Genomic DNA, 240,375 nt, shown 5'->3' on the forward strand with positions numbered 1-240,375 from the left:
AAGCCATTCTCCAATTAATAAATGGGCAAGGGACATGGATAGGTAGTTCTCAGATAAAGAAATCAAAACTATTAATAAACACATGAAGAAGTGTTCTAAATCTCTTATAATCAGAGAGATGCAAATCAAAACAACTCTGAGGTATCACCTCACACCTAGCAGATTGGCTAACATGATAGCAAAGGAAAGTAATGAATGCTGGAGGGGATGTGGAAAAGTAGGGACATTAATTCATTGCTGGTGGAGTTGTGAATTGATCCAGCCATTCTAGAAGGCAATTTGGAACTATGCCCAAAGGGCGACAAAAGAATGTCTGCCCTTTGATCCAGCTATAGCACTGCTGGGTCTGTACCCCAAAGAGATAATGGACAAAAAGACTTGTACAAGAATATTCATAGCTGCGCTCTTTGTGGTGGCCCAAAACTGGAAAACGAGGGGATGCCCATCAATTGGGGAATGGCTAAGCAAATTGTGGTATATGTTGGTGATGGAATACTATTGTGCTAAAAGGAATAATAAAGTGGAGGAATTCCATGGAGACTGGAACAACCTCCAGGAAGTGATGCAGAGCGAGAGGAGCAGAACCAGGAGAACATTGTACACAGAGACTAATACACTGTGGTATAATCGAATGTAATGGACTTTTCCATTAGTGGCAGTGTAATGTCCCTGAACAATCTGCAGGGATCTAGGAGAAAAAACACTATTCATAAGCAAAGGACAAACTATGGGAGTGGAAACACCAAGGAAAAGCAACTGCCTGAATATAGCGGTTGAGGGGACATGATAGAGGAGAGACTCTAAACGAAACTCTAATGCAAATATTAACAACATGGAAATGGGTTCGAATCAAGAACACATGTGACACCCAGTGGAATCACGCATCGGCTACGGGGGACGGGGGGGAGGAAAAGAAAATAATCTTTGTCTTTAATGAATAATGCTTGGAAATGATCAAATAAAATATTATTTAAAAAAATGTGATACTCAGAACTGAACATGTTTCTCCCAACGAGTATGCCCTTTTATATATTTACATATATGTTTTTTTAAGAAAATTCCATTTTTCCTTATTCTGATTGCAAATATTATAATATTTATTGGGGAAAGAGGTTTAGCACATCTGGTATTATGAAGATTATAAGAAAAATGGACTTTTTCTTTCATTAGGTAGCACCATTTTCATAGTAATAACAATAAGACTACCTAATGACTACCTAAAAGATATGATTTTTTTCCCTAAAATATATGATTCACAAAACAGAGCAAGATCCCTTTGACTTTTTTGGTTGTTATAGCAAATTGAACATTCTTAATAAACCTTTGAATACACCCAAACACCTGGGTCAGGTTCAAACAAATTGTTATCTAAAAAAAAAAACAAAATCCATCTGACATTATACAGAAGAGAAGGGCATTCAAAGCAAGATGGAGAAGATGAGTGAGAGTGACTTGGCAAAGAGTTTCATTTTAGTGATGCTCTGAGTAGACCCTTCCCATCTCCTCTCTGTAGGGTGGTGTTCATACATATAACTTGGCCTGGGATTGGTCTTGGAACAGTAGAAAGTTAGTGGCTATAGAATAGGAGAAGATAGAGACTGAGAACTTATTAAATTATCTAATGCAACATAGGAGAAAAGGATAACTAGCATTTATATAGCTAAATGCTTTACAAATAGAAGTTATTCTCTGAAACCGAGGCAGACAGAAGTTAAGTGACTTGCCTAGGATCACAAAGCTAATAACTATTGTAAGGATTGGGTAAAAGGGAATAAGGAAGAGTTGTGACAGGGAATGGAGGAGGTGAAGGGACAGAAGGAATCAGGAGGGCTGATGAGGTAAAGGGAGAGACCTGCTGGGACTGAGATGATCTTTCACACTTCACCCATGAGAGAGGTACCCCTGAGCTGATGTTAAGGCAAGGATGAACAGGAGCAGTGTCTCAATGAGTAGGTTCTGGGGAATAATGGAGTTTACTTCTTTAAAGGCTTGGCTGAAGCCCAGAAGTCCCACTTGTCTGGCAGGCTGACTGTCCCTGTTGGCTTTGTTGTTTAGCCAAGTCTAAATGGCTAGCCTAGCCCAGCAAACCTCTCTTTCTTTATTTCTTCTATTAGAATCTGACTGCAAGTTTCTTCAATATAAGGTTATTTAATAGTTCAAGTAATAAAAGGGGGGATAGGTTTGTTTGAAGAGGAGACCCTACATAGTCTTTGTCCTACTTCAGCTGAGCCAAATGGCTCAGGCTTCAGCTTCTCTTTCTCCTTCCTCTCTAATCACTATCCTAAACTAAAGAGATATCAAGTGTCCTTCTTGGGAAGATCAAGGGATGGGAAGGGACATCAGGGTGACCCTGTGAAGTTTGAGGGATCAGCACCCTTTCAGCAGCAGTTGTTGTTCTTTTGCTCTTTTTGTAATGATCATCTAAAGATGTCAGACTTCTTCTATCTTCAGAGCAAGGGAAATGGAAGAAAGGTTCTGTCACCATAGACTGGGTTCTCAAACTTGGGTCCCAGCTCCTGTCTCTCCAGAGTTCACAGGGCAAAGAATGCCTTTCTTAGCTTTTTCTCCTCCCCAGCTGCTCATCCCCCTCCCAGTAACATTCTAAACAATGGCTCCTCAGTCTCAGTTTTCCTTTCCACAGTATCTGAGGTCACATTTGAACTCAGGTCTTTTTTACTCCAGGTCCTGCTGCATCAGCTGCCTCTGAGAATACATCATTTGGGAGAAACTCTGCTAGTCATATCTTCACTTTCTTGTTAGGCTTATTGATTTTTTTTCTCTTGAGCACTTTAATTTCTGTTACTTTCTCTCTTCTCTTAATTATTGTATTATTCTTCTAGATCATTATAGAGGTATTTGGAATTGTTCCATGATCATTTCTGAGGGCCTTTGGAGTTTATTATAATAGTTTTATCTTCCTTAGAGGTTTCCTTCATCACAAAGTCCTTGTTCATTGCATTGGCATTTTCCCTAGGTTATTTTCTCATTTTTCTCTTTTATCAGCCTGTGCTGTCCTTTGTAATTTTTCTGCTGGTTTTTCTATGGCACACTTCTAATTATTAGACCTTTTAACAGGTCATCCTTTCCAGTGTGTATTATATAGTGTTGAAACAGACTCAAAACTTTTGTTTCTTCTACCTGATTCCATGTTGCCTGGTCTCCACTCTATCCAGACCACTAACATTCAATGAATCTGTGGACCCCAACAATACATTTCCTTTGACCTATTTTTCATTTTTCACAAACCTCATATTTCTGGGTTTCACCTTTCAATGTTCCTCCATCCTAAGTCTTATTTCTTTCAATTGTTGTTCCATTCTGTCCAACTCTTCATGAATCCATTTGGAGTTTCTTGGCAAAGATACTGGAATGGCTCACCCTTTCCCTCTTCAGCTCATTTAACAAATAAGGAAACTTAGGCAAATAGGGTTAAATGACTTGTCTAGGGTCACCCAGCTAGTAAATTCTGAGTTCAGATTTGAACTCAGGAAGATGAGCCTTTCAGACTCTAGGCCAGGCACTCTATCCATTTCACCTTGTAGCTGCCCCAGTCTGATTTCCTAGTTGTGGTCAGATTCATGAAGAGAGTGGTAGGGAGATCTCTTCTAGCCCGGGGACATTGTTAAGGGGAATTTTTTTTTTTAATTTCTCAATGCTATATACTTTATTTTTGTTTGTTTGTTTTGTTTTTGTTTTTAATTAATTTATTTAGTCAATTTAGAACATTATTCCTTGGTTACAAGAATCATATTATTTCCCTCCCTCTTTTCCTCTTCCCCTTCCCGTAGCCAACATGCAATTTCACTGGGTATTACATGTGTCCTTGATCAGAACCTATTTCCATGTTGTTGATGTTTGCACTAGGATGTTCATTTAGAGTCTACATCCCCAATCATATCCCCATCGACCCATGTAATAGAGCAGTTGTTTTTCTTCTGTGTTTCTACTCCCACAGTTTTTCCTCTGAGTGTGGATAGTGTTTTTTCTTGTAGATCCCTCCAAGTTGTTCAAGATCACTGCATTGTCTCTAATGGAGAATACATTACATTTTATTATACCACAGTGTATCAGTCTCTGTGTACAATATTTTTCTGGTTCTACTCCTTTCGCTCTGCATCACTTCCTGGAGGTCGTTCCAGTTCACATGGAATTCCAGTTCACATGGAATTCCTCCACTTTATTATTCCTTTGAGCACAGTATTATTGCATCACCAACATATACCCCAATTTGTTCAGTCATTCCCCAATTGAAGGGCATCCCCTCATTTTCCAATTTTTTGCTACCACAAAGAACACAGCTATGAATATTCTTGTACACGTCTTTTTCCTTATTATCTCTTTGGGGTACAAACCCAGCAGTGTTATGGCTAGATCAAAGGGCAGACAGTCTTTTAGCACCCTTTGGGCATAGTTCCAAATTGCCCTCCAGAATGGTTTGATCAGTTCACAACACTACCAGCAATGCATTAATGTCCTGACTTTGCCACATCCCCTCCAGCATTCATTACTTTCCTTTGCTATCATGTTAGAAAATATGCTAGGTGTGAGGTGATACCTCAGAGTTGTTTTGATTTGCATCTCTCTGATTATAAGAGATTTAAAACACTTTTTCATGTGCTTATTAATAGTTTTGATTACTTTAACTGAAAATTGCCTATTCATGTCCCTTGCCCATTTATCAGTTGGAGAATGATTTGATTTTTTGTACAATTGGTTTAGCTCTTTATAAATTTGAGTAATTAGACTTTTGTCAGAGGTTTTTGTTATTAAGATTGTTTCCCAATTTGTTGCTTCCCTTCTAATTTTGGTTGCATTGATTTTATTTGTTCAAAACCTTTTTAATTTGATGTAATCAAAATTATTGATTTTACATTTTGTGATTTTTTTCTACCTCTTGCTTGGTTTTAAAGTCTTTCCTTTCCCAGAGATCTGACATGTGTACTATTCTGTGTTCACCTAATTTGCTTATAGTTTCCTTTTTTATATTCAAGTCATTCATCCATTCTGAGTTTATCTTGGTGTAGGGTGTGAGGGGTTGATCCAAAACTAATCTCTCCCATACTGTCTTCCAATTTTCCCAGCAGTTTATATCAAAAACTTTTTGGTCCCCAAAACCGGGGATCTTTGGGCTTATCATAGACTGTCTTATTAAGAGGAACTTTTGGAAAGCTTTTGCCACTGGGCTTTTGTACACCTTTTTCTTGATTCTTTAGTTTTTTTCTAAATAAAAAACAACATACATAATTTTAAAAATCAGATGAAAAAACTTATTACATTGTCCTAGGGAAATCTAAAAAAGAAACATCATGTACCCTTGAATTATAAAATCACAGAATTTTAAAGTTGGAAAGGATTTGAATTGTGATCTATGAATCCATGACGTATCAAGAATCCCACCATATAACATACCTGCTTAAAGGTCTCTAGTGAAGGTATCCTACTATATCCAGAGATAGTTCCTTCCAATTTGGGGTAGCTCAAACTTGGGCTTATCTCCAACCCAAATTTGCTTTTGCAACTTTCCTCTATCACTTTTAGTCTTCCCTCTGTGGGTAAACAAAATAAGATGAATACATCTTTTCCCATCACACCTGTCAAATTCTTTAATGAAATTGGTGTGTGCTTCTTGTGCCATTTCTTCTTTGGGTTAAATATCTCTAATTCCTTCAGTAAATCCTCACATGGTATGGTCTCTAGGTCCTTTCCCATCTTTGCTGCTTTCTTCTGGATATTTTCCAGTTTATTTCTGTTCTTGCTAAAATGTAGTACCTAGAATGAAATGCAATCTTCTATCCAGATGTGGTATAAACAGGGCACAGTGCAGGGTACATCACTTCCTTAACTCTGGTATCCACTTCTCAACACAACCCAAGAGTAAATTAATGTCATCTCACCTTGTTAAATCAGATTGAGTTTAGATTCCACGGAACCTCCCAGATCTATGGGTAAAAATAATATAAGGGATAAAAAAAGGAGATAAAATATTAGGGGGCAGTAAGAATGAGGAAGTGAATCAATATGGGGGGCTGGTGTAAAATCTCCCACTCTTTTTCTCATTAGTAAATAAATATTTTTAGTGGAACGAAACAAGAATATATTAAGCCCTTGATGAATGCCAGGTATTGTGCTAAATGCATTACAAACATTATCTCATTGATCTTCAGAACAACCCTGGGAGGTAGGTACTATTAAGTTGAGGAAAATGAGGCAGACTACAGTTTAATGACTTCCCCAGAGTCATATAGCTAATAAATGTCTGAGGCCAGATTAGAATGCAGGACAAGGAGTCTTTTCAACTTTAGGCTCAAGGTCCTAGCCACTCTTCCATGCAGAGTTGGACAGTAAATATCCAGAAAAAGATCTGGTGAGTTCAGTGGACTACAAGTTCATACTGATACACTAGTGTTATGGGGAAGCTAAGAAAGCTTATGGGAACTTGGGTTACTTTGAAAAGGATCACTTCCATTCCCTAGTAAGCAAATCATTAAAAATTTATTTATTGATATACTGATATAATATTTATTGAAATACGAACAGGCAGTTTTCAAAGGAAAATGTCCTAGCAATCAACAACCATATGAAGAAAAATGTTTTAAATCACTGATAATTAGAGAAATGTAAAGCCATTTTCAATTTCCCTCTCACACCCATCAGATTGGCAAAGAAGACCAAAGAGGAGACAAATGCTGGAGGGACTGTGGGGAAACAGGCATACTAATGAATTGCTGGTGGAGTTATAAATTGGTTCATATTTTTTGTAAAGCAATTTGGAACTACACCCCTAAAGTTATAAAACCCACTTATATCACTACTAAGCATCCCTAAAAGAAGTCATAAAAGAAGTAAAAGACCTAAGTGTACAAAAATATTTATAGCAGCTTTTTTCATGGTTGTTGCTAAGTTTCCAAATCATATAATTTCTTCTCCCAAAATATTTTTCTTGTTTGTCTCCTTCTCTCGCTCAAATTTGTACCACTTTAGCTCAGACCCTCATCTCTTTTCACCTGAATTATTGCAATGACCACCTAATTAGCTCCTTGCTTCATGTCTTTTCTCATTTCAATTCTTCTTTCACACAGGTGACAAAAAGATGCTCCTCTAAGCAAGGAACTTCATTGGTTCCCTGTTAACTTTAGAATGAAATATAATATCCTTAATGAGGCTTTTAAAGCCCACCCCAGACTGGCCTCAATCTATCCTGCTTCATCATGTGTTAGCCCACTTCTCAAACTCTATGAATTAGCCAAATTGGCCCTTTTGCCATTCTTTACATACTTCATCTCTCTTTATATTGGCTGTGTCCATTGCCTGGAATATTCTCTTTCCTCACTTGTGACACATTGAATTTCTGACTCGAACACTATCTTCTGGTTTCCTGATCTCTCAACTCCTAGGTCTCTCCCTCCCTAAATTCCCTTATACATTGCTGTTGTTCAATCATTTTAGTCATGTTTAATTAACTCTTTGTGACCCTGTTTACAGTTTTCTTGTAGAAATACTAGTGGTTTGCCATTTTCTTCTCCAGTTCATTTTACAGATGAAGAAACTGAGGCCAACAGGGTGAAGTGGCTTGCCCAGGGCCACATAGCTAGTAAGTGTCTGAAGCTAGATTTGAACTCAAGAAGATGATTCTTCATGACTCCAGGCCTGTGACTCTATCCAGTGTCCCATCTAGTGTCTCTGTCCTTGTATGTCTTTTGTATTTATTGTGTAAAGATTCATATCTTCTATCTACCCTGAACGAAAGTTAAGCACCCTTAGGGCAGGGACTATTTCATTTTTCTTTATATCCTTTATATTCATATTTTCTTTATATTTATATTATATTTTCTATGTATATTTATATATTTTCTTTATATTCTCTATATAAGGAACATTGTTTAGTTCTTTGTATGCATTTAATAAATGCTACATTTATTTTATTGACTGATTGATTTCAGCTATGAGTGACAGCCTGTGAAAAAGGCTTGGAGATAGAACACAATTGAGGTAGGCAGCTAGGTGATACCGAGGGTAGATATTTAGATTGAGGAAGCCCTGAGTTAGAATCCTACCCTGGCTACTTCCTAGCTGTGTGACCCTGGGCAATTCACCTCTTCTCTAATAGCCCAAATTTCTTTATCTATGAATGGACATAACAATAGCACCTAAGACACAGGGTTCTTGTAAGGATCAAATGTAAAACATTACAAATATTAAAGTACTATAGAGATATTTATTATTGTTGTTATGAACTAGATCTTGAAAGATAGGTAGAACTAAATAGATGTGTCAGTTTTAGGTAAGTCTCTCTCCTGCATTTAGGGCTCAGTTTCCTCCTCTGAATAATGAAGAGTTTAGGCTAGACAGCCTATAAGACCCTTTTCCAACTGCAATATTCTATGAGTATATATGAAATCTTCTTTATTATTCCTAAAAGCCTGAGAACAGATATTAATTTAAAATTTTCATGAATAAGGAAAAGGAAGGAAGGAAACACTTATTAAGCACCTCTTATGCCTAAGGCACTATACTAAGCCCTTTATAAATTCATCTCATTTGATCTTCAGAACAACCCTGGGAGGTAGCTGCTATTATTATTCTCCCTTTTTAAGAGATAAGGAAACAGAGGCAAACAGAGGTTGAGTAACTTGCTTAGAATCATACAGCTAGTGAGTGTCTGGGGCTGGATTTGAACTCAGGTCTTCCTGACCCCAGGCTCAATGCCCCCTACACTGTGCCACCTATCAGTTAAAAGAAAATGAACAGCAAGTTCTAAGGTCTAGCATTTGAGAAGGAGATAGATAGCACTTAAACGGGCATTTGTAAGGTCTGTAGAGGCTTTATCTTCGGAACCCTCTCTTGGTATTGGGGACTCATTCTCTTTTCCACTTCTACCTTATTTCTCCTCAATGACTCAGGAGATTTCAAAACAAAACAACTCATGGTGTGACAAAAATCAGAAACTCGGAATCCTGTTGCTTCCCCATCACCAAGGTAAATTGGGTGGAACTTCATAAATAGGCTTTTAAGGACCACGTGACTCCATAGGGATATCTTTTTATTATCAAGGCTACACTTGATGCTTATTTCAGCATGTAATAATATAGCAAAAAAGACACCGTCTGGATGATGGAAAGAGCCCACTCTTTGGCATCCGAAGACAGTCAAATTTTAGCTAAAATACTGAGTTCAGTAAACAAGAGATTGTGTTTGGCATTAGAAATAAAAACCAAATACTCCCTGTTCCACAGGAACTTTCACGGAGGGAGGCGGAATACAACATTCACTCACATCAAAAAAGGCAGACTCGAGCAAAATAATCCCAGGAGAATTCAAGAAAGCGAGGATGCTAATGGGTACCCAACAAGTGTTTATGCAGGTGCAGAGAGCCTCAGATGGAGCTGCTTCGGGGAGAATTGTGACCATGTAGAAGGGATGTACCGTGGCGATACTGTAGAGTATACATGGACATTATGTAACCGGCTCTAGTTGGCCAACCTTGTGGGTGGCAGAAGCCAGTTCGAATGGGCTGTACAGTGGAAATTGTTATCATCTTCCTAAAAGGTCCAAGTTAGCTCTGTCTGGCTTTTGACTATATGTCTTTAGCTGTGTTCTGTTGATGCAATGGTGGGTTATAAGAAACTAATCATGGGACCTTCTCCTTCCTATGGCCCCTGAGAAATGGTACTTCTTTGGTCTTTTTGTTTGTCCTTTTCCATTCTCGATGTAAAGAGTACGGTCTTGGATCTACATAGGGAGAGTAAGCCATAGGAATCTAAAGAGGATTTATTAAATACCTACCATGTGTTAGGCACTGTGCTGAGGGTTTTACAAATAAAATCTCATTTATTCCTCACCATAACCCTGGGAGATGGGTGCTATTATGATCCCCCCCTTTTCATTTTTAATTAAAGTAATTAATTAAGAATATTTTTCCATGGTTACATGATTCATGTTCTTTCCCTCCCCTCTTCCTTCCCCCCCTCCTGTAGCCTATGAGCAATTCAACTTGGTTTTACATGCATATTATGATCTCCTTTTGATAGATGAGGTATGATACTGAGGCAGGTAGAAATTAAGGGACTTTGCTTAGGGTCACACAGCTAGGCAGTCTAAGGTTGGATTTGAACCTGGGTTTTCCTGGGTTCTCCTGATTCCTGCCAGAAGGCCAGGATCCAAACCAAGTATTGTAGTTATCACTGCATCAATGTCCCATGGTGTGGGACCTTCAGGCTCCCAACCCATAGAAGGATTCATCTACGTGTTGTAACTTATGGATAGAAACTTAGTAGGACTAATACTATTTATATCGTGGTAGTCTCTCGGTGATCGAGAATGACTATTGTCTTTGTGCGTTTTCATCTATTGATGTATCCTCATGTGGCTTTGGAGTCCAAAGGCTGAGGCACAGAGTCTGTGGCACATGGGGCATGAGACGCCCGTTGTTACGGGAGGTGCGGTTGTGGCCTGGTGTCGGCGTTCACGCACAGCGGCAAGACGTTGACGTCGCTCATCTTCAAAGGTGGTGGCGGCGTGGTGAATGTGGGTTCGCCAGCTGCTTCTGTCAGAGGCAGCAAGTTCTAGTTGCTTTGGTGTCATGCCAGCCCACTTCAAGTTTGACTTTAGCTGATCCTTGAATCTTTTCTTTGGTCGGCCTTGTTTCCTGAGTCCAGCTGACAGTTCACCATAGAATACCTGTCTTGGTATTCGCTGTGGGTCCATGCGGATGACGTGTCCAGACCATCGTAGCTGGGTTTGGAGGACCAGGACTTCGATGTTGGTGGAGTTGGCTCTGTCGAGGACTTCCTGGGTGGTGATTCGGTCCTGCCATCGGATCCTCATGACTGACCGGAGGGAGCGTTGGTGGAATTGCTCCAGCTGTTTCATGTGCTTCCGGTACAGTGTCCATGTCTCACAACCATAGAGGAGCGAGCTGAGGACCACTGCGTTGTACACTTTGAGCTTCGTCGCTGTGCTTACACCGCTGTGTTGGAGGACTTTGCAGCGCAGCCACACAAGTGCCTGGCTGGCCTTTTGGATTCTGGCATTGATCTCCTGGTCTAGGGACCCATCGTTGGCGATGGTGCTGCCCAGGTACTTGAAAGTGTTGACGTTAGAAAGCTGCGTGCTGTCGATTGTAATGCACGGCTGGTTCGTTGGCCTCCCTGGTGCAGGTTGGAACAGCACCTCTGTTTTGCTGAGAACAAAGCCTTTATGGAGTGGCAAAATAACCCAAACTCTGCTCCTAAAAAGGACAGATTCTAGTCTCTCCAAGCCACGGCGCAGCATGAGATCAGGAAGATGCAAGACCAATGGTGGGGAAAAAAGGCAGAAGAAATCCAGCATTTTGCTGATACGAAAAACTACAAACAATTTTTCAGTGCCCTCAAGACTGTCTATGGGCCATTAAAACCCACCACCACTCCCTTGCTATCCTCTGACAGTGACACTCTCATAAAAGATAAACAAGGCATCAGCAACAGGTGGAAAGAACACTTCAGTCAGCTTCTCAATTGACCTTCTTCAGTCGACCAAAGCGCCCTTGACCAGATCCCCCAAAACCGCACCATTGAACAACTTGACGTCCCCCCTTCAATAGAGGAAGTCCAAAAAGCCATTAAACAAATGAGTGCAGGCAAGGCACCCGGTAAAGATGGGATCCCAACCAAGGTGTACAAGGCCTTAAATGGAAAGGCGCTCCAAGCATTCCACATAGTGCTGACCAGCATATGGGAAGAGGAAGACATGGCCCCAGAACTCAGAGATGCCTCCATCGTAGCCCTATACAAGAACAAAGGCTCACGAGCAGCCTGTGACAACTACAGAGGCATCTCACTACTCTCCACTGCCGGAAAGATCCTCGCCTGTGTTATACTCAACAGACTCCTGTCATCTGTTTCAGAGCAGAACCTACCTGAATCACAATGTGGCTTCCGACCAGATTGCAGCACCATCGACATGGTCTTCACGGTGAGGCAAATGCAGGAAAAATGCCTTGAGCAGAACCTGAGTCTCTACATTGTCTTCATAGACCTGACGAAGGTGTTTGACACAGTGAACAGGGACGCATTGTGGGTGATCCTCAGCAAGCTCGGTTGCCCAGCAAAATTCATCAAACTGATCCAGCTCTTTCATGTCGACATGACAGGGGAAGTCCTATCTGGTAGAGAGACTTCCCATCGCTTCAACATCTCCAATGGCGTGAAACAAGGCTGTGTCCTCGCTCTGGTACTATTCAACCTATTTTTCACCCAAGTATTACGACATGCTGTGATGGATCTAGACCTGGGCGTCTACATCAAATACCGACTGGATGGCTCACTATTCGACCTTTGCCACCTGACTGCAAAAACAAAGATAACAGAGAGACTCATCCTGGAAGCTCTCTTCATAGATGACTGTGCTCTCATGGCCCACCAAGAAAATCATCTTCAATCCATTGTGGACAGGTTCTCCACCTCAACAAAACTAATACTATTTAAGAACAGAGTTAAATTCCAAGCCTATTCTCCTAGGGAATAAGGTAGTACAGGGACAGTGTTTTAGAAGTGTTGAGAGAAACATTTGTATACTTGTTCTTGCTTTATCTTTGAAGTAAATATTTTTATAAAAAGCTGCTGATTTTAAGTGTTTAAATAGAACTAGGGTTCTAGTCACTGGCTCCCTAACAATGGGGAACACAGCTGTGGAGCATGAACTGATGACAGATCCAAGAGACACCCATACACATCTTAGAGAATCCTAGAACGTTGAGGGGCAGAGTGGCAAGCCTAGTTGTAAGAAGAAGGACCAGAGGGCACATGTTGTAGAAGAGGGAGGAGATACCTGAGGTGTGCTTTGCAAGTGTGAGGACTAAGTACATTCCATGAATCCATGAATTAAAAATGGCACCATGTGAGAAATGGGGAATGCTGCATGGGAACTAGCCAGCAGAGCAGAGCAGTTTCACTGGGTTGGAGAGACAGACAGACAGACAGACAGACAGAGATAGAAAGGCAGAGAGAGATAGAAAGACAGATGTGGAGACAGAAACAGAAAGAGAGAGGAGGGAACGGGGAGAGAGAGACAGAAAAGCTAGAGACAGATGGGGAAGGAAAGAGAAACAAAGATAGAGACAGGAGAGAGAAGTAGGGAATGGAAGAAAGACAGAAACAGAGAGGGGTGTGTGTGTGTGTGTGTGTGTGTGTGTGTGTGTGTGTGTGTATGTATGAGAGAGAGAGAGAGAGACAGAGAGAGAGAGACAGACAGAGAGAGAGACAGAGACAGAGACAGAGAGAGAAATGGACAGAGATTGGGAGAGAGGGAAAGAGAACTAGAGAGTCAGCCAGCCAGAATGGATGGGAGAGAGACAAAGACATAGAGAAGGAGGGAGGGAGAGACAGACAGGTAGAGAGGGAAGAAGAGAAGAAGAGAGACCAAGTGAGAGAGATGGAGGAATAAGAAGGAGGGAGGGAGGGAGAGAGAGAAAGGAAGAAGATTGGGTAGTCCAGCAGAGACAGAGAATCTCCAACAGGCGCGTTTAGCCTCTGCTCTTAGTCTATTACTATCCAGACTCAGAACTAGGAAATCAGGATTATCTGATAAGGGGAGTCTCCATTACCATTTTCTCACTGAAGAAAGGATCCGATTTGTCCTTTGCCCTCACTTCTAACTGACAATGGCCAAATATGGGGTCATCTCATGGAAACACTCTCATCCCCGGCTTTACACGTCCCAAAGCCAAGCCTGAGAGAGGCTGGCTGCTTTCAGTAAAAAGAACCAGACACCTTAGCTGGCTGTGCACAAAGTGCCCATGTCCAGATGGGGTCTCCCTCGTTCTGCATTTTCTCCCTGAATTCCCTGATTCATGCAATGACTGCTACCTACCTCCTTATGGAAGACTCCAGAAGTCAAATTGCTTTTTCTACCTCAGTTCAGAGCACTGGGATCTTTTTCTGTAACAAAAACCTGAAGCTTCCTGCACTTAACTTCTCTTTCCGATCACTGCTCTTCCTTGGCCTACTGATCCCTATTAGGAGCTGGCTCGATTTTTCATTCAGTTTGGAGTTGATCAGATTTGCAGTAATTGGCTGGATAAACAGACAGGCTGCATGAAGCAAGTTAATGGGATGCATTCAGTGACCATTTGGTGAATGCATTAGCCAGCTCTGAAGACACAGAAAGTAATCAGGCTAATTTACCTTCCCCACCCCATCATGAGGGCTCCATGCCTGCAGGATGATTATTAACCAGGGTTGCACATGATGGCCTATTCCATTTGCATGTGTGGGACAGGTCCCAGACCAGCAAGTCCTACTAGGTTCAAGCACACAGGATTTGCATCCAATTAAATATTAACTCAAAGCATGAGTCTAAATAGATGCATTTGCTTTTACTTGTTAGCCAGAAGAGACAATTAGTTGGAAGCAAAGGCATTTATTGAAATAGCATTGCACAAGGGGCAACTGGGTGGCTCATTGGATAGAGATTCAGGCCTTGTAATAGGTCCTGGGTTCAAATCTAACCTCAGACACTTCCTAGCTGCGTGACCTGGGAAAATTATTTTTTTTAAACCCTTACCCTCCTCCTTAGAATCAATACTATCTATTGGTTCCAAGGCAGAAGAGTAGTAAGGGCTAGGCAATGGGGGTTAAGTGACTTGCCCAGGGTCACACAGCTATGACATGTCCAAGACCAGATTTGAACCTAATATTGATTCTAGGGCAGAAGGTAAAGGTTTAAAAAGAAAAAAAGAAAAAATTAGGATTGTAACAAAAGTTGCAATCAAACATTTCCCCCAGTAAACTTGGGTTTTTTGTCCCACAAATATATGCACAATTAGTGGGAAGAGTGGGCATAAGGAGGGGGACACATATGGTCAGGCTACACTCATGGAAGAGAAACTCACTCAACAATTTAGACACTCCTGGTGATATCATTATGCTATTTCTGTTGTGTCTGCTCTCTGATGATCTTGTGAGGCAGGAGATCTTTGCTAGATAGTGTTCTGCTTGAATGACACTCTTTCTTTGAGGTGTTACCCCTTCCCTAAAGAAAAGGACGAGCTATATCACTCATCTTTTAGCTTAAGGCTCAGAGATTTAAGCTTCTGATTTCTTTGGGAGGGAGGACCTTCCTCTACCCAGTAGCAGATATAGGAAAAACACCTCAGAACCTCAACTGCTTTCGGCCTCTTTTTTCTAGAAGAATTTTTGTTTGTGGGAGCCAAGTTCATTTGGAAAAAAACTGCCAACCAATGGTACCTCCAGGTGTTTAATCTGTGTTTGGACTTGGCCTTCCTGCTCACCAAAGGCTAAGTCTCTGTAACAAACCTCTTTTTGATACAGAACTAGAAAATCCTTATTAAATTCTGCTTAATTTCTTTTTGGTGACCTTATACCCCAAACACCCTTCAGGGGAGATGGGGAATGGATTTGGCCAAAGGAGCCCCATGAGAGTTATCAAGGATGGCAAAACCTCATTCTCTGGGTCTCAGGCAAATGAATGAGAGATAAAAACAAGGAATGAAACCCTTATGTGGATTGTAGTCAAGGCATTATCTTTACCTCAGTCCTTCCTTGATGTCTTTGCTGTAACAACTTCTAGGCTTTGAGTTACCCTATACAAAGGTGCCTACATGTTTTTTTTTCCTACCCTGGCATAAGATGTCATAAAATTCCCTGGAAAGAAAAATGTATGGTAAGAGGAAGCCTGATATTATTGGGAGGAGGGGCTACTTTGTGTTTCATGAATCATGAGATTGGTGGGGGAGGATGGGAGGAGGAGGGAAGAACACAATAGCTAGAATTAGGGACAGCTGGGTAAATCAGTGGATTGAGAGCCAGACCTAGAGAGGGGAGATCCTGGGTTCAAATGTGACCTCAGACACTTCCTAGCTGTGTGACCCTGGGCAAGTCACTTAACCTCCATTGCCTAGCCCTGACCACTCTTCTGCCTTTGAACCAATACACAGTATTGATTCTAAGATGGAAGGTTTAAAAAAATAGCTAGAATTGATATAGCACTCTTGCTTGTCCTCAATACACTTTACTTGTCATTTTGTCCTCAAAACTCTGTGAGGTGAGTATTATTGTTATTTGAATTTTATAGGTATGGAAACCTTGCTAATGGCAATTATGTGACTTTCCCAGCTAGAAGTATCAAAGACAGGATTCAAATTCAGGTCTTCCTGATTCCAAGTCCAATACTCTATTTCATCATCCAGTTGTTTAAGGATGAGAATTGTAGGTAAAGGGATGGAAAATCCTGACAGTAAACCTTAGTAGAGGTGGGAAAAGCCCCAGAGGCAGATAAATTGAGAAGTTTTCTATAAGGAAGATATGGAAAACCTTAATGAGACTAGCTTTGGTGATGGGAGAAAAAGAGGGAGCAGCAGGGCACCCTTAGGGAGAGACAGGAGGCAGCATGGGCCAGGGAAGTCAGATCACTCACTATGTTGCCCATTTCATTATCTTCCCTCAGATCCTGATATAGACCAGTGATGACAAAGTCAAACAGAAAAAGGATGGCTAAACCATACATAAGTATACGTGAAGACTGCATTCTGACTCAGAAAACCACATATTAACATTATCTATGTTTTGTTGTATTTTAAATATTTTTAAAAATATTTCCCAGTTACAGCTTCATCAGTGTTTGGGTCTCACTAGGGACTGCTGTGGGTGATGTACAGCCCAGGGGCATGCTTGATTCCTCTGATGCAGAGAACTCATGTGCCTTGAGAATAGCCCAGAAGCCTCACAGCCATTATCTTGGGAGCTAGCTACTCCTGTGGAAATGTGGAAATGCAGCCTGACAACTGCTCCTGTAGAATCTACAGGCACAGCTACTGAAGACTCAGAAGAAAGAATTTTGCCACCCAAGTCTTTGATACTAGTAAGTAGTTCAACATCACAAAATGATATGATTTGATCAGGGAGAGGACATTAAAGAAGAAACTTTACAGTCTGCTTCCCCTAAAGATCATGGGACCTTTCCATCTGACTCTTCCTCTCTATTAGTCTCTTCCATAAGAATAAGAGCCCTGTAAGAACAGAGATTGCCTCAGTTTTCTGTTTATATCCCCAACACTTATCACAATATATTGTACATAGTAAGAACTTAACAAATGCTTCATTTATCCATTCAGTGATACCCAACTTCAATTTAATTCAGTTCAATTCAACAAGCCTTTATGGTGTCTGTTTTGTATAGAGTGCTGTGATAGGCACTGGAGGGAAATACAGTATTCAATTCAGAGATACAGTGCTTTGAAGAGACAGTGTTTCCCATCTTCAGGGATATTACAATCTAGTGAAGGATAAGAAACGGAGAGACAATTATAATATATGTATATATTATGTTACAGTTGTATTATATTTCCCTTTCATATGTAAAACAAAGCCATAGATGAAGTCTAAGGTACACCCAGATGCTCATGTCCCATGAAATCAGGGACAGCTTTCTGGAGTAGTCGGCAATTGGTAAGAAAAAGAGTGGCACCATGGGAAACCATGGCCTTGGAGTCGGGAAGAAGTGGTTTCAACTTCTACCTCTGACATTTATTAGCTGTGTGATTTGAGGGCAAATAATTTAATCTTTCTTGGGCTTCTAGCAACTCCTTGGACCTGTAGAGTTCAGGTGGGTCTCAGGGAGAAGGCACTGGAGATTAGAGCGTAGACATGGAGTGAGAAGCATTGGATTTGAATCCCACTTTGAATCATAGACTTAGTTACAAAGAATCTTTAGAGTTTATTTAGTTTAATGCTCTCCTCTCATGATAAAGCCCAGGGAAACGAGGTGACTTACCAAGAGTTACAAAGTTATTAAGTAATAGAGTTATGATTTGAACCTTCTTTCTACAAACCCACTCTTTCCACTACACTTGTTAAATGCCTTGTGACCCACAGGCAAGTCACTCCATCTCTCTAAGACTCCATTTCCTTATTTAGAAAGTAGGAAGAATGATTCTTGCTTTGTTAAACTTGTTTGTTGTCAGGATCCAATGAAATGATACCTGGGAAGATGATTTCAACATTTTCTAAAGAGCTCTTTTTGTGAGACAGACAGTTATTACTGAGCCAGTCTCAGGAACTCTGGTCTTGGCAGGGAATATCATGAATGGTTAACCAACACCCCACCCATCATCTCACTGCTCAGTAACCTTAGGTTATCCTGTGAATCCATAGTTTTGACCTCATTCACATAATATGATTCCCCAAGTATCAATGACTTTCATAATCGTTACTGTACTAGAAGATTAGTGAGTCTTTTCTCCTATAACAGTATATTCTATAATCTTCTTTGAGGACAGATTAGTAAGCTATACTGTAGATAAGGAAAAGCTCCATGACTCCACTAGCTGACTCATCTAATAAGCACTAACAAAACTTATTAGCCCTAGGAGGCAGAAAAGAAGGAAAAAATAAATAAATAAGAGTCTAGGAAGGCGGTTTGAGACATCTTTCTCTGACTGACATGCTATCTGCTTAGACAAACATGAGTTTCTACTCTGTAATTCGGACTTACTTTTTCAGTATTGTCTAATTGTCTTGCTGATGCTTTGTAAGTCTTTTTTTTAACTCAAAGATATATTATTTTCCCACTTATATGTACAATTTTCAATATATATTTTCTGAAATTATAAGATCCAAATTGTCTCCCTTCTCCCCCCCCCCCTGGAGATGGTAAACTATTTGATCTGGATTATACATGTATTATCATAAGTCTTAAAGTCAGTCAGTCAATAAACATTTCTCAAGTATCTGCTATGTGCCAGGCACTCTCCTAAGCCTTGGGGATACAAAAAAGAAAGACAATCTCTGCCCTCAAGGAGTTTATAATTTACTGGGGGAATAGTATCCAAAAGGAAGCTGAAAAGGGGTGGGGAGAGGAAGGTACATGGAGCAGAGACATGATGAAGTATAGAATGAAGCTGGTTGGGAAATAGATGGCTGGCCCAAGCTTCTCCTTTCATCCTCTTCCTTTAAAAAAATATTGGGAATGGCTGGACAAACTATGGTACATGTTGGTGATAGAATAGTATTGTGCTGTAAGAAATGATAAATAGAATGATTTCAGAAAAAGTTGGAAAGATCTCATGAACTGATGCAGAGCAAAATAAGAAGAACCAGGAGACTATTGTACACTGTAACACAATATTGTACAATGAGCAACTGTGAAAACTTGACTACTCTCAGCAATGTAATGATCTGGGATAAACCTGAAAGATTTATGATGGGGAATACTATCCACCTCTAGAAAAAGAACTGTTGGAGTCAGATGGATGTGGATCGAAGCATATTATTTTTCACATCAGTGTATTTATGGTTTTATTTTGAAGTTTTGGTTTTGTATGAGTGTGCTCTTACAATAATGACCACTAGAGAAGTGTTTTGTGTGATAATAAAATTTTTAAAAAATATTTATTTGTTTATTATGTTAAAATACCCAGTTAACCCTCCCTCTCCCATTATAATAAAATTCATTTGGAAAAACAAAAAGTCAAGAATATCAAAGGAATTTTTAAAAATGCAAAGGAAGGAGGTCTAACAGTATCAGATTTTGAACTATATTAGTATTATTTTAAATCCTTACCTTCTGTCATAGAGTTGATACTTAGTATTGGTTTCAAATCAGAAGAGGCAAATGGGGTTAAGTGGCTTGCCTATAGTCATGGGGGAAAATAATAAGAAATAAGACAATTTAAAAAGTGACTTGCCTTACCAATCATTCATTTAAATTTTTTGTTAAAATTTTTAGTTAAATTTTTTGTTTTTAATTAAAATTAAGGTTTTGTCTTTACACACCCCACTCGGTGAATTTTTCCATGGAACAAAAAATTACAAGTTTATTACATGCTTAAAAAAGAAAAGCAAGTGCTACATAGTAGAATTCATGTACAGTTTCATGTACATATCCTATTCTATGACATGTATGGAATTTTCATTTTACTTGGTCTTTGTTCAGTTGGAATTCTTTTAAAAAATCTACACAAACCTAGTTGAAGTGCTTATTGGATCTGGGAATGGGTTAGGTAGGGAGGAGGGAAAAAATGAAATATGTAAACATGGAAAAATATTTTTAAAATTAAATTAAAAAGAAAGTACCTTTGGAGTCAGAATGCAGATCAAAGCATGCTATTTTTCACTTTAGTTTATTTGGGTTTTTATTTTGGAGTTTGGTTTTACACAATTATTCTCTTACAACAGTGAATAATATGGAAACATGTTTTGCCTGTTAATACATGTATAACCCAGATTGAACTCCTTATTGTCTCTGGTAAGGGGGAGAGAAGAGAGGGAGGGAGAAAATTTGTATCTTATAACTTCAGAAAACTTAGAAAGAAAATTGTTACTACTTGTAATTGGTAAAAAAAATATATCTTTCAAAAAAATCTATACAATTAAAGAAATTGCAAAAATCATCAACCCATCAAACAACTACAATACCATTCTATACTTATATTTCCTCACTCTCCACAGAAAGGAAGAAGGAACATTCGTTTCCTTATGTCTTCTCTGGAGCAGATACCATTTGGCTTTGTTTTAAATATACTTTTTATTTATATTCTTGTGGTGGCGGTATTCACTCATTTCAGTCTTATTCTATTCTTTAGACCTCCTTCTTGGCAAGTGACTTGCCCAAGGTTACACAGTTAGGAAGTGTCCAAGGGTGGATTTGAACTCAGGTCTTCCTGACTCCAGGCCTGGTGCTCTAAACACTGAGAAACCCAAGTGCCCTACTATATTGTTGTTGTTATTGTTCAATGGTTCATTCGTGTCTGACTCTTTGTGATCCCATTTGGGCTTTTCTTGGCAAAGATACTACCAAAGAATGGTTTGCCATTTCCTTCTCCAGCTTATTTGACAGCTGAGGAAACTGAGGCATTCACAATTAAGTGATTCAGAGTCATCCATAATTTTCTTAGGGAACAGTTTTTTTTTTCAGGACTCATTTAGTGGTCTTTTTAAGCCTCAGGAAAATATACAGAATCATAGCATCATAGAAATATAGATCAACCATAAAGATTACTTAGTCCAGTCTCTTTATTTTATGTAGGAAGAAAGTGAAGTCCCTCAAAATGGACAATCACTTGCCCAAGGTCACAATGCTAGTAAATGGCAGAAATGAAATTTGAACCTTGAAATAAAGCTTTTGATTGTAGATCTTACTGTTTCCTCCACACTAGTCATCATCAACATTTATGTAACACCTATGATGTGCTACATACTGTGCTAAGTGCTTTACAATTATTTTCTCATTTGTTCCTCAAACAATCCTGGGAGGTAGGTGCTAATATCATTTTACATATGAGGAAATTGAAGCAAACAGGTGTTAAGTGACTTGCCCAAGGTCTCATAGCTAGCAAATGTCTGAGTCTGCAATTATACTCTCTCTACTGAGTTGTCTAGCTGTCCCTGAATCTAAGATTCAGTTCCTTATTGCCACAATTTGGAGTCTTGATGGTTAGTTAATCCAAGGGTAATTGTGGTATGGAAAAACAAGCTTGTGCAATCCAAACTTACACAAGACTGATGAGTATCAGAAGGCCAATTTACTCATTTACAATAAGAAATATAAGTGCTGAGTGGACCGGAAAACTTGTTTCAGCCAGTAGCTTCTTCTCCTTCCCGGTAGGGAAATTTACTTGGGAAACTGAATTAAAATCAGAATATTGAATACTGAACAGAGCAAAGGAAATGAGATGTCCTTAAGGGATAATTCTATCAGTGAGGGTAACTTGACATGTCATCCTTCTTCACTACAGAGATAAACTTGTTTCCAGATTGGAATATGAGTGCTGCTGGAGAAGAGCTAAAGATAAGAAACAGATTTTTTTTTATTGTTCAGCTGATATTTTTCTGGACCCTTAGACAGAACCAGCTGACTAGGAAGACCTAGGATCAACAGAGCTGAATAGTGGGACCCTGTACGTATGGTGATGGAGCTCCTTCAAGGTTCAATAGGCTTCGAAGACTTTTCCAGAATGGCCTCCCTTAAAACTTCTACCATTTTTTTCTTTCATTTTCTTTTACAGATGAGGAAAATTGTGGCCCCAGAGAAATGAATGGTGCTGCCATGTAAAGAGCACTAGAACTTGCTACTGGTGTACTTTTGGGCAAGTCACTTGACTTGTTGGGTCTCAATTTCCTTATCTACACAAAGAGGGGGCCCATTAGGATCTTCTTTCAGCTCTAAATCTATGATCCTTTTTCATCTGCCTGGGCCTTTGGTTTCCTTCTTTGTAAAATTAGGACTTTGGATAATATTAACTCAAATGTCCTGAGAAAAGAGCAGCCTGTCCTCCTGCTTGACAATGAACAAATAATTTCCCTCAGATTTCGTGACAGACTTCCAACACACTTTCCCATCATACTAGGTGAACCAAGATAGGACCATGGAGCTTTTCATTCCATGTCCAGAGCTCTCCCCACTACATGTCATTTTCTAGAGTATTGACAAAATTCCTCTAAGTTCGAAAGTTCTCAGTCTCTCTCTAACAACTGAAAACTACTCTTGGGTCCAAGATACCACAGAGGGGCAATCTCTCCTTCTCCACTGAGGAACCCCTGTCATCTGCATTTAGGCATGTGGTCCAGACTGCGTTCAGACCTAGGAGAGTCTGACCATCTACGTGGAGGGTCAGACTTATCTCCTCCTACTCTTGGCTTTTTAACACTCATCCCAGTTCTCCTGGGGAAAATGACTTATTTTGGCTCATGACTAGGGCCTCCCTGACAGGGAAAAATAGAAAGTACTTAATATATGATATGAATCAGTTATGGGAGTTATTTATTTCCTCCATACAAAAGAAATGCTTAACACTTACACTTCCTGGGCAAGCTACTTAAACCCAGCTGCTTAGCCCTTGCCACACTTTTGTCTTTGAATGGATACTAAGACAGAAGGTAAGGGTTTGTTTGTTTTTTTTTTAAAGAAATACTTAGCAAAAAGACCCATGAACTTGCATTGACAGGAGACTTAAACAAGAAGCAAGTCATTACTTTTATGCTTTCCTGCAAGTCTGAGATTTCAACATCAGACCATGAAGCAGTCTGCTGCACTGCTAAAGAGACCTTGCCACAGTTCATCTTGGCCCTGTCCCTGTGCTATATCCTTTAAAGTCCATTTCTTCTGGCCAGTCAGGCCAGGTGCTAGGTTCTTTTTTTTCCTTCTTTATTTTTTTTTATTTTTATGTTTTTAATGTAATCAACTAATCAATCAAAAAGCATTTATCAAGTATTTACATGTTGAGAAGACAAATTCAATAAATGAAAATTTCTCTACTGTAGAGAAGTTTACAATCTGATGCTGGATACAAGAGGGACATATAGAAGTATATACAGAGTAAATATTGTTAACTCCATCTAACAGATTAGAAAACTGAGACTCAGGCAAATAGGCATAATGGCGTCAGTTTCCTCAGCTGTAAAATGGGGATAACAATCAGGTGCTAGGTTCTTTTCTTTTGTTGGTGATATTTTCTTCAAGTCAATAACTTTCCCAGTAACCAATTAGCTTTAACCCCCAAACTCAGAATTTCCAACTTAAAAATTTTACAAGATTGCTTCCAAGACTAGACATATCTATTTTGGGATCCCTGTTTGGTCACCTATACTCAGGAAGGGAAACACAGAACAGAAACAGGGATACCTAGAGGACCCGAGGACTAGGTTCGGCTCACCTTGCTAAGTCCTGCTTTAGCTGCCATGTGCTAATAATAATCTGTAATTTCTCAGGGGTAAAGGGAAGGGCACACTTCCCTTCATCTTTCTTCCTTCCTTCCTTCCTTCCTTCCTTCCTTCCTTCCTTCCTTCCTTCCTTCCTTCCTTCCTTCCTTCCTTCCTTCCTTCCTTCCTTCCTTCCTTCCTTCCTTCCTTCCTTCCTTCCTTCCTTCCTTCCCTCCCTCCTTCCTTCCTTCCTTCCTTCCTTCCTTCCTTCCTTCCTTCCTTCCTTCCTTCCTTCCTTCCTTCCTTCCTTCCTTCCCTCCTTCCCTCCCTCCCTCCTTCCTTCCTTCCTTCCTTCCTTCCTTCCTTCCTTCCTTCCTTCCTTCCTTCCTTCCTTCCTTCCTTCCTTCCTTCCTTCCTTCCTTCCTTCCTTCCTTCCTTCCTTCCTTCCTTCCTTCCTTCCTTCCTTCCTCCTACTCCTGGAAGGTTCCCTTCTTATTATTGATCTCACTACAACCCTAGACCAGGCCCTCACTTTTCTTATCTGAAAGAGATTGCAGGTCACATTTGAATGCAGGACTTCCTCTCTCCAGGCCTGGCTCTCAATCCACTGAGCCACTTAGCTACTCCACCTAGCTTCTTTTAAGGGTTAGCTCATTTTCCAAGTCCTAGAGTACACTGCTTCTGATCCCTGTGCTTTCACTCCTTAAATAATGCATATACTTCTCTGTTGTATTTCCCCAGGAAAATGTAAACGTCTTGAGGATAGGGACTGTTTTCATTTTGCATGGTGCCCTCAGCACCTAGCACAATACCTTGTACATATTAGGAACTTAATAAATGCTTGTTACAATGGTAAATCCTATTATACCAACTATGCCTATAACTGTGAAGTGAACCAATAATAGAAGATATATTTTAATGTGAATGTCCAGATTTCACAAAATAATTCCTAAAGTTTCTGTGTTGATTTTGCTGCTGTTATTTTGGGACTATGTGGACATTTGGAAGAGAAGTTTTGCTAAAGATGGGTGGTCAGTTTGAACTGGATGAAAGAGGCATCTGTCTCCAAAGCCAAGAGGGGCTGCTGTGAAAGAGACATGGGCTGGGCTAGAGTTCCCTAATAGCCAATCACTGCTCTCCAACAACATCTCTGCTAAAATCCAGTGGTAGTATGAAAAATGTTGCTGAATCAGCGAAATGTAGGACAGAAATAAAATGGAGAAAAATGCAGACAGCACAGAAGTATTGAAATGTTTATTCCAGAACTGCAGGATGGTGAGCAATTAATTGCTGTACTGGGAAGCTATCATCACTGCTCTGGGACTGGTCCCTAGGCTCTTGCCTTGAGGAACTCCACAGTCCACCTGCTTTCCTAGAAGTCCTGAGGAATCAGGGTTACCTTGATCTAAAAAAGAATCTAGGGGAGGCTCTAGGTTTAAGTGTGCTGATGTGGCCCTGCACTCTTTGGGTCAGCTGGGCAGGTCTTAAGTACAGAGTAAGATTTTATCCTTACTCCCTAATTTCACTTTGCCAGAAAGGATTTCCCTAGGTTTTCTTTCTTTTCTCTCTCTTTTTTTCTCTTTCCCTCCCTCCCTCCCTCCTTCATTTCTTTCTTTCTTTCTTTCTTTCTTTCTTTCTTTCTTTCTTTCTTTCTTTCTTTCTTTCTTTCTTTCTTTCTTTCTTTCTTTCTTTCTTTCTTTCTTTCTTTCTTTCTTTCTTTCTTTCTCTCTCTCTCTCTCTCTCTCTCTCTCTCTCTCTCTCTCTTTCTCTTTCTCTCTTTCTCTCTCCCTCTTTCTCTTTCTCTCTTTCTCTCTCCCTCCCTCCCTCCCTCCCTCCCTTCCTTCCTTCCTTCCTTCCTTCCTTCCTTCCTTCCTTCCTTCCTTCCTTCCTTCCTTCCTTCCTTCCTTCCTTCCTTCCTTCCTTCCTTCCTTCCTTCCTTCCTTCCTTCCTTCCTTCCTTCCTCCTTTTCTTCTCTCTTAGTATCAATTCAAGACAGAAGAGTGGCAAGAGCAAGGCAATCAGTGTTGCCACTTGCCCTGGGTTACACAGCTAGGAAATATCTGAGCTTAAATTGGAACCCAGGTCCACCTGACTCCAGACCTGATGTTCTATTCACTATGCTACCTTACAGTCTCCCTACAATTTCTTTTTAGGGGAGAGAGGTATTACTGCAGAGGGATTTAAGTAGAGATACAAAATGTTAGTGGTGGAAGAAACCTTAGGTGTCCTCTAATCAGGGCCAATAAGTCAATAAATACTTTTTAAGCACTTTAATCAGTCAATAAATACTTTTAAAGCACTTACTATCAGGTACTGTGCTAAGTGCCAGAGATACAAAAAGAAGCAAAGGAGAGTCCCTTCTCTTGAGGAAGTTGAAGTCTAATGGGTGAGACAATGTACACACAAATTATAGAAGAGTAAATGAGAGATCTGAAGGAAGGCATTAGAATCAAGGAGGATTGGGAATGGCTTCCTGTAGATTTTAGATGGGATTTGAAGGGAGCCAGGAGACAGAGATGGGAAGGGGTAAAGGAGGTATTTTATGAATGAACAACCAGTGAAAATACTTGGAGTTTGTGACTATTAGGGTCTTATCTAAAGAACATCAAGGAGGTCAGTGTCACTAGTGCATATCATATAATGCTGAAATTGGAGTTGGAAGAAACCTTGGAGATGTTTTATTCATATTCACTTATTTTCTAGATAAAGCAGTTTGCCCAAAGTCACACCGGGAGAGTAAGTTGCAGAACTAGTTGAGCTTCTTTGACTCCAAAATTGAGTGCTTTCTCATCTATATAGTGGCTGCATTACACACGGGAAACTGACATCCACAGTAAGGATGTGACTTGACCAGATCAATACAGCTGGTTATAGCAACACTGGAACTAGACTTTAGGTCTTCGGACTGTAAGTCCCAGGCTCGTTATATAAAATGAATCACTTCTTTTAAAGATTGTAAGCTCTTTGAGGGTAAGGAAGGACCCTTCCTCTTTATTAGATCTACCTGTATAATGGGTCTTCTTACTTATAATAACTGTGTAATAAACATTGTTGATGAATTATAAGTAGAGTAATAAATGGTTACCGGTTGTAAGTCTTTAGTTGAGGGCCCCTTTTCAAATCTAACAAATTTGAAATTCTATCAGTAGACACTCATGCCTTTGTGTCTTGAAAATTTTGGGGACTTTTATGTATATCCTATTAAAATGCAATCATCTTTTGAAAAGATAAATCCTTTCTTCTAACACTTTACTTATGTAGCTGATAAGAGAAGGGGGACCCTCAAAGACAATGCTGCTTAGTAGACTTTACCATAAGGGCATTCTGGACTGTTAGATATCCCTGCTTTAGAATTCAAGACCTAAAGTTGGAAGGGGTTTTAAATGAATTATTTTGTTTATCTCATTCATTTGGTAGATGGGAAATCTGAGTCATAGATAAGAAGAGGAATTTGCTCCAGGAACACAGGTCACTAGTGGCAGAAATGGAAGTGGACCAGGCCTTTTGATCACAAAGCTAGGGCTCTTTCCACAATCTATTGGAGGCTCATGTATGTATGGTTGTTCCCACCAAATAGCTCACTCAACACAGTCTGATGAAACTCCCCATTGAGGCTCCTTTTTCTCTCCATTCTCATCTCATGCCAGGCTATACCTAAGTAAATTCAATTCACCTGAAAGAAAAAATAGAAATTTCAGAGGCAGAATTGTGCAGTGGGGAGAACACTGGGGTTCTTGCCAGAAGATCTAGGTTTGAGCAAACCCAGCTGTTTACTATCTATATGACCTGAGGCAATAAGGCTTGTTTTCTCTTCTATAAAATAGACAAAACCTTTCCTGGCCTTCCTATAAAATGGCATTTGGGAGGTTCTAAGGAGAGAATGTATATGAAAGTCCTTGTAGAGTGCTATGTACATGCAGAAAGGTATCAGTCTGGGATTTCCATACATCTAGATGTTTGGCATCGTATGAACAAATTTATCAGGATGATAGTCATTTTTTCACTGTTTTGCTTCACATAAGCATTGCCTAAGCAAGTGAAGAGGTATAGACCCAAGTTTAGAAGTATGGGCTGAGGAGTGAGTTTTTCCTGGGTTGCTTTGAGAAAACCTTCTAGTTCAGAGACTCTTAACCTTTTTCTGTGTCTTGGTCCCCATTGGTAGCATGGTGAAGCCTAGGAATCTTTTCTCAGAATAATGTTTTTATTTTATTTTCTTCGAATTTATTGAATCAATTAATTTAAAATACTTTTTATTTTCCCTTATTACTTATAAAAAACAATTTTAACATGCATTTTAAAAAGTTTTGAGTTCCAAATTCTTTCTTCTGACCTTCCTTAGGCCCAGGTGGAGGGAGAGATCTTGCTTCTGGGAGGCTCTATGTTATTGAGTTCCTGTCTCTTTAAATCCTAGTGGAGAGACTGGGGGCTGAGAGCGCTTTGGACCTAGCCCTCTCTAGAGGCAGGATTTTCATAAACATTAGGGAATTGGGGAGAAGAGGGAATGAGGGTCTTATTTCCAGGCCTGTCGGAAAAAGGGGAGCCCCATCTTCTCTGATAGAGCTTCTCATCTTCCTCCCCTCCCTGCCCCATCTTCTCCTTAAAACAGTAAACAATCTGATATATATTGTACAAGTACAATGAAAGTTTTTCCATATTAGTCATTTTGTGGAAGGGATCTCAAATGAAAAAAGAAGAAAGAAAATGAAATATAATATGATTCAGTCTGCATTCAGACTCTATTAGTTCTTTCTCAGAGGGCAGATGGCATGTTTCATTATGAGTCTCTGAGATTGTTTGGTATCACTGCATTATTGAGAATAACTAGGTGATTCACAGTTGTTCATCAAGAAATATTATTGTCCCTGTTTAAATGTTTTTCTGATTCTGCTCACTTCACTTTTCATCAGTTCATGCAAGTCTTCCCAGGCTTTATTCTGAAATCATCCTGCTTACCATTTCTTATGGCAAACACTATCAAATACCACAACTTGTTCAGCCATTCCCCAATTGATGGATAACCCCCTCAATTTCCAATTCTTTGCTACCACAAAAAAGAGCTGCTATAAATAAGAATGCTTTTCACTGCATAAAACACAGAGGATTGCAAAGTAAATTAATCATTCTGAAATAAAAATGTAATTTAAAAATGTCATCCAAGTTCACAGCTGCCCTGAAATCTATCCACAGACTAGAGCCCAGGTTAAGTGCCCCTAGGACGAGTAAACTTGGATAGCTTGGTACACAGTTGTACATGGCTCTACTAGAAAGAAACTTGCCTGGGTGCCTGTGGAATATTCAATCAATCACCAGTCGGTGTAAGCTTGGCTGATAGCAGAAGTTTGTGGAGTTAAGATGGGCTCTCCAGGGACAGGGGGTGGTGGTGGTGGTGGTGGGGAAAATCTTTTTCTAGTAAGATAAATAATGTAAATAAGGGTTAGAAAGAAAAGTGATGGATCTGGCTGAGTAGAAGTGAGAGAAGAATGAGTTGCTATTTAGATGCTCTGGGCTCTTTGTACATTGGATCACGCTTATATGGATTTCAAAAAACCTGAGATCAGGGAACTGGTATGCAAGAGCTTTCGAAATCCTAGTAGAACCGTTCTGTTGCAGCTGCAATTAACAAAGGGACAGGATCGTTCTCTCATCCCCCAAATACAATACAAATACTAATTTTCATCCTTTAATTGCTGTTGGTTTTCCCGGAGAGCTGACTTCTGGGGCTTCCCTGGGATTTTATGATCCACGAAATTTTATTTTAAATTGGTCCCCAGATGGCTTGATCCGGTATTGTGTACAAAATCTCTTTAGGGGTTTGGGAAAGAGCAAACATCCCTCTAATATTTCTTAGTTTTTCTTTCGAAAGTGGGTGGGGATTACCTGTTGTCAGTCTTGGATGCCTGAGTGCATTGGGGAAATTCATTCTTGGATTAAAACAGACAAGTTAGCTCGTTCTTGAGATCGATTTAATTCCCGCCCCGCAACCCCCCCCCCCCTTTTTTACCAAAGGCTTGGAGGGGATGGGAAACGCTTCCTTCTTGTCAAAACTACTTGGAAACAAAGTTGACTGATTCTTTGTGTTTTGTCTCTTTAAGAGTCCACCACTGTGGCTTTGCACGTAGTAGGAGCTTAGTAGTAGCTCGACTTAAATTAGTCGAATTAAGGCAAAAAAAAAAAAAGATGGATAGCACAGCGTTCGTAGCCACTTGTAGTATTAGAACTAGGAATCATCCATTGACTGACAGTACAGCCATCCATCCCTGGGAGGTAAATAAGTCTAAGAGGGCTAAACTAAAGGGAATTTAAGGTGCGTATTGTAAATCTTCTGTTCTCTCTTTTATAAAGGAAGTCCCTCCCACTATACTGAGACTTTCAGCCTGTCCTTATGTGCATTCTGCTGAAGGCAAACCCGATGGCTTGTTTGTCTGAGATCTGCCTCTAGTCTCCAAGGCCCAGGTGGAGGGAGAGATCTCGCTTCTGGGAGGCTCTGTGTTATTGAGTTCCTGTCTCTTTAAATCCTAGTGGAGAGACTGGGGGCTGAGAGCGCTTTGGACCTAGCCCTCTCTAGAGGCAGGATTTTCATAAACATTAGGGAATCGGGGAGAAGAGGGAATGAGGGTCTTATTTCCAGGCCCGTCGGAAAACGGGGAGCCCCATCTTCTCTGATAGAGCTTCTCATCTTCCTCCCCTCCCGAACCTCAGGCACGCCTGAGCAGAGCCCGAGGCGCCGGAGCGCTTCCAAGGCAGCGATAGGAGCGGGTCGGCAGGCAGGCAGACCCGCCACGCGTGAGCTTTGCAGCTGGGGCGAGGCGAGGAGGGGTGGGGCGGGGGAGAGGGAGGCAGCTCCCACCCTCGCTGTCTTCTAGGGTGAGGGGCGTGAGTGCCTGTGTGTGTGCGCGCCCGTGTGCCAATGGGGCTGCGTGTGCGTGTGTGCGCCCTCGCGGGAGTGTGAGTGCGTGAGAGCGCGCGGCGGGCAGGCGGGCGGGCAGAGGGAGAGACACCCAGCCACTGACTGCTGCATTGCTGCTGAGCCACGACTTGCTCAGCCCCCAATATGCGGCCGTTGCTGCCGCTGCCACCACCGCCGCCGCCGCCGCCGCTGCTGCTGCTGAGAGGCCCGCGATCTGGTGGAGATCAGCAGCAGAGCGGCGGCTGCAGGTGGAGAGCAGCGCGGTGGGCTTGAGCCGGGTCGGGCTGTCTTCTCCCTCCCCTTCCCTTCTTCCCCTCCCCCCCTTGCTCCCCGGCCCCCCCCTCCCCCTTCCCGCCTGCCAGCCCGCCCGCCGCGGGTCCGCGCCAGGGATTGGCACCGGCTTCTCCCCGACCCTTATTTATGATGCTTTTTTTCTTGGGTGCTCTGCCTGTGATGGTTTTTAGGCGGAGCCGTTTGCACCAAAAACTGTAGCAACTGCTCCCCCTTCTCTCCCCCCTCCCCCCATCCCTTTCCTTCCCCTTCCCTCCTCCCCTCCGATACTGGATCAACAGCAGAAGAGGGACCGGTCGGGATCCGCGCAGATAGACAATGAATAATCGCAAGAAATTGACTTGAATTTCCCCGAAGCCGGCGTCGCCGCAGCTGGAGACGGCTCTCTTTTTTCTTCTTTTTCTTATATTTTCTTCTTTAAAGGCAGAGGGACCACAGAAAAACGATTTGTTTCTTGTACCTTGTTCCTTTCCCCCTCCTTTTCTTTTTCACCTTTTGGGGGATTTGCAAACCGAATTACATGCATGTCCAGTGGGGGTAGGTTTAATTTTGATGATGGAGGGTCCTACTGTGGAGGCTGGGAGGACGGCAAAGCGCACGGCCATGGGATCTGCACTGGCCCCAAAGGCCAAGGAGAATACACCGGCTCCTGGAGTCATGGCTTCGAGGTGCTGGGGGTCTACACCTGGCCCAGCGGCAACACGTACCAGGGCACCTGGGCGCAGGGCAAGCGTCATGGAATCGGCCTGGAGAGCAAGGGGAAGTGGCTGTACAAGGGAGAGTGGACGCACGGCTTTAAGGGACGCTACGGGGTCCGGGAGTGTACCGGCAACGGGGCCAAGTACGAAGGCACCTGGAGCAATGGATTACAGGATGGTTATGGGACTGAGACCTACTCGGATGGAGGTGGGTGCTGCGCCAGCCCGGAGTGCTTAAGGAGTGGGAGGAGGGTGGGCGAGGAGGGAGGCGGGAGTGCCGTTCTTTGCCCTGACAAGTGCTTTCTCCATGTCTCTTTCCTTCTGATTTGTTTTTATTTTCCTGTGTTTTTCGGTGTTCTTGTTGCTGCTGGTGCCTGCCGCCTTGGCGGCGGTGCTGTAGAGGCCCAGAGACACCCCAGGGAGGCTCCTGGCCCTCTCGCCACAGGTTGCTTGCTCCATATGTTCAGTGGGGGTGCAGTGCGGTGGTGGTGCCTGGTGCCCCTCACCGACTGTGTCCAGGAAGCCAAGGGGCTGGGGGTGGGGTGGTGGTGGTGGTTTTCACCTCGTGGTTTAGAGCTGAGCGGAGAGGGGGAAGAGATGCCGGTGTTCACTGCACCATCATAAACTAGAAGGCAAAGTGGCAGTCTGAAGGGAAGGTGGAGAGGCCCTTACAGCAAGACTACCGGGCTGAGGTTTTGCCTTGTGCCCTCCCAAGTTAGGGGGCCTACTGGTGGGCCATGCCGGCAGCTGAGTGAAGGTTCTGGGGTTCCTAGCCCCTTCCCTTCTCCACCAGCCTCCCCATCCTTTGGTACAGGATCCTTGTTTTCAGGCCTGAGCTTAGCATTCCAATGTCTGGGCTCAGGGATTGGATTCTTGGTTTCATGTGCTTTCCAAGGGCCCTTTCTAGTTTGGAATCAACCCTGAAAAAAAATGTCACTGAGAAATTTAGAATGCTGTAGTGGAGGGGTGGGGAAGGGAAGGGAGCAATCCCAGAAAATAACCCAGGCCAATAAACTTCTAGGGGGTTGGACCTAGGCTAATACTGTCAGACCGGGCAGCCTGTGAGGCCCACTGGAGCTCTGATTGAAGTACTTGCATCAATTTTCGCCAGGAGTTTGGGGAATCTTTCTTTATCTTATTTCCAAGATGCTTTCAGCCTAGAGTAGTTCTGTGAACTAGAGACTGTTAATGGCTGTTGGTGTCTGAGATGTGTTCACTCCTTGCATGTCTCCATGCTCTGCCACTCTTAATATCCTCCCTAAGTTACATCCCAGGCAGACCGAGTGGTTATTGTTTGGGACAAAACAAATCTTGGAAGAGAGTTTCCAAGCTCCTGACTCAGTTTTGAGCTAAGATGAAGTGCAGGTAGTGGTTTGTGGAAGCAGCATGTCTATTTGATAGGCAGGAGAGGAGCGATTGCAGTGATTGTATGTTTCTTCCTTGGAGTGATGGGGTGGATCATGGAAGGCCATTTAGCTTTTCTGGTTTGGTCTCAATTTGTTTTGGCCAATTGAAAAAAGCTTTAAACACCTGCTTGACAGTCACATATACAGAGGTGAGGTAGGGCCGGGAAGTGATGATTATTTTGGCTTATGCAACCAAAGGGAAGAGCTCATTATTAAACAAAGAGGAGGAGTCTGGTGCACTTAATTATATAATTCTCCTGCCTATCAAAACCCTGCCAACCCCTAATCACAGACCTTGCTTTTGGGGGTGGGTTTTACTTAAATAAAGAAGGGCCAAGCTGTGCCCTGATGGTGGGATTTTGAGGGAAAGAAGACGGGTTGTGGATTGCAAAAGCTTCCCCCAGTTCCTGGGCTATGTGTGTGTGTGTGTATGTGTGTGTTGGTGGTGGGGTGATGGGGCTTCAGCAGCAGGCGTATGTGGACGGGGGAAGCAGGCAGCTTGCACTTCCCAGCTGGCATGTACCCTGTGCAGCGGGAGGAGTTGTAACCCACAGGGCACCAGCTAGAGAGCATTGCAGGGACCCTTCCCCCAAAACAGAAAGCTTGGGAGGGCTACAGAGGCAACACAGGCCGGAAGTTCCCAATAGGCTTCGAGAAAAGCCAGCCTCTTTCTTAACTCTTCATGGGTCAGCTTTAACTGCGCTGGGAGGGAGAGAGAGAGAGAGACAAGCTTGGGAAAGATTAAGATCTCTTGTTTTAGCAAGAACCTCCAGAGCCTTTAGGGAGAATGATGTAACCCCATGAGTGAGGCATCATCTCCAGATAACTCTCCCTAGGGGCTAGAGATGAAGAATTTTGTGGGTAAGTTTTTATCCATCCTTTTAGGAAAAGCAAATGAGGTATAAGTAACTGATCCATGCTTGACACATACTGTTCAGGAAGTTTGGAGTTCAAAGTGTTAACATGAGAAACATTTCTTTCCTGTGGGGTCTCATAGGATTTCTTGCTCACATATTACCCAGAGCCCTACATTTCTAACCTGGATGTCGTTGAGCCCAGCTTAGGTTTTCACTATAAATTTTAAGGCAGAAAAAAAGAAGAAAAAAACATAGAACCTGTAGTCAAGAAGCCCTGGGTTTGAATATCAGCCCTGCCATTTACTAGCTGTGTGAGCTTGTACAAATTATTTCCCCCATGGATGTCAGCTTTCTTCCTTGTAAAACAGGGAGGTTGAACAAAATGATCTCTAAAGTTCTTTTCAGCTTTGTCTATAAGCCTTGGCTCTTTTCAGTTCTGCCCAATAAGAGCAGATGTAGTTGCTAGGACACCTGGTCAGAGCAGTTTTTTTTTTCCAAGCTGGTTCTGTTGTGTACATCTCCTTGAACTCTCTGCCCTAGAATAATAACCTCCAGATGTCTGGACCACTCAGCCTGAAAACTGAATTCCCCCCTCTCTCATTAGGAAGACAGTGACTATTGAAAATTATCTGCCAGTCAGTAATGCACCAATGCCATCAACTTCATCTCTAAGGGAGACTAGGAGAATCATGGTATCATAGTCTGCCAGAAATGTGAACTTCCTGTCCAAAGTAAACAAGGGTCCCTTGAACCTTTCAGTAATCAACTAGTGGTAAAGGATGGCATAGATAGAGCAGTGTTTGGAAAGCAGAATCCTAATGAATTAATGGTTTTGAAGCTAATCCTGCTTTTCCTTGCACATTAGCTAGAACATCAGGAAAGCTTCAACTCCAGCCCTGCTCCTAGTGCTGACTTGGGGAAACAGTGTTTTTCATAAATAATGCACAAATGGCTCATGTCCTTCGCATTTAGCTGGGATCTGTATGGAATCCATTTAAAGTGGAGACTTTGTGACCAGGCTTTTCTCCAGTCTCACTCTTTCCCAGGCAATGACACTCATTCCTTATTGATGTGAGATTGAGATGATATTCACTTGTAGACCATCACCAGGACTTGCTAGAGCCCCACAGAAACACACGGATCTTGATAGACATGCCACTCACATGAATTGCTGTAGAAATATAAACAGGTCCATTGCCTGTACATGGAGTCACCCAGGAAAAAACTCTCCTCTCCTCAAACCAACTCCTTGAATCTGCAATTCTTCTCCATTACCCTCTTATTTAACTAATTCCCCTTTTCCCCCTCCCATCTTCCTCCTCCTCTTCTCTTCCCAGCTCTCCTCTCCCTTTTCCTCTCCCATCCCCTCCTCTCTTTTCCCTTCTCCTCTCCCATCCCCTCCTTCCTTCCCAACTCCTCTATTCCCCTTCACTCCCCTTTCCCTTCTCCTCTCCTCTCCATCCTTCTTCTTTTTGTCCCTTTCTGTCTCATATACACACATACTTTTCACAGAAATACTGAATTTTCTCCATCCACTTGACCTCCATACCCTTCTCCTACAGTAAATATTTCCTCCTCAGTGCTTTGCCCACAGGAATATATCCCTCAGACCCAAAGACACCCCCAACAAATAAACTCACCCACACCTTGAAAAATGAGTCATCTCTCACACACATACACACTCCTTCTCCCCCTCCTCCTCCACACATACCCACATACATCTCTCTTTAATACACACATTCTATACACAGACTCAGATTACTCATCCCACACACACATCACACACACCCACAGTCAAAATTCAGATACACTTCAGGCACATGTGCACATTGATATGTGTGGCACACTCACATACTTGCACACACGGCACACACACACATGCACATGGACATACATGGACACACATGGACACACTTTCCACGCATAGATATTTTCCAATTTCATTAGCCAGATCATAGATACAGGAACTTTCATTCACTCATTAAGCTGTGTCTATTTCCAGAATATGTCCATGAAGACAAATGACTCCTATAAAAAAACTGTCCCTCTCTTTCAGAGCCATACTTAGTCTTTCTTTCAGCTCCACCTGTTAGAGCTCATTCTTTTATTTTTTTTTTACCTCTAACCTGTTTTAGAATTGATATTAAGTATTGGTTCCAAGGCAAAAGAATGGTAAGGGCTAGGTAATGGGGGTTAAGTGACTTGTCCAGGGTCACCCAGACACAAAGTGTCTGAGTCTAGATTTGAACCTAGGACCTTAATTCTAGGCTTGGCTCTATCTACTGAGCAAAACTCATTCTTTAAAGTCAAGTCAAGTGCTACCACTTGCAATAAGATTTCCTTGATCTCTCAAGTCAGTACTGGCCTCTTTTTTCTCAATATTCCCTAGAATTTTGCTTGCCCGTTTCATGTGGACTTAACATAATATTTTGTATTATAGTTATTTCTGTTTGTCATCTCACCCTCCTTGGCTGTACTCTCCAGGAGGGAGGAGACCTAAGCTGGTAAATGCCTAGCATAGAGCTCTGAACACAGCAGGTTCTTAATTCATGCTTGTGGTATAAATACAGATATAATGTCCTTGAGGAGGTCTTAAGTTACTAATGAAATTATGTGATTTGACTTCATTTAAAATTAATATTTGAACTGTTAATTTACTCTAAAGAATTTATACCACAACACTTCAGAAATTTTGTTGTTGTTCAATTACTTTTCAGTCACATCCAACTCTGGGTTTTCTTGGCAAAGATAATAGAGTGGTTGCTATTTCCTTTTTAGCTGAATTTTACAGAGATAAAATTGAGCCAAACTGGGTTAAGTGACTTAACCAGGGTCATGTAGCTAGTAAGTGTCTGAGGCCAGATGTAAACTCAGAAAGATGAGTCTTCCTGGCTTCCAGACTTCCTTGTATCCAATGAGCCACCTAGCTGCCCTTTGGAACTAGAATTGCAAAAGTATGAAACATTGGGGAAAATATTCATGAAATTGTAGGTTGCATTTGTCAAAGTCTAGTATCTGGAAGGAGGGAGGTGATAGTCACACTATGTCCCTTGGATTGTTCAGATCCCATGTATGGTGTTGTTTTTCGTTTGGGTGCCACAGTTGAATAGAGACATTGATGGTCTGGATGATGCCTAGAGGAGGGTGACAGGACTAAATTCATGTCCTATAAGAATCTGTGGAAGGAAATGGCGATACTTCACATATATAAAATATAACTTAGGGAGGAAATGTTTGCTCTCTTCAAGCATCTGAAGAAATAGATTTTTTTGGCTTGGTCTCACAGGTGAGAATTAGGACCCATGAGTGGAAGTTTACTGGGAGACAGATTTTAGGTAAATTTAAGGCAGAACTTCTTAACAATTAGAGAAGCCACAAAATGAACCACCTTGTTGGATAATGAGTCCTTTATTATTAGAATGTTTTAGTAGAGACTGGATAACTATTTGTCATGGATATTTTGGAAGGAATTAATATTTTGGATAGGGGGTAGACCAGATACAATACTTGTTATCATTCAGTCATGACCCAGTATAGGATTTTGGGAAAGATAAGAGAATGTTTTGCCATTTCCTTTTCCAAGTCATTTTACAGATTAAAAAAAAAAAGATAGGGTTAAGTGACTTGTTCAGGATCTCACAGCTAGTAAGTGTCTCAGGCTAGATTTGTACCCTGGAAGATGAATCTTCCTGACTTTAGGTCCAACATTCTATCCACTGAGCCACTTAGTGGCCTAGATACAATAATACAATACAATAAACATTTCTTTTTTTTTTAAACCCTTACCTTCCGTCTTGGAGTCAATACTGTGCATTGGCTCCAAGGCAGAAGAGTGGCAAGGGCTAGGCAATGGGGGTCAAGTGACTTGCCCAGGGTCACACAGCTGGGAAGTGTCTGAGGCCAGATTTGAACCTAGGACCTCCCATCTCTAGGCCTGGCTCTCAATCCACTGAGCTATCCAGCTACCCCCACAATAAACATTTCTTAAGCACCTTTCACATGCCAGGCACTATGCTAAGTGCTGAAGATACAAAGAAGAAAAAGAAAGTCACTCTGCCTTCAAGAAACTTACATTCTAATAGGGAGGTGAGGAAGAAAACACAAAAAAGATGATGAAAAGAGGAAGAGAAACTGCAGAACACCTTTCAAGCCCTTTTCATATTTGACCTGTGATTTATATTTTAAAAAATCATAATGTCCAATTTCTGAAGGGACATATCAAGTTGTATAGACACTGCCAATGAGAGCTCATTTTAGAAAGGAAAAGAAGGAAACTCCCACAATCAAAGATATGGGTGAGTTCTAGAAGATTGCCTTTCAGCAGCTTTTTAAAGAAAAGAAAGAAAAAGTAGGGGGGAAAAGATAGGTAAAAGTCAAGGAAAAGAAACTGAGTAACTATCTTTTAGTTACCAATTATAGCAGAAAAGTTATTTTAAAAAACCACTCTTCACCCCAACTGAACTGTAGAGCTGTTTTCCATCCTTTACATTATGAAGCCTCTGGCAGCCTGATGAAGTATACAAAGAATGGGCATCCTCTTAAAAGAGCTTACCTATTCAAAGAGTGACTAACTCTGATGTTGACAATTAACCTAGCTAACCCTAGGACAAGCACAGCTCAATCTTCTTTACCCTCTCCAGGGAGACCAAGCTAATGAAGTGAAAGGTTTGGTGGGGAGAGAATCCGGAAACATTTAGAAATAACAACAAAAGTTTTATTTTCCTACCTCTCATAACCTTTTGGTTTCTAAGCTAAAAAAAGAAAAGGAAAAGGAAAAATATGTTGTCAAATTCTCCATTCTTCTTGCTTCAATGAAACCTGTCACCCCGAAGTGACAGGAAAGATTGAGAAAGGAACAATTTTTCCCCATTTTACACCTGTAAATAACACAAGCATGCCATAGTAATTTTGTGAGTAAATAAAATTCTATATGATGGCAAATATAAAGATCATGAGGGCAGGAGCTTTGTCGTTTTTTCTTTTGAATCCTCAGTGGCCTTGCACAGTATCTTAACATAGCAGATACTTAATCAAATGTTTCAGCTTAGTTGAATGAAAGGGAGTGGGTGGTATGCTTTAAAGCAAACTAGCTTCATGACACAGTAGAAAGAGCTCTGGAACTACGGTTGGAGGATAGGGGATCAAATCCCAGCTCTGTCACTCACTATCCATGTAACTTTAGGCAAATTATTTCCCTCCCCTGGATCGCATTTCTTTCTCTTCAAAATAACTGGATGAGACGAATTAATTTCCAAGATCCTTTCCAGCTTTAAGTTCCATGATCAAATACTTGGTTTAGTAGTTAGAATATTGGGCCTGGAGTCAGGAAGACTATAGTTCAAATCCTGCCACAGATAGTCATTTAACCTATGTCAGCTCGTTTTTCTCATCAGTAAAATGGGGATAATAATGGTATCTAACATTTTAAAGTGCTATATAAATCCTAAATCCCAAGTTCCTAAAAAAAAACAAAGTGACCTGAGACCTGCGAAGAGGACTGTAAAAATAAATATCACATGTACTTCATTTCCCCCAATCATTTTTTTCCTCATAAATATCTGCAATGGATATTTCCATGGATTCAGAATTTTCAGAGTTAAATCCCTAAGATCAATTCTTTCCATCTCCAAAATACTGTCAGCAACATACTGTCGCTCAATCGGTTCAGGACCTTGGAGAGTGGTCACCAGTTCTTTCCAGGGTTTCTATGAAATGTATTCCTTTCTTTTCAATGACCTAATAGCTCAAGCCTTCAGACTTCTTAGGGTCTTCTCTTAAAGCTAAAGCTCAAAGTTGCAGGAGAGAATAGCTGAGAAGTTACTCAACCTATACACTTGAGAATCAGAAAAATATACTCTTCTGTCATGTCAGAGTTTGGGGCTAATGAGACTTTACTGCTACAAGAAATTTCATGACGTATTTGCTCATTTTAGTTTTTCATCATTTTTGGTTCTAGCATTGAAGGAATGTTTTAGTGGTGGATCCAAGCAATCTTATCAGGAATCATAAAGACTGCTTTGAAGGTTGAGAATGATCTCTGCCTTTGGGTATGTGTATTCAGTTATCATAGCCAACTGTAGTTGGAATTTTGACTGTGTAACCAAAGGTTAGTATTGGACCTAATTGACTTTGTCCATAGCAGCTAATAAGATGGAGTATTCACCATAGCTTAATTGATTGTTACTATAAACAATATTAATAGTAGGAATTGTTAACCCTGTGTGCCGCTCTGATCTCATGAGAATTCTGCTACCTAAGAGGATTTAAAGGAAAGGAGAACTTTCCTCAATGTTCCCCTAACAAGATCAGCAAAACCTGAAAAATGTAATTCTTTTAAAGAATCATGTTGTGGTTTCCTGATCAGGGATTCTGTTTAGTTGCTAACTGGAGGCTCTTTCTCTTGAATGACATTTTGTTGAGGTGTTTTTTCATGAATAAGATGTGTTTTTCTGAATATTGCTGATAATATAGTAAGAATGATATGACGAATATTTGGAAAGTATTTTTACTTATGTTTTTGTTGCTTCTTTGTATCCTCAGCACTTAGCACTGTGCCTGGCACATAGTAGGCACTTATAAACAATAGTTCTGTTTGATTGATTGATATCATTCTATTTTGTCCTCAGAACTGTTCAAATATATCTGTTTGGTCCTCAGAATGACATTATGAAAAGTTAAAGTGTTTTGGTCTCCATTTTATAGATGAGGAGATGGAGGCCCACAAAGGTGAAGTGATTTGTTTATAGTCAGATAACTGGTAAAGGAAAGAGCTGGAACTTGACCTCAGTTCTTCTGTCTGAATTTTTGGCTCTTTCCACTATATCACTGTCTCTTAAAACTGATGTCTTTGGGGGTGGGTGGGTATCTAGTTGGCTCAGTGGATTGAGATTCAGTTCTAGAGTTGGGAGGTCCTGCATTCAAATCTTGCCTCAGACATTTCCTAGCAGTATGACCCTGAGCATGTCACTTAACCTCAGTTGCCTAGCCCTTACTATTCTTCTGCCTTGGAACCAATACACTGTATTGATTCTAAGAGAGAAAGTAAGGGTTTTCAAAAATCTAATGTCTAGAGGTAGCTAGGTGACTCATTGGATAAAGAGCCAAGCCTAGAGATGGGAAATCCTGCATTCAAATCTGGCCTCAGATGCTTTCTCTGTGTGACCCTGGGCAAATCCTAGCCTTAACCATGTAAGGATTTTTATTTTAAGGGAAAAAAAAACAACTAATGTCCAAGATGATGTTTGGAGGGGTTTTCTGTGGATTCTCTTATCTATACCTTCCCACATTTCTATTGGCAGTGAAAATGCACCTTAGTTGTGCTTTTGATTCAGAATATAACATTTTAAAAAGAGAGTAGAGTGATGGGGGGAGAAAGTGAGATGTGAGGCTTCTCAGTAGGATTAGAATTTCAGAACTGCAGTTTGTTGTTCACATGCCTTGTTTGGAAAATGACTTTATATGCTCATGTAAGAACATGCCAGAAAACACTTATGTAGAGTCTCTTCTGGACAAGAAAGGCCAGTAGATCTCTTTGTTTTGTTTTATCTTGTCTTTTTGATCCCGATGAGTGGATTTAGTCAGTCATTAACCAAAAAAAAAAAAAACCTAACATGTGACCCACTCTAGTCTAGGTGCTCTAGGGGAGGCACACACACACATAAACCAGAAGACACAGCTCCTTCCTTTCCAGAGTTTACACTCTTGAAGGAGACTGCGAATCCATATACCTTGAACCACACCAGATATTAAGAGAGAAGGGAAGGGCAGAAGTGCCTACAATGTGCCAGGCATTGTGTTAAGAGCTTAACAAATGTTCTCATTTGATCCTAACAACAACCCTGGAATGTAGGTGCTCTTATGATCCCTATTTTATATTTGAGGAAACTGAGACAGATAGGGGTTAAGTGACTGGCTGGGGTTACACAGCTAGTATATTTCTGAGCTGAATTTGAACTCAGGTTTTTCTGATTCTAGGTCAGAGGAAGGAAAAGTTACTATAGGCTGGAGTGGGACCTTCTGGGAAGATAGACCTGGAACTAAACTTTAAAGAATGGATCACACTTGGGTTCATAGACGGGAAGAGAGAGAAGGATAATATCTTGAATAAAGACTCACAATTGGTTAGACTAGGTGTGCTAAGGGGATAAATGAGTGGTAGAGTCTAGGTAGAGCAGAGGGTTTGTATAGGCAAAGAATAGGAGAGAAGGCTGCAGATGAAGTTGGAGGCCAGGCTGTGCCCCTCCCTTGATTCTCTGAAGCCTTTTCTCTAACGATCTCTCATGGGAGAGTACTCATTTCCCAAGAGGGTGAAGTGCCCACTAAAGAAGAAAAACTACCCAGGAAGCTCTCTGGTGTTTGGTAATAATTACGTCTTGCTCATTAGGCTTTAGTCAGTAGATACTTTAATGGGCTGGAGCTGGGATCATTTTACAGGCAGAGAGAAGCACATCTTTGGGCTAAAAGGACGTTAGGTTTGATGCCATCCATTTTTTTTTATTTTTGAGAGGGAGGCAATTCAAGCAGTCAAGGAGGATAGGAGGACTTTCTGGGGTTTCCCATGGTCCTGCCAATGTCTCCAGTGTTTGTATATAGTGGAAATAGATTACCTTGTGGTACATCTCTTTATGGGTTATCCATGGCAAACTTAAAATCCTAGGGAGAATTTCTCTTCCTTACTCATCGTGACGTGTGTGTGTGTGTGTGTGTGTGTGTGTGTGTGTGTGTGTACACACATGTGTATGTTTGGGGGGAAGGGGTAATATGTGTGTTTGTGTGTTTATGTGCCTGTGTGTTTTCAAGAAATGCAAATTAATTAAAATATACATTTAAGGAAAACATATGTAGGAAGGAAATCTTCTGAAAAAAGTCTCTTCGGATATCTTCTAAATCTTAGTGTGAATGGTTTTTTAATCAGAATAGAATGGTTACAACTGGTAAATACCTTAGGACAGAATGCCAGAGCTGGAAGGGATTTTGGGACCTAGAATATCAGCACCCATAGGGCTCTCAGAACAAGGAATATCGGGGCTTGAAGGGACTTTAGAACATAGATTATCAGGTCTAGAAAGGACCTTTGAACACAGAAGGTTAGGATTGGAGGGAACTCTGGGAAGATGGATTATCAGATCCAGAAAAGTCCTCAAGATGTAGAATGTCAGACCTGGAAGGAACCTCTAGAACATGGATTATTAGGGTGGAAGGGCATTTAGGACATAGAATGCCAGAGCTGGAAGAAACTCTTAGAATATGGATTTTTGGGGCTTGAAGGGAGCTAAGAACATAGAATATCAGCCCTGGAAGGCACTCAAGAAACATGGATTGGCAGAACTAGAAAGGATCTTTGAACACAGAGTTTCTAAGTTAGGGCACATTGGAACAGATAATGTTAGAGCTGAAAGAAACCCTGAAACAGAGAATATCTGACCTGAGAAGGACCTCTGAAATCATCTAGTCCAATCATATCATTTGGAAAGTGAAGCCCAGAAGAGGCTTACCTAGCCCACACTGAAAGAGTGGCAGAATCGTACTTGAACCCTGCTCTCCTGACTCGTGCTCTGTGAGACTGTGACTACACATGCTATTTAGGTTATCCTGCAGTGGTGTGAACAAACATCTGAGTTTGTGTCTTATTTTGTGGCTTGACTGTTGCTGGGTACCCTTGGGAGTAAATTCATTAGTTACCCACTATAGAATGGAGCATATTTATAGCAGAGGTCAGTGTTCCGGGATGGTTCGAACAGCCCCCCAGTAGTGAGCCAGCCAGAAGTACCTGCTGAGTGTTCACAGGTGCAGAGCGTTGGCTAGGATTCTGAGAAAGAACAGAAGGTGCTTACAAACCAAAACACTGACTGGCAACATGGGATAGCACTGAGCCCTGGGCTGGGGCTCAGGAGACCTCGGCACTATATCTGGCACCATCATGGATTCCCCAAGCGCCTATGCACCTGTTCTCTGATCTTCTCAGCTTCAGTCTCCTCATCTGTGAAAGGGGCTGAACAGAGCCTTCAAGAGCAAGGCTGGGAGGGTTAATGAGATCCTCTTTCAAAGTATGGTTGGAAATAAGGTATTAGATAGCAACATTTCTTCCTATCACAGAGGGTTGTACTCTGGAAGTTTTGTTCCAAGTTGGGTCCCAAGTTCCAAGGAAAAGAATATGTTTCTGCCTAAACTTGTGGCATTTGAGCATTTGGGGGATGTGCTGGCCCTCAGATGAGTTGTGGCATGGTCATTCCACCAGAAATGTGTCTGGGGCCAAGAATCCTGCATCCAAATTCTGGCTCCAACTGCATGGACATGAATAGAAAAGTCATTTTACATCTCTGAACCTCATTTTCCCCATTAGTAAAATGGGGACAATAATACCTCCCTCAGAGGGTTGCAGTAAGGAAAATGTTTTATAATCCTAAAAGAATTGCAAGAGAGAGGGCAGCCTAGCCCAGTGGATAAGATGCTGACCTCAGAGTCAGGAAGTCCTAACTGTGAAAACTACTGGCTTGGTGACCTTGAGCAAATCATTTAATAGACAACTCTTGAAGACTAAATTGCAGGACAGGCATTCATTTCCATTGGTAGAGGGAATTCTTTTTTTTTTTTAAATAAAAAACAACCCTTACCTTCCATCTTAGAATCAATACTGTGTATTGGTTCCAAGACAGAAGAGTGGTAAGGGCTAGGCAATGGGGGTTAAGTGACTTGCCCAGGGTCACACAGCTGAAAATGTCTAAGGTCAGATTTGAACCCAAGACCTCCCGTCCACTGAGTCACCCAGCTGCCCCCTGGTAGAGGGAATTCTTCTATGAGTTCCCTAGATGGATGAAATAACATCTGATAATTTTTTAAAAACCATGTAAATGTAAGTTAATTGATTTCAGCTATGTGGGCATACCCTTCTCCATTACAGATTGCAACCCTAAACTCTTAGCATAATGACTGACACAGAAAGAGCACTTAATTAAAAATGTTTGACTTGACTAGTGTAGCCAGTCAAAAGATCTGAGTTCCAGTTTTGACTCTCTCTAACTAGTGGTAAAAAATTGGTGAGATCCTTTAATGTCTTTCACTTTCTTTAACTGTAAACTAAAAGAAATTTAGCAGTTCACTTTTGAGGTCTCTTACAATCCCAAACATTTTATGATTCTGAGATTTCCTGACCCATATATGCTTTTGGTAGATTGTCTGTTTGAGTTATTTTGGGTGGGAAAAGAAATCATCACATGGTAGCCAGTCTTTTGTTAATCAATATTTCCTAGAACAAGCATCATTGAATCATAAATTTTGGAGCTGGAGAATACTTTTTGAGATCATTTAGTCCAAACTCTCCATTTTACTTTTGAGGAAACTGAGGTCTATGGGGGTATGTTTGCTTGTTTGTTGTCTCTCTCATTAGATCATAAGCTCCTCAAGGACAGGGACTTTCTTTATGCCTCTTTTTATATCCCTAGCATTTAGCATTATGCTGGGTGTGTAGTAAGCTCTTAATGAATGTTTATTCATTGATTGAAAGCGACTACCTTGAAGGAAGCTAAATGGTCCAGTGATTGAAAGCCAGACCTAGAGATGGGAGGTCTGGGATTCAAGTCTGGCCTCATATACTTCCTAGCTGTATGACCCTGGGCAAGTCACTTAACCCCCACTGCCTAGCCCTTACTGATTTCCTTCCTTGGAACCAATACACAGTATTGATTCTAAGATGGAAGGTAAGGGTTGGAAAAAAAAAAGTGACTTACCCAAAGTCACATTCCTAGTATGTGAGATTCAAATATGGGATTCAAACCCAAGTCTTCTGATTCTAGACCAAGGGCTCTTGAGATGACAGCTCTTTCCAGCCTGATAGGATTAGCTAGAGCTTAGTCCTGAAGAGATTCTTTCAGATTTCCTATAATCAACTCTACAACATAGAGAAGTCTCCCCCCCCTCTCCCTTTCTGTTCTTTCTCCCTTCCTCTCTTCCTTGGATATTTTCCATTAAAAGCCCCCAAACAGATGGTTATATATATATATTTTTTTTTTTGGGGGGGGGGAATGGTTTCTACCTGAGCCTCTTATTCTCTCACTCAGATCTCGTCAGGGCCATCAGTTTGGGGAAATGAACATAGCCTGTGTCTTTCGGCTCTCATTCTCATGGAACTGAAAGTGTTGACCCAACAATAGGGTGTGATCTGGGTTAGCAGACATGGGGAAATTTAAATCCAAGTGGGAACCAAGGAAGAAATGTATGATTCAAAAAGCATTTATTAAGCATTAAGCACCTGCTAGGCTAAAACAATCCTTTACTGAGACAGGCGGGGATAAATATTTATATAGATAAGTATATACAAAATATGTATGGAATAAATATGATGTCATTTGAGGGTAGGAGAAAAAAGCAGTAGTGACACATACACTTATTCATAGAGATAATGGTTCTCCTTTCCTAGGCAGATAACCTGTCAGATCTCAGAGGGTGTGGACAGACCCTCATTCATTAGGCAAAGTAGACAGAACAGGAAGATTTGAATTCAAAACATACAAAGACATTTGCTAGATATCTGACTCTGGGCAAGTCACTTAACATCTGGCTGCCTCAGTTTCCTCCTCCATAAGATGGATATACTTAATAACACTTACTTCCCAGGATCATTTTAAGTATCAAAGGAAATGATATTTGTAAAGTGTTTTGCAAACTTTAAAGTGCAGTATAAATGTTAGCTATTATTTACAAATATCAGTATGTCTACTTTAGAGGGATTTCAGAATAGAATTCCTCAACTTGAGGTTTAATAAGTGAAAGAGGGCTAAGAATACTGGAATACCAAAGTTCTGAATAGCTACAAGTCAGGTATTCCTTCCTTCCTTCCTTCCTTCTCTCCTACTCCTCCAGTTTTCTTCCCTTCTTTTCTCTCTCTTTCCTTTTGTCCATTCTTTGCAAGAATCTGGGAATCTCAGAATTGAAAGAGATTTTAGAAGACATCTAGTTTATTCTCTACTTGAATCCCCATCTCTTCCTTTCTCCCTTTACCTATTTTCTCTTTCCTTACTAGTACTTGAGATCAACAATAAACAATTATATTCAACCAGTATTTATTGAGGGCAGCTAGGGAGCCCAGTTCTGGTCCTGGAATCAGAAATCTTCTTGAGTTCAAATATGACCTTAGACACTGGCTATGTGAACCTGGGCAAGTCACTTTGCTTCAATTTCCTCATCTGTAAAATGAACTGGAAAATCAAATGGCAAACCATTCCAATATGTTTGCCAAGAAAGTCCTAAATGGGGTCACAAAGAGTCAGTTATGCCTGAAATGACTGGACAACAACAATATTACTGAACCTTTACTCTTCTCTTTCTGTTGAAACACTACTCTATCTGAACCAGATAACAGATTTGATCATCTAGATGGATTGTATGTTAAAGATGAGTGATGGTGTTAAGAAGAAAACTAGAGATGCAAAGCTTCAAACATTGGTGATCTCACAGAGGAGGTGGGATTGTTTGCAAAATAAACTTTTAATAAAGTTTTGATAGTTTAAAACTGCATTAAGACTTTTAGGACATCCCATATAGGGTTGTTTCTTTTCTTTTTTGGATGAGGGGAGAGACGAAGGAGATGGAAGCAGGTAGAGGGGGTAATTTGGGGAACTACCTGGGATGAGGGTCATAATAAAAGAAAGACCAATGTACTAGACCCCAACCAACCTAAAAAAGGACTAAAACTGTTAATCCATGAATTTCTGCTCATGAACCTGAAAAGGATGGACAGTTGATTGCCTTTTTTGGGGAATCCCCCTCTATTATTGTATCTCAAGTTTTATTGACAGGGTTCAACAAAGTTTATCTTGGTTGCTTTACTTTCAAATAACAGCACCCAGGGGAAAATTGGCACTCATTCTCAGGGTTAGGTCTTCTTTATTGAAAATGTGGGCTGGTTGTCAGAAGGCACAAGGGCTGTGGGGTGGGCCCCCTGATTGTTTTCCTTGGGGAAGGCGGGCTGGGCTCCTTAGCCCTTGGCCTTGACTGCCCTTCCCTGGTAGACAGGGGCCAGGTGGAATCCCCACTGTGAAGATGCAATTCTTTATTCTTGCTGAATCATCTGTAATGAGCTTGTTGTCCTTTGGCTCTTACCATCTGCCTAGAAGGGAGGAAGTCTGGGAAGTCAGGAGGCCCCTGATTGACCTGCCTGAGTAACCTTGGGGCTGTCTCAGGCTGCCATGTTAGGTAATGAGGGTGGCAAGAATCAGCCTGGTGTCATGGAGAGCTGGTTTGTAGTCTCAAATCTGCTCTTAACTAGCAAGCTTGTTGACCTATAGTGAGGAATTTGGAAGCATAACTGGGCCTATAGACAGGCAGAAAGATGGACAGATTGTTCCCAGAAGAGCCAAAGAGGCTGATCTTCATTTTAGAACAAGACTCTGTTGGTACAGCCCTTCCTTATGCACTTTCAGCAGGCTCCAAAAAGGCTTCTGAGGGCCTCATAGGAAAACTTGAGGTTCAGAAACTGTTAGTGGGTAGACTTATCACCTCTTTAATGTTTATGCCACCCTAGAAGAACCCCAGACTTAGCCCCAGAGACTCAGAAGCACCCAATGAAATTCTCAAGGGACCTCCTTGCTTTTTTTTTAATCTTCCCTTTGATCTAGGAAAAAAAAGCCCATTCAGATTTTTCTGAGACCCAGTAATTCATCTTCCCTCCAGGTCCCCTGTACCAGTCTTGAAAAAGGTTTCTCACATTGGCTGACAAAGATTTGGGAGTCAGTGTTCTGATTAGACATTCTTCCCTAACAATTAGGATTACTGGTTCCTGCCTTTAAACAGGGGCAGAGAATTCATGTGCAAATCTCTGAGCTGTCTAATATTAATACCTCTGGACCCAAAGCTACCCACACCCATAAGGCGATGAGAATAGCTACAAATAAATCTTATAGTAGGATCAGAGACTTACTCCTAGTAGAGTCCTACTTGCTGAGTCACCAGCTTCCTGGCCCCCGTCCCTGCCTGCCTTCAGGAACTTAAGGTTGCCCTTTTATGGTCTTGACTGACCACCTCAGATGTCAGCCTTCTCCCCCCTCTCATTATGCCTAGGGTATCTGTCAGGATCTTGATGCTTATTTGGACTCCTGCTTTGGGAACCCTCCTACTCAACCTGTCTTGTGGCTAGTGAATACCATGGAGGAGTGAAACTCTGTGGACCAATCTCTGGAAAGAAGGAAGTTGGAATGGATGTTTTTTAAGTTCCTTTCATTATTCTATGATACTTTGAAGTCAGACAGATGTTTCATGTTCTTGAGTCTTTCACCAATTTGTCTGTCCTCCCCCATCCTTCTTTCTCTCCCATTTGGATCCTCTGAATGGATATACAGTGGAAGGGTTAAACATGGTGGTTGGTTGGAGTGGCTCACATACCCATTGAAGGGTCTCTGCGGTAGACTTTTCAGTGAGTTGAAGCTGCAGAGCGTGCTGACCGTGTTGTAATTTGGGACAGCCTTGGGTGAAGGTATAGCCTGTAGACCCCCTTGATTATGGTTATTAGAGTTCTGTGGTAATGATTGTGCTGCCACATGTATAGAGAAGGTGACAAAGACCTTGCCTGAATTAATAGCAGGCTATTTCTCCAATTTTGTAAGGTATAATTAATCCCAGTAAGTTTTTAATGAAGGCAAGTTTGGGCCATTTGACCCTACTAGGAATAGGAAATCTTATTGAGTCCTCTGTAAGCTGGATCTTTTTAATGATTATTAATGATTAATGATTTTTAATGATTATTATCAGATAGGGCTAGGAAATGCCAATCAGATCCTGGTTCAGAGAACTTCACAAAGAGGAAGACAGACTTGGATTTGTAAAGAATCTCAGAGGGTACTTAGTCTATCTGGTACCAGGACTGATCTGAACTGGAATCCCCTTGATAACCTCCTTGTCTCTGCTTGGAAACTTGGAGGGAATTTTCATTGTCTCCAGAGACAGCCCAGTCCATTTAAGGACAGTTCTGATTGTGAAAAAGTGGTTTTTTAAAAAAAAAGGTTCAAGTCTAAATCTGCCTTTTTTTTTTTTGCATTAGAACAATATCCCATTTGATGCCTGAGGTCACGGCTTTCTAAAAGGCTCAGTTCATTTTCTTTTAAACTCAAAGTCTATGACCCCATGGATGTAGATATCCCCACTAGTCATAGATGGTAAACCATTCATCCCTGAGCATCTTTGTTGAATTGGTATTTTGCCCAACATCCTAGGAACTTTTCTTGCTTTAACTTGATGCTATGAGCATATCAGTTGACCACTCAGGACCATATTTAAACCTTCCAAGGTATCCCAAACACTCTCAGAGATTCAAATGGGAGAAAAATAAAGATGTTAGAGAATCTTGAACCTTAAGACACAAGCTTGCCAGAGACTCAAATACATGAAGTCTGACCTCTTAGAATCATAGACTATCAAATGGATCAAATAAAACATAGAGTCTAATTTCCTTCTTTCGGGGGGATGATCACCAGAGATCCAATTCTCCATGGTATTCACTAGCCACAACAAGGTACCTTATCCCTCATTTTTACCATGTGACTACTGCATCTTTCTATAGAGTTTGGTGTCTGAGGATTTAGTATAGTATAAAAAGCACTGACTTTGGAATCAGAGCATCTCTCTGGGTTTCAAATCTTGCCTCTGATGCTGACTACCTGTGTGACCTTAGGCAAGTGACTTAATTTTCCTGGACTTTAACTTCTTTATCTGTTAAATAAAGGGGTTGTCCTCTGAGGTTCTCTTCAGTACCTTGCTTTGTTCATTCATTCATGACATTCTTTCCTCTGCTTCTCCTTTGTAATCCCTTGTTAATAATGTGTTACAGCTTACTCATTTCTACCATGCTCTTCTCCATTGTTTTCTGTGTTACTCATTTTAAATAATTTGCATACCATAGTGTTCCATGTCTGGTAGCCACACAACAAGAATATTGGAATTAAGAAGATGAGTCTTTTATTCAAGAGAATTTTGTAATTTCCCAGTCCATTCTGCTTTTCCTCCTCTTGTTCAGTTCTGATCCTAACCCATTATTCATTTGAGGTATCTGACCAAGATTTATATATATAAATATATAATAGACTTTTTGCTCAACTGCATATCATAGTCCAAACAACATTCTTGATCCACTTGGTTTTGCCTGGGTGAATAAGAAAGGCCATTTTTTGAGTTATCAGGGATTTCATCCAGGAGAATCTGCATTGCTCCAGTCATCATGCAGTTATCATAATGGCACCCACAAAAAGGGACCTCTAGATCAAGAGTTATTAGTGTGTTTTTTTTTGTCTTTTGTTTTTGCCTCATGGAGCCCTTTGACAGTCTGGAGAAGCCTGTAGACCTCTTCTCAGAAGAATGACATTAAAAAAATTCATAATTGAGGAAATGCTAAATTTTAAAGCATGAATTAAAATTCATGAGATTGCAATGGAAACCAATTATATCAAAATATAGTAATCACCATTTTAAAAAGACAATCACAGACCAATCCTTCTTGGATTAGGCTCAAGGTACATTGATTAAGATTAGAAATCACTGAAACCAGTTTTTTAATTTATCTACCTCCATTGAGCTCTTGTTACTTCATTGAGGTTGGAGTTGGGAGATACATGCAGTCAGAACACTTCTAGTCCTGGTAACATCATTTACTAATTGTATGATTTGGGGGAAGTTAATTCTCTGAGACTCATTTTTCTTATTTGTAAAGTGAGAACAACACTTGCCTTGCTAACCTGTCCTCTTTTGTGAGGATCATAAAAGATAAAGTATGTAAAGTTCTTTGTACTACTTTATATATTTCAGGCATATGTATATACACACACCATCCACACATATGTATATTCTTCATTCAGAAAAGGGCTCATCTGGGCAGCTTGTTTGGCCTTCCTTTGATTGAATCCTAACTAGATTGCTTCTCACTGTATTTTCTTAGGTTTCACACAGTGCAGTTTTAATTGAGTCAAAAAGCAGGACTTTGCTTCTTTTCCATTGATAATAGAGACGTAGACCAGTGTAGTCCTATTAAGGAAGGATTTATATGATTTTCCATTTAAAATGGACCTTAACTATAGAATCAGAACCACAGAATTTCAGTTATAAGGAGTTCAACTTTTGCCTAACCTATTCCCCCCCAAAAGCCCCCCCACACACACACAAATAACTGAGAAGTGGCCATCTAATCTTTGCTTCACCATCTCCTGAGAGGCAGCCCATTTACTTTTGGACAGCTCTAGGAAGTTTTTCTTGACTTTTTCCCCCTCATACAACCTCAATTTGCCTTTTTTTAAAAACTAATAGCATTTTTTTCTGGTTCTACCCAGTCAAGCCAAACAGAACAAATTGAATCTCTCTTTCTCATGATAATTTTATTTCTACTGTAAATTTCATCATTTTTCTTTCCTTCATTCCTTATTCCCTTCCACAAGCCTCCCTCCCCTTCTCTTCTTCCCTTTCCCCCTCTCTCATAGTTTATTGATACATTTCATTTTTACATATAGTTATTTCCCAAAATGCTCCTCACCCTCACTCCTGAGTGAACCTTCCCTTCCAACAACAAAAGTTAGACAAAATCAACCCATATAGGGACTATACTCGACAGCAGTTGTAACATCCTATACTTATAGTCTGCTGCTTTTTAGATACTCAAATAAAATCATTAAGTACCCCAACTGTTCTCTTTTGCAGGTTAAACATAACTATTTCATTTAATACTTTATTATCTCCAGTGAAGGAAGATTTTGACAACATGGTTGCATTCTGTCCCACATCTTTTTTTCTTTTTCCATATTATTAATTTTTGTAAGTGAATAATCTTATAAAATCAAAACCTCAAAATGTTCCCCATCTTCTGAAGAGCTAGATATACTTTGCTGCAACAGCAGAAATCTATAGGACTGCTGTCAGCATTGCCAAACACCATTTTTCTTGTACCCATTTTGTGGATTATTTATTAATTCTAATTAAATTCCTTGAAGAGCCAGTTTTCAATTAAGAATTGAGCTTTTTAAAAAAAAAATTTAACCCTTACCTTCCATCTTAAAATCAATACTGTGTGTTAGTTCCAAGGCAGAAGAGCGGTAAGGGCTAGGCAATGGGGGTTAAGTGACTTGCCCAGGGTCACACAGCTAGGAAGTGTCTGAGACCAGTTTTGAACCTAGGACCTCTCATCTCTAGGTCTGGTTCTCAATTCACTGAGCTACCCAGATGCCCTCCAGTAGAACTTTAAAAAAAGCCAAGACTTACTTATTTTCTATCCTTCCCGTGAATCCATGACTTCACAAATATGAGTACTATGGCCATTGTTGGCCCATTACAATTCCTCTTTACCTTTTCCTCTGGTGTGTTTCTTGTTCATGTTCTGAAGTGAAAGAGACTATCTTGGGAACTGATTAGTTCTGCAATCACAACATCTTCAAACAGACTGGATGATCACTTGTTGGGGAGGTAGTGTAGGGGATTCTTGTTCAGGTACAAGTTGGACTAGGTGGCCTTTGATGTCCTTTTTGCTTTGGGATTCTGTGATTTTATAAAAATGTCTCCTTGTAAATTCTTCATAGAAGTTCTCCCTTGGGTATGCACAAAAGACATGACACTACTAACCTCATAGTGTATTTTCTGTGCCTTCATTCAGAAGAGTTTGGGGAGTTGCTATGTTAGTGTGGCTTTATCTGTTTAAGAGATTGGGTAGTTCATGTAAGAAACTGTGCAATGTATCTGGAAGGAGCCTTAGTCTGTCTCTGCCTGCCTGCCTGCCTGCCAGTGTCTGTCTTTTCCTTCTTTCTCCCTCTCCCTCTCCCTCTCCCTCTCCCTCTCCCTCTCCTTCTCCCTCTCCTTTCCTCTCTCTCTCCCTCTCTCTCTCCCTCTCTCTCTCTCTCTTTCTCTCTGTCTCTGTCTCTCTCTCTCTCTGTCTCTCTCTCTCTCTCTCTGTCTCTCTCTCTGTCTCTCTCTCTGTCTCTCTCTGTCTCTCTCTCTCTGTCTCTCTGTCTCTCTCTCTCTCTCTCTGTCTCTCTCTCTCTCTCTCTCTCTCTCTCTCTCTCTCTCTCTCTCTCTCTCTCTCCATATATATGCACACATATATGGATTCGTCATCAGTTAAAGGGGGTGGAATGATGTAGGTTGGTGAAACCCAGTGGTGTGAGAAATCTTTCTAAAAACAACTAGAATTACCAATGAATATTGTTGAGTGTTGTCTTTAAGATCAAAGGAATTCTATCCCTAAGTATAGTCTTATCTGATCCACTCATAACTAATATATTCAAAATGTTCTGGGATCTATCTGTTTTATATTGGTGCATTTGCCAAAGGTGCCAATTCCCTTCAGAATAAAACCACACGACCTCTAACATACTTGGATCATGTAGAATTGGTCTGTTATCTATGATCTGATTTATTTATTTTTAAATTTTTTATTTTTTCTCTCTTTGTTCCTGATTTATTTTTCAAAGATTGGGATCCAGGCTGGTGGTGTAGTGAAGTGGGTGCACATCTTGTCTTGTAGCCTTCTTGTAGGAGAACATGTTCCATCTGTGGTTTTGCATGCTGTCAATAAACCCTGTGGTTAGCATAAAAAATTAATAAAAAATAAATTCTCTATAGAGCAGCTGTACAACACACTATAGACCTTCCAGTTGTGTTAATGTTTTAGGGGTATCAGTTGGAGCAAATGGCCTGTTTATGTATTGCACCTCACTCCTAGTACTATCCTAGGTAATTTCCTTTGAAGAGGGAATGTATATACATCTCTGGCTCTACCTATGGTAAATAACAAGTTACACTGGGCTAAGGAAATGTCTTTATCATCAGAAGCAATTTTCAAAAGTGTTAGGAGCTAATGTCGTGTAGCACCTCAACTTTTAAATGATATTGTCCGCCAGTAGAAAAATACGATTCAATTTATAGAATTTTGGTTTAAAAAAACAAAACAAAATGAGATCTCCCTATCTCACCCAGTACAGGGGCTACTCAGGGGTCTAATACCACTCTGATGGACAGAGGAGCTTTGATTTGCTCTCTTTTTGACTCTCTTTGCTCTCTGGTCTGGGTTGTTCTGCCTTAAGCAACTTGGTGCCCCCCACTGGCTCACCATATTCGTGTCTAACTTAATGTGGATACCAATTGGCTTAGCCTACTGCAGCTCAGAACTCCTGAGCTTGAGAGAGCCCCCAGGATTATAGGGCTGTTCCACTTCACCAGATTTATGGGCATTTTTTGAATTCTCTTGTGAAAAGAAGCACAACCAAAGTCTCTGGGGGTTGAGAAAACTGCCCCCCCACATCATTCCCACAATGCTATAGTATTTACCAGGCTCCAAGAAGTAGCTGTTCTTCCTAGTGAATGTTACCTGTTTCCTCACCCCTGATAGCATTTTCCATTAACTCTCGACTTCTTCAGAGACTAAGCCCTTATTGGCCTTTGGAACCTGATAAGTCCCCACCAGGGCCCCTCTTGATGATTTATTACTGGCATAAATAGCTTCTAAGAGCTCGGTTCAGAAAGTGTGATTCCAGGAAGCCAGTCCCCAGATGACAGAATGCTCTTTAGCATCCTTTTCTTGGTTTGGATTTCTGCTGCCTCTACTTCTCCTTTTCCATGCAGGGCTTGGAATAGGACTGAAGGATAGAGGGAGTCGATCTGGCGAGATAGCAGGGAAGTCAGGACTGACCAGGTGAAAGGTGGGGAGGGGAGAGGAATAAAAAGATGGTCTATGCTCAGTGAAGCCTGATTGACCATCTGGGCTAAAAATAGGAAAAAGGGGAAACCACAGTTTTCTCAACATTTCCTGAGCAGTTATAGGGGAAGAAATCTCCTGATTTCATTTGAGGAATATTCAAAAATAGTGGAAGAAATCCTCTGAATGAAACTGATCATCTCTTTCTCTCCTAGGCATAGCCAGGTATTGTTAATGCTTGATTAAGCATGAACTGGCACCAATAATCCAGATGCAGTGAATAATTGGAAAAATTGCTATTTAGCCTCATGCTGCTATTTTATAATTTTCCCCTCTGATAAATGAATCTTCCTTGTTAGGTCTCAGCTTAGGCTAATCCTAAAATAAGTGTATTTTCTTGAACATTCAGGTATAGGGAAGGAGATAGTAAAGACACATTGTCTGGGAAGCTGAGTGTGAGAAGTAGCATGGAGTTAGACTTGGTTTGAAAGCCACCTCAGGTGACACACATGTCATCTGTGTCCCTTTGGGCTACTCAGTGGTGTTAATTACCATCATTGTCATTGTGGAAGAGAGAATAAATAGTGTTTGATCTCCCTGGAAGGTACACTTGAACCACACTCTGGAGTGTTCAGTTAACTTCTTTTAGACAGATTATTCCTCAAGACTTAAGCTTTTGGTTTCACATCTAACCACCTCCTTCCAGAGTTCTTGGAGTCCTCTTGAAGTGTGGACCACCCTAGGCTGATGCCAAGCCAAGTCTGGGCAGCCCAGAGCTTTAGAAAGCTGGTCAGTTACGTGGGTCTTCCCATTACAAAGAGTATCTTCACTCTCTGAAAGATGGTACCATTAGATTTACACAGGAGCATGCTGGTTAATGTTTAACAATTCCTTGCATGAGATTCTTTTAAGTTTAGTGTGCTTTATAAACGGGGGGGGGGGGGCAACTATGTAGCACAGTGGATAGAGCATTGCATGTGGAATCAGGAAGACTCACCTTTCTGAGTTCAAATCCAGCCTCAGACCTTTACTAACTGTGACCCTGGGCAAGTCACTTTGCCCTGTCTGTCTCAGTTTACTCACTTGTAAAATGAACTGTAGAAGGAAATGGCAAGCCACTCCGGTATCTTTGCCAAGAGAACATAATTAAAAGAAGGAGTTGGACAGGACTGAAAAACAATGAAAACATTAATATTTTTCTCCATCACTTTCTTAAGTCTAGACAATCAACAGAACAATAAATTAAGCTCTGATTTGTACTTTGCTGATTTCCAAAGGATAAATGCTCACAAGAAAAATTTAACATTCAGTTCTGGTTCACACAAGCTCTGTTACACTCCTGGATTCATAAGTACAAAATTCCTTTCCTACATTGAAGATATAATTAAATATGGAAGGAAGAGGGAGGTTTTGGAATCTCGTGGAATAAGAACTAGCTCTGGTGTCAGAGGATCTGGATTTCAGTCTTTCTCATGATGTTCGTTGCCTATGTTGTTGTCATTGTTGAGTCATTTTAGTCATGTCCAACTCTTTGTGACCCCATTTGGGATTTTCTTGGCAAAATCATTAGAGTGATTTGCCATTTCCTTCTCTAGCTCATTTGACAAATGGGGAAACCGAGGCAAAGAGGGTTAAGTGACTTGCCCAGGGTCACAGCTAATGAATATCTGATGCCAGATTTGAGCTCAGATCTTTCTGACTCCAGTCCCAGCTCTCTATCTTCTGTGCCAGCTGCCTCTCCACCCCCATAGGTTACTAACTATGTAACCTTAGGTAATCCGCTTAGCTTCACTGGACCTCAGTTTCCTCGTCTATAAAATGAGGTGGTTGGACTGGTGACCTCTTCAAGCTCTACACATATGATCCTGTGGTTTCTAGTGGGTTCACATTCTCTGGTGAGCAATTTGTGGCTTTAATCCATTAAATCAAATCTCTAACCATTCTCTACCAGCTTCTGCCACTCACTTCCCTACTCATTCTCTTCTCTTGGTTTCCCAAATCTTGCTAGCCTTAGGAGAAATGCTAAGAATGTTTTAAATGGCCTTTGCCACTTATGTATGATCTGATGGGGTGAAGCTTTGTTTTTATATATCAAGGACATTCTTATGAGGTATCCTCTGGTTAGGACCGGCAGCTAGGTGGTGCAGCGGATAGTATGATGGACTTGGAGTCAGGAAGATCTGAGTTCAAATCTGGCATCAGATACTCATTAACTGTGACCCTGGGCAAGTCACTTAACCCTCTTTGCCTCCATTTCCCCATCTGTCAAATGAGCTGGAGAAGGAAATGGTAAATAACTCTAGTATTTTTGCCAAGAAAATCCCAAATGGGGTCATGAAGAGTCAGACATGATTGAAATGACTCAACCAATGGCATATGTCAGGTATTATGGTAAGCATATTGGCGATGCCAAGAAAAGCAAAAGACAGACTCTGCTATTTAGGAGCCCAGGCTAATGGGGGAGACAACATGCAAATTACTGTGAATAAACAGGATATATGGACAATTAATTAGAGTTGATCTCAGAGGGAGACCAAGAAAGACTTCAGCAAAAGGTATGATTTTGTCTGAGACTTGAAGGGAGGCAGGGATGAGGAGAGATGGCATCCCAGGCTACTAAAATGATCAGAGTTGGGAAATAAGTATTGTATGAGAGGGGGTCAGTGTCACTGGATTACAGAGTAATAAGGGGTTTATGGAGGATGTTAAAAGCCCAACAATGGATTTTATATTTGATCATGGAATCACAACAGGGAACCACTGGAGTTTATTGAATGGGAAGTATTATAGGAGGGGAAAGCATTTATAGAAAACCTACTATGGAACAGGAACTATCCTAAGCGGTTTTTACAAGTATTCGATCTCTCTAACAACTCTAGAAGGTGGGTGCCATTATCATCCCCATTTTACAGGTGAGGAAACTCAAGCAAACAGCAAAGTGACTTACTCAGGGTCACGCTGCTAGTGTTTGATGCTGGATTTGAACTCAGGTCTACCTGTTCCAGGTCCAGTGCTTTATGGACTACACCATCAGTTGCAGGTTCTGGGAAGGCAGGGGAAGACATTGCCAGATCTGAGCTTTAGAAAGATCAATATGACAGCTGAGTAGGATGGATCAGAGAAGAGGAGCAGTAAGAGACTTGAGGTAGGACAGGAAGATTCTAGCCAGAAGACTATTACTGTAGTCCAGTAAAGAGGGGATGAGGACCTGCACTAGGGTTCTGGTAGTGCCAAAAGAGATAAGAGAGTGTGTATGAGAAATAATTCAACTGTAGAAATAATGAGGTTTGGCTACAAATTGAATATAGAGGTGGGAAAGCGTGTGGAGTAAAGGATGACACCTAGTCTGTTAGGGTTGAGTTGGGGGATGATGGTTCCCACCACTGTAATAGGGAAATTAGTATGAAAGAAGGCTTAGCTGGCCTCAGACTCTTCCCAGCTGTGTGACCCTGGGCAAGTCACTTAACCTCCATTGCCTAGCCCTTACCTCTCTTCTGCCTTAGAACCAACACACAATATTGATTCGAGGATGGAAGATAAAGAGTTTAAAAAAAGAAAGAAGGTTTGGGGACAAATTGGACACATTGAGTCAAAGATGTCTGAGACATCCAGTTCAAAATGTCCATTAAAGCAGTTGGAGACATGAGACCAGGGGTCAGGAGAGAGGTTAGGACTAAACAAATAAAAAAAAATGAGAATTGTCTGTGTATAGATGATAGTGGAATCTGTTGGAGGTGAAGAGATCACCAGATGAATAGACTATAAATGGGCCAACTAGTCCAACTTCCCTGGAGTAGCTAGAGCTCCTGACCTGGAATCAAGAAGATCTGAGTTCAAATATGACCTCAGACCCTAACTGTGTGGCCATGGACGAGTCACCTAATCTCTGCCTCAGTTTCCTTATAGATAAAATGGGAATATTAATAGCACCTATCTTCCAAGGTTGTGAGGATCAAATGAGAGAATATTTGTAAAGCACTTAGCACAGTGCCTGGCATATAGTAAGCCTTATATAAACATTAGCCATCATTATTATTGTTATTCAAGATGAGGGAATTGGGGCTTAAAAGTCAGTCAGGCAATAAAACGTTTAAATTAATTAAATTAAGCACAAGTGCTTTCTATGTGCCAGGTTCTGTGCTGAGGGTTAAGGGAGGGGAGTGACTTGCTTGAGGTCACAGGCGTTAGTACCAGCCATATTTAGAGCCCAAGTCTCTGGGACACACTGCAGAATAGCTTTCTTTCCACTATGCTTAAATGGATCTGGGATATTACTGCTGTGGGCAATCCCTCTATTAGTGTAAATCACATCCTACCAATACTTATTCATCTTGCTCAGGCAGCCAAGACAGGGTCTCTCCGAAGGGCAGAGTTGCAGGAAGGATTCGATCTTTAGGTTATTCTACATCTCGTGGAGCATCTATCTGATGAGACATCATTCTTAGTACTCATCCTCTTGATACTATTGTATAGCCCAAAGAATCATAGGATTTGGCAAAGGACCATGGAGGCAGTTGAGTCTAACTTGCCTCTTTTACAGATGTGGAAACTGAGGTAGAAAGATATTAAGCGACTTACCCAGTTAGTAAATGTCTGAGGCAGGATTTGAGTCCAAGGAATCCAAGTCTAGGACTCTCTCCAATTTTGTTTTTCCAAATGAAAATTATCCTTCAGTGGTCTGGCTTTTCCAATGAAATGGATGCTCTTGTCTCTGAAATCTGAGTTTCTAGATTCCCTCCCAGCCCTTTCCTAGCCTGTTCTCCATTTTTAATAGGCTCCTAACCCTCAGTAGATGAAGTAATTCTCTTACTGCGCCCCATTCTCATCCTGCCTTGTCTATTCTCATTGCCTGATCCTAGGGTGGCTCCTTTGCCCCAATCCTATAAATTCCAACTCTTTCTTCTTGAAAGAGTCTCTGGTAAGTGACAGGAGAACTGAATCACATGCTATGGAGAGACGAGATCCTGCCTAGTGTAATTCCTCACACCTTTCCCCCTGTGTGATGCTGACCTCTCTGCTATCACTCCCCTCCTTTCCTGGCAGCCTTTTTATGAATAGAGTTGTCATATTAGCACCTTGCCAGCCCTTTGGATTCTACTCTTACCACGAACTTCCCCACGATCCCTCCAGGTCTGCCTTCTCTTGGGCGACACTTCTGACACCTGGTGCTGTCTGTTATCTGGACGTGTCACTTCTGAGCATGAGGAGCATCCAAACCTGTATGGTATTTTCCAATCTCGTTCTGAATCTGTATGACATCTTCCCTCTCAGAGCATGGAGAAAGAGCTGGTTTTCCAGTGGCTAATTATTCTTCAATCCTCCAGGCAAAAAAAGGAATCAGGAACTATTCTGCAGCCCTGCCTTTTTCTGTTGTCTGTTGCCAATTTTTCAATTTCCTTTCTCACTAAGCTATTATATGGGGGAAGTAGGTTGCACAGTGGATAGAGCACCAGGTCTGGTATGGAGAGGACCTTGGTTCAGATCTGTCTGGTCTTAGACACTTCCTAGCTGTGTGACCCTGGGTAAGTCACTTACCACCAATTGTCTAGCCCTGACCACTCTTCTGTATTAGAATTGGTACTAAGACAGAAGGTAAGGGTTTAAAAAAAACCTGTTAGATGAATATTTACTCACTTGCTTTTATATTCAGTCTCTATTTTTCTCTGTATATCTTTATGCTTTTGCAAATCTTTCTCTTTTCTTTCTTACCTCCTATTTTCTTTCTTTTCAGTCTTTTAAAATATGATTAATAATTATATTTACATAATTATTTATATAATTATATACAATATATAATATTACATGTGTATAACATTATATTTATATCTATAAAATTATAATATAAATAATTATAATTAATAATTAATTAATCATCCCCTAAATTCCAAGTGGTTTCCTAATACTTTCACTAGCCTCTACATCCAAGTCCTTCCTCCACGTACCACCAAGGTGATGTCTGACCATGTCATCCTTTCCCCTATAAACACCAGTGGCTTCCTATTCCCTTTAGGATCAAGTATTTGTCATTTAAAGACCTTTATAGCCCAACCCTCTCCTGCCTTTCCAGCCTTCTTCACTTTATAATTCATTATACTTTCCTTAAGTAGACAGGCAAGTGGGCAGCTAGATGGCTCAGTGGATGAAGAGCCAAGCCTGAAGACAGGAGGTCCTGGGTTCAAATCTGGACTCAGACATTTCCTACCTTTATGATCATGGGCAAGTCACTTAACACCAAGTCCTTACTGCTCTTCTGTATTAGTATTGATTCTAAGACAGAAAGTAAGGGTTAAAAAAAGAAGTCAGGCAAGTGCATTTTGGAAAGGTTTTGGTTCTTAAAATAAAATGACTTGACCAAAGCTACTCTGCTAGTCAATGTCTGAAAAGCAGGAATCAAACCTAGTTATTTCTGAATCCCAGTCTAGCGACCCATCTAAAAACCTCATCTAAACTCTTTCCTTTCAAGGCTGGCAGTGGCCATCTGTTCCATGTAAGAAAAATTAAAATATCAAACCAAGTTAAGTAAAAAGAACCTTGGATTTGGGAATCAAGGAGATCCAGATTCTAATCTTTGGACTTGCCATCATTGACTTCGCCATCTTGAAACAGGTCATCTCACTTGGCAAAGCCTCAGTATCCTAACCTGGAATTATTTTTGTCTCCACTATCACCAACATTCTGTACTTCCATCCCCCCCCCCCCATTTAGGTCAGTTTAACACATATTTATTAAGCACCTGTTGTTTGAACGAGCAGCAATGAAAACCCTAACCTTGAGTAAAGCTGATGTTGTGCTCTTTGGATCCAGGCTGGCTGTATGTAAATAAACCAGAGTCCCCATCTGCAAGTTGATCCTTGACTAGTGATTGATCAGGCAGCTAGATGGTGTGGTGGAGGGAGCACTCAGCAGAGTTAGGAAGACCTGAGTTCAGATTTGGCCTCAGACATGTACCCGAGCAAGTCACTTAACCTTTGTTTGCTCATTTCCCCAACTGTAAAATGGGTTCAGCACCTACCTTGAAGGGTTGTTTTTGCTTTAAAAAAACTAATTAATTAATTAATTTTTTAAAAGATCTTACCTTCAATCTTAGAATTGATATTAAATATCAGTTCCAAGACATAAGAGTAGTAAGGGCTAGGCAATTGGGGATAAGTGACTTGTCTAGAGTCATACGGCCAAGAAATGTCTGAGGTCAAATTTGAACCCCAAACTTCTAGCCTCCATGTCTGGCTCTCCATCGGCTGAGCTACCTAGCTGCCTTATAGAGTTGTTTTGAAGATCAAGTGAGGTAATATTTATGTTAGCACTTAGCATAGTGCCTGATACATAGTAATTGCTATATAAATGCTTATTCCTGTCATTCCTTTCACCAGAGTGACTAATAAGTATTGGGGCTCAGTCATTTCTTTAGCCAAAATAAGTCTTATGGGCCCAACCATAGACTTTACTCCCACCATTATTTCTCCTATGCTTGGCCCATCTAGTAGAGCAAATGGAATCTGTGTCAGCAATAATAATAATAATAATAATAATAATAATAATAATAATAATTCTCACTTATTTTAATGTTTTAAGGTTTGCAAAGCAAGTATTTTCCAGACATCTTGTTGAGTCCTCACAACCACCCTGGGAGGGAGGCACAGTTAGAATTCCCATTTTACAGATGAGGAAAGTGAGACAGACACAACTAGTAAAGATCTGAGGCTAGATTTGAACTCAGATCTTTTTGACTCCAGGTCCAATGCCCTGTCCCCTGGGCTATCTCCAGCAAGAGAGAGGGGGTGGCTACTGCCTGAAAATGAAGGAGTAGTTGCAGATAAGACAGTTTACAGCTCTAAGCCAGGGTTTTTTATCTGCCCATGAAAAGATGTATTTGTCTCTGTAAACTACAGGCAGATATCTCCATTTAATGGAAAGTGCATTCTACTGAATGTGACATCTGGCATTAACCCAGTGCCCTGGAGCTGCAAGGACCCCAAAGCATTCATAAATGATGCAGTCCAGATTGAAGAGAGTTATCTCTTAACTTAAGGAACAGTGATTGATCTACTGTTACCTATTCAGAAAGATCAGAGGCTGCAACCAGAAATAATTATTTTTATAAGTATAAATATTTTATATATTTTGTAATATATTTTTATAATAATTATTTTAATATATTTTATAATTATTTTATATATTTATAATAATTATAAGGATGATATTTATAGTGTCCTTTACATTTTGCAAATTATAGGCATTCTATCCATTGATTTTCATGACAACCCTATGAAGTAGCTGCTCATATTGTTGTTAGGTTGTTTTTCTGTTGTGTCCAATTCTTCTTGACCCCATTTGGGGTTTCTGCAAAGATACTGGACTGGTTTGCTATTTCTTTCTCCAGTTCATTTTACAGAGGAGGAAACTGAGTCAGACAGGATTAAATGACTTGCCCAGGGTCACATAGCTAGTGTCCGTGACCAGAGTTGAATTCATGAAGATGAGTCTTCCAGACTTTCGACCCAGGGCTGTATCCACCATGCCACCTAGCTGCCCAACTAGGAGCTACAGTAGCTACTATTGGTGTGATTATTCCCATTTTACAGAGGAAGACACTTCAACTCAGAGACAGAAAGTGACTTCATGAGATACACTTCTATTAAGAATCAGAGATGGGGTTTGAATCTAGGTCCTTCCTGATGCCAAGATCAGCCCTCTCTTCTCTACACCCAAAGGTGTATGATATAACTTATTGTCCCATGTGGCAAGTGGCCTGTTGTATGTATTAGAGTAGGATCAGTGCCCATAGATTGGGATGATTCAGCTGCGTCCCAATACTTGAGACCTTCTAGAACATAGAAGGTCTCAGATGTAAAGATTTCAAAGAGTTTAGACAAAAGGATAGATCGCATTCTAAGGACTAAAGTTCTGTGAGGGAAATCAGCTCAGGAGGCATTGGATGCTCTTTGGAATAAAATTCTCATGTTGTAAAACATAAAGAGAAATAATTGTGGTGAAGAAGAGATGAAGGAAAGCTGTTTAAAGAAGCCAATGGGGGATGCAGAAGGAACTCATCCAGCATCTTCGATTTTAAAAAAGACACATGCAGAAGATGGAGGTGAAGGAAGGTCCAAAGCCTGATGTGGCGTTATTCTGTAATTATTCACAGGAAATGTGAAAGCTCACCAGTAGCTCACCATGGAAAGTGAAAGACAATAAAGATATATGTGTATTTTTTTATCTTAATAGAGCATAAGAGGAAACTCAAAGTAGGGCTAGGATTGCTCCCTGGAGTAGATGGGATGGACAATCATAACTGATCATGGAGAAAAAGGCTCACATTTTGCTTTGCTTTTTTTTTTCTTCAAGAAGAATGGACATTGGGGGGCAGCTGGGTAGCTCAATGGATTGAAATCCAGGCCTAGAGATGGGAGGTCCTAGGTTCAAATCTGGCCTCAGACACTTCCCAGCTGTGACCCTGGGCAAGTCACTTGACTCCCATTGCCTAGCCCTTACTGCTCTTCTGCCTTGGAACCAATACACAGTATTGATTGCAAGACAGAAGGTAAAGGTTTTAAAAAAAATTAAAAAAAAAAGAAGAATGGACATTGGACTGGAAGGACCAAACAAAAATGGTTAATGGAGAATGGATACCCAAGAGAATAAGAGAGCACCTAAGCTGCTCTTGATGAGTTTATCACCCATCTTTTCTAGGACACTAAAAGAAGTGGCCAGTGTGATTGTTGACCCATACCCTCTATTATCTATTAAAGATCATGGAGAACAGGAGAAATATCATAGAACTGGGAGGAGAGCAAAGAACCGAATTATTTTTTTCAAAAAGGAGAAGAAAATAGAATTTACCAGCCAATGAGCTTGGTTTCTTCTCCTGGCAAAATTTAAAGAGGTGGTCACTAAATGTTTTGAAAGAGAATCAGTGAATATAGAGTGTCAACATGGCTCTATTAAAATTAGTTCGGGTTGGGGTCAGCTAGGTGGCTCAGAGCTTTGTCTTGGGTTCAAATCAGGCCCTGGATACTTCCTAGCTGTTTGACCCTGGGCAAGTCACTTAACTCCCATAGCTTAGCTTAGAGGACAAAGCATCAGTTCAGAAAAAGCTGTAAGGTTTTCAGTGGCCAAGAGTATAGCTGTTGGGAGGTAATATAATCTTTTCATTTAGAGATGCAATTGGCCAGGACCAGGGAGGTGATGGTCTCCATGTACTGAAGGTTGGATTAATGATGCGAACTCTCTTCTGCCTTGGAACCAATACACAGTATTCGTAGATTAGATCATGTTAGACTAGCTCTATTTCCATTTAGGAGAGTTACTAGATTAGTTCAAGGGAATACTGTAAATGGTAATTTGCCTAGATTTTAACAAAGCATTTGATAGGCTAATATGAAATTCTTCATATTTGTTTACATCACTTAAACCTATTATATTGAGGTGTTTTCTTATACCATTGTCTTTCTCAAATTCCCCCAAACCTTCCCATCTGTAGAACCCACTCTTGTAACTAAGAGAAATAGTTAAGTCAAACTGAAAGAAGGAATGTGACTGATCGCATAGACATCCATCCGTAGGCTCCTTCCTGTCTGCCAAGAAGAGGGATTTTGCATCAGTTCAAAACTGAAAAGAAACATTGTAGAGAATCTGAATTCTGATGACTTTTTAGCATTTATTTAATTTGCATTATTTTAGACATTGGCTGGTTGGTTCTCTTGTGTCTGCTTTCTTTGCTCTGTATCAGTAGTACATCTGCCCATGGTCTTAGTATTCTTGTGGAAAATAGAAAAACATGTGAGTTAGATCATAGTGTAATTAAAGGGAGCACACTGAATGGGTGGACCCAAAGAGTAGTCATTAAAGTTCCATGTTGGCATGGTGGGAGGCATTCAATGGAGTTCTGTAGGCATATGTGCTCAGCCCTGTTATTTTGTTTTAAAACGTTACCTTCCATCTTGGAATCAATACTGTGTATTGGTTCTAAGGCAGAAGAGTGGTGAGGACTAGGCAATGGGGGTTAAGTGACTCACCCAGGGTCACACAGCTTGGAAGAGTTTGAGGTCAGATTTGAACCCAGGACCTCCCCATCTCTGGGTTGGATTCTCAATCCACTGAGCCATCCAGCTGCCCCCTCAGTCCTGTTCTATGTGATATTTTTACCAATGACTTGGATAAAGGTAGGGATAGAAGGCTTATCAGATTTGTAGATGATCTAAAGCTGGGGGAAATGAGTAACTCCTTGGTTAATAGTCAGGATCCAAAAAGATCATGGCAAGTTAGCTCATTAGGCTAAATCTAATAAGATGAAACTTTAATAGAGATAAATGTAAAGTCTTCCCAGTTTCAAAAAGTCAACTTTAAAAGGAGAGGACAAAGCATCAGTTCAGAAAAAGCTGTAAGGTTTTCAGTGGCCAAGAGTATAGCTGTTGGGAGGTAATATAATCTTTTCATTTAGAGATGCAATTGGCCAGGACCAGGGAGGTGATGGTCTCCATGTACTGAAGGTTGGATTAATGATGCGAACCCATCTGGAATATTAGGTTCAGTCCTGGATGACTCAGGTTGGAAAGGGACATTGGAAAACTAGGGGGGCATTCAGAAAAGAGGAAATAGAATAGTGAAGGGCTCGGAGATCATATCATCTAAATGAACATACACCATACAAACCAAATTATGAAGTTTCCCAATGAAGAACTGAATTACTTAGTGCAGTGGTGTTTCCATTTGCTGCCCACGCTCATGAATCCGTTCTTTTTCTCTTCAGTCCATTTTGGTATTGCAATAGATTATTTTTTTAATGTCTTTTTGATGGTTTAAAAAAATGTTGCTATCATTTCCCAGTGTAACAGCCCATTCTAAGGCTGCTTCCTTCACTTTACACTTTCACTAGTGGGTCAGGTCTTCAGAGTGGCTGAGTAAGTAATTTTCCCTTTGGGGTTCTAAGGATAATTCTGAAGGGATGAAGTCTCTAACACTGTTAGTCTTAAGAACCTTCTCCAAGTCAGCTGCTTAGCAGTTAAATGTAATTAACTTTTTAGAAAGGGAATTTAGATTTTACGAAGGACAATTATTGGTCATTAAGCCCAATACAGAACAGGCACTAAGTTGTTATAGAAATATCCCCATGAGCTAAAGGCACACTCTGGGGAGAGTGGGCTCTGATTTAAAGAGTGCATGTGGTCAAATCAGGACAAATCAGGAAGGAGCAAGAGCTCTTGATTATTGGAAGTCCTCTTCTCTCTTTCTCTAATCTTCACAAAGTTCTGCTTAAGTGCACCTTTTTTTTTATGGATTTCAAGGGTCAGGATTCATTCTTTTTCTTTGTTGTATTGTGTTTGTCTGAAGAATGTCTATCCATGTCCATGCAAGTGCACCCATCATCCCCTACCTCTTCAATCTGCCCTCTTCTTAGTGGTTCCCTCTCAGGGGTGTGACAGACTGGCCTGCTACTGGGATGCTCAATTCCAAACTGACTTGCTATATTATACATAAGTCCAGAGGTGTATCTGATTCTTTCAACCAATCACACTATAATTCTTATCTTTGTCTAATGCTCAGTCAACAAGCATTTATTGAACATTTTTTCAATGTGCTAACCATTGGGACACAAAGGCAAAAACAACCTCTGCCTTCAAGGAGCTTATAGTCTAATTGGGAAGACAATCAGCTAAGTATCTCTCTTTACCTCTCAGAAATTGACTACAGCCTTGTTCAAACCTCATTTATGCCTTTGATTGAATGATTGATTTCAGAAGTTTGAAGCTTTTGTATTTATATTTTGTATTTATATTATATATATTTGTATTTATATTTATATTATATATATGTATATATATATTATATATTATATACATATATAATATTTATATTATATTGTATTATATTAAGATGAGGTAGACACCAGCTTTCTTCGAGTCCCAACTAAAATACCACTTTCTACAGGAAACCTTTCTCCATCCTTCTAAGCTAGTGCTTTCTCTCTGTTGATTGTTTCTAGTTTATCCTTTGTATGTGTTTGGTTGTATGTGTTGTCTCCCCTGTTAGACTATGAACTTCTTGAGAGCAGACACTTTAAAAAACTTTTCTTTGAATGATAAGGAAAAAGACTTGTATAAGAATATTCATAGCTGCACTCTTAGTGGTGGTCAAAAAATTGGAAAATGAAGGGATGCCCTTCAGTTGGAGAATGGCTGAACACATTGTGGTATCTGTTGATGATGGAATACTATTGTGCTCAAAGGAATAATGAACTGGAGGGATTCCATGTGAACTGGAACGACCTCCAGGAACTGATTCAGAGTGAAAGGAGCAGAACCAGGCAAACGTTGTGCACACAGATGGATAGATACACTGTGGCACAATCCAGGACAATTCTGAGGGACTTGAGAGAAAGCACGCTGTCCACATCCAGTTGGGAGTAGAAATACAGAAGAAAAACAACTGCTTGACAACATGGGTCGAGGGGGATATGATTGGGGATGGAGACTCTAAATGATCACCCTAGTGCAAATATTAATAATATGGAAATAAGTCTTGATCAATGACACATGTAAAACCCAGTGGAACTGCTTGTTGGCTACAGGAAGGGGGTGGGAGGAGGGAAGGGAGAGAATATGAATCATGGAACCATGGAAAATATTCTAAAATAACTTATTAATTAAATAAACTAAAAAACCCTTTTCTTTGTATCATCCGCACTTGGCACATGGTAGGCACTTAATAAATGTTTGCTGACTTAGTTATACCACTTTCCCACCAAAAAATCCCAAACCCTGGAATATTGGCTATATCTGATAACATATACAGCATTCTAAGTCTGTTGTCCCCATTCTCTGTAGAGAAGAGGAAAGAATGTTTCAACCTCAGCCTTCTGGGATTGAATGATAATTATACCAATCTAAATTCTAATGTGTTCCAGTGTTATTTTCCTTTATTCCTTTTAATTATTCTGTGTATCCTTCTCTTGGTTCTGCCTTCTTTATTCTTTCCATAAAAGTTATCACTTGTATGTATTAATTCATTCAAGCCCCTGAATTCTTTCTATTTATCATTTTTTACAACATGGTGATATTCCATTCACGTTCCACGGTTTCTTCAGTCATCCCCCCAATTGGTAGCCACCTGCCTTCCCTACCCCACCCCACCCCCAGTATTTTTGCTACCACAAGAAGATGTTGCTGAGTATATTTTGGTTTATTGGAGACCTTCTCCTCTGTCTTTGACCTCATTGGGCTATTGGCTCTCTAATAGTATGGAGTACTTCATGTCTCAGGCTGATGTAAAATATTATCTTTCATCAAACTTCCCCTGCATGTCTCTCTGACTTGGGACTTCCCTTGGGAGGTCCTTAAGTGTTCAGGCCTTAAAGATCTCTTCAAGCTGTGTTTGCATTGAATAGCATGGGCAAAAGGAGCAGAATAAAGACTCTGTGTTTCAAAAACATACTTGGGCAGAAGCCGTTTTAGGAATGAAGGAAGTTAACGCCAGCAGGAGCTGATGTCATATAAAGGGATTGTACTTCAAATTTTCATATTGCACTATAGGAGCTGTACCATAAAACCCCTTCCATGTGTTATTGCATTTGGTTATCACAATAACTTTATCAGTTAGGTTCTGTTATTGTTCCCATTTTACACCTGAGGAAACTGAGGCTCAGAGGAGTTAAGTGATATACCCAGGATTATAAATCTAGGAAGTATATGAGACAAGATTAGAACCCAGATCTTCTCAAGTTGAAGGTCAGTTATTATTTATCTGTCTTGTCAGACTGCTTGACATTTTGATTTAGGTAGACTGATTGCAAATGTTGGCCATTATCTCCTCATTGGGAAAATGAGGGAGGGTTCTACTAGATGACATGGAAAGTTCTAATTCCTTGGCTTGATCTTTTTTTTTTTCATCTTAAGACTCTTCCCCTAATCTAGATGATTCCTCACCAAAGGGTGAGTGCCAGGGTTAGGTGAGAGCTCAAATCTGTGCCATCCTGGGAGGGGACGGGAAACAACAGATTGAATATTTATGCTTTGTAGATGCTAAGATATGGGTAGCTAATTGGTACAGTAGATTGAGCAATGGACCTCGAGTCAAGATCTCAATTGAAGTTAATTCTCAGAAACTTCCTAGCTATGTGACTCTGGGCAGTCACTTAACCTCTGTGTGCCTCAATTTACTAATCTTTAAAATGAGGATAATAATAGCACCAGGTTGTTGTGAGGATCGAATTTGAGCATATTTATAAAGCAATTAGCACAATAATTATTATTAGTGGGTCATCCTTGGATAGGAGGAATTATACATTAGTTTCAGATTTTCTAAACTGTGTTTTCTAGGTCTTTGGCATTATCTGTGATGGTGGCAATATGTCATGTTTATCTGGCATTTAAGGCTTAAAGAGCATTTCCATTATGATTCTGTCAAATCTGGTCTCAGACACTTCCTAGCTGTGTGACCCTGGGCAAGTCACTTAACCTCAATTGCCTAGCCCTTACCATTCTTCTGCCTTAGAACCAATACTTAAGATCAATTCTAAAACAGAAAGTAAGGGTTTTTAAAAAAACACAACAAATTCCTCCCAATTCTGAAGGACTTAGGGGATAGAAGGCTGATAGTGGAAGGAAACATGCTCTGGATTAAGGGGAAGAACTCACTTGGGATAGTGGTGTTGTTTCCCAATAATTGTGCTCTGAGGAAAAGGAAGAACTATCCTAATTGCAGTTCTATAGACAGATTTTATTGTTCAGTCCTTCAGTTGTGTCTGACTCTTCATGACCTTGATTGGCGTTTTCTTGGCAATAGATACTCAAATGGTTTGCCATTTCTTTCTTCAGCTCATCCAGATGAAGAAACTGAGACAAACAGGGTTAAGTGACTTGCCCAAGATCATATAGGTAGGATGTATCAGATTTTAACTCAGATCTTCTTGATTCCAGTCATATAATCCTTCCAGCTCAAAAACCTGTGGTTCTCTGAAACAGTGATATCAAACTCTAATAGGAAATGGGTCCATTAATAGGTTTATAAGAAGCCTTGTGATTGCATATTGACTTATTTTTTAAATGTCATATTATCTATGTTTTTATTTATTTTGTTAAATATTTCCCAGTCACATTTTGACCTGCTTTAGGAAGCACTCAGGAGTGTATGTTGTACGATTCTGCTCTTGCACATTATTACCCCATTTTATAGATGAAAAAGCTGGGGCTTTGGCAGTTATGAGAGTTACATAGTCATTGTCAGAGCTGGCACTTGAACTAGGTCCCCAGACTGAAGTCTAGCCCTGTTTCCAATGTGCCACATTGCTTCCTTTCTTCTGTATGTTTTTTATTATTTGATTCAATATGTGGAATACTTCTTGGGTACCTGAGTGGATCTGCTGAAGGTAGGACATAGCTCATGAAGGCTGAGCTGAACAAATACTTGGGCCAGCCACCCTGTAGTTTCTGAGAAAGGGACAATGCTGAAGACTAGGAGGCTTACTCAGCGTGCCTCCAGAGCCCATGGTGCCTTATTGGGCAGAGCTGATGTGGAAGCTGAATCATCTGATCTGACTCAGGGGCTGCACGGAAGTAAGATCTCCAGTGGGTCAATATAATGGATGAAGATTGATGGGTCATCTGCCACCGCCATGTTTTCTGCCTCTTGGCTTATGGGGAAGAGAGTTCAACCAACATGTGCCCCACTCCTTTTTCCCATCAGTGATTGGAAAATTAATAGAAAAGAGGGAGCTTCCATTTTCAGAGGGTGTCAAGGCCATGACTTGGAGTCAGGACGAGGTGAGCTAATAATATTCTACCATGGACAGTTACCAGTGGTGTGTTTCTGGGCAAGACATCTTGTTTCTTTATCTGTAACATGAGAAGATGGACTTCCTAGCCCCTTTCAACACTAAAGTAGGGTTCCTATGACCTCATTCAGGGACTTATACACTCAGCTTCCTTTTTCTTTTCTCACATCAAACAATAGAAGAAATTAAAAATACCTTCTCAAGAGTAAGGTAAGAGGAGACAGCTAGATATCTCAATGGATAGGGAGTCAGGCCCAGAGACAAGAAGGAGTCCTGGGTTCAAATGTGGCTTCAGATACTTCCCAGGTGTGTGGCCCTGGGAAAGTCACTTAACCCTCATTGTTTATTCCTTATCATTCTTCTGCCTTGGAATCAATATACAGTATTGATTTTAAGACAGACAGTAAAAGTGAAAAAAAAAGAGTAAGGTGGAAACCATATGGGACTGGGGTCACAAGACTCACATTCTCATTTTGGTTTTGTAGCTAATTATCTCTTCCATCTTAGCATCTTAGGACTCAGAGCCAGAAGGAACCTTGGAGGATATCACTGACTCTCATTTTGTAAATGAATAATCTGAGATCCAAAGAGAGGAAGGGAATTGCTCAAGACCAAAAGCTAGAAGATGGTGGAACTTGGACTTGGCCCAAATTATTTTGACTCCTGAAACAGTGCTTTTTAAATATTAATTACTTGATAAGTAATGGATGCTAATGTTGTCTACATAGTGGGGCCCAGAGAAGGAATAGGGTGAGATGGGCATCTTTCACTGCAGTGGGAAATTTTTAAGTGGCAAGACTTCAGGAAAGAGACAATTAGTTGAGTCCTACCTAGTCCCCAATTCAGTTTTACAGGTGAGGAACAGAGGAGTTGATAAGGAAAGAGACATGCTCAAGGTTCAAGGATTATTAATGGCAGACTCTTGACTTCTAACTCCAAATCCAGGGCTCTCTCCATAATAATATGTCAATACAGTGAAGTCTGATCATAGTGGAACCTCTGCTAGGAGATTGGGAGAAACTATCCAGTGAGAATGGGGCTATTATTTCAAAGTATGCAGTGTAGAGCTTGTGAGGGTAGGTAGAGATGAACATGGGCACATCATCACTACTCACAGTGTTGGGACCTAAGCCTTTCTTCCTTTCTGTTTTCATTGTGAGTAGTGTCCACAATAGTCCATAAAGGTTCTATCCAACATTCACATGCAGGGAAACTCTAGAACTGAAGGAGTCAGCCGTAATGATGCTGTGGTCAGATTCAGTCCTGGGCTTTCTGTCCATCTGAATTGTGCTGAGTGAGCCTACAAACATTTCCCTCATCCTTAGAGGGGTGCTCTATGGAGATTATTCAAATGACTAAATGACTCCCTTCCAAATTCCTTTTTTTTTGGGATAATCAAGAATAACATAACTTTTAACACTTTACATATTAATTTATTTAATGTTTATCTTTTAGTTTTATCCATGCCTTTTATTTAGATATTACAATAATTTCTTTTTTTAACATATATCTTCTGTCTTCGAATCAATACTGTGTATGAGCCACATGAGATGTAATAAAGGAGAAATGTGGTGGGATCCAAGGAGAACTGATTGGAGATGAGCTAGACAATGGGGGGTTAAGTGACTTACTCAGGGTCACATAGCTAGGAAGTGTCTGAAGCCTTGAACCCAGGACCTCCTGGGTTCTTAATTCTTAATTCTTCTTAATCCCCTTAGCTACCTAGCTACCCCTTACAGTAATACCTAAATATACTTTGCTTCCTTCCACCTAGCTTCCCAGAAACAGTTAAGTAAAACTGACCTGCACATGTACCATGTCTAATAAAGGATAAGACATTTTTCCTCCATGGTGCTCAATGATACCAATGAAACAGGCTCCATTTTTATAAGTCTTTTTTCTCAAGGATTGAACATTGGACCCTCTTTACTTCCAATGGTCTCTGGATCTCTTATGAATTCCAAGTGATTTCTGTTTCTTAGTTCCTTCCCATAAAAATAGGTGGCAGCTCACTGCTTCCCTGTCCAGTGGAAAGAGGAGGTAATAAGCATTTACTAAGTGCTCACTCTGTGCCAGGTACCTTGCTAGGCTCTTTTCAACTATTTTCTTATTTGATCTTTACAACAACTCTGGATGGTAGGTGCTGTCATCCCCATTTGACATTTCTTTCTCCTCATCCTCTTTTTTCTCTTCTCCTTCTCCTCAGAGGGGAGGTCCTGGACTGATGAGCTACTCACTGTCTTATCCTTTTTGAGTCCTCCCCAAGAAATGGCATTCTCCAATTCTCCCTGTTCTGATGATTCTCAGAATGTTTGGATTTGGCCAGCAGCTTCCATGCTGCTGGCTCCAGTGCACAGGTTGGCCCTGCCTGGGAGGCTACTGACCACATAATGGATGCTGTGTCTTCCAACGGGCACTTGCTCTCAGCCTTGTGTAATTAATGCTATGTGAAGCACTCTGGTTGATTGATTAGGCAACCATTGTTTTAGTCAAGTAGAGTGTTATTGCATGGGCTTTTTGTAGGGAGCAGCTATGTCCAGAGCAAGTCACATACCCAGATTTACACAGGGATGCCCTCCCACTGTCACCCTTCCTGTCCAAATAGTCACCAAATGCCACATCCTCATTTTGACTTGCCTTTCTCAATGGTATGCCCATGGCTCTCCAAGTCCAGATGGCTCAAGTTGAGGATTTGCTCCAAGAAGGGTACAAGACCAGAGGATCGTTCCAATTTGATGTATATCTTAGAGGTCACCCAGCCCATTCCATCCCCCTCAGTTAAAAATGAGGAAACTGAGATTTAGGGGAAGTGACTTACCCAAGGAGAATTCACAGAGATTTATAAGAGGAAAAGCCAGAGAACTAAGAGTAAAACATGACATTTTTAAAAACAGATTTTTCTGAAGTCTTCAGAATAAATGTGCATTTATCTCATTTGATCTTTCCCTCCTAGACCCTGGGAGGTAGGTTATTATTATCAGCTCTGATTTACAGCCGAGAATATGAGGACTTCGATTAATGACTGGTTCATGGTCATATAGAGGGACAGCTGGGTGGTACAGTGAAAAGAGTGTTGATCCTGGAGACAGGAAGATCTGAATTCAAATCTGGCCTCAGACACTGTGTGACCCTGGGCCAGTCAATTAACCTTGTTTGCCTCAGTTTCCTTATCTGTCAAATACATTGGAGAAGGAAATGATAAACCTCTTCAATATCTTTGCCAAGAAAACCCCAAATGGGGTCACAAGTAGTCAGACACAACTGAAACAACTGAAGCACAACAAAAATGTTCATACAGCTAATATGTGACAGGTGGGATTTAAATCCTTAATCTTTTTGACTCTTTAAAAATTAATTTTTTTGTTAAAACCATTACCTTTTGTCTTAGAATCAATACTGTATATTGGTTTCAAGACAGAAGAATGGTAAGGACTAGGCAATAGATGTTAAATGATTTGCCCAGGTTCACATAGCTTGGAAGTACCTGAGGCCAGATTTGAACCCAGGACCTCTCTTCTTTAGACCTGGCACTCTATCTACTGAGCTACCTAGATGCCCCCAACTTTCTGACTCTTAAGCAAGCCATGAAGTCTAGCTTCCTCTGTAGACATCAGTTTTCAAGACTTACAGATCAGTTCTTCTTTGATCCCACCACATTGCTTCTTTATTATGTCCCATGTGGCTCAGAAGGTCCAGACCTCATTACTTTGTAGATAATCAAAAACATGAGTGGAAGAGGTTGAACCGGATGTTCTAGCAGGCTCCCATTTGGATAATTACCGAGTTTGTTTTTGAATTTCTTGTTCTCTCCCTGAAACATGCTATTCTTCTCTCCCTATTCAGAAAGGGTGAGATTTGATATTCCTGTAAGATAGCTACTGGGCTCCATCCTGGAGTGGCACACACCCAGGTAGGAGGGCAATGGATGATAAAGCTGGCTCTTTTGGGGTAGAGGCCACTTACGTGGTCAGTGTTCTGGAAAATATGAGCATTCACGGTGATAATGCCACACTGGGTCAGCTTTATGCTATGGTCTTTCTGGATCCAGTATGTCATGAAGATGACTCATAGCATTGTCACCCTAAAATCACCAGCTATTGGACTGGTGCAGGGCGAAGCATTTGGTAGTATATCAGCCTTCTGCTATGAGACATCCCTGCAATGGATTTTTGAGGGATTGCCCTGTATAATGGTTAAATTGAGATTTTGACTAAATAAGAGTTATAAAAAGGCATGGCTGATTATTATCCCTTAAGTCAGGAAAACTATTAGCAGCTTTTAACAATTTTATTTAATTGGAATATTAGTAAAAAGAGGGAAACATGGAAGGGAAAGAGGTAAGGAGACTGCCTAACCTACCCTAAATGCTGATCTAGTGAAATGAAGCTCCCTCCCTGACAGAGTTCCAGTCTCCACATGGGAATCCTAGTCACTCACCAGCAAGCCAGGCAGGATCCAGGAAAGGTCCCAATGCAGAAAAACCCCCATGAGCTAAGCTCACCAAGGCAGCAATGAACCCAACAAGAAAGTCCCCAACTCCGAGAAGCTCCAGAGCCAAAAGTCAAAGTCCCAAAGTCAAAAACTCCAATCGAAAAGCTCCAAGCTCCAAGTCTAAGTTGAAGTCCAAAAGTCCCAAGGAGCAGTCCTCCAAAGAAGAAGTACAAAGGAGAAGATCCAAGGAGCAGAGACTGCAAAGAATTCCAAAGGAGAAACCTCCAGGAGAAGTCCCTTGGACAGGAAGTTCAGGACTTTTTAGAGTCCTTTTCCCATATCACTTCCTGTCCCTTCCCCACTTTATGGGAACTAATTGCAGTCTTTCAATTTGCCTAACACTACCCAGGGCCAGGAAGTGGCCTCTGGAGTTGTTAACCACTCTAGCAAGTGACTTATGAACTCTCAAATTAGTAACTGGTAAGGTATTAAGTAGGGGTACTTAAGTTTTTGATTGATTAACAAACAAAGAGAGTTTGATTCATTCTTCACAATCTCCCCCTGTGATTCTTTGGGAGACTAGTATCCCCAATAAATTGTTTAACATAGCCAGCTTATTCCTCTAAAGATCTTTTAGCTAAAGGTGCATACAATACTATACTTTCTAAGAGGAAATTACAATAGTTGGAGATAAGATGAAAATAGAAGAGAGAGAGAGCAAAACCAATGTTTGCTAGGTGAATTGACAAAAAGCCAATTAGGGAGCAGTCCCCTTTGGCATAAGATTTTATATTCAGAATAAATGTGTTCAACATCCTTCAGTTCAATCAATTTCACCCCAAAGTTCATTCCGGATCTTCTGATGCTGTGGAGGTTTCTTTATGATACTCTCTCCAAACAGTTCATTTCCTTGTGTTTTGGGGAGTTAGAGAGCTTCTTTTCCTAAAAATTTTCTCAAAAAAATTTTAAGTTTTGGATTTTACAAAAATTATATACCTGAAAGGGGATTGGGTTGCTTTTTTTCTTTCTTTCACTAAATAATCAGGATTGTAACTTTGGGTAGTTTTATCTTGGGATGGTTTTTAGGAGGCAAAGTATTGTAGTGAGGAGAACACTGAACTTAAGATGCAGAAGACTTGGACTGTGATTAATGGTCCTGATATTTCTTAGCAAGGAGAACAAGGGAAGAGACAAGTACCTACTATGTATCAGGTGGGCAACTAGGTGGCACCATAGTATACAAGGAGCCAGGCCAAGAGTCTGGAAGATTCATCTTCCTGAGTTCAAATCCTGCCTCAGATACATAGTATCTGTGTGATCCTAGGCAAGTCACTTAACTCAGTTTGAATCAGTTTCTTCATCTGTAAAATGAGCGGGAGAAGGAAATAGTAAATGACTCCAATATATTTGCTAAGAAAAACCCAAATGGGATCAGAGAGTCAGGCATGACTGTAAACAACTGAACAATAGCAAATTTACCAAGCATTGTGCTAAGTGCTTTGTAATATTATCCCATTGTATCCTTACAACAAACCTGGCAGGGAAGTAGGTGCTATTATCACTCCCATTTTGCAGTTAAGAAAACTGAGTCAGATAGAAGATGTGACTTGCTTATGGTCACACAACTAGGAAGTTTCTTGAAACTGGATTTGAACACAAGTTTTCCTAACTCCAAGTTGTTGTACTACCTAGCTGTTTTTCTTGGCTATGTGACTGTGGACAAGTTACAACTCACTTTCAAATGGGAATAATTTTTCTAGGACCTATCTCAAGTGTTTTTTTGAATGGGAAGCACTTGTTAAATCTTTTTTTTTTAACTGTTATCTTCTGTCTTAGTAGCAGTTCTGATTTTGATTAAAAAAAATTTTTTTTACATTAACTTAGTAGCAGTTCTAAGACAGAAGAGTGTGACAAGAGCTAGGCAAGCGACTTGCCCAAGGTCATATAACTAGGAAGTGTTTGAAGTGCTATTTGAACCCAGATCCTGTCAATTCTAGGCATGGGACTCCACCATGCTATCTAGCTACCTCCCAACACTTGCCAAATCCTAAAGTATTATCACAGTTTGAGTTGGTAATTTTTTTGGGGTCAAACCTAAATCAATAGTGTCAGGAAAACAAAGGAAGCAGAAAAGGAAAGCCCAGATAGCTGGCTCCCACTGTCTGAAACTGGATATATGAGAAAGAAAGTCCATAGAAGGTACTTAGGCAGGGGAAAAGGCAGCTGCTTGGGAATGATTGTCATTTGCCCTGTTACCAAGGCAGGCTTTGTCTATATATTCAAAGTAATTCCAAGGGTCGAGAGGAATTAAATTTAATTAAATAACCAGCTGAATCCAGCCTCCATATAATGTGAATACACAAATAATCTGGAATGGAAACCCCACATCCCGATCAACAACTCAAAGTCTTAGAGTACAGTCAATGCCAATTGAGGGGTTAAACCATTCCCCTTTGGTCACACAGCTAGTTGTGTTCAGAGGCAGAACCAGAATCCATGCCTTCCCGACTCCAAGGCTAATCACTCTGGCTAGTCTATCATAATATGTCTCCTTTAAGGTCATAGGGATAGGGATTGGGTCTGTGATTTTTACTGGTACAGGGAGCTCTGAGTGAGAAAACTGCCTCTAGGATGCTCCTTTTCTACAATTTATAATCTTGGAAAATGGTCTAAAATACTAAGAGGTGATGGCCATAAGCACACAGAAGAACTTGAATCCAAGCAAGTCTTTCTGGTTGGCAAGGCAGCTCTGTATTCACTACGTATTCCACACTTGCCCCCCCCTCCCTTCCTCCTTCTCTCCCCCCCCTCCTTCTCTGCCTCTCTTTCTCTCTGCCTCTCTGCCTCTCTCTTTCTTTCTCTCTCTGCCTCTCCTCCCTCCCTCCCTCTCTCTCTCTGCCTCTCTCTTTCTCTCTCTCTGTCTCTCCTCCCCCCCTCTCCCTCTCTCTCTCTCTCTCTCTCTCTCTCTCTCTCTCTCTCTCTCTCTCTCTCTCTCTCTCCCTCTCTCTTTCTTTCTCTCTCTCTCTCTCTCCTCCCTCCCTCCTTCTCTCTCTCTGTCTCTCTCTTTCTTTCTCTCTCTGTCTCTTCTCCCCCCCTCCCTATACATACATACACACACATACACCTATATTTGGAATAAACAGTATAATAATATAGGTAAAAAAGAAATGTTATTCAGCCATTTTTTAGTCATGACCCCACTTGGGATTTTCTGGGCAAAGATACCAGAATGGTTGGCCATTTCCTTCTCCAGCTGTTTTGATAGATGAGGAGACTGAGAGAAATAGGTTAAGTGACTTTCCCAGGAGTCACTAAGTAAGTATCCAAGGCTAGATTTGAACTCAAGAAGATGCTCTATCCACTGTGCCATCTGGTTGCCCTAAATATATAAATGTAAATAATATGTAAATATATAAATTTAAATATAAAATATATAAATCTATTAAATATAAAATATACAAATCTATATAAAATATTAAAAGATAAACTATATAAATTAATGTAAATATAAAAATAAAAATTTATATAATATATTGAAATATAAAATAAATACATTTAAATGAATAGATTAAATATATGAATTTATAGAAATAAACAAATTTATAAGGGGCTAATAAAATTGGACGGAAATATTACACTTTGCCAGAAGGCGCTTCATTCTCATACATACACAGTCAAAGAATCGTGGGATTTAGAGCAAGAGGGACTTTGGCGTTCATGTAGGCCAACCCATTTTACAGATCAGGAAATCAACTTTTGGCCCCCAGCTAGAAAACTCCTTTAATTTCAAGTTTTAGGGTATATGATCTGAACTTGCTATCTGGTTGATCAGTTTTTCAAGTTTGAAATTGTTTATATCGCATCTGTTTAAAAGGAGAATTATATAAAATAAAACCCTTGCATGGTGGCAGCTAGCAACACACTCTAGTTTAAAGTGAAGCTCAGTAAAATTGGTAACACAGCAATTGTCAGAGGCTAAATTTGCACCTAGACTTTTCTCCCTATAGAATATACTAATATGATGCCTCTTGAAAGGAAGGAAAAATGAATGTGATTCTTTCTTACATGAACAACATGGTGGAGTGTCAAGATTTCTTGACCTGGGATCAAGAGAGAGTTGAGTTCAAATCCAGGTGCCATCATTTACTAGCTATGTGACCTTGGTTGAATCACCTGATCTCTCTGAGTCTCTGTATCCTTACATATAAAAATGGAATAGCAACACTTGCATTACCTAGCACATAGTGTTCAAGGGAGGATCAAATGAGATAATGTATATGGGGGACTTTGTTAACTTCAAAATGCTATATAAATATCATCCTCTAGAAGGTAGCTAGAGGGTACAGGGCTAGAGTGCTGTGCCTTGGAGTCAGGAAGATCCCAGTTCAAATTCAAATATAGACATTTAGCTCTGTGACTCAGGGGAAATCACTTAACTCTGGTTGCCTCAATTTCCTTGTCTGTTAAATTGGCTGGAGAAGGAAATGGCAGACACTAGCTGTGTGACTCTGGGTAAGTCATTTTACCTTCTTTGCCTCAATTTCCTCATCTGTTAAATGATTGGAGAAGAAAGTAGCAGATGCTAGCTGTATGACTCTGGGCAAGTCACTTTACTTTCTTTGCCTCAATTTCCTCATCTGTTAAATTAGCTGGAGAAGGAAATGGCAGATGCCAGCTGTGTGACTGAGCAAATCATTTCACCTTCTTTGCCTCAATTTCCTTGTCTGTTAAATTAGCTGGAGAAGGAAATGACAAACCCCTCCAATATTTTTGCCAAGAAGATTCCAAATTGGGACAAGAATAGTAGGGCATGATTGAATAACAACACCCTGTCTTTGTCTTGTATGCCCATAGTTGTTGGCACATTGTTGCTCCCATTAGATTGGGGTACTCCTTGGGGACAGGGACTGTGTTTTTGCCTTCCTTTGCATCTCCAGCTTAGAACAGTGCCTGGCATACAACAAGGGCTTCATAAAAGGCATGCCCTCAGACATCTGCAGGACCAATCGTGTGATTGATTTGTGAAAGGAATGCAGAGGAAGGGCCAAAACAGTTTAAGGGAGACAGAAGTGATCTCTTATTTTGGCCTTTTCTCTGCATTCTTTTCATGAATTGATCACATGGTTGGGTCTTGCGGTTGTCCGAGGACATGCCTTTTCTCTGCGGCTCCTGCCAGCTCTTGGAAGCAGCAGTGGCTCAGGGTTCTTGCTTAGATAGGGATTGGATGAGATGACCCAGTGCTGAGTCTCTTCTAACTCCAGGATACAGAATTTCTGCATATAAATGAACTATTTCTTGGTCTTATTCTTGGTACTGTTCTTGAGGGAGGGAAGCTCCTGGGTAAATAGCGATGATTTAGGTGGGCAAGCCCTTCATTCTTTTATTCTAATATTGCTAGCCTTATATAGTCCTTTGAGGTGTGCAAAGAAAGCACTTAAAGAATAGCATCTCATTTTCTCCTTACAACAATCCTGGGAGATAGGTGTTATTATCATCCCCATTTTACAGGTGGGAAAACCAATGTGTTATAGAATGGAAAGAGCCTTAGATGTGATTTCTGGTACTAACTTTTAAACTTATTGTCTCTAAATCTGTTTCTTCATATATAAAATGAGGGTGGTGATATTTGTATTACTTCCCCTGCTGACTCTCTTAAGCTTTAGGAGGAGGAATAAGTAGCTAAGTAGCTTGGTGAATAGAATGCCCAATCTGGGGTTAGGAAGACCTGAGTTCAAACCAGCCTCAGACACTTATTGGCTGTGTAACCTTGAGAAAGTCACTTAATCTCTGTTTGCCTTAATCTACTTGAAAAGGAAATTGCAAAATACTAGGAAAGCTAGATGGCAAGAGTTGTGGAAAAGTAAAATGGAGGAAAGCCTGCAAATAGAGGCAAAGGGATGCAAGTTTGCAGAGCTGTCAATCAAAGAGTATTTCAGAAGAGAATGTGACCAGCAAGAGGCAGTTAAAAGAGATCCGGCTCTTGGCACTGGAGATTTCTGAATATCTTCTCTCCTGGCACCTGGAAGTTACTGAATCTTTTCCTTTGGCACCTGAAGGTTACTGACTCTCTTTTCAAGAAGTGACTCAAAGATCCTCAACCCTGTTAACCCCATCTTTCGTCCAAGACTTTATAATTTCATTTGTCCATTTAAGATTATTCAAGGTCAGGGAAACCCTAAACCCTTTCTCCTATCCAATTACTCTTCCTTCCCTTCCTTAAATAAACCCCTTGTTCCAACAATTTAAAGAGTGAGTGAGTGAGTTATCTATCAAACAAATCAGGCAGCTTACTCAATACTGAATCTCAGTTGGACTCCATCTGAAATCTAACTGAAATGGGAGGGAGAGGCTTGTGGGAGGCAGAGTCTGAGTCTTCATTATTTCATTGGTCTGTAGGGTTGCTCAGCAATCTTACAGTATCACAAAATATTTAAAGAAACACTCCCTAATACAAATTGGCACCCCAGATGGGACTTGAACCCACAATCCCTGGCTTAGGAAAGGATAGAGGAGTGGATAGAGTGCCAAGCCTGGAGTTGCTGAGACTCATCTTCCTAAATGAAAATCTGACCTTAGATATTACTTGCTGTATGACCCTGGGCAAGTCACTTAACTCTGTTTGTATCAGTTTCCTTATCTGTAAAATGGGGATAATAAAAGCCTACCTCTCAAAGTTGTTGTGAGGATCAAATGAGATAATATTTGTAAAATGCAAAGCCCAATGCCTGATACATAGTAGATTCTGAATAAATATTAGCTGTCTTTTCTTATCCGTCCATCTACTAGTGTCTGCTTTTCCAAAATCGATTCCTCTTTACTTTGAATATTCTTATTCAGGTGCCTGGCATATTCCTCTATAGAATGGGACTCTTTGGGGGCAGGTAATATCTCATTTTTGTATTTGTATCCCATAGAATCCAGCCTTGGAGGCGGAGCATCCCCAAAGCTTTAGAGATTTGGCAGCTTAAAACTATACTGAGACTTTTGAGACACTCTATACAATCAATGTTAATAAAAGCTTTCCCCCCTTAAGCCCTTACCTTCTATCTTAGTAACAACTCTAAAATAGAAGAACAAGGACTAGGCAAATGAGGTTAAGTGACTTGCCCAGGGTCACACAAGTAGGAAGTGTCTGAGGCCAGTCCCAGACCTGGCACTCTACTCACTGTGCCACCCTGCTGCCCTTCTCAATAAATGCTTCTTAGGGGGACTTATGAGAAAGAACACTATCCACATCCAGAGGAAGAACTGTGGGAGGAGAAACACAGAAGAAAAACAACTGTTTGATCACCTGGGCCAATGGGGATATGATTGGGGATGTAGACTCTAAACGATTGCCCTAGTGCAAATATCAATAATATGGAAATAGCTCTTGATCAATGACACATGTAAAACCCAATAGAATTGCACATCAGCTATTAGAGAGGGGTGAGGGGAGGGGAGAGGAAGAACATGAATCATGGAACCATGGAAAAAATATTCTAAATTAATTAATTAAATAAACTTAAAACAAAAACAAATGCTTCTTAGGGGCATCTAGGTGGACACTTCCTAGCTGTGTGACCCTGGGCAAATCACTTAACCCCAATTTCCAGCCCTTATCGCCCTTCTGCTTTAGAACCAATTCTAAGTATTAATTCTAAGACAGAAGGTAAGGTTTTAAAAAAATAAAACAAATGCTTATGGATAGACTAGGTAATATGATAATAAAAACAACTCACATTTATATATTTGTCAAGTACCTATTGTTTGTTAGGTACTATGTGGAGTGCTAGGGGTAAAGAGAGAAATTGAAAATCCCTCCTGCCATCAAAGTGCTTGTAATCTAAGGGTAAGGTGGGGGGAGATACACCATGGCTTATTAGGTAACAGGAAAAAATATAGTGGAATAAGTGGAATGGAGTCATTAGGCCTGGATCTGAGTCCTAGCTCTATTATTTTAGAGCCCAGTGGCCCCCTTAACCACCTTTTCCATTTCCTACCCCAGCTCCCATGTCCAGTCCCCACCAGGCACTGGACATTGATCCTTCTCCAATAACAACCCCTCCCCTTGCCCAAGGGAGCTAATGTAGGGCCATTTTATAACTCCAAACTCTGGGGCCATTACAGGGCTCTTTTCTAATAGTTTCTTGTTGGGGAGTTGGCCACCATTTGGTTGAATGTAGAGTCACCAACTATAGTTCTTTTAGTAATATGGCGGCCTTTTCTTCCTTAGTGACCACAGAGACTTACTGCTGTGCCCTCCAGATCCCTAGGAGTTGCTTTCTGAACCGCCAGTGTTGTTCAGTCATTTCAGTTATGCCTGACTCTTTGTAATCCCTTTTGAAGTTTTCTTGGCAAAAATATTGGCGTGGTTTATCATTTCCATCTCTAGCTCATTTTACAGATGGGGAAACTGAGGCAAACAGGGTAAAGTGGCTTATCTAGAGTCCTATAGCTAGGAAGTACCTGAGGCCAGATTTGAACTCAGAAAAAGGAGTCTTCCTGACTCTAGGTTTGGTACTCCATCCACTGCACCATCTAGTGGCCCCATCCTTCTATGTATTTTGTATTTATTCTGTAACACCTCATAGGTACCTACTATTTACCTGGAAAGAATTTTAAGTACTCTGAGGGCAAGGGCTATTTTGTTTTGTCTTTGTATCTCCACTCACTGAGATAAGAGACTTGTTATTCTTGGGCTAGTAACACCGTGGCTTCCTCTTGGGTCTCAAAGCCCCTTGTTTGTCAGCAGTGGGTACTTGTCTGCCAACACAAAGTCTTTGATAGTTCCAATGAGCCAGGTAAGAATCTTCCAGGACCCAGGCACCCTGATCCCCATGTTGATTGCCTCAGCCTCAGCCTCAGCTTTAATCACCAGCTCAACTTCATCATGGAGATCTGTTATACAGTGTCTTCCATTTCTCAGTTCTGTCATCCTATAAGCCTATGATGATGATGATGATGATGATGATAATTAGCACTTGTAGCACTTTGAAATTCATAACATATTTTTCACTCATAGTAATTGCTGTTGTGTGTTCAGTCATGGCTGACTCTCTATGACCCCATTTGGGGTTTTCTTGGTGGTTTACCATTTCCTTCTCCAGCTCATTTTACAGAAGAGGAAACTGAGGCCAGCAAGGTTAAGTGACTGTCCCAGGGTTACACAGGTAAGATACTGGAGTAGTTGGCCATTTCCTTCTCCAATTCATTTGACAAATGAGGAAACTAAGGCAAATAGGGTTAAGTGACTTGTCCAGAGTCATATAGCTAGTAAGTGTTTGAGGCTGGATTTGAACTCATGAAGAAGAGTTTTCTTAATCCCAAGCCCAGTACTCTATTCACTGAGTCACCTAGCTGCCTCAAAAATAGCTAGCATGATTAATGTAGTGCTTTAAGGTTTGCAAAAGATTTTACAGATATTATCTCTTGATCCTCACAGCAACCTTGAGATGTGGGTTCTATTATCATCTCCATTTTACAGATGAGGAAACCAAGAAGAGGTTAATAAGTATCTGAGGTTGGATTTGAACTCGGGTACTTCCTAATCGCAGGACTACCACTCCATCCACTGTGCCTCTTAGCTAGCTGCCTTAGTATCTTGTCTGATTTTCACAATACCATGAGGTAGGTATTACAAGCACAATTATCCCTGTTTTTAAAGATTAGAAAAATAAGACCCAAAGCAACTCAGTGACTCGCCCAGTTTTACACAGATGGTAAATGGCCTGGTTGAGATTTGAACTCAGGCTTTTGGGGCTCCATCTCTGATGCTTTATCCATTATGCCAGAACGCTGTCTTCCTGTTGCTGTGGATGCAATGGCTTGAGAGAACAAGGAACAAAGGAGATACAGCAGAGCCAAGACTTGCCACCACAGGAGTTTGTTAGCCTTTCTAATAATGGTAGAATGAGCAGGATGAAGCCAGGATGATTTTAATGGAGAAAGATCCTATCTGAACACTGTGCCTAAAAAACTGCTAGCTATTGGAAACCAGGGAAAATCTAGTCATCCGAGGCTACCTTTGTGACCCAGGCAAGCCCCTTCCCTTCTTTGACCTCAGTTTCTTCCTCTGAAAAGATGAGAGGTTAGACTAAATGACCTTTTAATCCTGGGATCTCTCCTTCTGCAAATGGATGTATATATGCTTTGTAAATCAACCAAGCAATTAATTAACAAGCTTTTATCGGGTCCTTAAAATGTGTGGAGTGCCGGCGCTGTGCTGGGTGCTGAAAATACATAGACAAAGACTGAAATAATGAACTCACATTCTATAGGGGGAAAATATGTAGGAACTAAATGTATTTCATATGCAGAGGTGCAAAACACACACACATGTATACACATATGCATGGAATTATTTCTAGTTATATGGATAGACACAAAGCAAATATTTTTGGAGGGAGAGACATTAGCAGCTAAAGGCATCAGGAATGACCTTATGGAGGCAGTAAAGCCTGAGCTCAGCTTTGAAGAAAACTTGGGATACTAAGAGGTGGAGGTGAGGAGAAGAGAATGCATTTCAGGCAGAGGGAACATCCTTGCAAAGTCTGGCAGATGGGAGATGCAATATCATATGCTAGAAACTGCAAGAAGGCCAATTTGGCTAGACCATGAAGTGCTTGAAGGGGGAGTAACATATACCAAGGCTGGAGCATCAGAAATTGGAGCCAGGATGCAAAGGCTTCTGTGCCAAACACAGGAGCTTGTGCTTGATCTGGGAAGTCATGGAGAGCCATTGGAGTTTACTGAGCAAGAGAGTGATAATGTCAGATCAGTTCTACAGGAATACCACTTGGCTCACTGTAGGGATGATGGACTGGAGAGGGAAGAGGCTGGGAGACCAGTTAAGGAGGTTGTTGCCATGGTGACGGGGCCCTGGGAGGAGAGAGAAGATGGTTGATGTAAGAGATATTATGAAGGTAGAAATAAGATAAGAGGGCAGTTAAGTGGTACAGTGGATAGAGTGCTGGACTTCAAGTTAGGAAATCTTATCTTCCTGACTTCAAATCTGGCCTCAGATACTTCTTAGCTATGTGACTCTGGGCAGATCCCTTAACCATGTTTGCCTCAGTTTCCCCATCTGTCAAATGAGCTGGAGAAGGAAATGACAAACCACATCAGTATCTCTGCCAAGAAAACTCCAAATGGGGTCTCTAAGAGCTGGACATACTGAACAACAAGAAAAAAATAAGATTTGGCAATTAATTGGAGATGTGATGTGACAGAAAATGAGGAGTCGATGATCACCTGAGTTTGCAAACCTGGTGATTAGAAGGATGGTGATGTGATGTCTTATAAACAAGGATGTTCAGAAGAGATTTGGGTTTTGGGAAAAGGTAACTAGTTGAGCTAGAGATGTTTCCAGGTCAAGATCCAGTTTGAAATGTCTAACAGGCAGTTGGTGGAGCTCAGGAGGGAGATGAGGGCTAAATTTTATGTAAATTTTCTCATCATCTATGTAGATGTGACCATTGAGCCCATGAGAGTTTATGAGGTCAGTGAGAACATTGAGACATAAGAGAAAAGGGCAGTCTATGATCTGACCCATACCTAGGGAGTGGAACACAAACCAGAATGCAACAGAGAAGCTTGAGAAGGAGCAGTCAGACAGCTAGAAGAAAGACCAAGAGGAAACAGCATCCTGTACACCCAGAGGTATCCTGGAGGAAAGGGACTTTAGCAGTGTCAGATGTTGAAGAGAGGTCAAGAGGAATGAGGATTGAGAGAAAGCCATAGTTATTTCATGGGATCAAAGATTTAGAGGTTGAAGTCACTGTTTTCTTTCTTTCTTTCTTTCTTTCTTTCTTTCTTTCTTTCTTTCTTTCTTTCTTTCTTTCTTTCTTTCTTTCTTTCTTTCTTTCTTTCTTTCTTTCTTTCTTTCTTTCTTTCTTTCTTTCTTTCTTTCTTTCTTTCTTTCTTTCTTTCTTTCTTTCTTTCTTTCTTTCTTTCTTTCTTTCTTTCTTTCTTTCTTTCTTTTTGCGTTTGTACAAAATTTATTGTCATGCTCTCCTTCAGATTACTGGCTTCAAAGTTCCAACCCTCCCATTTTACCATTACAGAGAAATGAGGCTCTGTCAGCTCAAATGACTTGCCCAGCCTAACACAGTGCGGTAATGGAAGGATTGGGATTTGAACCCAAGTCCTTGGATTTTAAATGCATCACTCTTCTCCCTATGACATCCCGAAACTGAGATGTCGTCGGCAATTCTGACAAGGCAGTTAGAGTAAACTGTGAAGTGCTTGCTAAATTTTAGTAGTGTGAAGGCTTATTTAATTATTAAATCAAACATGCCTGATTGCAGGAAACTGCAACATGGTCACCAATTAGGCAGCCCTGATATTTATATGTTTTAAACCCATTATATTCAGTCTTAGAATCAATACTGTGCACTGGCTCCAAGGCAGAAGAGGACTAAGCAATGGGGGTTAAGTGACTTGCCCAGGGTCACATAGCTAGGAAGTATCTGAGGCCAGATTTGAACCCAGCCTCTCCCATTGCAAGGTCTGGCTCCCAATTCACTATGCTACCTAACTGCCAGCAGCACTAATATTCTTTTTTTTTTTCATTTTATTTTATTTCTTTAAAATATTTCTTTCTTTATTTTTAAATATTTTCCCATGGTTACATGATTGATATTCTCTTCCTCCCCTCTTCTCTACCCCTCCCCGAGCCAACAAGCAATTCCACTGGGTTATACATGTATTATCACTCAATATCTATTTCCATATTATTCATTTTTGTAATAGAGCAATCATTTAAATTAAATCTATTTATTATATATATGTTACATATAGAATAAATTAAGTTAAATCTTTTAAAACCCAAACCCCAAATCATATGCCTATCATGTAAATATCAAGTGATAGATCGTATGTTTTTCTTCTGCATTTCTACTCCCACAGTTCTTTCTCTTGATGCAGTATTAATATTCTTAAATCAAAGGCTCTTAACTTTTGTGTGTGTCTTGGACCCTTTTGGTAATGTGGTGAAGCCTGTGGAATCTCTTCTCAGAATCATGTTTTTAAATACTTGAATGAACAAACATGGGATTTCCAAAGGAATCAAACATACAACTATCAGTGCAGGAACAAACAAGTCCAGGGACACGAGACTTAAACAGACAACTTCAGAGATATGGTATTGACCGATTCTAATCCAGGAAGGTGTTTTGTTGTTATATGACTGATAGACTTTAACTTCCTCATAAAAGTTATTTTTAAAATGTTTTAAATGTCAATACAATTTTAATAATAATTTTCTGACATTTTGTGATCCATGTTTCCCTTTCTTTCCCTTTTCCCCCATTTCCAAGTCCCTAGGTAATGATACAGGTTGTACATGCTGGATCTTTATGCTCTGTGGCCCAGTGAGTTGGCAAGTGACTTGGATAAGTCAATTCTTTGGTCTAATCCAACTAAGTCATGTAGTTGGTCTTCAACTCCATTCTAATCATGCGATTTTGTTGAAACCCTTACCTTCCTTCTTAGAATCAGTACTACATATTGGCTCCAAGGCAGAAGAGTGGCAAGGGCTAGGCAATGGGGGTTAAGTGACTTGCCCAGGGTCACACAGCTGGGAAGTGTCTGAGGTCAGATTTGAGCCCAAGACCTCCATCTCTGAGCCTGGCTCTCAATCCACTTAGCTACCCAGCTGCCCCCTTACCCATGCAATTTAGCCTACATTTATTAAATTTCCACTCTGTGTCAATTGTGAGCTCCTTGAGGGCAGGGACTGTCTTTTGCCTTTTTAAATTCCCAGCACTTAGCACAGTGCCTGGCATATAATAGGCAATAATTGCTAGCTGACTTCCTGACTGAAGAATACTATTCAGGGGTGGGTATAATGGGAAATAAGTATGCAATTATTTAGCATTTACTATATGCCAGGCACAGTGCTAACCACTTTACAGATACCATCTCATTAAAGCTAGGCACTAGCACCTGCCACATAGGGTTGTTGCGAAGTTAAAATGAGATATCTGGGAAGTACTTTGCAAGCCTCAAAGTACCATATAATTGTTGGCTGTAATTATTGTTATTGCCATTATTATTATTATTATTATTATTATTATTCATGGTCCCTGCCCTCAAAGGACTTACATAAAAATGAAGGGAAAGAGACAAATATGAATCTCCATGTAATATACAATCTTTCATGAAAAGTTCACTAGAAAGGTAAAGAACAAATGCTTTGTGAGGTCCAAGAAAGGAGAAAGCACTTCATTAATATGGGAATCACAGAGGGTTTCCTGGAGTAAAGTAAGTAGCGTTTGAGTTCACCAGAAGAAGGAGGTAGAAAGCTATGGCACAGAAGAGAATCCTGAGTGATTTGTCGGGGTCCAGCTCGCAGCCAAACTGAAGAGACAAACTAGAGAAGTTTCTATCTTCTACTTTGTCCATCAGCTGCCTTTTCTTCTTTCTCTTTCTGCCTGGCATCATCATAGATATACACCTGGGAAGCCATCTTGTCCATTTTATAGATAAGGAAACTGAGGCTCAGAGCATTTAAGAGACTTGCCAATGATACATAGCAGATCTGGGTTCTCTGGTTCTTAATCTCATGATATTTTAACCACTATGTATCACCCTTGGGTCTTATCTTGTAGTCTGTGGACTTTCAACCAATTCCTGCTAGAGTATTAACTGCTAATTATAGTTTTAGTTGATGCCTGTCTAAGGTATAGTGTTTGCATTTTCCAAAAGGGATTGCAGCCCCTCTTACCGTTTTCCCAGCTATGATACTTTATCTGACCATGGCCAAAGTGTCTAGATGAAAGGTAGCCAGTTGGGGAAGCTGTGATCTGTGGACAACCTTAGTCTTCCCCCACTCAGGGAAGGAATAAATGAATATATTGCGGGCTATCTCTGAAAGGTTTTCCACCCTCCAGTAGATTCTGATGTACCCAGGTCTCCTTGAGGCACTTGAAAGCAAGTAACCTATATCAAGGTTTGGATAAGGTTGTGGAGAGCTTTGAATATCAAATAGAAGAGTTTATATTTGATTTTAGGTATAATAGGGATCCACTAGAGTTTTATTGAGCAGGAAAGTAACCTAGTTAGAATTAGTTCTTGGAAATAATTCTCCAATGGATAGATGGAAGTGAAGGACTTGAGACAGGGGTATTAATTAGGAGACTTTACAATAGTGATGAAGGCATGGATGACAGCGCTTGCTTGGGTAGAGAGAAGGGTTCATTGTCCATTTGGTGACACCCACTGGAAGCTATTCCTTTCCTACTTATTGACAAAACTCCCATAGTTCTTCTCTTCCTCCAGGATTTGGTCTTACCTCCACTACTTCGACACTGGGTGACTTTGGACAAATTATTTAACCTCTCTGGGATTTGGCTTTTTCATCTATGGGTCAAGGGTATTGTACTAGATGCTCAGTTAAGGTATTTTCCAGATTTAGACATTAATTTGCTTTGTACTGAGCTAATGATTGCCTTGGGATAGGACTTGCCCCCTCCCCGTTAATCCAGATAGTCACCTACATACTAATTTATGTCATTACTGTCACTTAGGAAGAGGGAGAAAGAAAGGCAATTGAGAGACTAAGTTCTTTGTTCAGAGTCTCAGCAAGTATGGCTCAGAGGCAAGTCATGAACCCAGGGCATCCTGATTTCAAGACTGCTTATCCACTGTGACACATGCCTCTCATGAAATAAGCCTCCATGATATGGGTGTTTGTCAGTCTATTCAATGGACATTTTTGCCTTGCCAGACTGAGTTCATTTGTATGTTGAACTTATTTTTTTTTCCTCCAGTGATTTGTCCAAATTTACCAGATGTGGGACTGTATGAATCTGTGTTAGGGCTAACTTTAGGGAGAGATCTTATTTTTGCAAACTCAGAATGCTACTTTTGCCTCTAGGAGAAAGAAGATCTAAGAGAAATATCTAGAAAGATCCTTCTTCTTCCCCTCTCTCCAGTTCATACCTGTTGACCTATAACAAGAAAATCCCTTGACGTCATTAATCTGAAAGTAACAATCCTGGCACACCAACCTTTCGCATGGTGTAATAGATGATATTTTGAAGGTCTATTTGATTGATACTAGATAACTAATGGATCAAGTAGTTACCTTCTTTTTGCCTAACCTCCTCCCTTTTGTACCTCCCTCTTCAGAAGCCTTTCAGTCTCCCCTCCCTCCTTCTTCGGTCTCCTCAAGTCACTCAGTGTGAGCTGTGAGGTTTCAATGAAATATTTCTTAATCTTTTGTCAAACAAGGGGTTTATTTGGGGAAGACAGGACAAGGGTGGAGGATGGAGGTAAGAGGGATGGGACATCCCTATTATCTACAATGAGTGTTAGGTTGGAGGATATTGAGAGAAATGGCAATTCAGTCACTACCATGAAACAGAGCCAGTCAGAGAGAGATATATGGACTATTGACCTTCTTCTTCTGCCTTCAAATCAGCCAGGTCACCTCCAACTTGATTATCCCAAGTCCCAGAGACAAAACCAGCTTCTTCCTTCAGGTCAGCCAGAAAGCCCCAAAGACTTCAAATCCAGTCAAGCAGTTGGCTCTTGCCTCCAACTGTTTCCCAGCCACATTCCAAATGGAATCTTCATTTGACTGACAGATGATCCATCTCTAGCTTCTGTCCTTTGCATACATGCCTCTACCACAATAGTCACCATCTTGGGCCAGTTCTCATTTAGGGCATCAGCCCTGAAGATATGGAATTAGGAATTCACACAATGTTTTTGAGACAGAGACTAGACCAGTCTGTGTGGAGCAGAAGGTCCATGGTTTTGCCAAGTTAAAGAGTTTCAACTTCATCCTGTGGTGGGTGGGGAGTAACTGAAGGTTTTTGAATAAAGGGATAAGATGATAAAAGTCCTTCCCCACTCTCCACCTCATTCTTCTTTTCTTCAAAACTTGGCCTCCTTATTATAGAGTATTTTCTTTTGCCATGACTTATCTTCTCTGTTGTACCACACATAGTGACATGACAGCTCACTCATTTGTTTGTCTTGTGTCTTTTCCAGGGACATACCAGGGTCAGTGGGTTGGTGGAATGCGCCAAGGCTATGGCGTCCGGCAGAGCGTCCCGTACGGCATGGCTGCGGTCATCAGGTCACCCCTGAGGACATCCATCAATTCACTGCGGAGCGAGCACACCAACGGCACAGCGCTGCACCCGGACGCCTCACCTGCCGTGGCTGGCAGCCCTGCGGTGTCCCGGGGGGGCTTCGTCCTTGTGGCTCATAGTGATGCCGAGATCCTTAAGAGCAAGAAGAAGGGCCTTTTCCGTCGGTCCCTGCTGAGTGGCTTGAAGCTGCGGAAGTCCGAATCCAAGAGCAGCCTGGCCAGCCAGAGGAGCAAGCAGAGTTCCTTCCGCAGCGAGGCTGGAATGAGTACCGTGAGCTCTACTGCCAGTGACATCAACTCCACCGTCAGCCTAGGGGAGGGGGAGGCTGAGTTGTCCGTCATTGAAGATGACATCGATGCCACCACGACCGAGACTTATGTGGGCGAGTGGAAGAATGACAAACGTTCTGGCTTTGGGCTGAGCCAGCGATCAGACGGACTGAAGTATGAGGGGGAATGGGCGAACAACAAACGCCATGGCTACGGGTGCATGACTTTCCCAGATGGTACCAAGGAAGAAGGGAAATACAAGCAGAATATTCTGGTGAGCGGAAAGCGCAAGAACCTGATTCCACTGAGGGCCAGCAAGATCCGGGAAAAGGTTGACCGAGCTGTGGAGGCAGCGGAGCGAGCAGCCACCATCGCCAAGCAGAAAGCGGAGATTGCGGCTTCCAGGTAAGGGTGGCTTGGCCATTTGGGGCTGGGGAGCAGGAGGGAAGCCAGGAGTGATGGATGAGGGATGCAGAGAAGTCTCACAAAGTCTTTGGGGTGTTGGTCATCTCTTGGATCATCTAGCATGGTTAGAAGCCAATGGGACAGAGGAGCACCTGCCCTTGGTTATCCTGAAATCATGTGTAGGGACCCAAACAGGACAAGAAGAGTATCTGTGGGCCTTCCTTCCCTCATCAGAGGAAAGTACCACCTGGTTGCCTAAATAGGGATGTCTCTGGCAAGGTGTTTAGTTGAGATTGTGTGATTTTGATTGAATCTCAATCCTTGGGGAAAAGGACCAAACACTACTTATTAGCAGAACAGACCATGTAAAGGAAAAGAAAGTTTAGAGGGAAATGAGAAAAGAGAAAGAAAGAAAGAAAGAAAGAAAGAAAGAAAGAAAGAGAGAGAGAGAGAGAGAGAGAGAGAGAGAGAGAGAAAGAAAGAAAGAAAGAAAGAAAGAAAGAAAGAAAGAAAGAAAGAAAGAAAGAAAGAAAGAAAGAAAGAAAGAAAGAAAGAAAGAAAGAAAGAAAGAAAGAAAGAAAGAAAGAAAAGTCATTCTCAAAAAACAAGGGTCATACATAAATGATTAAATACGGGGTCTTGAGCACGGGTGCTATCAGAGGTCAGAGAAGGAAGCCAGTCAGAATAGTCAGAGAAAGTCCCATGAAGGAGGTGGGACTTAGATGGGCATTGTCAGTTAACTGACAAATATTTGTGGAAGGTGGTCTATGTGCCAGGCTCTTTGCAAGCATTTGAGATAGCCCCTGCCCTCAAGGAGCTCACATTCTAATGGGCAGAAACAACATATATTGGAAACTGAATAAGGTTTGGCTAGATATAATGGTAGAGAGAGAGTGAGAGAGCCCTGGAGGATGGAGAGCAGCTTGAGGCAAAGCCAGGGAGGTGAGACAATGAACAGTGCATACAGGGAGCAATGAGGAGATGAGATTGACCTGACTCCAAGAGAAGAGTGAGTGTTGGGGAGCAGTGGTAGGGGAGGGAGAGTCTGGGGAGTGGGGCCAGATTGTGGAGGTCCTTGAAAGACCTGCAAAGGGGTCTGGACTTTATTTTGTAGATAGCAGGGTTTTCAGAAAGGAAAGAATATCCCCCAATTTGAAAGATTTTTGTGGCAGCCTCTGTGGGAGGGATGAACGCTGGGAAGGAGAGAACTGGAAGTCAAGAAGGCTTCCTAGAAAGCTGCAGCATTCTTGGTTATGGCTAATGTGGAAATATGTTTTGCTTGACCACACATGTATAATCTATATTAGGTTTTTTGCCTTCTCAAGGAGGGAGAGAATTTAGAACTCAAATGTTTGAAAAAGGTATGTTAAAATTGTTTTTACATTATTTGAAATATATATATATATAATATATATGTATATATTTATTATATATATATAAACTTAAAAAAAGAAAGTTCTATTCCTCATCCTCATAGGAAGGCCACGAGAATTTGATTAATGTTTTTAAGTGACTATATTGATGGCCAGAGTAACAAAACTTCCATATAGTAGAGACTATAAGGTTAGGTTAATAACGTCAGAAGGGAGGGTGACAGCTCAGAAATATCGAAAGGGGCGAATGTCTCTTTAAAAGAAAGACATCTGAATCAGGATGGGGAGGGAATGTGACATGGTTGCTATGGAAAAATTAGATGTCCATTTTATCTTTTCTACTATCCAGCTGAACTGTAGATTAGAAGTGAAGTGGAAACCAGAATTTAGAAGGAAACAAAAATAGGTAAAGACTTAGCTGGCAGGGAAACTGATAATTAGGAGAGAAAAAATACCTTGAAAGGATTCCACAAATAACATGTGATTTTTATAGTCTTATCTTCATCTCACCTCAATGGGGATATTGAATAGAATTCGTTACTCCATGTATGGATCTCTTTTTCCTCTCTTTCTCTTTTTGCCCAGCCCATAGTTGAATTCCCTTAAGTTAAATGCAATATGGTAAGTGAATTCTTGGAAATTAAATGTGGTATAATAGGACTCTATTGTATATTTCATTTGTGTTTCTTATGGATCCACCTCCTGCTTAAGGTGGAAGCCTTAACCAGCCTTACCCCATCCTTTATAGGCTCTAATTCACCAGGGCCATTGGCCATCCCACCAGAGGCTCAACCTTCATGGCCAGCCAAGTCTTAATGAATAAAGTGAATCTTTCCGGAATGATAGAGATCACTGTGTTTCTGGCTTCTTCCTTGCTGAGCCAACCCAGGGGAAAGACTCAGTGGAAAGTAACCCTGTATATGCTTTGATCCCCAAAGTGCCAAGAGCAAGGGGGATGGAAAAAGGAGATGGGGAGGGCAAGGATGATCTGCTGTTTTTTGTTTTTTGAAGATTTTGTAAACATATTTTCCATAAGTCTCTAATTCCCTGTACCTTTGACGTCTCTACTTTCCTCTTGGATGTCCTCAATTTCTACCCCTTCACAAACCTATTCTACCCTGTCCTAGCCTCTTCCTGAGCCTGTAGTGGTTCTTTCATACTCCAAAAGCAAAATGGCCAGAGTAAAGGAGACCCTTTTTTTCTTTGTAGTTGACCCTGTTCAGATTAAAGCTTGAGTATTTTGTTCAGTCCAGACTAGTGGAAGCACATTCAGAGGAGGGCTAGTCAGTCCAGCAACAAGCACTTAGTAAAAGTCCTAGGCACTGGAAGCCCTGGGGATACAAAAAAAAGGAAAGATAGTCTCTGGACTCAAGGAACTCATGTGGGTTAGAATGTCAGGAAGATCTGAGTTCAAATCTCGCTGTCTGTGTGGGCAAGTCATTTAGGTTTTCCCATATCAATTTCCTCATCTATAAAATGGAAGTGATAATCATAGCACCTACCTTATATGGCTGATGTAAGGATCATCTGAGCTGATATATGTATAGTACTTTGCAAATCCTAAAAAGCACCATACAAATGCTAGCTATGATGATTATTATTATTAGGAAAAACACTGAAAATAACTAGGTATGAACAAGGCTATCTAAGAAGAGAAGGAATTCGCATTTGGGGATACCAGGAAAGATTTCCTCCAGAAGAGGGAATTGATCTGAATCTTTTGTCTCTTAATTCTCACTTTCTGTCCAAGTATCAACTCTTAAGACAGAAGAGCAAAGGTTAGGCAATTGGGATTAAGTGACTTGCCCAGGGTCACATAGATAGGAAGTGTCCAAGACTAGATTTGACCCCAGGTCCTCCCTATTCCCAATCTGGTGCACTATCTACAGTGTCACCTAGCTGCCCCTGATATGAAGCTTTTTTAGCACTAGTTTTTAAAGATGATAATATTTTATTTTCCCTAATTACATGTAAAAACAATTTTTAATATTCATTTTTAAAAATCTTGAGTTCCAGATTCTCTTCCTCCCCCTCTCCCTTCCTCCTTCCCACCCTCCCCACTCCCTGAGATAGTTAGCTATCTGGTATAGATTTATATGTGCATGCATATAAAACATTTTCTCATATTAGTCATTTTATAGGAGAGATCTCAAACAAATTGGAAAAAGGGGAAAGAAGAAGGAAGAGTGAACTATACTATGTTTGGTCTAATTCAGGCTCCACCCTGATCTGAGTTTTGAAAAAAGCCTGGGAAGCTAGGAATCAGAGGTAAGGAGGGAGAGCATTATATAGGGGGAAGCCAATGTGAAGGTATGATGAAGATGGGAAATGGGATGTCCTTTGTAAGGCACAGCAAGTAGGACAGTGTAGCTGGACAGTCGCGTTAGTAGATAAGAGGAAAATGTAAAAAGAGCCTGAAAGGTAGGATGGGGCCAGACTGGGAAGAGCTTCAAAAGCCAGACAAAGGATTTTATGTTTGATCCTGGAGGTACCCTGAGTTTATTGAATGGGGGGAGGGGGAAGGGAGAGGTTGCTGATGGTCAGACCTTTGATTTAGAAAAAAAGCACTTTTGGTGGCTGAGTAGAGGATGGATGAAATGGGGGGGGGGAATTGAGGCAAGGAGACTTATTAGAAGGCTAAAGCAATGGTCCATTTGGGAGGTGACAAGGGCTTGATCTAGTGTATCATTAGTGCCCTAGAAGAAAGGAAGGAATATAAAAGAGATAATTGTGAAGACGAGAGTGAACAAAATTTGGTGATGGGATAGAGTGCATAGTTGGGCTTCTGGACCATGACTAGGAAGATGGTAGTAGGCTCAGTAATAATAGAGAAGTTCAGAAGAGGAAGGAGTTTGGGGAGAAAGATTATGAGTTCTATTTTGGACAGGTTGTGCTTGAAACTGCCTTATGATTATTGATTGGCAATGGGAGAGGTTTAGATCAGAGAAGACTTAGAGACTGAGTATGTATTTTAAGGGGTTTTATGAATAAGGGAGAGGGGCCACTAGGTGGCACAATGGATGGAGTGGCAGGCCTAAGGCCAGAGGGACTCATCCTTATGAGTTGAAATCTGGCCACAGACACTTCCTAGCTGTGTGACTCTGGGCAAGTCACTTCAATATGTTTGCCTCAGTTTTCTCATCTATCAAATGAGCTGGAGAAGTAAATGGCAAACTACTCCAGTATCTCTGCCAAGAGAACCCCAGGTGGGGTCCTAAAAAGCCAGAAAGGACTGAAACAATCAAACAATAAATAAGGGAGATTTCTATTGGTTTTGTCGACCCCAGAGAGCAACACTAGGAACAATTTGAAAGTAGGAAGTGGCAGAGAGACAGATTTTAGCTAATATAAGAGAATATATTCCAATGGGTTAGAGCTGTCCACTCAAGGAAAGGGCTGCCCGAAAAGTGAGTTCCCCACAACTGGCAGCTTTCATTTGGAGGCTAGATGACCTCTCCTAGGGTCCATGGCTAAGGAGACTCCAATGTGGGTCTAATTTGGGCTATATGTCCTCTGAGGCAGTTTCGAGCTCTGAGATTCTGTGATTCTCTGGTCATTATTAATCAGTTTTTTCCAATGAAATAAGAGTACTGAAACTTATAGGATTCAGAGCTAGAAGGGCTCTTAGAACACAGATTTCTTAAGTTGGAAAGGACACGAGGCACCATCGATTCCAACCCCCTCCTTTTTCACATGAACAGACTGTAACCCAGAGATGGAAAGCGACTTGCTTCCCAGAAGTCATCTGAGGACGCTCATCAGTACCAGGGAGAAGCCCATTCATTAGACTCACAGGGTGCTCCTGAGGAGTGTCACCCAATGTGATGCTGTAGCCCTGGGTACAACATCTGTGCTCCCCGCCCCTCTGAAGCCCCCAGGAGGGGATGATAATTTAATGGCTTCTCTCTTCTTAAGAACAAAAAGATGTCTCATATCTTGAGCCTGACTCTCTTCTACCCAGGGCACAAAGGGGCAGAGCTTTCAGGAAAACATCAACACCCTGGTGAGATCCCTAAGGCTCATTTCAATCCTGCCTCAGACACTTAATTGCCCATGCCCTCTCTCAACCTCAGTTTCCTTGTCTGTAAAGTGAGTTGTTGTGAGAACCCAACAAACTAAGATTGTATAGTGTTTTGAAAACTTAGAGGACATAGGATCCAAGCTAGAAGGGCCCTTAGAACATAGATTTTTTTTAATTGGAAAGGACTTGAGATACCATCAGTTCCCACCCTCTCTTTTTCCACATGTAGCCAGATCATGACCCAGGGAAGGAAAGCACCTTGTTAGCTATCATTATATTAGCCAATATTATTCTTCAGATCAGGCAGATGAGGCTAAAGGTACATTTTCTTGGGCACATTCTCTATAGAGCTCCCCATATTTTTGAAAGTTACAAAAACAGGTCCAAAACAGAACTCATTATCTTTCTTCCTACTATCCTCATACCTTCCCTGTTCCTGTATAGGGCAATCATCCTCCCAGACCCTTAAGCTCCCAAACTAATTGTCATCCTGGACTTCTCATTATCCCTCCCCCCTTTTCCAAGCAGTTACCAAGGCCTGTTGATTTTACCTTTACAGCATCTCTCAATTATTCCCTCTTCTCTTCTCTAGTGCTGCCTCCATCCTTCTCCTCATACCTGGACCATTGCAATAGCCATTGGTAGGTCTGTTTGCCTTGAGTCTTTCCCCACTCCAGTCCATCCTCCATTGAGCCACTAAAGTGGTCTTCCCTAAGCACAAATCTGCTCATATTACCCCTCTACTCAAAAAACTCCAGAGTCTCTTTAACTCTTCCAGGGTCCATTCTCTGGCTGGTGTTCAAAGCCCTTCAGGACCTATCCTCTTCCCCCCTACCTTTCCAGTCCCCTCACCCTTTATACCACTACACACTCTGATCCAGAAGCACTGGTCTGCTTGCTGTTCCACAAACAAGTCACTATATCTTTTGATTCCTGACATTTTCTCTGGCTGTCCCTTATGCCTGGAATGCTCTCCCTCTACATTACTGCCTCCTGAGCTCCCTGGCTTCCTTTAAGACTCATCTAAAATCCCATCTTCAGCAGAAAGCTTTTCCCAACCCCTCTTTATTTAAGTGCCTTTTCTCTCTTAATTATTTTCCATTTGTACTGTCTGTAGTTTGTTTGTACATATTTGTTTGCTTATTTTCTCCTTCATTAGTTTGTAAGCTCCTTGAAGGCAGAGACTGGCTTATCGTCTCTTTGTATCTCCAGCACTTAATATATTGCCTGCCATATAGTTAAAACTTATTGACTGACACAAAGCATGAAATGTTGTCTCATTACTTGATTTAGCTAGCTCCAGACAGTTAACCATTGGCTAAATCCCAGGGGACATCAAGGCATGTGGGTGCTTCATGAAGATGTAGCAGAGTGCTCTGGGTATCCTTGTTTGCTCTTGCCAATTTGGAGGTTATAAGGTGTCAAGGTGGTAAATTTAAGCATATCTTCAAAATATTTCAGGAATTCAAATTCATTTTTCCAACTTTATATATTACAGATACTAAATGCCATAAATGCAAAACAAAGTAATGAGGAGATGTAGTGATGGGAACATTACAAATACGTTATGAATGCTTATTAGGCTTCCCATGGATATTAATGATATGTCATACTGGCATGTGATGAGAAGGATTGGTTCTGTGATATCAATGATGCAGAAAACTTCCATGTGAGGAAACTCCTTCTCCTTGGGTAGGTCCGAAGCTTTCTGCTACTGATAGTGTTAGAGAATTGCTTAGAGAGCTGGGAATTTAAGTGCTTTGCCCAGGGTCACAAAACCAATATGTGATAGAGGAGACAACTTAAATCTAGCTATTCATTGACTTCAAGGTAACTTCTCTATCCATTCTGCTATGTTTCTAGGAGTATAAATATGTATGTGTGTATATATTATAACACTATATATACATGTGTATATATCTCTATATGCATGTATGCATCCATGTATATACCCATACAGTACCCTCAGGGTCTTAGTTTTTAAGTTTTTTATAAGTTCATAATTTATTATTAAAGCCTATAATAATTAAAGATAATTTAAAGCTTTTAATAACAAAAAGCTGCCTTCCTATATATTCTCTTATGCATAGAATCCTCTTCCCTCTTCTCTTTTGCCTGTTAGAGTCCCCAATTCTTTTTGAAATTTAGCTCAGGGGCCACTTCCTTCATGAGATCTTTCCTGTTATACCTTGTTTCTTAGCACTGTCCCTAGAAATTGTCTGCTATTTCTTTTGTAATTATACTTATACGTGTATATTTTAAATATATTTGCATAAATTTATATGTGTGCATATTATCTCCCCTGTTAGACTGTAAACTCCTTGAGGGCAAGGACTATTTGGGATATTTTTGTTCTTGTGTCCTTAGTATCTAGCAGGGTTCTGGTCATACAATAGGCTTCTAATGAGTGCTTGTAAATGGATGGGTTAATCGATTGATTGATGCGGAGATAGATGTTTTGGGGAGGTTAACAGTCACATGGCAGTGGAGAATTATGGTGAGTGTGAGCAGATTGAATGAAGGAGGGCATTACCGAGAATTAGAGCCAAAGACATCTATCAGAGAAATGGAGGAGGAGTGAAGAAGACGATGGACCGGTCACCTGGAGAGGGAGAGAGCTGATCCATGCAAGACTCATATCCTGTAAATGTCAAGAGAAAGTGAGCAAGTCCCCCAGCATGTTAGGTGACCTTATGGTGAACTTATGGGAGGTGAGGGTGAGGAGAAGAGTCAGGAAGGCATGAATGGATCTGATCTAAATTGATGGAGGGAATGCATGTATGTAGTTGTTTGCATGCAATCTCCCCATTAGAGTATAAGCTCCTTGAAGAAAGGAACCTTTTTGTCTCCTTTGGAACCCCAGCATTTAACACAATTCCCAATATATAATGAGAGCATAATAAACTATTGTTGACTGACTTTTCCTAGGTTTGCTCCTTAGCTCTGAAAAAGGGGATCTAATATTCCATGTATGTCCTTACTTTGGGGACCATTAGAATTCAGGTGAGTTCATCAAGTTAAAACCTTATGAGTTAAATATGCTTTGGGGGGAGTAGTGCAGGAATCCAGCCATATATAATGTTGTTTCCACATGGAAATGTGTCTGCAGGGCTTACAGATGAACTTGAGAGTACAGCCCATTTGCTAGCAGGGAACTATCTGTACATGTTGAAGTCTATTTTGATGTGTCTGTGATTGCATCAATCAATAAGCATTTCCTGAGCTTCCTTTATGTACCAGGCACTGTCCTAGGTACTGAAGATAGATACAAAAATGAAACGATTCTTGGCCTCAAAGTAGTTTACATTTTGTTGATATGGGTTCTTGTCCTTTTTCATTTTTTTAAAAACCCTTACCTTTTGTCTTAGAATTGATATTAAGTATTGGTTCCAGAACAGAAGAGCTGTAAGGGCTGGCAATGGAGGTTAAGTGACTTATCCAGGATCACACAGCTAGAACGTGTCTGAGACCAGATTTGATCCAAGAACTTCTCATCCCTAGGCCTTGCTTTCTATCCACCTAGCTGCTCCTGTGGGCACTTTTCCTAGAAACATAGCTCACGAGTTATTCATGCCTATTCATCTTGTATGACACATTCCTTATCTAATTAGTTTACCATGTCATCATTTAAATACTCTTGCCATATTTTAAAAAATTCTTCATATTTGACCTTTATTGAGCAATAATAATTATTCCTTTACATTTATATACCATAATCTCATTTTCTAATTATTGAGCACCTAATTTGTTTCCAGTGTTTGTTTTTTACTGTTTTTTAAAAACCCTTCTGTCTTATAATCAATACTGTGTATTGGTTCCAAGGAAGAAGAGTGGAAAGGGCTAGGCAATGGGGGTTAAGTGACTTGCCCAGGGTCACACAGCTAGGAAGTGTCTGAGGTCAGATTTGAATCCAGGACTTACCATCTCTGGGCCTGACTCTCAATCCACTGAGCCCCCAAGCTGCCCCCTTTTTTGCTGTTAAAAGCTAAAGCTAGTACTAATATTTTTGCAGAAAAATTGTTGTTGTTGGCATTTCTTCCTTCAAAAACTGCCTCTTTCACTTTTGGCCATGTAACTTTTGGAGCATGGCTCTTGCTCTTATCAATGTGTGTCAATTCCTTAATGGTTTTGTGTGTCAGAGCATTCTCAGAAAAGGCTTAATGCAAAGATGTTTTCTAGTCCCCATTTTGCTTTTTTTCAATCCAGATAAATTACTTTTAGTTGTAAAAGACATAGGGATAAGGATTGGACCAGACTAGTAATTTAATATAGTATAGGAAACTCCCAGGTGAGGAAACTCCCTCTACCAAAGCAGGATGGGATCTTCTCTGTAACTTATATAGCCTTAGAGTTTCCCAAGACACTAAGAGATTAAGTGATTGGTTGAGTTACATCCGTGCTCCTCCCAGTTACATTTTCATCTAATTTGGACAGTACTCAAGAGTGTTGGGAGCTATAGCATCATTGTCACTTCTGGACTAGATTGCCTCTAAGATCCATATGCCTCCTCTCTCCCCATCCTGTTTGGCTCTCAATCTTTGAGTCTAGGATCCTTGTTAGAAAGGCCAGTGGCAAAATTGTGCTACAGGCCAAAGAACCTTGAGAGATGATGTGGGGCAATGGAAGTTATGTTAGTCGTGAATCTAGAGGTTCTTAGTTCATATCTCGGCTGGGGATTTCTTTACTGTATGACCATAGACAAATCACTTCACCATTCTGGATTTTAGTTTCCTCATCAAAAAAAATGAGAGATTGGGCTAGGTGACTTCTAGGGTCCCATCCAGCTCTGAATCTATGATCTAATGAAACAGGGAACTCCAAAAATAGTAAAGCACGATAGAAGTCTTTAGAAAATGCTTTTCTTGTGCCAACCATGTAAGGTAGATAGTAAAAGTATTACAATCCCCTTTTTACAGATGGGAAAATTGAGGCTTAGAGGGGTTGAATGCTGTGCTCAGGCTCCCACAGTCTTTCAGAGCTCAAAATTGAACTCAGGGTTGTCCAACCCCATGACCAGAACTCTTTGTTCCCTGGTATTTTGAGGTTTAGACCACAGTATTTTTGTTTAGTTTTCAAAGTTTGTTTGCTGCCTTTTGTATTTCACCCCTTAGCTATTTCCCAGTAACACTCTGCCTCCCAACCTTTCCCCAGGAGAAAGACAAATAAGGGGAAAACCTGACATCCCAACCGTGTCTGATGATTCAACATTCCCTCTCCGTGAGCTCTCACTTCTCTCCAGCAAGGAAAAGGAAAGATAGTTCATGAACTGTTCTCCAAGACAAAGGACTAATGATATAAGGGGCTGGGGTTCATTAATAAGGACAGAATGGAATCTCAATGAATGTTCTGCTTACATATGTGGACTCACAACCAAGAAGGGCAATGGCAGAAACAAAGGGAATGGTGTAAGCTGCAAATACTCTGCAGAGATAGACTCCACCCTAGTTAAAAGCTTGCTCACTACCCATTCAGAATACTTCCCAGAACAGCTGGGCAGACACAGGACTAACTCAGCAGGGAACTAGTGACCAGGAGAGAATTATACCTGGAACATAATAGGAGCTTAATAGATCCTGATTGATTGATTGATTGATTGGTGTGTGTGGCGGGGGGAGGGGGGTACAGATCTGGGGTTTTGGCTGTAGTGAATTTCTTTTTTTTCTTTCTTTTTCAAACCCTTGCCTTTCATCTTAGAATCAATGCCTGGTTCCAAGGCAGAAGAGCAATAAGGGCTAGGCAATGGGGGTTAAGTGACTTGTCCAGGGTCACACAGCTAGGAAGTGTCTGAGGCCAGTAGGATCTCCCGTCTCCAGGATATTCACTAAGTTACCTACCTGCTCCAGGGACTTTCTTAAAAAATTCCAGCCTATTTGATGTTTGCCAAAAGCATGTTTGAGTTTGAGAAATACTTTGGAGTGGGGTATTCCTTTCTAGCATAGCAGGGTCCATGTTACTGATTTAGGGAGCCATCTCTTGGGTTGACCTGTGGTCAACACAGTTATCAATTCCATTCTGTTGAGGACTAGACTGGTGGTGGCGTCTACCCTGTGGGCTTTCTTTGTGCTTATATCCTCAGTGCCTAGCACAGTGCAAGATAGCACATAGTAGGCGCTTAATAAATACTTTTTGATGGGTGTTCTATACTTTGTGTCATTGAAAAGGCACAAATTGAAGCATGCAAGTTTTGGAGATGGGCAACTTGGGAATCTTCGCCTTGACCACTATGCCTTTTTGCTAGAAAGGTTCTGGTTTACTTTTTGTTTTCTCAATGTGAGTGAGAAAGATATTTTACATATTATAAATCATATGTATAAATATAATATACATAAATATAATATAAAGATATTTTATATGTTATAATTATATTATTTTTATACCAAAATATAATTATATATTCTAAATCACAATATATAAAATGAAATTAATTTAATAAAAAAAGGAAATTGCCCTTTATGTCTTTGCTAGGGTACATACTATAAGCTACTAACCTTAGCCTTGGATTACCTTTTCATATTCATCCTATAGTAATTTAATTGATAACCAGCATGATATGAATGTTATTTTTCCCTGGAGAAGGGAATCATGAGATTTAGGACTAGACGGGTTCTTATTTTCTAGATCTAGGTACAGTTAGGTGGAACAGTGGTTAGAGAGCTTGGACTCTGATTCAGCAAGACCTGAATTCAAATTTAATTTCATACTTTTGCTATTTGTGTCAACCCAATCAAGTCACTTCACTTCTCTTCATCTGCCTCAGTTTCCTCACATGTAAAATGGAGATAGTAAAGGTGCCTACCTAATAGAATTGTTATAAGAATAAAGTAAGATAATATTTGTAAAGTGCTTTATAGTTAAATGTTTGAAGCATTATATAAATGCTATTACTATTTGTTATTATTAAATGAGGAACTGATAAATGAGAAGAATGCTAGCATTGGCAGGGGGCAGGGCTTAGATTTAATCTCAGAGATTTAAAGCTGAGATCATCTAGTCCAGCTCCCTTATTATAGAGATGAGATTCAGAGGGGACGCCCAAGGTGACACATTCAGTGTTGGCGAAGACTCTTCCCAAATAAGGAGTTTGTCTCACCAGTCCATGCTACCTTTGAATAATGTCTTCTTGGGAAGAAGGACCATGAAAGAACCAAGGAAATCCTTGTGAATGGCTCTCTCTGCCTAAGGAGGGAGAGCCTCTGCTCATTTTCTTCCAGTACTTCCAAGAGGCCACACCTCTATTTTTAGAAACCGCTTTACCTTTTATTCACTGCAGACCCAATGTCCTTCTCATGGGAAATTATTGAGGTGTAGTGGGCTAGGTCTTGAAGCTGTGGTCAACCCTCTTGCATGGTCTTGCTATCTAAGCTGGCCTGTGCAACAGAAGAAGTCTAGACTGCTCTTCTGGAGAGCCTGCCTAAAGTTTCTTTTTAGGGGGTAGATGGACTCGATAAATTTTTTTTGGGGGGGGGGGAAGAAGCCTCAGAAAAATTGAGAAGAGTAAATCTTGGCTAGGACTATTGGAGCTCCATTACTGAGTCATGCCTTTCTTGGTTCAGGAACCTCCTGAGATACTGTGGTTGAGTGCATGGCATTCCCTGCCTTTCCTCCTTTCGGAATGGTCTTGTCTTATCTGTGAAAGGATAGAGATAGGACTCAAGACTGGATTTGTGATTTCTTTGGGCATCATAAATATGGGCTTCATTATAATAATAGATGAGAGGTACTGTGGTCTAGTGGATAGACAGCTTGCCTCCGTGTTGAGAAGATCTGAGTTCAAGTCCCACTGGCTGTATGCCAGTGCAAATCACTCCTTTGGGCAACTCGCTCAGACTGTAAATTCTAGAAAGGTGGTACCTGACATTGGTAGAAAGAACGAGTTTCCTCACCCGAGTGCTCCCTACATCAGTGAAACCACAATCTGGTCCTTATTCCTTATAATAGCTGACATTTATCTAGTATTTCTACAGAGGCTTGCAAGGCTATCCGCCATGATTTCAGAGGATCGATAGTGAAGCAGGCTGCCCACTCACTGACAGAGAGGTGATGGATTTAAGATACAGATCGAAACATTTTGTGGGGGGGACATGGCTGACGTGGGAATGTGCTTTGCTTGATTATGCTTATTATTACAAGATTTTTACATTTTAAATTTGTAAAAAAATTATAATAAAAATTACAATTTGTGATTTTACAAATTATGAAATGTTTATTTTGGTTTTTTGTTTGTTTTCCTCTAGTGTAAGGGGGAAGAGGGAAAGGAATGTACAATTTAAAAATTAATATTCAATACTCCAAGTATTCTATTTAATAATATTTATTAATATTTAACTTAAAGAAAAGGGAAAGTAAAGGGCTAGAGAAACTGAGAGAGCTCACCAGCTTTCCATATGGAAAACAGAGTGAGGGAGGCATTTTCCACAGCTTAAAAATCATAATGTAAAGGATGCATGTAAATAGAAAGGAAAAAGAGAATATTGGGACAAGGAAAGAGTGTTGGGAGATGAAGTCCAAAGGATTCAAAATTTCCACTTATACAGGGAAAATATTTGATAATTGAAAACTTTTTTATTTAAAAAAAGGTTTTCAAGGTGTTTTCTCTACATTATTTTCCATATCTAGCACTTAGAATGTCACTGACAATAAATACTTAGAATATTGCAGACACTTAATGAATACATGTTGATTGACTGGTCACCACATTTGAACCTTGTTACTTTCTGGAAGATAGTAACTATAGGTAATGCCATCCCCGTCTTATAGATGGGAAGACTGAGACTACATGGCCACTAAGCATCAGAGGGAGAATTTGAACTCAGGTTTTCCAGAACCCCAGTCCTGTGAATACTGGATTGCCCATTCTCTACTGCACCAGGATGCCAGCTTTGGCCTACCCCCATCTTGTAGCCATGCCCTAAGACCCTGTAGATGTGGTGGTGTGTTCAGTTCTTGGGAAAACAGACTCTCTTGCACCCAGGGTGTTATTGTGGCTTCCTGCCTTGTGGGTTGCATGATGAAAAAGGCCTCTTTGTGGGAGCCTCGGCCATCTGTTCTGGCTCTGAACTCACAACAGGAGAAGCAGCAAAATAGGAAGGACTGACTTTGGGGAGGGATTCCTGGGAAATCAGCCAGTTCAGGTCCAAGGGATGGGGGTTTGGAGAGAGACGGGTTGGTAAGAGGGGAAATGTTTTCTCCCATTGTCTCTCACCCTGTTTCAGTCCCACGCTTTGGGGAGGTTGTTGGACCTCCTGGGGGGAGGCAAGGCAGCTCTTCATTGAGGGCCTGTTTTGAGCTTTCTCTGCTGATACCTTTCCTTGTGGAGAGAAGGCTCCAGGCAGCTGGGCAGCCTTCCTCCCTACACCTCTCCTGTCTCCTTCCCTTCCCCCTGCATGGTCTTGCCCTTGCTGACGGGGTCAGGAGATACAGGCTGTCTCCTGTGATTAGGATCAGCGCCTGCTTCTCTCCTGCTCTTATATCAAACCGTGCCACTTGTCAGACTGGGTAACACGGGGTGCCTCTGACTCATCCTACAAACAGCTTTTCCGCCTCTTGCTTGGGAAAAATTCCTTGAATGACAAGAGCCTTTGAGAGGCAGTCCTGGGCTCAGATGCATGTTCAAGAGACACCTGCTCAGAGGATCATGGGGCCTGGAAGTGACTCAGAGAAGTCATTTAATCCAGCCCCCTGCTGTCAGGCAAGAGCCTGCTTCAAACGACTCAGAGTCAATTATGTTTTTGTTTATTTTTAAAAATGTTTTTATTGCTATGATTTTTCCCTATATCACCTTCAATCCTGAACATGCCCCTCTCCTTGCCTTTATTCAGTGAGCCAATGTTTGTCACAAATATTTTTAAAAGGAAGAAAAGAAGCACCAGAAGAACCAAATGATATGGGGCAGCTCTGAGGCACAGTGGGTAGAGAACTGATACCTGGAGTCGAGAGGACCTGGGTTCTAATCTGACCACAGATGCTTCCTAGCTGTGTGATTCTGAAAAAGTCTCTAAACCTGTTTGCCTAGCCCTTGCCTTCCTATATTAGATTTGTTATTAGGATAGAAAGTAAGGGTTAAAGAAAATGACATATCAGTTGTATGTAGTGGTCTACACCCATATTCCTTTAGCCTTGTGCTTGAGATTTACAGGTGCATTTTTTTTAATTCTGTTTTTTTGCCTTTCTATCCTTAGCACTTAACACAGTTGCCTAACATGTAGCAGGTCCTTAATAAATGCTGATTGACTTCTTCTTTAAGCTTCATCATTCTATTTATAAAGTATCATTTCTTTTTTTGTTATTATTTTTTCTGTTTACATTGTTAAATGCCTTTCTTTCTGTTTACATTGTCTAACATGTAGCAGGTCCTTAATAAATGCCTACTGATTTCTGGTATAAGTTTTATCATTATAGTTATAAAGTATCCAGTTTCTTTTTGTTAGTTTTTTTCTGTTTAAATTGTTAAATGCTTTTCTTTCTGTTTACATTGTTATAGTCAATAGATATATTGTTTTCCTAGTTCTGATCGATTCATTCTGCATCAGTTCATATTTATCTTCCCATGCTTTTCTGACTTCTTCAGATTCATTACTTTCTATATGCAGTTATCAATTATGATCATGCACCAAATCTGGTTAATCTAATTATCATTGGACATCCAATAATGATAAGAATAGTTACCATATATAGATAATATTTTAAGTTTTGAAAAACATTTTATACATACTGTTTGATGCTCACAACCACTCAATGGGGATTACTCTCATTTTTACAGAAGAAGAAGCTGAGGCTGAAGTATGATTTGTCCTTACAGCTAACAAATATTTAAGGCACCATTCAAACTGACTCTAGTATTCTATCCTCTGGGCCATCCAGCTGCTTGAACTGTAACGTCATCTACTTTGTTTCCATCTTCCTACCACAAAAAAAAAGTGTCACTATGAATATTTTGGCTTATGGAAACTTTAATTTTTTTCTAACTTTCACTTCTTTGGCACATAGGCCTAATAGTGATATTTTGGAGAAAGACGATTTAGACATTCCAGACACTTTTTAAAATAGCTTAATTCCAAGGTTAATTATGTTTGTAAAGACCACAGAGATATGCAAGACCTTTATCACAGATAGTTCCATTACCTTGCCAAATAGAATTTAAATTACTTTATAGCAGGTTTTGTTATTTATTGAACTGAACAGAATTTAATAACCATTTCATAGGGAAAGTTCCCTTAAATCAAACTCAAATTCCATACTATGTAACACAAATGTATTCTCTCTCTTTCTCTTAATCTAGACAGAGCTAGACAAAGGCAAGGTTCTGATTCTAGAACCCTGGAACCTTGTGACTCTCCTCTGCACCCTTTTATAGGTGGAGGAGAAAGAGACCTGGATTTGGAGTCAGAGAATTTGAACTGATTTATTATCAGCATAATCTTAGACAAGTCATTTAACCTCTCTGTCCCTCAGTTTCACTATCTATAAAATGAAGAGGTTGGACAAGATGATTTCAAAATATCCTTCCAGCTCCCTGACCATGGTATGTCATGGATTGTTTCATCCTTAAACCTCTATTTTCTGTTAGGAAGCTGATAATTGCACTTACCTCCTAGGATTATTGTGAGATTAAATGAGATAATATTTGTAAAACTCTTTGCAAACTTTAAAACACTACAAAAATGCTAGCTGTTTTTAAAAACTACATGTTAGGCTCATTTTATCCTTGAACCATCTTATCTCTCCACTGGTATCTTTATTTCTCTTGCATTCTGCTCCCTCTTTCCTCTCTCTCCTAGCTGGGGTCTCTCTTAGATAATCAGAGTTCACTTGATTTGAAAGTCTTCCACAAAACTCATGTACCGTAGCTTTGTCAACTATTGGCCAGTTAATAAATAAACACCCCATTTGTTTTTAGTTTTTTGCCACTAAGAAGTGAGGAGAGACCTGAGATCCAGAAAAGGGAAGTGAATTACCAAGTCACATATTAAAGCAACTGGGTGGTATAGGGAAGAGATTGTTAAACATGTACTCAGGGAGGCTCAAAATTACAAAAAAAAAATTACTTCAGACACTGGCTATGCGACCCTGGGCAAGTCACATTATTGTGTGTAATTTTTCTTATCTGTAAGATGCGGGGTAGTAATAGCACTGACTTCCCATGGGTGTTATGAAGATGAGTTAAAATGTGTAAAGCACTTAGTAATCTTTAAAATACTATATACATGCTAGTTATTATCATTATGGTTATTGTTGAATTTTACCTGTGTCCCCATTTGGGGTTTTCATGGCAAGGATTCTGAAGAGGTTTTCTATTTCCTTCTTCAGTTCATTTTCCAAATGAGGAAATGGAAGCAGGCAGGGTGAAGCAACTTACCCAGGGTCACATGACTAGTAAGTGGCTGAGGGTTGATTTGAACTCAGAAAGATGAGGCATTTTGACTTCAGGACAGGCACTCTATCCACTGTACCATCTACATGTCCCATTAGGGATTATAAACTAAATTTCCAGGCTCCTTCCTTATCCTGTGCTCTCTTTACTACCTAAGTGGCCTCTTCTCTCCCATTCCCTAGCTGGATCTTGTTTCAAGGTAGGCAGCTACCAACTATTCCTGCTATTATTACAAATATATAGAGTCTTCATGTCAACAATAGCTGCCATAGATATAATAGTTTAAAGTTTGCACTGATCCTTAACTAAATTATCTCATTTGCACCTGATACTGCTTTATGAGAATAGCAATACTGGATGCTGGGGTCAGAATCATCTGAGTTCAAGCCCTGCCCTTGACAAAGATGACTGTATGACCTTGGGAAGGTCCCTTAATTTCTCAGTGTCCCTGGCAACACTTAAATAATTTTATTTATTTTATTATTTATGTATTTTTTTGTGGTTGTTATTCTGTTCTTGCCTAACAACAGATGTGATCATTTCCATATACAAAGGAGACTAGAAAAGGAATATTACACATGAAGCTGCAGATGTTACACACAGTTGACATTTTAGAAAAGAACATATCAATTCTTATTTTTTTTTAAATCGACAACTGCTTGATCGCATGGGTTAATGGGGATATGATTGGGGATGTAGACGCTAAACAATCACTTTATTGCAAATATTAATAATATGGAAATAGGTCTTGATCAATGACACATATAAAAACCCAATGGAATTGTGGGTCAGCTATGGGAGAGGGTTGGGGGAAGAGGGGAGGGAAAGAACATGAATCATGTAACCATGGAAAAATATTCTAAATTAACTAATTAAATAAAAAATTTCAAAATAAAATAAATCTGGCTGACCTTGTAGGAATTACTTTTATCTTTCTGAACCTTGGTTTTTCTCAGTTGTAAATGGGAATAATTAGTGTTGTATTCTTGACCTCTTGGGGTTATTGTCAAGAAAGGACTTTGTAAATTTTGTTTTCAAAGCTATCCTGCTTGTCTGTGTCTCCTTTCAAACCTTCTGGCTCTTCCATACCTTTTAAAATAATGCTACAATGACCCTCATTTTGTTTTTTTTTTCTCTTTGGAGGACCTATCACTATTACCTCTTACCCTCCTCTACAAATATTTAACTACCATTATTTTCTTATAATAAATAAGCAAAACCAAGCAAAGCAAATCCACACTGGCTCAGGCTATTTTCTAAGACTGAATTAAGGAATAGTCGAGTTAATAAAGGAAATTTTGTCACTGGGAATCACACAACTACTTTAAAAAATGCAAACAAGTCCAAAATAAATCTTATGAATTTAAGTGTGATTATTATATATATTAAGGCAGCTCAGTGGATGATTGTTGGACTTAGAACCAGGAAGTTGTTATTCAATTATGTTTAACTCATCATGACTCCCTCACCATACTATCCATGGGGTCTTCTTGGCAAAGATACTGGAGAAGTTTGCTGTTTCTGTCTCCAACTCATTTAACAGATGAGGAAACAGAGGCAAATAGAGTGAAGTGACTTACCCAGGGTCACACAGCTAGTAAGTGTCTGAGACCAGATTTGAACTCAGGAGGATGAGTCTTCCTGACTCCAGGTCCAGCTTTCTTTCCACTGATCCACCTAGCTAATACTTATAGAGTATTTTCCTCACAGGAACCTGGCAAGTATGAGTAGCTCATTTTGGAGCTAATTATATCAAAATAGCTATTTGAACCCAGGACTCTGGACTCTCAGGCCAGAGCATGTTGCAGTATAGATAGAAGATAGAGTGTTTTTAAGTAGGGTGTGCCAGGTACACTACCTTGGACTGGGGACACAGATATTAGGGGGAAACAAAGTCTCTACCCTCGAGGAGCTTACAATCAAACGAAGAAAGATAAAACTCCCAGCTCCAGAAATGGGAGCTGGAAGGTCAGAGCAGGAGGCTATAAGCTGGATGGAAGAGGTGGAAAGTCTAGAGTAGTGTGAAGAGAAGAACCAAGAGAGAAGGATCTTGTCTGAGTCAGGGACCTACCAGTCTAACAGAGGACCCCAGGGGGAAGGCATCTCCAGGGCAGAAAATATTCTGAGGAGGCAGGCTGGAGGATTAGGAGTGGGATACTATACTGTTTCTCCAACTAAATGGTAAACCCTTCAAGGGAAGGGACTTTGTTTTATACTTCTGTATCTTATCACAGTGGGTAGCTAGGTGGCATAGTGTATAGAATCTGGAATCAGGCAGACCTGAGATAAAATCCAACCTCAGCTATGTGACCTTGGGCAAGTCATTTAACCCTGTTTGACTCAGTCTCCTCATCTGTCAAATGAGCTGGAGAAGGAAATGGCCAACCACTCCAGTATCTTTGCCAAGAAAATTCCAAACAGGTTCACAAAGAGCTGTATGTGAAATTGTGAAAGCCTGAAGGACACTTAGAAAATATGTAATAAATACTTGTTGATTGAGGGGCACAGATATTAGAAGGAGGAATCAAGCAGTGAGCCTGGCTCTTAGCCTGACAAAATTCTTTTCTTCCATCGCCTTAGGGGCCTCTGCGGTAAATGGGAGCCTTGCTGTATCCAGGTGGATTAGCTCATTGGTGGAGTTACTAGCTCAGTGCGATTTTGTGTGTCTTGGGGCTCTTCTGAGAGCAGAGCAATTACTGTGGACAAATAGGAGCTGAGGTTATACTGGGTCTAACATCATTAATCATTTTCTTTTGTGCACTAGAGTACACTGGTGGAAATGGCATTCTTCATACTTCCTGTATTGCTTTCTTGAAATCCAGAATGATGGCGCCCAAGAGAGAAGTGCTATGGCTGACCAATAATAATAAAGTGGTGGCTGTTGCTATTACCTGATCCTTCTAAAGTGCTGTCCAGGATAGAGAATCAGATATGGTTCCTGTGCTAGAGACACACCCTAGGCCTGTGTTTGGTGAATGTATGGCACACATGCTGGAGCATGCTGGAAGGGGCTGCTCCCTTCCCTCCTCCATGTGTGTCTGAGGACATTTCTCACATCACCTACCCCTCTGCCCAATGGGAACACTTCCTCCCTCCCCTGTCTGGGGTAAGGTGGGGGGCTCACATGTGGCGTGAAGGTTGTAGTTTGGACACTTGATCTCTAAAAGGTTTGCCATCACTGGTATAGGCTGAGGAGACAGAAGAGAAGGAAACTAAGAGAGGGAAGAGAGGATGGGCCCCATTTGGCAAAAATGGTGCAGGATCAGAGTACACTTGAGCTAGAAGAGACCTCAGGGATGGTATGGTTTCAGTGAGAGATCACTGACTCTGCCTTCAGAGAACTGAAGCTCAGATCTTTGCTCTGTCAGTTGCCACCTAGGTGACTTGCAGCAAATCACTTAACTTCTCTGGGCCTTAGTTTCCTCATTGGTAAAATGAAAGAATATGACTTGATGACCCTTGAGATCCTTTGAACTTTAAATCTGTGATCCTATGATCTTAGCCAGCACTCATTTTACAGATGAAGAAACTGGGATCTGGGGGAAGTGCCTTTTGCCCAAGACCACCCAGGTAATAGAAAGACTCTACACCCACAGCACTTGGTCACTGGCCTTTGTGACAGGGTGTGACCACTTGCTTAACCAGGGACCTGTTCAAGCCCATCCTCTTGCTTTCTCTAGTCTGTCTGTCTTTACTATATCCTCTAAGGAATGGGTGGAGATTCCAGGGTACAGAGGTGTGCTATAAGAGGTGAAGATGCAGATGTTGGTGGACTTACATGATAGTAATAGCAGATATATTCTCACTGAGATTTTCCATGTTTCTATTCTTTTATCCATCTGAACTCAGGTTTTCTGACTCCAAGGCTAGTATGCTTTCCACAGTTTATTTATGTTTTTGGTAAAGTGACTGTTGAAAACATTTTCCATTGTGCCCTTCAGTGTCTTTCTCTCATTTTTTTAAAACAAGGATTGATGTTAAGAGAGGGAGCAGATTAAATTTTGCTTGGTTCCAGAAAGCACAATTAGATGGATAAGACTGCAGAGAGACAGATTTAATTGTGATATAAAGGGGGGAAATGGTTAGGGCTATCCAGGGGGAAAATGGACTGCCTCAAAAGGTGATGAATTCCCCTTTATGGGAAATCTTTAGGCAGAGAGGCTGGAGGACCATTTCTTCAGGACATTAGAGTGGGGACGTTTTTGTTCATGTTTAGATTGGGCAGAATGGCCTTTTAGGGGGTTCCCTCTCGCTCTGCAACAGTATCATTCTGTCTACTCTGATTCTTGGAGGTTCAAAAGAGACAGGCTCATGGCTGCAGGTTGTGGTATCCTTGGGGGCCAGATAGGAAGGAACAAAATTGAAAAATGATAGGGGAGCGGGGCCACAGTTGGAAAAATGTGAATAATAATGTAAGTGATTCATATACCTTGGGATGGCAGATATTGAGAGTATCAGATGTGGCTTCTTTAGCCTTTTCCCTCCTTCTACATCTTCTTCCTCTTTCCACCTCTTCTTCCTCCTCTTCTTCCTTCTCTTCTTCCTCCTCTGTGGCCCTTTCTTCTTCCTCTTACCCCTTCTTCTCCCTCTCTTTGTTCTCCTTTTTCTTTTTCTCTTCCTCCTCCTTTTCTTCTTTTTCTTCTTCCTTTTCCTCATCCTCCTATTCCTCCTCTTCTGTTTCTCCTTCTCTTCCTCCTCAACCTTCCCTTCTTCTTCCTCTTTCCCCTCCTCCCCTTCTTTCTCCTTTTCCTTCTCTTTTTCTCCTTCCTCTTCCCCTTCTCTTCCCCTCCTTATTTTCCTTATTTCTCCTCCTCTCCTTCCTCCTTCTCCTTTAACCCTCTTCTTTCTCTTTTCCTCCTCTTCCATCTCCTTTTCCTCCTTTTCTTCATCTTCTTTTTGTCCTACTCTTCCCCTTCTCTCTTCCTTCTCCTCTTTTTCCTCTTTCTTCTCTTCTTCCTCCTCCTCTTCTTTCTTCCCTTCTTTTTCTTCTCCTCCTCCTTTTTCTCCTTTTCCTCCTTTTCTTATTCCTCTTCCTTGTCTTCCTTTTCCTTCATCTTTTTCTTCTTCTTTTCCTCCTCCTCCTCCTCCTTCCTCTTCCTTTTCTTTCTTGTCTTCCTCTTCCTCTTCACCTCCTCCTCCTCTTCCTCCTCTTTTGCTACCACCTGCTACCCTTTGCCTGATCAAGAGGCTGCCTGCCATTTGTGCTGGCACTGATCACCTATCTGTCTGATTTCTAATCACAGACTGTCAGAGGTTTGAAGCCGAGTCTAGGGTGACTAACACAGGGCCTTTTGCTTGGGGGTTGGCGCCATGTCTGAGCCAGTCTGCCATCTCCTCCCCAATCCAAATTGGCTAACCCATTTTAATCTAATGATCTTTTATTAGTTATTTACCCAGCAGGGCATCTTGGGGGCCTATTGCCTCAGTGAAGTAATTACACGAAGCAGCAGAATAAGGGAGCCGATTACTTAACCTTTATTATTACTTGTTATTGAGGAGAGGCATGCTATTTGGCAGCAGTCAACACACAGATGAGGTACATCTTTCATTCATTTAGGCAGCCAGGATGCTTGACTAGGAGACAGGAAGTTTGGGATTCAAATTCCACTTCTGATGTTTACCAGATGGTATGTCCCTAGGCGAGTCATTTCATCTCGCTGCCTCAGTTTTCTCATCTGAAAAATGGGAATAATCAGAGCACCTACTCACAGGGTTGTTGTGAGACTGAAATGAGTTAACATACGTCAAGTGCTTTGCAAATCTCAAAGTGCTATGTAAATGTTAGCTATTGTCATTAATTCATTTGTTCAATGAACATTTGCTACTGTGTAAGGAGCAATATGCTAGGTAGACACTGGGAGAGATCCTGTGATCCTTGCCTTTAAGGAGTTAACAGCCTGCTAGGGAAAAGACAGAGGCATTGCAATGCCGTGGGTAGAGTTCTGGACCTGAAGTCAGGAAGATTAGAGTTGTTATCCTTCCTCAGACACTTATTAGCCATGAGACCCTGGATAAGTCACTTAGAGCCTCTCTGACCTTCAGTTGTAGGCTTTAAATCCAATGGTCTTTCCCTTCTACCAGATTGCCAGGTGGGAGTTATGGGCAGCCTTCAGGAATAGAGAAACTTCACCAGAAAAAATAGGCACTCCAGCCTGGAAGGGTCTAATTAAGGGTTTAATCAGACCTCTTCCTGATTCTCCTTGCTACAGATTGGGAAATGGGTTCAGAGAAGGGACAGAGTCTGTCTAAAGTCACACAGGTAACATGGGGCAGAGCTGAGACTGGAGACAGTTCTTTTGATTTCAAATTCATGCTTGGCATGAAATCCCCCCTTATAGTAGGCAGAGTTACGGGGAGGAGAGAAGAGGTCAAACAACATCATAGTGAAGAGCAATGTGAGGTGGGTTGAGAGGGGCTTGAGGTAGGGGTTTGGTTCTTCTTTGAACAGTTTAATTTTAGTTTTATTTGAGAAGCATTTATTAAGCACCGATTATGTGTAAACACACAATGGGCCAGGTAACACAGGTGATAGAGCACCAGGATTAGAGACAGGGAGAACTGAGTTCAAAACTGGTTTCAGATATGTATTAGTTGTGTGACCCTGGGCAAATCACGTAACCCTGCTTGCCTCAGTTTCCTTATCTGTAAAACAAACTGGAGAAGGAAATGGCAAATCACTCCAGTATCTTTGATAAGAAAACCCCAAATGAAATCATGAAGAGTTGAACCTGACTGAAATAATTAAACTATAAATGTATAAAAACAGCATTGGGGATACAAAGAGGAAAAACATAGCTTGTACTCTTCTGAGGGAGTTTGGACCCATGCATATATTATATAGGGACAATGTCTAGGTCTAAGTGAAGGGTTTAGGGAAGTTTAAGGAGGAAGAAAACACGTTCTCAGCTGAGGAATGAGGAAAGACTGATGAAGGAGGTGATGGCATCTAAACTGGACACCGAGGGAAGACAAGAATCTCAAAGGCAGAAACAAGGAGTCACAGAGAGCTTGATTGAAGGTTCTGATGTAAGACAGTATGTAGAGGCTGGGAATTGGCTAGTCATCTAGTTTGACTAGAAAGTAGAATGGATGGAAAAGGTGGTGGTGGTGGTTGAGTTGTTTTGGATTCTTCATGACCCCATTTGGGATTCTCTTGGCAAAGATACTGGAGTGCTTTGCCATTTCCTTCTCCAGCTCATTTTACAGATGAGGAAGTGGAGGCAAACTTGCTCAGGGTCATCAAGCTAATAAATGTTGGAGACCAGATTGGCACTCAAGAAGATGAATCTTCCAATTCCAAGCTCATTGTTCTATCTACTGCATCAGCTAGCTGCCCTAAGGGTAGTTTTGGAAGGCATTAAATGCCAAGTTGAGAAGTATATATTTTATCCTACTGGCAATAGGGAGCTATTGCAGACTTTTGAGTAGATAGTAATAGTCAGATTTATACTTTGGGAAGATTTTTTTTTTCCTGGAAGAACTTGGAAGTGGGGAGATCAATGAGAAAGTTATTATAGAGGACAGCTTTGTAAATGTACAGTTGGGATTGGATATGAGACAATTTAAAATTTTTTAAATCAATATATCATTGACATTTATATAGCTCTTCTGGGATTTGCAAAGTACTTTGCATCCATCATATCTCTCTTAATTCTCATTTCAACCTTTGGAATTAGCAGTTCTTATTACTTCCCATTTTACAGATGGGGAAACTGGACCTCTGAGAGGTTTATTTGCCCACCTCATCAGCTTAGAATAAGATGGAGCCAAGATTCTCATACAAGGTCATTAGACTCCATCTCCTTAGGAAGCATGAAGCATTTCTCCCTTCTGGGAATGCCTGCTTTCCAGAGGCTGTAGCAATGCATCTAATGCCTGGGTATCTGTCCAAAAAGAAAGCATTTCAGAGCGACAAAATCTTCCCTGTAAAGGACCCTCTTGGGAGCCTCTATTTTTGCATCTGTTGGGCTTTATCTGGTGTGGTGTAATGGTGGGTGTGATGGAAAGGGCCCCAAATTTGGAGTCAGGGGCCTGGAATTCAAATCATTCCTTTACTGTGCAATGTTGGACAAGCCAATTAAACTCTCTAAGCCTCTGTGTCTTCATCTATAAAATGGGGCTAATGATACAATTTTACTCTGATGGCAAAAGAATTCTATATCTTAAAGCCCTACATAAATAAATATCAGATATTTTTAAAACTTGTGAATTCTTTTAAAGTAGTTTTTATTATAAGCTTTGTAGCTGTCAAAAACATTCAAATAAGCAAGCACAATTTTAAAATGTGATCATAACATAAAACCACAAATTCTGAACTATGCCGGATTTTTTTTAAAGTAGATGTGCATTTAGTAGAATGCTAATAACAGAGTTTGCTTCTGTATCTTTGCCTTTCCAATCTTATTTTCTTCTGTGTACTTTATTGAGTTTTATCGCTGTAATTTTTAAAAATGTTATATAGTTATTGTCCATGGGTCTGCTCTCCTGATTCTGCATCACTTCCAATCAGGCTTTCCATATTTCCTTGTATTTTTCACATACATTATTTCGTATGTTGTAATAATATTCCATCACATTGATATGTTACACTTTAGTCAGTTGTACCTGGGCCAACTTGTACCTTAACAGAAATTCCTTAGCTCTGGATAGGACTCTGGGCTAGAGGTACGAAATTGTTGTTATGTCCAACTCTTTGTGACTCTGTGGTTTTCTTAGCATAAGTACTAGAGAGGTTTGCCATTTCCTTCTCCAAGTCATTTGACAGATGAGGAAACAGAGGCAAACAGGGTGAAGTGACTAGCCCAAGGTCACCCAGCTAGAAAGTATCTAAGGTTAAATTTGAACTCATGTTTTCTGACTCTAGGTTCTATCCATTGCACTACCTAGTTGCCTGGAGGCAGGAAGATTTGAGATCAAAATCAGCTTCAAGTTGTGTGACCCTTGGCAAATCACTTAACCATTATTTTTCTTGGTTTCCTCAATTGTAAAATGTGGATAATAATAGCATCTACCATGCAGGTTTGTTGTGAGGAACAAATGAGATATTTGTAAAGCACTTAGCATAGTGTCTGGCACATTACAGGAACTAACTTCCTTCCTTCCTTCCTTCCTTCCTTCCTTCCTTCCTTCCTTCCTTCCTTCCTTCCTTCCTTCCTTCCTTCCTTCCTTCCTTCCTTCCTTCCTTCCTTCCTTCCTTCCTTCCTTCCTTCCTTCCTTCCTTCCTTCCTTCCTTCCTTCCTTCCTTCCTTCCTTCCTTCCTTCCTTCCTTCCTTCCTTCCTTCCTTCCTTCCTTCCTTCCTTCCTTCCTTCCTTCCTTCCCCCACAATTGGTTATCTTATATTGGCTCAAAGGTCTCAGATGAGGAAAAAAACACTGGCTCCTAAGGTCACTCATTTCCTTGTACAGATCTCATTATTAGGAAGCTTTTCCTTGCACCTAGAAATATTTTTGTGCAGTTAGCTATTTCCCCTAACCCCCTTTTACATGACCTAACTGTAAAAGGTCATACCCCACCACCAAAATCAAGATACAAGGAAGGTGATACCTCCACAATTATGCATAAGGGAAGGGTTCTTGATTTAAACAAGAGATGGATAAAATCATAGTAGATAAAGTGGACAATTTTGACTATACAAAATAGAAGAGTTTTTGCACAAACAAGATCAGTGAAGTTAGGATTAAAAGCAAAACAGTAGCCTGGAAAAATCTTTGCTGCAAATTTCTCAGCTAAAAAGAATATATAGGTGTGTGACCCTGGGCAAATCACTCAACTCTGATTGCCTAGCCCTTGCCACTCTTCTGTCTTAAAATGGACACAAAGATGGAAGGTGAGTTTTAAAAATAAAAGTCTGATATCCAAAACACGTAGGGAATTGATAAAAATACATAAGAACAAAAGATAAATACAAAATAACAAAAGTCATTCCCCACTAGATAAATGGCCAAAACATGTGAACAGGAAATTATCAAAAGAAGAAATGAAGACATGTTTGAAGTCATTAATAATATATATTTAAATTAAAATCTCCTAACTGCTGCCTGACTCAGTTTCCTTATCTGCAAAATGGGGATAATAATAGCACTTACCTCCCAGAGTTGTGAGAATTAAATGAAATAATAACCATAAAGCTCTTTGTAATCTTTAAAGTACTTTATAAGTGATAGTTACTATTTATTATTATTATCCTTATTAAACATCTGAGAATTCTCTATATACTTACCAGAATGACAAAGATTCTTTAAAAAGGTAAATGACAATTTTTAGAAGGGCTAAACTGTTGATGAAATTATGAAGTGGTTCAGCCACTCTGGAGAGCAATTTGGAATTATATAAAAAGTCACTAAACCATCCATACTGTGTCACCTAGTGACACCACCTCAAAAAGATTAAAGAGAAAGTACCCATTTGTACAAAAATATTAATAATATTAATAACAGCCCTTTTATTTACAAAGACTGGAAACAAAGTATATACTAGTGATCTCTCTCACTAAATAACATTGTTTATTTTATATTTATTCTACATAGAATTATTTATGCCTCTGTTCTCTTCCCCAAGAAGATATAAGCTACTTGAGGGCAGAGACTGTTTTATGTTCCTGGTGTCTTGCATATGGCAGGTATTTAATGAACACTTGTGGATTGATGGGGAGAGGAAGGGAGGAGGAGAAAGACAGAGACAAAAAGAGGCAGAGAAAATACTATCCTATCAAGAAAACTTCAAGGTAATTAAGACATTGTGACATGATAGACTAGGAAATGAATGAATTTGCCCAGAGACCTGTCTAGTGGGTGGTCAGTTTCTGTAGTCAGTAATGAGAGACAGCTGATATGGTAATTAGGTGGTCTTGTAGAAAGGGTACTGGGTCTAGAGTCAGGCAGACCTGAGTTCAAATTTAGCCTCAGATACTTATCATGGGACTGTAGGCAAGTCAGTTAACCCCTGTTTGCCTCAGTTTCCTCAGTTTTAAAATGAGGATAATAATAGCACCTTCCTTGTTGTGAGGATCAGATGAGATATTAGTAAAGAGCTTAGCACAGTGACTGGCACAATAGTAGGTGCTTAGTAAATGCTTGTTTCCTTCCTTCCTTCCATTATGATATAGAGGGAAGACCACTGGGTTTGGAGTCTGAAGGCTGAGTTTTGGAACCTATCTCTTCTTTTCTTTGGTCAAGTTATTTCCCTTTTCTAGGGCTCAATCTCGAGTCATCTGTAAGATATCAGAGTTGGACTATAGATGGTTCTTGATTGTGTTGTGTGTGGCTGGTGAGGTGGCCTTTTAGCTTTATTCTACTTCATCCTGCCAAAGAGAGGGAGGCCCAATCACCATTATTCCATCTCGTTGATGGAAAAGGTTCTCCTTTATTCCTCTAGACCCGAGATCTCACCTACCTTCCTCATTACATTGTCTTTATCCTTTCATGGAAGAAGATAAGGGCTGCCCACTGGCCTTCCCTGGGCTTTCTAGTAGACCTAGATCTGCAGGCTCCTTCCACTTTGTAGAGTGTTTTTTTAAAGCTTTTTTCCAGGCATTTTCCCATTCCTGTGCCCCAGACACCTGACCTTGGCCGGCTGTCTTATTAATACACACTGTTGGGCAGGAACAGATAGGGTGAGAGATGATGGATTGTTTAGTGGAAACTGAGCCTCACCACTGGGAAAACCCATGCCATCACCTTCATGACCAAGACTAGCAAGTTATTTCAGAATTATATTAAGAGCTTATATACTGCACATTTAAAAGGGGTCGTGGGGGCAGCTAGGTGCCTCAGTAGATAAAGAGCCAGGTCTAGAAATAGGAGGTCCTGGGTTCAAATCTGACCTCAGACAATTTTTAGTTGTGTGAGCTTGGGCAATTCATTTAACCCCAATTTCCTAGCCCTAATTGCTCTTCTGCCTTAGAACGAATTCTTAGCATTGATTCTGAAACAGAAGAAAGGGTTAAAAAAAAGAAAAGGAAGAAACTCTGCCATCCTAGAGGTCATATTCCAAGATGATTGTGCCTGTGCAGGAGAAAATGAAGACCTAAGACCCTATCCCAAATATCATTAGACTGCAAGGATCTTCCTGGCTTTTGTTGTATGACTCCAAATTGCTCTCCAGAATAGTTGGATTATTACCCTAGCACCATCAATAATGCATAAGCATGTCTGTCCTCCCACAGGCCCTCCAACAATTGCCATTTTCTTTTTTCCCCACTCAAAATCATCTTTGCTTTGGGCAAGCTATTTAGAGTCTTTGATCCTCATTGTGCTCATTTGTAAAATGGAAGTAATACAATCCTAGCTGCCCCACAGAGTTGGAATGAGAGTCCATTGAGTGAAAAGGTATGAACACACATTTTAAGTATGAAGCCGTCTATCAATTTGAGACATAATATGATTATAACTTCCAGTTAAGTCTATCTCTGATGCTTCATCGAGGCAAATCTTGTGCTTCAAGGTTATTCCAATGGGGTGCCAATGCCAAGCTAGAAAGATTTCAAGTATGGCAGAGCAAAGTAGACCTGAGTTCCAATCCTGCCTCAAACACTTACTGCTTCTTCCACCCTGGAAAAGTCATTAACCTTCTCTGGCCTGGTTTCCTTATGAGATGGACATAATAATAGTGCCTACCTCAAAGAATTGTTGTGAAGATGAAATAAAGTAATAAATGTAAAGTACTTTGTAAGTCTTAAATGCTATAGATGCTGTTATTATTAATGAGTCAATGAACATTTATTAAGTGACTAGTAACAGTAATATTAACAATAGTAATGGTAGTATGGGTCCAGTGATAGATTATAGATCTATCCTCTAAGGGGAAGATGAGTTAAGTTTGGAGAGGCAAATTACCAGATTGGTCATAGAATAAACAAAAATTTTCATAAACAAGTGAGTTACAGTGAAATCAATATGGACTTTGGATTCCATGTGTGTGTATGTGTGTGTGTGTGTGTGTGAGAGGTGTGTGGTGTGTGGTGTGTGTGTGTGTGTGTGTGTGTGTGTGTGTGTGTGTGTGTAAAACCCAAAGATACTTACTTGTACTCCATTAAGGGAAGAAGCATCCTTTCCAGGAACTCTTGGTTTTATGGTGCAGAGCCTGACTTGCCTCCTGCTGCCTATATCTCTCCTTTCCAATACCCTCCAGAAATCCGTCCTATTAACTCTTCAAATCAAAATATGCTTCCCTGACCACCACTCCCTTATATGGAGTCTCCCTTCATTAGGATGTAAACTCTTTCACAGCCCGGATTGTGTTGGCTCCTAATAAACTCTGAAGAAATGTTTTTTTTTTGTTCACTTATTCATTCATTCATCTGCTAAGTTGTAGAGGGGCTGAAATCTTTGCATATGGAAGGGGAATATATGCATCAATGAAATCAAAGATCATCAGGGTGCTGAAGCTTTACTGTAAGTGACTAAGGCTAGGGGAGGGAAAGAATTGCTGGACCTTGAGTTCCATTGGAAATGTTAAACAAATTTATCCCAGAAAGTGAGAGGGAAGCCATGGGAAGTTCAGATGGAGGAAAATACAGAGGCAGAATGAATTCAGGGAAGACTAGGAGCCTTAAGAGGGGTGATTAGACTTTCTGATTTAGGAGGGATATTTTTTTCCGCTCTAAGCATGACAGAGACCAGAGACCAAACATTCTAATGCATTTTCATATTCTTTATATTTTTGACAAGGTCCCTTTCCAACAAGGGATTTTTGTCATGTGTGCCCTGCTGAAAGACTTCTCCCTGAGGATGACATGAGTATCTTTGGATACTGGACACTCTTGGCTCATGCTGTACCATAAATGTGATTTCATCTTGGGCAGAGAAATAGCCTCTGATTTTCTTTTGGAGTTAGTATCCAATTGGGAGGTAATTTTAAGGGTTCTTGTCTTGAGATTGAAATCCTCTCTCAGAGGGTGGACTGGTGAAGATGCAGAAGGACACAATTATGTTCCCTCACTGTGTGGCTATATTTGTCTCTTTCTGTATATTTGTCTTCCCCTTCTTTAGTCTCTGTTTCTTTCTCTTTCCCTGTCTCTTGTCTATCTTTCTCCTCCCTATGAGATACTTTCTTTTTTGGTCTCTGTCTCTTTGTATGTCTCTTTCTCTCTTCCTCTCCTTTCCTGTTCATTTCTGGCTTTCTTCCTTCCTTCTGCTCTGTGTATATATCTCTCTCCCTCTCTGTCTCTCTTCCCTTCCTCACTCTCTGACTCTCTGTCATTATCTCTGTTTGACTCTGTCTCTGTTTTCATCTATTTTTGACTGTTTTTCTTTCTGTCTCTATGCATCCCTCTTTTCTCTCCCTCCCCTTTCCTCTCTCTGCTTCACTCTCTCCCTTCTTCCCTCTGTGTGTCTCTCTCCCTCTTCTGCACTGAGTCTGTATCTTTCTGTCTCCCTTTCTCTGTCCCTGTTACTATTTCAGTGTCTGTCTTTCTGACTCTAGTTGGGTCTCTCAGTCTTGATCTCATCTCCATCTATCTCTGTCTGCTTCTGCCTCTGTCTTTATCACTTCCTCTCTTTCTATCTGCCTCACCGTTTGCCTATGTCTTTTTGTCTATTTCTTTTCTCTTCTTCTTTCTCTTTCCTCTCTCTGTCTCTTTCTTTTTTCTCTGTCTTTCTATCTTTTCTTTTCTCTGTCTCTTTTTTCTGTGTCTCCCTATCTCTGACTCTTTTCTCTCTGTCCCTTTTCTTTCTGTCTCAGTCATACATTCATGCAGACATATACATGGAAATATGTATCAGGTAGGAGAGGACCACACTGGTAAGGAAATGTAATTTTCACTTCCCAAGAGGCCCCTGCGAGCAAGGGAGAGCAACCCCCCTCTTAACAGGCTCTGCCAGTGGAGTTCTGAGGAAGAGGGTTTAATTGGCTTTGTGCTGCAGCTGACTATTAGAGTTGGGCTTCTCCTCTATCACACTGGAAGGGAGTGGTGGGGTAATGAAACTGGAGCAGAAACAGCAGCCCAAGAGCCAAGGAATGGGGTGTGGGAAGCCAAGAAAGGGGGAAAGTCAGGCTTGGAGGAAGGAGGAGAGGTAGCATCTGACCACATTTAGCCACAACCAGTCCCAGCTCTGAGAGGGAGACAGAAGATATGGGGAAAAGAGAGTCATATGGCCTTCCTTATATACTGTTCTAAGGGAGCTTGTTAGTATAGAATGTTAAAGCTGAAAAAGGCTTCAAAAATTTTCTAGTCTAGTCTATCATTTCACATGTGAGGAAACTGAGACTCAGAGAGATAAAGAGACATATTTTGGCTCCTTCTCGGTTTTGCTGAATTTGCTGAGTCCTCATTCAGGTCATGGCTGCTTACCCTGGATGTTTCACAGGTTTCTCTCCTGGGCTGCCTTCTCTTCTTCCTCTCTTCTGTTTCACTTGGGGCTCTCATCAGCACCTATTCATGTAATTGCCATTTCTGTACTGATGACTCTCAAATGTACCTCTCCTGCCCCAAATGCTCTTCTGATTGCCAATCTCATTTCTCCAGTACCCTTCAGACATCTCAAACTGGATATCCAGTTGACATCTTAAACTCAACATGTCTAAAACAGAATTCATCATCTTTCTCCCCAAAAGCCTCCCTCTTTTCCAGCATTCCCTATCACTGGGCTGTCCATCAATTGGCGAATAGCTGAACAAGTTGTGGTATATGGTTGTCATGGAATGATATTTGGCCATAAGAATCGATGAATGGGATGATTTCAGAAAAACTTGGAAAGATTTGCATGAACTGATGCAAAGGGTTTAACTTTAATCAGCAATGCAAGGACCCAAGACAAGCCAGCAAGAGACTCATGATGAAAAATGCTATCCATAGCCATAGAAGGAAGTGTTAGAGTATAAATGCAGATTGAACTCCATTGTTTTTTGCCTTGTTTCCTTCGTGAATTTCTCTCATGTGTGATATGTCTTCTTTCATAACATGAGGAAGAGGGAAATTTGTATTGCATGACAACTCTGGAATTGCCCATATCAGATGATTTATTGCCTTGGTGGGAGAAGGAAGGGAACGAATTTGGATGGTAAAAGGTCAGAAAGGAATTGTTAAAAAGTTGTTTCTACATGTAATTAAAAAATAAATAAATAAAAGGAATAGGAAGTGAAACAAAATTCCTTTTTACTGTTGAGGGTACACCCAGTCTCCCCCAGTCTCTCAGGCTCCCACCTAGGTTCCATCCTTGACTCTTCAGCCTTTTACTCTCTCATTTCCAATCCATTGTCAAGGCCTCTTCATCATACATAAGCAACATCTCTTGAATATTTCCCCTTCTCTCCTCTGACACTGCCACCACTCTGGAGTAGACTCTCATCAACCCACACCTGGACTGTTGCAATAGCTGCTGGTGGGTCTGTCTGCCTCAAGTCTCTTCTCACTCCAGTCCATCCTCTATTTGGCCACAGAAGTGATATATTATAATTCAAGTCTGATCTTGTCACACATATTCCCCACACCCCCTCACTAAACTCCTGTGGCTCCCTATTGCTTCATATCCAGTACAGAATGCTGTATTTAGCTCTCAAATCTTTTATGACCTAGCCCGCTCCTACCTTTCTAGCCATCTTATATCTTATTCCCTAACATACTCTTCCATCCAATGACACTGCTCCTTGGCTATACCTCAGAAAGGACACTCCATCTTTTTCACTGACTGATCCTTGTGCCTGGAACCTTCTCCTTCCTCATCTCTGTTGACTTCTCTGACTTTCTTAAGTTCTCAGCTTAAGTCTCTTTACCCCAAGTTCAGTGGTCTTCCTTCCTGTACCCCATATTTATTAGACACTCTCTTTGTCATGGCAAAAGGGAGGCTATTTCCATTTTTACCTCAAGCCCTGCTCTCCTTCCCACCCCCAACAAACCAAGGCACTGAAAATGGTCAGTGTCCATAAGCTCAAAAGAATATATGGCCAATTTTTCCCATGGTAAAGAAGTAGATTTTAGTGAGCCCATTTGCTGTAGTCTGGGAGAAATGGGTAATTGGTGGGGAAATGAGACTTGCAAATCTGTTCTGGGAGCCACAGTACAATTAATTTTTCCAGATTTGTGTTGACCTTCTCAGATTTGCCTCACCTTCCCCCTATTGTCCTTCCATGGGTCCTTCCCTAGTGCTCCCTACTTCACCCAAAATGAAGGGAGAGAAAGAATTTGTTTCATTTCTCTGAGACTTTCTGCCTGATTTTCACTGGGCTTGGTGCCTGATTTCTTTAGGCCATGAATCTCACTACCAGACAAAGGTCTCAATTACCAAGGCAAGGCCAGAGCAATGGGGTGAAAAATGGGAATTGGGAGTCACTCCTGACTCTGCGGTCTTGTGTTGCTTCCCTTCCCTGGTCTTAAAAATGAAGTCATTCCATACATGGCCCCTCTCAGGTCCCTTCCAGGCAGCCCTAAAGCCTGGGCTGACTTATTTTTTTCAATTTATGTAGCAACTTGAGTGGGAAGCAGTTACAAATTGACTCTGGTGTTAGTTAGACCTAAGTTCAAATCCTACTTCAAACACTTACAAGATGTATGACTCTGGGTAAGGAATGATTTTTGCCTCAGTTTCCTCATCTGTAAAATGTGGATAATAATCTTTATAAAGTGCTCTGCAAATTTAAATTGCTACGTAAATATTGGCTATTGTTATTATTCAAAGATGTAGTGATTTATTCAAGCAAGCATTCATCAATCACTTATACTGTGTTAGGCACTGTGATAAATAAAAATAAGAGTTCCCTCCCTCAAGGAGTTTATGTTCTAATGGAGGAGACAACAGGCAAAAGAGTAAATGCATGAAGTTCACAGCTGCATTAGGGCGAGGACTCTTACCTAAGCTTTGTGTGTCCCTCAGTGCCTGGCACACCTCGGTATACAGTAGGCATTTTATAATGTTTGTTGAATTTAACCTTTAGAACTCATTTAATAAAAGGCTTTTGCCACTTTGGCATCAGAGCTGCACAGGGCAATTTCAGTGACTTGCCAAAGGTCATACAGCTCGAAAGTGTTTGAGGCCGCATTTCAACTCAGGTTTTCCTGACTCCAAGCCCAGTGTTCTATCTTTTGTGCCACCTTACTGCAAGGGAGTTGAAGGGAACAATCCAGTCCCAGGATAAGAGCCTGGTGGGTACAGTAGACGCTTCTGATATGGCTGGAGGCAGATCTCAGAAAGGAACCCAGGAGCTCATGTCATCCAGTCTTCTCACTATTCCAAGGAAGAAGTTCTGACCTTGCCCAAAGTGGACCAGATAGCAGTAAGAAGAGACCAGGTCCATTGGCGGTGGGCAGCTCTCATTCCTGTTTCTAATGTGCTGTTATGGTCAGGACAAACAAGGAGAGGGGACGGGAACACTACCTCAAGAATTGCTATCTGTATGCATTTTAGACATGTTCCTGACATTCCACTTGATTTATTACCCGGACCTGACCTTTCAGAATCCAGCTCTCTGGCACCTCCTCCTTGGGATGGCTCCGTGCTGGAAGAACATGGCGTCTGTTTCCCAGAATATCCTGTGGCAGTCCCCAGATTGGACTCATGCTAGATAGATCCCCTCAGCTTGGAATTCTGGATTCATTCTTGGCCAGCTGCTTCCCTTGAGTTATAGGAGCCCATTTCCCAGTTCCTTTGGGCATTTTTCCTCACTAGGATACCATGAGTTGATGCTCTTATTATCCACATTTTATAAATAAGGAAACTGAGCCTGAGAGGGTTTAAGAAATTTGTCCATGAGGGTGGCTAAGTAGCTCAGTAGATTGAAAGCCAAGTCTATAGATGAGATGACCTAGGTTCAGACCCTTACTAGCTGTGTGACCTTGGACAAGTCATTTAACTCCAAATGCCCAGCCCTTACTGCTCTTCTGCCTTGGAACAAATACTCAGTATTTATTCTAAGATAGAAGGTAATGGTTTAAAAAAAAAGAAAAATAAACTTGTCCATGATTATATAGTGATCCAAATAGCATTGATTAAGTACCTACTATGTGCCAGGCATTGTATTAAGTGCTAGAAATTCAAAGAAAGGCAAAAAATCCCTGCCTTCAAGGAGTACGTAATTTAATGGAGTAGACAGTTTGCAAACAGCTACTTACAAGCAAGGTATATACAGGACAGATTGGGGATAATCTCAAAGGGAAAACTGGGATTGAGAAAAATTGTCTTTAAAAAACAAAACAAAACAAAACAAAACCTTCTGTCTTAGAACCAATACTAAGTGTCCAAGGCAGAAGAGCAGTGTAGATTTGGCGATTGGGGTTGTGACTTGCCTGGGATCAAACAGCTAGGAAGTGTCTGATTCTAGACTTGAACCCAGAACTTCCCATCTCTTGACCTGACTATTCACTGAGCTACCTAGCTGTTCCCAAGAAAAACTTCTTGCAGAAGTTAAGACTGTGGCTGAGACTTGACGAAATCCAAGAAAACCAGAAGGCAAAGATAAAGAGGGAAAGTGTTTGAGGCATGGAGAACAGCCAGTAAAAATAACTTAAGTTGAGAGATAGAGTTTGGTATGAGAGGAAGAGCAAAAGAGGCCAGTGGATTGAAGAGTACGTGGAGAGGAGTAATAGAACTAGTAAGTGTCAGAAGTGGGATTTGAACCCAAGTCCTGTGCGGGTGTTTGTATATCTCTAATGTGTACTTAGTCCAGTGCTTGGCAACTAGTAGTCACTTTAGAAATGGTTGCTGCCTTGCTTTGATTTGAAGCTCAGTGTTTTCCACTAGACCACAAGATTGGGGGAAAGAATGCATAAGGGCCAGAGAACTAAGCAATTGTCTGAAGAGATGTTGCGGATTTATTTTTTCCCCATTTTTCTTTCTCCATGGGCTTTCCTCTCATCTGAATAAGCCAATTATTAAGGACTGATTGTCTTCCATGATCTTTGCTCCATCATGGGATATATGGAATAATTCCACTTTCAAAGAGCTCCCCAACTAAGACCTTTTAAATCTCTATAATTGTCTTCTTCCCAGACTGTTCTGCCTGTCCAACTGTCTCCATGCTCAAGTTGCCTCATTACCCAGATCCAGCCTTGCATCTGACAGGTCTTGGGATCCAACTTTCCAGCCCTCCCTTCCTCCCTCCCTGGGATGGCTCCATGCTGATGGAACATGGCGTCTGCTTCCCAGAACATCCTGTAGCAGTTCTGGGACTGGGCTTGTGTTAGGCAGGTCCCCTTGGTTTTGAAATTCTGATCTCATTCTTGGCCAACTTCTTCCCTTGAGTTATGGAGCCCTTGTCCTGGCCCCTTGGGGTATTTCTTCTGTCAAGCACTTACTTATACCTGAGTCAGCTTCCTTACACTGGGCCAGCACTTAATTCTAGAGAGCTAGTGTCAGCTGTTGAATGCTCTGGACAAAGAGGGAAAAAATCCTTGACATTCTCTCAACAAAATCCCCTCAAATACCTTCCAAGCCCCTTACACCACCTCCTGCCCTTCCTGAAGGCTGAGGGCTGAGGAGAGAGAATTCTTAGAGAAATTCAGGGCCAAGAACAAATTTGAAAAAAATGTAGTAGGTTCTTCCAGCCATTTCCCCCTCAAAGTGTTGCTGGTTCCATGACCACATTTTTTCTGACTTGAGTCATGTTCTTTGGGCAGTGAGGTGGCACAGTGCTGGGCATGAGGCCAGAAAGACTCATCTTCCTGACTTCAAATCCAACCTCAGACACTTGCTAGCTGTGTGACCCTGGGCAAATCACTTCACCCTGTTTGCCTCAGTTTCCTCATCTGTAAAATGAGCTAGAGAAGGAAATGGCAAGTCACTCCAGAATCTTTGCCAAGAAAACCTCAAATGGGATCATGAAGAATGAGAATTGACTGACTAGCATAATAATAAGGATCATAATTAACACTTTGTTATACTTAATATATGTCAGAAGCAAAATCTGTGACCTGGTCCTTCCAGACTCCAGGACCAGGGCTAGGATTCATGTCTCTTGGCTTTTGCTCTAGTGGTATCTTTACTCTCTAACCATGCATACTGGTCTTTAATGACTATAATGCTTTAAACCCTTCCTTACCTTCTGTCTTTCTATCAATTCCAAGACAGAAGAGTGGAAAGAGCTAAGCATTTGGGATTAAGTGGCTTGCCCAGGGTTTCATGGCAAGGAAGTGTCTAAGGACTTCCCCATCTCTCTGTCCTCTGAGACACCTGGGTGTCCTCACTGGTGCTTTAAAAAAACAACCCAACCCACATCTTCCATCATAGAAGCAATATAGAATATTGGTTCCAAAGCAGAAGAAGGGTAAGGGCTAGGCAGTTGGCATTAAGTGACTTGCTCAGTCACACAGCTAGGAAGTGCCTGAGGCTAGATTTGAACCCAGATCCTCCTGGTTCCAGGCCTGGCCCTCTATCCTCTGTGGTACCTGGGTGCCCCTAACTGCTATACTTTTTGTTTGGATCTGCTCTTTCATTCATGTGGGAAGGTTCTGGGGTGGAAATTTTCTTTCACTAATACACATCAATAACTTTTGAAACTCATTCTTCTCTCTCTTCATCCTGGCTTCCTTGGCCTCTTTCAAGACCCATCTTGAAGCCTTTCCTGATTCCTCCTTAATGCTACTATTTCCTTCTGTTGATTATCTCCAATTTATCCTATGTGAATTTGTTTGTACACAGTTGTTTGCCTGCTGTCCTATCCCCTCCATGAGACTCTTTGCAAGCAGAGACCACCTTCTGTCTTTCTTTGTATCCCCAGCACTTAGCCCAGTACCAGGCACATAGTAGGTATTTAATAAATGTTATTGACTCAGCAGATGACTTACTAATGGTCACGTACTTAGTAGGTATCAGAGGCAGAACTGGAACTCAGGGCTTTTGGACTCCATGGCCAGCCCTCTGTTCAGCCTGCCATGCTGCCTGCCATGATAGAATTCTTCCATAATGTTCTCGAGCCAGGACTTTGTGTGTATCTAGCTCCAGTCTCCAGGGAACTGCAAACCCTTTTACAAACATCTCATTAATACTCCCCATGGTCCAGAAGGCAAAATTTGCTGCAGTTCTGCATTCAAAGAACTGAAAAATAAGCATGAACTCCGAGCTCAGCATATCTGGATGCTGTGTTTTCCTTTTCTAAATCTGGGGCCTCCAGTAACTCATGGCACATCACTTCTGTACATTAGGAGAAGTTGGTTACTGTTTTCTCTTCAGAGACATGGGAAAGAATGTCTGGAAATGAGTGTGTCTCTCTTCCTGCTCCTAACTGAAAGTCGCTTCTCCAGAGCAGGTAATCTGGGGGCCAGACTGATGTGCTAGGTAAGGGGGAGCCGTGGGGAGCTCTGAGAAAGGAATGAACCCCCACCTCCACTCACAGCAGGAAACAGAATGGTGCGAGGTGCAGGGAGATGCTCATGTCAGAGGGATTCAAAGGAGAGACGGGGTTGGTGGGGGAGAGTTGGAGGAGAGTGGGTGAGGCTGTAATTCAGCTCTGAGGGTGAATTACCCAATTCCTGCTAATACTGGATCCAAGACGGCTGGAGAAGGAGGAGGCAAATGAGTCATGGAATCAGAGAACCTCAACTTGAGGAGGCTTCTCAGACGCCATCTCGTCCAGCCTGTATCTACACAGAAGCTGTTTCTTTAATGCTCTAGGCAGGGGATCATTCAGTCTCTACTTGAAGACATTTTTAGGGATAGGGAGCTCACTACCCACCAAGGCAGCCCATTCTGCCTTTGAACTATTTTAATTGTTGGAACATTAAACTTATACTGAACCTCAATCTCAGTCTTTGCCACTTCTACCCACTGCTTCGAATTCTGCCCACTGGAACCAAGCAAATTACCATGTGATCAATGTATCTTCAGATGCCCAAGACCATAATTGTGGCCTGCCCAAGCCTTTTCATATCATGGGTCCTTCGATTGAGCCTCTTGAGATATGACCTGGAGGCCTCTCCCATCTTAGCCATTCTACTCTATGCTCCTTTTAAAATGGGGTGCCCAGCAGTGAGCATAGTATGTGGTAGGACCATCGCCTTCTTCACTCTTGACATCTTTGTCTCTATTAATTAAGGTGGTATAGTTGGTGGTGCAGTGGATAGAGCACTGGGCTTGGAGTCAGGAAGACTTCAATTGAAATCTTACTTTATACACTTATTAGTTGTGTGACCCTCAGTACCTTGATCTGCTTCAGTTTCTTTAATCATAAAATGGAGAGAAGGGGCACCTACCTACAGGGCTGTTGTGAAGATGAAAGAAATTAATATTTGCCAAGTGCCTGCAGGTACTACTAATATACCTAATTAATACTTGTTTCCTTCTTCCTTCCTTCCTTCCTTCCTTCCTTCCTTCCTTCCTTCCTTCCTTCCTTCCTTCCTTCCTTCCTTCCTTCCTTCCTTCCTTCCTTCCTTCCTTCCTTCCTTCCTTCCTTCCTTCCTTCCTTCCTTCCTTCCTTCCTTCCTTCCTTCCTTCCTTCTTTCCTTCCTTCCTTCCTTCCTTCCTTCCTTCCTTCCTTCCTTCCTTCCTTCCTTCCTTCCTTCCTTCCTCCCTCCCTCCCTCCCTCCCTTCCTCCCTCCCTTCCTCCCTCCCTCCCTCCCTTCCTTCCTTTTTCCTCCCTCCTCCTTCCCTGACTCTCTCTTCCTTCCTTTCCTCCTGTCCTCCTTCCTCCCTTCTTCCTTTCCTCTTTTCCTCCCTCCCTTCCTCTATTCTTTCTTTTCTTCCATTCCCCCTTCCTGAAAGGCCTTTTAAAGAGGACCACAAGATCAAAACTATTTTGATGATAAAACATTTTCCTTTCTAATATGGTAAAGATCGATAGCTATAACCCACATAAATGAAAGCTCTTTGGGAGTACCCAGTAATTTTGAAGAGTATAAAGGAATCCTAAGGCCCAAAAGCTTGAGAATTGTTGATATTGATTATCTCATTTGATGATGATGTTTTTCCTCATCTCCTGTTCCCCATTCCTTTGTATCCTGCATACATCATGCTTATTGTATCATCATATTCCTGTACCTTAGCTTGGCTTCTTTACAGTCCAATAACTTTATTTTGAGTCAGAAGACTTGCGCCTAAACCTGAGCTCTGCTACTCACTTGTGTGACCATGGGCAAGTCACTTAATCTGTGTGCCTCAGTACAATGTGTGCATCTGTAAAATGACACATATGGATCCCATGATCTGTAAGATCTAAATCTGTGATTTTCTCCTTGATTTCCTCCTTTATATCAATCTGCTAAGAGGCAGCTGGGTTGTACAAAAGATTAAAAACCTGGTGTTAGGAAGAGGTGAGTTCAAATGCCATCTTAGATACTTACTGGCTGTGCGATCATGAACAAATCACTTATCCTTCCTGTCCTTCAAGTAGATCTCTAAGATTTATAATTGTCGACTTTTGTGGTCCACATCAGCTAGCCTCAGTGGGTTTCCATACCAAAGAATATAGCATTCTGTTATACTCACAAGCTCATTGATGGGTTTCTTCAGCAGTTTTCTAGCTTTGAGTCTTTATTTAAGCCCACACCTAGCTCTCTCTCTTGCCAGGAAACTCTTAAGCCTTACCTGTCTCTACCACCCTACACATTAGTACTGGAAGTACATCTTCCTCTGTTTTCTCACCTAATCATTCCACGGGCATGCCTTGTCTGTCTACCCAATAAGATGGGAAGTTTCTAGAGTTTAGGGATTCTGCCTTCTTTTGTGGCAACCCCTGGTTTAGCAGAAACATCTCTAATACCTCACAAAGGTGGAAAGTGCACAGTACAATAATTTTTGGATTGAATTAAGTTGAGTTAAAATAAATTAGAATAGCTAGGTGGTATGTTGTATAGAATACCAGGCCTGGAGTCAAGAAAACTCATCTTTCTGAGTTCCAATCTAGTTTAAAAAAAATCTGGACAAGGCTCTTAACCCTGTTGGCCTCAGTTTCCTCATCTGTAAAGTGAGCTAGAGAAGGAAATGGCAAACTACTTCAGGATCTTTGCCAAGAAAACTCCAAATGGGATCGTGAAGAGTTGGATACCACTGAAAAAGGAAACACAAAAATAAGTTGAATGGAGATGAGTTGAATCAGGCTTTCAATCAACCTACTGGAAAAGAAAAGGATGAAATTATGAGAATCAGAGAGGGAATAGAACTCCTCAGGATCCTCTTTGCTACCTCCAAAAAGATTCCATCCAGTTGTGCCATTCTCCCTCACCACCTAGAAAACAATGCCCTGGGCTTTAAGTTAGTTTATCCTGTCTTTGGAGTAACATGGTTATTTCCTTTCTTGGCTCCCTTCCATTGACACACATACAATTAAAGGTAAATATAGTCCTGTTTGCCAGCCTGAGATGGCTGCTCTCAGCAGAGGGAGAGTGTTGAAAGAACAGGCACCGCAATTAGCCTCATCTTTGGGCTTGTTCACTGGGTATCTAGGCTACTCTGCCAGGGACATGCTTGTCTGCTATTCTGGGATATGGGGGCTGTGTTTGGGTTGGGGGTGAGGCTGAGAGGGGCACAATGCACATTTTAAAGACAGGAATGCAGCCCCAAATGGGGAGTCTGTGTGAGAATAGACGGTGATGAGAGGGGAGATTAAATATTTGAAAACCAATTCTTTGAGATGGCCTTAAGTTTTAATGAGGGAAGAGCCCATGGGTTGTCACAGCAACAGTGATAAACCACATTCCCTCTCTTGCAGACACACAGTGGCCCTGCACTTAATAGGAAAATGGATTGGCCAGTCTCATTTCCTTGTCTTTGGCTGTAGTCTGGCGGCTTGAAGCTGAGGAGTGTGATCTGTGATAAATAGAATTATATTTGCCAAGGACCATTCCCTTACCCTTTTTACCTCTCTTTTTGAATGCTTCTCTCCAACGAAGGTCCTTCTCTGCATTTCCAGGGACCCAGATGGAGAGGAAGAATTGTGAGATGCTCAGAGCACAACAGGGAATGGGGAATTTTAGAACTGAAAGAGATCTTAAAGCTTTTTTAGTCCAAACATCTCCGTTTACAGATGAGAAGACAAAGGCCCAGCATAGGGGAAGTTAAGTATCAAGTGCCCAAGGCCACATAATTATTAAGGGACAGAAATGGGATTTGAACCCAGATTTTGTGATGCCACATTCAGGCTTCCATCCACTATAGGAGTAAGGATTGAAGGGGGAAGGAAGAGACAGTTGGGTGCGATGAGCACAGAAAAGGATTGTCAAGAGATTCATTCAAGAGCCATGTAGATATGATCTGTAGTCCTTATGCCAAAGAAGTATGGTGTTCGAGAATTTTCTACATTGGGTATTTCTGTTTTTCTTTGAAGATATTTGCTATATCTTTTACTGTCTATCCCTATCCCTTTGGGAATGGTTGTTGTGCTTTCATTCCCTCCAAGGTGGTTTGTTTTGTTTTACAATAATGATTTTCTTTTGAGTCAAAAACTTGTTGTTTTTCCAGAGAAAGGGACCAAGGGGAAGCAGCATCAACTGCATCATTGAGAGGCAGTGATTGGGAAGGGAGAAGGCCCCTCTTCTTCAATGACAGATTGGGAAGCTATGTTTTTAGGAAGATTGGATGTTAAATTTTGAGCCAAAAGGGACTTTGAGGCCATCTAGGTCAACCTCTTTATTTGACAGATGAAGAAGCTAAGGCCAAGAGAAGTGAAATACTCAAGTACACAAGGGATAGTTAACATCAAATTCAGGTCTTCTGAATATAAAGCCCACACTCTTTTTATGGCCCCAGCCACCAAGGGCCATATTTCTGGACTAATAATGGGGAAAAGAATATTAGTAAAAGTGAGGGATGGAATCCATGATCTTCTGTGATCCTGTGTAAGTCTACTAGGTACAAGCCCCACTAATATCCTTAATTGATCCAAACCCTACCAACATCTGGGGACTTTCTCCTATGTTTACCCAGATAGTCCCACACAGTTCTAAATATGCCCCACTCTTTCTGCCTGATTTTCCAATGGAAAGAATACTTTTTTGGTGGGGGTAAAAGCAAATTACCCACAAAAAAACTATGCTGGAAGAAATGCTACATTCTTCAAGTTGATCCAGATGGGAGTAACACGAAGAAACATTTCAAAAAATATGAAAATACTTTCTGTCACACTAGACTTTTAAGAACAGCTTCAAAATGGTTGTCCAAATGTAGCCCATTTTCTGGGGATCTCTCCAAACTTGTGGGTTGAGGTCTCAGTGAATAGCTGCTACATCAGATCCTAGGGATAATACTACTACTATTAGAACTATAATTCATGAGCCCCCACTGGTGTACCTGTTAATAGACATATTAGCTCAAAGCAAAGGTATTTACTCAAATGGCAAAACAACAATAGTAGCTACAAAATATTTATTTCCCCTACTTCCATTTCTCTACCTCCCCCCTACTCCTAAAAGCCATAGTGCACTCTTGTCTTACACACAGTATCTGTAAGAAAAGCATTCATGACTTTAGAGTACAATAGTAGTGAATTATACACGTAGGCAACACATGAGCCAAGACAACACCCAACTCTAGAACTGCAGAGTCCAGAAATCCTTTCTCTCCTGCTAAAGGTCTCTCTGTGGCACAACTTATAATTTCCAGAGTTACTTTTCTTTTGAGACTGTAACTGTCTCTCTTCTCTATTGCCCATGGTCATGCTCCCTCAAGTGACTGTCTCTTTATTTGTATCTATCTGGATTATATGCCTGTGCTCCCCGCTGCATGTAATATCTCCTACTATTTGCATAGTATTGTGCAAGAGAGCTACTCAAATAGGAGGAGATATGACTTTTTAGGAAGGAAAGAAATCCCCTTCTCCTCCCCTAATCCTTTTCCCAGAGGGATTCCTCCGCTTCTGGGTCCCAGTTTGGAACTACCTCAAATTGTCCAATTAAACTTGCTATTTAAAGCCCTGCAAAAGTGTTTCCAATTTTTTGATCATCTAGGGAAGTGAGGTTACTCCTTTAAATTTTGTTAGAGAAAGGCATATTGCCAAAGGATCACTGGGTGTGGCTACACGTTTACAGTTAGTTCAACATCTGTTACTACACTAAAACCTTCAGCTGATCCCAAATACCGTGACTATATTAACTGAGTTTGGATGAAAATTAACATTCCTTCTCCCTGACACAAAATTATCCATAGTGGTGGTAGAGGGCGACCATTTGGGCCAAGTGCTCTCATCCAGAGAAACCCCAAGATGGACTTCTTCTTGGCCTTAGGTTAGGTACTTTAAAGATTCAGAAGTGTGGACTGTCAGCAATTTTGAGCTTCTTGGTGCCCCAAGTCCAAGAGACAACCTCTAATGATGGAAACTCAAGCTTTGGCAGCAAACAAAAACTCTGTGACTTCATTTCTCCCCTGACGCCATTGAGTCTCAAAGCTAGCCAGACAACTTCACACTGGCTCCTTTTCTTTTGTCTTCATTGGCTTTCTGCCCTTTGTTTTTTCCATCAAAATCCTTGAATGAAGGATAATAGGAATAGAATGAAGAAAAACAGAACTATCTGATGGGGATGAGGTTTAAGATGCACCCATCAGAGGATCCTGGGTCAGATTCTCCTATAGTTGGTTGAACTCTGGGAGTTATGGTCTTTAGACTTGAACATTCAGATCAAATTTGGTGCTCTTTAGAAAGCCTGGTAGAATTCAGGTTATTTGGGAATTAGCTCATATTGTCAAACCTTGAGCTAAAATTACCTTTTGAGAAATCTCATTGATGCTACAATTAAATTGATTTGGGTTTTGTTATTGATAATTATAGTAGGTTGGCTCTCTTCATGTCCTGGTGTTTGTGGAATAGATTTTCTTTCAGATTTCCTCCCTTAGAACTTCCATCTGTGGTGGAAATGAGCCACTCATATTCCATCAGAATTAGTGTAATAATAATAACAATAATGATAAACTCACATTTCTATAGTGTTTTAATACTGGCAGAAGGCTTTCACTACAATAGCCGTGTGAGGTAGGCACTACATATATTAATGTTCCCGTTTGACAGATTGGTAAACTGAGACATTGAGAAGTTAAGTGACTAACTTGGAAGTACTCGAGTTGTATTCAAGCACATGCCACCTGATTCCAAGACCAGCACTTTTCCACCACTCTAGGCTGCTTCTGGGCATGACTGGACCATATCTATTAGACTTTTGAACTTTATAAAGTCCTTGATACTCACTGTTCCTAGAGTATCCCTATTTCCTGTTTTAGTAGAATGGGACTCAGAAGGCTCAGCATGACTGCAAGCCGAATTCATTTTTCATCTCTTTGCCTCAGTTCCCTTGAGGTATCTACATTTTTCAGTTATGAACCTTATGATCAAGAATCCTTGTCTGTGTGTGGGAAGCGTGAATTTAATTATAGAATTAGTTACATTTAGCTTCAGTTATCATCACTAATTGACCAAAGCCTGTTAGCATGACACTTGGCAGCAGGAAGTTACACAATTGCATTGGGGGCCTGGTGGACATGGCCTATTGGCTAACTAGTTCATGTGTTCTAGCTAATTGGGTAAAAAGGGTTACGATTTGTTTTTGTTTTTGACTAAAAGTCTCCAGCAATACTCATCCTTCTCAGGAAGTATCTCTAAGGTATTTCTCTAATATGAAGCTTCCTTGAATAGCTGGTATCATATCCTGACTCTCCTACTTAGTAGGTTTATGCCCTTGGTCAAGTCACTTAACAAGCATAATAACAGAGGTAGCTCCAATATGGTACCCAGAGACAGCAGATATCTTGAACTTGAGAATTCTGAGCGTCAGTGGGCTGTGCTGATTGAGTGTTTCCACTAAGTTTGGCATCAATATGGTATGATCAGGTTCCCAAAGAGGGGCAAACTGACCCAAACTGGAAATGGAGCAGATCAAAACAGGACAAGGCTTTTGAGCAGCATCTTCTCTTACAGCCAGGAGACACCGTTATCATCATCATCATCATAGCTACCATTTATAAAATGCTTTAAGGAGATTTTATCCTTAGCATGTGAAATCATGGCTGGCCAATCTGGGCTCTAATCTGATTGTTGAGGTCCTCTAGGACTTTTTAAACTCCATCATGTAGGGTTCTTCTCTAATCTCATGCTGGGGACGGGCATAGCTTGGCCTTTCCCTTGGCAAAGGAAGAGTCACTTGTCACAAGTGGCACTTTACATCCTTACAGGATGGAAGGAGATAAGAACACACTGAAACATTTGATTATCCCTCCAAAATGTAGGCAAGGTTACTTCTTGTTTGGGGCATCTGCTCTAGGATTTGGAATGAGAATTATAATAAGGATGACGTTGTTGTTTAGTCATGTCTGACTCTTTTGAGACCCTATTTAAGGTTTTCTTGAGTGGTTTTCCATTTCCTTCTCCGGTTCATTTCAGAGACGAAGAAACTGAGGCAAACAAGGTTAAGTAGCTTGCCCAAGGTCACATAGCAGGATTTGAACTCATGAAGAAGACGAGTGTTCCTGATTCCAAGCCTGGTGCTCTATTCATTGCACCACCTGATTGCCCCAAATAATTCTGACTAGCAATTCTCCAATGTGTCATTGGGTTTTTATAACATCCTTTATAAAGTATTCAATCAAAATGAGGATTCTTGATGGATACTCAAGAATTTGGGGTGGATGCTCTCCAGAATCCTGCTTCTTGGTCCTTCGAGGCACCTAGATGGTATAGTGCCTGAGGCACTAGACTTTGGATTGGGGAGACCCAAGTTCATACACTAGCTGTATGAATCACTGAACCTTCTCTGCCTTTACAAGTGATGGGGATAATAACCTCCCAGGGTTGTTGAGAAGATCAAATGGGATATTTGTAAAGTGCTTTGTAAACCTTAAAGTTCTATGTCAGTTCTAGCTCTTTCCCTTTTTTTCCTCCTCTTACTCCTGCCCTTTGAATCATTTATAAATTATCTGCTGTGCTCAAGGCCCCATGCTAGGCTCTGATAAATTCAGAAAGGAATAGTGTCCCAAGGAGATGACTGGGAGGACAGAACATGTGTACAGGTAAGGAGGGAATGTCCTGAAAGTTTTAGCAGCTGTCCTGAGACTCTTGGGATATGCTGTATGATACCAGGGAAAGAATGAAAGAGACAAAGGAGAGATCAGACAAAGTTCTAGGAACATTTGAGGAAGAAGAGCATGAGCAGCCAATTCATAAAAGGATCATGGAAGGGGAATGCTGATGGGACCCATGGAGATTTGCTAGGCATTTGGAGGTAGGATGGTGGAGATCAAGGAAAGAGATTTGGGCTAGCCTGGTAGATATGGGAGTCATTTTCAGGGAGATGACAACTGAGAACAGATATATTCAGCAAAAGAGAGCATTGAGACCCAGAACCAAGATCTGAGGGACATCCTTGATCGTGTACCTGGAAATGAAGATGACCTAGGAAAGGACACTGAGAAACAAGGGGATCAGGCATGTCAGAGAATCAGGAGAGGGCAGTGTTAAGGACAAGTGTTGAGAAGCCAAGGGAAAAGTGAGCATCCACCAATGACTGATGTCAAAAGCTAAAGCAGGGGCCAGCTAGGTGGTTCAGTCAGTGGATAGAGAACCAGGTCTAGAGATGGGAGGTCCCAAGTTCACATCTGGAATCAGATACTTTATACCTGTGTGACCCTGGACAAGACACTTAACCCCCATTGCTTTGCCTAATGCTTTGGAACCAATATACAGTATTAATTCTAAGGTGGAAGGTAAGAGATTAAAAAAACAGACCAACTAATATAGGCATTAGCAACTGAGGAAACCAGGGAAGACTTCCTGTACAAAGTGGGATTTGAGTTTAGTCTTTTTTTAAAACCCTTACCTTCCTCTTAGAATTCATACTAAATATTGGTTCCAAGGCAGAAGAGAGGTAAGGGCTAGGCAACAAGGGTTAAGTGACTTGCCCAAGGTCATACAGCTAGGAAATGTCAGAAGCCAGATTCAAAACCAGGTCCTGACTCCCATCCTAGTGCTCTATCCACTGTGTTTCCTAGTTCCTCCTTTGATTTTAGTTATAAAGAAAGCCAGGGAAAAGTCTTTCCATTTTCTAAAAATCAAAATTGCTTTTTTTAAATCTGATCTTAAAAAATAAAATCAAATGAATGTTTCAGAAGATCATTTTCTATTATGGGGAACAGTTTAACTTCCCACCCAAATGGGGGTAAAGAGGTATGGACTGCCTCTTGTGAGGATCAAACGAGGTCATGTGTGCAAAGAACTGACAGCCATAAAACACCAAAAAAATCTGAGCTATTCTAACTTGAATTTTAAGTGTGGAAGAACAACGTCCACAAAGAGATAATAATAAGCCTGTTGTCTTTGGGGAGGACAGAGTAGGGAAGATCTGGCTGGAGTGGAAGATATGTGAATGGAGAGGTCAGATGGGAAGGTAGGGGAGGGCCAGATTGCTGAGGGCTTTGAATGCTGAGCCAAGAAGTTGGAAGTCGTCCCATTGGCAATGGGGAGTCGTGGTGGCTTGTTGATTTTTCAGAAAAAGGACCTTTATGGCTTTCCTCTTGAGCTTCTTCTTTAATCCAGGACATAGCATGGTATTTACCTTGGACTGAAGTCCTGTAGTTAATAATTCAGACCCATTATAGTTAAAAGCTTAGTCTTTTTTTTTTAAATAAAAACTCTTACCTTCTCTCTCTTTTTTAAAAAGTTTATTTATTTGTTTGTTTGTCTTACCTTTTCTCTTAGAATCCATACTGTGTGTTGGTTCTAAGGGAAAAAATGGCAAGGGTTAGGCAATCAGGTTTAGGTGATTTTTTCCCAGGGTCATACAGCTCTAGGAAGTGTCTGAGGTCAGATTTGAACCTAGGAATCCCATCTCTAGACCTGCTCTTTCCACTGAGCCACCAGGCTGCCCTGGAAAGCTTAGTCTAAAAGCAATTGTTTTCTTTCCCAGGCCCTTGGCATGGTTACTGCTCCCTAACCACAATAATAGGGTTCTGTGGCTCATATAAAGGTGCTATTCTAGACCAATTCTTTAATTATGTGCAACCAAGATGGTGGCACACTGATCCGGCTGCCCTCTCCTTGCCACCAGATAGCCATGTTTATCCTTCTATGGCTTATTTGTGGATATTTGTTTGCCCATCTTCTTTCCTATTAGATTGTGAAGTCCTGGGATGGCTTTGGTTTTCTTTGTAGCATCAGTGCCTGGCACAGAATGACCACTTAATAAATGCCCGTTGGCTTGACTTGAGAGCATTGTCCTGGGCTAGAGGTACAAAAGAAAACCAACAGACCCCTGAAGAGGATTTTCTCAGCATGACAACTTTTTTTTAATCCATTACCTGCCATCTTAGAATCAATACTATGCATTGGTTCCAAGGCAGAAGAGTAATAAGGACTAAGCAATGGAGGTTAAGTGACTTGCCCAGGGTCACACAGCTAGGAAGAGTCTAAGGCCAGATTTGAACTTTGAATCAGTGGCTTTCAATCCACTGAGCTCCATCACCCCCCCCCTCACCATATTGATTCTAAGACAGAAAATGAGGCGCTTTTTTTTTTTAATTAAAAAATTGATGTATGGGAACAGCTCAATGTGAAGTCACTTAACTCCCATTGTGTAGCCCTTAAATTCTTCTACCTTGGAACCAATACAATTCTAAGATGGAAGATAACAGTTTTAAAAGAAAGAAAAAAGAGCATTGGACATGGAATCTAAATTGGTGAATTTGAGTACTGACCCACAGTAGTTGTGTGATTTTGGACAAGACACGGGGGCTCCCCGAGAATCATTTTCCTCATCTGTAAAATGGGGGCTCCTGATTAGAGCAATAAGGGAACTTACGTGAACCCCTCAGATTGAAGACATCTGCAGATACAAGGTGGAACATTTGTGCTATTTAGGAAATAAACTTGGTGAGGCTTTGACTTGTGTGCTTACATCCAGGCAGTCTGTGGAAAAGGAAAGGAGGGAAAGGAAGGAGGTTTCCTTAAACAAGGACTGTGGGGCTTGTAAAGCTGATGCAGAGCAGCTATGAGGTGGTGGGAGAGGGGGACGCAGCGGGCAGAAGGGCAGGCTCTGAATTGAGGACCCAATGGAAACACCTTGACTTGCTATCATCAGGCGTTTCTCATCTGCCATGTCTTAATCAGTAATTTGCCTGATGTCCCAATAGCTTCATTAGAAATGCCAGATGGCTGACGCTGGCCCTCCCTTCCCCTGCTGCCCCCGGATTTTAATTATGTTTTGTGTACAGTAGGTGCAGAGCTCAGAGCTCACCCACATTTTGCCCCAGGGCTAAAGAAAGGACCCTGACTAGCCTGTACACGGGGGTCCTTGTAGAATGTGTTTCTCCCAAGGATCTAACCTGAGTCCCTGGCACAGTCACAGCCCTAAAAATAACCCCAGTATTTTTAGCCCATCTTAACATAAGAGCATCTAAAAAAACAGGTCTTCTAGGCAGCCAGTTGTGGAGGTGGCATTTTCTAGGCTCTTGCAACCATGCAACAGGCAATAGAGAATGCCCACAGGGTAGCTTTGGGGGGGGGGGGAGGCTGGGGACCTGTAGGAGTGGCAGAGACTGGAGAAAGATCAGCAGACTCTTTCTGTCTCCAGAGAGTGGACAGAAGTGTTGCTGACAAAAACGAAGCAGCCTCATGATGCTGGATTCCCTAGCGCATAGTGGGTACAGAATGTTAAGTTAACTGGCAAAGGTGGGTTTTACCCTCAAATCTCCCCAGCCCTGGAACCCAGGGCCCTTTCCACTTCACTCCCCTGTCTTTGATTCCCAGTTTCAATGTAGCTATCTGTGTTAGAATCTCTTCTCGACATTGGGACACAAAGTGGGAGAAAAGAGAGTCCCTGCTCTCAAGAAACTTCCAGTCTAACAAGAGAAACAACTTGTAAAAACTGTGCAAACAAGATGAATATAGGATAAATTGGGGGTAGCCAAAAATCACTTCTCTAAGCCCCAGTTTCTCCATCCCAGATGAGAAGATTTGATGATCCAGGTCCCTTTCGGTTCCAGATCTGTGATCATATGAGTAAGGTCTCAGTTTCCCCATCTGTAAAATGAAGAGGTTAGACTAGATGACCTAGATACCTTCAGATATCAAATCTATGATCCTGTGAGCGATACTTCAATTCCTCATCTACAAAATGGGGGGGGCAGACTAGATAAAATCTAAGATACCTTCCATCTCTAAAGACTACAAAGCTGACTATTGTTGGGGTACAAGAGAGATAACAGTCCTTGACTTGGGTGACAACAGCTTCCTCCCCTGGGCCACCTGGCAGCTGGTACTACTCTCTGCTGGGCACAGCCCAAGAACCCAAATATCCCATCATCCAGTGTTTCCTGTCTGCCTTTCCTCAGCCTCTCCTGCCAGTTCTGTAAACATTAAAGCCTTCTATAACTGAGTTATTCTAGTAAATAAGAAAAAATGGTAGCCTCTTCCATTTACCTAGCATAAATTGCTGCTCCCCCTGGACAAATAGGTGGGGGGCAGCAGGGTTCAAGAGGTGGGGGGCAGCAGGGTTCAAGACTGGTTTCACCTCTAGTTATTCCTCCCAATCAAAGGTCTGACACATTTCTAAGGACCTACAGAAACTAGATCACATTCTCAGTGAGAATAGCTGACATTTGCATATATCTCATTGGAGCCATTAGATTATAAACTCCTTGAAGGGAGGAATTGGTTTTCATTTCCATTTTATTAATTTTGTCTCTAGTATTTAGCACAGTGCCAGGCACGTACTTGGAGCTTAATTTATGTTGATTGATCCTCACAAGACCTCTTTGAGATTAATCTGGGTATTATTCCAATATAGGAGGAAATTAAGGTTTAGGGAAATTCTAAGTGACTTAGCTAAGATCACACAGCCTCGAAAGGGCAGAAGTGAGATTTGAAACCAGGTCTTCCTGATGTCAAGGCCAGCAGTCTTTCACGTAAACCACAGCATCTCATTCACATAAAAATGAAACAGAGAAAGCCACGAGGCGAGCCACAGAGACCCACTGGAAGAATCAGATGTCAGAGCCTGGCTGTAACCATTAGGCTCTACTGTCCTATAAACAGAACTGGAGCAAATAGTTTGCTAAAATGCCTCCACTGTTAGCACCTTCAAAGCATCCCGTGCTTTCTCCTCCCTTTTGCTATCCATCAACATTATCTTCATGGAAGTGGATCTGTCCACATTTGGTTTGGGGCCAGATGGTCTAGCTAAGTTATGCCAAAGGTTAGTCAGGAGATGGCCAAGAAGGGAAGGATGTTGTGGTCTTTCAGCTCCTCAAAGTGTTACCATTTGGAAAGGCAGCCCTGGATGGTGCCTGGTCGAATCACTCTTATGGTCTGCCAACATTCTGGTGAGTAAAAGTGGCCAAATTACATCAGGGCTGCCCTGGGAGAAGAAAGGGTGGGTAAGCCCAGGGGCTTGGGCACAGCCAAGGAAAGTACATTTGTTGGGGGCAGCGGGGTGGCTCAGTGGATTGAGAGCCAGGTCTAGAGATGGGACGTCCTGGGTTTAAATTTGGCCTCAGACACTTCCCAGCTGTATGACCCTGGGCAAGTCACTTGACCCCCATTGCCCAGCCCTTACCATTCTTATGCCTTGGAACCAATACTTTGTATTGATTCTAAGATGGAAGGTGAGGGTTTAAAAAAAAATTCTAGCAAATCACTTAACCCCCATTGCCTAGCCCTTATCATTTGCGTAGCCCCCACCTGCTCCAGTCCTGCACTAGGGATGGGTAAAGGAGGTGGCTGGAGGCTGGCTCTGTGATTAACCAGCTTAGCTAGCTTACCTGGGCCAAGGACTACGCTTAGCTAAAAATAGCCTCAGAGTGAGCATATTGGTTTTACCCATCTGGGATTACTACCTAATTATGTATTAACAGGGAGGGGACAGGAACTTCCCACTCCAGGCCCCTCCAGTTCCCCACCAGCAGCCGCAGGCCCCGCTTTATAGCAGCAACTAGACCTCGGGAAACCTTTGGAAAGAGTCTCTGTAACTGGCACTTAAGGACGGGTTTTATCAGAGCAATAAACACCTGGTGAGAAAATAACAAGTCCTTTGTTATAAGCTGCAAACCCCCTGATTTCCAAAAGCAGCTGAGGCTAAATCGAGTGGTACTTTCAGCCTCTGCCTATCCACGGCCACAAAAAATAGATTTTATACAGCGAGACGAGAGGGCAGAGCCAGGCTGAGGAAGCAGGGAGAGGCAGAAGCAGAAGAGGATCAGAAGGGACCTTAGAAAGCATCTCTTCTCACCCCCTTATTTCACTGTTGAGAAAATAGAAGCCCAGAGTTGGGGAAGGGTCTTGTTCAAGATTACCCAACTCACGGACCAAGGATTTGAACATCGGTTTCTGTTATTTTCTAAAACCCTTATCTTTAGTCTTAGAATTGATATTAAGTATTGGTTCCAAGGAAGAAGACGGGGGAGGGCTAGGCAGCTGGGGTTAAGTGACTTGCCCAGGATCTCACAGCTAGGAAGTGTTTGAGGTCAGATTTGAACCCAGGGCATCCTATTTTCAGACTTGATACTCTATACACTGAGTTACCTAGATGCCTCAGAATAGAGGTCTTTTAGTCTGCTAGAGTTCTCAAGGCATTATTTTCTCTACCGCCTCACCTCCAACATCCACACCCCCACACACCATCATTTTATTTTTTTTAAACCATTACCTTCCATCTTAGAATTAATATTGGGTATTGGTTCTAAGGCAGAAGAGTGGTAACACCCCATCATTTAACTGGTTGGATGGACTTCATCCGGAGGTCTGAGTTTTGGGGATTCTTATTAATCCAAGTAAATGGAGATAGAAAAACAATGTAAATATTAATTAAGTACCATGCTAAGCATGGAGGATACCATTAATTAAAAAGTGATAGCCCCTGCCTTCAAGGAGCTTCTAATCTAATGGGAGAAGACAATACTTAAAAGGACGCAGGAAAGAGGTGGTGGGAATTGGGGAGGAAAATAGGGGTTTTCTGACTCAGGAGTATCTTGTTCTATGAAATTGAAACGAGGCAGAGCAGTAGATACACTGACGTGTGCCCCAAAATCCAGTGTTTGGCTTTATTTTATAAAAGAAGGCATTGGGAGGACTTTGGTACTCCAACCTCCAGTCCTCTAGCCAGAAGGGAGAGCAACTCCCTACATGAGGTGGTAAATCTGTCCAAGCTTGGGTTAGCTGCATGATGATGAGATTAGACTTGATGAGCTGAAGCTAGGAGAAAAGCATCTTATCCCTGTGGAATCCAAACCAGTGGAAGGAGCTAAGTAGTATTTGAAAGGTAATTGGTTGGTACACAGATACTAACAATGGGGACTTGCTCTCTTCAGAATGGTGGGCTCTGGGCAAGTCTCAGAAAGTGCTTTGACAGTCAGTCAAAAAGCATTTATTAAAGGACAGCTAGGTGGCAACCTGGAGTTGGAAGGACCTGAGTTCAGATCTAGCCTCAGACACTTCCTCACTTTGTGACCCTGGGCAAATCCCTTAACCTTGCTTGCCTAGCCCTTACCCATTTGCCTTTGAGTTGTTATTAAGATAGAGAGTAAAGGTTTAAAAAATATATTAAGGGTTAACTGTGTGTCAGGCATGATGCTAAGCTCTAGGGATACAATGAAAGGCAAATACCAGTCCCTGCCCTCAAGGAGCTTGCATTCTAATTCAGAATACCAACAACCATGTGTGTAGAAGATTGTGTGTGTGTGTGTGTGTGTGTGTGTGTGTGTGTGTGCAGAGCAGAAGCAAAATCTCCTCCACTCTGGTCCCTCTGGGGGCATGCAGCCACCAGAGGGCAGTGCCAGGGTACCATGGGACAGTTCCCAGCCTCTGGACGTGGGTCTCCCAGATTTTAGCCCAGCTCTGGACAGAAAAGAAGACTTTGGAAAAGCAATCTGGGATGTGTGTGTGTGTGTCTTTCTTTCCCTAACCAGCCTCCACCCCGGAAGAGGTGGGGGTTGCCATGGCGACTGAAGAAAAGAAACTTGTTTTCTGAATGCTCAGTGACTGGTTGTCCCCATCTCCTTTTGTTTTTCACTCCTCCGTGAGATGGTTAGGGAACCTGCTTCCTTAGGAGTCTGTTGTTGGCGAGGGGTTTGCCTTGACGTTCAGATTAAATTCCACTTAGCCTCTCTCGGTTATTATCCTTGCAACCAAGCATTGTTGGGATTGGAGCAAAATTCAGTGTTTCAGCAAGGACTTATGAAATGCCTACTATGTGCCAGATACTTCTAGGCATGGGGAATTCAAAGTCAAAACAACTAAAATAGTCCCTCCCTTGAAGGAGCCTACATTCTACCAAGGGGAAAAATTGGTGTAGAGAAAAGGCTCTGGATTGGAAGGACTGGGGTACAGGTTTCAGCTCCAGATGACCCCGGGTGAGGTGATGAAGGGGGGTGTGTGTGATTATTATATATATAATATATATTATAATAATATAATATATTATATAATAATATAATATATAATAAATAATAATTATAATACATATAATTATTTCATTTTTCTGTGTGTATATCTATGTGGTGGGTAGAATCCTATAAAACACTATACTATACGGATATGAAAAATAAAGAAAAAACATAAAACCCTGAATTTAGGGATCATCAAAAGCTTAGGTATTACTCTGTTGGCATTAGGATTGGAACACACACACAACCAGAAGAAATTTTAACAAACCAGTCACTGGGAATTCAATTTATTCTAGTCATTCATTAAAAAAAAACAACAAATAACAGACATATACGGCTCTCCAGTTTCTTTGCTTCTTGCATCCCTGTTCTTGCCTTTCTTAAACCCTCAATTCTTGTTCTGAGTAAACAACTTTGCTTTGCCTTTAAACCAAATGCTCAGGAAGTCCTGTTGTCTGTCCAAGAGCCATGGCAGAGGCTTTTCCTCCGATGACTCTCTCCAGGATGTAGATTAATGCTTCCTAGCACTTCCTCCCCATCTCATCTTCTCCAGAGGCCCATAACCATCTGAAAGATTGATTGGCAAGTCATTAGGTCGCTAAAGGCCTGGGGAGTGTCTCTAGCCCTGGCCTGGAAAAGCTAAGTACCCTTTGGAAAGGGCTGGGAAAGTGGGGTGGGCGGGCCAGGGCTCAGCAGGATTTGGTGGGGGTGAGGGGGGTGGAGAGGAAGAAACAGATGGTCGCTTGGTGGGGGATCTAGTTTCCCCTAAGAAGTCTTCTTGCTCTGGGGCACCATTCTCAGCATTCTCAATTAGCATCCACAGGGTCTATCTAGCATTCTGTAATAGAGTCTCAGAGAGTCAAATACTTATAGATTAGGTATGGTTTTTGCCCTTGAGAAGTTTGTAAACTGGTAAGAGATAAGGAGGATGAGCTTTTTTTGTTATCTTAAATATATATATATATATATATATATGTATGTATATGTATATACATAACATTTAATAAGCTTTTATTAAGAGTATCTGTACCATGCAAAGTACTATCCTGGGTGCCAGGAGAAAAATCAATCCATCAATCAATAAATATCTATTAAAAGTCATTTAAGAAGCATTCATTAAGTCCCTACACTGTGCTAGGTCCTGTGGACACAAATACAGAGAATGAAACAATCCTGACTCTCAATGACCTTACATTCTATCCTGGAAGACAAGTCTTGCCTTCCAGGAACTTAAAATTTTACTGTCTTCCTTATGAGGTTATTTCCAATTTTTCCTGAATAAACAAGATGTTCCAGAAGTCTTAAATGAAAATACTGCCTGCCAGGGAGCAAAGGATAATATGATCAGGGCACAAAGGCAACCCAGGAAACTGACAGAAAATACTTTGAGGAGGAAGAGAGATCACTTTCAGTTTAGGGGATCAGGGAGGGCTTTGTCCTGGACCCTCCTTTCCTCTCCCTTTTTGTGATTTCTCTTGGTATTCTCATTATCTCCCATATTATTATTATTATTATTATTAGTTATTATCTCTGTGCAGAACATTTCCAGAAATATTTTTCCAGCCTCAACCTCTCTCCTAACCTCCACTCTCAAATTTCTAATTGCCTACTGAACTTTTTAAATCAGATGCCTTGTGATTACCTTAAATTCAACATGTCCCAAAACAGAACTAATTTTCTTTTCCCCAAACTTCCCTTCTTTTTAACTTCTCTTTTTCTGTCAGTCATAGCACCATCCCTCCCTCACCCTCAAATCTTCACTCTCTCTTAGTTTCTTCCCCCTATATCCAATCAAGGCCTCTCATTTATCCCTTCATAGCACCTCCCATCTTTCTTCAGGCACTGTCACTGTCTGGATGCAGGTCCTCATCAGGCCTGAACTATTGAAATAGCTTTCTGATTGGCCTTTCTGCTTCAAGTCTTTCCCCACTCAGCTATCAAAGTGATCATGTCACTCTCCCATTAAGTAAACTCTAGTGGCTCCCTACTGGGAAGCCACTATTAGGTCCCACCAAATTCATCTTATTGGGAGGGGAAAAAAATACACCATTGAGTTTTTAAAATGTATTTTATTTTACTTATTTTTATTCTAAACATAAACAGCAAAAAAAATTCCATATTTTTATCAGAACACTCAAGAAATTTTAAGTTAAAAAAAAAATTGCCTTCTGGCTTGGAAACTAAGTATTGGTTCCAAAGCAGAAGAGCAGTTAGGACCAGACAGCTGGATTTAAGTGACTTTCCTCATCTCACACAGCTGGGAAATGCTTCAGGTCAGATTTGAACCTAGGATTTCACAACTCTAGCCCTGGTCTCCTATCACTGTGTTTCCTTAGGTGACTCTCTCCAGGAGGTAGATTAATGCTTCCTAGCACTTCCTCCCCATCTCATCTTCTCCAGAGGCCCATAACCATCTGAAAGATTGATTGACACGTTATTAGGTTGCTAAAGGCCTGGGGACTATCTCTAGCCCTGAAGTGAAGAACCCTTTGGAAAGGGCTGGGTAAATGGGGTGGGTGGGCCAGGCTCAGCAGGATTTGGTCCAGAGTGCTACCTGGCAAGCAGAATTTTCATTTAAGACCTCTGGAACACTTTGTATATTCAGGAAAAATTGGAAATAACCTCATAAGGAAGACACTAAAATTTTAAGTTCCTGGAAGGCAAGACTTGTCTTGTTTTCCAGGATAGAATGTAAGGTCCTTGAGAGTTAGGATTGTTTCATTCTTTGTATTTGTATCCATAGGACCTAGCACAGAGGTTTTAAAACCCTTCATAACTTGGCCCCTTCCTAACTTTCTAACCTTATACCTTACTCCCCTCTACCTGCTTAGGAATCCAGTGACAGTATCCTCCTTCCTACTCTTCTCACAAAATTCTCCAGCTGCTATCTCTTGGAATTTTCACTTACTACCTGCTATTCCTGGAATTCCCTTCTTCCTTATCTCAGCCACCTAATTTCTGTGGTTTCCTTCAAGTCCCTGCTAAAGTCCTATCTTCCATTGGAAGCCCTTCCCAATTTCCCCTAATGCTAGTGCCTTTCCTCAGTTAATTTTCTCCTATTTATTTTGTATTTACCTTGTTTGAATCTCTCCCTCCCTCCTCATCCTCATCCTCCTCCTCTTCCTCCTCCCTTCTTCTTCTTCTTCTCCTCCTTCTCCTTCTCCTTCTCCTTCTCCTTCTCCTTCTCCTTCTCCTTCTCCTTCTTCTCCTTCTCCTTCTCCTTCTTCTCCTTCTCCTTCTCCTTCTCCTCCTTCTCCTTCTCCTTCTCCTTCTTCTTCTTCTTCTTCTTCTTCTTCTTCTTCTTCTTCTTCTTCTTCTTCTTCTTCTTCTTCTTCTTCTTCTTCTTCTTCTTCTTCTCCTTCTCCTTCTCCTTCTTCTCCTTCTTCTTCTACTTCTTCTTCTTCTTCTTCTTCTTCTTCTTCTTCTTCTTCTTCTTCTTCTTCTTCTTCTTCTTCTTCTTCTTCTTCTTCTTCTTCTTCTCTCTCTCTCTCTCTCTCTCTCTCTCTCTCTCTCTCTCTCTCTCAACTCCCTCCTTGAGGCTAAGGACTGGTGTTTTTGGCTTTTCTTTGTATTTCTAATACTTAATATTGTGCTCAGTTCATATTAGGCACTTAATAAATTCTTGATTTAAAGGAATCTTCTGAGATGAAGAGATATCAGATTTTGAAGGAGGATGGTAACAGATGGAAGATGAGAAAGGCATGCATTCCAGGCATAGGGATAGCTTCAATAAGGGTGAATACTATAGAATCCTGCTCTAGTTGGATAGCCAATATTTAACCTAACTCTGTGTGTGTGGGAAGGGTGTACGTGTAATATGAGGATAAATGAATGAATGAGTGAAAAGGCATTTACTACATGCCAGGCACTATACTAAGTGCTATGGCTCCAAATTCAGAAAACAAGGCAATCCCTCTGCCCTCAAAGAGCTTACATGATAATAGGAGAAGGCAATACATATAGGCAAATTGTTGGTCAGGAAGGTGTGTTTTGATCTGGGAAGTCCAAAGATGGCAAGTAGAATCATAGGAAAATTTGTGTCATACAAAGAAGATGGTCAGAGTGCTTTGTCACCAGTGACAACGACTGGGACTGGCCAGTTGGGCAAAGCTGGGAGAGAGAATTTTTTTGCAAAGATACTGGAGTGGCTTGCCTTTCCTTCTCTAGCTCGTTTCACAGATGAGGAAACATAGGTAAGCAAGTTTAAATGACTTGTCCAGGGTCACACAGCTGGTGTCTGAAGCTGTATTTGAACTCAGGAAACTTCCTGATTCCAAAAGAAATTCACATATCAAGCACTGAGATGAACAGCATGTTGTGTATAGTATACAGTTACTGAACACTGTACGTTAGCTTGGTAAATGAATTTTGAATGTTCTGTTCATATGAATGGCATTGACTAATATGTATGTATAGTGACGGATATGAATATCATATATCAACACAGGGATCCTATTTCTGTATCTACTCAATGAGAATTTGGAGCAAGGATACACACAGACACATACACACAGCATCACTACCAACATCCATTTATCCATCTCTGCACTAAGTCTGGAAGTCTGGCTTGTTATCAATGAACCCACGTGAGACGGACTTTCCGTGCTGGAGTGAAACACACCTGTGATTCAGCAGCAGCTTCATTGTTTCATATATAGATAGACAGATTATATATACATATGAAAAATATTTTAATAGGATTACAGAAATTCTTTTTGTGGTATCAAAGAATTGGAAACAAAGTAGGTACCCAACCATCGAGGGATGGCTAAACAAGTTGTGGTAAATGAATGGCATGGAATGCTACTGCAGAGTGCAAAATAATGAATGTGAATAATTCAGAGAAACACAGGAAGATTTATACAAACAGTGAAATCATCAGAGCTACAGCGATTACCACAATGTAATTGGGAAGAACAGAAGACAAAACTGAACACTGCCATTATAATGACTGAGGTTGGCTCACAAAAATCATTGAGAAAATGCACCTCCCTCCAGTCACTGTGGAGATGGAGGGCAATGAGAGGGATATGTGAGATATACTGTCAATTGCAGGAATTCATTGTTTCTTCTTTTTTTCTTTATTACAAAGGAAGGCTTTCTGGGTAGTAGAAGGGAGAGATTAATATATTCTTAAAAGATATTAATATAATTTTTTTAAAACCCTTACCTTTCATCTTAAAATCGGTATTATATATTGCTTCCAAGGCAAAAAAGAGTGGTAAGGGCTAGGTAATGGGGGTTAAATGACGTGTGTGTGGTCATGCAGATAGGAAGTGTCTGAGGTCATATTTGAACCCAGGACCTCCTGTCTCTGGACTTTGCTTTCTAGCCTCTGAACCACCTAGCTGCCCCCTCAATACAATTTTAATAGAATTGCTAGATAAATCTAATTTTTCAGTCATTTCAGTAGTGTCCAATTCTTTTTGATACCACTTGGGGTTTTCTTGTCAAAGATACTAGACTGGCTTGCCATTTCCTTCTCCAACTCATTTTTTGCAGATGACAAAACTGAGGCAAATAGGGTAAAGTGACTTGCCCAGAGTTACACAGCTGGTAAATGTTTGAAGCCATTTTTGAACTCAGGAGGCTGAGTCTTCATGACTCCAGGCTTAGTACTCTCTGTACTGTGCCACCTGGCTGCTAAATTTATATCTATATTACACACACACACACACACACACACACACACACACACACACACACACACACACGGGATACTAAGTAACTTCCATTCTCCTGAGGGATACAATATACAGAGAAAGTTTCAACTGCAAGTCAGATGGGAAAGTCTCATGATCCTTGGGATACAGTGACAACAACAATCATTCAGCCAATGATAAAATTGTGTTTTCTTATGTGGAACCATTTGACAGAAACTGTGGTGTTAAGAATTGTCTTTTCTGGGGGCAGCTGGGTAGCTCAGTGGATTGAGTCAGGCCTAGGGATGGAAGGTCCTAGGTTCAAATCTGGCCTCAGACACTTCCCAGCTGTGTGACCCTGGGCAAGTCACTTGACCCCCATTGCCTAGCCCTTACCACTCTTCTGCCTTAGAGCCAATACACAGTATTCACTCCAAGACAGAAGGTAAGGGTTTAAAAAAACAAAAAAAAAAGAATTGTCTTTTCTGGATCTTTAGTCACTGTGGCTATAGTACCCACAGAAATAGTTGCCAGGCTGCACTTCTATAGGGGTGGCTGCTTAATCCAGAGCCCTTGACTTGAGGTCCTGAGCAATCTCCAAGAGAGTGTGAAGGGAGATGGTGGGCATGGTTTCACCTGCTTGGCTTCGAGAGTTTATTTTTCGTATACGGTATTAAATCTTATATCAGGGCTCTGGAGTAGAAAGACTCCACTTCTGTATATTAGGGAGAATTACTGTGTATGCCCAAGTCTAAGATGTAGGTTAGAGATTCCATTAGTCTACTGCTTTTTGCATTTTCTTTATTCTTAGGAATCTCCAGGAATATCTTCCCTTTTAACAGAATTTGATTAATAAACAAAGGGGACAAGAGTTCTTTCCCTGTATGTGTGTGTGTGTGTGTGTGTGTGTGTGTGTGTGTGTGTGTGTTCCCTTTGACATAGGGATCAGGAGGAGTGGATTGTTTGATGGACCACCTCTTAATTAGCCATTTACACATTAGAGAAGTCTTGGGAGGTGCTGAATAATGAGCTCCTAAAACTCTATTTATTGAGCTACCTGAGCAGGATTCGGGGGTCTCTGTTCATTGAGAGAGAGAGAGAGAGAGAGCCATTGATCTATGTCACTTATGGGTTATGATGTTGGCCTAACCAATGAACTGATATAATCAATAAACTCATATTCTTGGCCCTCAAATCAATCTCTTGAAATAATTTTAATGGTTAAGAAGCTCGCGTCGCCTCCCGTCTCTCCTGCAAGGGGCTTTGCTGCTTCAGCATGGTCAGCTTCTTTGCCCTCTGTCTGGCACTTGGTTGGCAGTTGGTGAGGAGAGCTGGTCCCTTCTCTATAGGAGTTGTTTCGCCAAGTGATGGCACAGAGATGCTATGAGATCATTTGATGTAGGCCATTTGGCTAGTTGGTGAAAGATTTTGAAACAACCTGGAAGGACTGTTATCAAGAATTCAAACATTCCTCTCTAGACAGCAGTCATGTATATATCAATTGTTATTTCTCTTAGAGATATTTGCATTTTTTCTTATTCAAGGCTATTTTATTTTCCCAATGATATATAATAACAATTTTCAACATAGATTTTTGAAAATTATAAGATCCAAATTCTCTCTCTCCCTCCCATCTCTCCCCCATCTCAGAGGTGGATTATACATATATTATCATGCAAAATATGGAGGCTATTGTGTTTTTAAGCTTTATTTTCAATTATAGATTAAAAGATGTATACCCAGTATTTAAAACTGGAAAGAACCCTAGATTCTCTAATTCAACCCTCCCACCCCCATTTTACCTGTGAGGAAACTGCGGCCCAAAGACATTAAGTGACTTTTCTAAGGTTATCCAAGAAAATAGCAGAGCTGGAATTCAAATCAAAGACTTCTGACCCCAAATCTAATACTTTTTTCTATTATAAGAAGATTTCTTCTATTTGATAAAGTAACTTAAATCTTCATTGTCAAGTGGGTGGATGATGAAGTTGAAGATGAAGTCTGGGAGTGATCAGGACAGATTGAATTGAATTGGGTCAAACAAATGTTACTCTCAGATGGTGCATTGGACATTGTTCTAGACTCTAGAATGATGCTGTCCCAGCTCTAATGGAGGTGACAGTTTAGATTTTAGGACTCCTGCATATTGGCAGCAGCAACAATGCTGAGTTTTGAGAAGTGGGCACACAAGATCGTTTTAGCAACTAGGTGTAGGCTTAATTGAAGGGAAGAGAGCCTGGAGGCAGAGAGGACCCAGTCTAAGGAATGAGCAGAAAGAATAGACGAGAAGGGATAAATACAGTAGGTTATTGTCATAAGAACTGGATGTGGGAGGTGTCAAAGATATCACTAAAGTTTAAGGCCCAGAAAAATGAAAAGAAAGGATGTCACTGCTAGTGCTGAGTGGGATACTGGGCCACGGCCAAGGAAATAAGAGGGAAGGAAGGGAGTTTTGTCTTTGGTGCTATTTTTAAAAGTATGATAAGTAGAGGGGGCAACTAGATGGCTCAGTGGATTGAGAGCCAGGCCTGGAGACAGGAGGTCCTGGCTTCATATCTGGTCTTGGATACTTCCTAGCTGAGTGACCCTAGACCCTAGACCTGAAGTGACTAGAGGTCACTTCACCCCCATTGCTTAGCCCTTACCATTCTTCTGCCTTGGAACTGATACATAGAATTGATTCAAATACAGAAGGTAAAGGTTAAAAAAAAACAGAGGAAATTAATGTATTATCACCCCTATTTTACAGAAGAAAAATTGAGGTTCCAAGAGGTAATAGGAAAAATAAGTACTAGAATCAGGATTCATCTTCAGGTCTCCTGGCTTCATATCCTGTAGCCTTTCTATTATATCAAGTCTGCAACATAATCTGTGTCATTTGGGTCTAAGAAAGCTAACTCTGCTATCATCTAGCCAGAAACAAGCTAGGAACCCTAGATGTTTATACATCATCTCCCCCATTAGACAGTGAGCTACTTGTGGGCAGGGACTGGTTTTTTGGTCTTTCCTTGTATGCCCAGCATTTTGCACAGTGCCTGGCATATAGTAGTCAATTAATAAATCCTTCCTGAGTTCTAAGATTATTTCTGTTCTAGGACCATTCTGTAGCTCAACATCCTCATTTTACATATGAGGAAACTTGTTCCCCGAGTGATTTGCCTAAGGCCACTTGGCTAACTAATTGCATTGTGCTGTTCAGTTGTTCAGCTAGCATCAACTAGCTGCCTAAGGGAACTACTATTAAAATGAATCATTGAGGCATAGCTAGGTCACTCAGTGGACTGAGATCCAGGCCTAGACATGGGAGGTCTTGGGCACCTCCTAGCTGGGTGACCCTGTGCAAGTCATTTAACCCCCATTGCCTAGTCCTTATCACTCTTCTGCCTTGGAAACAATATACGGTATTGATGGAAGGTAAGGGTATAAAAAATGGAATCATTGACTCATTGGGTAAAATAAAGACTCATTTATAAAAGAATTGATAATTTCATTTTTCCATCTTTATTAAATGGAGTTAGTATCTCAAATACTTGTTTAAAGGATGTACAGGTACCTTTATCTCCTGCTACAGAAGTGCCTTGTCATTAAATTGTAACTTTGATCCAATTCCCTCCCATCTTCTCTAGAAGATTCTTTATACTCTCTCTAATCTTTACTCTTTGTTTACTGACTCCTTCATTGCTGCCTACAAAAACACTGATGTCTTCTCTTATCCTTAAAAACTCTTTTTTAATCTGACCATCCTCACTAGCTATACTTCTAGATCTCTCCTTCCCTTCCCAGCTAAATTCCTTGAGCAAACCTCCTATAGTAGATGGCTTCACTTCTCCTCCCGCTTGCTTCCAAGCACTGCAGTCTGGCATCTGACCTCATCATTCAACTGAAAATCTCTCCAAAGCTTCCAGTGATCTCTTAATTGCAAAATCTAATGGCCTTTTCTCATTACTCAGACTTCTTGATTTCTCTGCAACATTTGACACTGCAGATCACCCTCTTCTGGTTATTTTCTCCTCTTGAGGTTTTTGTGAATTTTTCCATCTTCTTATTCTCTTGCCATCTCCTTTACTGAATTTTTATTCAGGCCATGCCCACTAACCACAGGTGTCCTCCAAGTCTCTGTCCTGAGTCTTCTCTTTTCCTTTAGTATTATTTGGCTCAATGATCTTTAAATCTCCTATCGTTTCAACTATCATACTCAGATGATTCCTAGATTTACATATCTATCCCTCATTTCTCTCCTGAGCTTCAGTCTCACATCATCAGCTTCCTCTTGGATATCTTGAAGTGGATGGTCCCATAAGCATTTCAAATTCAACACATCCATTATAACAGGTTATCATTTCTCCTAAATCCTTCCTTCTTCCCAACTTTCCTATTACTCATGAGAATACCACCATTCACTTAAGCTCACAGCCTCAGGGTCAGCCTTGATTTCCTCTATCTTGATCACTCCACATATCTAATCAATTTCAAGTCTGGTCATTTCTTCATTCATAACATTACTCATATCTGTCCCTTTTTCTTCACTTACATAGCCACTACCTTAGTATAGGTCAAAGCATGTCACTTTGGGGTTATTATAGGAATCTGCTGGTTTGTTCCCTTGCCTCAAGTTTCTCTCCACTCTAATCCTTCCTCTAATCAGCTGCCAAAGTCATTTTTCTAAAGGACTGGTCCAACTATGTTATATATCTTCATGCCCCTACCCTCACTAAATAATAGTAGCTCACCGTTTCCTCTAAGATAAAATCTAGTTCTGTGTTTGACATTTGAAGTTCTCTGCAGCCTGAGTCTTTCCTATGTTTTCAGTCTTCTTCTTAGACATAGTCCAAGATCCAATGACACTAGTTTCCTCACTGTTGTTCCTTGTCCATGATGCTCCATGTCTAGTCTTCATGAATTTGTCAGTTAGACTGTCAGTCAACAAACACTTATTAATTTTTTATTATAAATCAGGCACCGTGTTAAGTGCTGGGAATACATATACTGGTGGAAAGGAAGATAGACCTAACCCTCAAGGAGTTCATATTCAAATGGGGAAAGACAACATGTAACAGGAAGCTAGAAGAGGGAAAGGGAAAGAGAGTGCCTAGCCTATGGGCATTACAGTTTAGACAGGAAAGAAGACATGGTATCCTCCATAAATGCAGGTTCTGGAAGGAGTCATCCAATCAGAGGAAGTGGCAGCAGGGATGGAAGTTACTTCCAGTGTGTCAGTTCCTGGGCTGGAATGAGCTTTCATGATAAATAGATTTCTAGGGCATGGTCAAAAAAGTCCAGAGTACAGCTTGGAGAAGAATGAGTCATTGGTATTAGCCATCCCCCATGCTTACAATGTTTTGTTCCTTCATCTTTGCCTTTTAACTTTCCTGGCTTCATTTAAAATTCAGCTCAAATCCCACCTCCTTCAAGAGGCCTTTCCCAACCCCTCCCTCTCCCAACTCAGAGCCTTACATCTGATTTTACTTCCCATCCACTCTATGTTATCTTTTCTGTCCATGATTATTTGCCTGTCATCTCCTCTATTAGAAGGTGAACTCCTTGAGGTTACAGAGCACATTTGTGTTCTCTATATCCCTAACATTTTACACAATGCCTGGCTAATGGAAACATTTGATAAATGGTTTCTTGAGTGACTGACTGATTTAATCCTTTCCCATTCAAAATGTACTTTTCTTATGTTCCATCCCTTTTCATCTAAGTTGTCCATTTGGAAAACAGTTTGAAAAACTAATGATCTTCTGAGATGCTAATGATTAATACTACCTTGAAGTGTTGTCCCTCCCAAAGCATTTACATTTTAAAGAGAAACTCCATAAGAAGTCAGTACCCTTTCCCCAAAACAATGAATCATGGGATGTCAGAGTTGTAAGAGAGGAAATCTAGTCTTAACCATACCTGAATAGGAATCCTTTCAATAGCATACATGATGGACATTCATCTAAACTTTGTTTGCAGCCCTTCCTAAGGCAAACTTTTGAGTTCCAAGGCAGCCCTTTTCCTTTTGGGATTGCTCTATTTATTAATATGTGAGATAAAAAAATGATAAGTGCCTCACTCAACTGTGCAAAACAAAAAATGAGCACAAATGCCCCCACTCACTCAAATAAACAAAACCTGGAATCAGAAGGTAGGAATAAAAAGAGGCAGTTGTTTATTCCCTTCATGAAAGAGCACACTTCAATGATGGGCTAAGAAGTGCTGACTGACTAGGCAGCAAACAGGCAATATATACAAGTACCCAACACAAGGCTCCACTCCCCTCCCCCAGCTGGTCCCGACCTACAATCCAAAACACCTGTGAGTAGGTTGTAGCATCTTAGAACCCAGTTCAGGTGAGATAAGGGGAGCAACCCAGTTGTTTATTGCCCTTTCTGTCTTTCATCAATCTCCCTCCCAAGCTTGCCTGAAATCCTCAATCAATAAAAGGTACCAAACTAGCCTTTGTGAGCTGAATGCTTATTCTGAGAATAGCATTCTCAGCTCTGTCTGACACATTAAGAAATTTGCCTCATTTTGAGCCTAAATCTACTTCTCCTTTCCATTCTTGGTACTTTGTGGCTAAGTGAAACAATTGAATCACCCATCTCCAAGCTGACCCATTACATACTTCAATTCAGTTAATGAATCTTTCCTAATTAGAACTAAAACATCCTCAGCCTTTTACTCTGTGGCATAAGCTCCAGCTTTTTCACTGTTCCAGCTGTCCCTTGCTGAATGTTCTGCTTTTTGTCAGGTTCCTTCTGACTGAGGTGGAGGGCAGTGGGACTATCAATAAAACAAGCAACATTTATTAAGCACCTACTATGTGCCAGACCAAAGACAGTCCAGGAGCTTACTGTCTAATATGGGGGAGACAACATGCAAATGAACAAGCTATATATAGGATAAATGGGAAATAATCAATGGAAGAAGGCTCTATGGAATTAAGAGGGGTTAAGGAAGGATTCCTGCAGAAGGTAGATTTTAATTGGAAGTTAAAAGGAGTCAGGGAGGTCAATAGTTGAAGCAAAGGAGGGAGAGTGTTCCAGGTATGGAGGATAGCCTTAGAGAAAGCCTGGAGCTGAGAAAGGGAGTATTTTATACATGGAGCAACCAGGAAGCCAGTGCCACTGAATCAAAGAACATGTATTGGGAGTAAGGCTTGGAAAGGTAGATGAGAGCTTGGATTATTCAGGATTTGAATGCCAAACAGAGCATTTTGTATTTGCTCCTTAAGGCAATAGGAAACCACTGGAGTTCCTTGAGTGGTAAGTGATGAGATGGTGTTGGGAGGTGGGATGCCATTATTGGATCCAAATTTTAGGAAAAGCACTTTGGTGGCTGAATATAGGATAGAGTGAAGTGAGGAGAGTCTTGGGACAGACAGACATCCCTCCCCTCCCCTTCATACAATGGGAAGAGTGGTGGGGGTTAGGAATCTGATAGCCAGGGTTCAAATTTCAGCTCTGCCACTTAACTATCTGTATGACCTTGAACAAGTCATTTTGCCTCTCCAACTATCTGTTTTCTCATCTGTGAAGTCAGTCATTTAGTCAGTAAATGCTTGTTGGCAGTTGGAGATACAGTGGATAGAGTTCTGGGCCTGGAGTCAAGAAGATCTGAGTTCAAATTTGGCTTCAGACATTTACTAGCTATGTGACCGTGGGCTTAAACACTTTCTGCCTCAGTTTTGTTACCTGTAAAATGAGGACAATACCTGCCTCAAAAAGTTGTTGTGATGATCAGATGAAAAAATATTTTTAAGTGCTTAGCACAATGCCTGGAACAGAGTAAGCTCTATATAAATAATTATTTCCTTATTCGCCTTATTGACTGACTGACTATGAGGTCCTTTTCAGCTCTAAATCCATGATTCTGCAGTTCTCTATTGAACAGCTCAGCACCAAGGGCAGATCTAATTTTATTGGCTAAGCACTGATGAAGTGCCAACTATGTACCAAGCACTGGGCTGAGTGCACAAAGACCAAAACACAATAGGTCCTGGCCTCAAGGAGCTTACATTTTAGCAAGGAACAGGGGAAACAATGGGCATCAGATGGTGCAGTGGTTTGAGTGTCAGTCCCAGAGTCAGGAAGACCTGAGTTCAAATCTAATCTCTGCCACTTTCTAGCTGTGTGACCCTGGGCAAGTCACTTCACCCTTTCAGTTTCCTCATATGTGAAATGCGTTGGAGAAGAAAATAGCAAACCATTCCATTATCTTTGCCAACAAAACCCCAAATGGGATCATGGAGAGTCAGACACAATTAAAAAATGAAATTAAAATGAAAAATGAAAGGGGAAAAACAACAGACATCAGGAAAATAAATATAAATATAGATAAAAACTTGGAGGGAGGCACTTGAATAATAGCATAAATTAGGAAAAGCCTCTTATAGGAAGCTTGTACTTGAACTGAGCCTTGAAGGATAAATGGAATCCCAAGAGGTGAAGAGTGAGGAGGGAGAACATTCTAGGACCAGGGTGGGCAAAAAAGCTCGAAATGGAACATTGTGTATAAGAACCAAAGAATATTGTACTTCAAGTGGGGCAATTTGAATGGAGCATGGAATATATTATTGTAATGAGCCTGAAAAGATAAGCTGGAGCCAAACTGGGAAACGTTTTAAATTATTCTAATACCAATAGGAAGGCATTGAAGTTGACTGAGCAAAGGAGCAACTTGATCAAACCTACATATGAGTATCCACTGGGGAAGTATGTGGAGTTGATTTTGGAGAGGGGAGAAGTTACATGCAAGGAGATCAATTAGGAAGCCAGTGAAATATTTCAGTCAAGGAATGGTGAGGACTGGAATTAGGGTCACTGTGGAGTGATTGAAGAGGAGGGAACAGATGTGGCAGACACTGAGAAGCTAATATGAACAAGATGGCGGGATCCCAGATTTGGAGCTGGAAAAGCTTGTTGGGATCATCTCGTCTGGTTCTCTCATTTTACAATTGAGAAAAAATATGTCACTAAATTAGATGGAACATGGAAAGACCTACATGAAATTGTGAAGAGTGAAACAAGAAGGACCAAGAGAACATTATATATAGCAATAGAAATATTGTTTGAAGAGTAACTTGTGTATGTTCATCTTTACAGAAAGGCATGATAAATAGAAACAAGAGTCAGTTTTATATACACATTTTTGGGGGGTCAAATGATGCCTTCTCTAGTTCAGGGAAGGGAGGGAAGGATATACCTTGGGACATTAATGTAAAAAACAAATAATTTTTGTAAAAGTTAGGTGACTTGCCCTGGGTCACACAGATTGCAAGAATATGAGGCAGTATTTGAAACCTGGTCTTCTGGCTCCAGTCTAATGTTCTAGCCATAACATGACGTTGTCTTGGGGAATGCTATCCACCTCCAGAGAAAGGATTGTTGGGAGTCATATGCAGATAAAAGCATGCTATCTTTCACATCAGTTTTTTTTATGGTTTTATTTTGGGGTTTTGGTTTTGTATGAGTATTCTCTTACAATTATGACCAATATGGAGGCACACACACACACACACACACACACACACACACACACACACACACATCCCACCCAATCAAATGCAATGGACTTCCCTACTAGCAGCAATGCAATGATCCAAAACATTGAGGGACTAATGAGAAAGAACACTATCCACATCCAGAGAAAGAACCATGGGAGCAGAAATACAGAAGAAAAACAATTCCTTGATCACATGGGTTGATGGGGATAAATATAGACTTTATGATAGAGTTCAGCCCAGAGATGATAGAGTTGAACCCATACTTTTCATTCCGGTGACACACCTCACACAAGACACTGTTTCCTGACTCTGGGCACTTTCACTGGCTGTCCCCCATATCTGGAATGCTCTACATCATCTCTGCTTCTGAGCTTTCTTGGCTTCCTTTCAGTCTTCGGTAAAGTGCCATTTCTACAAGAAGCCTTTCCTGGTCCCTGGAAATGAGAAACTAGAGGTCTTTAATCTGGAGAAGGAAAACATGGAGGACAAAATAGCAGCCCTCAAATAATTGAAGGGCTGCCATGTGGAAGACAAATGAGCATGTTGTTCTAGAATTCCAATGAGTGGAAGTGGCAGAGGGACAAATTTTGGGTTGATATGTAGAAAAATTTCTCAAAATCAGATGTCCAAAAAGTGAATCATCTTTTCTGGAGAAGGGGAAAGAGGTTCTAATAAGTTTCCTCCTACTGAAGGTCTTCAAATGAAAGCTCAATAACCACACACCAGGGATAGGTTAAAGGGGCTCCTATTCTGTACAGTATAGACTATATAATCTCTGGGATCCCTTCCAACTCTGAGACTCCATAATTATGTAACTACAAGAATGAAGGAGAGCTGCTTAGAGGATATGACAAGTAATTTCAGAGCAGGAGCTCTGGTCCATGGATAGATTTCTAGGAGTCTATAAACCTGAATAGGGAAAAAATACTTATTTTCACTAACGTCTCCACTTTTCTGAGAAGGGATCTATAGGTTTCACCAGGCTGCCATTTAGAGATACAGAGTCTACATGCCATAACTTAATGGGGCCGCATTTTTAAATCAGGTGAAGGAGCCATAGAAAGATCCTTCTTTCTGTTCTTTCTACCATGTGGGATGTGAAGGAAGAAGAGAAAGTAATGGAGAAGGGGGGGGGGAAGAAGCATAAAGTCTACCCACCATCCATGAGCAGAATAAAGAGCTTTCTCTTATGCAGTGTGATGTTAGAAGGCCAGAAGAATCTGCTGTGGAAGTACCATGGTATAACAGAAAGAACTGACTTCTCTGTCAGGAAGAATTAAATTTAATTTCTTACAAATACTGACTATCTGTCCCAGGTCAAGTGATGAACTTCTTGGTGCTCTAGCTAACTCTCTAAGGCAAAATTGAGGAGCAGGTGTTGATCTGCCCTGGTAGAGGAGATTTTCCCACTAGAAGCTCCCTACACTAATGAAATCACAGATTTTTTTGTTTTGTTTAAAAAAAAAAAACAGAAAAAACCCCCTTACCTTCTTAGATTCAATACTGTGTATTGGTTCTAAGGCAGAAGAGTAGTGGTAAGGGCTATGCAATGGGGATTGCCAGGTCACACTGTTAGGAAGTATCAAATGTCAGATTTGAACCCAGGACTTCCTATCTCTAGGCCTGGCTTGCACTCCACTGCAAGCTGCCCCCTCAGGTTTTTTTCCCCTCTGTCCTCCTCCAGGTCCTCCCAGATTGCTCATTCATGCTTCATAATTACTCAAATGGGGACAAAAATCTTTAATTCCATAATGAGAAATGAGACCAAAAAAGAACATCCTCTGGGATTTTACTCATTCACTTAAATTCATGTTTCCATGGATTTCTCATCTCATCAATGTACAGATTAAACCCGAGTCACACCTTCTCATTCCATTTAATTCTTGCCCAAGTTCTTTCAAAAGGCCCCCAGGGAAGATGTCTTCAATAGGCTGGTATTGAGTCCCAGTTCATTCTTTGGGGTCAATCTCTTATACTTTATTTAAAAAAAACTTTTACCATCTGTCTTAAAATCGATATAGAGGTATCAATTCCAAGGCAGAAAGGCAGTAAGGGCTTGGCAACTGGGATTAAATGGATTGCTCAGGATCTCACAGCTAGGAAGTATCTGAGGCCAAATTTGAACCCAGGACCTCCTGTCTCCATGCCTGGTACTTTATCCACTGAGCCACCTAGCTGCCTTTTCTTATACCTTATTCTTGCTATGTGACTGCCCCACATTTCCTTGATCCTTCCATCCAAGCAGGCCACCACTCCCATTGGTGAGTTCTTCCTGGAACCTCTATTAATTTAATTTTTCCTCTATGGAACGAGAAACCAAGTTCTTTTGGGGCTTGATATATATATATAAAATCTCACAACATGGAAGATCATGGAGGGCCTCACTTTCCATAGACATTTCTTCCTGGCTCTTCTACTTAATACCTATATGACTTGGGGCATATGACAACTTCTATCTGCTACTGTTTTGTCATCTGTGAAATGAGAGGGTTGGACTTGATGATCCCTACCGCTCTTTATAGCTTTAAAGCTATAACCCAGTGATCCTTTTCCAGTTGGACTCTTTAATGGATATCCTTCATTAAATTTATAAACTTTTCGTGAGTAGACACCTTTGATGTGTTTTGCTTTGTTTTGTTTTGGACAATAATCCTAGCATTGTTGGAACAAATTTCTATAGTTACATTTATCAAGAAATTTTATTAGAACTTAACATATGAATGAGAGGTTCCTCATTGAAAGTGTCTATATAATATAATTTTGCCCTGTTGAAACAAATGCTTTTAGGGAGGGTTACTATTAGACAATAAACATAGTAGAATATTGTATTTATACCTTTTAGTCAATTATGCCACCATAAAGGTGTGATCTAGGGGAGAAAATCAATCTCAAAGAGTCTTTTCTCTTCTAATACTTTCCTTAAGGAATCCCTGGACATATGCCTTGTTCATTCTCATACACATCCCTTAAAGAAGAAAACATTGAAACATATTATTTGATGTCTTCTCAATTACTTTGAGAGAGAAATAGTGAGAAGGAGATAGATGCAACCTTCTCCTATAAATAGAAAGAAGGAGACAGATACAAGAGATTGGTGAGGTAGAATTCGGGCAAGATTTGGCACCTGGCTATAGGGGAATTGTGGCAATGAGCAGTCAGGATGATTCCAAGATTGTTGATTTGGCCGATGGAGACAAGGGAGTTAGGATGAGGGGAGTGAGTTTGGGGAAAAGGAGAGTAAGTTTTGTGTTGGACATGTTGAGTTTGAAGTGCTTGTGGAAAATCTAGGTAGAGATGGCTAGCAAATAGTTGGAGAGGTAAGACTGGGAGTCTCGGGAGAGAGATGAGAGCTGGATATATAGATTTGGGAGACAGTCACATTGAGTGCTAGTTCATAGTAGCATAGATTTAGAACTAGAAGGAACCTTGAAGACAATTGAATCCAACTCCCTCGTTTTACAATTGAGAAAACTGAGGCCCTAAGAGGTCAAGTGACTTGCTATAGGTCACACAACTATTAAGTGTCCGAGATAGGATTTGAACCCAAGTTTTTCTGACATATCTAAGAGAAGAATAGAAGTAAACCCACAGTTAAGGGGCTTGAGGCTGAAGTGCATTATAAGCTTTTGGATTTTTACTTATCAAATTGGACCATGTTTCCCATATATAGTATTAGAATTTTTTTTACCCTCCTCTGGGCCAACTTTCAATCAGTCATTCAGCTGTAATAGGAGATATTTATTAATTTTTTATGAACTGGGCACTGTGCTAAATGCTGAGAATACAAAAAAAGAGCAAAAGACAGTTTCTGCCCTCAGGGAGCTTGCAGTCTAATGAAGGAGATGACAAACAAATATGTACAAAATATATACATACAGGATAAGTAGGAAATAATTTACAGAGAGAAGGCACTAGAATTCAGATGGGTTGAAAAAGACTTCATGACGAAGTCTCCAAAAATTCAATTTTATATTGACTTAAGAAGGAAGTTCTGGTTGAGAATTTCTGTACTTCATCCACTGCACCAGATGTTGGTGCCTAAGTTTCAGTGATCTTCATGGCACCATTTTGTCTTTTATTCTTCATAAGTGTTGCAATGCAAAATGACCAAGTATTCCATGAAAACCATATTTCTTATTGCCTTGGCGTCCTCATAAAGCCAACTCCAGAGATTCCTTCTTTCTCTAGGAAAAACCCAGGAGTTGCCCTTGAGTTTAGCTGCAAGTTATTTTTGCCTTCTGGCTTCCAATAACACGGTCAGTAGTCTGCCAGTCAGTAAACATTTATTAAGCACTTACTATGTGCCAGACTGTGCTAAATGCAAGGCCAACAGGAAGAATGATGATGCCTTCATAGAAATAGAGAAATTGAGATTGGGAGAGTTATTTTTGTTATTTATATAATTAATTAATGTAATTAATTATTATGATTGATTAGTTTGTATTATTAATTAATTAAATTAAATATTTTCCATGGTTACAAGATTCATGCCCCCCCCTGTGAAGATTGAATTTAGCTATCTTCTGATTCAATGAAGGTACTTAGCTCTTTCTTTATTGTGAATAAAAAATTGTAATCTCCTGATTGTAACAATGAAGATACTTAGCTCTTCCTTTGTAGTGAAGCTAGAATTGTAAGCTACAAACTATTTTTAGATTTTCACTACAAAAAGGTGTTAAGTAACTACAAAGGTGAATTAACCACAAAAAGGTGTTAAGTAACTACAAAAGGTGAACTTAACAAAAGAGGATTTAAGTAACCCAAAAAGATAAAATATAACCAAAGAAGGTGAGAACTAAAGAATGGACAGTCCTGGAGAAAATATAACCAAAGAAGGTGAGAACTAAAGAATGGACAGTCCTGGAGAAAAGCATCTGCTGAGATTGGTAGATATGAAAATTTAGAGGAGGTAACATAAGAGGATAAAGGTCTTTAAATAGAGGGAAAAAAGACTGTAAAAGACTGTCAGTCTCCTGGACTTGGAGTGAAGGATCAGTCACTCAGAGCTGAAGGGAAGATGGACATTCAGGTATGCGGAGATTTGGGCACTGACTCGGAGGAGCGACTGGAAGACCAATACCTAAACTTCTTTTAGACTGTTACCTTTGGTGAGTGAAAAGCTGACTTAGTTACCCCACCTTTCTGGAGGTGTGAAGCCTCCAGAAAAGGCCCAACGTCTTGAGACTTCCTTCCCTTGGCTGGGGCTTAGAAATTCTAACTGGTATCAGAAGAAGCCAGAGTTCTCATTCTCTCTCTCTCTCTCTCTCTCTCTCTCTCTCTCTCTCTCTCTCTCTCTCTCTCTCTCTCTCTCTCTCTCTCTCTCTCTCTCTATCTCTCTCTCTCTCTCTCTCTGTCTCTCTCTCTCTGTCTCTCTCTCTTTGTCTCTTTGTCTTTCTCTCTCTCTCTCATTCCTTAATATCTGCCTTCTATTGTAAATATTGTAAATAAACTACCATAAATTCCATTTATTTTATTAATTCATTTTGGGATTTAGAAATTAAATCCCTGGGGGTTAGCTGGGTGGCTTAGTGTATTGAGAGCCAGGCCTAGAGATTGGAGGTCCTAGGTTCAAATCTGGCCTCAGATACTTCCCAGCTGTGTGACTCAGCAAGTCATTTAACCCCCATTGCCTAGCCCTTACCACTTTTCTGCCTTGGAGCCAATACATAGTATTGATTCCAAGACAGAAGGTAAGGGTTTAAAAAAATTAAATCCATGGTGACCACCTAATTAATATATTCAGAGTCCAACCACAATTAATTTTACCAAATTAAATTTAACACCCCCCACCCATAGCCAATAAACAATTCCACTGGGTTTTACATGTGTCATTGATCAAGACATATTTCCATATTATTGATATTTGCACTAGGGTGATCATTTAGGGTTTATAACCCCAGTCATATCCCCATTGACCCATGTGATTAAACAGTTATTTTTCTTCTGTGTTTCTACTCCTACACTTCTTTCTCTGAGTGTGGATGTCGTTCTTTCTCATAAGTCCCTTAGAATTGTCCTAGATTGTTGTGTTGCTGCTAGTGGAGAAGTCTATTGGGAGAGTTATTTTAAGGGCAAAGATAAAAAGCCATTGAGAGAGAAGGAAGATTACAAAAGAAAGGCTAGAGTTGATGAATATAAACAATTTCTTCTTCATAGTTTTATTTAAGGTTATATTAAGGCACGTAGGTTAGTGACAAGATCCTCAAAGAAATCATATCAGTTTGCTGTCAGTTCTAGAGTACTGGGCCATGAATCAAGAAATTTGAATTTGATATTCAGATCAGTTCATGAATAAATCAGGTGACTTCTTATTTTCCCTGTCTGTAAAGGAGGCAGTCATCACTGACACCTGAATCCTATCTCCTTCCCAGGGAAATAGCAAGGCTTAGTTCAATTAAATTATGGTACTGCTAGGTGCAAGGGCTGAGGTTGTTACTGGGAGTTATTCTTCCACACAGGGGTTGTCCAGGTACCCAGGAAACAAATCAGAAATGTAGTTTTAGTTTAGTGATTTTTAAACATTTTAGCATCTCTGTCCTTGTTTGATCCCACCCTGAAACAGGAATGCTGGCTGAGATGTTGTGGTTTGAATGTACCAAGCATTAGCATTTCATGAATCCAGGATCTGAGGATGTCCACTCACTGGTTGGAAATGGCCACATCTGGAGCATGTGCCATCAATGGCCAGGGAAAGGCCCATAATATATCTACTCAAGTGATAGAGGCACTTTCCGTCCCAGGGGTACATGAAGATGCAGCCTTCCAAATGGCCTCATTATGTATTAACCTGAGACAGAAACCAATTCCATTGGAGCCACTGTGGACTCTCTGAAAAATCCTAGACATTTTATAATCTCCTGTGAAGTCATTTGTTCCTAAATGGCTTGGCTGTTATCCAGATGCCCTAGACAGACTGAATCTCCTCCTGGGGCCCCAGCTCCGCTGGTCAGGCAGCAAGCACCTCCATGTCTCTGTTCTTAATATTTTAGTAAAGGCTTTAAATCGATGTGGGCTACAATCTCTCTGTCTATCTACACACACACATACATATACATGGACATACATATATATGTATATTATAGAGAAATATACACAGATAGACATTTATAATCTATACATCTCTGTATTTATGTCTATCCATGTCCATATTTATATCATCTAGCAGCATCTTCATTTATGTTCATATTTAGATCATTTTAATCTACATAAGAACTGGGACAATTAGAACTCTAACTTCATGGGTATATGGAAGTCTCATGGGCAAACTCCCCTCTCCAGGTACAGATTGGTACTTGCTCTACAGCTTTAGTCTTAGAGAATTCTAGAAACATTTCTTTCACTACTTCATGAGCTCATTAATGTGGTTTCTACCTCCAGTGATGCAGATTGTAATCTATCCATACCTTCTCGGTCTGGGGAGCTTTCTTCTGTGTTTTACAATACATCTACCCTACCATAGGTGGCTCATCTAGTCAGTCAGCTAATTAGCATGAATTAACTCCCTATTTTGTGCCAGGTCTGGTGCTAAGTAAGCCCAGGGGATAAAAAAAGAGACAAAAAGACAGTCCCTGCCCTCAAAGAGGTCATTATCTAGTGGGAGAGACAAGCATGTATACAAATATCAACAAAGGAGTTATATATGGCATAAAAATAATTAATGGAGTGAAAGGCACTAGAATTAAGAGAAATTTGGAAAGAGTTCCTGTAGAAGGTAGGATCTTAGCTGGAACTTGAAACCAGGGGAGCCAAGAGGTAGAGATGAGAAGGCAGAGAATTCTAGGCATGGGAAACAACCACAGATAATACCTAGAGTCAGGAGATAGAATGTCTTGTTTGTGGAACAGCAGGGTGGCCAATGTCACTGGAGTGAGGAATATGTTAAGGAGAAATATATACAGTATAAGAAGTCTAAGAAAATAGGAGGCAGCTAGCTTATGAAAACCAAACAGAGGATTTTGCATTTGTTACTGGGGGTAATAGGGAGCCATTGGAGTTTATTGAGGGCGTATATGGTTGGACCTTAACTTTAAGAAAATCACTTTGATGGTTGAATAGAAGATATATTATAGTGGGGAGAGGTGTGAGGCAAAAAGGCCAACCAGAATGCTATTGCGGTAGTCACGACACAAGAAAATGAGCACTCGCACCAGGATGATGACAGTATAGGAGATGAGAGGGTATATAATTTTAACAATAAATTTTATTTTATTTTATTTTTGGTTAAGAGAGGGTATATTTGAGAGATGCTTTCAGTAGCAACAGATTGGATATAGGAGGTGAGAAAGAGAGAAGAATGAGAAATTAAGGATGACACCAGATTATAAATTTAGGAGACTGGGAAGATGGTTGTGCCCTTGACAATAGCAGGGAAATCTGGAAAGATAATGAGTTTAGTTTTGGATCTGTTGCATTTAAGAGAGCTGGATGTCATATTCAAGATGTCCAAAAGTCAGTTGGAGATGTGAATCTGGAGGTCAGTGGAGAAAGTTATGACTGGATAAGTATATTTGAGAATCATCAGCATAGGTAATAATTAAATACATGGGAACCGATGAGATCACCAAATGAAGAATTATAGAGGGGAAAAAAGAGGGCTCGGGACAGAGAACATGAGCTCATCAGCTCATCAATGTGGTCCATAGGGCATAGGAATAGTGGTCATGACCTGGATGATGAAACAGCAAAGAAGACTGAGGAGGAAAAGGCAGATAAGGTAGGAGGATAACCAGGAGAGAGCAATACTCCCAAAAAACCAGAGAGAAGAACATCAAGGAGAGAATGATCAACACTGTCAGAGGCTCCAGAGAAATCAAGGAAAATGAGGATTGAGAAAAGATTTGGTTATTTAGGGATAATTGGTAACTTTAGAAAGACATTTTCATTGAGTGATAAGATCAGAAGCCAGATTTTGTAAAGAATTCAGAAGAGAGATGGCCAACAAGTAGATCTTCAGCTTATATCGGTATCAATGTAATGTTTGGACTGTCCACATATAAATCTTTTCCTTATACTACATGACTGGCTCACCTCCTTTTCCAATTATATCACACGACATGTGCTGGAAAGTGGCAATATATGCAAATATATAATAACATAATAAAATATAAATACAATAATAAATATATGCAAATATACAAATATATATTGCCACTTTGCTGTAAATTATATTAGTAATGCATTGCAGGCTATTTACAAAGGCCTTTCTCTCCATTGCCCTTTTTTTTTTAAACTCTCACCTTCCTTCTTGGAGTCAATACTGTGTATTGGCTCCAAGGCAGAAGAATGGTAAGGGCTAGGCAATGGGGGTCAAGTGACTTGCCCAGGGTCACACAGCCAGGAAGTGTCTGAGGCCAGATTTGAACCTAGGACCTCCCATCCCTAGGCCTGACTCTCAATCCACTGAGCCACCCAGCTGCCCCCTCTCCATTGCCCTTTGAATGATCCATGATTTTGATTTTTGGAAATTGTGGTGTTGCATGATTTGCTATGTACCATATAACAATATCAGAGTACTACTGGTGCTAAATAGATAGATTTTTTGTTTCTTAGAGAAAGTTGGGATCCTTGTACATAGTAGGCATTTTTTTCAAATGCCCTCAGCTTTTTCCCTCCAATACAATTCTAGACATACTTAATTATCTAGCTGCAGTACTTATGCAACATCTGATCTGTGGGACTAGCTCAAAAAACTGTCCTCTCGACTGCATATCATTGTTTGAACAGTAGACATTGTTCAGCTACTTGTGTTTTCCTATGTGAATTGTTGGACCAACCCATTCAGTGGTTTCGTATCACCTTTAGGAGGCTCTCTAGTATTCTGTGGCTTAACACCATCAGCACAATGTCACTTGCAAAAAGAAACATCTGGAGAACATCACCATCCTCCATTTGTACTCTGAGGTGGGCATCTTCCATGCTAGTGACAAATGCCATTGCCATATACCCCTCTGTTTTTGCCTTGCTTAATATTAATGGTCAGATTGTCATGGAATGGAGTTATCTCTGCTTTGTGTCTATCAAGGAATCTTGTATGATTTTAGAATAGGCAAAGAGGAGAGGCACCTTATCAGAAGATAACTATTAAGGTTACATCTTGGTCTATCAAGAGAAATGATTTTTTGTAGTCAACAAAAAAATAAACATAATGGGATCCTGTATTCTGTGCATCTTTTCATTCAACTGTATAAAAAATAGATTCTGTTGTAGAAAATGCTTTAGAAAAACCTAGCTATGCCCTTCTCATATCAAGGACACCCTTGATAGATGTGCAGATCCTGCTCATAATAATTTTATAAAGACATATTGATCAATAATTCTTTGTTATCTTACCAATTGCCTTTTGAAGTAATAACACTGTACATTAATTTTTCGCATCATTCTATATCTCCCATTTTGGTTATCTTGAGAATCAACAAATGAGGGGCTTGGACAGATGATCTCTGAGGTCTCATCCAACTAGATCTATGATCCTATAATTAATACCCTCATGGGTCCTCCATGCTCACAAAATTGTTTCCTCTAACTTGGACTGTCTTTGTGTATATTTTGTCTAGTCCATTTTTCCCCCTGTCATTTTCTTTAGTTCCATTTTTCATTCCTCATGTAATGCCTCAGGGACTGATATATTTGAGTCCAAAGATGGTAGGTCCATTGTAATTATTGAGGACAAATGAGTGTTTTATGGGAATGTTGACAAATCATTTATACTTTTCTTCTATTGTTTGTCATTCCATTTGCTTCTTAAATGTGTTTGGAGATAATTTGGCTGTTAGGTCTCGTTTTAATCTTTTTGCAAATTCATCTCTTGTTTCATCTGTTTCTCATTGTTTTGTTAAGTAATACTGCTAATAATATTTTGCCATCCTCATCTAGAAAGTTTTATAAATTAGTGTATAATTGATTCTGGTTGTCATGTCTCTCTGCTTGGCAAGGCGATCAAAGTATTTGGTTGGCTAACGCAATTTCTGGACTTTTGGATTCCTTGTAACGATGCTTGTTTTAATGTCAATCACATTTCAGTAGGAATATGGGAATAGTTCATGTTGATGAGTGGGATCAAATATCTGTTTACCATTTTTCAATGTCAGTAGGTTGTCTGAATGGGTTCGGTTGGAGCTGTTTTGATTGGGCACTTTATCTTCTCATTTTCATCTTTTCTCTCAGTTTTATATCTTTTTATCTTTGTTCGAGCAAATCAACGAATAGCCTGATGATCATACACAGTCAGCTGACTCAAAAATTGCTCCCCAACTGGAGATCATTTACTTTTTATCTGTTAAGATTTGTCCATTTCATTTTTGTGACATTATTTGGCTCTCATGAAGTTCAGGCTCTTCCTGGTGAAAGTATTCATGCCAGGGATGAGACGTCAATACAATCTGTTAAGTCAAGCAATCAGTCAATAAGTATTTAAGTGCCTACAATGTGCTTCTACTGTGCTAAGCATGAGCTATATAAAGAATGGCAAAAGACACTTCCAACCCTCAGGAAACTCACAATTTGATAGTAAGTCTTCAGCTTTTTTCAAGATTTAATGCAGATCAGCATTTCCCCTGGTATGTTTGCTGTTCTCCCCTGCCTTTGCTATTGAAGTTGCTGCATGCATCTTGAGTTGATTTGTATGGTCTTGTAGGATTTTTCATAGAATTTATTCCCCCCTTCAAAATCTGCTACAGCAAATATTTACATATTAGGTTTAATTATCTTAATAACAATTTTAGCTAACATGTAGCACTTTAAATTTGCAAAGCGCCCTACATGTATTATCTTATTTGATCTTCACAGTAACTCTGTGAAGTAAATGCTACAATTATTTCAGTTTTATGGATGGGAAAGCTGACACTGACAGAGGTTGTGACTTGACCCTGGTTATAGAACTATGAAGCATCCGAGTCAGGATTTGAACTCAAGTCTTTTTGTCTCCAAGTACAGCACTTTATCTATTATACTACCTAGCTGCCTCCCCCATAATGGTCATTTTGTTTATGATTGTTGTGAGAACTGCAAGGTGAGATGGCCAAGTATTCCATGAAATGGTCTACCTTGTTGCCTTTGGATTCCTGGCAAACACATCTCCATCAATTCCTTTGTTTGCAGGTTCAAAGAAAACCAAAGTTCAAAGTTTCACTACTACTCTCTAATGTCTCCTGGGTTTATTTGTAGCAAAGATGATAGGACTCGAGTCCCCAAACACTATGCCAAAAACGATGGTCATTAGGCCAGGCTTTCCCATTTAGACTTGCTGTTCAGTCATTTCAATCATGCCCTACTCTTCATAACCCCTTTTGGGGTGTTCTTGGCAAAGACGCTGGGCTGTTTTGCCATTTTCTTCTCTAGCTCATTTTATAGATGAGGAAACAGAGACAAACAGGATGAAGTGACTTGCCCAGGGTCACACAACTAGAAACTATCTGAGGTCAGATTTGAATTGGGGTCTTCCTGATTCCAAGTCCATGAGGCACCTAGCTGTCTACTCTTATTTGGCATAGAGTAGTTAAGTTAATACTTTGAAGGAGCTTAAAAACTGTCACTCTTAGTCCTTCCCCACCCCACTTCGTCTCTGCCACTGCAGAACTGGAAAGAGGTCCACATAGGATTAAGGTTCTTTTGCATTTAAAAAATGTTGGGACCACCTGTAACCTTGTCCAAAGGGTTTATCTTTATCAGCCAGTGTCTAGCCTAATGTTCATGAACCACCATGCTTAGAGAGGCTAACCTTGGGGAGTAAATCCAGTCTACCATTGGGAACCTGCTTGAAGTCTTTCCTTAGTTGTTGATCCTGGCAGAGTTTGTATTCCATTAGCAGAGCCTTCAAAAGCCCAGGGTCACCTTCCCATGTTCCTAAAGGCAGCTATAATGGTGCAATGGATAGAGTTCTGGGCTTAGAGTTAGGAAGACCCGAGTGAAAATCCAGCCTCAGGTGCTTCCTAGTTGTGTGATCCCGAGCAAGTCATTTAACCTCTGCCTTCCTCCATTTCCTCAACTGTAAAATGGGGATCATATCAGTACCTGCCTCCTAGGGTTGTTTGTGAGGGTCACATCAGATATTTGTAAAGTGCTTACTTAGCACAGTGCCTGGCATATAGTATTTAATAATTCTTATTTCCTTCCTTAAACATAAAAATTGAAGTTTTTCTATATCCTACACAACTCTTCTCTTCTGATGACTCATTTGGCCATATTTTTGGCCACTTCAGCGCAATTCATTGTTGGTACCAAGCTGCATTCTTACTCCTGCACTCCTCCATCCCTCCATTGCCCTTTAGATTACCCACAATTTTGAATCCTGGAAATTGGTGATGACTTTTGGTTCTTGAAGATGGTGCCAGTGGATAATCTACTGTGGAAGTTCTTCCCAATCTACAGAAGCTTTCTGTACATATGCAGAGGTGGACAGTATATTTTATTTGTCTTCTGAGAAGTAATTTAGATATGTCCAGAGAGGCTTCATATTGGCCATGTAGGGTCATGATTTTTTTGGTTACAGCAACTTTCAAAAACCACCTTCTCAGTTCATGGAAGTGTGGAGAGAATTTCATAACCATGAAATCACAGATCCTTATTTATCCAAGCATGATATATAATATGCATATGTGCATATGTACATGTATATGTAAATAGATTTGCAAACAATACACACATAGTTCCAAGCACATAGTAGGCACTTAATAAATGTTGATTGATACATTTCCTTATACCCAGTTCATTATTTCAAGTACATTTCAACCATGTTTTACTTTGCATATTAATCGTCTATCTTCTTCCTACCCACCGCTACTAGAACCAGAGACCTTGCTCTTGATTTAACCATTTTAGTTCTGGAAGTCCTATGATGGGACTTCCCCACCAACTTTTCCCCAGTCTTGATTGGTGAGTACCTGCCTTGGCCTCCCATTTCAGCTAAGCCCAACTCTGCTCCATTTTCCCTGGTCATCTTTTCTCCAGCTTTCCATTTCAGGAACTATAATCAAATCAATACTTCCCTCACTTTGGAAAAGGACCTGTCAGTCTATTCCTTCATAATACTGATTACCATCCCTGGAATTTTCCAAAGCAAAATATTCTTCTTTGGCTACCACTCCCCTGGATATATCATTCTTTTTCTATCCTTTTATCTTTCGTTCTGTATTCTATTACTATATGTTTTCCTTGTAGGCAGGAATTGTTTATTTTTATGATCACTGGTGCTTATTATAGTTCTTAGCACATAGTAAGTATTTAATGAATGAATTTTCATTTTTTATTTTGTGTGTGAGAGAGAAACAGAGAGAGAGAAGAAGAGAGTGAGAAGAAGAAGAAGAAAGAGAGAGAGAGAGAGAGAGAGAGAGAGAGAGAGAGAGAGAGAGAGAGAGGCAATGTAAAATAATAGAGTTGACTTTGGAATAAGAAAGTCAAGTCAACAAGCACTTGTTAAGCTCCTACTATGTACCAAGTCACTGTGCAAAGCACCTTGGTTACAAAGAAAGGCAAAAGAGAATCCATGCTCTTAAGACAGGCTAATGGTGGAGATCACATGCAAACAACTGTGTACAAACAAGGTATACACAGGATAAATTGGAACTAAGCTAAGAAAGAAAGCACTAGCATTAAGGGGGACTGGGAAAGGCTTTTTGAAGCAGATTTCATTTTAACTGAGACTTCAAGGAAGCCAGGAGGAGGGAAAAAAATCTCAGGTATGTGGAAGAGCCCGTGAAAATGCCTGTAATCTAGAGATGGCGTGTGATATGGGAAGAATAACCAGGAGGCCAGTGACACTGGATTGTAGAGTACACAGTCAATGCCATAGGATTGTAGAGTACACATAGGGGGAAGTAAAGTATCACAAGCCAGAAAAGGTAGGAAGGGGTCAAATTGTAAAGGACTTAAAAGTCAAGCAGAAGTAGATCATGGTTCACTTTCTTCCTCTGCAGTATAACAGTTGTGTGACCCAAATCACTTAACCCATCAGTGCTTGAAGCATCCAAGGCTAAAAAGGCTCTGGTAGAGAGAACGTCCCTCATCAAGAGCTTGAAATCCCATATTTTCTGTATACACATATGTAATGATTATAGAAATTTGTGTGTTGTTTATATATACACATAGAAATGGTTTTATAAATGGATAGATTGTGTCTATGCATGTTACAGAAAGGCAGATTTCAGCTCAATTTAAAGAAGAGCTTCCCCAAAAACAGTGTTCTGTCCAGAATTGGAGTAGGCTGTGTGGAAAATAATAAGTTCCTAGAGGTCTTCAAGCAGTGCCTGGAAGACTACTTGTTGGGAGATCAGGATTTAGAACTAAAAGGGATTTTAGAGATCATTTAGTCCTTCTTCCTCATTTTACAGAGTAAGAAACTGAGGCCCAGGAGACTTTGGCCAAAGTCACACAGGTCCTCTTTCATACCCCAGTGTTTCCTCTCAGAAATGGAGGAGAAGGGATTCCTGCTGAACTTCAGTTTGGGCTAGATGATCTCTGATATCTTTTACAATTCTGAGGTTTTTTTTTTTTTCTCTGAGATCCTTGTGTCCCCAAGGAAAGTAGCTAAAAGGTCTTTGGGAAAGAAGAGCTCATTTAAACTTCTAGATTCAAGTACAATCCTCTGATTGACTGCCCTGCCTGCTGATCAGACAGTAATTGATTTTCTGGCTGCCAAGAGAAGTGACCATGGTGATGAGAAATGTAACTCGAATGTAGGGTATACATTGCTCTTGGAAACAATGAGTTCCTGAAATGGCCCATTTGATAGAGGGAGAAACTCAACTCTCTTGGTTCCCAGCCCACCCTTTTTCAGTATTGATGTACAGGATTCTAAGCATCAGTGTGTCTCAGGCCCCACCAGTCAGGCAGGGGAATGTGATCAGTAGACGTCCCATAGTGCCTTGGGGCAGGTGCCTGGGCATATCCATCAGGAGACAAGTTTTGCATTTTGACTCAAGGCAATGGGTCAGCACTAGGCAGTATCAGGAAAGATGATCTAAACTGGACTCTTAGGTCCATTGCTCAGGAACATAGCAAATGTTTTGGCCTCACCTGGATTCCTTTTCTTTCTTGGGTTCTAGTTGTAGATGTAAAAAAATTAAGAGCAAGGTTTCCATCATTTGAGTCTTCTAGATATACTGTTATAGGACAAGGATCCAAAGAACAACAAACTTGCAATCATCTCCTTGTGGGCCAGTGGCAAAAGAAGAAGGATAGATCTAGTTTGTCAGAGCCTTGCTTCCTAATGTCGCAACAGTTACCTAATCTGTTTCTACAGGAGAAATATATTCTGTGGCTTCCAATAAACACTTAGAATCTCTAGGAAAGTCGCCTCAGCTAAAATCCCACTTTCTGGAAGAAGCCTTTTCCAATCTTAATTCTGCCTTGATTCTAATTCTGCCTTCCTTTGTTGATTACCTCCAATTTATCTATAGCTCTTTTGTACTTAATTGTCTATGTAATCTATATCTCCCTTGTTAGACCATGAGTTCTTTGAGAGCAAGGGACTATCTTCTGTCTCTTTGTGTATCCCTGGTGCTTAGTACAGGGCCTGGAAAATAGTAGGCACTTAATAAATGTTTCTTGTCTGACTGGCTGATTAAAAATCAGAAGCATAAGCAAGAAGGAAGGTGAAGTCAAAGAGGCTATCCGCCATGCTACTTCTGGGGCTACTGGTGTCCTCAGAACATTCTCAGAGAAAATCACATGAGATCCCTTCCCTGGGTGATCTTCTGACATTCCCCAAAGATTCTTCTTTTCTGTTCATCTTTGTTTCTGTTTTGTCTTGTTTTGTTTTTAAATTGGCAGCAGGTGAGAGAAATGAGCATCCAGGCTTCTTCCCTAGCAGCCCAACCAGCATCTGCATGCCATTCTGGAAGGGCCTGCAGAGATTGAAGAAGATCTATTGACTTGGCTGGCTGGGGCCTTTTTTCCTTTCCTGGATACCTTTGCCTGCCAATTTCACTAGCTGCCTGATAATAATGATGGAGCCAGATCAGCAGAAAATTTACCTGAGCCAGCCCCGAATCAGGCTCTCTGAGCCCCCAAATGGGAGCCTTCAGAAGCTTACAGGGATTCAAGGCAGAGATGAAACTCCTGGCAATGATGGGCCTGGTCCAGGCAAGAGCCCTAGGTCAGGGCTCAGCAAGACTTTGAATTCTAAGCATCACAAGCACCCAGAGCTGGCACAAGGCTCAGCCATGCTCAGAGTGGCCACTGGGTGTATACAGCTTAGTTGAAGGAGGAAGAAAAGAGAGTGGCACAGTCAATAAGAAGGAAAGAAGGTAGGGAAAGAGGGGGAAAGGGGGAGATTCAGTTCAGTTATACATTTATTAATAATAGATGCAATATAAGCAAGGCATTCTCAGGCCATGGTGCTCATTTGTTGTTGTTTTGTCATTTCCGCTGTGTCTGATTCTTCATGACCCCATTTGGATTTTTTCTTGGCAGAGATACTGAGATGGTTTGCCATTTCCTTCTCCAGCTCATGATGAGGAAACTGAGGCAAACAGGGTTAAGGAACTTGTCCAGGGTCACATAGCTAGTAAGTATATGCGACCAGATTTGAATCTGAGGCTCGTTTTACTGGACTATAACCATTTATTGTAAGAGAGGTTATCTACCTCAGAAGGTTAAGAGAGTAATGATAGATAGGCCCTAAAAGAGCATCAATGAAACACTTTGAAATGTGCAGAAAAAAACCCAAAAAGCTGCAGAAGGGGACATAAACAAATGGAGCAGCTTTATCACCTCATGCAATTATGCATGCATATATAAACACACTTCTTTAGAACAAACCCCACATAATGGAAGTTAACAGTTTCATATGCAAGTCTATTTCTTGTTTTTTTTTAATATTGAAATATTGGTATTTATTGATGATTGTTACATTCAAATTTTTAAAAAAGAAAATGAAAAACAATATCTGTGAATCTTATTGCACCATATTACGGGTTACAAAGCATTTCTCATTTAAGCCTTATGACAACCATTTGAGGTAGGTATTATTATTATTATCCTTACTCTACAGATGTAAAATCTGAGGTTGAAAAGGGTAAAATGACTTATCTAGTCAATGTCTGAAGTAGAAGTAGAACCCAAGTCTTCCTAACCCCTATTCCAATAACACCATGCTGCCTCATCTAGAAGGCACTGTTATGGTTCTTGTCTTTCCTATTCAAAGAAGTCCAAAAATGACATCATGATATTGGGGTTAATGTACAGTGTGTCCAACTATGGAAGATTAGACTAATATGAACGTGGAAGGTCCTACCACGTGGGGCATAAATGGTTCAGATGAACATTTGGGATGGAGATGTCTCTAAATGTGAGGATCTCAGTTTCTTTTGAACTACTGCATCTTTGCTTTGCTCATGGAGCACAGCACCTTCTTTGATAGGGACACACCATGCCAGATGGTCATGTGTGAGTGTCTCCCATATTTCACAATTGATACCAGAGTTCTTCAGAGAGACCTTGAGAGGGTCCTTGTATCATTTCTGACCTCTGTGTGAGCTCTTTTACTAATCACATATAAAGCACCTACTATATGCAAAGCACCATGCTTAGTTCACTACCTGGCACACAGTATGTGTTTAATATATTTTTGTTGACTTGATTAGAGAGATAAAAAGAGCTTAGTGGAGTGAAGATGAGGAGATTAAGAAAGGAAAAGAAAAAGAGGAAGAAGAAAGATAAGAGGAAGGAGAGGGGGAAAGAGGAAGTAGCTGGAGCAAATAAAGGTGAAGAGGAAAAGGAGGATTTAGGAGAAATGATGAGAGGAAGAAGGGGATACTAGAAGGAGAAGGGTAGAGCAGGAGAAAGAGAGAAGAAAGAAAAGGAAAGTATTAAAGGGGACAGGAAAGAAAAATGAAGAGGGAGAGATGGGGAAGAGAAACTCGAGGAAGAAGGAGAAGGAAGAAATAGAAAGAAAGGTGGGAAAGAGATAGGAAAGGGGGGGAGGAGAGAGGAAATAAATGGGTAGAGTAGCCTCAGTGACTAACCCAGGTGTTACTCTGGGGACCCTTGCCAAGGCTCTGATGTTTTTCTAGCCCCTATCCTGAATCTTTCTCAGGAATGGATGCATCTCCCTCCCCTTTCCCTCTCTCCTCTGGTTCAGAGGCTCCTTCTTCCAGTTGTCCTCCTGGCCATCCTTTTCCAGTCTATCCCTAGGGCAGGCAGTATTCAAGTAGAATGCAATTGTTAATGCTGACCTTATATTTCTCTCTAAGGGAAGGATGAAGGCTTTCCTCTATTATGCTTGCTTGGAGCCTACAGGATTGAGCCTTCCTTGGATGGGGTGATTTAAAGCATCCTTTGTAGTAAGCTTATCTGCTGGTTGTCTGTAACCATAGAAGTGGTTTTTGTTTTACGTTTTTTATTATTCAGAGGTCTGAATACTAAAGAAAAGACCAAGTCTATTTTTTTCTAGAATTGCATTGATAGTGGTTAGTGAGAAATCAGACTCTGTTTCTACCATAAGAGCATTCATGGAATCATTAAGGAATCAAGTTCCTTGCAGGAAGACCAGGGAGAAATGAGTTGAAAGCTTAATAATCTCAGATATTAGACTAGGACCTGCCCTTGAATAGGGCCAGAGTGAAGTCTGTGTGTCTGTGAATCTGAAATGGACCCAAGCTCAGGACTGGGTAACAGCTACAGAGCAGATTTGGAAATGGGGGGACCATCTCATATCTACTTAAAAACTGTATCAAAAATCACATGTTTTCAGAGCTAGAATAACCCATAGAGATCTTTTAGTCAGACCCCTAGATTTGATTAATAAGGAAAGCAGGCTTTGAAAAGGAAAACTGGCCTGTCTAATGTACCACAGAATAACAGAATATTACTGGAATCTGGGAAACGATCTTTGAGATCATTGAGTTTTACAGATAAGGAAACTGAGATCCAGAGAAGTTAAAAACTTGCCTAAAACCACACAGCTCAGAAGCACAAGAGATGAAGTCTCCTAGATAATAGATGGCAGAGCCAAGACAAGAAGATGGATTTTCTGATGGAAAATCCAGTGCTTTTTTCCAATACTGTATGCAACATAGTTGTTTTTCATTCTATCCCCAATAAATGTAACTCCCTATAGTAAGCCTGGCAAATTAAAATTTACCATTAAGGAGTCATTCCTTTGGGTTAAATATTACCCATATCCCTTCAGTCCTCTTTTGCTGATGCAAATGCCCCAGGGCAGGGGAACATAAGATATAAATATTTTAGTATGAATTAGCCTTATGCTAGAAGCAGGAAATTTGGCGCTGAAAGGGGTCAGAAGTGAATCATCAGCTACTGCCTAATGTTAAGTTGATAAGATCATAGATTTAGAGCTTGAAGGGACCTTAAGGGACATTGAGTCTGACCTTGTTTTACAGATGAAGGAAGTGAGGTTAAGAGATGTTAAGTGACTTGTCTGAGGTTACAGTGCTAGTAAATGTCTCAAGATTTGAACTCAGGTCTTCTGACTTCAAGCTGAATGCTCTTTCCACTGCATTACCAAATTGCCTTTAGCCTCAGCCTCACTTCTCCCTAGGAGGCTGGTATGAAAGATTCTAGTGGTCTATGGCTCCTTGTATCTATCACAGTACCTAGCACAAAATAGATGCCCAGTAAATGTTTGTTGGATTGAATTGCTTGCCTCCCTAGTTGAAAGTAAAGTCTAAGCTTCCATGATTCTAGGTGTGAGATTATGGTGATGGCTTAAGATTGACATCTTCTAGCAACCACTTCCCTGGGGACCTCAGAAAGTGTTCACTAGGTATCATATATCATCAAGGAAGGAGGTTGGTGGGGGCAGCTGGGTAGCTCAGTGGATTGAGAGCCAGGCCCAGAGACGGAAGATCCTGGGTTCAAATGTGGCCTCAGACACTTCCCAGCTGTGTGATCCTGGGCAAGTCACTTAACCCCCATTGCCTAGCCCTTACCACTCTTCTGTCTTGGAACCAATACACAGTGATGATTCCAAGATGGAAGGTGAGGGTTTAAAAAAAAGCAAGGAGGTTGGTGCAATGACCTGTATTCCTACTTTAGGCTGTACTTCAGACCTATCCATCCTCTACCTTGTAGTCATAGCACTGCTTCTTTGATATGTAAAAAGCAGTATTTTCTTTTTTAAAAAACCTTATCTTCCATCTTGGAGTCAATACTGACTCCAAGGCAGAAGAGTGGTAAGGGCTAGGCAATGGGGGTTAAGTGACTTTCCCAGGGTCACACAGCTGGGAAGTGTCTGAGGCCAGATTTGAACCTAAGATCTCCTATCTCTAGGCCTGACCCTCAATCCACTGAGCCACCGAGCTGACCCCAAAAAGTAGTATTTTCTTCTGGTCCCTTACAGGTTAATTAGCTATTCTTATACTGTCTGCTAAGAGCAACACTGATTAGCACATAGGTATTGGTGGGTGTGTAGCCAAGGGGGAGAAAGCGATTTATAATGAAATTCCATTAAGTATCCAGCTAGGAAATAGAAGTTGATGCTGGGGGAGAGGGAGGGAGGGAGAATATGAAGATAGAAGATCCTGGTATGTGCCTGTATGACCTCAGCAATCTAATCATAGTATATGACAAACTCTTATGGAAAGGAGATGTTTCTGAATAAAGATACCTCATTTTTCAATGCAGGCAGAACAGGACTGTACTTGCCAGCTGAGGACTGGCAGAATAGTCAATAAATAACTTCCTACTAATTTGGGAAGAGTTCTTCTTTTTTACTTTCTTTTTCTTTTTTTTTCTTCCTTTTTTTGATAGTAAATGTATTACTGTTACTAGCTTAAATAGATAATGGTGAGTTAAGCAAAGATCTAGAGAGTAAATACAGCACCACGGACAGCGGCAACCCTGCAGTCACACTGTCATTCAGTTCTCATTGAGCTTTTGATCATACACTTAGATTCAGATTGGACATTGGAAATCACCTAATATATAAGATTTTCATTTTGTATATGAGGAAATGGAATCCCACAGATTCCTGAAGTTCAAAATCTAGTGTTCTCTCTACTATACCAGATGGCTTATAAATTCACAAATGAACTTAATATCTGGAGTAACTGAACTTGAGTAGTATAATCATAGATCATTAGAGCAGAGAGGGATGTTAGGAATTATCCAGTATATCTCCTTTCTCCCTTTTATAGATGAGATTAGTTGGACACAGAAAGAAGAATAACCTGCATAGAACTAATATGTATAATGAACCATTCACACACACACACACACACACACACACACACACACACACACACACACACACTCACACACACACACCCCTTTGTGAATAGTAGCGCATATCAAGTCTTTCTAACTGGACTCACATGGGAGTGAGTTTATGATCCTGTCTTCAGGACCACTATGCTCTAATCAGCTGAGCTGCATGGCCAAGAGCTACCACATCTGTTTATTTTGTTTATTGAGGCAATTGAGATCCAACTATCTTAGATGGACCTTTTGGGCCATTGCCTGGCAATCATCCTTTAGTTTTCTTGATATCGTTTTATTCATAAAAAGATCCTGAGTCTTTGGGAAATTCATCACTATAGGAAAGAAGAAGAAAATAGAATGACATATTTGGGCAGGTGGATACTAACAAGAGCCCTAATATACTAAAAATAATCTCTTCTTCCATATGATGGTGTCTTTCTTCCTATTCTCCTTCATGTGCTCATCATTCTAGTCAAACTAAACTGCTAGTTATCCTTCCTATCCTGTCATGCATTCTCCAACCTTGGTGCATTCATGAAAGCTTGGATGTACTTTTTAATTACCGTTAGGTATCAAAATCCTTTTATTTTCAAGACCCGAAGTAGATGCCACCTCCTCCATGAAGTCTTCCCTGATCCCCACCCTCCAGCCTCTTACTGTAAAATTTCTTTGGGTCTCTAGCTCAATGTAATATAATGTTCAACTCAAGAGTTATTTATTAATAGCCTAATAAGATACAAACAATCTACTAGGTCATGCCAGGGATAAAAAGGAAAAAAAATAAAAACAGACTATGACTACTTGCATTCATTTGGGGTAGAGGATGGGGGCAAGCAAAAAAATATGTGCACAAATAAGTAAATGCAAAATAATTTGGGAATAAGTGCTCTAGGGATCAAGAAGGACCTTGTAGAAATGAGTCTTGATCAATGGCACATCTTAAACCCAGCAGAATTTTGTGTCATATATGGGAGGGGATGAAGGGAGGGAAGGAAAGGAAAGGAAAGGAACATGAGCCTTGTAATCATGGAAAATTATTCTAAATCATCTAATTAAATAAAATTAAAAAAAGAAGGGCCTTGTATAGAGTCTATCACTTGAGCTGGGCTGAGAAGGAAGCTACAGATTCTAAAACATGGAGATGAGGAGGGAGAATGTTCCAACCATGAGCATGTCAGCAGTCTGACTCCATGCAAATGCATGAAAGTAGAAAATGATGGCATGCCATACTTAGGGAGCAAGCAAATAGGTTAGGTTGGCTGGCATGCAGAGTATAAGAGGAAGAATAATATGGAATACTCTAAGATAAATGAGTTGGATTCATAATCTAAAGGGATTTAAGTGCCTAACAGAGAGGCCAATACATTATTTTATTTTATTATTTTTTAAACCCTAACCTTCAGCCTTAGAATCAATATTGTGTATTGGTTCCAAGGCAGAAGAGTGGTAAGGGCTAGGTAATAGGGGTTAAGCGACTTGCCCAGGGTCATACCACCAGGAAATGTCTGAGTTGATTTGAACCTAGGATCTCCCATCTCTAGATCTGACTCTCAATCCACTGAGCTACTCAGCTGCCCCCACCCCACCCACAACATTTTAAAAAACGTTGTTGTTGAACTGTCTCATTTGTGCCCATCTCTTAGTGAACCCATTTGGGGGTTTTCTTGGCAAAGATATTGGAGTGATTTGCAATTTCCTTCTCTAGCTCATTTGACAGATGAAGAAACTGAGGCAAACAAATTTAAGTGACTTGCCTAGGGTCATATGGCTAGTAAATCATCTGAAAAGGGCTTCAAATGCTTAACAAAGAAATTAATACTTCACTCAAGATAATATTGCCATTGCTGAATCATTTCAGTCATATCTGATTCTTGGGACCCCATTTTGGATTTTTCTTTGCAAAGATAGTGGAGTATTTTGACTTTTCCTTCTTAATGCATTTTATAGATGAGAAAACCAAGACAAATGGTGACGTGCTTTGCCCATCATACAACTAAAGAAAGTAATGAGCCACTAAATTTGGAGAGTGATATAGAACAAAATTTTAGGACTATTAACACCTTTGTGATTGATGGAGAGGAGAGGAGAGGAGAGGAGAGAGATGGACTAGAGACAGAGAGATCAATTAGGAGGTGATTGTGATGGTGTAGACCAGGATTAATAAGGATTCAAAAACAATAATATTTTGTTACGGTTAATATAATAATATTATAAATATTAATATATTACTTTTATTTCTATTATATTTTTATATTTATTATATATAATTATATAATTAAAATATTGGTGTATTAATATAATATAATAATTAATAAAAAATAATAAGGTTAAGACAGTGGGGGTAGAGTCAACAAGATTGGGCAAATGGTTGACTCTGTGGGACTAGGGAAAGGCAAGAGTCAAGGATGACTCTAAAGTTGTGAACTAGAAATATTTTAATACTGATGACAGCTATAGAGAAGAGGAGAGAGATTAGGGAGCCTTCTGTTTGGGACATGTTTGAGGTGCTTAGAGGATATCCAAATGGAGAGCTCCAGCAGACAGTTGGAGATGTGGCACAGAAGCTCAGGAGAAAGATGAGGCCTGGATATGTAAATTTGGGAGTCAACTCTATAGTTATATATGGAAACTTTCCTCCCACAAACCAAGAGAAATACTATAGAAAAAGAAGAGAAGAGGGTTGAGAACAGATACTGGAATGCACCAATGCACTGGGGAGGATATAGATGATCATCTAGGAAAGGATACTTAATCGTAATCTAATATTAGATAATTAATATCTGTATCTAGGATGAGGCAAATATGAATACTCTTGTAGTGTGTATTGGTCAGACCATTCCTGGATTATTGTGATTAATTCTAGGCAACATGTTTTAAGAAGCATGTTGATACACTGTGAAGAATCCAGAGAAGGAAAGGTGGAGTGGTGAACTATTTCAAGAATAGGCCAAATGAGGATCTGTTGAAGGGACAGAGGGTATTTAGTTTTGAGAAGACAACACTGATAGAGGAAGGAGAGGGAGGAGAACTAAATTCAGTTAATTGAAGACCTGCCACAAAGAAATCTAAATCTGTTCTCTTCTTTTCAGAGGACAGAACAAGGAGCGATGGGTCTAAGATGCCCAAATGCCAGTTAGTTTAAAGAAACCTCCTAACAATTCAAACTATCCCAAAATTTGGACATTTCTTGTTCCTTTAAGATTTTTAAACAAAGACCAAATGGTTGCTTGCTGGGCATGCTGTAGAGAGAATTCTTACACAGGCAAGGACTCTCTTCCAACTGTGAGATTCAAAGATTCTCTCCCATCTTGGACTTCCTAAAGCACTTTGTAGGGATCTTTCCTTTGCTCCTCATAAAACTAATGGAGTGCTTCAGCTTGCAAAGCATTTCACAAAGATGAGCTCATTTGGTCCTCATAACAACTCTGGGAGGTAGGCACTATTATTATCCCCATTTTATAAATGAGGAAACTGAGCCACACAGAATTTACCTTGCCCAGAGTCACACGGCTAATCAGGAACTTCTGACTAGAGATCTAGTGTTATATGCATCACATCACCTGGCTGCCTAATTACATTGTACCTTATATAATGTTTATTTGAGGTCCCAGGAATTTTAGGTAATAAGGGCTGAGAGGACAAAAACCATCTTTTTATCTCAGGAGCCTAGCTTAGGGTCTGGTATACATAGTAGACCTTTAATCAATGTTTGTAGAATTGCAGTTTCTAGAATCCCATCATTGGTGCCGCTCTCCTATTGTTTAAAGTTGACAAGGCTCCATTAAAATGTAGGTGGGGTTGGACTAGATGGATTTAAAAGTGCATTCTATCAAACATTTAAAGAGTAATTAATACTTATGCTACAAAAATGATTCTCAAATAAAGCAATAGAAGATACCCTATGAAATCTCCTTTATGAGACAAGTCTCCTGTTACACAAAGGAGAAACAGAGCAGATAAAAGAACTCTAGACCAATCTCACTAATGACTACTGAAGCATAAATTTTAAATAAAATTCTTGTAAGAAGACTACAGAAACATATCCAGAGGATAATTCACTATAACCAAGTTGGATTCATACCAAGGATAGTTCAACGTTAAGAAAACAGTTAGCATAATTAATTATAGAAACAAGAAAGAACAAATCCCACACGATTATTTTGATAGATGCAGAAAAAATCCTTTGACAAAATTCAACACTCATGTGCTTTAGAAAACTCTAAAAAGCATAAAGATAGAAGGGCCTTTTAATATAATTAAAAGCATACATTGAAACCAAGGGCTAGCATAGTTTCCAATGGAAAAAAAAAACGTAGAAATATTCCTAGCAAAAAAGAAAGGCAAAACAAGACTACTTTTAACCCTTCCCCTGATTCATTTCTCACTCGCTAACCTGTGATTTGACAGAGCTCTAGAAATGTTAGCTGTAACAATAAGGCAAGCAAACAAAATCAAAAGTATAAATATCAGCAAAGAGGAGTTAAAACTGTCCCTATTTGCAAATGACATAATTGTGAGCTTAGCATACCCAAGAGAATGAGAGATAAAAAACTAATCAAGATGACTAATAGCTACTTAACAGTTGCGGGATTCAAAATAAATCCACACAAATCATCAGCATTTCTATAAAGTACTAACAAAAGTCAGGAAATTATAATAAGAGAAAATCCATTGAAAATGACTATAAAATGCATAAAGAATTCATTTTTAAGATGCACACAAATTATTCAGAGCATCCTAAAAGTTTTGTTTTAATAGCTTAACACTGTATTAAGACCTTTTGGGGGTGTGGGGTGTGGCACAGAGAGGTAGCACAGTGGATATAGCATCCAGAGGTCCAAATTCCAAATCTGGCCTCAGACACTTCCTAGTTGTATGACCCTGGGTAAGTCACTTAACCCTGATTATCTAACTCTTGCTGTTTTTCAGTTTTAGAATTGATAGTAGGATAGCAGAGAAGGGTTTTGGAAAGAAAAAAAATGGTTTTTTAGGCAAATACAAATACAAAACATCTTTGACAGAAATAAAGGGAGATTTAAATAATCAGTGGAATAGTCACCATTGATGTTTCAGCCATGGCAAAATTAGAGTCAGAGAGAGTAGATAAAGGGCTAGACTCAGAATAAAGAAGACTTAGATGAGAGGTCCTGGATTCAAGTCTATTAATAGATACTTTCTATCTATGTAAACCCTGGACAAGTCGCTTAACCTCCTTTTATCACTCTTCTGCCTTGGAACCAATATATAGTATTGACTCTAAGATGGAAAGTAAGAGTTTAAAAAAGAGAAGATTTTTTTCAAATCCTATCTCCAACATTTATTGGCTCAATGACATCTAATTTCTCAGTTTTCTAGACTATCTTGAGACTGTAAATTGCAGACAAGGTGCTGACCTCACCAGAAAGTTCCTGCAACCAGAAAAAATGCAGGTTTATTCCCTGTTTTGTTCCCACTACTTAGAGTAGTTTACATATTTCATGCCAATCAAATTAATTACCCAGGTATTATTTTTTAGAACTAGACAAAATAATTAAAAAGTTTAGTTGTCAGAAATAAAGATTTAGAAGCTTGAGAAAAATTATGGAAGTGTGAATCATTATCACCATTCATACTCTAGTATAAAGCCATAGTCATGAAAGTATTTGCTTCTAGGTAAAAGGCAGAAAAGTAGATCAGTGGAACAGAACAGATAAACAAGAAACAGAAATGATGAAAAAGAGAAGTTCAAGGTTTAACAAACCCAACATCAATTACTGGAAGAAGAACTCCCTTTTTATAAGAACTGATGGGAAAACTGGAAGGCAGTTTGGCCAAAATTAGAATTAGACCAACATCTTATACCACACACCGCAATAAGCTCAAAATGGATACTTGATCTGAATATAAAAAGTGACCCAGTTAAAAAAAAAAACTTAGAAGAAAATAAGACCAAGTACATTTCACTGCTATGTCTAAAGGGAGAATTAACCAAATAATCAAGAGGATATTATAAACAATAAAAGACAATTGTGGCTACATGACTACACTTCAGCCTATTTCCCATTCAGCTGTCAAACTCATCTTCTTAAAGATCAGGTCTGACCAAAACACCCTCTTACTCCCCCCCATATACTCTGATGTCCAGTAACATCAGCCTCCTTGCTGTTCCACAAACAAGACACTTATCTCCCACCTCCAAGCATTTTTCCTGGCTCTCCCTCCTGTCTCCCTCTCTTCCAGCTTATTTCCACCTCCTGACTTCCTTGGCTTCCTTCAATTCTTGATTAATTTCTTTTACAAGAAGCTTTTCTCAGTCCTCCTTCATTTTATTTCCTCTTCTCCTGAGATTATCCTGCGTTTATCCTGTCTAGTTATTTGCATCTTGTCTCTCCCATTAGACAATGAGTCAAGGATTGTCTTTTGCCTTTCTCTGTATCCCCAGCACTTAGCACAGTGCCTGGCACCTAGTAAGCTCTTCATTAAATGCTTGTTGGCTGATAGATTAATTGTTATTGACTTGACCCAGATGGTTGGTAGGGGTTTTGTCCTCAGAAACAGCTCTAGCACCCAGAATAACATTGTAAGTAACTGGGGGTCAGGGAGCTTCGAAGCTGGGGCTGTTCCACATGGGGTGATTCTGGTTTCAGGCTTGCTGGGACAGAAGGCAGAGAGGAAGATCCTGCTCTGGGCTTTGGAAGCCATGCCCACAGCCACCCGTGGAATGCAGAGAATAGCTTAGTCTGGCCTGGCTTGGGGTCTCCTGGGAATTCATCCTGCTGAGCATTTTGCTACTTTGCCAGCCTTCCCTCTCCTCATTCAGGCAAAATTGTTGGAAACTCGGAAAAGCAGGACAACATGGGAGGGCCTTTTTGTTGTTATTCCCAGCAGGTTTCCCAATCATGAATGGAACCCTATGTTGGGAAAATGTCTGGATTTCTTTAACTCAATGGCAAAAAGGCAGAATTTCACTAAGGAGCTACAGTGAAAGTGGAACAGACATGTGTAAGGCAGGACATGCCAGGCCTGGGACATGAACAGGGGGCTGCATGCCAATAAGCCCATGGGCATGTGCAGCCATAAACCCTTTACTGGGATCCATTTACTCTCTGGGGGCAGGGTGAAGGTGGCATTTAAATTGCATTTTGTAGGAACATAGAAGCTATATATTTTTTAAAAGTGAGTTTCACACTGATAGAAGACACTTAGATTCAAAGTCTGACCATAATAACAATTCAAAGCCTGGACAAAGCCTGTCACCTTCTATGAACCTCAATTTCTTCCTCTGGAAAATGAAGGCATTGAAGTAGACATTTTTTGAGTTCCCTTCCCTTTCTAATGGTCTGTCTTGTTTGGACCCTCCCAGTTCTAACATTCTCTGTTCTAAAGACCCTCTGAATTCTGACATTCTTGGTTCTAAGATCCCTCCCGGCTCTGATCTGATAGGGCCTTTAGAACATGAAATGTCACAGCTGGAAGCCATCTTAGAACCCAGAATGTCAGAGCTGGGAGTGGCTTGTGTTCCAGGTCCCTTCTGGCTCTGATATTTGGTCTTCCAAGGTTCCTCCCAGCCCTGACATTCTCTGTTCTAAGCTCCCTCCCAGCCTTGACATTCTCTGTTCTAAGGTGGCTTCTAGCTCTGACATTCTCTGTTCTAAGGTTCCCTCCCAGCCTTGACATCCTCTGTTCTAAGGTCCCTCCTAGCTCTGACATCCTCTATTCTAAAGTGGCTTCTAGCTCTGACATTCTCTATTCTAAGGCCCCTCCTAGCCCTGACATTCTAGGTTCTAAGGGCCCTTTCCAGCTCCAACATGCTCTGTTCTAAAGTCCCTCCCAGCTCTGACATCCACTGTTCTAAGCTCCCTCCTAACTCTGACATTCTCTGTTCTAAGCTCCCTCCTAGCTCTGACATTCTCTGTTCTAAGATTCCTCCTAGCTCTGACATTCTCTCTTCTAAGCCCCCTCATAGCTCTGACATTCTTTCTTCTAAGCTCCCTCCTAGCTCTGACATTCTCTGTTCTAAGGTTCCCTCCCAGCTCTGACATTCTCTCTTCTAAGCCCCCTCCTAGCTCTGACATTCTCTCTTCTAAGCCCCCTCCTAGCTCTGACATTCTCTCTTCTAAGCTCCCTCCTAACTCTGACATTCTCTGTTCTAAGCTCCCTCCTAGCTCTGACATTCTCTGTTCTAAGGTTCCCTCCCAGCTTTAACATTCTGTATTATAAGGTGGCTTCTAGCTCTGACATTCTCTGTTCTAAGGTCCCTCCAGCCCTGAAATTCTCTATTCTAAGGTGGCTTCCAGCTATGATATTTCATGTTCTAAAGGCCCTACTAGATCTGACATTCTAAATTAGAGAAAGGAGAACTCATAAGTGGACTAGAATGGTTAGAGTTTTCCTGAATTGCTTCATGGAGAAAGTGGTACTTATGAGAGGCGGCTAAGTAGACCTGGAGCAATGAAGACCTGAGTTCAAATGTGACCTCAGATATCTAGTAAATGTGTGACCCTGTACAAATCACGTAACCTCTGTCCACTTCAGTTTTCTTAACTGTAAAATGGTGAGCCTAAGAACACCTACCTCCCAGGATTGTTGCTGGGATAAAATGAGAGTATTTGTAAAGCCCTTTTCAAAGCTTAAAGCATAATATGAGGGTGAACTGTCATTCTTATTCTTATTAAGCACGGGCCACAAAAAATCATTAGGGCTGAACAAGAAGAGAAGCAAATAGGGAGTTCAGGTGGGGATGGGTCATGTGGAGGATTCACATTCGCCACGCTACAGAGGCAGGAACATTCCTTGTGTATTTGGGGGATGGTAATCAGACCAGATGGGTTGCTGCAAAGGTTTCATGCATAGTAGAGTGTCGTGTAAGATAATAATGGAAAGTGTATTCACTCATTTTATCCACCTGACCATGTTGATGGTATGGGGATGGTATGGGCAAGGACATCATTTCCTCTACCTCACTGCCTATCAGGAGGTCTCTGCACCCTGCAGGTCCACAGCCATTCCATGGGCCCACATTTTGAGGCTGGGTTCAGAGAAAATTGGATTTAGGGTAATGAATGCTCTCCTTCCTCCCTTCGGCCTCCAGGCTTCCTTCTAGACCCAAGTCAAATACTGCCCTCCATGGGACCCCTTTCAGGGTGCCTTCCTCCCACTGTTGGCCCCTGGGAAATTCTCTTCCACTTCTACAGTGAGTGTGTAAAATTTATGGTATATAGTATATAGAACATATGTTCTATATATATGGTGAACAGTGTATATCACATATACCATATGTACATAATATATAAATTATATTGTATAAATAACTCTATATATCCTATGTACTACCTGGTGTATCATACTTTTAATATATGCATTACATGGCATAAATAATACTATATCTCATATACACTATACAATATATATAACATGTGGTGGTATGTATGATATGCATGTCAAGATACCATCATATATAGTGTATATATGTGATATATCCCATAAAGTGTATATGTACATATGTGTTTTATAAGACATATGGCATAGTATGTGTGCTATTAGATTTTAGTTAGACTGAATATTTAATTGGTGGTCGCCAGGGATTTGATTTCTAAATCCCAAAATGAATTACTCAAGTAAATGGAATTTAGTAATAGTTTATTTTTACAATGGAGGGAATATATTAAGGAAGATATAAAAGGAGGGGGAGAGAGAGAGAGAGACAGAGACAGAGACAGAGACAGAGACAGAGACAGAGACAGAGAGAGAGACCTTCCTCTAAACCAGTTAGAAATTCTAAGATACCAGTCAGGGGAAAGGAGTCTGATGGGCCTTTCTCAGAGGTTCAGACCTCCAGAAAGGGCAAAGAAAGAAATCAGCTTTTACACTCATCACAGTGACCATCTAAAAGGAAAGCAGTCTGAGGTCTCCTGCCCGAGCTTCTCCAGGGGTCCAGTTCCACAGCCAAGTGTCTTCACTCCAAGTTCGAGTGACTGTCTTCCAGTCCAACGCTGAGGGACTAATAATCTTCACTCCAAGCCAAAGTGACTTATTGATTGAATTTCTCCCTGTGTGTCTCTGTTTCTACTATTTAAAGACCTTTTTATCTTGTGTCACCTCCCCTAAATTTTACATCTACCAATCACAGATGACGCTCCACTCTTTCACATGTGGGTCATAGACCTCCCACTCAATGTATGAAATGGGTGTTCATACCTTTTTGTGGTTAGTTCACACTTTTTGTGGTTAAAATGGGTAGATCTACTTTAAATACTGGGTTTATATAATCAGAGAGATGCAAATCAAAACAACTCTGAGGTATCACCCCACACCTAGTAGATTGTCTAACATAACAGCAAAGGAAAGTAATGAATGCTGGAGGGGATGTGGCAAAGTGGGGACACTAATTCATTGCTGGTGGAGTTGTGAATTGATCCAACCATTCTGGAAGGCAATTTGGAACTATGCCCAAAGGGTGATAAAAGACTGTCTGCCCTTTGATCCAGCTATAGCACTGCTGGGTTTGTACCCCAAAGAGATAATAAGGAAAAAGACTTGTACAAGAATATTCATAGCTGCACTCTTTGTGGTGGCCAAAAACTGGAAAATGAGGGGATGCCCTTCAATTGGGGAATGGTTGAACAAATTGTGGTATATGTTGGTGATGGAATACTACTGTGCTCAAAGGAATAATAAAGTGGAGGAATTCCATGGAGACTGGAACAACCTCCAGGAAGTGATGCAGAGCGAAAGGAGCAGAACCAGGAAAACATTGTACACAGAGACTGATACATTGTGGTACAATCGAAGGTGATGGACTTCTCCATTAGTGTCAATGCAATGTCCCTGAACAATCTGTAGAGATCTAAAAAACACTATCCACAAGCAGAGGATAAACTGTGGGAGTAAAAACACCAATGAAAAGCAACTGCTTGACTACAGGGGTTGAGGGGATATGACTGAGGAGAGACTCTAAATGAACACTCTAATGCAAATACCAACAACAGGGAAATGGGTTTGAGTCAAGAACACATGTGATAACCAGTGGAATCGTGCGTCGGCTATGGGGGAGGGAAAGGTGGGGGGGGGGGGGCGGGGAGGAAAAGAAAATGATCTTTTTTTCCAGTGAATAATGTTTGGAAATGACCAAATAAAATAATGTTTAAAATTTAAAAAAATATACTGGGTTTACACTTTGGGGATTAAAATCTAAAAATAGACAGGGTATTACAATTTAATCTTCACAAACAAGGAAGAGCTAAGTACCTTCATTGTTGCAATCAGGGGAGAGACAAATCCAATCTTCACAGCGCAGACATCCACTACGATGTATGTAGGGTATGTATGTATATGTGTGTGTGTACACATACATGTATATTGTTTATATATATACGCCATACATATGCCATACATATACCATTTATGTAATAGAAGAAGTAAGCTGAGAGAAACTGTTACTTCTTGAAATAGTGAAGGTAAACTGATGGGAAACTTACTTCAGCTGTGACTTGAGAGAGCTGCTACAGGAAACTAAACCTGCTTATTTGTAATGAAGGTAAAACAAAGAAATGCTATGGGATGCCACCACACAGGGATGTTAGAGGACTGCTTATAAAGGAATGCCTTGGGGTATACTCTGGGGTTTATTCTGAGGTTTGCCTATTGATCCCTACTGATTGCTGATGGATCAATCTATTTCCTAACCTCCTTCCTCCCTCATTCCCTTCCTTAACCAACCCTCTCCTCCTTTGCCTCCCTCACCTCCCCAATCTTCTTGAAGCCTTTTCTTCTTCCCTCCCTCCTGAGTGAACTATAAAGATATTCTAGTTGCTTTCTCAGTCAAGGGGTTTATTGGGATAACAGAATGGGAAACTGAAGTAAGAAGGATGAGGAAATCCCTAATCTAAATGAGGTAAAATTGAGGGTTTGGGAAGTCACAAGTGTGACTCTTAGACAGTTAGGGAGATGGAGGACAGCAGCCCCTTCAAAATCTTCCTTCTTCTTTTTCACAAAAAATCAGTGAGGTCTCTCAGCTTAACCCCAGAAAGAAACAAAGTTCAAAGTCTCTAAGTTTTCTCCTGGCCAGCTCAACTCTCAAATAGACCACTAACTCAAAAGCTTCTCCCCTGGTCAGCTTCCACTGCTCAGAGCCAGAGAGACGGAGACCAAGTCCCAAAAGCCAACTTTCTCTTCTCAGTGTCAACTTCAACTGCTCAGAACCAGAAAAACCCCAAAAACCAAATCAGCCTCACAAAGGTCTTTCAGTCAGGTTCAAACCTCCAGGGAGAGAGAGAATGTGACTTCCAGTCTCTAGAGACAAAGAGACCAAAAGCCAAATTTCTCCTCTCAGTGTGGCCACCAAAAGCCCCCAACTGCCACTCCTGGGAACATTCCATTAGAATCCTGGTTCTTGCATCTTGGTCCACAAGTCCTGCAAAACCTCTCTCTCTTCATGTCTCTATCACATATATCACATGCTATGCATACGTATATACTATGACATATATATTATATATACCCATGTGTGTAGATGGATGGATGGGTGATAGAGATATAGATGATAAAATCATAGAACAATGAATGATGGATAGATTGATAGATGATAGATGGACAGACACAGAGAGACAGAAAAATGGATAGAGATAGATGGATGAATGGATGAATAGATAGATGGAAGACTGAAGAGACAGACAGATAGACATAGATAGATAGATAGATAGATAGATAGATAGATAGATAGATAGATAGATGGATGGATGGATAAATACATAGATAGACAGACAGACAATATAGGCCTGGTTATCTGCATGTCATCTTCCCCCAATAGAATATAAGCTCCTTCAAAGCAGAAACCACATTCACACCTTTCTTTGCATCCTCAGCCCTTGGCAGAGTGCCTGGCATAGGGTAAATAAGTGTTTAATGAATGTTTTCTGACAGACTGGCTGAGATGCTAGGCTTGGGTCCCTTTTAGCTTGAAATCTCAGATTCTCAGGGCCCCTGGCCCTTAGTAGTTCCTTCTTTGGACTCTTCCTCATACGAGCTCAGAATCAGGAAGATCTGGGTTCAGATTCTACTCCTGACATTTACTGGCTTATGACCTGGGCTAGTCCCTTAAGTTTTCTGAGCCTCCCCATTTATAAAATGTAAGTGTTGAACTTGGTGACTTGTTCTTATTCCACGTTCTGTTTTCTTTGTTTCCACCGGGTGGAAGCTCTGTGTTGGGAAAAATTTCTTAAGCCTTAAAGCTGCCTTATGGTGGAAGGGGTTGCCCCTGAGGCAGGTGATGGATTCCTCATTGGTAGAGACCTTCAAGCATAGGCTGACCTACCACTGCTTCTCTGGTTAGCCTAAAGAGAATGCCTACTCAGCCATTGGCCGACCCTGCTGGCCCTACAAGGTTCCTGCCCGGCCTATGGCTCTGGGATGTGCTTCACCATCTCCCCTGTCTCTCCCACCTACATAGGACCTCCCACTCTCGGGCCAAGGCGGAGGCGGCCCTCACCGCGGCTCAGAAAGCCCAGGAAGAAGCCCGGATGGCCAGGATCACTGCCAAAGAGTTCTCGCCTTCCTTCCAGCACAGGGAAAATGGTGAGTTGGCTAGGAGCTGGGGCTCAGCGAGCTCCTGGGTGTTGGGGGCAGGAGGCCAGTGGGGCAAAGGGCCATTGGAGAAGTGAGAAGCACCAGCTGGTCTGTCCATCCTCCCTTCCTGAGTCATCTTCCCTGGCACAAGCCTCTGTAAACCCTGTCTTCTCTGCTTTGCTCTTGGACCCGTGTGTGTGTGTGTGTGTGTGTGTGTGTGTGTGTGTGCATGGGGAGGGTGTATAAAGCTATATGTTGTCATCCTTACAGCTGGCCTCTTCTTTCCCTCATACATTGCAGAAGCCTCTTATTCCTTGTGGAAAACCAAACAGCATTTTAGGTTTGTCAGATTCCTTCTTTCAACACCTTATGTGACATTTTTAATTCCTAGGTTGGGAGTGAGCAGCCAGGAAAGTGTCTGGGCTTCACCATCCTGGATTACTAGAGTTGCATATTGTGCCACCCACATTATGTGTGTGTGTGTGCATGAACACACATGTACAATTCTCTGCACTTTGGTTGGAATGAGATTTCGAGGTCTCTCTTCTTTGATCTCATTGGTGTAGGGGGATGACTGCTCAGGGAGGGAGAGAGCACCATACAATGGAAGGAATAATTGGAGTCGGAGGATTTGGGTTTGAATCCCACTTCCAACAATTCTTACATGGGGTCCTGGACAAGTCACATCAACTCCTTGGGCTTGATGCTTTCATCAAAAATGAGGGGGCTGGATCAGAAGGTCACTGAAGTTCCTCCAAACTCATCTATCTATGACTTTCCCTCTACCTAGGGAAGATCAGTAATGTGGGTTTAGAGATCCTAGAATCGTGGAGGGGGAATGAGACATTAAGCAATTGAACCAGGCTTCATAAAGGCGTGTTGGCCTGACTTTCTCTGGATGGGCCACTTGGGTATGTCAGAAGCAGGCTATGAACATAGCCAGATCTCTCCTGACTCTGGGATCAATTCTTTAGTGACTTGCCATTTTGTCTCTTCCAAGTCTCCCTTTCCCCCAACAACTTCTCCTTGTTCATAAAAGGCAAAGTGCTCTCTTCCAGGGTCCTCTTCTAAGGCTTCCTTCCCTCTCTCCCTCAGCCCTAACGTCTTAGGCTCACTCCACTTTGTACTTGGAATGCCTTGGGCTTTCAGAAGCATAGCTAAGCACCCACAGACCTCCCCACAAGGCCATCTGTCTGGGCCTTCTCTTGGGGGATGGAGAACTCAAGAGAAACACTTGAGAACCTCTATGGGCCTGAGCTTGTTAAAGACAAGGTTTTCAAACCATTGAACTATCCAAGGTTTTCACTAAATTTTTAATGACGAATTTAACAATCATTAAACATAGACATTTTTAAAAATAGAGAAAATCAACAAAGAGAATTGCATATGATCCCTTTACATATTTTTTGTTTTTGAAAAGTGTTCATGAAATTTAATTAGAGTAACAAGATGAAGCCTGTTTCTTTGTATCCTATTTCTGAACTTGTTTTTGTTTGTGTATCTTTACTTATTTTAATGCTTATCTTTTTCTTCTTCCTTTCTTTCTGCCTTCCTTTGTCTTTCCTTTCCTTCCTCCTCTTTTTCTTTCTTTTTTCCTATCCCTCTCTGCTCTTTCTCTCTTCCCTCCCCTCCCCTCCCCTCCCCTCCTCTCCCCTCCCCTCCCCTCCCCTCCCCTCCCCTCCCCTCCCCTCCCCACTCCTGGAGAACCAATTAGTTTTACAAGGCCTCAGATACCCAGAGACCTTTGTGATTTCATATTACTTCCTGAAGTGACATTTTAGATGATGCATCAATTTTTTACCTTTAATTTGGTCCTGGGTTGGTCTTCCCACCATCAGTGTCTTTTCTGTTTCTCCATGGAAGCCTTTACAGGGCCAACATGCCCAAACCAAAATCTGACATTTAAGTCTTTGGTTCTTCATCATAGTTTGGGCTGTGGGCCAGGATCCTTGGGCAGACTGGGGCTGGATGCGGGCATCTCTCACTTGATGAACCATCCTGAGAGTTGTGTTTTTAGGAGACTCAGCCCATTTTTATAAGGGTTGAGGGTCCTATGTAGATGGACTCCTTACAACTCTAGCAATCCTGCTATGAAAGAATCCTCCATTTTTATAATCTTTGCATAAGTTGGGAGCCTTGGGGGCCAGGATGAAGGCTGAATTGTTTACAATTCCCCCCAACCTTGAATGGCCTGTGGGTGCAGGAGGCAAGCAGGGAGGACTTGGAGCTGGCTAGCTCTGGTGCCTTAGAAGTCCCAGGGAGGGAGTATGAAGAACAAAGACATTGGAATCCAAGCGTAAAGACTGCGTGTACTGTTTTGCATTTTAACAATGATTCTTCCAGGAATATCACATGCTCAGGAACTAATTTTAGCCAAAGATCATTTCCCAGCTGGGCGAGCTGCTCAAAGGCAGGATTCTGAAGCTGAGCAGTATGGCACAAGGCTGCCACCAGCGCCCTCCTGCAGGTGTTCTCCCTGGTGCCCTCCCCAGGCACTATTCCCAGTGCTCCCCCCTCAGGGGCTTTCACCAGACTCTAGGTCTCTGGCTACAGAGCTTCCTGGGCTGGGAGAATGAGAGTGCAGCAATGACCCTGAGGGGCATTGGTAGAATGACCCTGTGCCACCTGTTGAATGCCAGGGCCAAGCAGCAGGTTTAAAGGCAAAGACTGCAGCTAGCAGTTCTTTCTTCCTCCCCCCTCCCCACCAAATTTGGCAAGGGCCCATCTCACTTGTGACTAGGAGGGCAGCGATGGAGGAATATCAGCATACTTGGTCCTCTCAGATCCTGAGCAGATGGCAGAGGGCTGTGGTGAGGTGAATGGCTCAGTTAAAATGTAATTTTAAATATCCTCACATTGCTGGAGATGGTTTGCTGGAGTCAAGACTTGACTGGGCTTAGGAGGGGCCTCCGAAGAGATCAGGGGGTACTAGGGGTACAGCTGGGAGCTGGCAGATGTCTCTGAGGTCCCTCATGAGCATAGGATGGATGGAATAAAATGATAGAGGACCACAAAAAAATATGAGAAGGAACTTCAAGGGCCAGTCTATTTTCTATACTGTTCTTGTGGGCTTAGCTGTTTGTGGGGCTGGGGAGAAGAGAGGAGGAGGAGACAGGCTGCAGATGGGGCTAACCTCTAGATCACTTCTTAGAGCTGCCCAAATTGCTCATTCATTCACTTTGGAAACAGAGTTCGATCTATTTATCAGTTAATAAGTACAGAGAAAGAGGAGGAAAGGGCCCATTTGGAAAAGACAGCCAGAGAAGCCATGTGGTATAACCAAGAAATAATGAACTTCTGGAATCAGAGGACCTAGGTTGGATCCCAGCTCTGATATTTACTACCTGGTATGACTCTGGATGAATTATTTCCTATCTCATGGCCCCAGTTTCCCCATACCAAAAATAAGATGCTGGAATTAGATCATCTTTAATGTTCCTTTCAACTCTAAGTTCTCTGATCCCAAGACCTGGGACACTGATATTTCAGTCAATAGACATTTATTAAGAGCTTATTATCTTTGGGAAAGCTAAATGGCCCAGTGGATAGCGAGCCAAGAGATAAGAGGTCCTGGATTCAAATTTGTCCTTAAATACTTCTTACCTGTTTGACCATGGGCATGTTACTTAATCCCAATTGCCTAGCCCTTACCACTTCTGCCTTGGAATCTATACTTAGTAACAATTCTAAAATAGTAGGTAAGGATTTTTTAAAAGAGTCTACAATGTGTCAGGCACTGTGCTAAGTACTAAGGATACAAAAATGAAAACAAAATACAGTCCTTGCCCTTAAGGATGTTATTTAGGAATGTTGATATGCTAGTCAGTCAATAAACATTTATTGATAACCTACCATGTGCCAAGAACTAAGCACTAATAAAAATACAAAAGAAAAAGACAACCCCTGCCTTTGAGGATATGTTATCTACTATGACTCCACCATGTTTCCTAGCAGGACCACAGACATCCTGGAACACTGGATGCCTTAGAGACTAGAGATTGGTAGAATGTTAGAACAGGAGGTACCTTGGAGGTCATCTAGTCCAAACCCCTTATTTTTCAGAAAAGGAAGTTGAAGCCAAGAGATTTTGTGGGAGAAAGAGTTTATATTTTCTTATAGTAACTTGATAATGTTTAACTACTCCGGAGCAAGGTTGAGAAATGTTTCATCTAACCTAAACCTCTCATCCTGCAATTTGATCTCATCTCCTCCTATCCTTCCTGAGTGGTTCTTAATTATCCTTAATCTTTTTTAACATTATAACTATCCCCTTCCAACTTTTCCTTTTCTATAATAAATAACTCCAATTCTTTCAGATTTTCTCAGAGAACCTTTTGCCAGCCTTTTAGTCTCCTTCCTAGTTTTCTTCTGTATCTTCTTCATCTCCTCTGTATTTTCCCAAGATGTGAATGAAGCCCAGAATGAGGATTTGATCCATGCTAAGGCGATGAGTGATCAGATAAGCTCTTGTTTTAGGTGTATATCCGCTACCTTATTAATGACAATCCTACATGGTCGATTCACCCATACCTTCGGCTCCACCATTGCTGTAAGACTCTTTTCAGGCTTAGTACAATTCTTGATGACCTATTTCTACATTATTCATGCCCATCCTCCTCAACTCCCAAATACAAAGACCACACACACACACACACACACACACACACACACACATCCATGGACAAAAGTAGATCCCTGGTAAGTTGGCTAAAGCATTCGCCAGTTCGAAGATTTAACATCCATTAGTGCAGTAGAGACTATGTAATCTTGGAGTCCAGAGGGGAGTCATCTGGTGGAGATTCTGGTTCTTGTATTATGATTAATCAGCTGTGTGGTCTTGACCAAATCATGTAACTTAATAGATTTTGAGTTAGAAGAGGCCTTGGAAATCATCTGGTCCCACCCCATCATTTGAAGACCAGGAGACTAGAGTTAAGAGGATGAAATCACTTGCCCAAGGACACATAACTAGCAACAGGATTAAACACACATACTCTTGACTATAAATCCAACATTTTCTCCTATTATGTGTATTCTGCACCTCAATTTCTTCATCTGTGAAATGGGCACAATAATACGGGACCTGCCTCCCTCATGGCATTATTGGAGGTGTCAAATGAATATGACAGATGGGTAAGTACTTTGAAGAATTGAAATTGTTCATATCAGTTTTAACTATTTTTCTTCTCTTTTCCTCTTAATAACTGATGGGTCAGAAAAAGGTGAACCATAGCTGTGGATGTCACTGATAATTCATTTCATGTCATTGTTTGGAGGTCAGGCAAGAGGCTCCAGCATAGAGAAAGGAGTAGAGAATGAGGCCATCATGGGATGTTGTGGCTTTTAATATGGGAAACCAACAAATGGGTTGTCACTAGAATCTTATCCTGACATCATCCTAGCTGAGTCCGTGTGACTTACTCTCTTCTTTGCCCCATTCCATCCTTGTTTCAAACCCTTTACAACCCTTTATCCTCTGAGTCTTCCTAAGACAAGACTATCCACTTAGGATCTCCCAGTGTTCTCTGGGCAACCTTGACCTTGTGTTTCTTCTTTATGTCCTCCTCTATAAAGGACTTGAATGTCAGAGGCCAAAGCGTCAGAATTCGAACGACGATATCGAGGTGATCTCCACAGGGACCCCATTGCAACAAGAGAGCCCTGAGCTGTACCGGAAAGGCACAACCCCTTCCGACCTCACCCCTGATGACAGCCCCCTCCAGAGCTTCCCTGCCAGTCCCTCCATCACGCCACCACCGATCCCTGCCTCCCGAAACAAGAGCGCCCACTTCTCCAGGCAGATCTCCGTGGATGAAGAGCGAGGTGGGGAGATCCAGATGTTGCTGGAGGGCCGGGGAGGGGACTACCTAAGACCCAACAGCTGGAGCGAGGAGAAGGTAGGGGGGGCAAGAGGGGTGCGGAGTGGTGCCCTGCGGAGCTGCCAGCCAGGGGATGACTACCGTGGCCGCAGCTCGGGTCACAAACATCCGCCAGGGAACCACAAGCCCCGGGAGAGGTGGGCAGATTCCCCCACCCCATTCTCATGGACTTCCCACCACCGCTCCAACAACCACAGCTCAGGGAGCACGAGGCTGCTGGAGTTGGATGAAAAGCTCAGCAACTATGAGATGGAGATGAAGCCCCTCATGAGGATGGATTCTTATATGCAAGAGGTTCACACCCAAAAAAGACACTATAGCAAAGCGGGCGCCTGCCGGAGCTTGGTGGAGGATCACCGCTCCGACGATCGGGGTTTCGGGGTGCAGAGACTGAGGTCCAAGTCCCAGAATAAGGAGAATTTTAGGCCGTCATCTTCTGCTGAACCCACAGTTCAAAAACTGGAAAATTTGCGGCTCGGGGACAAAGCCGAGCCCCGGCTGCTGAGATGGGACTTAACCTTCTCCCCACCCCAGAAATCCTTACCTGTTGCACTAGAATCTGATGAGGAAAATGGAGATGAGCTGAAGTCTAGTACGGTAAGTGAATATAGCTTGTCTCTTTTTCTTCAGCTTGGGGGAAGAGCCAGCCCTAAGGGAGTTCTCATGATGGTGGAGATCGGATTTAGAAGTAGAAGGGACCACAGAGAACAGCTAGTCCAAGCCCTCTCCCTTCATTTTACAGATGAAGACACTGAGGCACAGGGAAGGAAAGTGATTTGCCCAAGGTCACACAGGCTACCATAAGCTTTGGAGGCAGGATTTGAACCCAGGTGCTCAGACTCCAAGATCGAATGCTTTTTTTCCACGGTACCACATGGTCTCTCCATTAGCAGGGTCTTAGATTTGGGGGTCCTGGGTTCCTGGCTACCTTCATCATCCCTAGGCACGCTTCCTAACCTGGGATCCATCAAGTCTCCTTTCACCCTGCTGAGCCATCCTGCAAAGGTGGGCTGTGTCGATGAGATTGAGAAGGAGCCAGGGAAAGGAATCAATAAAGCATGGCAGCCCACTGGAGAGAAAGCATGTTGTTCTCACCAGGAGACTACTCACTGCTGAACTGCCTGAGCTGTGTATGAGTGGGCAATTTTGATAAATTATTAAGCACCAACTGTGTACGTGGCCTTAAGCTAGTGAATGGGGGGAGATGCGAAGTTTGGATAATGTACAGTTCCTGTCCTTCTTCAATTCAATTCAACAATTAATCAATAAGCATTTAATAGGAGCCTTCTAAATGCCAGGTGGTGTGCTAAAGGCTTGAGTAGATACAAAGACAAAAAAAAATGAATGAATGAATGAAATGGCCTCTTCCCTCAAGGTCCCAGCATCCTTTGGGGTGGGGGTGGGGGGAGAAAACATTAACAAATAGAAGCTCCTTTGGGGAGAGGGAACTAACAGTTGAGAGGGATCCATTAGTCGGTAAACATTGATGGAGTGCCTCCTCTGTGCCAGGCACTGGGCTAAGTGTTTGTGATACAAAGAAAGGCAAATGATAGTCTTACAATCTGACAAGAATGGAAGGGGCAGAGTCCTCTGGGGAATGAGGAATGATGGCGTCTAGGACATCAGCCAGGTGGGAAGATGGGAGATCAGGGAGGAGCTCTCTATCCTCTACTTTCTGCCTCTCTAATTACAGAGAGACCCTATCCCTGGACTAAGGGCAGGTGCTTCCGAGGAGCCAGGAGTTTCAGAGTTCTAATCTTGAAGGAAGGGCAAAGAAGGCTAGGAAGGCTTCTGGGAAGAAGAGTGTTCAGGCTATGTCTTGAGGGAGATGAGATTCTGTGAGGTTAAGGAGAGCGGGGAAATAGATTCCAGGCACGGGGATGGTCACAGCAAAGGCATAGATAGGAGAGGCGGATTTCTCTGAGGAGCCCCAGGAAGGCCAAACATTTATTAAGCACCTACAATATGCCAGACTAAAATCAGATACCCCTTGCCTTCAAGGAGATGATATTCTACTATGTATGAGGAAAAGACATCCCTAGCTGGCTATAAACACATAGGAATTGAGGTGGCATTAGCAATAGTGGGAATTAGGGACAACTTCTGGTAGGAAGGAGCTCTTGAGAGATGAGCCTTGAGGGGGTTCAAGAGGCAGAGGTAGGAAGGGGGAGCTCGTGGAGCTATGACATAGACAGAGATAACTGAGACATTGTGGTCTAGTGGAATGAGTGCTGGACTTGGAGTCAGAGGACCTGGGTTCCAATCCTTCCCTTGATGCTGTCTACCTGTGTGACTATGGGCAAGTCCCTTAGTTTCTCTGAGCCTCAGTTTCCTCATCTGTGAAATGGGGAATAATAATACTTGCACTACTTACCTCTCAGGCTTGTGCCGAAAGCACTTCACAAACCTTAAAACCCCATAGAAATGGGAGCTATTCTTCTCAAGTGTTCAGAGGATGCATGGATGCATTTGGCGTGGCCCTCCATAGGGCTCAGAGAGAGACCGAAGGTAAGTGGGTTGCTTTGCACATCAAATGGAGAAATAAGGAGGTGGGATGGCTTATCTATTGGTATAGAGTCTTGAAGGTAGTGGGATGGTTTTTACTTCAACTGGAGCAATAAAGAGATGGGATAACTTGTCCATTGTTATAGTCTCAAAGGTAGTGGGATACTTTCGAGCTCTACCAGGAAGAAATGGGAAGAGCATTTAATCTCATCGTGTTCCCTATATTCTTCTCAGGCTCAAGTATTAGCCCCATAAAATGTATCAGGATGTGGTATCTGGGGAAAAATGAGGATGACACATTGTCTTTGTTGGCCATCACACTGTGAAACAGGATATGACCCATTTGACAGATGAGGAGACTAAGGCTCAGACTTGCTTTTTGTTGAGAGGTTCCTAGACGAGACCTTTATAGATGCTCTAATCTCAGCCACCAGGGAGAGATTCTCCATTAGCTCTTTGGAGGACCATTAGCTGAAGTTCATCTGCAAACCCACAGGTTAGCCAGGAGATCTGTTGAATCCAGGAACAGGGTTTTCAAGGCTCAAAGGGATTAAGTGACCTGCTCAGAATCACAAAGCAAATGAGTCTCAGAGGCAGGATTTGAACCCAGGTCCTCACTGAAGGCCAACTTCTGAAGATCGAGGATCACAACTTCTAAATGTCTTTGCCCCTGCTGCCACCTACAACCATGGTTGCCCAGAATTTAACACTTTCATTTATCCAAAATAGCTGGGAACTAAAATGTTCTGACTGACTGAATATTTGGTTTAACTGAGAGATCACACATGGCTTACTCATCAAGTTTAAAATGCACTAAATACATACCCACTGATCACAACAGAACCTTCTTGGGTCCCGGGACACTCATAGTTGTCAAAGAATCCCAGGTCTATGGCTGGAAGGGATTTTAGATGTCATTTAATCCTTCCCCCTAATTTTGCTAATGAGTTAAGTGACTTTCCCAAGGTCACCCAGATACCGTAAGCATCAGGAATGGAATTCTAACCCCTAAGTCTTCTAGAGCCAATACTCCTTCTATTAGGCTTCCCATCATACAGAGGATAGGTGTTGTTTCAAGAAAGAGCAGAAATTTCCAGTCTTTGGGGAATTGTGAATTTCCTGGTCATTTAGATTCAAAATTCTATATAAATAGCATTTTGTATTTTACCCTAAGAATATAAAGTTTTCCCATTTGCCAAATACTAACTCAGGCTTACACTTGGATATAAAAGTTAGAACTAGGGGTGGCTGGGTGGCTCAGTGGATTGAGAGTCAGGCCTGGAGATGGGAGGTCCTAGGTTCAAATCTGGCCTCAGACACTTCCCAGCTGTATGACCCTGAGCAAGTCACTTGACCCCCATTGCCTAGCCCTTACCACTCTTCTGCCTTGGAGCCAATACACAGTATTGACTCCCAGATGGAAGGTGAGGGTTAAAAAAAAATTAAGAAATAAATAAATAAAAGTTAGAACTAAAGCTGAGTCTCCTGATTCCCATCAGGGAATTTCACACTCAGAACTAGGATTGGTGATTTATTTCCCTTTTATCTCTCAAGTCCCTTCCAGGTCAGACTTGCTGGGATGCCATGACTCTATTCCACTCCCAATTCCTTGGCTGTCCAGGCTGTACACAAGAAGAAAGCCGGGCCCTGTGTTCAAAGGGGAGGATAAGAGTTTTTAGACCCCTAAGATGTCAGGGCTGAAAGTGATCTTCACGATTATCTAGCTGGAGCCCTTCTCTTTGTAGCCCCCTCGGGAGAGGAGATGATTTTCTCCACGGCCACATGGTTAGTTAGATCTTATCCCTTTCAGGTGTCATGAGACAAGAGGTCTCTAGAGTCAGAAAGATCTGAGTTCAAATTTAGCCTTAAGCATTTACTCACTAGATGACCCTGGGCAAATCACTAAAACCTCTGTTAGCCTCAGTTTCCTTATCTGTAAAAATGAAGATCGTGATAGCACCTGCCTCCCAGGGATGTGGTGAGGATCAAACGAGATAATGTTGCTCAAGTGCTTTGCAAACCTTAAAGTCCTATATAAATCCTAGCAATTATTGGTATCATTGTCATTTAAGAGATTATGTTATACCTGTAATTACAATATTAAATTACAAATGAATTTTTATACATAAACATAATTCAATGTTTATATAATTACATATTTCCAAATAATGTATAATGTGTTAGCATACCATATTATGACATTATTATTATTGTCGTTATTAGCAATCCTAGTGTTCTTTCCACCATGTTGGTGGCCTCCTCCATAACCCATCTGAAATACATCTGTGTTCACCCAGTAGACAGCTAGATGTTGTAGGGAATAGAATGATAGACTTGGAATCAGGAAGACCTGAGTTCAAATTCTGCCAGACTTGTGATCTTGGGCTAGTCACTTAACCTTTTTTAGCCTCAGTTTCTTTATCTATAAAATGAGGCTAACGAAAGCACCTCCTTTACAGGGTTATTATGAGAATCAGATGAGTTACTCTATGTAAAGTGCTTTTCTGACATTAAAGTACTATGAAAATTCTAGCTATTATTATTATTATTGTGGTGGTGGTTGTCATCATTGTCAACATCATCATCATCATCATTATTATTGTATCAGTGGGAAACCTCCAGGTCCTGATGGGAAATTTTCATCTTCTATTCTTTCTGTTTCTGTCTCTTTCTCCCTTCTGAGACTCCCCTATGTCTCTCTCAGGAAGTCCCTCTTTAGAGGCCATCTGGGGGAATGAACATGTCTCATCTTCACAGAGATGGTGCTGCATCCATGAGATTTGTCCTGTCGCAAGGCAGACCTATTTTTGCTTCTACCTGAAGTTTCTATGACCATCTGTCATTCTTGCCAGTTGGCTGATTCTTAAAATATTCCCCCCCCCATATACTTACACATAAAGATGCCGCCTCCCCCCACCCCACAACACCTTCCCGTCCCCCTTTCCCCCTGCTGGGACCAAAATACCAGCTTCCACTTACAACTTTATTTTCCTCATCATAACAGCTAGGATATATATGTTCGTGAGATCGTGTGTCTCACTGTGTGGCTATTTTCAGACAAGCCTGATGATTGGCAGGGTGAAGGATGAAGAAATATGTTCTCTGTTTGGGTGTGGACTAACTTCTCATTTTCTTTAGGTCACTAAATTATGTATGAGCTTCTTAAGGTGGGAAAGTAGAAAGTGGAGATCAAGGAGATGCAGAGATCAAGGAGATGGTCTTGAAGCCATATAAACATTTAATAAGCACCTACTGTGTGCCAGGCTAAGTTCTGAGGATTAAAAAAAAAGGCAGAAGGTCATTTCTCCCCTTAAAGAGCTCAGAATTTAACAGGGGAAGACAGCATATAAAAAGAGCCTGGAAAGTTGTTGGAGGAAGAGAGTAGAGAGGGAGAGTGCATTGAAGTCTTTCAGCCAAATGGGAAATGTTAAGGTGACTGCCCCAGGTCCCCTCCTTTAGTGTAGGATCTGGGAAGGGGTCCCAGATGTCCACTGCCCACTCTCTCTAGCCAAATGAAAGGAGAGATCCCTCAGGGCAGGGGTTACTGAGGAGCTTTGAATTTAGGAATTGATGTCATCTTGCATGAAAACAAGACAATAATACAATCCAAAATGGTACCTACAGTCAGATCAGAGGATCAGGAAGTTATCTCTTCCAATATTCCTCCCTCATGGAAGGCATGGCTTAGGGATAAGAGGTTTGGTGGCAGATGCTAATTCCCTCTGAGAGCAGTGCTTACTATACCTAAGTAGGGTTGGGAATACCTATGTAGAAATGATCATTGAACCTATGGGAGCAAACAAGAATAACAAGGGAGAGAATATAGACAGAGAAGGCAGAGGACAAAGCAGCCCCAGTCTCTCTCCTAAAGTCCTGAACCACATCTCCAATTGCCTCCTGGGAATCTCCACACTCAAACGTTCAAAACCAAACTAGCCACCTTCCACCGAAACCAACCCTCCTCCAATCTTTCTCTGTCTCTGTCTGTCTCTCTGTCTCTGTCTGTCTCTCTGTCTCTGTCTCTCTGTCTGTCTCGCTCTGTCTCTGTCTGTCTGTCTGTCTCTCTCTCTCTGTCTGTCTGTCTCGCTCTGTCTCTATCTGTCTGTCTGTCTGTCTGTTTGTCTGTCTCTCTCTCTCTCCCTCTCTCCCTCCCCCCCCCCCCCAATCAGTATGGTGTATTGGTTCCATGGCAGAAGAGCTAGGCAATGAGGATTAAGTGACTTGCCCAGGGTCACACAGCTAGGAAGAATCTGAGTCCAAATTTGAACCCAGGACCTCCCATCTCCAGGCCTGGCTCTCTATCTACTGAGCCACCTGATCATCCCTAAAGAAACAATTTTGTAAAGACAGACAGTTAAGTTATTTCATGTATTTCTCACAACCATGCTGGGATGTAGTTGGTCCTATTATCCCCATTTTTATAGATAAGGAAATCGTCTGAGAGGGTGATGATAATGACATGATGATCCCATGCTTGCATCTTCTTTATGATTAGGTTCTGATCTCTAAGCTGAATGCTTAAATTTGGGGTCTGTGGTCCAATAAACTCCTCTCATCATAGGCAAATAAAATGAAAAACAGGGTTCAACAGCCCTGTTTCATTATAAAGTAGAGTTTTGTCCTACCCTTTTATTACAAAATCTATTCATCTGTAGACAGTCCAGAATGCGTGGACTAGGGGCGTGGGTCTTTACTGGAATATGAGATACATGTTTGTGTGTTTATCTTTGCATAAGGCAGACTCAAGTAAACAGACTTCCCAGCCACAGCAGCCCGTCCATCTCGGCAGCGACCTTTCTTTGTCCTCATAGAGAAGGCTGGGGCTGAAGCATTTCCTTCCATCAGGGGGTCCCTCCAGGCGCCTTCCCTCCCCTCACAATCCCATTGCAGTCACGTGGGGTTCCGACAGTGTCTTTCCTTGTCAGCAGACAAATCACTTTCCTGAGCCAGGCCAGGTTTTCCCCAGGGAGTATTGTCACCAAGAACCAGACCTGAGACCCTGTTTGTGAGCTCTGCAGCTGACAGGCAGGTCAGGCTGAAAGCATCCTGCCCTCGCTTCCCTCTGTGCCTTGGTGTTCCCAGGCGTGAGGTGGGGATAACCACTGAGACTACATGAAATGCATGCCCAGGGGGGTTAGCGCCAGAATTTCATTCCCAGGCTCTAGTGAGAAGAGGGTCTTTCTGAGGTGTGACTGTGTGGTTGCTCAATCATTTTCTTTTTCACTCTTTTGCTGAATGGAGCCCTGAGGAATAGTCCTTGGGGGGGCCCCAAGGAATTCACTGATGTGGTTTCCATGACACAGTCAACAAAGGAGCAACCTTGTTATGGGTCCTCATCACCTTAGGCTCACGTGTGCTTCCATCCCGGTGCGAATGGTCCCCAGCAAGTCCAGCAGCCCCATTTCATTATATAATCCAATTTTGTCATGGACGTTTATTACAAATCCCATCCAGCCAGGCCTTTGGTGACAGAATGAGTGAGATGGTTTTCTGCGGCACACTTTTCCCATTTCCAGCGAACATGGGGTGACAGTGGTTGGGATCAACATCTTTGGTCCTGTCCCAGTTCCTAGTATTGAACTTTCCCATCTGTACCATTTAACAGCCTCTCGAAAAGAATTTCTCAAGTCAGCCAAGTGATCGGCACATCTCTTAGGCAACTAGGTGGCACAGCAGGTAGAATGCTGGACCTGGATTCAGGAAGACCTAAGTTCAAATCAAGCCTCAGATACTTACTAGTTGTGTGACTCATGGCAAGTCATGTAAATACCTGTTTGCCTCAGTTTCCCACCCATATAATGGGAATAATAATAGTACCTGAAATAGTATACTGAAATTTTATATATATATATATATATATATATATATATATATATATAACTAAAATAATAGGTTTATTTTAAGATAAGGGAAGGAAGGGAAGGGAATTGGGTTGATCTATCTAAAAACTATAAATAACCTTTTCCCCAAAAAATCAAGTTGATAACCTATACTATTTAATACTTCTCTAGCTACAAATCTAATTCCTACAACTAGCTAAATTACCCCCCCCCTTAATTAATATAGAAAAGTGGTAAGGAATTGAAGGTAGCAGGAACAGCACTCAAAGGAAAGGTCTCACTGACAGATGGCACTTGGATGTCTTGAGCAGCTCTGTTGGAAATCACTCTCTCAGCCACAGGATACATACACAGGGACACAGGAACCAGCTGTTGGATAAGGGATACGGTCACAAGAGAGGGAGAGTCCAACTCAAGAGGTCCACCCAAGGAGCTACTCACTGTCACCCTTAGCTTCAACTGTCCCCCAAGGAAGAGCAACTCTGTCACTCTCCTAGAATTCTGGAACCTTCCTGGTTCTGCCTTGCAGCATTGCTCTTGCTCCTGCTAATTTCCCTGTAACATATCTAACTCCAAGGGTTGCTGCGAGGGTCAAGTTAGATCATATTAAGGCACTATCTAAATGTTAGCTATTATTCATTTGTTCTTATTATTGGGTAGACATAGGGCAATCTGACAATGGGTTTTCTGGGCTGATAGTAATAGCCAGCAGTTATATAGAGCTTTAAGGTTTGCACAAGTGCTTTAGAAATATCTCATTTGGTCCTCACCCCAACTTGGAGAGGTAGGTGTACTTATTATCCCCATTTTATAGTAGAGGAAACTGAGGCTGAGCAAGATTGCTTTGTCCTGGTTCATTGAGCTAGTAAAGTGACTTGGGCAGGACTTGAGTCTTCCTGACTCCAAGTACATTACTCTGTCCATTGAACCACCTACTTGGTCTGCTTGAAGTTGGCCATGGGTAGGAGGAAGCTAGAGATGCTGACTTTGCTGCCTGGCATTCTGCAGACATGTACTTTAAGAGCTCAAGAACAGAAATCAGCTCCATTCACATGGAATTGCCTAGGAAAAGGTGGTCTATGTGGATATTATCACTCTGGAAAACCAGAAAGAATCAGATGAGGGGATGATTAGAAGAAGGTAAGCACAGCCACAGGTCCATTGGGGCTCTACCCATTTCTACCTTAGCCCCAACTTTTTGGGGAAGCTAAATGACTTCATGATCCCAGATCCATTCAGGAGAAATCATTTTTGCTCTCCATGCCTCTGCCCACTTAAGGCTGAGGAGTTGGCTTGGGTGTCTAAAGCCTCCTGTCACCCAGACCTCAAGTCTCCTTTTGAGAAGGACCTTGTTTGCTCAGTTTCCTCATCTGTAAAATGATCTGGAGAAGGAAATGGCAAACCACTCCCCTATATTTGCAAGAAAATCCCAAATGGGCTCACACAGAGTCAGAATCGATTGAACAACACATGGTGAATGTCTTTGGGGTTGGGAAGAGGCCAGGTACTCATCCCAATGTTAGATAGTGACTTGGGTGTGGAACATTGCCAGTGCTTTGAAAACCACCATGGCCCCTCCATTCCTCCCCCCCAGAAAAGGCTCAGCTATGCTCAGTAGCCATTGGGACTGTAACCAGTCAAGTCAGAACAACAACTGCTTACAATTCGTTATTGCTTTAAAATGTGCAAATTTCTCTATAAACATTATCTCGTTTGCATCTCACCATAATCTTATTGATATTATTCTCCCCATTTTGTGGATAAGGAAACAGAGGCTGAATATCTAGCCCAATGGGTCCCATGGCTGTTGAGTATCAGTAACAGGATTCTTCCTATCTCCAAGTGTACCTCTCAATCCCTTGCACCCCTCCAGATACTTCTTATGTATGATTAATTTAGAGAGATCAAGACTGGATGAAAAACCAAGAGATTTCAGGTATTCCTGTTGTGGGGGGCTAGAGAATAACTCTTGGTCCAGGGAGGGAGCCTTTTCAAAAATGACAGACTCTGGTGGAAACCCTTTAAAGATAGACTTATTTAGGTTGAATGGTTGGGAAGCGGTGTACAGGATCAACTGCCTTCCTGAACAGAGAAAAATTCAGGATTTTTATATCCTAAAGGGATGGGGTCTAAGTGACTTGGAAAGGAAATATGGGGAGGGGGATAAACAATGGGAACAAACAAGTGGGACAAGCAAGGGAGAATAGGTAACAGAATAGGTGCCTTTGGTTCTGGGGGCTTAAACATAAACATACATTGTTTATGACATCCTGATCATAAAAGTGGGCAAGTTATCCATCTTGAGAAACATAAGGATGTTTGAGATCACAAGTGATGTTTATGTAGGGATCATAAAGGTGGGTAAGTTATCTGGAGAAACCTAATGTGTTTGGGATGTAGACATGAGGTATCCCCTCATGCTCAGATCCTTATCTTAAGGCTAATTTAAATACATCCAAAGCTTAGAGGTAGAGGATCCTATGTTTGTTCAACTGCCAGCCCTGCAAGATGAATTCCTCAAATAATGTTTGGCCTTTGGTATCTAGGAATTTGGGGTGTACTGGGGGACCCTGGTGCCCACCACACTTCTACTTAGCAGTGAACCTGTTTCTCCAGGTCATTTGGAGATCTCTGGTAATTGTTGTGGATGGGGATAGAATGAAAACATCTCCCTTCTTTGACAGTTAGCAATAACTTATTGGAAGCAGGCTACTTGCAATTCCTAGTTTTCTCTCTTATCATGCCACCTTGAGCAGATCACCACTTCAAAACCTGAGTTTTCCCACCTGTTAATTGAGAATAACAGGCTCCCTTTTATGGACTTATTATTAATTATGTCAGGGAGGGGAAGGGAGGCTTTAAAACCTCAGTTTTGGAAGAGAGAGATTCCTAATTGGGGGATTCGAGAGCACCTTCGAAAGAGAAAAGGGAAATTTGTATCTTAGGAGATTCCTATCAAGGAGTGAAGAAAAATGTATGAATATAATGGAGAAGGTGCCAATCACTGTGCTAAATGCTTTATAGATATTATCTATTAAAAAACAACTTCTTACTTTCTGTCCTTGTAACAAGTCTAAGACTGGAGGACAAGGGACAAGGACATATGGGATTCAGTGACTTTGCTAGGGTCACACAGCTAGGAAGTGCCTGAGGCCATATTTACAGATATTATCTCAGGTGACATTTATCCAGCAGCATAATATGTACAAAGTACTTTATATGCATTATCTTGTTTGATGAATGAATATAAATGATGAATAGTAAAGACTTTATTAAGCACATACTATGTGCCAGATACTATACTAAGAGCTGAAGATACAAATACGAGAAGGAAGGAAACAAGCACATATTAAATAAGCCAGTGTGTCGGGCACTTTACAAATATCTCATTTATTCTTCACAGTAACCCTGGGGGTAGGTAGTATATTCCCATTTTACAGATGGCAAAACTGAAGACAAAGGTTAAAGGATTTGTCCAAAGTCACACAGCTATTAAGTATCTGAGGCTCAATTAGAACACAGATCTTCTGGACTCCAGAGCCAGTGCTCTATGCACTGGGCCACCTCCCTGTCTCTTGATAATCTCTACCTTCAAGTAACTTAAATTCTAATAGGGGAAGACAACACACAAAGGGAAATTAGCAGGGGGAATGAAGTTCAAATGCTCTTATTATCCCTATTTTAGGGAAGCAAAAATTGGAAAGGAGAGTGTTTAAGTGACTTCCTTGGGGCCACAAGGCTCCATCTATATGTACTAAGCAGAACAACCCCCTCATTTAAATGCAATCAGTTATTCAGAAAAGCCTCTGGTAGACTCAGGGGTCCCTGCTACCCACTGCACAGTCCAAATCATCAGGGTGCTGCTCCGGGATTAGTGGAATGGTGGAGAGAGCACTAACCCATGAGTCAGAGGTCCTGAGCTTCCAAGCCTCCCTCTGTGTGGTCTTCCACAAATCCCACTCCATGGGTTCCAGAATCCCCAGTTTAATGGCTGCAATTTGTAGAGCCCTTTAGGACAAGACCTTGTATGTGCAAGGGCCCTGGTCTCTCAGGACCTCCCTTCAGTCTCCCTGGATTTCAGCACCTGGACAGCGAACAGATTCCAGGAGGTGATTCAGATTCCCTTAGGTGGCTCCCAGGCCCCTTCCAGCTCTAGATTTAGGGTCCTAGTCAGGAGGGCCCAGGAGGGGCTGGGGGACCATTCCCTTTCCTCAGGCAGGATCCTATTCCCTCAGGGTAGGGTGGATCAGCTTTCACCCTGAGGATGGGCAGGCTGGAGCTGCTGCTTTCGGGCAGTGCGCTTCCTCTTTTGGGAGCCCAAAGCAAAGGCTTGGAGAAATGACCAGGCGTAGACCAAAGGGCTCAGACCAGATGGCTCAGAATTGCTGAGTTTGGTTTCAGCTCAAGAGGTTGCCGGGCAGGAAGAAAGGTTGGAGAATTGGAAGCTTCAGAAGCGTCCTGGAACACAAGCAGCCAGAGCCACATTTACCAATCCAGAGCAGCTACCTGGCTGCTGGGAGAGCACCAGAGAAATCCTGCCATGTGGTTGGCTCCCCTGACCTTGTTGCTATGCGACCACATAAGCCTTTCCCTCAAGCTCCAAGGCTAGGGAGACAGCTTTCCCATCGTCCCCCCCCCCCTTCCTTCCCTCCATCCTGCTCAGCCCTCCCCCCCATCCACCCCAAGTGAACTGAGTCTGTGAGCTCCAAAGGACCAGTGTGGAGGTTTCTTTAAAATAGATCAGAGGGATGAGACAGCGACAGATGGAAAATGCTGCCTGGCTACATGGCCTCTGCTGCAGAGCTTGTGCCCTAGGGCCTGAGCAGAAGAGATGTAGCACCAGACTGGGAGACTCCTGATCCCCTCCAGTGTAGGCTGACTATAGTGGTACCTGGAATGTTTCTCGTCAGGCTCCAGGCAGAAGAGACCCAGGACCAGAGTGAGAGACTCCCGATCCCCTCCAAACTAGGCTGGGTATGAAGATACCTAGAATGCTTCAGGCTCCAGGCAGAAGAGATCTAGGACCAGACTAGGAGACTCGTGATCCCTTCCAGGCTAGGCTGGGTATAGCAACACCTAGGTTCCTCATCAGGCTCTGGGCAGAAGAGACCCAGGACCACACTGAGAGACTCCTGATCCCCTCTAGTCTAGGCTGACTATAGTGATACCTGGAACAGTTCTCATCAGGCCCCAGGCTTTGAGCAGAAGAGACCCAGGACCAGACTGGGAGATTCCTGATCCCCTCTAGTATAAGCTGGGTATGGTGATACCTAGGTTTCTTGTCAGGCTCTAGGCTCTGGGCAGAAGAGACCCAGGACCACAAGTGAGAGACTCCTGATCCCCTCCAATGTAGGCTGGCTATAGCAACACCTAGAATGTTTCTCGTCAGGCCCCAGACCCTGGCAGGATCTAGCACCAGACTGGGAGATTCCTGGCCCCCTCTAGTGTAAATTGGGTATAGTGATGTCTAGAATGGTTCTCATCAGGCTCCAGGTTCTGGGCAAAAGAACCTACTAGTCTAGGAGCTTCTTGTGCCCCTTCAGACCTGATGAGATATAATAATACATGCCACTTTCCTCATGAAGAGGTGTATGCCTTTACTGTACATCTCAAGGCCTCAGTCTTGCAGATTTGGGCGCAATTTAGAGCATGCTCTAACCTTTCCTTTATGTCTGGTTAAAAGAAAATTCATATGTAAAATATATAAAACCAGTATGATTTTATAAAAATAAATTGCTCTGTTTTAAACAGAGCAATTAAAAACAAAGTGCCAAACCCTTAGCTAAAATAGAAGTTCAACAGAATAGGTTGCTGTGCCTCAGTTTACCTCCTCTTATCTACAGAGCTGGGAAAGGAAGTGGAAGGAATGGGATTCTCCCAATTCCTGCACACAGAAGCTGGGGCTGCAGCCAGCCTGGGGTATGTCTGTTCTTTGCTGCAGCTTGCACACATCGAGCTCTCCTGGTTTTGATTCAAGGAGATATGGGGGTCAGTCTCTTCCAGGAGAGAGTGGCTTCTGCACACCATCCTGACAACTTGGTCCTAGGATGCCAGGCTGGGCCCTTCTCCCCTCCAGATCTTGTAGCTATTTTTCCTGAGGAAACCTCTAGCCTGATTTCACATGGTGGGTCCCTCATCCAGACAGTTCTGGGAAGAGTGGGCAGGGGCTCCTGCCCTTTCCTCTCTTCTTCTCCTCTTCCTCCTCCTCCCCCCCATCCCCTCTGTCGTTAGCATTCCTGTCCAATGCAGTCCACTCTGCCGACCAGGCTGGCTGGAGGGGCTGGCGTGTGCATGCTGCTGCGGCTTCTGAGGAATCTCACTGCAGGTTTCCCATCACACCAAGGTGCGGCAGTGACACTGATTGGTTTCAGACAAATTTTGCCCAACAACAGCAAATGTGGATGAGGAGAAGCTGCTATTAGACATCCCTGGGCTGGAGGAGGCCATGATAAAGAGAGTATTGGGAATGAATGTGGCCCCAGAGACCAACTGATCCTGTGCCAAGGGCTGATGGTTTGGATGATAGCATCACAAAATCAGCAAGCCAGGACTCAGGGAAGAATCTGAAGGGGGAAATGCCAAAAAGCCGAGTGACAGAAGACCACTTCGATTTTAGCTTAGTTTGAAATTTTAAGGTTTGCAAAACTCTAATAATAGCCATCATTTACATAGTGCTTTAAGGTCTGCAAATCTCTTTACAAAAAAGGTTCTATGCTGAGAGGTAGGTGCTATTATCAACTTCATTTTACAGATGAGGAAACTGAGGCAGGTGATGGTGAAGTGGCTTGCTCAGGGCCACAGAGCTAGTACATAACTGAGATCAGACTTGAACTCAGTAGATTCACAGCCCTGGATAAAGCCCCAAATCTGGAGCCAGGAAAACCTAATTTCAAATCCTCCCTCTGACACTATCTGATCTTAAGCAAGTCACCCACCTGCCTCAATTTCCTCAAATGTAAAATGGGGGTACTGAGGATAACTACCTCCCAGCCTCACTGTGAGAATCAAATCAGAGATTATTTGCAAACCTTCTAGTGCTACATAAATACTGGCTTCTATTATTATCTCATTTGATGCTCGTAACAGCCCTGTGGGGTAGGTGCTGTTATCCCCATTTGACAGAAGAGGAAACCAAGGCAGACCAAGATGAAATGATTTGCCCATTAGGGACACACAGGAAGAGTCTGAGGTAGGCTTTGAACGTGGGTCTTCCTGACTCCAAATCCAGCTTTATCCATGGTTTTTTTTTTAAACCTTTATCTTCTGTTTCAGAATCCATACTAAGTACTAGTTCCAAGGCAGAAGAGTGGTAAGGGCTAGGCAATAGGGGTTAAGTAACTTGCTCAAGAATCACAGAGCTAGGAAGTGTCTGTGACCAGTTTTGAACCCAGGACCTCCCCTCTCTAGTTCTGGGTCTCTAGAGTCACCCAGCTGCCCCCATCTTTGGCTTCTGAATAGCAGAAGGGTAGAGTAGACAAGCAGTGCCCAGCAATTAGCCTCTAAGCCTACAAAATGCATCAATGGGAAGATGCTTTATATGAGAAAGAAGTGTATGCGTATGATCTCGAGGAAATAAGATTCTTTTTTAAAAAATCTTTATCCTTCTGTCTTAGAATCAATACTGTCTATTGGTTCCATATACTGATTGGTTCCAATACTGAACTATTGGTTCCAAGACAGACGGTGGTAAGGGCTAAACAATGGGGGTTAAGTGACTTTCCCAGGGTCACAGCTGGGAAGTGTCTGAGGCCAGATTTGAACCTAGGATCTTCCGTCTCTAGGCTTGGCTCTCAATACACTGAGCCACCCAGCTGCCCCCAAGATTCTTTATTTGTACAGGGCTGTGTGGCATTGAATTTTAAGGGTTCAAGACCTCCTAGGGGGTGAGGTCTCCTAGAATAGGGGACAGCACGGACAACATGGTTCATTCTGATTTGACCACTAACAAGGACCTCCACCATGGTGGCTTTTATTTCCTAAGGGGTACCCAGAAGTTCAAGTTCAGGCTATCAAGGCAGTAAGTAGTTCTGCAATCCATTATTTCAGGTAGAAAATGAAGAGCTAATATTGCTCAATACCCTATTTGCAAATCAACCTCTGATGGTCCCAATTAGAGAGTGGGGTACATGCCAACCTCTGATTCCACCTGATTTTTCTGGTCCATTGTCTTCTAGTGAACTCTGTACATTTAATCCCATTGGTCCCTAAGCTATTAGCAGTCTCTTGCCTCTCTCACCTTTTAATTCCTGATGGTTTGGTTTATGGGAAAGTAAGGTTTGTCCAATTAAAGAGTAAGTTGTGCATTTATCATGTCCATACAATTCACCTCTCCTTCTCTCTCTCTCTTTTTCTCTTTCTCTCTCTTTCTCTCTCTGTTCCAGGGCTCAGCTCCTATTCTGGTAGTCATGGTGATCTTGCTAAACATTGGAGTCGCCATTTTGTTTATTAACTTTTTCATCTAATGAGATTGTCTTAGCAAAAAATAACAGTTCTACGTATGGATGGGGGAAGGGAAAGGAAAACCCAACACAAAAGGGAACGAGCATAACTCTGACTGTCCAACAACTTCCAAGTCTTTTCACAGAAGAACAACATGATTGGGTATCACTCACAGTTTGCCTTTTTTTCTGGGTAATGTTTTTTGGATTTTAGCCAAAATTCTTTGCTTGTATAACACTATGCTGTGTGACATGGCAGAAGGTGGCCGACACACCAGCCCTCCCAGCTAGACACGGAAAGAGAAGAGAAGGAATCTTGGGAAATCAACAGCAAAAAAATCAAATCACCTTTGTCATCATCGTCACCGTCACAACAAGGACGACGAGCTGCTGCCAGTCGGTGGAGGAAAGAAGCGGCGGCAGAAAGGCAAAGTCCCAGAGGAACGTCTTATTTTGAGCTGGAGCGAGCAAGGAGAAGGAAGCAACTCAAGACACCGGGATCAGCGTTGGGAAATGGAAAGAAAGGCAGTTGGTACTTTCTTTTCACTCTCAGCTCTGAGATATCCTAGTGACAAGCGTTTATGGGAACAGAACACAGGGAACAGAAGCTGTCTTTTCCAGCCCTTTTTTTAGTCTTTAAATGGGCACATAGATCTATTCAGGGGTGAGGGGAGAAACGCCTTCCCCTTTTCCACCCATCTAAATTAATTAATCTTACCATTTTCCAGCACTGCCCTGTGAGTAGACCCTAACTCATACCTTGGGTTTTAACTAGACACAGATGTGTACAGACACATCTGGACCAGTGGTTAATTTTTTTAAATTTGGCATCAAGTTCCCTAATCCAGGTGTTTTCCCTTGCTTCCTTGTCACCCACACGCCAGCTCCTAGGGGGAAACCATGCTACCAGAGGTCCAGGAGTTGGATTCAGGTCCAGACTGGAGTGTCTAGATGGGAAACCAGGGCAGTTATTCAGAAAAAGGAATGCATTCGGTGTGTCTGGTGCATCTTGTCATGGACAGTTTCTGACATCATGCTTGGGCTCAGAGCATGTGGTATTTTTGCACTTTGTATGCAGGATGTATATTCAGGCTTCCAACATGTCCCTTGTACGCCATCATTGGTAATGACAGCCCCTTAAGGATGTATTGTTTTCTACGATAAATGTCACTTAAGTTCACTGGTTTTACCATCTTTGTAATAATGCCTGCCTTGATTTCCCCACTGGTAGATATGCATAGACATTAAAGATGCACTATCCCTGTTCTGAAGCTGTTTGGGTCCCAATAACAGGATTGTGTTTTTAAAATTCAGTGGCTCAAAAAAACCCAACAAATAATTCTTGAGTTCATTAAAAAAAAACACGACCAACAACAAAGAAACCAAACTATTTCCCTCCCCAAACCCCCCTCAAAAAAAAATAGAAAAAAGAAAAGAAAGCCAAAACACACAACCTGAGTGTTGTTTCAGTCAGAGCAGGAGGTACAGTGTGTTTCTGCCTACTCTGCCAGTGTGGCTCCACGATCTGACCAAAATCCTAGGCAAGACCCCCGTGTCTGACTGTCCCTCTCGGATCGGTAGTTCTTAGCGGTAACACCTTGACATGCCCGTGCGTGTATGTATGTAAGTGTCTCCAATGAGTGTGGACAGATCCATAGACAAACACCTCAGTTTCACATTGGGGAGATCCCTTTGCAAAGGATTCCACGTACAACGTTGTTGGGTACAGCCCAGACTTCCGGACTCTGCTTTGCTTCTCTTTAGCTGTTTTTCTGCTCTGTTTTAAGCAGATTTCTTTATTACACTGCACTGGATTGCTATATTTTTAACCAGAAATAAACTAAAGATTAGAGCATGTTCCATTTAAGTTTAGTTCTTTTCCTTACACACTCACACACATACCCCCACCCACTCACACACGTACACCATCCTTCTCATGGTTTTGTTTAGTTTGAGGGTCTTTGGGGGGGGAGAAGAAGGGAGGGGACATAGGAGGAGAGAGGATCAGTAATACAAATACATTTCTGACCATTTGCTTTCTAAAGGGATATTACATCTTTTGTACATCTTAATTTTCTGTTCCTCTTTTTTAATATCGAGTGGTTGCTGCAGAACCTGGAGTGAACCAAATAAAGATTCTTGTTACTTGCAGCTCTGCGAATCATACATGCTGGGATATGTGTTTTGTAATTCTGTTTGCAACTCTTTGTAAAGATTATCGAGACTTCTTTTGTACATTCCAGTAACTGCATGCCACCAAATGGTACCTACCAATGCAGGTTACATATTTACATGCAAACACCATACAATATTTAGATATGTATTAAAAAAGCGACAGCACAAAAATGCCTATCATTCAATACAAGAACTAGTGGTTTCATGCCTAGGGACTTCACACTGGTGACTGACTGTTTTCCATTACCACCTTTCCTGGCTGCCAGTGAATTAAATTGTGGATGCCCAATGACTACCCCAGGGCTTTGGTTTGGGGGTCATTCTACCCCCTAGACTGGACCATTTCCCCTCATTCCAAAAATGACGGAAAGGACTGACTCAGACGGAGCCTGCGAAGCATTCTGCCAGGGTCTGAAAGACTCCTGAAGAGTAGCTTTAATTGGTTTCCAAAACAATGTGATTAAAAGTGAGGATGAGTTGATTAATCGTTGCAGGTTGAACCCTTTAAGATAGCACCTGCTTGTCACACCTTGCCCAGAGCCTCAGATTTCCCTGACAGCTCCATCACTCATCACTTCCTCCACCAATGCCTACCCAACCTGCTTCTCTCCATCTCTTGCCTGAGTAAACACATGCTTCTCTCACCAGAGGAAGGGAAACAAGAGTTCCTGGGTGGGTGGTGTAACATGGAAGGACTCCACACTAGCAGCTAGCTCCCAGTGGCCCAAAGCATTTAAAAATTTTTTAATTAATACCCAAAGCAATCCTGTAAGACAGGTGCCATTGTCCCTGTGCTGCAAATGTGAAAGCTAAGGCACAGAAAAGTTAAAGGACTCGCCTGAGAGGCCATCGAATCGACTCTAGGAGTGGAGCCAGGCTTTGAAACATGGTTCTCTAGATCACGTATTTCAATCAGACTTTAAAGGGGAAAATGATTGTTTTGTTTTGGAAAGAGCACACAGAAAGAAACTTGGAAAATCAGCAACCCTAATCATCATCCTGAAAACAAAGCATTTTATGTTGGTCATTTTTGTTATTCTCTTTCCACTTAGCTAAACCCAACCCTTGACTGATCATGGGTTAGTCCAAATATATAAAAAAAAAATAACTTAGAAATGAGTCTGGTGAAATGACAAAAAAGGAGAACCTGTGAAAGGATTCACTTTTAAAAGGCGTTTCCTATAGGATTTAGTTGAGTTGTTTGGCTTATCTGTGCCTCAGTTTATCTACTTTTCTTACCTCGAAAACTTGAGGATTTTCATAATTTGTATTTTCAGGTTTATTTGTGCCTTTTGAATTTGATTTCCTGCATAGGAAATGTTTGAATAGTTGAAAATGCTCCTCATCCATTCATTCTCTTGGACTCATGTTCTACAGTCATCAGCCAAGATGGCATGAATGGTGTGATGTATGTAAAATAAAGATTATGGACCAGCAAGGCTCGGCAGCCAGACAAGAGGTCAGTGTGGCTTCCCAAGAACTGAGAACAAATACACTTTAGCAAATCACTAAGGGGGGAAAAATCCCAGAAACACAAGGGCTTACTGAACTGATTTTTCTAAAGTGACCCTTATCCCTTTCAAACAAATGCTAACATCCTCTGTTTTGTTTTGTTTGAGTCAAAACTTCCCTGGCACGATATGATTAGACATACTGGTCTCAAGCTAATTCATTGAGATTTTCCCATAGCCACTGGAAAAGAGTCTTTTGGTAAAATCACAAGACAAGAGGCCATTAATTCAATTCTAGACACCAGATTTTTGTTCCTTTGGCTTGTGATGCCAAAATCAATGATAGGCCACCCTGTGTTGGAAATGTCCAACTAAAGCTTCCATTTTGGATTGACTGCAGTGCGTAGGTAGCTATCTTGCAGGAGATCCATGGGATGGAGTTGTCTGTCATTTGATTTTCAAAAATAATTTCCATAAAACATGAGCTAATGTGTTATACTTCAAGTAAAGCTTTTGTCCTTGTAAAAATGAAAGGGACAAGAAAAAACCTTCCTGCTGGTTCATCTCCTATCTTCCCAATAACATAATGCCTATGCCATCTGAGGTGGCTCATCAGAAGAGAGCTCTCCTTTGGTGACCATTTTGCTAGTTTCCCCTTCATTGTGTTTCCCCATCTCTAATTTGAAATGTCTTCATGGTACACACGTCTAGCTTGTTTCTTCCTGTTCTGCCTTTAAGCACAGATGGAACTAAAGGTTATCATCCTTTGTGCAATAATTTGTATTTTCTTTCCGAGGTTAAATCCCATTTTTTTAACTCTTTAAGAGAATCTGTCTTCCAATATTTCTACTTTTCTTTCGTTCAGGGAAAATAAGGGAAAGGTGCCTCTCTAAAGTTGTGCAAAATATCTGCTCCACTAACTTTAACCAACTACTTGATACAGTGGAGAAGAAACAAATACCAGCATTTCCATCATACCAAGTTAAGATAGATAGGGGTTCTTCATCTTTTTGTGTTCTGGACCCCTTGGGCAGTCTGGTGAAATCTACAGACCCCTTTTCAGAATAACACTTTTCGATGCCTCCAATAAAACAGCACTACAAAGGAAACCAAAGGTTAGAGAAAATTAAAATGGTATTTTCCCCGCCCCCAGACTCTCCTAGGTTAAAAAGCTGAGATAGAGTAATTCTTATATATAATATATTCAACAATCACTCCCTGGGCGGGGGCGAGGGGGGGAGACATAAAAATTTGCTTTTTATTCCGTTAATAACACTTATGTGCATGGAGCCAAAAAGCCAGTTCGTGGCTGAAATGTTGGCCTGTTCAAGAAAGATCAGCTTAAGGTGTTAGTAATATTATTGCCTCACCTCTGGCTCAGTGTGTGACCTAGATGTTACCTAGAATTAAAGGGTAAACAAAATTAATCCTTTGCCATACATAAATAGAAAAGTCCTAAGCAGCATTGCTAAGTCTGCCTTAAATGTTGCAAGGGGGGTGGGAGGGGAGGGGGAATGTGCAGTTGCCTTGACTTAAGCAATGCTTTTGAAAAACCCAGAGCCCCAGGGCCTATCCATGTACATGCCTGGAAAGGATGTGGAAGTATAGACTATGAAAAAGAAGAGGCGATGAGAAGCAGCAGCTGGTCTGGTGGCTTTGTTTCCGGGAAGGATGGGAAGGTTCTTCTGAGTAGAAAGTGGAAGGTGTTTGAAGGATTTTGAGAAGACTTGGCAGCTGAAGATATTGAGAAAAAAGATGGCCTGCCATCTTAGGGAGTTCATTCTGTTGCTTGATGGAGATTTTCAGGTTAAAAAAAAAAATCCCTGGATGGGTACATTGGCCACAGAAGTGATTATTTGGCTTTTGCATAGATAAATGGTTTAATGCCTCGCCTATGGAGAGCAACCAATTGTATAGCAAAATTAGGGCCTGCTTGAGAGGAGCAAATAGTGTTTGTTTCAGTGCTTAGTAGCAGATTGGCAGCACCAGAGGCATTATTTTGTTCTGAGTTTTTCCTATGCCAGTCTTTGTGGGCAGATGGAGGAGCCTGAAATCGGGCACAGGCCCAGTACTTTGCAAGGAAAGGCGCCCTGGCCGTAGGAGTCTGCTTAACATAAGACTGCCTCAGCTTTATTCAATTCTATACACTCCAATCATTTACTGAATGACTGTTCCTTGCAAGATCTGGCCAAGCTATCGGGTATCAGACCCAGGATAACAAAAGGTCAAGGGAGAGAATGGGTGCCACTTTACATCCCTACCTCATTTCTGGCTCTTTTCTACTGTTTGCTGGGAAAATGATGATCCTCTATTCTGGAGGAAAGGTGAGAATTTAGTGGATTATCAAGTCAACATGTCCTCAATAAGATATGGCAACTGGGAGAAATACCATGATCTCAGATTGTATTGAAAAGCATCTGATCTCGCTGTCCTTGGTCCTGATCTGGCCACACCTAGAGTACTGTATTCCATTCTGGGTGCCATATTTTAAGGACATTTTTCAACTAGGCAGAGTGTGGAGGAAGGCATTGAGGACTGTGGAAGAGTCCTTAAGTCCATGCCATACTGAACAAAATAAGCCTAAGAAGGAAAAACTTAGAGGGGAGCATTATTATACCTATATGGTTATCATGTGGGGGAAAAAGACATTTGTGGAGCTTCAGAACAATGGATTCAAGTTGCAGGGGCATAGTTGGGGTCAGTATAAAGGAAAAACTTAAGAAATAATTGGAGCTGTGCCATATGTAAGGTGAATGTCCTAATATTCAGGGGGGAGAGCCTCCTCCCAGAAGATCTTCAGGAGAGACTGGAGGACTCTTTATCACGGGTCTCTTACACAGGTGAAACCTCTGAGGTCTGTCACTTTCTGCAAGGGGTAGAATACTCTCCTTGGAAGGGGATAGATTCCCCACTCTAGCCTCAAAATCTTCACAGGGGAGAGAGAGATGGCCACTACCTAATATGCAGAGAAGTCTATTGGGGTATGGTTGGGCTAGATACCCTCGAGATCCCTTCTGATATTCACTGCCTCTCATTTCAGTCAACATTGTCATTGCCAGCAGCATATTCAGAAGCTGAGTAAAAGCAGCATGTCTCCTTGACACAAAGTTTGGGGTCTTTTTTTTGTTTGTTTTGTTTTTGTCTTTCATACAAAGGAGCTTTGTGGTAGGACGTGAGGTAGGGATTCATGGCATTTTCCTTCAAGTATATTTCTTCATGAGATTATTTTTCTACTTCCCAACCTTTCCACTATCAAGTCTATGTGGGTCTCCACCAATGACTCCTGTATCCTCCATTGTGACTAGGACTTATAAGGCAGCTAGGGGAGTCTTGATCTGTATGAGGGACACAATCTCTTCCCCTAGACAGTCTCCCCTCCAACCTGATAGCTTGAAACACTTTTCTTTTGAATATCATGGTAATTTACCTTCCATCCTATTCCTGAGGCTTTCTCTTTCTTTATAGGAAGGTGGTATCATTCCTTGACCCCACTGTGGACATTCTAATCTTTCCTTGTGAGAAGCTCCCATGTCCTCATTCTCCATATCAATAATATTTGAGAAAACTAAAGATTCCTTTTAGGCAGTCTTATGTCCAGCATTCATTGGAATCTGAGAAAAAACAATTTTTTCTCCTGAAATTCCTGAGGATGATTCCTAATGTATAGAGATGTTATTCAGACTATTTCTACTTTCAATAAATGAATGCCCCCTGACAGAGCCCATATTTTGTGGCTAGAAAGTAAATTCTCTAAACATCCAGGATGGCTTTTCTCAACAGTAAGGCCAGCCTCAGGGGAGAGGACAGTTCATAACCTATATGAAGAGACAGAAATGTCTGACAGAGAACACCCCATTTATTGTAGAAAAGACAAAGCTATAGAGCAGCGGGGTATCACGGATGCCAAAATGTAGATGGACACCATCTTCTCCTGCATTTTTGCTGCAGAAGGATCTCCTCCCAAACCCAGAGCCTCTGGCATTAGTGAATCCTGCCCTGCTTCTCTCTTTCTCTCCCTCTGTCTCTCTCTCTAGCCCTAAACTGTCAGCTTTCCCCCCCCTTCTGATTCCCCCATAACAAGTGAGACCTGCCCAGTTTAGCACTGTCACTGCCATAATCAGAATAGCTGTGACCTGCACTTTCACCTACTGCTGGGTCCTCCTGGGCGGTGGGATGAAGGAAGATGGATACGGGGATTCAAATCAATACTTTGCCTAATTCGATTCCTCAGATACATTTGCCAGTTGCTATCCCCAAATGTTATTTCCAAGGAGAGTGTCCCTGAAGGCAGGGGCTTTCTCTCTAATACCCCTAGTGGTGTTTTCTTATTTCTGGTGCCTCTAAGACTTCCTGAGGTTCTGACTAGTACCCTTGTGAACACTAAGCTCAACACAATTTACTTAGCTGTACTCTGTGTCTCTGCATCATGCGCCCACCCAAAGTAGCCCCATCTAAAAAAAAAAGAAAAAAAGAAAAACCCCATCATCTTTTTGGAGAGCTGCATATGAAAATTCGATCATACACTAGACATGAAACCACTAACCCTTACATGGATGCCTTTTTGTGACTCCTTAAGTAAACGGTCTCAATCTGCATTTTTCTTTTTTCTGGTTCTGTTCTCTTTTCTTTTTCCCCCCTGGTGCATGTAAACTGTTTGCTGATACAGTGCAATTATTTTGTGCATTGAAAAAAAAAAGGGAATGTTGAATATATTCTGATTTTTTTCTCATTGATGAAGTGGCTAAAAAAAGTTACCTCGGCCTTTTTTCTTTTCTTTTAGCTGAAAGAAATAGCTTGGTTACTTAAAAAAATGATAATAAAATAATTTTCTTTAATGAATGTAATTGCTTAAATTATCCCCTTATTCTGCATTTAACCACGTAATGGAAGATGACAAAGGGACACTGTCAAGATTAATAGAAAATATTTTGCCCATTTTGGTAATAAATATCATAAATTACACAAATCTTTGAGAAACTTGAATCTTTTCCTGAAGAGCAGCACGCTATTTACTTACTGCCCTTAACTCCCTGGGAATTACTTTCTTCGTGGGGAGTTTTCAAAGTGGTCAACATGAAAAGATGTGCCAATTTATCTTCAGAGGATTGAGTCTGGATTGACAGTGTCCCTTTAAAAATGGCATTAGAAGAAATGGATTTCCTGAAGGAAGTTTGCAATAAACATTTAACTGAGAAATACTAGAAGCCACAATCACACACATTTGCATTAATCACCCAAGAAACATTAAGAATTTATTGCATCAGGGCAGCAAGGTGGTACAGTGGTTAGAGTTCCTGGCTTGGAAATGGGAGATCCGGGATTCAAATCTGACCTCAGACACTTCCTAGCTGTGTGACCCTGAGCAAGTCACTTAACCCCCATTGCCTAGCCCTTGACTGCTCTTCTGCCATAGAACCAAAACATAATATTGGTTCTAGAACAGAAGATAAGGGTTTAAAGGGAGAAAAAAAAAACCCAACTCACTGCATCCAATAAGTTGAGCTCCAAATGATAGAATATAAAAATAATAATAGCTGATATTAGTATTAATGAATTGTACAATGACTGACACATAGTTAGAACTTTAAACATACTTGTTTCTTTGTGTATATATTGTACATACTCACACACACATCCTTACCTTCTACCTTAGAATTGATACTTAGTATTGGTTCCAAGGCAGATGATCTGTAAGGACTAGGCAATGGGGGTTAAGTGACTTGTCCAGGGTCACACAGCTGGGAAATGTCTAAGGACAGATTTGAACCTCTGCCTCCAGGCCTGGCTCTCAATCCACTGAGCCAGCTCACTGCCCTCCTTCCTAATATTTTTAGGTTCACAAGCAGGTTATGGCTCTGTGACTCAGTTTCCTTATTTATAAGAATGGAGATAATATTCATACCATCTACCTCAACAGAGTATTGTGAGGAAAGTGCTTTAGAAAATTTAAAACATTGTAGAACATGTGATTATTTAGGCTCTTAAGGTTTAGAGACACTATGTTGGAGAAGGTAAATATTAAGACACCCATTTTACAGATTCATTTGTTCAGCAACATTAAGTACCTACCACCAGCAAGGCTTTGTTCCAGGTCCTGGATTTTCAAAGATTAAAAAAAAAATGATACAAGGGAAGTTTGATAGAGTCAGGCAGTCCTAAGTTCAAATCTGGCCTCAGATATTTCCCCTGTGACCTTGGATAAGTCATTTAATGCCAACTGCCTAGCCCTTATCACTCTTCAGTCTTAGAATTGGTCCTCAGACAGAAGAAAAGTTTTTTTTTTTTTTTAATTATCTGGTGCCCACGGCTCTGGGAGCTTACACTTAAAGGAGATTCAACATGTATACAAATAGAATAAAAAATGGTGGATGGGCGGCAAAACCAAGACTGGGCAAGAAATGATTAATAATAGCTCTAACATTTGTGTAACACTTTAAAGTTTGCAGAGAACTTACAAAGATCTCATTTAGTCCCCAGATACCTCTGGAAGGCAGACATTATTATTATTAACTCTATTTTACAGATGGGCAAAATGAGGCAAACTGGAGTGAAGGGAATTGTCCACACAAGTATTTATGTGTGTGAGGGAGAACTTCAATTCAAGTCTTCCTGACTCCGTGATCCCAGCAAAGAAGATCAGAGGGAGAAATTGAGGCAGATCCTCTGCCCCGTAGGGCCCCTTACCCTCGAGGGGCTTAATGCTCTGGTCCTCCCTTTTAGGATGTGCAGGAGAACTATCTACACTCCTGTCCCTTCCCACCCAGGCCTAAACAGCTCTCCAATTTTGTTTTATTCCTCTGTGTAATTCTCCTTTGGGGCACACTGCACAGGGTTTCAAAGTCCCGTTTTGCAGAAAACACTCTCCTCTTCTGGAGAGATTCCCCCTCCCCATACCCCTGGTCCATTGGTCAATGAGGAACTGCATCTGATAAGCAATGTAAGAAAAACCACCAGCGACAAAAAATAAAACAATTTTAAAATAAAACAAAAATAATTTTAATAATTAAAAAAAACCAAAGCACAACATTTCACAGGCAGTTCTCAAACAGGCATGAGAATACAGTGCAAGCTCCCGTTTAGGTTTTTACAAAGACGGTAAGGCAGGGAGGATGGAGAGAAAGGAAAGGGGATAAGTATTTCTAGATCTGTGCTAAGGGCTGTTTACAAGTAATTCCTCCTCTTAGCTCCACAACAATTCTGTGATGAGGGTGCTAGTAAGACGCCCATTTTTATATCTGAGAAAACTTGGGCAGGAGAGTATTAAAATGACTTTCCCAGGGTCACACCTCATGAGCGCCTGAGGCTGGTTTGAATTCGGGTCTCCCTGACTCCAGGTTCAGTTTTCTGTGCCATGGCACTGCCAGCTCACAGACCCTCGAGGCCCCATTATGACCGACAAAATAGCACCTACTTCTAGTGCACGATGGAGTGGAAGGTGCCAATAGGCTCAAGTGCTCCCCCTTGACCTCAGGGAGGCTGGATTCTTTCCTGATCCCTGCCAGAAAGGGGAGAGAAGGAATAGCTGGGAGATGCGAGGTTGTTGGCACAGGATGGGAAGAACCCCAACTTTCTATTCAGGGGCCATGGGGGTTGGAGAGCTGCTTCTGCTAGTTATTAATGGTAACAGTGGCCAAGAAGCCTTCCCGGGACCTCTGTTTTCTTCTCATCCTCCCAATTATAGCAGCCATTTATTAGAGTGCTTTAAGGTTTGCAAAATTCTCCTATTTTATCCTCACAACCAACCTTGTGAAGTGGGTACTATTAGGATAGCAATTCTAAAGATGAGAAGGATAGGATTCCTGGCTAGGAGATATCTGCTTCAAGATCTGGTCTCTGGCAGATTTGGGTACTAAATCATTATTTCATTTATGAATGGCTCAGCCATTATAAATGATCATTCATGTTTTCATCTATGAACGATCAATAAATATCCTGATTAGTCCAACAAAAAGCTACTAAAAGATCTTAGAGCTAGTACTTGTGACCCCAATAAGAAGACAGGTGACCCACTATTTATAACATGGACTTCCTGGGCTTTAGGCATCAGGCAGGAACACATCCTAGGAATCGTAAGGACATGGAAAGATTATTTCAGATAGGTATCCAAAACAAGAATAACCTCCATTCCTCATGAAAACTCTTAAAATATTTGAAGACTTTTTTGATTGGAGGCTCCAGGTTACATATTCCCTGGTCTTCCTTATTGCTCTTTGAATGACACGGTCTTTTCACCATCCAATTCATCCTCTTTCAATAGCTGATAGTTTAAAAGAGAGGATTCTTGGAAGTTGGGAATATTGGTACATAGGACTATATATGTAGAGCTGGAAGAGACCTTAGGAATAATCTAGCCTAACTTTCTTACTTAATAAATAGACAAGGGAAAAAGAGAGGGAAAGTGTCTTGGCCAAAGTTATAGAGGGGTATGCTGGTAAATGGAGAGGGGGGCAGAGGGAGGAAGAGGGAGAGACAGAGGGAGGGAGAGAGAGAGAGAGAGAGAGAGAGAGAGAGAGAGAGAGAGAGAGAGAGAGAGAGAGAGAGAGAGAGGGAGGGAGGGAGGGAGGGAGGGAGGGAGGGAGGGAGGGAGGGAGGGAGGGAGGGAGGAAGGAAGGAAGGAAGGAAGGAAGGAAGGAAGGAAGGAAGGAAGGAAGGAAGGAAGGAAGGAAGGAAGGAAGGAAGGAAGGAAGGAAGGAAGGAAGGAAGGAAGGAAGGAAGGAAGGAAGGAAAGAAAAATAAGAGATGGAAAAAGACAGAGGCAGAAGGAAGAATTTATGGCATACTCTCAAATTTAGTTTACATTATTTTCACTCTATCACTTTAAGTCTGGTCACAATCAACAGAACACTAAATTAAGCTCTGATTTTTGGCATCGGCCAATTGTCAAGGTATAAAGGCTCACACTGAAAATGTAATCATTGTAAGCTAGTTCCATCCAGCACATCGTTTTTGCCCCAACTTGGGCAATGGACAGAAGATGCAAAAGCAAATTTTGGCTCTGCTGGACCTAGATAAGAGTCAAGAAGACCTGAGTTCTAATCTAGCCTGAGACATTTACTAATCATATGACCTGAGACAGGTCACTTAACCTCCATCTACCTCCATTTCCTCAACTGTAAAATGGGGATAATAACCATTTCCTAAGGTAGTTGAGAGGTATGTGAGTTTTCTGTAGAAATGTGACAATATTGAAAAGCCTCCTAACTTAAGAGCTATCCCAAGATGAAACGGCCCTTTGGATGACCACTGGTTGAGGGGATTTCTGTTCTGAAACAGGTTCGGCTAGATGACCTTCTTGGAGCGCCTCCAGTTCTGAGATTCTAGGCTCTGAATCAAGGTTTTCTTCCCAACTCCCCTTCCCCCTAATGTAGGTGCCTATCAGAGCCCTCCTGTTTATACTCAGGCCATTATGCCAACATAATGTCTTATGCCAGGATACCTGGAAACAATAACCAAGTTCAGATCTGATTTAATGCTAATTATGCTTTAGCCTGGCTCTCTCCTGACCTCACTTGAGGCACTTTCTGGAAACACTTCTATTACCCCAGATTATGACTTAAGAGGCGTCTTCCATTCTCCAACATCTTCAAACCAATCTCTTGCTCTAATTTGTCACCTACATTTGGGGAGCAAAAACCCACTTCTTTTATCTGATGATGTCCTCCTTTTAACCATTCACTTAGAAATCTGAAAAGTGATTGGAACCTGCTACAATCAGTAGCATTAAAATAAAGATCTCTGAATAAAAGATATTACTTTAAGTCTCAGCCAGTGGTCCACTTGATTTATTTCAAGAAAGTTTCCACATAATTTCAGCCCAACCAAATAATTTGGATGATCCCTTGGAATTCATTTTAACAGGATTTATTCTATAGAGCCAATTCAATTATACTTGCTGCTGCAAGCCAGGGAAAGAAATGAAATCCACCAATTGTCCAGACACTTCATGAATCCTTCCTGGCAATCTCTTCTCATCCAACCCTCCAAGGGAGGGGTTGGCTGTAAGGTGCCCAATGGGATAGTTTTTTACTTCTTTTCTCCATCCCGCTGTGTGCCCTCTGGTGTCCATGGAAGTAGCCCAAGGGTGGGTATCGAGAAAAGGAAAGAATACAGAGTCCACACACTGAATAATAAGGGATGGGGTTTGGGGGGAGAAGAGTGTGGTGCAAAAATGCAAATAATCACCAAGACTAACAAACTAAGCTGGACAGGGATGTAAATGCAGGCTGCATCTCCTTGCTGGTATTGGGCATGGCCACTCAAAAAGCCGAATTAGCTTTTTAGCAATGGCATAAAAGGAAGGCGCTCTTGGCTTTTTTGCTGGTTATTCATTACCATGAACCACTTACTGAGCATTAAGTATATTCTGCTTGGCAAACCAACCCACTGATGAGACAAAATAAAAGACAGCACATTTTCTGCTGCTCCCTAACTGAGCACTACGGATTCTATTCTTGGTTATCTCACAACCCTGTATAGTATTTTTACCTCTCCCCTGCTGTTTGCATTTAAGGTGCTTCTTTATCAGGGCTGTTTTAATCATGGCAATTAAACAGTACAGGCAGCTCTTTTTATTGAAGCATGTTTATTTAATCTTCATTGGGTTCTAATTAGCCTCTTTCAGTCAAAGGGACTGACTCTCTCCCGATAACCTCACAGAAGGGAAAGAAAAGACACGGCTGGTACCATTTGTAGCAAAAACGTGTCTTTGGGAGCATGGCTCTTCCCTGTGTCTGAACTGGCTGACTCCAGAAAAGTCCTTCCTCCTCGTCCTCTTTGGGCAGCTGAGGGGCCACTCTGCTGGAAGAAAATGGGCCTCTGACGGACAAAGGGTGGTAAAGCTCAGGACCAGATCCTAGAGCCAAGGTCTCTCTATCACCAGCTCCTGAATACAGCACGACAAAAGATTAAGGGGGTAATTGTCCCTGGCCTGCCTCCTCCACAAGGCTGTTGTGAGCATTGGATGAAATAAAGGATGCAAAACCCCGGGAGTGGCAAAGCCTGGACAGAAAGGCTGGTAGGTGGTGATGGTGTTATCAGGTCGCTAGATGGTATAGACCCAGAATCAGGAAGACTTGAATTCAGTTCCAGCTTTGGACACTTACTAGCTGTGTAACCCTGGGCAAGTCGCTTCACTTGTTTGCCTCGGTTTACTCAAACGTGAAATGGAAAGAATAAGAATATCCACCTCCCAAGGTGACGCTGAGAAACAAATGAATTTGTGTGTGTAAGATACTGGTAAACTTTAAGGGTTACCTATGACCACATGTTAAAGAACATGAAGAACGGACCTTTAGAGCTGTAAAGGACATTGGCGGTCTAGTGATCTGCCCAGGTCCCAAAGACAGTGCTTCCTCATCTAAAGAGGTTTTCTCTTTTGTTAGAAGTTGCACTTTTTCTCTGCTAAGAAAAGAAAGAAAAATGCCTTGATATTGACATTTCCCAATTGAGCGGATGGGGACAGTCTAAAAGTTGGCAAAAGCTTCAGATTGGTTTGGCAAAATGTACCGAATCTTGGTTTGCTGTGAAACTCACAGAATCAAGTCTCAGAGAGGGGTTGTGGAGTCCAATTGGTATCTGATGGGGCAGCGGTACTTATAAGTCCCTGACATAGTCATCCTTCATCTGAAGACCTCCAGGGATGGGGAACTCACTCCCTTTTGAACCAGCCTTTTTTCCCTTTTTGGATGGCTCCCTAGACAGAACCAAAGTCAGCTGCTGTAATCTTCAACCACTGCTCTTAGATCCACTCACTATGGCCAGAAAGAACAATTTTAATCCCTTCATCTACGAGTGGAATTCTGAATGCACTTTTTCAAAACGTTTGATTTCAAAAAAAATTCTCCTTATCCCTTCTTTTTCATTCTCTCCCCTTCCCCTCCCCCC

General features: G+C 41.3%; 1 protein-coding gene across 1 annotated transcript; it reads left to right on the plus strand.

Annotated features, from left to right (window-relative positions):
• The first annotated feature begins 30,078 nt into the window (after positions 1-30,078).
• On the plus strand, positions 30,079-233,331 carry JPH3 (junctophilin 3). The gene is made up of 5 exons (XM_001366161.4): positions 30,079-31,737; positions 93,624-94,401; positions 202,089-202,213; positions 207,779-208,680; positions 224,810-233,331. Exons 1-5 carry the CDS (start codon positions 31,356-31,358, stop codon positions 224,888-224,890), a joined length of 2,268 nt encoding a protein of 755 aa, XP_001366198.1. The 5' UTR covers positions 30,079-31,355; the 3' UTR covers positions 224,891-233,331.
• Positions 233,332-240,375: the final 7,044 nt, after the last annotated feature.

This window comes from Monodelphis domestica, chromosome 1, assembly GCF_027887165.1.
Source record: "Monodelphis domestica isolate mMonDom1 chromosome 1, mMonDom1.pri, whole genome shotgun sequence".
NCBI lineage: Eukaryota > Metazoa > Chordata > Mammalia > Didelphimorphia > Didelphidae > Monodelphis > Monodelphis domestica.

Bases quoted from the DNA above. Each gene is read 5' to 3' on its own strand.
- JPH3 (XM_001366161.4), top strand. From the start codon at position 31,356: ATGTCCAGTGGGGGTAGGTTTAATTTTGATGATGGAGGGTCCTACTGT. The intron at 202,214-207,778 runs GTGAGTTGGCTA...TCCTCTATAAAG, and splicing joins CTTCCAGCACAGGGAAAATG to GACTTGAATGTCAGAGGCCA. The intron at 208,681-224,809 runs GTAAGTGAATAT...TCTCTGTTCCAG, and splicing joins ATGAGCTGAAGTCTAGTACG to GGCTCAGCTCCTATTCTGGT.